The sequence below is a fragment of the Crassostrea angulata genome, chromosome 3, assembly GCF_025612915.1.
Source record: "Crassostrea angulata isolate pt1a10 chromosome 3, ASM2561291v2, whole genome shotgun sequence".
NCBI classification, from domain to species: domain Eukaryota; kingdom Metazoa; phylum Mollusca; class Bivalvia; order Ostreida; family Ostreidae; genus Magallana; species Magallana angulata.
The window spans coordinates 29,812,343-30,054,924 of NC_069113.1; the positions used below are offsets into that span (position 1 = coordinate 29,812,343).

The window sequence follows — 242,582 nt, forward strand, 5'->3', positions numbered from 1 at the left end:
CAAAAGTTGTTTTAAAAACACAAAATAGCAATGTTATACACAAATATCGATATCAAAATCCATGTTTTGTTTATTTGAGGAAGATATGCTACGACAAAGGTAGATTAATATTGAAACAGAGGAAATTCAGACAATTTTTTTCATTTCTTATTTTCTCTTAAAAACACTCTAAAGCAATGTAATCGAAAAAATTAAGTTTTAACGTATTTTTTCATATAATTTTACATATTTTTGGTTGTATCATCTCGTGTATAATTTTATATCACTGGCTGGCACCCGATGGGAAAATTCTTTAAAATACTAAAATTAATTCCAGATAGAATATCTCGAGAATTTGATCATTGACCTTATATAATTTTAATGTCAACAGAATATAGACAATAAAAAGTTTTAGGCAGTCAATTGTTTGGAGGTCACTAGTATAAAAAGTATGTGATTGACCTAGTTATTTGAAAATGGAAAAAGCACCACAATAGTAGACCTACAATGTAAAATAAGTAGATTTTTGTTCCTTTTAGTGAATTTTTTTTTCGCCCCTGAGTAAACGTAACCCTTAAGGTAAATATATTCTAAAACATTTATAGAAGGTTATTCCGTACTATCCGAGGAAACGTGTTTAGCTAAATGTACTATAGAGAACATGCAGCTTTCATTATTGTTAGTTATTGTTGCTTAAATATAACCAAATCTAAACCACTTTGATGTAACGATTGTTAACGGCAAAGAAATAATCATATATAAATCAATGGGTATGCCAGTTATGAACATATTAGACAAAACAAAACTAATTTTTTATTACACAATATAGTCAATTGTAAACCATTTGTCTTCTTGGTCTACTTAAGGCTCAACTCAAACTTAAGAATCACCAAGTCCAACTGTTGGTTACCAAGCAGTTTATTAACAAGCGTGATCGTACAGTCAAAATTATAACATCAATTCAAAATCTAAATCAAAATCCATAAGTTCAAATAAAATTCCTAAATAAAATAAAAGATCTGTCAAAATCCAAAATCAAATAAAAATTCTGTCTAACATCATTTTTCATGGGTATATTACATTTTACTTATGATTGGCAGTTCCGACTAGTGCGGCCCATCTACGATGACCATGAGTTAACATTGACATGTAGTGTTCAAATTCCAGAGTTAAATGTTATTTTTAAATAAAGCAACAAAACTGTCAGAACTGTCTATCAAAGAGTATGGATGCAGGTTTTGAGTCTCCGAGTCCGAGTCTCTGAGTCCTTCAACTGGGTATGATGCATCGCTTACACATAACACATTCATTCATACATGGCTTTAAGGTTACATCATTACATGGCTACCTTGCAGTATCAGGGCCTTTATTGCAGACAGAGGATCGCAAATTTGATGATAACTTGTGTATGTATTTTCAATTTGGATTTTACTGTGTACGGATTCCGTACCTGATTAATTAACGTCATTTAAGACCATGATTATTAGGGATACAGGCTTTGAGTCTCCCGCCTGAGTATGACGCATCGCTTATGTACAATATTAAAAGGTCATATATAAAAGTATACATGCATTCATGGTTTCAAAGGTTACAAAGAATATATAAAACATGCGATACATGACTCAGTATAGAGTACCAGAGCTATCGATGCAGACACAGAATCGCCAAATATCACAACTTATTTATAAACTCCCAATTTGGATATTTGTGTCTGCACTCTATACCTGGTTGCATAACATCATTTAGGAATACTGCGCTGTGCTACAAAAGTCATTACTTTAGTTATCACTGCCACAATTCATTGCACAGTATCTAGGTATACGTAAGTACAAAATGTATCATAGTGACCAATTTGTAATAAAAACAATTCAAGGTCGTAGCATAGCTATCTGTTTACTATGGAATCCGAATAGGGCCACGTAGTTCACTATCGCATCATCGCACCATCGACGTTTTAGTCGATAGTTCGATGTTGCGATAGTGCGATGACGATGATGCAATGACGATGATTCGATGGCGCGACAATGCGATGACGATGGTGCGATGGCACGATAAAACGATAGCGCGATGACACGATGATACGATAGCGATAACGCGATGATGCGATAGCGATGACACGATTGTGTGATAGCAATGATGCGATGCTCTATCGCGTCATCGTTAGTTCTTTATCGCGTCATCGTTATCATGTCAACGCATCATCACTCTGTCGACTTTCTTAATAAAGGATAATATTCCCAGCAGCCATTGCACAACATGGCGTTTGATGACGAAAAGATGCTAGAAAATATTGTTAATGGATAGAATTTAACATGAATTAAACTTATTACGGACACAGTAACGTGCAAATGTTTCTGTTTGTTGATGTATAGATATAAAACCTGCAAATGTGTCATAAAAAATAACTATAATGTAATTAAATTGTCCATAATTTCCATCTAAATCATTACTATTGCAATATTATAATTCATATTATGTACACAAGTCATTTAAATAATTAAAGGGAGGTAACTCTGACAATTACAATGAATATAGAGTACGTACTTCTTCCTTAAGGTATACGTTTACTCAGAATGAAAAAAAATTCCACTGATGATAATGAAAAAACTCTATTGTGTGTTAAAGACCTATCATTGTAGTGCTATTTTCCACTTTCAAAAAAGTAGGTCAATGACCTACTTTTTGAGATAATGGCCACTGAATATATTTTGAAAATATATGAAAAGTCCCAAAATTTTTATACCATGATTGAAATTTTCTTAATTGTGAAAATAATGCAAATTGCTTAACTCTTTTAAAAATGAAATACAGTTTATGAATGGCAGTGACACTGAACAGACACAAAGCATTAAGTTTTCATCCACAATTTTTTTGAATATTCCAGTCCGAATTTCCTCTATTAGTTTTCAAATTCCTACCCTTTTTTGATTCAATTTTACAAAAAATTGAATGATGATAATACTAAAACCTTTATAGCTTTAAACTATGCATATTGACCTTACTCTGCTGGTATAAAAGTTATATGAGGTCAATGATCAAAATTTTGAGATATGGTGTCTTTTATCGTTTTAAAACATTTTTCAATATTTTTGTAGTGTGTGCCATTCAAATATCTAAATGAAAAAGTGAGATAAAACCAACAGAAAATATGCAAAATTATGTTCACTAACAAATAAAATCTGAACTTTGAATATTACAGTACTACCAAAAATATTAAAGTGAAAAACAAAATCTTAAAATTTTAGTCCGAATTTCCTCTGTTTTGCTAAAAGTCCAACTTTGTTTGAGCCTAATTCCATGATTAAGTTAAAATATCGAATGGTTTGTCAATAATAATTCATTTCATAAATACTTTTAATGTTTAGAACAAATTTTACTCATGACATTGAACTTTTTAACAATCCGGATTTTGAGAACTCAAACCCTGAGTAAACGACGTCCTTAATAGTCATAACAATAAGAACTGGTTAAAATATTAAAGACACACTCTTTTCCAAATCTAATAGTTCAATAGTATACTGGAATTGAATCTTATTTCGCTCAATATATGGAGCGTATGTGTTTGTTTTTAATTAATTTGAATGTGAATTATCACCCTCCCCGTTTAGATCCATGTCTCAGTCATGCGGTCTTCTTTAATTGCATTGTTTTCTTTGTTTATTTACCTATAATTTGACTCTTTAAAATATTTATATGTTTAACAAGAAAGAAAAGGCTAATTTGTAATACCTAATTATTATTAGAGAGTCAAGTTTATCAACCAAGTAAGGTCAGTTTCTCATATGAAATCCGTTCATATATTCACTGTCTGGCGCGTTTTCTCTTTTCAATGTTGCATGCGTAAAACAGTTGATAGCGCGATGACACGATGACGATGATGCGATAGAGCATCGCATCACCGCTATCGCACCATCGTGTTATCGCTATCGCACCATCGCGTTATCGCTATCGTATCATCATGCTATCGCTTTATCGTGCCATCGCACCATCGTCATCGCATTGTCGCGCTATCGCACCACCGCATCATCGTCATCGTACTATCGACTTAAACGTCAGTGATGCGATAATGAACTACATGGCCCTATCCGGATTCCATAGTTTACACAAGGTAGTAAAATAAACACATTTTCAAGAAGTTTAATGTTTCCTTATTTATTTCATTTCGGTATTAAATATTAGAAATGTTCCTTTGAATGCAAATGTCTATGTTTTACTTATATTTCTTTCACATTGGTTTGCCAAAAAAAAAAAAGAATAATAAAATGAAAATAAATAAAAAAAAAGACACGAAGACAATAAAAATCTTTGATAATATAAAGATGAGTGACTGTTAAACATTTTCATATAGTGTAATATACAGTATAGAAATACAATAGGATGATCGTTAAAAGTTACGAGTACATAATTCTACCATATGCTCAATTTTCGTCAATCCTTGCAAGAGAATTATGAATTTTACATGATTCCTTTGGATGAAAACAATATTTATCTGTCAATTAGCAATCCAATGAAGTCCCTTGAAGAGAAAATTAGAATGTTCGCACCAGATGTTTGTAGAAACGCTTCTCTTGAGACTTGCCTGGTGCATTTGTTATCCCAATTTACAGAATAACGAGATTACAGCGATTACACGTACCAGTTTAATGAAATAACCTAGGAATCGCAGCAATAAAATCTATATCGATTACCTATCACTGATTTCGTCTGTTTTGAAAGAAAAGATTACGGCACCATTGGACTAGAGATATGTATTATCCAATAAGTTGTCTCACGCCCCTTTCAATCGATTTTTGAGGAAGTGGCAATGCCACATGGATGAGCTCTCGTTATCTGCCTGCGAAGTGTTAAAAACAGAGGCATATTTGTCAGGCACGTGCTATATATGAAATCAAGTTGTACATTCTAGCATCCGATCACATTCAATTTTTTGGAGTTTAGTATTCATAGGAATCAGACCAAATTCGTGAGTATTTTTCTTTTCTTTTTTACATCTATTAGTTGATGGTCTTAAAAAACCCCAATTATTTGAATGTGTCGGCAAAGCCAATGGATGATAATTATATGTACATAAAATACTGTAGTTTTATCAGCTCATTTTAAATTTGTTCAACTTGTGACATCGATATACACTGAACATAGTACATATACATGTATAAATAGTTACAATTGTAGATACACTGTAATAGATAGTGTAAATTATTGAAAAAACAGAAAAATGTACAACTGTTCAAGAAGGACACACAGATTTATAAATTTTTATAAACTGTGGAATCATTTTTATTCGTGGGGGTCAATGTTCGTGGGTTGATAAATTTTTCTTGGTTCGTGGGGACGTAATTTCGTTTTAAAATAGGAAGCTTGGGATAATATTAATGAATATCAAACGAATGCTTGTATATATGTTCGTGTGGATATCAATTCGTGGGCAAGGGTTACCCACGAAAGCCACGAACATTGGCCCCTCACAAATACTGATGATTCCACAGTAAAAATGAGGTTTTTAAGTTTTAAAGTAGATATTAATTCACAAAATGTAAGAGTATTTTGGTCTTCACAAAGCATAGATTCTAAATATTTTTGTAATGCATGAAATGGCATTACATTATTAAGTTTGACATATAACAAATACTTTGCGAAATTCTGATGGCAAAAAACTTAAGAACTTTTTATATCCCATAGTTGATTTATAAACGTGATTCAGTTATTCGTCCTAAATCTCTATAGCTAGTTGGCGTTCGTGATTTACACCATGCATTGTATATTAAAAAAGAGTTTTCATATATTTAGATACGTACGAAGTACATAAAAAAAATCAAGGAAACACAAAATTAGGGATGGCAATCTCTAACCGGTTAACCGATTAATCTGTCGGAACGGTGGTAACCGGTTACAAAATCAGTAATCGGTTAGTCTTATAAGATTTTTAAAAATGTGAATATTTACGCAATTTCAAATAAATTTCAATTCTTGTTTTGTCTCTCGAGACTATCATTTAATCAAGTTTATTTAATTTGGAAACCGCCAAGACCCGCGGGCTGAGGTCTTGGAGGAAATTTGGCCAGAAGGTGTTAATAATAATAATCACTGTTAAAACAAGTTACCACCTTGTCTCTTCAGCTTTTCATAAATCACTAATAAATGATACTAATACAAGTATCATTGTTGACTACGTTACAATCATAATTATTGTACATACGTTAAAAGTTGTTATTCGGAGGCATAAATAACATGTTATTCATGTCTCTGGTTTATCTTACTTTTTTCCTGTAACACGATATCAATTTATAATTATTATCCAATAATAATACAATTTCTAAAGCGGGCACATACATGTTACTACTATCCAAAAGGATAACCATTTCAAACGGAGACCTATAACTTGTCACGGACATACTTTGTTCTGAGAATTGGATCGGCCTGCGAAATTTTGACATGTGGTCAGTGAAACTACTTCATGGCTGTTTACTCGTTGTTTAAGATTTCTTGTTGAATAATTATTATGAGATTTAAGTTTTAGATTATATTTTGATTTACACAAAAAAAGAATATTCCTTTCGTGTTTTCTGTGTTATTTATAACAATTATCAATACTGATAATAATTAAACAAGTAAAGAATCTGCGGTTTTTTTATACGATTAACCGGTTAATTCGTCGCAACGAATTGAGATTAACCGATTAGCAATTCTGCAATCGATTGCCATCCCAATACAAAATATGTCATTTTGTTAAAAAAAAAAAAGGCCCGCTTCTAAATAAATACTTATTTTTGTAATCAAACAGGAGAGAGAGAGAGAGAGAGAGAGAGAGAGAGAGAGAGAGAGAGAGAGAGAGAGAGAGAGAGAGAGAGATTTATCATGCAGACGCTGGGCTAAACTCAGTAAAAAATGTTTCGGTTTTTTTTTTGCTTTATATATATATATATATATATATATATATATATATATATATATATATATATATATATATATATATATATATATATATATTATATATATATATATATATATATATATATATATATATATATATATATATTTATATATAAAGCACTAAAAACAACCAACGACACGAACAGAAAGGGAAAATATTGTCAAATTTTCGGGACAATTTCATTAATTTGCTGTTTATTTCATTCCCGTTATCTTTCAGCACTCCTACACAGACTGTTCGCTGCGTCGGACGTGAGTTTTCTTTCTCGGGCTTATGATCTTAAATACAAAGAGATGCCACGGTCAAATCCGGTGTTTTATATATTATTTAGATTTATTTAGAAAGCGGCTTATTATAAAATGAAACTCTCTTTTGTAGATATGTATTAATTAATAGTTTTTCTTTAATTTATACAGCTTTTTTTCACGTATCTTCTGTGGTACTAACAGGCTTTCATACTATATCGATGAATCTAGTTTACATAGTGAAGCGTAGTTTTCGGCTTCATTTTGAAATCATTAGGAATTAACATAATTGAGCAGAATTTTAATATACACTCCAATTCATTCTATTGGTACTAGTGCGCAGCTTCAATCGCCCTGACTTTTTGTCAGTATCATTGACTAGCTGCTTAAAAATGGACCAACTCAAAAAGAGAGAGAGAGAGAGAGAGAGAGAGAGAGAGAGAGAGAGAATTTTTGCATAATCGCATTGTGGTAAATGTGTTAGAGATACATTCACTTATAGGATGCAGGTATCATATCAATGTTAATGTCATGTAAACTATTTTAATTAAGGGCCTAATAGTACTGGAAAGCGGCGTGCAAGCTTGTTTTTAATTTATGTATTTCCAATAAAATTTAATATACTGAAGAAAATCAACATTTCCCGGTATAAATTTTCCTTCCTGTAATACCGTGTATGTGTTTTCTAAAAACTAGGCTAAAAATCAATAAATGTTTGCATCATTAAAAGATCAGCTACTATATTAGGATCACAAATGAAAATATTACGTGTACTTTGTCATTTTTGGTTCCCAAAAGTATACATTTACATTAAATGGACTTAAACAAGATTTATATCAAATTTTATTTTTCTATTTTTAATGTTTAGAATGGTTAGTATGGGTAAAAATGATTCGTCACAGTTTGAAAGTCAAATATCAAGATACAGGGTTTGACATTTTTTGGTTTGTAAACAAAACTAGAGTCATGTTATTGTTTGAATATGTATTGCATTGTTATAAGTTTCAATTAAATGTTTCTCTTTCTTTTTGAATAATATTTATTAAGTTATGAACACAGTGAGTTGATTTATTTTGTTTGTCACGAGTCGTTTTGTCAAAAAAGGTGATTTCCATACCTAGTACTCGAGCTTTGATTACATAACTATGAATTCTTTCCTCTGTATCTCGTTTGCAACTTGACTTTATTCAATTTTTTGTCAATCATTCAAAATGCACAAATTATTAAATGTAAAAAATGAAAATTAAAATGTTAGGTCTTAAGTCTAAGTCCCTTTAAATGAAGATCAACTTTCAGTTTTCTCAATACTTTGATTCATCATAGGTAGCGTTTTGACGAAGCAGTTTGTTAATAGTTATACTTTCATGACATAATATACAAACATAAACAACTTTAAAATGCAAAAATTCGGCTACTAGAATCGTCTCGGAGAAATCAATAAATTTACCTTTCTTTATTAATGTAATAGTGTTGTGTTGTGCTGTGCATGTACTATGTCTAGTGGTCAGGGTTTGATACATGGTGCACGATCCGCATGCACAACACAACATTATTGTTATTATTATGCCGACTGTTGTATATACTGCCTTTCTATAAGTACTTGTAGCTGTGACGTTTGAGAGTTTTTTTAGTCCCTAAAATTATCACCAGAAAAGCAAACGTTTGTTCTTTCAAAATATTTACACTTGCAAATGTTTTCCCCTATATAACACTGTTTGTGCAATCTGCTGTTATTCTTGCATTACATCATTATGGGTCAAAAGGTCAAAGTAGCGCATGAATAATCTACTACTGTAGGTCACTACTCTTTCTATGTATGTGCTGAAACTAACCGACTTACAGTACTGAAACACACCTACATGTATTAGATATCGTAATGAAAACATAATTTAGGTCTAAAAGAAAAAAGTATCCGTATTTTGTTAAACTAAGTTTTAATTAATCATTTTTTCTAAAAAAAAAAAAAATATAACATTAATTGCGGGGGATAAATGATTCATGAAAGATAGGCATGTAAACAGAATAATGTTTATGGATCGACGTCGTACCAAGGCGTTCTTGAAAATTACAATTTGTCAAAGGAGTTGAATCAGTTAAAATTCATTTCTGGCATTATTACAAGCCTCGATCAAAATCGCAAACGCAATATCACAGACCTTTCGTGTTAAGGGGGTGACAGGGGCCTCTATGAAAAATTTGATAGATCTTGCAACCCCCCCCCCCCCCCCCCCCCCCCACGTTTTAGGAAAAGTTTCTCATCGATCTTCATGTTTTATAAGCTAAATGGATAGCGAATCTGATTTTCCTCATTTGCCTAAAAATTAAAAGGTGAAAAGAAGTAAAACTAATATCTATTACTTGTATCAAGATATGAACTTACCAAAGCTTCCTCATTGACTGCTTCACGAATCAGGGTCAAATTTAACTCCTTGTCGGAATCTGTCCGTTTTGTTCCGTAAAAAGAACTTAGAGAAGTTAAAATTGCTTTCCTCTATAATGTCGGAGGAAAATCATTATGCTCTTGAATCTGATTCTGCGATAGAGTTTCCCCTGAAAATGCCTAAGTAGACAATAACTCAACTTTCGATCGCTTTGTTTTCAAATTTTCAACCGCTCTGCGACTTCGACAAAAGTGGTACTATTCCGCCAAGCTTCAACCGTTTTTTTTTTTCAATTGTACAAGTGAATTTTCTTTTCTGTTTCACTTTATCATAATAAAATAGTGTTGTTTCGTCAAAAGTAGTGTCATATTTATTTATCATAATAATCAAATACTTGCAACATTGTTGTACTATTTTTTGTTACGTCATCTTAATCAAAGCGACTTTCTAGGTCATCACAAAAAAGAAAGCATGGAGCATTGTTATTGTCATAATTTGCAACAACTGTAAATAGAAGAAATAAGGTATCATTTTTGGATGTATATCAGGATATAAATACGGGTTGGTACGTGATCAAATCTACCATAAAGCCCTTCCGATATACTTTCAAAAATGATACCTTATTTCTTAATGAATTAGTTGATTTGTTTGATTATTAATTATTAAATCAATAAGTTCTTGTACAATAACAAAAATCAACATACGTTTTTGTTCTTTTCAAAAAATAACACACGATTGACCTTATCGAGAAACCTTGAACTGTTTAGCAGCCAAAATCTCATTGAAATTTTAGGTCTTTCTACCTTTCAGGTGAAATACCTTTTGTATATCGTATTAGGTCTTTCTACCTTTGAGGGACAGCTTTTTTATTTCTAAAGATATTGAATTTTTTCTTTATGTAATTTACCATTAAAAGTTATGGTACCAAATGACCCTTTGTTTAATAACTCCCAGAATTAACAGAGTTATTGCCCTTGTGTATGAAAAGTTTGTTATCGCTTCTTCTCTTAAATCCTTAGAGGTAGAAACTTGAAACTTTTACCAATGTATTAAGTTCACTTAGAGAGTTCTGCAATCTATTCATATCGAAAGGGACCCTGAAAGTTTTGAGAAACCAATCGAAACACTTACAACTTTTTAACCATACGTCGTAGAGACATCGAACCGATTGGAATTGAAGTGTCTACCTTTTCCGATTAAAATGACCGAAAAGTAAAAGGTCATTTGAAAATCTCTGTATTAATGCATTTTAATATTTCTTTTGTTTATGAAGGTATTGAGAAACTTTTTGATGATTTCAAAATTTAACTCTTCAGTCCCTTCCTTGAAACAGTTAAAGAGTTATTGCCCCTATTGTATAAAATGCTTGTTATCGCTACTCCTTATAAACTGTTAGAGGTCGAGGGTTGATATTTTAACCAATATCTTCAGTACACTTCAGGCTCCTTCAATCTTTTAATATCGAAAGGGTCCGAGATCTCTCTCTCTCTCTCTCTCTCTCTCTCTCTCTCTCTCTCTCTCTCTCTCTCTCTCTCTCTAAAACGTTGGCGTTGGACAGTTGAATGTAATGATTTTAGGGTCGTGAGTTCGGAATCTGCAGTCGGCGCTTGTTCGATTAGCGTTGAAAACATTTACCGCGCTATATTTCGGCCCACATAGTATGCTTACGCTTTATAAACCCTTTGTGTACTATGCGAAAATAAATGAGTAGCGAATATATAGAGACACACTGACAGGAGAAATATTGATGTGTCGTAGTGCTTAATCGTAGTACCTTTGCTAATGATACAATGTATACTCAATCAAATTGTGCAGTAAGAAGAAACTTTGCAATAAAGGATTAATTGTACACTTGTGGTCTTATAAAGACATGTGACAAATTATCAAAATTATTATAAATTAAATGATGTTAACAGACTTCTGTTAACGACTTAGATTTGTTATCCTTTTTTCACCGTTGGATACTTTTTTCGCAACTTTCCAAAGCTGTAACTTAGAAATGCATAGGTGTCACATATTGAGATTGCAGATTGCATTTTTTGCATTTCATATCTTTTATCAATACAAGTAGTTCGAATTATATCATATTCGAACATATACGAAACACACAAAATATACCTCCCCAAATGACCATAAACACCACAAATGTTGTATTTCTTATGGCATGAATACTAGTATTCATGAAATGTGAATCAAAACTATGTGCGATCTCGTTGCGAGCAACGAGCAGAACTTCCTTCCGATATTCGTCTCATTGTTGGCAACGTCTGAAAGAAACGGACGAAACTTCAATAGCATATATCCAACAAAATGTCCATCATCCAAGAAAGTATCAAGTCTTCTTTTTTGTTGTCTATCTAACTGCGGAAAAGAAAATAAGGAAGTTTGACATAAATGACGAATGTTAATACAAATTGAGATACAGAAAAATACTTGAGCAATTTTCATTTTCTAATATTCCTGAAATGTCCTTGTAATTGTATTGAACTATCTCCAATTAAGGAACTTAAATGTACATATACGGGGGGGGGGGTTATTAATATTAATATTAATAATATTATTACGATATTAATAAACTAAAAACAGAAACTTAAATTAAACTTAAATTAAACTTAAAATCATTCACCATTTGTAAACTAAACTGTAAATCTAAGCGCAGACAGAAATAGGAGCTTGAACATGGGTGGCCAGGCGCAAGTCCAACACTCTAACCACTACGCAACGAGAACCATCGCTTCAATGACCAAAATCTACATAATGCGTTGATCGGTTTTAAAATAAATACATTCTGTATAATTGTATGAAGGCGTTTCTTTCAACCCTAAAAATATAAAACAAGAATATTGAAAAAACAAAAAGGTTATAAATTGTAAATTTCCTTCCGATGACAACTGGAAATAACGACAGATGTTCATGTATGCTATGTGCATGTTACTTAAAGACTTCCTTTAATCGCTGAAAAGTTCTTTTTTTTTAAAACCAAATATATCTCGAGACCGAAAGTGACGAAAAAATCTTATTAAGATGGTCCTATACTCAGCATTAAATGGGCTTAATCACAGAAAGCCTAGTTTTAAATTATAAATGTGCATTCTAATAATACAATAAGAAATAGTATATGTTTACATGCTATTTTTTTTTGTTATCACCTCTCAGGCAAGTGTACCCCCTTGCAAATATTATTGACAATAATGAAATTTGCAAAATGTCCGTTTTATCTAAAAATGATAATCAAATTTTAGTTAACTAGAACTGAATATATATAAAAAAAAAAAGGTATAAACATTTGTTTGAATCATATTACTTCAGTATTTTTGCGCAAATTGTACGCTTTGTGGATCTGACGCATCAGAATTCAATACGAAAAAAATTAGATGCATTTGTCGATTTTGGTCATTTTAAACTATTTTTATGGACTCAAATCTAATTTAATGGTATTTATTCTATAGAATGGCATCTTTAAAAATAGTTGGTAAAATAAATGATATGTTGACGGATTACTTTTCACGCTATAAGCTCTAAACCAAGTAGACCTGAACTATCCTCAAGTGTTTGCTAATTTCGTTTTGCTAAAGAATTCCTTTTACATATATATATATTGAAACATCAAGTTTTAAAATGGGTTATTTATTAAATTTTCACAGCTATTTAATAAAGCATATATTGAAAAATAAAAAGTGTACCTTTTTCGTAAAAAAAAATTAAAAAAAATTAAAAATGATGTGATCATAAATATTTAAATTTGTTAAAAACTGTGAATGCCTGCAATCATTAATGATTTTTAAAAACAGTCCTTAGGGAATTTACAAATTGATGAAAAAACGTGTACATTGTACTTGTACATTTCTTCATCTTGATCTCGCACAAGTAAAGAAGTCAGGAACTTAAGATTGCTTGCAACAATTTGTAGCTACATCAGATAATATCAAGTTTTGATATACATGTAAAATTTAAAAGAAAATACTAGGCGCCTATGATGTTGATTCGGCAGGAATCTGGGCGCACAGGGAGAGTAAAAATGTCATCGATTAATTTTGAACATATTTCAAATTATAACCATTATTTTGTTTCTGTTGGACGTAAAATGGGTAGAATAATGTTTGAAATGCAAATGGGTTTTTTTGTTGTTCAAAACGATACAGAGCAAATTGAAGTTATAGACTGACATTTAAATCCTAGTTGATTCGTGTCGATGATTCCTGCAAACTTACATTCGTTTGCTTCCAAATTCTTTTACAAGTTTCATGATCTAATGCCATTATCTTTAAAGCTGGTACAAAGATTAGTTTGCCTAATTCAATGTTATCACACTGTGTTCCTGTGTAGAACTCTTATCTTCTTCAGTCTCACTACCACTTCCGCTCAAAGGGTCATTGCTGACTTGACGTAATAGATCTGCAACAGGTATATCCCATTTCTCGACATATGTACATGTATCACAGGTTATAACCGATTCATCAATTTTAATAAGATCATCAAAGCTACACCTAAACAAATCAAGCGAAAGCGCTAAATAGACAGAGGCATAGTGAAGGAACTTATTGCTTATGTATCTTGCTTTTATTCATATTCTGCTATCCTTTTTCCTTTTTATTACATTTTTTTATGAATGCCACTTTATTGTTTTCATATCCATGCTTATCAAATTTCACCTTGACTTTTTTTATTCTTTATGTTGTCCTTAACTCTATTCTTATTTGTGTAAATTTTTATTCTTTCTTTTATATTCATACCGATTCTTTACTATATCATTATACTTATCTTTATTACAAACGTGAATTCGATTATGCAAAGAATGACCAAAACGCTTTTAATGAAGACGAATACAAGCTGTGTGCATTTAATGTTGCATTATGAGCCACGTGGCGGTTTATTCCCTTTATATATTGACTTATGAATACAACACAAACCATCTTTATTAAAAGATTCAGTAAAGGATGTAGTCAACTTTTTAACATGGTAGAATATAGGAAGGTTAAAAAAAGATACTCTGAGCATCTTTTTACTCTCTTTCTATATCCATATATCATGTACAATGCATGCGAGGTTCCAAAAAAAAATAAATTTCGGGGGGGGGGGGGGGGGGGGTCAAGTCCGAGTGATAATAATACCCATCACAAACAAAATTAGGGAGGTATATAGGAATCAACTTGTCTGTCCGTCCGCCGTCTGTCTGTCTTTTTGTAGAACAAATATTTTCGTCAAAGATTTCTCAGCAACTATCTATCGCAGATGCTTGGAATTTTAACACACTATTGTTTAGGTATGCTATATGCTGGGTTATATTTATGTATCAATCCGACGTCAACTTTCTGATAAATGCCGACTTTCAAATTGTTTATTTTTAGCCATAATTTTCATCAAAGATTTCTCAGCTATTATAAATTGCAGAAGCTTGACTATTTGTTTAGGTATGCCCTATTGTGGGATATATTTTTGTACCAATCAGACGTCAACTTCCTGTTAATTGACGACTTTCCTTATTTTGCATATTGATATCAGAGTGGGAGTGACACTAGTGAGCATTGGCTCACAGATATCTTGTTATTAGATATTATGTGCAGATCCAAATGTTTGGGATCCAGACACCCCTCTTAATCTGGAAAATTCAAATTATTCACTTACTACTTGTAGAGTTATTGAAAATAAGCCTTGGACAAAATTAAAGCAAAATTATTAAGTATCCCTTTGACTCCCTCCTCTTCCGTCCCCAGGTAATATATTTTCTTTATCTGCGCATTTACATGTACATACATATGTATTCTAACATTACAAAGCTTTATGTAGCTGCGTTTTTTAAATAAAGGAGTACAGCAATTGTATCGAACACACCGTTGCCTGTCACTATAATGCGGCATTAAAATTTACACGACTTGTATTTTTCTGAATTGAATGCACTTTTTGGTTTGCGTAATCAAATTAACGTATATCTGTAATGCAAAGGTTGTTCGATTTGTAAAAAAATGTGTACTGTACAATTTCTCAAAATCATTTGACTCAAAAAGTGAATTGAACATTACATCCCAAGCTTTAAAAGGTTTGAAATCAAAGCGATTAAAAATCAAACTTTTAGTCTCTAAATCTATCAATGAAATGCGTCACGGTACTGATTTATGTAAACATCTGAGGCACTGACTGATGACTGAGCCAAGGGCTTGTCGAGACCAGATAAGAACTTTTTATGGTTTGGAAAAAGGACAAAGTCGTATGGAGCTATAAATCTGTACAGTTTGGTTTGGCAAGACGGTAACCTCCGACGACTTTTACAAGCACGTGATGTCTGTGATGGAGCATCATCACAAAGAAGACGAACATGCCTAAATCCTGACACAGTGCGTCATTCATGATATTTCTGGAGATTTCCTGTGTATCTCAGACCTGTAACACTTTTGTCCTTCGGCACTGGAATTTATACGGCTATTTCATCACATGAAAAGAATACTAGTAATTGTGCAATACGGCTTATGTTTCTTATGGCAACTACAGGCCTTCAACATCTTCCTGCGCAATCATTCATTGATACAATGCTTAATATGTAGAATGAAATTATGTTAATCATTTTTGTATATACTGTGTCCAAATATTTTCTTAATTGCTTTCTTAACATTCTTTTAACTTGAAAAAAAAAAACCCAGCATGGCTGGGATATTTAGAGGACTTGGCAGGGATAAATAACAAACTGAAATGGATGATTTACATGTATACATTCACGTGGTATTCATTCTTTTCGTTGCAGCTGACTGGAAAAAAAATAGCAAACTTTTTTTTAATTTCAAATCAGTGAGTCGGTATTTAGTGGGTCGTACTCTTAATTTTGTTCTTTATGTCAAATTTTTACTATAATTTTTATTGTTCCAAATAAAAATTTCAGATAAAAGACTGTTTTAAAGGAAAAACATTGTCTCCTCTCATTCAACTTCCCCGTTTTATGCATACAGCATTTATTAATATAGACCGACGTACCTGTAGAACACAATATTTTAATTCTTTAAAAAGTACTACAAATCTGTCGTGTTGCAAATTCATTTGCACATTTTAAACCAACTTTGTTAGATACATGTATAAAGTATCTGTCCAATAGTAACAAGAGACCTATGGGACACATCGCTCACCTGAACAACAGTTCCTTGTAACATTCTATTTCGTAGCATATGCTATTTCTATTTTAAACTTTGAACCTCTTCAAAAATGGGAAAAGGGTACAGACGGACGAACGGATGCCGGACAACAGGTGATCAGAAAGCTAACTTGAACCTTCGGTTTAGGCGTAGGTCTTCTTTACGCCCACACAAGTGGGAAAAGAACTGAATGCATGATTATGATGTCCACGAACTCCTGCACCTAAATTGTGAAATCCATGGCCCCTGAGTCAGAGGGTTCAGGCTGTGTGTGTGTGTGTGGGGGGGGGGGGGGGGGGTATGGCCATATAGTGTTAATGGAATATAATGTAATTAAGAAGATGTATGATCAGAGTACTATGCAAATATTTTTATTTATTGAAACAAAAACAGTTTTTGAAGTCTTTAAATAAACAAATAGACTCGTTAATAGTAAAGTAATAATTGGCTAACCAAATCACTGATAAACAGTACAAGTAAAATGATTTTGGTATATATACCAGAAGGTGTTTTCAAATTTAAACATGTAGAAATCTCAGTTGTTGGACCAGAAGTGAAAAACGTCTACTATGGAGCAACTATTTAAGCTGTTCTCTTTTATGTTTTTGTTTAAATGCCCACGGGGGTGGGGGGGGGGGGTTCTGTTTGCCCCTGGGGATAGGGGATGGAAGGTTGTTTTAAATAAAACATGTCTATTAGCCACCTTGTTTTAGTGAAAACATATTTTCTTGTACCTTTTTAATATCAAGTCATGCATTCTTTTATGATCTTTATAAGTTTTTCGCTAAATTATAGGTTTTTAATAGTCCTTTTTGAAAGATTTCAAGCAAAATGTGGTCATCATTACAATATTATAATTTATTTTTACTCCAGAATGAAACTTAACTACATGCATATATGAGACTCCTCGACAAGTTTGTGTATGGGCTATGGTACTCATGTGATCGTTAAGGCCTATTGGCATCTTGTTACTCTAAAAAATTGATATCCCGTATGAAAATAATAATTCCCATAAGAGATATAATTTCCTATAGGAAATATCGAAAATTTTATAGGACTTACTAAAAATCCTATGGAAATTATAATTCATATTGGAGAAAACTAATTTTATTGTTAATACTAACATTTTGGGAACAAATTTTGTAATTATTCATAAGATATATTTGTCAATTTTATATCTCTTTGTAAAATCAAGTCGACATTATAAATGTATAATAAGCAGATGTGCCCATACAGGGGTATAACCATTAACACCCCATGGTCAAGATACCCAGGATGTTTGATAGTTGCGGACAACAGGGTCTTCGGGTGCTAGGTGCCAAGAATGTTTTTTCATCATAGATCAATTAACACGTTCAGCATCGAATCTCAGTGTATAACTATTGTTGTAATATAACATGTCAGATGACATTGTGAATATTATCTCATTATTAATTTATCGGTTCTGGCTGCTGAACGTAAATTATTGCATAAACTTTGTTCCTGCAGGAATTTGATTCAAACAGGTAGATTCCCTATAGGAATTTAAAATTTTCGATCTGATTTTACAATCCTCTAGGAGTTTTGTTCAAATCATATCGCATTTAAATTCCTATAGGATCTTTTTTCATTCCGGTAGGTAATTCGAAATATCCTATAGAAAATTTGTTTTTCCTATGGGAAAATTTATTTCCAGCATACTACTGACTATTTACGACTTCCAGATTAAAACATTCTTAAAACATCATTAAAGCCCTCATAATAAATATAAAAGAAATCACCCAATATATTGCCAGTTTAGGTGGCAAAACAATCTGGTTCAACGTACTTTGTGTGTGACTTGTACATGCATTTTGTTGTAGAAGTTTTGAAAGAATATATTTATTGGGAAACATGCATTTTACAGTTAGTAATATTTTGAAATGTACAAAAAGATAACCAGAAACAGCACGTTTTATCAGTGGGCAAAAATGTATTTATTTAATTGAAGGCACTGTAGCTCTCTGATCTGTTTCAGATATCTGCAGCTAGGGCTCTGGTATAGTACATGCATAAAAAATCAAACCTAGTTTTTTTTTTTCAATAGATATGTAGATACATAATTTTTAAATACTTTTATATGATTTTAACCATATACGAGATAGAAAACGCACATGTTATATTGTCGATATGATAAAAAATCATACACCATCTCAAATAATAGGGACTCTTTAAGAAGTGCAGAGTTATTGAACTCAAAAGCCATGTATTTAAAATATATATATACTGATATTATTGTTTGAACCCCTAAAAATGTACCTACTTATTCATTAAATTACAAATACAGTATAGAGAAACAATCCTTTTCAGCATAATTGTTTTCTCGTATTGACAGCTATGGGAGTTATTAGTCATCAACCACACAGATGTTAACGTCGGGCTCTTGTATAATTGGAAAAATGTCACACTAAAAACACATCGCGCAACTCGTTTAGCGTAAAAACAAAACTGGAGAGAGAAGGAAGGTCGCCTTGAAAGCTGACACAAACACACTCTCTATCTCTATTTCTAAGTTAATAAGCATTGGATCGATGTCCATAAATGGGATTCAAGATGGTAAAGCAATGGTAATGTAATATTTGTTGTTGACAAGATAATGGCCCCTCTTAGTTCAATCTAAATCTTTTATGAAATGGAAATGAACTCTTCTACTGATAGGAATGAACATTTTGTACAGATTTCAGGATTAGAGTTTGCTTTAGATGTAAGTAAAGATACACGATCCTTGTAGAACTAGGAACTGTAAATATAGAAAAGGTTCTACATTTCAAATACGTCAACAAAATTCAAATTTGAAGAGACTATACATTAGACTGATAAAGTCCTGCACAGTATACACAAAGAATAATAATGAAAAGTTTTAAAGTTGCAGAAAATCATTTTTGCTCATAATCAGTGTGATGAAAACTCAGCCTTAATGAAAAACATATTTAAATATTATATATATAAAAGAAAATGGGTGGATAAGGCGTGTAAAATGCCTTCATTAGGATTAATAAGATACTGTAAAATGAAGATTTCAAAAAGTTTGATTTCATTTTTAGCTCACCTGAACTTAAAGCTCGTGAGCTTTTCTTTTCACATTTTGTCCGTCGTCCGTCTGTAAACTTTCATATTTTGAACTTCTTCTCTGAAACCCCTTTGCCAATTTAAAAATTTCAACCAAATTTAGCAAAAAGCGTCCATGTGGAAAGATAAACATAAATGTTAGGCCCATTTTAATTCAAAGCGGAGAAAAGTGTCCAGTTTCGAGATATAAGCAAGATACATATCTTTGATCACAATTCTGTGTGTACACAGAGTTGAGGCCATGCTTTAGTTCGTTTACAATTTACATGTAGTTGAATGTCATAAACACATGTGAATAAACACATGACTTAAACCTAGTTCTGTATCTTGCTTACGATTCTACAATTGACGCTAAAATATTGGTTGATCTTAAAAAAGTTAAGAAATGTCTTGCTTAACTTATATACTTGTACAGAAAAAATAAAAGAATGTTATGGTATAATAACTTTCTGAAACCCGATCCTGTATGATGAATAAATTAAATCTACACCAATTTTGATAGTTTTTCAAAAAGGAGTAAATAAAAACGACATCTTTTTAACAGTTCCTATAGTCACTATGAGGATAATTGCATTATAGTTGTTCAAAAGAAAATATTGCAGCGGAAAATAATCTTTGTAGCCATTTGTTGTTTATGAATAAAAATGAAAATAACAAGTGGACCTTAGCTCAATAGAGTGATATGCCTATCAATAAATGATTATAGAATAGCTTTTTAACATATCATGTGACAACATTTTTCAGTCTTCATCAATCATCAATCAAGTAAGGTTTTAAAACGTCACAAGAGATAATGCCAGGTAAATTACCATTGTTTATAAAGAAGAAGACGAATTAAAAATTGAAAGGTTTTAATTTGAGGAATTGAGCACATTGAGGTACAATTTTCTTCTTCACATGTAGGATTTTTAAAAATAAAATACTATCACAAGTCAGAAGTTGAGGGAGAAAATGTATCTATATGCTCTCATATTTTTTTATCGCTTTATTACCTGGGGAGGGGCTACAACTCTGTAAACCTCTCCTCCATGCGGAGTATAACCTTTTAAAAAGTAAGTGTAGTATCCCTGCGGCGCAAAATATCTAAATTTTCAAGTCACTCCCTCCGGTGTCAAACTAAGTGCAAACAAGTGATCTGCATTACACCAACGAAAATATTCTGCTATGGTTGAAAACTTTGAGTAGATTGGACCCCACCCTACATTCCCATCATATTTGACATCCTTTAACTCAGTAGATATACTGATATACTCCGACTTTTTCCACTTCTACTACTTGGAGGTATAAGACTGGGTTACAGAGACCTGTGGGTGCTAGACAATATATGACTAAAGGTACTCTTTGGCTGCCGTACGCTTGACATGACTGGCTGCCTACTTTCATGCATACCTATAACTAAATTTTCGGACGGAGAATCCTGATAATTCAACCGTAGTGTATTCTTGTAACTTTGTGTAGGGCAGGTCTGGATTATTAGCATTTGCATCCCCCCATGCAACAATGAACTTGATCCGCAACCTCAGGGCTTTGACTGGTACTGACATTAGTTAAACTACCTTGGGCTACAACTCATTATGCCTTCATTCCCCTAGACTGGTCGGGTACTGTACCCGTGAGTCCAGAGGTTCTCGAATGAAAATTCATGAGACTTGTCAGAGATTTGTTTAGTTCCTGTGGAATTTTGAGCGGAAGTATGAGTGTTCGTATAATATTTTTAAAAAAATAAGTAAGTACTGATTGTTTTTTACATTGTATCTTACTTTGATATATGTTAAAACATAAAAATCTATCGAGATATTAGTCTTATTTTATCATCTAGCGGTTTATTAAACGATGATATCAAGGACAGAGTTATCGTTCGTGTTCAACTACTGCTGCGTGGAAGGGCCAGATGAAAAAAATAAATAAATCTTGTTTGTTCATACAAATAAGTTATTTGCTCGAACGAGTTAGAATTTGTTCGGACGAATTAGGAACTGTTCGGACAAATAAGTTATTTGTTCGGACGAATTTCCTTTAGCTTTTTGTTCAGACGAATTAGCTATTTGTTCGTACGAATAAGATGTTTGCCCTGAATAAGTTAACTATTACAACAGAGAGAGAGAGAGAGAGAGAGAGAGAGAGAGAGAGAGAGAGAGAGAGAATTTAATAATATTGATACGCAGATGTGAAAAGTCTAGATCTATAATTTACGAGATCATGCAATCATTTATTTCAGTAGTGGTTTTATTTCAATATTGGTTGCAACAGCATCAATAGTGAAACAGACTTTACCATTCTATGCAGAATGTTTCTTGAAAACTGCACGATAACCTATAGAAGTTTTTACACAAAACAAACAACTATACTTTTATTAAACAGCCTGACATTCCATTACAAAAGCATAAAAAATGGCAACGTTTTATCAAGCAACATAATTTCTATATTTTCAACCACGTGTAAAGTGTACCAATAAACGTTAAGATTATATATTTGACTTCAAGTACCCAGATTCTAGGAAATAGACTATAACTATGAGGCTTGATTTTTACTGCGAAACTGAATAGGTCAAATAAAACCACGTGGTCAAAATTTAAATGGTAATAACATTCGCAGATAGGAAAAACAATAATGCCACTAACTTATTTTAAACAAACATTTGTCAAAAAGAGAAAAGAAAATCGCATATTAAAATGGTCCGAGAAATTTATCGGTCAGAGATAGAGGTTAGTGGGATTTTCCGGATATCATTGAGTCGTGGGGTTACGATCAGTCTCGCCATATTTTCTCAGAAAGGGACAAAAGCATCATTCTATTTCAGAAGCTAATAGTCTAGGCTAGTTACAAAAATTAGATGGGAGTTGAATCCGCAAATGGTACATGTAGGTTAAAAGATGAAAATTTCTTGCAAATACAAAAACTATAGTCAATGTAGATTATGTTCGAATTGTTGGATCATTTATTATAATGCATTCAGACCATCACTTGCTTCAGATTCTATGGGCGACTTTCAGTTTTCACCAAAAAAAAAATAAAATAAAAAATCCGAAATTAAAGTAAATCATTTAAAGTAAACGTTCATTAATTATTCAGTTGAACGCTAAAAATCAATAAAATTAACAAAAATAGACGCAACTGACGCTGTTTCAGACTTCTCTTCCCTCACATTTGGAACATACCAAATAAAACAAACATTCTCATAATATAGGGAAAAATACAGTCAAGGCATGTACATGTATCATCCAAATTGTACTATCTTTGGGTACAATTTGATACCGAAGACAACAAAGACCCTATAAAATCCTAGTACTGTCAGTGTAAATCGGGGGCTCTTCTTTGAGGAAGTTATACTCATGTCGCTTCTCTTTCATTTGGGCGTACAGCGGCACAACAACATATCGTTAAACTCTCAGATCATGCCAGAAAATGACCTTGATTGTAATAAATCTACATGTAGCACTGAAAAAAGTCATTCAGAGAACTTTCGGATTCTTTGTCCCAGTCTTCATAAGATTAAACAATTTAGTTTTTATATTTTCATATCATATCATTTACTAATTCATAATACCTGGTGAGTCCTTATTTTAAAAAGAACTCAACGAAACTATAAGACTGTGCTTTATTATTGATTTTTATGTAAATGCTCAAAGGTTGATATGGCGTATTTGTTCATAAGAGTTTTGAAAATACATGTTTCAGAACTTCATTGATTTATAAAGATCAAACATTCCCCTTCAAATATCATACTTGAAATCAATCATGGTGTTTCTTCTATTCAAATGTTAAAATCATTTTTTTTCAACGGTAAAATACCAACTACTTCAATAATTTCACCGAAAATTAGTCCCATGATGATTTCATTTTTTATAGATTTCCAATAACGACAGATTAAAAGATTCGAGAGGACAGGACACAAAGAAATGTATTTAATCACAAACAAATACTGTAAGATTATGTAACTTAAGACGTTCAAACTCTGAGAAAAGATTAATTTCTGATATACAGGATACGCAATACTACCATAACGTGTATTAACTACGTTAAATTTCGGTCCAAGATAACCCACTTTGAAATTTTTTTTTCAAAGTGCGTTATGAAGGTACATCAACATTTTATAGCATCGAGACACTTAACGCACTTTGAAAAAATATGTATAAATCACAAATTCTTGAACTGAATTCCTAATAGTATGATGATTTGTTGACACTAGACTAAAGTGAATCTCATTTATCGTCTTTATATAAGACGAGGTTGGGGTGGGAATAGGGGTTAACTAAAGATACGTCAATTACGGGTACACCATTTAACTATGGGAAAAAGTCTCCTGCCCTTCATTTTCCCTTCCTAAACATATGATATTCAGCTACTTGGAGTAAACATTTAAGATCGGAAAAAGAAATATGCTTTGTTGTGAATTGAGTACAGTAGTATTGAAAAAACGAGCTGACTAAACAATAATTTCTCCATTGGTATGTTAAAGACCTCTTTTCAAATTCTAATCAAATAAATCACTTCATTATTTAAAAAAAGTTACAATGACAAACGTAATATTATCATAAACTTAAAAAATAAGCATTAAGGTGTGGGGTTTTTTCTAGCAATGATCTTCTAAAAGATCATATTGTTTTTGATAAACATAACCAATGTATCATTTATTCTCATCATGTTTGTTTATTAGCACATGCAATTGAAGCCAGTAGAAATACGTTATAAAATGATCTCCATTATCAATACATATAAATCAGTTTTGTTTCTGGCATAGCCCAATAGTCTAAATAGTAAGTAATTTTGCTGCATTCACAAGAAAAGGCAAAATGCAGTTGCTAAGCAAAGCAATTTTTGTCAGATTTGAATAATTCAAATCTCTCGAGTTGTTCCTTATGTGTAAATTGTCAAATTACGTAAGCTTATGAGAAAAGAAAAATAACTCTAATCGAGAAACTGTTTATCAATTTAGCTGAGCATGCATTGAGTTCTTTTGAATAAGTCCCAAATTTAAAGCAATTTTTTTTTCAAAGTGCCTTATTTTTCAAAGTGCGTTGCAACATACCTTATATATACACATATCATAGTAATCTTTTTATCTTCTTTTTTATCAAACCTGTCCACATCTGCCAAATAATCTGCCATATTTCCCTACGAAAGCTTGAAGCTGTATTTATAATACCACCCCTATACCAAGTTCATTTTTACTGTTAATGGATGCTGATACTTTGTCTTTATATGCTGTTACTTTAACATTACATGCTGATACTTCAATATTATATGCTGATACCTTAGCAATATGTGACGATACATCAACATTAAATGGTGGTACATTAACATTACATGATAATACTTGTTTTTAGAACAAATTTTACTTATGACATGGAACTTTATAAGAATCTGAATTTGAGAACTCAAACCCTGAGTAAATAACATCCTTAAGTACCTTATAAGTGTTCAGTTTTAAAGCAAGTTATTTTTTGCCATGAAACATCATTCGTAGCCAATTAATATATGACCCCCCCCCCCCCCCGTATGTATTACCAATTATTATAGTTCTACTCGTTTTCATTCTATTGTAGAAAACTGGATGAACAAGATGCAAATGACCGTATTGACTTTTCATCTGATTGGTAAGTACATGTTTAAGAAGTACTCGTTTGAGCTTGTGTAATCAACGTGTCAGTATTTGGTAATTTTTACTGCTTTGTATAAGACAATACCACATCACTATTTACTTTTAAAGTATCTTTGTCTGTTATTTTCAGATTTTCAGATCTATTATCAGATTTCGATTTCATGGTTTTAAAAAATTGACAATTAAGACATGCTCTTAAATGGTCAGAATAATAGCATCATATGACTTTATTCCGCGTCATTTTACGGTGGTCTTTATTTACTAACTGATAAATCGATATGTGTTATTAGACGTACACTATTCGATTGCAAGCAGAGTTTACTTGATTAAAAAAAAAGGTTTAAATGTCCGTATTACTAATTGCATTCATAATATTTAAGAAAATAATAACAAAGAATAATTTTTACCTGTAATATGGTATTTAATTACTAGCCGGTGTATGATCGTGATTATCTTCATGGAAATTGATTACGTGATGGTAGTCCGTACATATTTTTACCCCTTTTAAAACCAAAAAATCATTCGTGTTAAAGATATGAAAATTATCTACATGTAACGTGTTAATAAGTACCGTATTTTGCAGTTGGATAATGTTTACATACTGCTTCATGTTAATATGAGAAAAAAAATTGATTGAGCAGATCAATTATGATCTTCAAATGAGTTTATAAAACAAACTTTGTTAAAAATATTAATTACCGTCTTCCTTGAAATAATTTAAAGTCTCCATGCAGTGCATCAATTTTCTTCTCTCGTGTGATTGGGAGAAAATTCATGATGTGAAAATGCACATTTATTTGATTGGTTGAATTGCCGTTCGGTGCAAAGGAGACAACTTTTTCGGATGATCTATCCTACATACAACTTTACAATTTTCATATCTTTCCAATCTTAAGTAACCTCGCTTTTACTTTTTAAGTCTATTCGTCACAAGATAGCAATAGGAATGTTCTGTAAACTTGTTTATATCAACCAGTTTAGTTGTTTATCATTATCTTTATAGCTCTGTAGCAACCTTTAATGATACGATATCCACTAATGATATAAAGTTGACAGAATGACACACATGTAGCAACCTCTAATGATACACCGTCCACTAATGATATAATGTTGCATTAGTGGTCAGGATGTTGACCACTAATGATATAATTTTATCATTAACGAACAACCTAACCGTCCGCTAATAATATAATTTCAGATTTATATCAATAGCGGTCAAAAATCCTAACCTCTAATGATATGGAAAAACAATTTGAAATAACTACTACCTTGACCACTAATGATACACATTCACACATTTTCAATTGCATTAGCGGATGGATTTGGAACCTTTAACGATATAATATGATATAATATAATATATAATCGAATTTTAAAATCGTACTTGAGTATACCTGCGCTCTATACTTACAAAGGAAAATTATCAAGGAAAAAATGACGATATTAACATTTGCAAACAAAATCTACTAAAGTGACTTCATAGATGGACAGGTCATGGACAATGGTGACTATTGTTGAGTCTAATATGTTAGACAACCTCTGTATAATGTTGGATACAGATTTGATTTTGATACGATACATAAGAATTGGTTAAAATGGGGGGGGGGGGCTATTTGATCACATGTATAGTCCTTTATTGTAATATACACCATTCTGACATTGCCCCTGACATTTTGCCGTTTTACTTGAAATGAAATAGTCGCATACAGACATAATACATACAATTTATGACTTCGTCTGTTTACTTCAAAATCCAAATTGATCATCATTTAACAAAAAGGAGTTGTGCTAGATATTTCTAGTTGAAAGAAATTTTTAAAAAAGCAAGCAATTTTATGATATTAAAAAATTATAATTGTAAAACTTTTAGCGGGATTTCATTAACATAAAAAAGGTCCAAATGATAAGACTATTTGCTATTGTGGTCTGTAGTATAACTGAATCGCTAATCTGTTGTTAAGTTGAATATGTGGATTTGTTAATTATAGATTAGAATAACAAAGAATATCAATTAAAGTTGGTTGAATTAAAACTAAATAAACAATAGTGATCAAGTCGGTGTAACAAAGAATATTGACCCGGTTTAAAAATTGACCCGGGTTTGATAAAATTATATCATTAGTGGGCAACATTCTGACCACTAATGCAACATTATATCATAAGTTGACGGTGTATCATTAGAGACTGCTACATACCACGTTTTCAGTCTAATGAAAAATTAAATGATTGAAGTCGGAAAAATCAACCTTTGAAATGCCAAATCACCCAAGTCGGCAAATATAGCGGACAGTATGAAAGAGTTAAAGTTTTAGAACTGAAACTTTTAAGTACATACATGTACAGTTAAACCGTGAAGAGCAAGTTACACTTCTGTTCAATGACAGTTCAAAACTCTGAAATCGGAGTCAATTTTCAACAGGGTCAATTTTCAACGCGTCGATGTCATAAGAGGTTTGAAAAATATTTCAAGCTGTTGAAAAATGACCCTGGGTATAAATTTCACGACTTTTGGTCTCAATTTTCAACGTTGAAAAATGCCCCCCCCCCCTTCCCCAGTCAAATTTCAATCCGGGTCAATATTCTTCGTTACACCGGCGAATGCGTCATAAATGTTCATAGCAATACTCCCTAAACACACCTACGAAAAAAGTGTCTGTTTAGTGTTTGTATCTGTATTGTACACATTATTTTTCTCTGTCAAGTCATCAGTAGCAGAGATCAGTAGCTAATTATTCAACATTTAATTACAATGTATATAGGTATTCTGGCAAGTTTAAGAAAAGATATCGTTAAGTTGAATTAATCAAATATTCACTGATCGCGACTTGTCTAATACAAATATGACAACTGTTCATTATTGTACTATCAGTTAATTATCATGACTTCTCAAAATAAAGTTGTAGCGATTTGCCGGAATTATTACATAAACGGCCGGTATTGGCTTGACCACCTTCGCAAACCGCGGCCAACATGAACATGAACGATCATATTGGAGAGAGTTATATATACGGACTGCGGACCGTGGCTTGAGACGATGCTGTTTGACGTATATTCTTTTTAGCTGTATCTACACAGTTGAATAAAAGGATACAGAATTCTTAGTCTTAATAACAAACTGTTGTAATCAGAAAATTTAAAAAAACAACAAAAATTTTAAAAAAAAATCCATATCAGCATGAATATCGTACAATATCAGGAATTAAAATATGGAACTGAAAATTTTAATCAGACAGTCCAAAACCTGTAGTTGGTCAATTTTCAACGTGTGAGGTCATCAGAGATTAGAAAAAAACTTTAATAAGCTGTTGAAAAATGACCCAAGGTATAAATTTCACGACTTTTGGTCTCTGTTTTCAACGTTAGAAAAGCCCAACCCTCACCCCGAATCAATAATCAAAGTAGAAAAATGAAACCCGGGTCAATATTCTTAGACATGATCACTATTGTTTAAGTAGTTATATTATATTATATTATATTACATTATATTATATTATATTATATTATATTATATTATATATCACATCATTAAAGGTTGCAAATCCATCCACTAATGCAATTGAAATTGTGTGCAAATGTATATCATTAGTGGTCAAGGTAGTACTTATTTCACATTGTTTTTCCATATCATTAGAGGTTAGGATTTTTGACCGCTAATGATATAAATCTGAAATTATATCATTAGCGGAGGGTTAGGTTGTTCGTTAATGATAAAATTATATCATTAGTGGTCAACATCCTGACCACTAATGCAACGTTATATCATTAGTGGACGGTGTATCATTAGAGGTTGCTACACACGCATCATCCAGTAGATCAACTGATGCAATAACAATTTTATCATAAACGTCAACAATGCACTTCTTGCTTTGTGTTTTTATTTCATATTATTAGTTGATGTTAATTTTGGTAAGTTATATAACTTTAAAATTGCATCAATAATGGTTTGCTAAAAGGTACGTTAATGATTAAATAATATCGTTAATGGTTAAGATTCTGTCCACTAATGAAACTTTATGTCACTAGGAGATGTTGTATCACTAAAGGTTTCAACATAGGTTTGTACATAGGTACATCTACATACTCATAAAAATCACAGAATCGCGACTTTTTTATATCAATAATAGGAAAGGCGACAAAACAAGGCAATTCTACTTTTAAAAAGTTGTGAAACTTGAGCAATGTATCTGAAAATAATCTTTAAAGAGGTTTGACCCTTGCCCAGTCCGAATATTCTACACTTTAAGACACATTTATTTATATTTTACAATGCCAAATTAACACTTTTCAATTAACCTTGTACTAGCAGCTGAATATTAAGATTTGTTATAAGTCATGGTTCTTTTTAGCTTACATCTTTATAACCAATTATTTTAAATTAAAAGAAATGGAAAAGCAAAATAGAATCTGAATAATCTATCAGACACTTCCTTTTGCCAACATAAAAATAGACACAAGAACATGTACATGCACAATTTAGAATAGTACTATTTCATACGTAATTGTATCATTAATGTTGAAGTTCATCCTCTAGTGCAATAAATCATATCATAAAAAGGTAAACGATGTAGCTGTTTAACTTTTTTTTCTTTTATCATTAGTGGACATGAAATCTGACCCTTAATGGTATAAGTTTGAAATTGTATCATAAGTGGACGGCTAGGTAGCTCGTTAATGATAAAATTACAAATGTATATCATCAATGGTCGGAAGTCTGATCACTAATGCAACTTTATATCATTAGTGGATATTTCATTATTTAGAATTTTAACCATATGTAACATACTAAGTCTTGTGAAAGTAATTCGCGGATCATGCTAATAAAAACACGTCTTTTTGCCTGAATACTTTGCTCTTATTTTAAGTATCGAGGACCTATTCTAGATAGTTTTTATCTCTAATGTCAAAAGAAAGAAGCGAATTTGAAAATGATTTTAGTTTACAAAATTTTCTTTACTGTTAATGGTCAGCTGTTTCTGGATATCCCATTCATGGATACCTCAGGTAAAAATTCGAGCTGAATTTTCCAACCACTTACAGGTGTGCGTTCATTGTAAGTATGTTATAAATGCGTGTTGCTATTTCATGAAAGAAGAAGAAACAAGAAAGAATCAACGAATGGAATGAACACAGCACAGTGTTTTGTTATTTTATTCAATTTCCGGAACTAAGAATAAGAGTGTTGTTATAGACTAGCCAGATGAACATATGTTTAATTGCTATAACAAATGTACAGTGACGGCTGTTATTTTCTTTACAAGAAAGTTAATCAAGATTTTTGTTGTTGCTTTTGTATTGTTAAGCCCACATTAGACAAACTTGACCAGCATTGTTGAACTTATCTTTGGCCAACGTTGACCCAACATTGAACCAACGTTGGTAATATGTACAATACGTTGACCTTTTAATGTGTTAATGTGGCATTAAAGGGATATTGGAATCAATATGCTTTACTGTACAATTCATGCGTCCAGCATGTACAGACCAAACACTGTTTACATTATTCTTATTAGAAGTAGTTGTATTTTTCAGCCAAATCCCTTCATATTTTATATTTTAAAAGCACAAAGATTTATGATGGATTTTAAATGATTTTAGTTTCCATTTCTCTTGCTGCTGATTATGCTACATCCAAAGACGACATCCGCACTTTTGATGGGTCAGCCGAAAACATCAGTGCTATAGCCGGAACTACAGCAATATTGCCATGCTCTGTCGACCTGTCTAACTCAGATCCGTCAAAGGAGGTATGTTTTAAGATAACTGTCTTTACTGAATTGGTCTTAGAAGAAGAGATTGCATTTATGAGTGATTTCAAAATACTTAATTTAATCAGGTTCCAAGGGAAGTCATGTGATTGACATATTACCAACATACACTTCGAATGAGAATTCTCATTTGAGTTGATAAACATTAACGTCATTAAGTGGTTTATTCATTAAAAAATGGTTTTTTTTATTGTATTACTATATAAATATTCTGTTTAAGCAATATTTCATATAATCTTGAACTGTTATAGCCCATGTTGCAATTTATAGGGGGTTATTTTATTTTCGACCCGTCCTGTAGTCATTCTGTCCGTTTCTTTTTTCATCTATCCTTAGCTAAGAGCTTGTTAACTTTTTTGTATTTCCATGTGTCTTATTCGTCTGTAAATATTTACATTTCCAAATTCTTTTCAAGAACAACTCTGCTAATTTTAATCAAGTATGACAAAAAGTGACCTTGTTTAAAGGGAATTTAATTCTAAGACTGTTAAAATGATGGCCATATATTCTAAAAAAGGACGATGATTGAAATTTATTGAAGAAAGAACTTGGAAAAATACTGGCAAGTGCTGATAAGTACTGGATGATCCTATCATTTTTGCTGTGAAACTAACCCGAAAGGCTACCGGACCAGACAAAATGGCCGGTTTACAGTGGGTGCTAGATTACCAAGGTTTAATTATAACTAGGCAGTTTACAAGGAAATGATATATCTGTGTAACATATTTATGTAGTAAGTAATTTTTAAAATAGCGAAAAATAAATGTTACTCTTTTTTTTAAGTCAGTACAAGTAATAAGATTTAAATAAGATCAAATATTCTTTTTTCAAAATATCTAAGCATAATATATCATGCAAAACCTCTAACTGGTTGATTTAATTGTATTAGGAATGACGTGTATTTGTTTTTATTTTTCTATTTCGAGACAAAAATAAAGGTGATTTTTTTTACGAGAAATACTGACAAAACAAACGCACAAATGTGATAGTTGCAATGATAATTATATTAAAGTGAACAAGCGCCCCTTTAATTAGATTTAAGCTCGCCTTAACCGAAGGTTTGAGTGAGAATTTTACATTTATTCTTCTTATCTAGAGCCACTAGGCTAAATTGAACCAAACTTTATACAAAATTTCATTATTGTAAAGGGATTCCAAATTGTTAAATGGGCAAAACCCTTTTTATAAGGGAGATAACTATGAAACAGTAAAAACAGGGTTTGCGTCTTAAAAATATTTTTCTCAAGAATCAACTGCACCAGAAATGCCAATATTTACACCAAAGCTGGTCTCTTTAGTAAAGGTTTACCTAGAACATTATACGGGGAAATTGTTATTAAAAAAACTATAACAAAAACTACTATGCTACAATTAAGATTACTATGCAAGCATCTTTATATATTGTAGATTTTAAATTTTTAAATCTGTGACCTCCGGACCAATACTGGGACCTAGGGAGTGGTAAAAAGTTTAACCAAAAAGAATTAGGGAAATGTTTTTATTCATTCTTCTTCAGATCTACAATGCTACAATCTGTGAGATTATTATGCAAGCATCTAGTGTATATTCTAAATTGTATAACCCCCCCCCCCCTTCTGGGGCTCCAAGAGTGGTTCAAAGTTTAATATAGATATACATGCATATAGGTAAGTGTTTTAACATCTTCTTCTCATGAAACTAAAATACAGCAATTTTAAGATTACTTTGCAAGCACCATCAGATAGAGTTGATTCTAAAGTGTTGAAATTTCTTTGTATGACGGCTGTAGATAAGTAATCGTTGAAACATGCACTGTTACATAGGAATTCTTTATTTCAACATATAGCACTTGTATCATCGACGTTCGATTTATGGAAATCGAATCAACTTGAGTGGTTGTGTAGTTAAAATATGATATTTTAATGTAAAAAAAAATCAACCAAGTTTTTAAAACATACACGCACTCATGATCATTCATTCCAACAACATCATGACAGGCTAATTACACCATCACCAATAAAGCAAAGGCTTTATACATGTATCCAGTTTTCATACCTTTCGTAAATCAGAAAGGTGTCCCTGCCTTCCTGTTTTTATGCCGGTTTTGTATGGGTGAATAAATTAAATTTAAATTCCATATGTTTTAGCTTAACTGAGTCGAATACTTAAAATTTGTCTGTCCGTCGCCGTCGTTGTCGTTGGCGTTGTTGTCGTAAACATTTAGCATTCTCAAATTCTTCTTTAGAACCAGACGGTTTATTTCAATCAAACTTAGCACAATCCATACTTGGGGAAAGGGTTTTCAAATTTGTTCATATGAAGTGTGAAGTCCCTTTAAAGGTGAGATAATATAGAATTATTGAAAAATTGTCGGTATTTTTCCAAATTTCAGCCATTTTTTCCAGAACGTTTGTGACTTGCGAAGTAGCATTCTCAAGTATTTAAGACTTACGTTTGCTCAAATCATGATCACAGGGGGTAGGGTGGGGACACATGGAAAGATATAGAGAAAAATCTTATAAAATCTTGTTTTCGAAGGCCAGAAAATCTATATTTGTGTGGAAACATCTTAGGTTTCTTTAGAACAATTTGGCCAAGCTGCTGTATACATGTAGAAGCATTCTGACGTATGTAGGGTAGATTCAACTTTGTTCACATCATTATCTCTGTGATTGGCCTGAGCTTACCGCTTCAATGGGGATTGAATTTTTACATAGATAGGCGTTTAATAGGAGTTATTTGACAAAAAAATCTTCTCGAAAACAATTTGGCCAGAAAGTTTGTTCTTATCTATGGTGGCATATCTTTGCCCCTTGTGTGCAAGTTATTTTTCTATCAAATATGTCGACATGCAAGATAAATATGTTGACATGCAACATAACTATGTTGACATGCAAGAAATTGCAATCAAATATGAATTATACAAAATCTAAAACAAATCTCAAATATCGCCCACCTGTGACATCTAAGATGCTAGATACTACCTTTTTATGTCGACATGCAACTTATTTATGTTAACATGCAAGATAAATATGCTGACATGCAACTTATCTATGTCGACATGCAACTTCTTTATGTCAACATGCAACTTACTTATGTCGACATGCAACTTCTTTATGTCAACATGCAACTTACTTATGTCGACATGCGAGATGAATAAGTCGACATACAACTTAGTTATGTTTACATGGAGATAAATATGTTGACATGCAACTTATAAGTTGCATGTCAACATAACTGAGTTGCATGTTGTCATAAATATGTTGCATGTCAACATATTTATCTTGCATGATAACATAACTAAGTTGCATGTCGACATAAAGAAGTTGCATGTTAGCATAAATAAGTTGCATGTTGACATCAATAGGTAGCGTATCTAGCATCTTGGATGTCACATGTTGGCGATATTTGAGATTTTTTATAACTCTTATTTGATTGCAGTTTTCTTGCATGTCAACACAGTTATGTTGCATGTTGACATAACTATCTTGCATGTCAACATATTTATCTTGCATGTCGACATAATTAATAGAAAAATAACTTGCACAAAAGGGGCAGAAATATGCCACCATACTTATCAAAATAAGAGAATGTTCTACACTATGACCTCACTGTGGTAATAACCTATTCCACACTTACTTTCAATATGACTTTAACTCTCGTTAACCTTATTTTTAAAGCTTAATATAGAACTTTAATTTTGGGTCGAGAAATGTGTAATACCGCACATAGTCCTTTGAACATCAAAAAGAGCTCATAATAGACTTATAATTAAGAAAATGTGAAAATCTTTATATCAAGATACTCTACTAAGTTGTCTAGATATTTTGTATTTGATACGGTTTAAGCTTTTCTGATCTGTAATAACTATTGGTGTTAAGGTGAGTTACATGACCCATGGGGTTCTTGTTTTAAGAAATAAAGGGCCAGTGTCTGATTTTCAGACGGTGGTGGTTTTCTACATGTTAGAGCTTATAATGAAGAAATTAAGAAAGAGCTGGCAAGGATTTTTTAATGTTAATTTTAAGGGGTACTGGTATTGAGAGTTTCACTGTACTGGGTTGGGAAATTGTATCTGAGCATATTTTTTTTTTATTTTATGCGATTAATATCTCCAACATATAGCTACATAACGATAATTGGCTTTTGAAATATTTTAAATAGTTTCATTAAAGATACTGTTTTTTAATATACTAATTTTATTAGGTTATTTTTTATAATTGGATTTATATTTTCTGTGGTTTGTTGATTAAATGGTCGTCAAATTTTTTTCACATATTTTCTGTTGAAGGTATCATAGCGTGAGTGTGAAATTGATATACGCATTTTGGGGTCATTTTATTTCCCATAATGCTTGCAGTTGAAAGAGAGTATGTTATTTGTTATAACTAAACTACTTACCTCTATGATATGATCTCTTTGCTGAAACGGCTGTTGACGTTTCGTGGCTTATCTATTTAATATTCAAAGGCATTTGGACCGAGATCGGTGTTTTCGTTTTTACATAAATTAGTAATATTCTTTGTTACCGGCTTTGCATCATTGGTTACCTCTCATCTCGAATATATATTTTAACTTCTGACATGATGACCAAACTTAATTGCAATTTTTTTTCCAGATAACATGGATGAGTCCGAAACACATACTTATATCTATTGGTGAAAAACGTATCATAGACGATACTCGAATGTCCATCATACGGCCTAGAATTCCTGACTGGAACCTTCAGATCCGAGAATTAGAATTCTACGACAGGGGAATGTACATCTGTTCCTTAAATACGAAACCAATGAGTAAAAAGAATGTTTATTTGGAAGTTTATGGTTAGTATATGAATTAACTCCCATTAAAGGACGACAGACCCGAATCACTGATTTTCATGAAAATCTTAAATGAGTTACTGTTATAAAAGTTATATCAAAATCAATTTAAAAAAATAACATAAAGGTATGAATTCGATTTTTGGTAGGGACCATTTTAAAATGTCTTTATAACTTCTCTATTTCCATTGAACATAATGAGGAAAAGCGTTCTTGTAGGAGATAAAAATCATTTAAAAACGATTCTGCAATAGATTTTCTACCCAAATTGAAATATGATACTCATAAGATGATTTTGAGTTAACATCATTAAAATAAAGACATTATAAAGAAGACTATGCCGCTGACGTCGTTTTTACGCGGTCGTGTGACAAAGTATGGTTTGGCGTTATTATTCAATTTTTATAAGAAGTACTATGGAAACTCTAAGAAAAGGGTTATGTACATCATTTCGGGGTTGGTATAGGAAACAAAAAAAAAAAAACTAGCAGAATGTACTAGAGATATTTTGCTATAAGAGAAATATGTGCTATAAAAAATTTCTGGTCTCACAGGAAATGATTAAAAAAAACAAAATTTTAAACATTTTTTTTTTTAAATCAAAACTTGCATCACATTATTGTATTTAATTTGTAGATTTAAAATATGTAGGTTGCACGAAGAAAAAAAACCGTCAACCTCCGGTTATAAGAGAAAAAAAATATATAATTTACTTGTTGATTTTTCCATAAATATTACCTTTGTAAAGTAGTTTAAATGATTTTTTAATGTGTTTAACGGACTGTAAACATCTTCCAATTCGTCAAATATCACTTCCGGTTGCGTGATATTCTGTTCTCAGTAGAAGAATTTTTAGGAGCAAGGTCTCAGAAACTGTATATAATAAGACACCAAGCTTATTTAAGTTAATCACTTTGAGTTGTATGAATGCCCGTTTTGGTTAAAAGGGCATTGTCACGATTTTGGTCAAAAATTATTTTTCCGACTTCAATGTTTACATTGCTTGAGTAAGGCTTTTAAAAGGCAACCAAAAGGTTAGTGTCATTTGTTAAGATAATAGCGAGTTAAAAAGCTTACAATTCTAAGCAATGTAAACAAAGCTTTAATTTGTTAACATATTGGATGTTGAAGTGAAATTCCAGACCTAACATAAACGTGTTCAACCTTAGAAACTGTTTCTTGATGCTTAAAATTAATCCATCTTAAAAAAGATGGACAAATCAGCTTGAAAAAAGATTGTTAACTGACATGTTGAATCTATGTAAACAGCTTTATTTACATGACAATGAGTTGTGAGTTCTGTATCTTGCTTTTAAACTCCGCAACTGACCCTTAATTAAAAATGCATTCATAAAGCATTGTAAACAATAAAAACTTGACTAAAATCCTGACCATGTCTCTTTAAAGAGATCCAACAAGAAGTGATAAGAAACTGAATTTTTTACTTTCTTTTGTTTTTAATTTAAAACTTTTACCACATTATTGCTTTTTTTATGGGGTTTTGACATATGTGGGTCATAACGGAAGAAAAAAACGTCAAATTCCGAGAAAAAAAAGGGTAATGGTTGTTGTACTTTCCCATAAATATTGCTTATAGAGAAAGTATTTGACATTATATTTATCCGGTAAATTTCACGAAGATCTCATGTTTGCCTTTTTGCGATTTCTATTAAATACGCAAAAATATAGACTGTTTCATTTTCTATACGATATACTTGTAACAATAATCTCTATCCATGTTGTGTACATTTTGAATAAATCTCTAAATATCATAAAATATTGACCTTACAGAACAGCATGTCTCCCTGAAAGCTCTTGTTACAGGCTATGGTACTCATGTATCCGTAAAACCTGTGAAACTTTTGTTGCACTTGCCCAGCTAATCTGAGTGTTGATAATTTTTTAAACAAAATTGATAAAAACCATGCATCGTCAATGACTGTCACCTAAACAATCACAAAGAACCTGTTTATGTACGTAGAAAAAGCTTTCAAATCAGTTAGTTTGGCTAAAAAGTATATTTAATTGCAGTAAAACCCACTATTTCCCACGAAACAAACAACGTTAAGAGGAATTTGAAAGAGGGAGAAACAGCTAATCTTACCTGCAATGCCACTGGCTACCCCGAGCCTACAATAACTTGGTATAGAGAAAAAGAAGGTAAGAGATATGGAAAGGAAAATCAAAATTATTTATGCATTTAACATTGATTAAAGGTGCTATTTTCAAACAAATGTAATTTTAGAATACCTGAGCCAAATGCTCAAGTGAGTTTTTTTGATCACCTATTGTCCGTTGTCTGCCGTCCGCAAGTTTGAAAACTAATTTACATTTTCGACTTTTCTCCCATGCTAATATCAAACAATCTTGGATTAAAGCATCCTTAAAAGAAGGGGAGTTAAGCTTAATTAAATTAAAGACAGGGGATATATGTTTTTGAAATTTGACCAAAAAAGCTGAAGAATAAATAAAAAGAAAATCTATAAAAAATCTTCCATAAACCATGTGGATAAAAACAGCCAAAACATTTGTAAAGCATCCTCAGGTAGTGAAGACTCAAGATTGTATAAATCATGCCCCCAGAAAAAATATGGGACAACAATGGGGATTGAATTTTTGTTCATGCAGGAAAAAAGAGGTTAAAAATCTCTGCCCAAACTTGCACAAAAAGAAGGATGCTAACAATTTGCGTAAAGTTGTTACACAAGTGTTTCTTAATACGACTTGAGAAAGTCGATATTACGTGTAATACATCGTACAATATGCATATAAATGTATAATGTATAAGCTCATCTAAATTCGTCAAAAAGCCTCATTACTTAATTCCAAAGTACAGCTGCAGATATATAAATTATGATGTTTTGATTCAAAACTCCTTTATTTTCTTCTTGTGTCCAGTTACATACTGTTACATGTATTGTTTAAAAGGCCGACCGTGTACGATCCGATGAAGACCATTTTTTGTATTTTACATCTTGGAATGCAATTTTTTTTTTTTATCAACATGTGCACCATAGAAGTATAATCTTAATTTTGATGTCTTTCTCGATGGTTCGCCTTATTAAATTAAATCAACAATCATCTAAAGTGTGTGTACATCAATAACTTTTGCCTACAAAATTCTTGATTGAAAGTTTTTTTGATTAAATATTTGCGTACTAAATCTGAGTGTTGGAACACGTAGTGTATATTCATGTTTGTTCAAATCATTAATGTTATCTCCAGTGGTAGGGTGGGGCCACAATGGGTGTCAAATTTCTATGTAAGAATTTGTTAGGAAAAATCTATAAAAACCTTCTTCTCTCAAAAATCATTTACCAGAAAAAGTTACAACTAGCCCCCTCCCCGGATGTCAACGGTTACTCGAGTACTCGACTATCGCTCGGTCACACCGCTCATTGACTAAAATTTTAAAATATTATTTATCATTTTTCCTTACGCTCCAGATTTTGGGCTACGAATGTTAATATTAGTGACATTTATCTTTCTCGACATTTTACTCCGTAGGTTACATTTTTTCCATCGGTGTCCCTGTCGAATTTTTGAAGCGGCTCATAATTGATTTCTTTGATTTACATAGACAGACGTGCTTGAGACCAATTTGTGCTTTTTCTAGCCAATTATTTATTGAATTAAAATGTTTGTATAATAAAAAATATAAGCAAATCAATAATTATCTCAAGGGATTTGCTTTTATAATCATTAATCTTTGATTATTGATTCAGCATGGAAAATTACTTACCGTGCAACAGATCACATTTGATTTGCCTGAGATGATATAAAGCTCATTTATGTGTAAGCGTCACAGAAAATAAGGGAAAGACAGGATATCTACCCGATATTTAGATAAAAAATACTTTTCAATTTATTTTAAATAGAATACATTTAGTATATCTTATCAGAAGTTTATAAATGCTGTTTAATTTAAGATAAGATGAATGTTGCAGTAGCATTTTTTGATTTGAAAAGGGCCACAGTTTCAATTAATTCATCCAGTACTAATGACCACTGCTTGACGAAAGCTTTCAATTAACGACTGACCAACCGAGTAAAATAGACACCCCACTTTGAAACCTATGTGGAATCATCCCCAACTAGTTTGGAATCAAGTTTGTTTAAATGATGATCCCTGAGAGAAGGGTCACAATAGGGGTCGGGGCAATTTTTTTAGCAGGAATATACAGGGTGAAATACCGGTAATTTTGGCTGATAAGTTGAAACCTATGTGGAAGCGCTCTCAGGTACCGTATTAACATGTTTGTTCAAATCATTATCCCTTTGGGTAAGGTAGGGGTCACAGTGGTAAATTTTTTACTTAGGAATATATTGAAGAAAACCACAAATAAACTTCACTTTTTATAATGGACTTAATGTAAAAAAAGATGTGCTAAACATATTTTTTTTAAAATCTGTAAGATTGTACAGATATTTAGTATTTGATTTATTAAAGCTGGATCAGAGTAATGTCAGTTTGGTATTGTTGTAGGTGAGCGATGTGGCCCGTTGGCCTTTGGTTATGCTCTAATCACCTATACTATGGTAATTAATCAATGCGCATTTGACAAAAAATCGTTTTCTCTTAGCAATAGGACGGCAAGGACCATACTTATTGGTACACAACATCACCCGTTATTGCAGTGGAACTTACACGTGTCATGCATTCAATGGAGTAGGCCCAGCTGTTTCCAGAGTGTTTTCAATCAACGTACATTGTATGTATTAATGAACTATTTTATAATATCACCTTATTTTGTTTGTTCGATAAATTGTTTACAATGTTTACAAAAAACGGACATTATATTTAAGTACTAAATGCTACCGGTATATATACCCTTCTTAGTTAATCTTTTAAAAAATGAAAACGTTGTGTTCATATTTTTATATATCATTTAATATGTTATATTATTTATTTAATACAATATTATTTCAAGGCTATTGATATTTACCTCTTTTAGACAAAAGCCTCTGTATGAATATATGGAAAAATATTGATTTCTTCTTTACTAAACAATAGTTCATGACCAATACTATCATACTTACAGATTTATCAAGGATATGGTTGGCTTTTTATTGACCACTCAGCCTCTTTAACTATTATTAACTTTCATATGACATGTCGGACTTTTCTGTTCGTGAAATAGTGACGACATTTTAAACAATTTTACGCCAACTGTGAACGATTATCGTGGTTGGTTGATAAATTTATTTTTCATGCAAATAAGAAGAATCATTCTGACGTCATTCTGATTATCATTTCGTTTCCACGAGTGCTCGCAACATGGATTTGATATACTTTTTAAACCCGCTCTATTAATGATTTGGTATAATTGAAAAGAAACCTTGTAAAGAAAGCTTGACACATATGTAGTTTTTAGAGCTAGGGGAAATTTTGAATTGTGATATATTGCGATATTTTGAAATGTATTGGGTTATATATTGCAACATTTTATCTTAATCAAAATTTGTTTTTTTTTACATGTTGACAGACTGTCATTGAAATATTTATAAACATTATTCATTCGAACTATAGGTCTGTATAAAATAAAAGAATACACATTTATGTTGTAATTTATAAACTGTTTGAATTTTTAAAAAAAAAATTGAAAAATAAGATGAATTATCATCTAGCAAAACTAAACACATGTAGTCAGTTTATTAGGTATATTAGGTAAAATGCATTTAAGGCAGTCCACTGATCTTGTGGTTAAAAAAAATAAATAATGTGCAACAATTAATTTAATAATTGTTACAGTTTCTATGTTAAATGAATGGTTTGACAATGTGTTTACCTGCAGGGACACATAATTGCAACTGCAATAAGGCCTAATTGAAATTTTTTATTGAGATAATCAGCATGCAAAATTGTTTTGGCTTTAGGGAAGCTCTTTGAACAGTCACAATATTAAAACCCCCGACTTTCCTAATAATTAAAAATGCATCAGCCAATTTTAATTCAAATCATACATGTAATTAAGGAATCTCGAGCCCGTAACGATATACCGAGCCCGATCAATGAAACCGATATACCGGTATTAAAAAAATGTATCACGATACGATATTTTGTCCGAAAATACCAGAATACCGATATTATTAATTGTGGAGCCCTAATATTTATAGCCTAAGTATTTTAAGCTAAGCATCAAATTCAAGATAGCCATCTTAGTTACCACTTTGTTATAGATATGAAACCTATTTATTTAGTGATATCTTATTCATCCTTTAAGTTATTATAATGAATTTTAATATTTAGAAATAGGCGTTTACTGACCAACCCAGTCAGAAAAAAATTAATTCGAATTTATATTCATTACTTTTAAATGTGTTTGATTTAAACTGTATAATTTGCAGAAGTTTATAATTTGTAGCTTAATGAAAAAACACGAACACTTTTTTCTTTTAAAATTCTAAAACGGCGAATACACCTTTTAAGTTGGAGGTAGTTCGTTCTGATTACCGATTACTTGGGAGGCTAGGGTATGCCCCGAGAAGAATACTCTCCGCCTAAATAAGGCATTAATTAATGTATATTTCGGGATATAGTTTGTGTGGCAATTTACACCGATTATCAATACAGATTTTTCTTCTGTTGGAAAAATGCCGTATTTGTATATAGTTTCAGGTCAATATTTGGATATTATTATTTAAGAAAGAAATACTATAAATGAATATTTAAAGGTAAAAAGGTAGGGGTTTAAAGTCTTCTTCGCAAAGTAAATTGCCTCGCACGACTTCTACATATAACCTATCTATTTATATTTAACCCCTAAACCCAACAACACCTATCAATTAAATTTAAAGATATAGTTTCATCTTCTTATAGATCTCATTTAAATATAAAATGATTGTGTTGACAATGTGCTTGGATATATAAATTCTTTATAGACAGAATAAGTGGTAATTATCTGATTAGCTTCTAAAAGGACCAATACGGCTTTGTTATTAATGTCTCAATTTTTTATTTGTTTAAAAACATCAAACAAATCATTAAAAAAAACAAACGAAACAGTGAAGAACAACTTACGACATTAAATATAACAACTAAACTTATCACGTCTTTTTAGTGAAAGAAAATCATAAAATGTAATTTTTTTAAAGAACAAGTCATAAAAAGAAAAATAGTTTATCTATAAAAAGTTAACAGTAAATGAAATAAATGCCAACTTAAATTGAGGTGGTTTATTTACAAAAAGGATCAAACTAGGTTTAGGGCGAACAATAACTGGGCGAACGACGCTTGGAGCAATCGGACCTAATGGGACACAGACCACAATTATTTTTCCTTTTTATTCCCTAAAACTCCCATCGACTCAAATCAATTCAAATACAGCATACCTATATATAAAATAATACTAGTCCAACAACATATCCAAACTACAGGAAAATTAATCAGATATTGCCCCTATAATAACCCCTTTCATGAAAAATCATCTTTGTGTAAACATTAGCCTCTTTACACCCCCTTCTATTGTGCCTTAAAAGGTATTTTTCTGATTTGTTTCCTGTCTGTAATTTTTTTTTCAAACCTTTGATCCATGTCCTAAAAGGAACTAAATTTGCCCATTTAGCATCCCTGGGAATAGTTTAAATAATACATACATTTTGAGAATGAAACTACTTGCTTGGTCGATGAGCATGGGGTAAAAATAGTGGTTTGTGACTCTATCAATGAGCATGTGGTAAAAATAGTGGTATTTGACCCTAAGGGGAACGGACCCAGGCGAACGAACTTTGATACCGCTCAAAATATATATCACGACACAGTAACTACCACACTATTTATTTTTTAAATTATGACTTATATAAACAGACGAGCAGTTTTCCTAATGTGCATGTTGCAGGGTTGTACAGTAACTGACCTTTAACTCGACGAAAGATCAAACAACATATAGATCACCCCCCCCCCTTGCCCTAATCTTGATTTTTTTTCAACTCTTGTGCTTCAACTCTTTGTTCTGTTACTCTAAAATGATTTAACGTATGATAAAGTGGAAGTAATGACAAGTATGTACTCGAATATCAACTCTTGTGTTGGAAAACGGTAATTTAAAACGTCCATACTGAGCTGGGCTCATTTGCATAACAGCGATTACAGCGCGGGCATCACTAAAGTTTTATATACAAGCATATACGTCAGATTTAATCATAGAGATAATTTTAGAACCATATTTTAACAAGACCTTGGACTTTTGGTTGGTTGTAACTATCTATTTTTTGCGTCAAAACAAGTAAAAATAGACGCGGTTTTAAGCGAAATATGCATCGATTGCGTAGTCTTAACTCAAAAGCCAGACAAATCTTGTTGATTACAAAGAGCCATGGCTGGGTGGCCAGCAATAAAATAGACAGGCCTACGTCACATTGCTGTTTGATACATCTACCCAAAGTCCAAGCTCTTGTTAAAATGGTTCTATTAGTCATTAAAAATGATCTTGGTTATGGAGAAACATGCTTGATATGTTTTATACAATTTAATGATTGCAAAAATATTGTATCCTTAGTATATGAAATGTGTCAAAAGATTTTTCTTGAATCTATATATTCTTGTGTGGATTATGGACCGATTTTAATTAACAAAAATAAAACTATGATTTTCTCTTAATTAAAATACGTTGGAAACAAATTTTATTATAAATTACCTCTAATTTACGAAGTCAAACTGTCATGATTCATATCATTACATTTTGAATCTAGAAAGTTTTCTTTGAAATAGAAACTTTGGAATTCTTTTGTGATTAATTATACAGTGTGATATCAACTTTCACTTTTTTGAATTATATTTACATTGTAGTTCAACCTGAAGTGCAAGTGCTCAATAGGGAACAAAAGCAAGACTTAAGAAAAGAAACCATTATTCAGTGCGAAATTTCAGCATCACCACAGGCTATTGTGAACTGGAGAAAAGGAGATCATATATTCACAGCGAACAGCTACCAAAGAATTACTCCAGAGATTTACGAAAAGAACATTTACGTAACTGTCCTTCGTCTTAGAATTCAAAACCTTACTTGGAGTGATTTTGGAGAGTACATATGCGAAGCAAGTAATCGTTTAGGCAAAGACCAGGAAATGATGCAACTCATTCGTAAGTTAACAGTTAATATTTAGAGATTAATTACTTTATGCTTCACATAAATACAATTATACTATTTTCGATGTTTCTTTCAGATGACCTATAATTTTATTAATTTTTAAACCGCACTATATATCTCTCTTCAATTCATTTATCACATTTTCGTTTTATTATTCTCTAATCTTCATGTTTTTCAACCATTTATGCAATAAACATTTTATTATACGAAACAACATATAATACATGAAATAAAAAATACCTCGAGTTTTAACACTCTTCGACTTTTCTAAAACTATAATGTCGTGAATGCTTAATTTTCTACTGTATTTTCTCTCAAATCATTAATAGATAAATTGTTTGTCTGATATAAAGATAATTAAAGTATTAAATATTTTAGATTTATAATATTTGTCTTCGTCGCATGCCCATATCAAAGTATTTATATAGCGAAAGCATACTATGCCGAAATAGAGCACGGCAATTGTTTTCAACGAAAATCTTTCAAGCGCCGACAGCGGGATTCGAACTCACGACGCTAAAACCTTTCAAGCTTGAAGCCCAGCGCATTACCGCTACGCTAAATTAGCCGTTATAAAAACTAACAGTATTTATATATATAAAACGTAGATATACACGACTGACATCAAGCAATTAAAATTAATCATTTTTCCAAAAACACTTCATTATTGACGGTAATTTTAAAGTTCAAGTTTCTTATAAACTTTTGAACAAATTGATAGAACATTTTTCAAAGAAATTCTACATGAGAATCACAAAAACGCTTTTTTAAATGACGCTGGATAAAGAATGTACAAGAAAAAAATTCAATGAGATTTCGTCTGCTAGACATTCTCGGTAAGGCCAAACGTCTCTCATTTCTTGAAAAGAACATAAACATTTGTTGAATTTTTATTGTACAACAACTTGTTGATTAACTAAATAATCAAATCAATTGATTTATTTGAAAAAAAAAACCAAAAGCTTGCTTTTCCAGTGATAATTTATAGGGACTTGTCAACACTCGAACGTCACGGCTACTTAAATATAGCAAAGCACGTCAGTATATTCAACAGTCGGCATAATAATAACAATAGTGTTGTGTTGTGCATGTACTATGCCTAAATAGTAGGCAGGGTTTGATACATAGTGCACTCGCCTCCGGCTCGTGCACTGAGTATCAAACCCTGACTACTATTTAGGCATAGTACATTCACAACACAACACTATTATATAAATGTATTTGTTCTGTTAAATGACTCGTTGGAGAATATTTTCTAGTTAAAAAACACAACCAAGCAATGCATTTACATTGTATATCAAGTTCATAAATGTTATTTAAAAATATTTATGCGAGTTATGCTCAGTGAAATATTAAAAGATTTACGAGTCACCTTTTCATGTTTTAAGAAAAACTATTTACTGAGTATGCTAATACGAATAGAAGTACCTGTTTATACAAAGCATTTCTGTTGTGTCTGCCTCGTCCTCTATGCTACACTTTGACTCTCGCTCAAAGGTGGACAGAACCTATTCTACTAGGTGCATACGATTCTGACACAATCTCTGATGAAAAGAATCTGGTTTGAAGTAAAACTACAGTCAAAACATCGCCACATTTTGATTCTGGCATCGGATACCTCAATTACCCAAATAATCTGTTTAAGGATTAAATCAGAGATATACTTTTTGCCAGTATCTGTATATATATGATATGGTGCATCAATAACATTTATTTTAGAATTTTCACATTTGTGACAAGTTTGCTATTATTGGCATCACCAGTGCTCATTTGTTTCCCCCCTTCTCCAAATAGCGAAGCATTTCTGCATGGATGACTCAATCTTCAAGCAGTGCAAACATCTCTAATGACTCTAAAGCCTCTGTCAACAATGAAAATGTCATCTTCACCCAGCCAACCCTGATGTCCTCTGCATTCGTTTTAATAATATGTTTAAGAATTCAGACATCGAACGAACACAAAATCGAGTAATTTTTATTTTCATCAATCTATCTGTGTGTTTAATTTTATTTAGATTTAAGGAAATAAATACACATACTTAAGCATTTCTGAAAAAAAAAATGGTTGATTTAGCCTTATCGCGTCCAATTTTAGCTCATATAAAAGCGTCCTTGATGTTTTTCGGAATATTTTCGGGGCAGAAATGTACATACAAATGTGTATTGAATTACTGAGAAAAAATTGGCTTTAAACTGTTTTTAAAAAAATCACTGACGAAAATATGTCGAGAACATATTGAAATAGAAGAAAAAAACAATATATTTTTTTAGACCGAAAGTCAAAAAAGCCCTAATTAGGGTCTGTAGAAAAACAAGAGCATGTTACACTGGCTCTTGTTGCGAGCATCGAGTGCGTTTTCAGTCCGATTGTAAGCTAAGAATATCGGCTATTAAGATAGATATAGTTATACACTATTGTTCATGAAAGAGTATGCATTAAATTGAACATGTACAATATGTCTCAAATCTGTAACATTTATGAAATACTGTAATTAGAAATGTTGGAGGAAAACTTCTATAAAGAGTATACTATTAGCGCATTGTCATATTGTAAATTTGTTATTTACTATGTGGGATATATAATCACAGTTTTAACATACCGAGGACATGGAGTTGCACGACCAAGAATCATAATATGTCATACTGTAAATTTTGTATTAACACCTATCGAGAAAACTTGCAATGAACAATATCACAATTTCAGTTTACAAGAGGAGAATGTAAAACCAAATTTGAACAGTATGTAAATTTTTATTTATTATTTATATTTGTACACCTATCCAGCAAATACTACTATAAAACTGTTGAATTTTGAACCGGTTTCATGATCGAAATTGAACGATGCGGGTCAATTTTCAACGGACTGGGTCTTTATTTAATACTTGTAGTCTCAATATTCAACGTTGGAAAGTGATCACCGGGTCACTTTTTAACCCGGGTCAATATTCTTCGTCACACCCCTTTATAGATTTAAATCTTTCAGAAGCATTTCTTGTTTTATCCATAATAGACTTTACAATATCTTCAAAGGTCTAATTTTGCAAATAAGTTTTATTGCAACACTATATAATCCATTTAGTGACATTGACTTTACTTAAACAATAAAATGCTTTCTTTGGTGAATCATTCGGGATATGAAGGTAGTGACCTTGCAGAAAAAATACATAACCCGCGTTAGCGGGTTATGTAAATTTTTTCTGCAATGATCACTACCTTCATCACCCAAATGAATCATCAAAGAAAGCATTTTATTGTTTATATTAACATATTTCTTTAAGCTAATTGTTAAATTGATTAGGAAATGTAAGTAAAATTCATTAAATTACTGTTAATGTACGTAAGTAAGTTAGCTAAAAGAAACAGCCAAATCGTCTCTTGTGAGACTTTGAGTCTGACATCGTCATGATTATTTCGTGCAGTCCGTGATTTTTCCTAGGTCGCTATAGGTTTGGACCAATCAATAAACAGGGCGTGTCGATATCTGTCCTGTCATTTTCTTGTAAGCTTCAGTCGCTGTAGATTTTGACCAATCGATAATTGGAGCGTGTAGATTTCAGTCTGGCTGTTTCTATAGAGCTATGAATTAACTACGAGTTTTCGTAAGAAATAGAGGGAATCATACTTGGTAGATGTAAATATATATGTATAAATGTTTACTAAATTATTTGGATACATTTTACCAATGTCTTATTATTTGTTTTGCAGCTATAGATGGTGTTTATGGTACACCAGAACCTCCACCAAAAAACATCAGTCACCCGAAGACTGTGGTTTTCAATTTTTCAACTGCCTTTAATGATGGAGCGAAAAAAAGTTACCATCGCCAAAAAGCTAGAGTACTTCAAACTCCTACCAGAATAATGCATGGTAAGTGCATTTTTTCCTAGATTAATTCATCCTTTTAAAAGTCACGAAATAAATTACTAATTTTCTAGTCTATCATATATTGTTAGAAGTAAGTTAACTCTCATTACCTTGTTAAAAAATTAACTGGTTTTTTTTTTTATATTATGAGTTTGAATGTATCGAGCATTCCAAAGTTTTGATGCATATAATAAAGTTACTTAGTATAGTATAAAACATGATCATGGACATTTATGTTATGATCACGTGCCAATTAAGCAGTCACACCCAATACTTATGCGTTAGACTGTGGAAATTAATATATACGACTAACAGCTATGACCGATCTGACGGATCAATTAGATTTGTATTGACCCAATAAATGAAACTTGTCTAAAAAGGAGTCAAAATTAAAGTTCTAAATACTAATGGATTATTTTTCAATTGTCAGCGCCTTGTTAGCATGTTGATCAGTCTAACTCTTCGTTCGACCGTCTTTCTGTCCTCTTTTCTTTGTTAAGAGCATATTTCCCCCCTTGTTCCAGTTTGACATAAACGTGTGTGTGTGTGTGTCTTGGGGCCCCAGTTTGGTCCAAAGGACATAATGTGAACAATTTAGATCAACAATATATCATGATGTATGCATTGTAAATTATCACTTATTGCAGCATCGACATTCTGGAAAAGATGTTAAACATTATCCTATATATATTCTTATCTCTTGAAACTATTATGGGGTCCTGGATATTCTAAGAATCGCATTTCCAAAAAATAAGAATCAGCACTGAACCAGACATATTATTTACCGTGCTGTGTATGAGGAGTTCACCTCATTTAATATTGAAGACTTTATTAACCTTATGTTATTTTCCAGTCTTCTTTATAGAGATTACTCCTCATTTAATATTTTCTAAATATTGTGTAGTTAAAAATAAGTAACTGTTTTAAATTCATAGCCTTGTTGTAATATAACCAACCATTAATATTTACATTTGCAAATATGTTTCCTTGTATGAACCTATAGAAGGCGAAAACGTTCAATTCTGTATGAACTTTTTCATGACGTCACAATGATCATAGCACACGCATATCGCTTGGATTATTGTAAACTTAAAATCTCAGTGATTTTAACAGTACTAGACGATTTGTCTTTTTCAAACGTAAATATAAGTAATAAACAGCAATGTTAAAAAGTTCACCGTGATATGAAGTTGGTTGGTGCGTGATCAAATCTACAAAAAGTAGAATTATGAAATTTAAACAAGATGGAAAGTCCAAAGTTTTTTAAATTCAACCCACATATTACAAGTCAGGAAAATAAGAAAAAAGTAAATATTTACATGTAAGCTGAAACTGGTAAAAATGGAAATCATTTTCTTACGATTGATGAAAATTAATAATTAATTGACAATATTTCAATATTAACTTAAGTTATTTCCAGTTTCTATTTGAATATGAGGCACTTTTTATACCAGAAATTTAAAGAATGTAGTAAAACTCGGAGGTGTTATTCGTACTTTTTACTCTTAAACCTGTAGTGGCACTAGTATTATTTTACTGAAGGTTACTTTCAAAATATTGCATTTTGTGTGTTGAATCAGTTCTTTTACTTAAATAAAATTCATTCTAAACAACGTATATGAGATTAAATTGTACATAATTGTACATAATACAATTGTACCATGAGTGTACCGTTAACTGTTTGTAACTGCATTAAATTCAATTGAAATTCTGAGCACAATATGCAACTGCATTATTGATATTTATCATACAATTATCAAAATTGCATATTATGGACTTTTATGGCATTTTTTGCATTGAAATTATGTATGATTCTACTTGGAAGGGGGGGGGGTTGTCTTAATAGATCTTACAGTGATTTTATTGTTTCTTATTGAGGTCTTCCGTTTCCAACTTTTATCTTTTATCTATATCGCTTTAACGAGGAAAACTTGGTGATAGGTTATAAAAGCAAAAATGTTACCTTACATTTATATCCCTAAACACTACAATGATTTTCTCATGTGTTACGTAATTAGGGTTTTAGGGAGGAGTCCAAAATTCAAAACGTTGATCACCTATATAGCAAAAAGGATAAATATATTGAAAGCAGTATAGAAGAAAATATGCAAATATTGATGCAAACATCAAAACTACTACGTTAAACGGCCCCCATAAGGGAACCGTTAAAGGTTCTTCCTAAGATATCTCAAAAACGCTTACAAATCTATTTTAAAAGGAGATAAGGGATCGGCCCCTAAACGTTCTTTCTTATATATCTAAAGAACGGTAATAAATGTCTAAACACTTGTTGAACAAAATGTCCTCAAGACTATGTGACCTTTTATTTGATTTCAGGAAAAGGGGACTGGCAATTCATATAAGGGTTCCATAGAAGTCATAACCCGTGTTTTGTAATAGGTTATTATAATAAGTTAAAGTTTAAAGAAGGAATAATGATTTTCTCATGTATTAAGTAATAAGACTTTTTTAAAGGATATAAATAAAAATCTTTTATCTTTCTACCTGAAATAGGAAAAAAACAAGTATTTTAAAAAATCAATGTAGAAAAGTAGATGCTCATATTGATGTACTTTAGAGTATGCAACCACCAATATTTCGTTAAATGGTTGCAATAGGGGGAATTTTTTTATGTGTTTAATTGAATGTAATAAATAATATATAAATTGTCTTTTCCACAACTAGTGCAGTGTGTAACTTTTTTTTTCAGATACACGACGTAATGCAGCATCAGTAGAGTGGCAAAATAGTAAATACAACCATCAACAGCCGTACTTGTTTCTATTTCTTTGGTGTTTAGTAAATGTATGATGTATCTAACTATTCAATTCAGAATTAAAGGGACCTGGACACGATTTGAGATGGAAAATTTGATATTTTAGTTTTTCGATATCAAATGATTTATTTGTGTATTTTGAAAGATTTACCAACATTTCAAGGCTAGAAATTAACTTACAAGCGAGATACAGAGGAAAGAGGTCGGTATTATGTAAACAAAGCTCGAGTCTTATAATTGTTTACAATATTGTAAAATAAAAAAAAGATATCACTTCTTTGACAAAACTTTAAGATAAATCTAGATAATTTTATCATCAACGAAAAGCAACATTAGAGTGAAACTTATACCAATACAATGCATACGTAAACAACAACAAGACTCAAGCTTTGTTTACAAACCAAAGAACCTCTGTAACTCCTTGTAACTCTATATTTGACTTTCAAGTTTTGACAAAGCATTAGAAACATCCATATTAACCATTATAGACAATAAAATCTAAAGAAATAAATTTTGAAAAAATTTGAGCTCAAATCGTGTCCAAGCTTAAGTCCTTTCAAAGGTTTTTGAATTTTATATGTGACGTGTCCACGACGTGTATTGCAAATAAAATGAAGACTTGAATACATGTGTGTCAATAATTATTTAATTCATTCTTATGTATCTATCATGTATCGCCTGTTGATTTATTTTGCAATGTCTATTTCACTATAAGAGTTTGCATGTTGCGTACTGGCATGTTAGTTAATTTTCTTTTACAACAATACATTCCTTTTCCCTATACATGATGATGATGATGATGATGATGATGATGATGAAGATTTGACAGTTAGCGATATAGTCATTTCATGCATATCTTTCACAATTTATGCTATGATATGCGATTTTAATGATTTGCTATGAGATTTGTATGCTATGCTATGAGATTTGTATGCTATGCTATGGGGAATTGAAATGAAGAGCTTAATGATATGGTATGCATTGCTATGATATGGTATGCTACGAGATTTTAACAAAAACGCCTCCATACACAGAAGAGTTCCACACATTTTGAAGTAAAATACTAAGAAACCAAAGTTTACCACAAATCTATCATGTGAACATTTATTTTTTAAAAATAAAACATTTAAAACCGAGTTAAATAATGTTGTATGCTATGCAATGGTATGCTATGGTATGATATGACGAATGAGATTCAATGAGATTGTATGCTATGGTATGAGATTCCAATGCTATGCTATGAAATTTCAATGCTATGCTATGAGATTTCAATGCTTATGCTATGGTGTATGTTGTAAAAGATATGCTTGAACCGACTGTACATCCACTATATATTTTGCACCTTGAAATCTTACGCCTTTTTTTAAAAACGTTCGTTGCAGTTTATAGAGTTTAAAATTATGCATTACAAGTTGTTGTATATCTTTAAATTTCAATGCAACAGTAAACTGATATTTCTCTTAAAATGATGAAGACTGTGAAGCTATTTTTACCATAGTGTTACCTAGAGTTGCCAAAAATATTTTACTTTGAATTATCTAGTTATGTTTTTTTTTTGGTGTGTTATATCCTTCTGTTAAACAGTATCAATTACTATGATCTTAGCCTTTTGTGTATCTTCTTTTCTCAAAACATTTTAATGTTTTAATGTTGCCTTGTCGCATAAACGCGAAACTTTTGTGATAGAACGCGTGCGTTTTGTGATGCGAAACTTTCGCAAACAAACGCGTAACTTTCACAAAGCGTCGTCGCGTACAGACGCGTAAATTTCGCTACAAAACAATTGCGAATCTTTCACGAATAAACGCTAAATTTCAATATAAATATTTTTGTTTCAAACAAAAACGATGAAAAAGAATCATGAGTAAACATTAATACAGCAATAATATATTTCTTTTACTTCTTTTAAATTTTTCAGCATTTCATAAAAATAATCCGATATGCAATGTCATGCTTTTTTTTATTTATAATTTATATATTATCTCGCTATTCCACATACTTATATTAGAGTTTAAGGTAAGTTTATTGCAATTAATCATATTTACACTTATCTAAAAACATGGATACATGAATCAAAATATATTTTTAGGTCTATTAATCATATTATATAAGTATTAAAATCATATTCCAAATAAATAAGAGGATGCATTTTTTTTTTAAGGGTCTTCCGTTACCAACGGAAGCAATAAAAAGCCTTATACGTGAATGAATAACATGTGGTAACAAGAGTCCGTTTTGGACTGAAATAAAAAAAATCAATTAGCTGTGTTAAACTAATAATAGCTGTGCTTTCATTAACATATATTTACATTCTACTGTGTTTTTCCATTAAAATTCAGTGATGTTTAAATGCCTCTAAATGCAACACCTATTCACTGCGTATGAATTTACGAGTAATTTACATAAGTAGTTCTCAAACAGTGATTTCTATGCTATCAGTTAAAAATGTATTTCATGAATGTTGTCAAAACACCATGTTTTATAATTATACAACAAATAACTTGACTTTATTGTTAAAAGCAACATTTTAAGAGTTATTTATCATGGATTATATTTTAATGCTCGTCGATCTTATCTCAACAGGCTATGTGAAAATCAGTTTAAACCGGTTTTACAAAACAGCTGTTCTTGCTGTTACTTATTCACTCCCTCCGTGATCTGCACTTTATATCGATTTATTTAAGTAAACCATTGATTTCCTCCGTAAGGGAATGTAAATATAAGCATTAAATGATTTATTTTTGACGTCGTCGTGTCAATAACTGCCGTCAGGTGAGCAGACAAATTATCATAACGCGCTAACGCGCGTTATTCAATTTGTCTGCTCACCTGACGGCAGTTATTGACACGACGACGTCAAAAATAAGTCATTCAATGCTATAATGCATAGTATTTCTGAAAAAAAATACACTGACCCTGCTGTGTAATACATATGACATATCCTAGTACATGACATTTACATTTAGGCAGTACAAAAGCAAAAATTTGCAAGTTAAGTTAATTAACATTAAAAATTTTCCTGGGTATAAACACATATCAAATTGAGAGAGAGAGAGCGCGCGCGAGAGAGAGAGAGAGAGAGAGAGAGAACTACACTATATGCATAAAGACACACCAAAGAGCCTATCTTTCAGTGATTTGGTTACCACCACGTGCACCCACCCAACCCCCCACCCTCCAAATTTTATGGTAAAAAACCCCCCACTTTTAACCAAAAAAAAAATGCTATACAATTACTGTATCTGACTTTTGTATGGTAAGTTTTCTATAAATTAAAAGCATAAATGCAAAAGTAAACAAAGAATAACACATCTTTATAGTACAAGCTTTCGCTATATCAAATAATTATAAAGTAAGCCATGTTTAGTCGAATGTATTGTATGTTTTTATTTGTGATTAAAATTAGCGAGGATTTTTTCCCCTTATTAATAAAGTGTTTTAAAAACAAGACAATGCATTTTAAGCACATACAATGTGCATGAAATTCCATTAACTTGTTTACAAAGCATTAGGATTCGGCTATACATCGAAAAAAAAAAAGGATTGATCTTATACACTTGTTTTAAAATTCAACTACTTTTTTCTACTGGACACACATGTTTCTGTTTATAGCTACTTACAAAATTTTGTCACTCTCTGACAATTTGCCGACAATAAAAGTATTAGAGGGAGCATATTATGACACATGAAAAGAGCACGGATATCAGTACTTCGATTTCTATGCCTATGGGAAGTAGATAATGAATTATCGTAAATGATTTTACCATTGACGTAACATCAATTTTCATCAAACTAAGTCATTTTGCCCTGCAAAAGAGCAATACCACAGTTATTATGAAGGGGTCCACAACAAACTAGGGCAGTATTCAAACCCAAGCCCCTTTAAGACTGAGTCTCATAAACACCATATATATGCAATATTAACATATTATCAAAATATATTCAATATGTGATCATATTATTTTAATTCACAGGTCTGTCTTAATTTCTAAATTTAGAAATAAATTGGAAGGTAAAAGGTACACGTTTGTTTAAAGTTTAATCATCATGCAAACATGCACTAGGATTACAGCATACTACTTTTATATACAGTGGGAGTCTACCCCTTTCACATGCACCGGTTGCAGTGTATGTGTTTAATTCAATTCAAAATAACACATACATGTATAGGAAAGTTACAAATAAGAATTCAAACCATTGATGTGCAAAACATTTGTATAGAAAAACGGAGGTTCCATTAAGAGGAATCGGATTAGACTGAAAATCGAAATATTTTGAAAAGAAAAAGTCAACACGACTTATCCTATATTGTAAAATACCTTTATAATTCTTCAAAGGGTAGTTGAGCTGCTTTTTCCACTAATCACGTTTTGTAAGTCGTGCATCATATGAAAATGTCGACATATCGCTCGCAAAATTCCCTGTACTAGCAACACAAATTTTGGCAAGCGCTCGCTCTGTTGAACAGGCCTCAGATCACGATAAAGATGCAGAAGGATAAAACGTACGCTCAACTAGGACCTTGGGTCCCCGAAAATAGTTCTCCAAAATGAGTGTATTAATGAGCACTTATGGAACTCTTTTACAAGTGAAGATAAGAATGTAAATCTACTTTCTTTTTTTCTATATCCATAGGGAGACCACAGGTCACCTTACGTCCTAAAACAATGTCGTAATCATTCTGTTAATCAATACGGTTACAAAAGTTACCTAACATCTGCCTAGTGTCAGTTTTACAATATTGAGATTCATCAGAAGTGATCCACTGTAGGGAGACCAGTGGTCAACTAATGTGTAATATCAATGGGGAGATATCATCCGGTTATCTTATGACAATTTATTTTATCCTCCTGCGACAAAGAATGTCGCCGTTCCGAATGCCCTCTTCTTTTAATTTTTATTCGGGCTCGGTGTGCTAGAGAGAGAGAGAGAGAGAGAGAGAGAGAGAGCTCTGTGAAATATTTAAATACATTTGTAATCATTTTAGGTACCTCAAACGTTTTATGATATAAAAGAAAAGATTTCATAGATATGAGCATATGATGAAGACAAGTATGATTAAATCAAAAATATTAAATCATTATGATTCTCTTTCACAAAACCAACTTAACTACCTATGATTCGAAATTATGAAAGAAAAGTGAGAGTAAGAGAGGAAATTAAACAATCAAACAATTTTTAGAAATCAGCGTATTTTGTATACTCATATATTGTTCGTTTTTATTGCATTAATGTTCAGGGAATATGAAGATATATTTCCCCAGAAAAACAAATTTCCCGCGGGCAATGCCCTGGGGAAATATGATTTTTCTTGGCGAAATAAATCTTCATATTTCCCTCACTATCATGCAATAAATTATATTGTTGATACATGTATGTGGTCTGAAACAGAGATGCTTATACAGGGTATATAAACTTGTGGCAAAGCATGGCATATTACAGATAGGTCGTGCAATGATAGTGAAACGTTGCAAGATAACACGAGACATGTTGAGCAACAGTCTCAAGGTCGCACAATATGCGCATAAACAACTGCGATTCATCTTACGACCTTTAAAAATCGTGTATCACTCTTGCGAGTTCACAAAACTTTGTAAAACGTTCGTACTAATGTTCGTGCGTTGCACTGCGATGATTTGGATCGCATTCGGTCGCGTCTGAATAGTGTGCATGTCCACTATTTTGAGGAGACTTGACGAGAGCACTAAAACGCATGCAACGAATGCGAGAGCTCGTACAACGTATGCGAGAGCTCGTTCAACGTATGAGAGAGCTCGTGCGAATCTAAAAAATTCCGGTCGCAAAGTGTTGTAAAGTGCTCCTGCGCCAATTGTGAAAGGGGCTTTAAGACAAATTATTTGAATGCATGTATTACCTGAAAATTTTAAGGGTAGTACATGTATTACTATAAAATTAACTGTACTCTCAATAAAAAAAAATCTGATTAATTAGTCACCATTACTGAATCATTAATGTCCCATAAAATTGAACTGCTTTTCTTATACCAAAATCATCATGTCTACATGTACATGCATATATTTGCATATCCATCGTTCTTTCCCACTGTAAGTCCATACGAAGGAACTGCAATTATTTTTCTATAATCTAATTCTGATTGTAACGCCTCATTTGATTGGCTAAACAAATTCATATATATCGTAAAACATAACTTGCCTACGTCACAATACGACGTTCGTGCGAAAGGTATTAATCCGTTTGACGTTACGTTTAAATTATGTACAAATTAACATATTTTAACTAATAAATGGGCCTTATTATCTGATTTAAATAGTAGAAAATTAAATCATAAGGAATAAATTTAATTTCTACCTATGTTATACGAGTATAACATAACTTAGAACAGTTTACGCTTTTTGATAAACCGCTTCGCGGTTTATAAAGCGTAAACTGCCCAAAGTTATGTTATATCTTATAACATAGGTAGAAATTAAATTCATTCCTTAAGCCCCTTTCACAATTGGCGCACGAGCAGAAGCGACTGAATATTCGTGCGACCGATAAAATTAGATGTGAATCGTAAACTGTTGCCGAAATAATCGCATTTGAATAAAGTATTCGTAGGAAATTTGCACGATTTAGGCGAGCGTTGTGCGATGTACACGCACTAAATCTTGCGATATATCTTGCGTCTATATACGACTGTTGTACAATGAAAGCGACTGTTGGAAGATAATGCGATAGGATCGCGCGAGAGACCAGGTGATCGGACGATTGCACGTGCGCCAATGCGATTGGACTTGCGATCATGCGTTCCATGGTACGAATGAACGTGCGAGTCAGAGGGGGTATATATTCCGCCCACGCTTTAGTAAACACAGTTGAAAGCGAGAGAACATGCCACCCAAGAAGATACAGAGATGCAGCAGCATATATTATTATACCTCAATATGATTATTGTATTATATTTAATTGGTCTAGAAAGTCAGGTGACAGGGCGACTTCTTAGGAATGAAACAGCCGATATGAGCATATGATGTAGACAAGTATGATTATATAAAAAATATTTAATGGTTATGATTCTCTATATATCACAAAACCAACTTAACGAGGCCTGGTCTAATTTTTTATGCCCTAGATTTTTGAATGAATTTTTTTACATGAATTTCTACTGATTTAATTATTATTTTGAGATAAAAAAGTAAAACATTTACCACATCGTTTGTTTATGGGGTCATCTCAAAGTTTGTTAATTTTTAACATAGGACCCTATGGGATTTTGCTTGGAATGTATCAATTTTGCACATTTTTTACATTTTTTTTAACTTCTGCCCTAGGGATTTCTTTATCTGTTCTACACATTAAAGTTATTGCTAAAAGGCATCAAATGGTAAAATAAAAAAAACCTTTTACCTCCTGGTTTGTTCCAGGGGTCTTATCAAAAATTTGTATGCCCAATTTCCCAGATTTGTCAGATAATGGCTATTTTTTATTTGATAAAGGCGGAAATGGTGATCTTTAAAGTATTATTAGAACATTCAGATATATTTAAGTAATAAATAAATATATAACATCACATAATAAGGGTCATTAATATAAAATACATGGTTATTCTCTTGAAATATATGAATTAAGCTATATTTAGGTGGGTTAAGAAAACGTGACAAAGGGCTAGGCTTGCAGAACCCTCTTCACGTTTCGACCCAAGCCCATATATAGCTTATACTTCGAGACATTTATGTTTATTCCACAATATAACATTAATTTTACGCATCAAACGAGCTATTTTCAACAAATTTCGCTGAATATCTGCAGTTGAAACTATCACGCCATGGCGTTAACCAAGTAAAAAGATGACGTCACAATACAAATGAAACGCTGCGCGAAAGCGTGCGTACTCGTTCTGTACTCGGCCTCGTTAACTATTATGAAAGAAAAGAAAGACAGTAACAGAGGAATTCAAACAATCACGACGTTATTGCCTTTGAAAAGTCAAACAATTTTTAGAAATCAATGTATCTTGTATAATCATATTTTGTTCGGTATAATAAAACATTAATTGCATTAATGTTCAGGGGGAATATGAGGATTTATTACCCCAGAAAACAAATTTCCCTCGGGCGATGCCCTCGGGAAATATGATTTTTCTTGGAGAAATAAATCTTCATATTTACACGTACCTCACCATCATACAATAACTGTATACTGTTGAACTTTGGTCTGAAACAGAGATGCTTATACATGGTTTACATACTAGTGGCAAAGCATTGCATATTACTGATAGGTCGTGCAATGATAGCAAAACGTTGCAAGATAATATGAGACATGTTGAGCAACAGTCTCAGGGTCGCACAATACGCGCATAAACAACTGCGATTCATCTTGCGATCTTTAAAAATCGTGCATCACTCTTGCGAGTACACAAAACGTTGTAAAACATTCGTACTACTGTTCGTGCGTTGCACTGCGATAATTTGGATCGCGTTCAGTCGCGTCTGAATAGTGTGCATGTCCACTATTCAGAAGAGACTTGATGCGACCAGTAAAACGTATGCAACGAATGCGAGAGCTGGTACAATGTAAGCGAGAGCTCGTGCAACGTATGCGAGAGCTCTTGCGAAGCTCAAAAATGTCGATCGCAAAGTGTTGTAAAGTGCCTGTGCGCCAATTGTGAAAGGGGTTTTAAGGACGTTGGATCCTGCGATCAAAAGTCTTATAGCTTTTTCCTAAAGTATTTTTTAAAAATCTACACACAAAGCTTAACCAAAATTCAAAACAAAATTTAGGGGTCTATATGCTTCACTTGGCGCGACGGTGTATTTAATATGACCTTTCTGCACTGAAAGTGCAGATTGCACATAGATCGCTTTTCCCTCTATATTTTATTTTTGGAATGAACCATGGCACCAAATACAAATTCATACTATTTGAAATAAATAAAATTAAAATTATCGTAAAGAAAAATGTTACATACAATTCCTTCACCTTATTGATATTTTGACCTTTTTGCACTGATAAAACGCTATTTTTATCCATTACCAATTCAACATGTAATGAAATTATTTTAAAGTCTCAAACTTTTTCTCAAATTACGATAAACTTGTCAGAAAAATCTTTAAATTTCAGAAAATAAAACAAAAAGGATGGGTCTATTATGTAAAATTTGAGATATGGCATGAAATAAGCTGATTTTAGGCAAAAATAGGGATTCATTTTTCCTTGACTTTTATGAAATAAAAGTTAAATTTGCCAATATGTGTCGATAGAAATATTGAAAAATTGTAAAATTATGTTTTTCGTAACAAAATGAAGATATCCTAGTTCACAAACTATCTGGAAATTTTGTTTGGACTGAAAATAAGAAAGCTAAAGTGACGGTACTCTTAAACAACTGAGTTATGAAAAATGTTCATTTTCTTCTTAAAAACCTTCCGCCACAAAATATAGTCCCATACTAAACTCTGAAATATGTAATTTTTCCATTACTATCTTATTTAAAATAGTTTAATTGGCATTATAAAATTTGAGTTTATGGGTAGAATCAATACATGATGCATAATTTTTAGAATAGAGGTGACCCAAAATGGCTACCATGACGTTATAGATTAAAAACATGGGTTTTTTTCCAACTCCATAAAATTGATGTATTTAATTAAAACATGTCTTATAATAACATTTTAAAGGAATTACTTGATTATGTTAACAAATCTATGTGAATTAATAAGAAACATTACAGTCTGAATGTTTATTTTTGATGCAATAGCTATATGTCAAAGTCTAGGTTAATACAAGGTATTTGCAAGTGGTAAAATGCAAATATAAGTAATAAACAACGATTATTTAGTGAACATGGCGTTATGAATAGCAACTGCTCTGCTGGCATATTTTCCATGATGCGCTAGCGCATATGGAATATGCCAACAGAGCAATTGCTATTTATAACGCCATGTCTACTAAATAACATTGTTTTTTCTTAGGTAACTCATATTAGACTTATATAACGACTCATATAAGACTTATATGCATACAACTGGGTACGTATACATAAATCAGTACGTGACATTTTATCTAATTATGTCCATTTGAAACAACAATTGTAGTCAGATCCGTTAAATGTTTGAAGTAAATATGAATTTCGGTCCCAAAATATGACTATTTATATTTTTTATACAGACTTTATTTCAAATGTGTTGTCTTTTTGTATACGTTTCATCCTTTTTAATTTACTGATTTAAATGATACAGGAATTAAATGCCTGCATTGTTCATTTTTAAAGGACTTAAAGATGAGTACTTGATGACAACCAAACTCTATATCGCTATATAACTTCTATAATATTGGGTAATAGATTTCAAACTACTGCTTTTTATGAAAATTAAAATACTGTAGAGTACTTTTGTCCGCGTGGTATTAATTTACGCTATGAACGCGGGCACAAATTTTCCGCGGAATTTTTTCCCAGTGTACTTAAAGTGCATTTTGGAATTGCATTACATGAATAAGGATAATCGGAAGTTACTACATTATAGAACACTTGCATATACGTGTACCAAATGTATATCGTTTTTATCTATGCAAACTGTCAAACAAATTTTTATTGAGAATTCACATAATAAATAGTTTAAATAATATCCTAAAGATTTGAATTTTCTGTACATTTACTTGCATGAAATTTAAACTTCTCCAAGCTTGAGATAACGGTACGTGTCAGACGACAAATAGCCCCAAGCGGGTCTGTCTTTCAATGACCCAGTTAACTACACGCTAAGACCCATGTTTTTACTGCAATTTTTAGATCCCTTTGTACTCTGATTTTTAATTGATAAAACTGATCAACTCATAATTCAAACGAGATGTGAACCCATAAATTGACAGTTAATAAAGATTAAATGGTGTTTTAGACGATTTTAGCCAGCGTCGTAACATCTTGACGGCTAACTAATGACTACCGACCAGTGCACAACCGATAATTACTGTTCAATGTAAACATTTCTTACAATTTAAGTCAAAGTTGAACAAATTCTAGGTAATGAAAATCGCTCAGAACTATATTTAATAATGATTATTCAAATGATTTTTTTTTTCGTTCAAAGAATCCGCGTAAATTTTTACTCGCGGATTAAATTGATATTGTGATTCCGCGGAATTATGACCCCGTGGAAAAAAATACGTCTACAGTATATGGAAGGGTACAACAAAATACATTAAACACATGAATTGTAATAAAAATTAAAAATCATTCAATTTGTTTAAATTTATTAATAACAAAGGAAGTATATTCCATAATTGTATTTTACAAAACATTAAATAACATATCTATATTAATTTAAACAGGCGGTGTCCCGTCAATAAATCGTAACATTGGCACAAACGACTCATTGAAATTATTTACAAAATCACAACTATAAACGTCTTCACAAATAGGACCAATGCTGGCAAGAGTCAAAAATAATACCAGAATCGGCAGAAGAATCCAAAGTAGACTTCTCCACAGGTACCGTGAATGACTGTTACATTTGGTCGAGGATCTGAAAAATACAACGGCAGACCTTTCATTTTTCTTTTCATCTCTTGTCAAGTTCAAGTTACAATTTATGACCTAATAATTTAAAATGCTGAAAAAATATGCTTTCACACAAGAACTAATTCTTTTAAGATCAGTTTTGTCAAATATCCCACATATTACAACAAAAACAAGAGGTTAACCACAATCTACAACTGAAAAAAGGAAATGTAGAAATCTTCAGAGCTAAAAAAAAAACAACAACGGATACAAGAACAGTTAACATATATGCAATAGGCATTATTAAATGTATGCTTAAACAATACACCCAATACCGATATAAACCTTTTAAATGAATAAACACATGCAAGTAATCTAAAAAATTTCAATAATTCTTAATTATCTTCCCTTGAAATATAGCATGGTCCTTAATTTTAACAACTTTCAATCCCATTTGCCTATGGGTGCTTTGTTCCAAGTTTGATTGCAATTGGCCCAGTAGTTCTGGAGAAGATGTTGAAAATGTGAAAAATTTACAGACGGACAGACAGACGGACCGACGGCAGACAAAATGTGATCAGAAAACCTACCTCGCGTTTTCAGCTCAGGTGAGCTAATAGGTTCCTTTATCACGCTCAATATTTGATGTCATTATACTTGCAGTCAATTTTTATTGGAAAACACTTTATACATGTATAAGAATCAACATCTTTCAAAGGGCAAATTTTTTTTTAAAGCAAATGCTTAAAAGTAGCTTGAAGGTGGCTTTAAGGAGCTTAGAGGATAATGATTTTAAGCCGCCTTTAAGTCACCTTTAAGCTATAGCTTATAGGTCCTTAATGTCCAAACTTCTTTAAGCAACCTTTAATCATATTTAGCTGGGATATACGCTCCCTTTAAGTTATCTTTACACCATCTTTAAGTTCCTTTTTAGTCACCTGACTAGCTCCATATAAATAAAATACATCAAATTAAATGCAAGAGCTATTTTGTAGGGGTGGGAGGCGGTGATCCGAGTGTTGATATAGTTTCCAAGGAGAAAGGGGGTGTTCCAGGCAGAAGTTGCTGTCTCTAGATCTGCGCATGGAATTATATTAAAATACTTAGTATGTTGTTTCATAACATAAACTAATCTCTCCAGACAATACCCTACCTCGAAAACTCTCTCTCTCTCTCTCTCTCTCTCTCTCTCTCTCTCTCTCTCTCTCTCTCTCTCTCTCTCTCTCTCGTAATTGACATTTGACTAAATAATGCATAGTCGAAAACATGCTACGGGTTCAAAATTAATTAGTACATATCCACATTAATTCGTTTTTATTCTGACTTTGTTTTCATAAAAGATATGGAAGATGCTTTTTTTTTAAACTTTTTTAAAACTTTTTACGGCATATACACGTAACATGTAAATACAACATTATTGTTTTTATGTTAATTGTTGTATACTAATAGTAAACTGACAGAACTGCTTTAAGGACAAATGTTAATTGTTGTATACTAATTGGAAAATGACAGAACTGCTTTAAGGACAAGACTGCATACACAAGATTTAAACATACCAAACTTACAAATAATAAAAGAATATGGACCTGTTATCCCTAATCATATCCTAATGTTTAATAATAATCGTAAAGGCTGCAAACTTATGTACAACTTATTATTAGATAAAAAGAAAGAAACATGTACATCTATACCAAAATGGAGAGAAAAGGGTCATAACTATGCACAAGAAACCTGGCACAACATTTTTGAACTCCCCTTTAAATCTACACAAGAATCAAAACTACATTGGTTACAGTTCCAAATTCTTCATAGGATTGTTCCGACAAATAAATATCTTTTCAAAATTAAAAAAGCAGAGTCTCCTGTATGTACTTTCTGTAAAAGAGATGAAGAGAGTATTGGGCATTTATTCTATGAATGTACTATTGTAAAAGAATTATGGTCTGCTGTTGAAGACTGGATTTTGCGACAGTTTGATCTGTTAATAACATTTGATAAACAATCAGTTCTCTTTGGAAAATATAAAAATAGAGATATTTATAGATTATTTAACTTGTTGGTTCTTATTGTGAAGCAATATATTTTCTCTTGTAAATACAAATGCTATACAAATCCAAATATACATGGATTAAAAAATGTTGTAATAGAAAGGCTCTTGACTGAAAAATATATGCTAATGAAAAATTGTAGATATAAGGAGTATGAAAACCATTGGCAAAAAATATGTGATAAGCTATAGCACTGTATTATATATAGTTAAATTGTCTCTTTATTGTGTCTCATCTCAATCTTGTTTTGAACCGTTATGTCCTTTTTTGTATTTTATCCTTTTCCCCTCCCTTAAGTATCCCTGTAGAACAGGGATCTATCACATGATTATGGTTTAAGTTTTATATCCATATGTGAACAATGCCCCAAACCTTTCCCTTGCTCTCTCCCCTTTATTTACTCTCTCTCTCTCTCTCACAAAATTTACTTTCACTGCATAAGAACTGTATAATATAGAATAATCATATACTTAGAAGCTTTTCAAGATGATTATATAAATATATGTACAAGATAAGTTATGTATGTATGTACATATGTTATGAAAGTGAAAAACTCAATAAAAAAAATAAAAATATTAAAAAAAATATAAAAAAAAATAGTAAACTAACGTTTGACTAAAGTACTGTTTTCTAGAATAAAAATGTGACAAAGTCAATAAATTTAAAAAATTCAAGAAAAGGAGAACAAGTGTAGTAAATTTTGGGCAAGTTATACTCTGGATATGAGACCTGCTCCAAAAATATTAACTTGGTGCCAAAGGTATAACAATAAACTCCCCTTAACTTCATTTCGGTGAACTATTAAGAATCGAAGTGACTTGAATCTTTTGGCATGCAAAGATAGAGATATCATGCATTAGTAATTATTAAACCAAATAATACAATCAGCTAAACATTTAACATACTTTGTTTTCATTTAGAATATTGCTTATATTTTTACAAAATTGATCTCAAAAATGTTCAAAATTACAAATATATGCAAATGTCATTTCTGCATCTTGTTATTCAGTAAAAAACATAACCAAAAACATTTGGGAGTTGACAATGAGAATGGGTGTTTCTACCTTTTCCTTGAAATCAGTGATCTTTTGTATGGAATACTGGTGTTAGAAAGATGCTTTCTTTTTATCATGTAGAAAAGGCATGCTGATACCAGAGTTGTGAATTTTTTCCAATGTCAAGGGTACAGGGTTTGGTGGTGCAATATATAAGAAAACATATTCAAAATTTTCAATTTTCTTATTCTACATTACGACATTGACATTAATAATTATCATAGAATGTCGAAAGGAAAAGCACATTATCACCTGTTAGAAAGTTTCTTTCACTTCTTGATCACAAATACCCAGTTGAAGATATTGTGTTTATCGCATTCCTAGACCTTGAATATTTAACATGCATGTAGTACTAAATATTTACATGCATTCGATTCTTTTAGTTGGAAAAAGTAATGTTATTCTGAGGGATTCTGGGGCATTTAAGTGCTTTAATTTTATAAAACAACATTAAGTCTTCTCATTACAGACACAAACCCATTTACCAAGTCATGCAAATAAAATAGTATTTTATATGCTGATACTGTAAAAAATAACAATACTTTTTCCTGTCCTCTTGGGGCTGTTGCGGATTGTTCCCAGGTTGAAATTGTTGCTAGGAAAAAATAACATAAATTTCAAATCTCTCTCAAAATTCATCTTAAATGTATCGATGTGCACTGTTTTCTGAAACGTTCTTGTCGAGTGTTCAATTTAAACTTGATGTACTTTGTATAGTGAAGTACACAAAGGGTTTCTTTTGTAGTTTGATTAATTTTGAAGATGGTATCTTCAAATAAGGATGATAATGAGACATACAAGACTTCAATAAAACAATCAATATATATAAGGTTTGCGAAGTGATCTAATAGATAATGTAAAAATTCACAAGATCAGCCTTTCTTTTAACCTATCTAAATGTTTTACATTTTAGATATGTTATAACAGTTGGTGAGTTGGAACACCAACCATGCATTTTGCAAACGTTATATCAAATATATACAAGATTTATACACACATAAGATAGATTTAGTGTCATTTTTATCCAATATGTGAGAATTGTTCAGACATTACTGAGACATCTACTTTTACTCCCTTGGGGAAAAATTAATCATGGAAAGAACCATGTGCGTGATAAAGTGTTTTATGCCCCAATATTTAAAGTTATGAAAATAGCCTTAGAAATGTGCTAAAAGATAGGTTAATATATATCTAGTTTAGGTTTATAAAGATAAATTGTTTAATCGAAGTCATAATAGAAAATTAATATGTTATGTTAATAATGAGCTAATTTCAAAAAGGGCTTATTTTGTCCAATTTCGCTTATTATTAATTAGTAAAAACAAATTGGTAATCTTTAAGTACCAATGATGTTTAAAATAAATCAATAATTATCATTATTGTACCTACGTTCAATGTGTCTTATTACCTTATTTTCCTTTAACACGACATCAAAATTATGACGTAGAAAATGCTATTGTCTAAAGCGGGCACACATATATAACTACTATCCAAAATAATAGGGCTGGGTATTGGATGAAATTTTGTATTGTGATATATTGCGATATTTAAAAATGTATTGCAATATTTTTTTTTTATCAACATTTGATATTTTTTAATGTTTAGAGAGAATATATGATAGATTTATATACATAAGTCATTTGCACTATACGTCCATAGAAAATAAAAGAATAAAACATTATTTCTGTTAATTTATAAACTGTTTGAAAAAACCTTCGAACATTGGATGATTTATCATATAGCAAAACTAGACCAAAATAGTTAGTTTATAAGGTACATTTGGTACAATGCATTTAAGCCAGTCCATTGACCTGGTGGAAGAAGAAAATAAAACATGTAATGTGCAACATTTAATAAATTTACAGTTACTATAAGAAATGAATGTTTTGACTGATTGTGTCAACCTGCAGGGAGACATAATTTGATAATTATCATGTCAAACAACAGACCAAGTTCACATTTTGTAGCGTCTGGTCAACATATTTTCGAGATAAAAAATTTTGTATTCCAATTTTTTAATGTTCGGGTTCGTATACGGGTTCAGCGTGTATTAAATAAACGAGGCCAGTATGTGATCAGTAACAATATCATGCGTTACTTGTATCATTACTTTTATCGTTTCTAACTAACAAATAAGTTCTGTAAAAAAGGTCAAGTATTGTGCTGTAAATTCATTTGGTCTTTTTTGTAATATTACAATCGGTTTGGGCTGGGCTGTTTTTGGTTTGATTCCGGGTACAGAAGAAATAATATTGTGCATAACAGTGCATTGTTTCCACAATTTTTTTTCCAGCAAATACTTAATGGACTTGGCGAAATTACCGAAGGTAAAATAAAGAGTATTTTTACCCACTTTTCATTTAATTAATTTTGTATTAATTTTAAATTATTACCTGTATAGTTGGAATTTTCTCTGTTTTTTGTTATCTCCTTATCTTATTAAAACATATACCATCTCGATTAGCATAGCTATCAAATATTTGAGCGATTCGAAGCTTTCATAAAACAATACAAATGATAGATAAGTATATTGCTTATGCAATACTCTCAAAATGCTTGTTTAATTTGTTTAAATCTGCCAGCAAAAAATAAAGCGAGATTTTAAAATCTCTTAGCTGGGATTCTCGAAGTTTAACGATTTCAATTTGTAACCATAGAAACTAGAGTTAATTATATATGCTGTAATGGCATTAATAGAGAGGTAAAGATTTTCAAATTAGCAAAGCACCCCTCCCCTAATGTGGCCCACCCTACCCTCAGGGATCAATTTGAATCTACACTTCTTGAGAATGCTTTCATACAAGTAAAAAAAAATTTCTGGCTGAAGTGTTGTACAGAATTTCTCTTTATAATCATAGATGAAAATTTATCCCCCAAATTTTGGCCCCACTCTAACATTGGGGATCATCGCTTGAATCTACGCTACCTGAGGATGCTGCTGTACAAGTTACAGCTTTTATAGCTAATTGGGTTTGGAGAGGAATATTTTGAGATATTTTTCTCCGAACATTTTTTATGTAAAACCTATTGCAAAATTTCAAAATTCTAAAACAGTGGTGGAAGTATTTTGATTATAATGTACTTTTGGTTCCACAGGCACGTAGCACCCCCCACTTTTTCTCGCAGCAGCAAATTTTTTAAAATTTACATATAAAAAAAATGAATTATAATGGAGTTGGCCCCCCCACTTTTTTGGAAGTTAGTAAAAAATTGGTATGAAAATTAGGAAATGAGTAGTCAAATTGAAGTTCCCGCCCCCCCCCCCCCCTCCCACGGATTAGGAATTTCATGATTTGGAGAGAAAAAAAATTTGGTATGGAAGAATTTTTTTTTTGAGCTGAGTCTACCCCCCCCCCCCCCCCCACGCATTAGGATTTTGAAGATTTTTGGAAAATTTTAAATTTCCCTTTTTTTGCTTGTCAAGATTTTTTGGATGGGTCTGGCCCCCCCCCCCCCCCCCCCACTTTCAAAAACGATGCTACGTGCCTGTTCCATTAATATCGAGAGGTATCCAATACAACCGTAACTGTTTTACCTTTCTTATTGTTGTGTGTATTTGCTAAATAAAACAATTATGATGCACATAATTGGAATGGAGCGTACATTAAATCAGCAGTCTTAACTATTGAAAAATGATCAATATTCCGTTAGATCTAGTAAAAGAAAGAAAAACACAGCTGAAAAATATAATATTTATTTAATCAGCATGAATGCTTGTACCATACTAACCAAAGCTAAAAGTACTTTTTTTGGTTTTGGAAAAGACAGTGCATTAAGGATACTGGGAATTATTGTCAAACTATTGATCACGCATTTAGTACCTGCTTTGTCAAAATGGGGTTCTTTAACATACATGTAAGAAGAAAACACAGGGCAGTTTACTAGACATTTTAAATAAAAGGTTTTTTTAAAATTCTTTTTAAGAAGAGGATTTGCAAATATTCCTTTCATTGCAATGTACTTGATTTGGCTTAAAATAGTGTATAAATTTGTCACTTAGGAAAAACTCTCCTTTCGAATACATTCCAGAGGGAATATAAGTACAATATGCGAGACTTTCAGGTATTCTAAACATTGTGAAGGTATCAATTACTCAGTTTAATTTTCAAATATGGAATTTTAAATACTTACCCTTTTAATTGATGTTACAGGTACTTGAAGTAAATCTTCAACTCTAGCCATGTATGAGGAACATAATTTCATCAGAGCATGATGTCTGTTAGTAATTACATGCATCTTGTCTTGAGCAATCATCATATCCTCAGATTCAGTCTCAGTTAAAAGCCTATCTGTAGTATCTTTCAGTCCAAGAATTCTCTCTTTGTTGCTCTCTAACTCAACTTTCAAACTCTTGAAAAGAAAATACAAAAGAAATTAATGTTAAAAACCAAAATATTGTTAATGAGAGTTAAATTTCAATTCAAAACTTTACTTTAATTGCCCCTATTTACTAAAATTGAATTCCTTTTAAAGGTTTCTTTTATGAAATTGAAAAAAAATATCCTCCGAAGAAGGATTATTTAAAATATTCAATAATAAATTGATGTGGCATTTTTAAATCAGCAGTACACAAATTGTGAGATTTTAAAGTTATACATTTAAAACTGGCAGATAGAATTTTTCTGAAGTTTCAAAAATATTCTACATCAGTAAATATAAATTCTACACTCGAATAAAATCAGATTTTAAAGAGTCTAGTAAATCAAACAAATTTGTTGTTACTTGCTGTGATGCATTTTTGATAGCAAATTAGTAAATAAAAATGTATGATACCACATCATTGTTACAAGCTTACCAAACAGCAAACAATAGACGCGCAATGAGGCGGTTTGCTAGCAAAACATATACACGGACTTGCGAATCATTATAGAGTAATAATTGGCAGAACATTACGTAGCATAATTCGTAAAGGGGTGGACATCACCAAAGACCTTCTGATGCAAATATTTAGAAAATGGCGCATTTAAATTGAACTCATGAATTCTAACGGTACGTATGTTAAAGGGTCGTGGTGATGGTTTTCTTTTTCATTTTCCTTTTTAAATGAGTAATGCATTTTTTAGTCAGCCCCATTTGAGTATCATTCGTCGAGTTATAAGCGAGATACAGAATTCTTATTCTTTTGTTTTGTAAACAAAGCTCAGGTCATGGTTCTGTTTAAATTTTGAAAATAACATTCCCGGTTAAGACCTAAAGCGGATGTGACAAAGGCTAGGAACTGTTATAATATGTTCAAAACGAATAAGCAGATAGAAAAATCAGCTTGAAAATAAACATTCACAGGTATATTGAGCTAATGAAACCAAAATATGGCATAGACCTTGTTACAAAACAAAGAATTGCGTGTTGCTCAAAATAACTCTACGACTAACATTTAAATTTTGATGATCATTAGAAATGCATTTCTAAAACATTGTAAAAAAAGAAGCACAGAAAAATTACATTTGATCAAAATTATGACCATGCCCAATTAAGTTACGAAAATTACAGTAATATGTTAAAATTTCCTCTTGTATCACTAATTTATGGTTCTGATTTAGCCCATATCACTGTTTATATTTTAAGTATAACCAGACGCTCCATCTATGCAAGTTTGGTGAAGTTAGGACCAGACAATGGACCTGCTAATAAAATAATTTTGAGGCATCGAGGGTGCAGCATAACTCACCCCCTCACCCCGGCTTCGTCTATGTGAGCTAAAAAAATTATGCTTAATTTTTTAAGTCAGTGTTACTTTTACCTCCAGTTTAAACCATAGATTTTAAGTTTATTTGTTTTGATTATTGATTAAGTCATAACATATCGTTTTTGGTAGAATTTAAAAGAGTTTAAGACACTTATTTAATTTAACCTGCAAGGAAACACAACGAAATTGAAAAAAAGCATTCCTTAGAAATGATATACTTGATATGACTGGTAAATCTATAATATAAAAACGATAAAACCACCTAAAACAGCAAACCATGGATTTTTAAACATGTAGAATTAAGACTTTTACGATGGACAATGTTTGCTTTCAACTATGAGCTCTTAAATCAATAAAGATATTCAGAAATTCATCTGGGGAGATTAGAAACTTGTATATACAGTTAACTTACAGAAAGTGTTCGAAGCTTTGACCACATTGCTGTTTCATCCATGACAAGGTTTATTGGTTCACATTGTTGCAACTTATTCTCCACACCTTCTAACCAAAGAAGTAAATCATGAATGGTAGAGTGGAATTCCTGACATTGCATCAGTGCCATTTGAAGTTCTCTTTGTTGTATAGCAGCTTTCAAGCATAGTTTGTCCCAAAGACAATTTATTTCTTTGAGTTTATGGTAAAGTTTTCTTCCCTCTTCCGTCCTCAAATCAATGAAATCTTTTCCAAGAAAATTTACTGACTGAATTTTTGTTTTCTTTGATTCAAGGTGCACTAAAAAGTCCTGCAAAACATTTCAATGTATTTCAATTGATTTATTTTTTAATCTAAAGCTTAAAGGCATAATCATGTTACTATTATTACAAATTGATAACAAAACAAAAGTCAAAATGAGGCCCTTGGGCCACATCGCTAACCTAAACAACAGTTCCTTGTAAGATTTTATTTCGTAGCATATACTATTTCTATTTTAAACAATGAACCTTTTCACTTTATTGGGCCCACGCATTGGTCCTATGTTTATAGTTGGCTTTAACAATTAGAATCTACGCTTTTTGAGGATGCTTGCATAGAAATCTTTCAAACTGTAGCTCGTAGTTCTCGAGAAGAAGGAAAATGTTTAAACATTTTCCTATATAATTCTATGTTAAACGTTGAACCCCCCTTGGGGCCCTAGTTTAAGTTTTAATTATAGATAACAGATAACCCATGACAATGGAGGAAGACCAATGGCAATAGGTCACCTTTGTGATGCAGGTGATCTAAAATATACAAATGTTCAACTAGCTCATAAATAATTCATATAATGATAAATGGATAAATACCCTATGATGTTTGATAATCATATCCAAGGTGTAACTTTTTTCAGAAGCAGTTTTCACATAGTTTTGATCAGTTACTACATCATGCAACCAACTTAATGTATTTTCAACGTCGATAACAAGTTTGGTCCATCCATGTTCCTGCTGTGACAATTTTGAATTCCTTTCATAAACACGACCCTGCATAATTTCCGGTTGGTGCAGCACATCTACAATGTAAAATCAACTAGTATAATGATCATTCAGTTTAAATATGGGTTTTTTCACACTGTTGGTCGTAGTAGGAAAGAATTGTTTTGAAATATTTACTGATGAAGGTCTTCCGTTTCCAGCGGAAGACATTATTGCTTTCGTACTGTTATTAATTTTTTTCCAAATTTTGTGCACACGATTTCTAAAAAACTATTCGACCGATCTCAACAATTTTTTCGCAGATGATGGGACACTATCAGCGATATGACTTTGAAATTTTCAGGATAGGTAGACCATAGTTTGAAGTTGTGCACAATTTGTTTGTTTAACGCCAGTGGCGTCATTTTTTGGAGCTCAGCTAGGCACGAGAATCGGGTACGAATTATAAATAAAAAATGTGGACGTTTTGGTCGGTATCTTTTTATCAGTTGATATTTTCTTAAGACATATAACAAAAGTGGTAGAGTTTGAAACTTTCTTTCTAACAAAATCAAGAAAAAGGGCTGGTCCCTTTAATTAGGGGCCAATAGTCTCGTAAAGACTATTACAAATAACTTAAAAACGATTAAGATTTTGTTATGCATTATAGAAGCAAAGTTGTTGATCGTAACAATATCTATCTGGAAAACTCATTGCAACACCCATTTATAAAGTAATAAAGGCTTTTTGTACATTATCTGAAAGTGGTGGTGGAGGGAGGGGGGGGGGGTTAATTCTGAAATTGTATCGATTAATCATGGTATCATTTAAAACAGAAATCGACCGGAAGACCTACTCGTTAGTCGTAACGAGATCATTTCTAGTTATAATAGTCATACAAAAACATATAAGAACCTGTTGACAACATTTGCGCAAAATTTAAATAATAGAAGGCAGAAGACCCTGATAAACAGTACATTTACTAGAAGGTATTCCGTTTAAAATGAACACCTTAATAAGAATAAAAAAATCTACAAAAACAACCAAAGGATTTTAAATATTGCGGCCATCTTATTTTGAACCCTTTCTCTGATAGGAATTGATAAATATTAATAAGACGGAATCAAATATATATAGTGGTTTAGGGTCAAGAATCATGAAAGATTTTAGACTTGGGTCAAAATTTCTTATATTCATCAAATACTTATTAATTTAAAATTGACACTCGGAATGTGTAAAATTTATAAAGACAGGGAAATAATTATTCATTGCATTTTAAATTTTGTAGGTAAGGCATAATAAACATGGGGTGTGATGAACAAATTTTGTCTTAAACTGCTTAAGGATCCTGGGGCCTAAAGAATTAAAATGTAAAGTTTACAGACAGAGAGACAGACAGGCAGACCGACAACCCAGGGACTCTGGACAAAAAGTGGGAAAAAATAGTTCACTTGAGCTTTCAGCTCAGGTGAGCTAAAAACCTCTGCTGAACCTTTGGTCCACTGTAAGGTAAACAGGAGGTCCATCGGCCATATCGCTCACCTGAGCTACAATAGGCACGATAAAATCAGCTTAATGGTTCCCCTAAATTTTCATATGTTTATAATCAAGTTTCTTTTCAGGTCACATGTTGAGCTTTATAGTTCCAAAAAGACCCTAAACAATTGATGATATATGGGATACAAACCCTTATCAAACTATGAACCTCTTCTTAGAACAGACAGACAGACGGACGGACAGACGGACAACAGGCAAAATTCGATCAGAAAAGCTCACTTGAGCTTTTAGCTCATGTGCGCTAAAAGGTGAAATATTGATAATGCCAAAACCAATACCGAATCATAACAAAACGTTGTTATTAAAAAGGTTCACTAAATTTATTTTTCAGGTTAGCATAACCTTTTAGAGATACTGATAAAAAAAATACCTTTTGCTTTCAGATTACTACCTGCATTATTTCCAACAATGTGCTCCTCCTGGGGACTTCCTTGGCCTGAACAATCAGTGTACATTTCAAAGTCAAAAGGAGTATCAGATGCGAGATCAGGTGACATAATGGATTTTAGCTGCAAAACAGTATCAAAAGTTTAGATTAATTAGTTTGAGATTTACGTTTTAAATGAGCTATGAGAATTTAAACTACACGCTAGAAAAATGATAACAAAAAATGCCCCGCAAAATTTGTTTTACTTTCTATGTTATGGGAGTTTTGAAAAAAAAAAGATGGAGTTAGTGGTTTTATCTACGCAGTCAAACATTAAATTGAGATCAAATTTTTATTCTTAATCAAGTTTAAATCTTTTTTAATTGTTTGTTCAAGAAATCTAATTGTACAAAAAAGAAAACAGATTTCTTAAATTTAATTACAATGGTCAGAACTATAGCATTATTTTTGTAATTGATAAAATCACAATATCATATGTAAATGTACAATTCTTCATGATACTTTGGGACTTTAAACCAAGAAATATTTGTGTTTTATTAAGCTAAAATGAACTATCGAAATATCACATTTTATTCAAGACTAGCTTATTATCCCTAAGTAATAATCATATCAAATACTGTAAAATTAATTATTTGATCTCCCGTTTGTGTTTTAGCAAAATTCTCTTGTTTATATTTTTAGCATTTCTAAAACATATACAACCAATATTTACTCTAATCTTATCCGAATTTAAAAAAAATTTTACTTTTGAAAAATTTAGAAACTGTGACAATTCATCCTGCACTGTATGTAAAAACTTAAATATCTTATGATAAAAATAATTCTTGCTGAACATATTTGTTACAAACTTATACAACAAAGTGTTATTTTGACCGATGAAGCACCGCTTTAATGTGTTTTCTAATGCTACGAATATGTGTTGCTATATTATGCTGAGACTAATAGTTACAACTTTAAGCGTTATTTTATGATATATCATAACGTTATGACTGATTAAAATTAAGATTTTGTTTGAAACTGCTTTATGATCCTGAGGCCAGCTCCAGTAAACCAAAACTGTTTTACAAAACCTCTAAACCTTAATGGCTCAGATATAGTATCCAAGCTTGTCCAGGATATATAAGGTATCATAAGATGCATCATCAATCCAAGTTTGGTAAAGATAGAATCAATCTTGACTAGGTAAATCGATAAGAGAGCACATGTTACAAAAACATTCCTCTACTTCCACCTGCATCCGATACCTACGGTTAAGATTTAGCATTTAAGCCTGTCAAGTACATGAGCATCATAAGTTGCCAGTTATAACTAAGATAGGACCACCAAAAGGCACATGCTCCAAAAATGCTAACCTACACCAAACACCTAAACCTCCTCCGGCATCTGAAATTCATAGCTCATATTAAGCATTCAAATCTGTCAAATGCATCAGGATCATAAGGTGCATCAAACAAAGGACCAGATATAACTAGAATTGGGCCATCAAACAGGCCTCCCTCAAACTCAAACCTGCTCCAAAAACCCTAACCTCATCCAGCCTCTTAAATTCATGGCTCGTATTCAACACCCGTCTGTTAAGACATGCAGTACCTAAAGATGCACAAACTAAGTTTCGTGAAATTAGGATGAGAAATAACGTCATGGTATTGTAAAAGTTACCAAACATTTTTAAGTTAGTGAGCTTAAATGTACTACATGTATAAAGTTAAATACATCTTCAAGATCAGGTTTTTATTAAAGTTCCGACACTTTTTACATACCTTTAAATCTTTACTGAACTGATATGCTCTTTCTGAAACAGCTCTCATGTAGTTTTTTAACTCATCTACCTCTCTTTGGATTTTACTGGCGTTTTCTATATCTTCCTTTTCCATAAGAAGCAGAGCATACGAGTCAAGGCTGCTCACATTTCTTTCTTTGGAATCTATTTCTTTTTCTATTTTCTAAAATTGAGACATACCATTTGATTAACTATCAATAAAATCCATCCATCCCATTGTGGTTCTACCCTATCCCTAGTGACCATGACAAACTTGAAATTACACAACATGAGGATGTTTCCACAAAAGTTGAAGCCTTTTCGGCTGAATGATTTTTAAGATGATTTTTAAAAACTTTCTCTATATATTCCTATGTAAAATTTCATCCTCCCATTTTGGCCCCATTCTACCCCAGGGGCCATGATTAAAACAAACTTTAATCTACACTACCTGATGATGCTTCCATACAAGTTAGAGCTTTTATGGGAAACTTTTGAGAAGAAGATTTTTAAAAATACCAACAAATTTTTAATAATCTTAAATAATCTCCCTTTTAAAGAGTGTGTGGCACTTCATTTAAACAATTTTGATCAATCTCTTTCATCCAGTGATGCTTGAAATAGGCCCAGTGGTTCCAAGAAGAAAACGAAAATGTAAAAAGTTTACATCACCGACAACACCAATGACAACAACGCCAACAACGGACAAATTTTAATCAGAAAAGCTCACTTAAGCTTTCAGCTCAGGTGAGATAAAAAGCAATAAATATGAGGTTCTATGTTGTTTTGTGTGAAAACAACGCATAAAAGAGCAGAACAATGCCTATTTTAATCGCTTATAACTGCACAGCTACAATTTAACGATTTAAAACTCTGAAAAAATACGAAAAGAGCTCATTAGTGTCCACTCTATAACCATTTCTTAAAACAAAATATCTAAACTTATTTTGGTTGTAACTTGGTCACAAAAGAGTGTACCTTATTCTTGAAATAAAGTGTGTTACCAATTTTTATATTTATGTTTTGACTCTTGACATGTTATTCAGCTATTAATATCATTTTTGCAAAATATCACAATTTCACAAAATTCAAACAATCCGTTGATGAAGTACATGTTGACACAAGATCTAAGTTGACCGAAATGTAAAACCTTTTAATTTCGAAAAAGATATCAATTTTGTGATTGTAATTCATAATGCTATTCAAATGCCGACTAAGGCCATGCTGTTTACTTCCCTGACATAAACAACCATGACTCATACATACCTTAACTTCTGCCATTTTAGCCTCAGTGCTCATAGAGGAAAAGTGCTCTAAATCAGTTACTCTAACATCAATATCTGTAAGCCATTTGTAAAGCACATTCTTCATAGTTTTAAAGTCATCATCTAATGCTGCAGATTGCCTGCGATTTATTAATATGGCTGAGACTCTGTGTTGTAATATATCCCATTCTTTGTTACAATAAAAAACTGTTGACTTTAACGTCCCCATATGATCGGTTCTCCCCTCTCTTGCCAGCTTTCTGTAGACCCTGTTCATCTTCTCCAATTTACTGTACATTCCATGAATATTCTTCATAATTTGCTGAAAAAGAACAAAATAAAAGGTAGTGGTATTGAAAATGATATCTTGTCAATAATACGAGGCTCATTGGCGTTACATCTAACAGTTATTGTTTTGGAATTCCTTGTCTGAAATGCTTGGCCGGTATCTCAATTACCGTCTGCAGACAAATGCCATTTTAAGGCACTCTTAATTACTTTGCCCAAAACTACATCAAAGTATTTGAGAGTACTATTTGAGAGTACTTTTTTTAGAGTTTAGATTTAAACTAAGAAAACCAGTATGATATAAAAAAAATATTGATTTTCTTGTTAAAAAAAATATAAAGATGTTAAAGAAAATTATTAAAATTTTGAAGCTTAAGTACAATTATATTAGCTAGGCCTATAACAATCATAGTAGATCTTATATATGTTCATCATCGGGGTAGCTTTCTTAAGATAAAAGTACCTCATAACGTTGTATTTCCTCCTTGGAGAAATTTGCATCCATTTGGTCAGACGCTGAAGAATCAATCTCTAATTTGATACTTATTACCCAATTTTCAAAAGATTTACAATCTTCTTTTAGACTTTCCAAAGTTATCCATGTTTCTTTAATCCTGAAAAATAAAAAAATACATCTGTAAGCCTATGCTAACTTTCCTAGATTATGAGTCGAAGATTTACTCTGTATATTCGTATGTAAAAATTTGACATCCCCTACCCCCAGGGGTCATGATTTGAACAAACTTGAATCTACCCTACATGAGGACACCCCCACACAAGTTCTTTTTTTGTTTAAACAGAGACAGTACGTACAGTGTGATTTTTGTTCATGAGAATAAAACTAATTTGAAACGAACTCAGTTGAATCCGACTGCCTCAAATCATAAGCCAAATTTAAACTACACGATGCATGTTCAATTAACATTACGAGGTCATGTTTCAAGTTTTGATTTCAGAAATAGTCGGGAAAAAATGTGTGATTCTTTAATTTCTTTCAATGCTTATCAATTTCATATGTTGATAAATTGAAAAGTTTCCTACGTTCTTTGTATCTAAAAGATCGGCCCATTAATGTTAATGAGATCCTAATCTTTTTCGAAGATCATAATTTTAAAAAAAATATTCACTACCTGATGATGTTTCGAAACTAGTTGGAACTTGTCTGGTGTAATTGATTTTTAAAATTTTTCCAATTATCATTTTCCCTATTGAATAATAATATAACTTTACTTTCATTTAAATAAGCTTGAACCTCCATTACCCAAAGATGCTTTGTTTGGCTGAAAATGGTTTAGTGGCTGTTATAAAGAAATATTGAAAATGACGCAGATAGATAGACAGATGGACAATAGACAAAAGCTTCCTCGAACTTTCAGCTCTGGTTAGCAAAACATAACCGGTTTACATGTAAAGTTTATAGATATACCATGCATACTAGGGAAACATGTATTATGTGACACCCATTTCATGTCAGAAAACTAACAGTGAAATATATCATATGTGTACAAACCATAAACTTCTATCAGGACAAATTTGGCAAATACGTTTCCAACGACGATCTAAATTTTTCATCGCCGTCTGTAAATCAGTAAATTCTACTTCTGACGGACAGGCATCAGAATCATGAAGCAAAACCTCACAGAGATTCAACACACTTCCAACTCCTGTGCTATGATGCTCTATGTCTCTTTGAAGATTCTGTCAATGTAAAATAACAAAGTTATCGAAGCTACCTCCAGGACACCTTTTCCTAACGTTCCCTTCATTAAAACAGCCGAGGGATTGCAGTCTACACTGAAACAGCCGGTACAAATCTTATTCATAACATGCAGTTTTCATGTTACTAATTGCCAATTAACTAAAGGTCTAGAGGGCGCTTATAGGTCAAGGGAATTGCCAAATAGGATTTTACAGTATTTAGCATTGGTAATTCAATTTAAAATTATACAGTTCAATCATTTACTAATTTGATATTCATTGTATGCTCTTGCACTATAATAAGGGGGGGGGGGGAGATTACCTTTTGGTGCTCAAGTTTTGATTTGAACTCCATTTCTTCTGAGTTCATAAAATATAAAGGTGTAGATAGTTGATGTTCTATATGTGAAAGCCATTTACGTAGATTTCCCATACTAATATCCAACTGTCTAATTGCAAACATCGTCTCCTCTAACTTTCTCTTTCTGAAAATCAAAATATTAAAGAGATATAGCACTTCTCCCCTTTACTTCGCCTTCCTCTGTGTTTGAAAGGAAAATACCTATTACAAAAATAGATACAGGTACATGTCTTTATAGGAACTTATTTCATAGTGGTTCTTTAACCACTGATATTTTTCATAAATTCAGAAACCCTGCTTTGAAAAATGAATATAAATAATATGAATGCATATTAAGTAAAAAAAAATGCAAAGAACGTAAGTGTAAATAGAGTATAGTGTTACTGACGAAATATGCATTGAGTGTGCTCACACTCGAATTAAGAAAGAGAATTAAAGAATACCAAGCAGATACGATACATGTAATATGATTCCTCGATTCGCATCATGATTTAAGTGAAAAGTAAAAAATATCTACCACTGATTGGAATCGATCTAGCAACTTGCAAAATCATAAAAACCTACATGTTACTACCAGTCCACACATAAAACACTGTCATATGTCTTTTGATGTCTTTTGATATATGTGGATATATACAAGATTGTATGAGAAAAGTCACTAATTCAAATAATTGTCAAATTTCCAGTTCAAAGACCACTTTGCTACTATACCTGTACAACATAATATTAATCGAATTTCTTTCGTTTAAAGTGGTTCAAATAGTCACATATCCAACTTTTTATTCCATACTATCTATTTCCCTATATATCCCAAACAAAACCTTAAGATTTTAATTATGTCGTGTAAATAATAGGACCCTTTAACCATGATAATTTTGTAAATTGCGTTTCTCTGAATATATAATTTTTAACTATATATTGTATTATATTACAAATACTTATGTTTGCAAAGGCGTTTTATTGTAGGCGTAATCGTATACTAAGTGCGTTTAAAAATCATAAGTAACACAAATTTAAAAAAAACAACCTAGGTAATCAAAGATTAATTAGCTCACTGAAATGTGACATCACTATTATGAGCCCTCCATTATCATACTACATGAAAATCATACTTAATGATATTTCATATTCAATTGTAAGGTGTCAAGCAATATTTTATCAAATCATATGACATGATTTGTCAATATCATATTGTGTCCTATGATTAGATATCAATTATATTTTTTCAATGTAATAATTGTATAATACAATATGGTATAATACAATATTAGATTGTATTAGATATGATTTTATAATGCAATACAATGACAATATAACATCATATTTTATTATATACCCACCTTCATTTCAAAAATATTAAATTCATGGTTGGTTTTCTATAAATATATATATATATATATATATATATATATATATATATATATATATATATATATATATATATATATATATATATATATATATATATATATATATATTGTGTGTGAAAAGGGCACTAGTCTGACATATGTTTAAGTTAATGATCTTTATAAAAAAAACAAAAAACAATTTTTAACAATTAAAAAAACTGAATTTTGGTTCTAGACACATATCTACAAGTGATATCAAATCATGTAGATCATACCATATTTCAGCATGTATATTATCACATTATATGTCTAGGGTCAATGAAATGAACTGATGGGTCTGTCTGTATTCTACAGAATTGGATTTCTACCAATGACTCTTCTGTGAACTGTGTGCGAGACACAGAACTGAAATTTAAACCTTATTCAATTTTTTCTGTAGATGCATTAATAATAGAGTACTGAAATACATTATAATAATTGTTGACCGAGTCTGTAAAGTGTCGACTGTCACGTCGCGTGCACAAGGTTGTGTTCAATAAAGTGATTATTATTTACATTTGACAGGTGTAATTAGATTATTAGAAGGACTTTTAATAGATATTTTTGGTGACCTTACGCACAGGGGTATTTTATGCAGATTTCAGCTTATTGTGTAACTAAAGTAAATGTTCCCCTTGCGTAAAAACCACTTATACAGTACATGTGAAGTTTTTTTTCATCATATTTTTCAATTTGATTTAAGTGCCCACAATTTAGAAATATGACATCAGAAAGTTAACTTTTTCCCGTCATTAAGTTTTTGTATTTTCAGCAAAAAACGACTTGTTTATCTTTCGGAAAACATTGAGCGCATTCTTAAACAAACAAAATATTTTTATCGGAGATGTATCTATCCAAGACAAGTAAGTAAATAAAAATTATTCTTCATAAAAAAGAGAGAAAAAAATTTCTTTTTTTAACTGATTTTAATTGAATTTTGAATAAAGCATCATTTCTGACGTCATATACTACCAAAGAATGCAAATTAACAAAAAAATAGGTGGAAAATATATCTAATAACAACTCTTTTAAAAATAACTTGACAAAATAATATACCAGAACACTTTTAAAAAATGGCAAATTATGGGGGTCATATGTTTGAGTCATACTATGCGCATGTATCATAAATAGTTTTTTTTTATTGTAACATAAGAAAACTTATCCTTAATTTGTATAAACTCATGTGATAAAATTTAACATCCTTATTTTCTCTGGAATCAAAAATAAAGTATAAAAGAGGCATGATCATGATTTTAATCAATTTCTATTTTTCTGTTTATATTATTTACAATGCTTTAGGAATGCATTTCTAATAATCAAATGAAAATTTGAGAGTCAGTCGCAGAGTTATAGGCAAGGTACAGGGCCCACGATTCTTGGCTGTGTAAACCTTTAGTTTATGTTCACCAGTAAAAAATCGTTATCAAGCTGACTTGTCTACCGTCTTATTCATTTTAAGCATAAATAAACATTTAACACATTCATTTTAGGTATAAAACTGTAATTTTCACTTCAACAATCAAAATGTAAACAAAAGCTTTGTTTACATAGCAAAGAATTGTAAGCTTTGTAACTCGCTTATAACTCAATGAATGACACTCAAATTCTGGTTGCATATTTAAAACGCCTTGTTGATGTATTGTAAAATTTAAAATCGGAAAAATAATGTTTGACCAAAATTGTGACCATGCCCCTTGAAGGTTAGACAGAGTAGTCTTTTTAGTAGTCTTTAGATTTTTATGTCAAGAATCGTTTCTGTCAAAGAGAACAAGAGGCCCATGGGCCACATCGCTCACCTGAGGAACAATAGGTATGATAAAATCAGCTCAATGGAGTCATAATACAAACTATCTGGACAATATACAATAATTCATGTAAATCCTGTATAAATAAAATCCATTTTCCCCTGGATATTCTTATGTTTATAATCATTAGTCCCTTTTCTAACAGGATGATTTTATGGTCATATCATGTGTTGAGTATTGCAGTTCTCAAAAAGATCCCTAACAATAGTTTATATATGGGATGTAAACGTACAGTAAACTCTCAACCTTCTCGTGAGGCCAAAGAATTGTCCTGGGGCCAAAGTCTTAACAATTATAAAGAATCATCTGGCTGATTAGTTTCTGAGAAGATTTTTAAAGATTTACCCTATAAATTCCTTTGTTAAACTTTGACCCCCCCCCATTGTGGCCCCACCCTACCCCTGGGGATCATTATTTTCACAACTTTGAATCTACACTACCTTAGGATGCTTTCACACAAGTTCCAGCTTTCCTGGCTGATTAGTTTCTGAGAAAAAGATTTTTAAAGATGACTCTGTTTATTCCTATGTAAAACATCGACCTCCCATTGTGGCCCAAACCTACCGCCAGGGGTCATGCTTTTCACAAATTTGAATCTACACTAACTGAGGATGCTTCCACACATGTTTTAGCTTTCCTGGCTAATTAGTTTCTGAGAAGAAGATTTTTAAAGATTTACTGTATATAATCATATGTTTAACTTCAATCCCCCATTGTGGCCCCAACTTACCCCCAGGGGTCATGATTTTCACAACTTTGAATCTTCACTACCTGAGGATGCTTCCACATAAGTTCCAGCTTTGCCTTCGAATTAGTTACTGAGAAGAAGATTTTTAAAGATTTACTGTATATATTCCTATGTTAAACTTCGATCCCCCATTGTGGCCCAACCCTACCCCCGGGGGTCATGAATTTTACAACTTTGAATTAACACTACCTGAGGATGCATCCACACAAGTGTCAGCTTTCCTGGCTGATTAGTTTCTGAGAAGAAGATTTTTAAAGATTAACTGTGTATATTCCTATGTAAAACGTCGATCTCCCATTGTGGCCCAAACCTACCCCCGGGGGTCATGATTTTCACAAATTTGAATCTTCACTACATAAGGATGCATCCACACAAGTGTCAGCTTTCCTGGCCAATTAGTTTCTGAGAAGAAGATTTTTAAAGATTTACTTTTTATATTCATATGTTAAACTTCGACCCTTCATTAAGGCCCCACCCTATCCCCAGGGGTCATGATTTTCACATCTTTGAATCTACACTACCTGAGGATGCTTCCACACAAGTTTCAGCTTTCCTGGCCAATTAGTTTCTGAGAAAAGGATTTCTAAAGATTTACTCTATTCATTTGTTAAACTTCGACCCCCCATTGTGGCCCCATTCTCGGGTGAGCTAAAAAGGTTAAGTTTACAGTTCAATAAGTTGGTTTCTGGAAGAACAGATTTTGAAAATTTTCGTAATAAATATTGACAATTTTTTTACTTTTTAAAGCGCTAAGCATAGCTCAGCCCTTTATTGTCAACTTCCGGTGCATCGAATAACCGCCCCCTCTAAGCAAAAGTATACATCATTTAAACTGGTTAGGGAACCAGTTTCAGGGGTTTATGCACATAACTGCACGGGCTATTGTGAATCTAATTTACGGGTTATTGTGAAATTAATGTACGGGGCTTACATACATCATTGCGTTCTGTCATGCAGTGATGAGGAAATATAGTGCGTATACAGAAGCTGAAATGCTATATACATATATCTGTTATATACATACAGAAGCTGGGTTAGCGCTTTTCAGTACTATCAGTACTTTGATTTAATCTTTAGCTTTTAAGATCTGTGACAAACATTGAATTGTTAGCAATCTTGCTTATAATTCGAAGCAAACACTCAGAAATGGTTAGTAAATAGAAATTGTTAACAATTAAACACAAGAAACATGCACTACATGTATAACAAATAAAGAACACAATTTATTTTTTCGAAATGAATCATATATATACATGTATATACCTACATATTTCCGTAAGCGATATCAAACTCTATTTAAACTGAATAAACTAGAGAAAATGCCGAGCATCTCAACAAAAACCTATTGCATTAATCTACCATTACGCAAAAAATAATGCCGAATTACCGATAGAATGAATTGTATTTCAGTACTCCTACATCAGATTTTGCTTAATTTGCGCAGGTAAACAGTTAACGTAACTGTTTGATTTACCGAAGTCTCTGTTTGATTTGATACGTAAAAATCACGAAATACAGACGACAGTTTCCAGGTTACAAAGCATAAATAATGAAAACGAAACGAAAATCAGAACAAGCTAACATCAACGTCATGTGTGAAAACTGTCAACGCATTGAAATATTTAGCCTCAATTTACTTCACAAAATCGGCACCAATATATTTTTCATGTTTCAAAAATTTCCCTTCATACGCGAACTGTTGCACAACAAGCAAATTCATCATAGTCAGATCGACCCTTTTTCGTATAATGTCATGGCTGCTTTAAACAAAGAACCTCGTCTTAGAAGTATGGAATACGAGTCTTGGTAAAATGGGTAAGCAAAACCGGGCCGTGGCAAAATAAAAGCCGGGGCAGATCGGCAATCGTCAATTCCAAATACGCATTAATTTGCAGCAATATTTACAGCAAATACAAATATACTGGTCCATCAAATATCCTGAAATTTTAATGAGATTGGCAGATTAATAACTGCTTATCTTTTGTTTTGCCCAGGCCAAGTCTTGTCTACCCATTTTACCGGATGCCGAATCCGAGGCTATTAAACTGATTGAAACACGCATTTCCTTTATTATTATTTTCGTAATAACTCAGATTTGAAACAGAATTAGACCTTAATTTTTGCAATTTATATTTTCCTTCCCATAAGGATAATTTATGCTAAACTACGTTGAATTGGAATCAGTAGTTCTTGAGAAGAAGATTTTTAAAAATGCACCCCCTTTTTTCTACAGGTGAGCTAAAAAACCAAAGTCTTACCTAAATCTCAGGGTGTTTAACAAATGATTCCATTTGTCCCGTGTTTTTTTAATTTTACATTGTATATTTGATATTTGATTCCCTTTGCTGATTTTTAGTAGCTCCTGTCCATCTTCCAGTAATGTATTTTTGTACTTTTCCTTGACAAGAATCTCTTCATGATATTCCTGCATAAGAAATTAATTTAAATAAACATATATCTCAAGAACATTGTACAACTATATGTTTTGATCTATTTTAAAAAGATACATATAGCTGTAAATCAACTTTTAATCATTTATGAGGTCTACAAACATGATAGTAAGCACTTTTTATTGCGTTCAGTCAAAAAGTGAAACTATTGACAATAACATTATCTTTTACATAAAACCTGAGGATATTTTCAGAGAAGCTTAAGATTTTCTGGCAAAATTTTCTAAACAAATTTCAATAATTCTAAATTATCTGCTTCAGAGAAGGCTCAGTATTTCATTTTACCAAACCAGATTCCCTTTAACTGCTTTGTGCCATGTTTAGTTAAAAATGGCCCTATGTTTAGAAGACATCAAATATGTGAAAAGTTTACAAATGGACAAAAAAGCTCAGTTTGGCTTTCAAATCAGGTGAGCTGAAAATCAAATGATCATGATTCTGCTGAGTTGTTCTAATCAAAATAAAGCAACTAAAATACTACTAAAGAATACCTTGTGATGACAACTAGGAATTGAACGTAATAGTCATCCAACTGAGGAAAATGGTTTGAGACGTATGTCTACCCAAACTCAAAACTGTCCTACTTATTGGGAAACTTTATACTCCTCTAAGGCTAATTTCAAATGGGACAAATATAAATCTGATTAAAATGACTAAAATAATTAAATCATAAAGGTTTGTGACACATAAATTTTAAGGTTGCATATAGTTAAGTACACGATTTTTAGCATCTTTTCTTCTATACTGTATTTCAAAATATTTTTCCTTTTTAAGATATAGGTGATTAAAATTGTGGACTTTTGACCCCCTTGAAAATATCTGAATGTGCTCATGAAATATATCTTCGTTTGTTTACCAATTATTATTTTAAAAATAGGTAAGGATCACCTCAATTACTTTTCAAAATCAGTGTACATATAAAGGATAAGAAAAATTTAAACTGTCATAAATTCATTTAATCTTTTCTTATCTTCATAAAAATGACAGGTGCGCATTTTCAGATGGTGTTCAACATATGTACAAATTTCAGACTATTCTATGTACCGTAGTAAAAAGTCTATAGGAGGGACATAACTGTGTCAACAGATGTACAAATCGACAGCCAGATGGACAGACGGCGGACGGACAGACAGACAAACAGACAGGGTGATTCAAATATACCCCCTTCACTTCGTTTGCTGGGACCTAATGAATCGTACATCTTACATTCTCTTAACTAACCTTTGCAAATTTTGATAATAAGTCTTCAATATGGTATTCTTGATCTGTTAAGATTCTATACTCCATTTTGTCTATCCAATCATGCAGACCAGTTACATTATTTTGAAATTCTGCCCACTGCATCATAATTTTCTGTATCTGAATTTTGCGTTGAGACACTTGAGCGTTGATTTCATGCCATTGTTTGTTCAACAAGAGAATTTGTTCGTCCAATACATTGAAATCATCTAATTTAATAACACTGCACAATTTCTTTTCCATATCCTGAAGTAACCTTTGCTGAATATCAGATATTTGAAAATCTTCTATGTCCTATGAAAAAAAAGATAACAAATCATATGAGTCACAATAAGTGATATGTTCAAAATTTCAAAGAAGCACATGCATATAGATAGTTTATGTTAAAAATTAGCATATGCATGATGCTAATACAAAGAAAAACCAGGATTATTTATTCAAACATTACATACATGTATCTTATAAAATGTATTAGGCTAATCATTTGCCTTAAATTACAGCAAATTAATCTAAATAAGATATGAAGAATTGAAATTGAAATCAAAATGACATTGAAACTAAAACTGAATTTGATCGATCGAGTTTCTCGCATGCTAATGTCATGACTGATACTATTATTAATATGTATTGCTCTTTTTATCTTTTGACAACAGTTTTTGCCTGTTTTTGGCAGAAGCAAGCCAGTTTAAGAAAATATTACATTTTTATTCTCAACTAAACAAGATGGCCTCACACCCCCTTAAGCAGGAAACTGTCCATTCTGTAGAGTCTGAGGCGCGTCATATTGGGTATAGTTTCTCAGATCTCATTGGGACAAAGACCGGAAATGAAAGACCGAGGAAAAACTTCAGAGGATCAAGAGTTCGATTTTTCAAGAGTTCGGAATTCTCTGGATTGACCAACGGATTTTAAATATAGTCTTACGGGATGTTTAAGTTAAGCAATTTATTTCATTGCTAACGTTACGCATGCGCCTTAATACATTTTTTCGTCTTAAATACAGATCTAAATATTCAACAAGGGTTCATGTGCCACAGTGCTCACCTGAGCACCAAAAGGCATGATACAATTAGTTACAAGGTATATGTGGGCATTTGGAATAACATTTTTGACATGAGTTTGAGAAAAAATATACATCATGCTTCATAAATATACGTTTCACTAACTTTAGGCCAATAAAATATGTTCTGTCTTTTTGAATTTGCCTCTAAATTTTGCTACACGTCTGATGAATATTAATGTGATCCGCCATTTATAACGACACTGCACATGAGTGCGGGAAAACCCAGCAAAACACGATGAAAGAACATTTACAAATTAGATTCACATTTTTCATGTCTTAAATTAGATTCTTATATCAGATGATACTCGAAGCATTATAATTCTGATATTCATTAATGTAGAACGATATAAATTGTTAATTATGTGTAATAAAGATGAAACACAATTTTAGCATCATCGACATGGTAAACGGAGTAAATACCCCTCTCCCTGAGGGACGCATGTTCCTCTAAACGAAAATTCACTTGTGGTTTATAAGTATAAAGTAAAGACATGGAACATATGGAACATGAACCTGACAAGCAAAACCCTACAACTTCATGATGGAAAGTTTAATTCAGCTTTTAAATTCTTATTTCATCAATCTACATAGTCTCCGATGGCGAACTTCCTTTTGGTCCTATCCTTGTCAGTCTGTCCCTTTTTTCTGTCAGACTAAATGGTCTACCCTGCCTCTCGTCGTTGCCATTGTTGTTGATAAAGAAGCATATCACGTGACAACATTAAGGCGGGGTCATTAAAATTTATTGTATTTTTTAGTGACATGTAAAAAAACAAAATACGTTTTTTATTTCTTTTATCTTGGTTATGCGATTGACTCATATAGCGTAATTTATGTGAAATTCCTATCTTTAAATAAAGTAATGAAGCAAATAATGAGACCTTCTTATTGTTATTCCCTTAAACAAATTCCACATATACCTTTAATGAAGTCATAATTTCAAAATATCTGGACAATGTTTTAATATAATACATGCAGATCCTGTTTAAATAAAAATCCATTTTCCCTCTATATAGTCTTATGTCTTAAGTCCCTTTACTTGCAGGATGATATTATATTCATATCACATTTTGAGCATTGCAGTTCTAAACAAGAGATTTTGTGAAACACTTACGTCCCCCTCCTTTAGAAACATCAACTAAGAAAATGAACGTAACCTGCAGATAATTTGAGTTTTCCTAAGTCCAAAGGACATAACCCTGTCGAGAAGTACACGATCGTACCAAAATCAAACTTGACCTAGATATTATTACGGTAAATCTGCATACTGAATTTCATTTCAATATGTGCAACTTCTGCCAAGAAAATGAACGGAAACTGCAAATAAATAGAATTGCACGATCATACATAAAATCGAACTTGACCTAGATATTATTATAATAAATCTGTATTCGAAATTTCATTTCTAAACGTGCAACTTCTGCCAAGAAAATGAACGGATGCTGTAAGTAATAAGTAATTGGAATTCTTTTAAGTCCAAGGGGCATAATTCTGTTTAAAAATGCTCGATTTCACCCTAAATTAAACTTGATCCAGATATCATTATGATTAATCTGTGAACCAAATTTGTCAAGTGGTTCTGAAGAAGAAGTGGAAAATGTAAAAAGTCTACAAACATTTTGAAAGACAGGCGGACGGACTGATGGACGACAGACAACAGGTGATCAGAAAAGCTCACTAGAACATTTGATTCAGGTGAGCTGTAAACCGAATTCACGTTTACAGATAAATTACTCAAACAAAAATCCGTAATTAATTCAGGTACGACTTAACATGTTTTATGTTTACGTTGCAAATGGCAAAATTGTCTTTTAATGTGATCTCATTATTTATAATCTTACCAAGCATTTTTGATAGTCCATTTGTAGTTCTTCATAATCACTTGGTATTGAAGCAGATAGAAAAGTTCTCATCTTTTCAAGCCACATAATATTCTTTTCCAACTCAGTTTTACAGTCATGCCATAACTGAAAAACCTCTTCATGGTGAGGATTTTCTTTTTCTATAGCTTTTGTCAAACTTGTGAATAAGGCATGAATTACACTTGGTTTCTTAATTATTGTTTCTCCAGCTTCTTCATTGCAATGATCAATATGCTTCCCTTGTGCTTTGATTTCTTCAAATGCTGCTACATGAACTTCATTTTCTTTTTGAGGAGTCTTTAAAAAATGTAAACGGTTTATTGAAAATTAAATAAAAAAGGGGTCTTGTATGGATCACAAGAAATCCTGTATGAATATTGAGCCATAAGCGGTTTTATCTACTTATTTTGAAGCTATAACAAGAGGCCCAGGGCCTAGTAAAACTTCTTAAATATTCATTTATTTTTGTTACAAGTGATCTTGACTTTGAACTTGAAACTGTTTCCTCAACCAAGAAAGCGAACTAAAATTTCCTGAAAATAAATTTTTAAGAATCTGATATCAATCATTAATTGTAACTTGAACAAAAACGAAAAAACCCGAACGATTTCTTGGTACATATGTATGAATTAACAAAAATCTTAATATATGCAAGAAGAACTAAACAAAAAAAACTGAACATGTTTAACGGTAAGTACGACACAACGCAGTTCGTTTTTTTTTATGTGACTTAATTTAACTCTGAACTTTATTCTATTTTCTTTTCAAAGATTGTGGATTCAAAATTTCTGAAAAAAAAATCAATGTTTAAACTTGTATATCTCTGCGCTGCATTTTCCGATTTCAAAAATAATTTCAGTTTCGTATTCAGTTTTTAAAACTCAACATAATACATATAAATTTTACATTGGTTAAAAATATGAAACTTTCGAAAACTTGGAATCACTTCCGGTGTCGAGCGAACGTGACGAATCTTATTTTCAAGCCAAACGATAAATATATACACATAGAAAATGTTATATCTCTTTCTTTAAACGTTTTTGAAAAATGCCTTAGACAAAATCATTTTTTTTTTCATTTCAAAATGTCGAAACGGAAACGGAACTGACGTTTTCATTCAAACTATATAGGAGTTTTTATAGATCAATTTTTGAGTGGATACTTTATAATTTATTGTGGATCTAACAAATTGTTAACAATATATTGCGTTTTTTACATACAGGCACGTTGTTTCAAAGTCAGAAGTAAAATGTCATTATGCTAATTCTCAAACAATGTCATTATGATAATGCTAGCTGTGAATGTGCGTATGCATCAAAATGTTTGATTTACATCAAATCTATATCTGTTAGATACTGTTAATTATAAAATTCTGTTAATTTTTTATTTGCCAATTGAAACATTTTTAAAACATTTATAAAAGCTCATTATTCAATTGGAAAGCCAAAGTAAATACTGTCAATAAAGCAGGGGCGAATCTAAATAAGGAATGGAATTAGGCGTTACCCTTTTGTTTTATTTTGAATTTGTATATTATTCAAACATTGAAATATCGCTTTAATGACTTGGAAAACTATTTAAAAGCAATTTATTATATAACAACTAAAAAAACCACTGTTTTACAGCGTTTTAACTTTTAACACCAACGCCAAGGTTTTGAATAATTTTCCCGAAAATTGTGTATGCATAAAGCTGAAGATGGAAGTAAAATTTCAAACTGTTGTTATGAATTGTGACAGTGCACCTTTTAACAACCATTACCTTTATCTGGGTGCTTCGGATCTCGGCAAAAACTTCTAAGTTTTCAACTCTGTCACTTAGCATTGTGAAGGTTGACTGCATTGTCTTGAAACTATCTGGTTGTGAAGGATCTACTAGCTTCATACCTTCTTCTCTCAGTTTTACTATTTCACTCTTCAGATCATAAAAATCACTCAAACTTTTCTACAAAAAAATTAAGAGGATGCAATGTGAAAGGTAAAGAAATTTTCTTGCCACTGCCCCGCGATTATTGACACTGCCCAGCTAAGCATAGAATAAACAAAATATTGATTATAATTATACAAGAGTCCCATGGACAACATCGCTCACCTGAGAACAATAACCATAATAAAACCAGCTGTAACCATCATAAAACTTCATAATTAAATTCTTACCCGATGAGATCAACTGATAAAAAAGGGTATCAATTTAATCTCCTATGGCTAAAATTTTAACATTTGTAAAGTATATAAAAAATCTACTTGATAAAGAAGCAATAACTTTATATTATTGACACTAATTGTTGGTGGGTTTTTTTTAGTATGCTTCATCCTCCATAAAAGCTACAAAATCAAGAAACTATGACACTTGTACACAATTTAAAAACTGTAATTTGTACTATGATGAATTGGTTTTTGCTGACATATTTTAAGAGTAGCAGCAGCTAGGGTAGTTAAAAATTAAAAGATTTGAGGAAGAATAGAGTTTATTATGCAGGCTTATAAAGTGGAAGAAGAACTAAGGACAACTATGGACAACAAGGAAAATCGTGAAGATTCTATATCATCCAGGTCTCTGGAAAAAGCTGATTAATATGTTTGCAAGCAGTGCATGTATACAATGACATTTAAAATAACATAATTGTAAATTATAGTAGAACAGGGCATGGTAAATTGTGTCTTAACACATCATAAATAGTTCTGTGGTTCGAAAAAAATACTGGAGAAAGTTCTTGTCAGTTTAAAATTCGCCCATTACCGCGATATTAATGGAAGACGATTAAAATAATGTCCCGGCTCTGGCAGAATAACATTACATCAATCATAAATAATATCAGCTGGTTATAAAACTTCAGAGATGATACTAAAAATCAGCAGTAATTTTTATTTAAAAAGTTCTATACAGTGGTGATAATTTAAAAGATAGTGCACTTATAATAGTAATTTTTCTTCAACTGAATTGTATGTCAAATTAAAGAAAATATTCTTCCAAAATGAATTTAATTACTTGTACAATCACGGAAAAATTAACAAACCTGAAAGTCTTCAATACAACTCTCACTGCTATTAAATTCTTCTTTAATACTGAGCTGTATCTTGTCTAGCTGGGTATTCACCCTCTGGACTGCTAACAGAAATTGGCCTTGATTCTGGACAGCATCTTGAAGTTGTTGTTCTTTAGCTACAACCTGAAATAGAAATTCAGTTATCAAGTTGAGTCACATTTTTATCATTTTGTATCATGTTACATGGATGATAGTCTTTTAAAAAAAAAATAAAGTGTGTGTGTATTTATAAATTTATTCAATAAATAGAACAATTCTCTCTCTCTCTCTCTCTCTCTCTCTCTCTCTCTCTCTCTCTCTCTCTCTCTCTCTCTCTAAATATTTATCAAATTAATGTGCAATTTATTATGATTTATGAGACTAATAAATAGTCCATGTGGTTTTAAAGAATCAAGTCTTGAAAATACACGCATGTTACAAATACTGCTCTTATCTGGAGTAACGTAAAAAACAGGTCTACAGGTTACATTAGCGGGTACTAGTTTTACCCAGCTCTTCGGTTAGATGGGTTTCACGTGATGTAAATACCGGTATGTGTTTTCGTATGCTGATTAAGACAAATTAACATGCATTAACGTTTCTTTTGTGATGACAAGCTTTATAATATCGTAAACATATTTTTTTTCATCTTGTAATCTGACATATCAGCTCCACAAAGCATATTCATTACCATTATTTTGTGCAAAAATATTGACAAGGTAAAAGGTAAATCAAACGTGATTATTCTGTTTAGTGTGTCCAGTTTTGATATTCCTTTAAATAATGATTACTTTATAAAAATATATATAAAGTCTTTAATTTATTTGATATGATAGGGTAGGGGCTAAAGCTGAGAGGTGATAATAAAAATAAGGCATATACATATTTCATATATTATTATGTCTATGTACTAATATAACTAAACCCCTTTTTATTTAAAACTAAGTTGATAAAAATCAAATGTTTTCCCATTATTTTCTGGAAGTGCGTATTATACAACAGTGAGTATTATATTACACAAAATAGAGTTTATTTTGAGTTCTTGCTGTTTTGTTTTAAACTTATTTCTGACTTGCAATCGCAATCCACAGAAAAATAAGTAGAAATTTCAATCCTTACATATTTTTGCTCTTTGTTTGAAGTGGTAAGAATAAATGGGATAATAACATATTTTTAAGGAAAAAACGTTTTTATGATGAACCCGGTTAAAAACAAGCAAGAGAATTGATCAGTAAGCTAATAAAAAGAATGCCTGAAAATATTTACCTGCATCAACAAAGTATTCCATGATGTTTGTAGTTGTTTTAACCTTGTATCTCTGACAGCAGAAGATATCCTTTTTAAATCAAAAGAAGCACAGCGTTCACGGGGTAATTCTTCACACACAGCATGCAAATCTGGTACACTGGCAGAAACCCCCTAAATAGTAATTAAACTCATTTTATTAGCACATATTAAGTTTGATTAAACAATCACAAAAATTATATAATGTTTGAAGTTATGACTATGATATCAAGGTGCGGCCAAGGTCAAGGATAATAAATTCAGAAAGTCAGTAAAATAGAGAATTACTTACTCTTTAAAGATTAATGCACTAGAAACATTTCTTAGGAAAATATACTGTGATGAATTTAAAAAATCTTACTAAATATAAATAACAAAATGCTTGCAGTCATATTACATATCTTATAATTATATATGAGAAAAAGATTTATCCACGATATATTCTTATATTGAACTTTTAATGCAACTACTACTCTTGTGGTACACTGATTGAAAGTGATGCTTTTTTGCTTTGGTGCTTCAAGATCTACCTACCAGCTCTACTGCAACTTGCAAGTCAAACCAACAAAATAATATGTGAACAAATAACAAGAGGCCCATGGGCCACATCGCTAACCTAAACAGTTCATTGCATCATTATGTTTTAGTTTTTTTAAATACATTTTCCCCAATATATTTCAAAGGTCAACACTAAACCCCTCTTGGGGCCCATTATAAGTCTAAGGTTACAATTTTAATAGAATGTCTTACTGAACACATTTTTCGTTTGTTGCTTTGGTATTCTAGGACACAATGATATCATCTGAGGAGCTATATATTTGATTACTTCTTCATTCAAAGAGTTGTAGAAGACGAAGGTCTGCTTTTTGATTGATACACAGCAGGTGATGAACTATTCAATTCAGGATCATTTTTGTTTTAATTCAATAAAAATTTGGATTGTCATATATTTCTTAAGAGCCGATTCCAAGCATTATTTGGTATGACCAGTTGGTCATATACGCGGGGTGTTAAGGAAGCATATTGAATCTGAGTTACATGTATTTTAATGAAATAAAAAATCTTAGTTATCATGTACACAAGGAAACGTAAAATAATAAAAAAAATATACAAAATACATGAGACAATTGTTTTTCACAATTTAGATTGTATTGCATATATTTAAACAATGATGATCGACGTATCCAGACTGGAAGTGGAATGTCGTGTTGGAAAGCATTGTAAACATACTATAAAATTTATGTCATTTCAGAACTCTTATAAAGTATTTTGGTGTGATGCTGTGATTTATTGAGAATTGAACAAGAAATATTGGAAGAGATGTTAATTCTATCAATCATTTGGCAAAAGTTATGTAATTTTGTTTTTATTTTACGGCCAATCCTTCCTCTGTTGTTGTTTACGATATAAAAATCGGTCTTGAACGTCACTACTCCATAGATATTGAACTTCAAATTTAACTCTCATCAATAGTTTGATCAATGCACATGCTTAACTTGAAACGTCTGTTAAAATCGTGTGTTTAGTGTTGCTTTGATGCAACATACCGGGTTTTTTTGTGCAAACTGTATAAAAGTTAGGAAGGGTTTTTTTGAGAAACGGATGAATAACTATTTAATCGAGGAGAATTTAGGATTCTAGCAGCGGTTTTGATAAAACTGAGATGTTTTGCCTTCACGTCATATGTTTATTGTTTAGTGGAAACCGCAGGGTAGTGTTGTTCTATCGCATTTCATGTTGATGAATAAACGTAAGCTATTTATAGTTATATGTAACCCGTGATAATGTGGCAGTAATGTACTACCCAATTTTATTACTTTGACATCTATACTAAAGAATAATACTAAATGTTTGGTCCGATTCAAAACAATTATTTAATATTACGATTTTATACATATCAGTCAAAATAAGACTCTACATTGCCTTGTTTTATCCTTCCTAATCTATCCGCGTAGCTGAACTTCATAAAATTTGAGAACATTTCCATACTTTGTTTCTGTCTCCATAAGCCTCTTCATGGTGTATGCTAGCATTTCTCATCGGTAAATTTGGGGGTGATAGACACACTCCAGGGTAATGGTAGTCGGCCTGTGAAGAAATCCTCTCTGATGAAATTGAGTCAGTGTAGTCTTGGTTAGATAAAAGGCTCCTTTCACCAAGAGGTTTCCTTCTTTGTTGGCTTATTTCGTCAATTTTCTCCTGGAATGATGGTGTTTCAGTTGCCAAACCCTGTGACTGTAAATAAGTAAAGTGTAAAGTATCTTTAGAATTAATTTTCAATACACTTGAATTTGTGATATTTATGTGTAAGACATTCAATTCCTGATTAAGATTTTGTTAAGTCAAAAAGTGTCACATTTCACATATCATTATATAATTTGTACTTGCATGATTCTTAAAAAAACCCATAGGTAATCACAAATTACAAAGCTCACAGAGACGAGGCATATGAGACCACCTATTTCATATTATATGAAAATCATTTTAAATGATCTTAAATATTCATGGATACTGTGGAGTGGTTTGACACAATATAGTTAATCAATTTTTTTTTAAATCGTATGTTAATTTCATACGGTATTGTGAGATGCAATGTTTATCAATACACTTCTATAAAAAAAGATATTGCATCCTATGATAATAAACAAATGTCAATATTGTGTCAAATGATATATCATATGATACAATATAATACTGTAATATTCAGTGATATACATGTTAATGAAAATGTAACATAAGAAATGACATAATATCAAGATATGTGTTTGTATCATAAAATATGATACGGGATTGTATTGTGTTATACAGTATTGTATTTATCACATAATACAATATCATAACATGATATATATTACAATACAGTATCATATGATAAAATATCCCTTTCACATCATATATCACATATTATAATATCATAATATACAAAAAATTGATGTTACATCACACATCAGCTTAAAACGTATTTAAAATTAAGTTCGGAAATTATTGCTATTTGCAGTTTAAATGTATTTCAGTGAAGTAGAATAAACCGGAACTACAGAAATCCCGGTTTTGTAGAAAATTATAACATTGACGCCATATTGTTTTAGGATCCTTGCATAGTAATGCCACGAACTGTAACATTGTAGTCATCGAGAAGAAATTATTAAATCATTTTTCATATATATTTCTGTTAAACTTTGAATCCCCTCTGGGGCCCAAGTATTATTCTGGTGGTCACCGCTTTATTACATGTAATTTAGAATCTACCTTATTTAAGGATGCTTGCATAGTGATCTGAAAGTCAAATAACTGTTAAACGTCTGTTACAGTCATTGCGTACATTTTACTACCGTTGACATCAGTTGATGTGTTATAAGTACTTGTTATTAAGTTAATGTATTTTTATTCTAGTTAAACTATCAGTCAAAAAGCCTAATAATCGGAAGCTATTGACCATAGTTTTTGTTTCAGCAGTTTCTTAAACTGAAATTGTCTTCGTCTGATATTCTAATCAATTTAATACATAATCGCTGCGCTGCCTTGACGCCAAAATTCGATGCTGGCGTAGTCAGATTTTAATGGCTTGGCAAATATACTTATATTATTTCCGTATTTTAACTTGCACAAAGGTTACACACAATAAAAAGCAACATAAGCATATATAAGTTGATACATTTTATAATCAATTTAAGGTTAACATACACTTTGTAAGTACAGGTTAAAAGTTTTTAATTGCCGAGTTTAGGTCTGCGCCGGGTACCCGATCATCGACTAGTTTGTATACCGTAAAAAAAAAAATTACCTAATATTTTTAAATTTGACTTTGTAAAATTATTTGTTGCGGTTTGTTCAATGTTTATGCCAATTTTCACTGATATCTGTTACTTAGAAAGGAAAAGGAAAATATCTGGGTTGTCTCAATAGTTTCCGAACAACCCTCGTACAAGCTTTTGAATAAATATTTGCATTTCTGATGCAGTGGTTCTTGAGAAAATTTTCCCCCTATATATTTAAATATCAAAATATGAACCCCCCTGGGCCCCAGCTTTGTTCTGGGGGTCACGTTTTTTACAATTTAGGATATTCACTATATAAACAAGATTTTACGTAAATATTGGCTGTTCTGGTGCAGTGGTTTATGAAAAAAGAAGATTTTTAAACTTTCCGACATATCTCTAAATGTTAAACTTTGAAACCCACCTGGGGCACCAGTTTCTGTCTGGAGTGACCATTTTTAAAGATTTAGAATTTACACTAGATAAACAAGATTGTGTGTAAATATTTTGGTGCAGTGGTTCTTGAAAAGATTTTGAAAAATGTTCCTATGTATTTCTACATTAAACTTTGAACCCCGCTTGGGGCCCCTGTGTTGGTCCGGGGGTTGTCATTTTCGTATGATATCTTGAAAGCAATCGACTCAAATTTCGTTAGACTTCTAAGGCACTAACTGTCATAGATGAGCCATGTGTTCGTAAGGACATTTTAAGCTTTGGAAAAAGGAAAAAACCAAACACCACATTTTGTTATAACAACTTATTCACTTATTCAAATGAAGTTACATACATCTAATAAAATGATTACCCAATTTAAATTATAAAGAACTAGATCATTTAGTATGATTTTAATCACACAATTCTTAACCATGGAACCCCTATAAATATTGGGCATGTGAATGGCCAAAATGACTGCATTAACATACTATCTGCTACACCTGTTTCATATTTAATAAATGTAACCTTTTTTAAACAAATGACGGCTAAATAGCTTTAGGTAAAGATATATTTTGAAAATTTGTCTTCCCTTCTTTATAGGTTACATTTTCAATTTAAGTATTAATAAAAACCCTGGTTCAGAATACTCAGTGAAAATTTTCACAAATATTAGCCAAGGGGTTCTCTAGTGTTGGCCAAATTTCCAGAAAGGTGTAAACACACACTGACAATAGCAAAAAGTCATTAGCAATGCCAATTTCAGTTTGAGAGTACATTGCTCTATGCATTCTTTTTCATGCAATTTTAAGAACAAAGTTTCTTAAGTATTGTTTTTTTTAATTTAAAATTAGCAGCAATGGTTATGAGTTGAGACACTGTAACTGTGATATGCTAAATTGAGAGAGATAGGGTATGTACAAAAGGCTCCTGGGCCACATCACTCACCTTACCAACGATGGCCATAATTACATCAGCTTTACGGAGCTAGATAAAAAAAATATCTGGATGATGAATTGCAATATTTAGTATCCAAACTATTTACCATTTGCTTTTTAATAGTGTTTGCATCATCCAATAGAGTTTTCCCGGCATCCAGGGCCAAAACCTCTAATTTGCTTTGATTCAGCGGGTAATTTTCTTCTAATTCTTCCTTAATGAAATGTTCCATGTCCTCAATCTTTTCTTCCAGTGTTCCCTGTGTTTCTTTTATCTTGTTTTGAAATCTACAAACAAATGGAGTTATGCATTAATATACTCATGCATGTATTAGGCTTAGCATTATAAACCTAACTGTAACATTTAGAGGCCTTTTCAAAGCACTAAAAGACTAATAATCCTTGGAAAAAGTTCTCTTCACTAAACACATTGCTCAATAGTCTGCACCAGTGTCAGTATGAACTTAATTGGCATTCATGATTTCATATTCTTTGGATTTGATCAAACTGAAAACAAAATGCTAATGACATGTATTGATAACGAACAGTGTTCAAAATCAAAAGTCCAAAGGAAAAATACAAAACAGGAGCAGAGCAAACACTGACCTCTACAAATAAAATAGAGGTATGATCAGGTGCAATGGAGGAGTGGCATCCTCTGCTGACCAGACACACCTGCCGTGTGCTCTTTGTCATAATCGGGAATTACGGAAAAGTCCGTAAACAATTAGGTGATTAATCATGGTGTAATGTTTAGTATGAAAAACGGCAGTAAAATGTAAAATAAGAAATAATCATATACAGCATTTGGAAGTTTTGTAACAATGCATGCTTATCAGGAAATGAAAGTTTAAACATTTTTTATGTAATTGCCAGCATATGTACATTTATAATGCATTCTATTCAATAAATTCTCCAATTTACCTTTCAACTTTTTCTAAAACATTGAGAAATGTTTTCTGACATTCCGCTCTAGCCTCAGCAGTGGGAAGGATGTTATCTAAAGTCTGGGCACATTCTCTCAAAAATTCTACTTTGGAGTGAGTAGATTTAAGCTTAAAAGACAGGTCCTGATAAAAATAAACAAACAAAAAATCAGTGGGTTCATATATTATTATCATTATCATTATAGAAGAACTCGGTTACAGAAATGTTTGGGGCCCATTGGATTTACTTAGCTACATCCGTAATTAGTTAACCATATAACAAATTCGTAATAAAAGGCATGTCAAATTCTTTATATACATTGTTTCCTTCCACATAGCCTCCATTTGTGTTTATTTGGGCATTAAATAAAAATGTGTTTTAAGGAAACCTCAAACAATTCTATTAATTAGTACTGTTAGATCTATTTTTTCGTTAAACATATTGAACACATTAAAGAGAGAAAAGTAATGCAAGTAACCTTCACGTTCTTGAGTTGGTTATTGAGCCATGATAAAGAATGATCTTCTCCTTCAACTGTGGGTAAAGATTCCTTTATTTCCTTAAGTAATTTATCCAGAGATTCTTCAAGTGACTTGAATTCCTCCCACTGTTCCAGTATATGAGATAATGACTTCTCTGTAACTTCTACTAAAGTAACCAGCTTTTTCCATTTAAGGTTTATATCACAAGACATCTTCGAGATGATCATACAGCTTGAATGACATACAACTTTTTCTAATTCATGAGCTTTTTCAAGTACATCATTAACTTCAAGTTGCAATTTTTCCATGGTTTGAGAAGTATTCTGAAAGGAAAAAAATATCTTTGTTGAAATAACCAGAGCCTTTCTTTTTCTGTTTGCTTGCTAGTTGGGTTAAATTTAGATTTTCATATAAACAAAATTAAAAGAATCATCTTTCATAATCTAAAAAAAAAAATTGCCATCTTGTAGAAAAAAGAAGTTGACGTTCATAGTACTTATTATACTATCTTACAAGTGTTGTTTCTGTGGAATTCTACTTTTTTAGTTAAGTACACAGCATTAATAATTAAGAAAATTGCAAAAATTAAGATAATGTTCTTCATTGCAGATTGATCTATGATATGCATTGTGACTGGCTGTTGGCTTTGTTTTGATAAAAGATAATAAGCTTCTTCAAAATGTGTATTATTACTCCCCTTTTGTGTCCCAAAAACAAAAAAAATCTTGTTTGGTTATATCATAGTTTACGCAAAAAATCTTTAGACCAAGCTGCTGGGTAATCATGACTTTGAACATTATGCTAATTTGCAGGGGATTTTTTAAAGTATTAATGCACAGTACATTAACGTTGAATTTTCTAAAGAGAATTTTTTTTTTATCTTCAATTGTTTACATTGCTGAAACCTTTGAACTTCTCAAAAGTATTGCTAATTGCTAACAACAGGAGTTTTAAACATGTTATGTATGTTCGAGATATGCGATACGCGCATTAGGTTTACAACAAAGGTTTTCATAGAGATGCCCTGAGACAATGACACAGGTATATGTCAAGAAAAGCCACCTGTTAGAGGAGATATACTTATATCTGCTAAACAATTGACAATTTTACTTCTCAGAATTAAAATGGATTTCCAATAATTGCTGATTTTTCGACACATGCATAACTGAATTTCAACTATACAACATTTGACAAACTCGATCAGCTTACAAACGAGTGTTGCCATTTTGAACTTACTTAGTAACAATCTATAAACTTAAGTCTGCCTAATAGCAGTCTTAAGATTTAAGAAAATATTTCAGACTTAACCCGAAGTCATTTTTTTGTGATCCACTTTAAGAACAATCTTAAAATTTAAGTGCAGATTTAAGACAGTTTCATGATCCCGGAGCCAGGGGTCTTTTTGCATTTATTGCAGTATAAAAAGTTAATCTACTGGCCTGTTTGTCATAAAGAATGTAAAGAACTGGCATTTAAAAATAAAAAATTTTGAAAAATAAAGACATAATTATTCTGTGCATGAATTTACATACATGAGGATACTCTGCAAATAAGTTTTTCAAAAACAAATGGATGGAAAGAGTCCACATCCTTAATTACTGTATGTATGCAGATAAATATTTTTCATGACCTCTTACTCAAAGCCATTTGAGTGTTACCTTGATGTGCTTAAGCTGATCTTTAACCGAAGTTTGATTAACGAGCATGACGTTTTCAGTTTTTTCCAAATCTTTTGTAATCATCTGCAATTGCTCATCAACTGCTGCAACCGCAGTCTGCAGAATGTAATAAAAAGTGAGCAAGCTCTGTAGCAAAATGAAATGTAATAACAATATGAAATGTTATAACAACATGAAATGTAATAAAATCAAATTTTTACATTTCCGTTGAAATCAACGCAAAATGTAATAAACAAAATTATTACAATTTTTCATGATTACTCACAATCTATCAAAAATATATCATAATTGAATAAACTATTATATTGTTTCACTGAAACAACAATATTATAATATCGATACGATTTTAAATTAATAGCTTGACATAAAGGCATTCAGTGCCGATTGTCAAAATGACAATTTCTAACGAATATACATTGCCTACATAATTTTAATTGATAATCCCAATAGTTCTTTTAAAAATTTATTACATTTTGCGTTATTAAATTTTGCACTGAGATCAACACAAATTTGAATAACATATATAGGTACATGGACAATTTGTAAAAATGTTATAATGAACCACAGTTGTTAAAGCTAAAATGAATTCATAAAAGCATTTGGCCGCCAATATTAGTTTCAACTGCTTCTAAATTGCAAGGGGGTGGGAGTGTGGGTGAATATTTAATTAAGTAATTAAAGCAGTAAGTAGGTTGAACACTTTAGATCTTACTGAATTTTTTCTTTAACGATTGATCGGGACCAGTTTTGACTCATGTAATATACTGTACAATGTTTATTTACGCTGGTGGTTAAGTACGCGTTTTCTATGGCCAATCAATACGCGGATACGTGATTTATCACTCTAAATTGTTTCATATTTTACCATACCTGCGGGGGTATTTTACGCGGTTTTCAGATTACCGCAGAACTATTGTAAATTTCATCCACACGTAAAAACCACTTTAACAGTATAGTTCGTAATACCTGGATAAATAATTTGTCAATGCGTTAAAATTTAATCGAGTGGTTCATTGTCCTCCTTTCCAAAATTTCATTTTAAAATCAATCTAAACTTATATTCTTTTTGCCTGCCTATTAAGTGATCAAAACCTGTCTCTAATAATAATAAATCATATTTTTGAATAGATATTGTTATGGTCAATAAGATAGTAGCATTTCAGTTCAGTTAACACTTGAGGATGGGGGAGGGGGGTTGGGGAATTAAGATCATGGAAACAGCTTTAAACCAATTTGTGAAATTATTTTTGACACATCATTGCTATTCATTACCACTATAATGAATTTACCTGAAAAGAATTCCATTCATTGATTTTCATTTTTAACAATTCCTCTTTCCTAGCTGATTTTGCCATCACGGCATTGAGCCTTTGTGTGTATTGTTTGAGAGTTTGTCTTAAGGTTTCTGTATCATTGTTATCTAAAGAAGGAAGAAGCCGTTCTGAAAGTTCCACTACTTGCTCCATTTCATCCTGACACATGCTGGCCTCATTAAAGTAATCCTGTGAAATAAATAAAGTTTGTAAAATAAAATGTACTGCTTGACTAAATCTCATAAGGTATATTTGGGTAAATACGGACTTTTAACTTTTAACTTTTTCCAGGCCCCAGAATTGGTCTGGGATCATGATTTGAATAATTGAATTAGGAACCCACAATATCTAAGGATGCTTTCAAAGTAAATATAACAAATTGTAGTATTATAGTTCTTGATGAGATTTATAAACATTTCTCCCTAATAATTTCTTTGCTGCACTTTGAATCCATCCTGGGGGTTCCAATTTTGGCCTAGGGGTCATGGTTTTAACAATTTAGAATCCACGCTTTCTGAAGATGCTTCCACAGAAAAATATAACAAAATTCAGCATTGTATTCTTGAGAAGAGTTTTAATCCTTACATATTTCTGTTTACCTCCTTTTGCCCAGCATTGACCTTGTGGTCATGACTTAAACAATCTAAATCCTACACTTGCTGAGGATGCTTTCACAGTCATTTTCAACACTATATATTTCTCTGCTGAATTTTCATCCCACCTTGAATCCCAGCATTGTCATTCTTAGAAAGTAAAATTTTTGATTTTTTTTTTTCCTAAACATATCTATGTTTAATTTTGAATGCACTCCTAGGATCTTAGTATTGGGGTCAAGGTTTTAGCCTAGGGTCATGGTTTTAACAATTTGTAATATTCACTTTACATATAAAAAGCGTTGATGTAAATATTATTATGTTGAAGTGCTTTTTTAGAACCTTTTTTAAAGACACACACCCTTTTTACCACGTTTTCATTATCATCCCTCCTTTGGAAAAGTTTCGTCGTTTATTTCAAGAAGTTAGAATCCTCTTTCCATTAAGAATACTCTTTACATATTTGGTTAAATTTGCCTCAGTGGTTCTATAGAAGAAGTAAAAAAGGTAAACACTTTACAGACAGGAAATTGATGGACAACAGGTGATAAGAAAAGCTCACTTTAGTTCATAAATTATAGCTTTGTTCTATTATGATGCACAAGCATTAAAAGAGTTGCACAGACTGGGTATCATAGTAACTCTGGAATTTTCAAATCAAATTATCTTCATCCCTCTGGCAAAGTAATTAACCTCAGTATCTATAAATGAACTAAATCTTTCAAGAATCAAATCATTTGACCCCGATCAAGACCATGACCAATATGTGAGAATTCTTTGTACTGAATTGAACTGTTTATATCTTTTTATTACCGGTATACAAATTTGATTGAAAAATAAAAATTGACAGAATCTTAGAAGTCCCTAGTGTTCAACCACCTGATGTTCTTTAAGTGTACAGGAAATTGTTTCCAGATCCAATGTATCATATCCTGAGTCTGTGAGTATTTCAGCTCCATGCAGCCAGTCATTGATTTGTTTCATTGAATTCTCATACTGAACACGATTGTTTTCAGCTGTTGCAAGATATTGCTTCTTCTTCTCTATTGCATTCTGAAAATAAAGAAAAAAATGTATTCTAAAAACTATACTTAACATGTGAATAGACAAAAGATTTTTAACGTCTCATCATTATTGGGATAAGTACTGCTGAAAATCATTGTTACCACTATCATTTTTATAACATCCATATAATTGTAGGAAATAGTAAATGAATAAACAACTTGTACAGCTAAATAAGACCAATGCTGTTAATCCTCATCTGACATCATGTATTGTGGACAAAAATAACTCAAATTATATCATTTATTTTTGTCAGGAGAATTGTGTTCTATAGTTTCAATATAATCTAATGCCTGTTTAAAACACACAATTTCATTAGCTGAATAAAAATGTTTACTCTTGTATAAACACTTTAAGTAACATCATGATGGCTTAAGCAAAAAGTAAAATCAACTGCATGAGGTTTTATTTAAATGTACTTATTATTCAACTTATTCTTCAAAACGGGTTACTTTTCATTATGAATTCCAAATTTTATTTATTTTTGTTAATGAGTAAGGTGTAAGCAAAAATATGAGACACATGTACTAACATTGAATACTTGTCTACAAGATAAGATTAAAATAAAATGTTACAATGGATAAGTGATAAGAATTTTTGAGAAAGAGAGGATTTCAAACACAGAAATTAGTTAAACAATTCGGTAGCATGTTTTTCAATATGTATAGTTGCTCAAAAAGGAAAGTCTGCGTTGAAATTTAAGACAATATTAGATATATATTACTCAATTCATGATTTTTTTTTCTAAGCACATAAATACACAACATTTTACTATAGAACAAGCATTACCGTTACTGTTTTTTCTAAGCTATCTATCTGGTCCTGTTTTTCCTCCAAACATTCTGGAATTTCTGCTGTTAAGCGTTTGGTTTTGAAATGTGCTTTTTCTTTCAGTCTGTCAACATTTTGAAGTGCTTCCTTGGAGACCATCTGAGAAACAACAAGATTTTATTCTATAAAACCCAGTGATTGATTAGTTTCTTATGTTCTTGGATTTGCAAAAAGGCAAATGAAATGGATTGATTCTTGTACATAGTGGGTCTATACATGCCCGGACCGGATCTAGAGAGAGGGTCAGCCCCGCCCCATTTTTAAAGATTTGCTCTATATCTTCTACTGCAAAATTTGTCCCCAACCCCATTAGAATTTATTAAAAAGGATAATGTCACTTGCCGTCACGGAGCTTTGATAAGCGATAAAAGTATAGATTGCATGGGAAAACAAAGAGGCAAACGGTTAAAATGCTCGAAAATGCAAATAGTTTGTCAAAAAGTATTTGCACATTTGTGATTCGTTGAATGTAAGACGGTAATAACAACAGCAAACAGACAATTTTGATCGGATGCAAAAATGAATATTATTATTTTAAATTCACAAAATCTTTGTCGATAAAACTAATGGAATTTGCACATACATTGAACTTATGGATAGTTCTGGTCATCATAGTCGTATCCAAATCCAACGTGCCACATGTCCTTAATGTATCATCATTTTGTTGTAACCAATTCTTTGACTCATTAATTTCAGACTCCAACTCTTCATTAAGATTTTGTGTATATTTGCAAAGATTTAGCTTTTCTTCTGCAGTCTTTTTCAGGTAACAAGCTGTATCCTTTAAGTCTTGACATTTTGTTCTTAAGGGATTGGCATCTTCATTTGGATAATCAACTGCTAATTGTTGTACTTTATCATCAAGCTGAATAAACAGTGTATCTGCCTCCATGAATTTGTCTGTAATCATCTAGTAAACAAAAGCAATAAAAATGATTTGCAAAATTTGTTATAAAAATTAAATTTGAATAAATTTGCAGTATGGCTTTTATCCACACATCGCACATGTTTGTATTAGGGCTGTTTGAAAATTAATGATTGAAACATTTACTCTACAGGAAAAACAGATTATTTCATTAAAAATTAACTAAAATGTTTTTTAAAATAAATTTAACAAAGACGAAAATATCCGTCAATGACATCATTTATTCAGTTCTGAAAAGGAAACCTTTGAGTGCGAGGGCTGCTCGGAAATTTTTGAAACATTTACTTTTATTCCCTTAAAAAAACAGAGACTTAAATAACAGGTTATGGTTTATTGTTTAAACATATAACTGTGTTAAACTATCTTCACAATTAACTTGATAATAGCAGAAATTGAGAAAGAACACATACGAATCAAGATAAAGGGGGAATTTCGTGTTATTAACAAATGTCGCATTGTTATTCATCGCTGCATCCTTTATATAATGTATAAAAAAAAAATTAACTGGTCATTTTTATACATTATATAAATGATGCAGCGATAAATAACAACTCGAAATTTGTTAATAACACGAAATTCCACCTTTATCTTGATTCGTATGTGTTCGTTCTCAAATTTTGCCATTATATAGTTAATTGCGAAGATAGTTTAACATAGTTAAATGTTTATCATGAACATTGTTATACCCGCACTTTCTAAAGAAAGTTCGGGTATATTGTTGTTACCCTGTTCCGTCCGTCCGTCCGTCCGTCCGTCCGTCTGTCCGTCCGTCCGTCCGTCCGTCTGTCACGTTTTACTTTCTCAAACTGCTCTTACATCTTATAAACCAGCAAACTGAACTCTTGGAGTTTGATTTGGGGTATCATGTTGTTTTATAAAAAGGTTTCAAAAATTCTCTGTTAGTCCAGGGGGTCAAATAATTGGTAAAAAATGACGTTTTTTCACAAAAAACCTTCTTCCTCGAACTCCTCCTACATTTTCAACAGTAGACAAATCATCTTTTGGAATATATTTTAGGGTATCCTATAGATGCGCAATAAGGTTTCGGAATTTTCAATTTTGTCCTGGGGGTCATTTAATGGCTGAAAAATGACGTTTTTTTTACAAAAAAACTGGTTTCAAAAACGTCACTTTTTTTTGGCAGTAGCCAAATGATCTTCTAGAATATGATTGGGGGTGTCATATTGAGGCGTGATCAGGTTCCAGAATTTTTTTTTTTATTAAGGGGATCAGTGGGCAACAAAAAATGACGTTTTTTGGCCAAAAAAATATGGTTCCCAGAACTCCTCTTACAACTTTTGGAGTAGCTACGTCATCTCTTGGGATATAATTGGGGCTGTCCTATAGATGTGCAATAAGGTTTTAAAAATTTAAATTTCATCCAGGGAGTCAAATAGTAGCAGAAAATTGACGTTTATTACTAAAAAACAAAACATTGATCCAAGAGCTCCTCTTATGATTTAATGGATAGACAATCATATCTTGGGATATGATAGGGACTGTTATATAGATGTGCAGTAAGGTTTTAAAAATTTAAATTTCATCCAGGGAGTCAAAAAGTAGCAGAAAATTGACGTTTATCACTTAAAAAAAACATAGATCCTAGAAATCCTTTTATGATTTAATGGATAGACACATCATATCTTGGGATATGATAGGAACTGTTCCATAGATGTGCATTACGGTTTTGAAAAATTAAATTTAACCCTGAGGCCCATTACCTACCGGTACATACCTTTTGATGCCCTTTATGGATCAAGAATATATATGGTTTAGGGGTGGGGATCTCAACCGTTTTCGAGATATTCGTGCACTTCCTGTTCAAGGGGGGTCATGACCACCCCCAGGGCCCATGACCTACATACCGTTTGATGCCCCTTGACACAAGGAACAAGAATATATATGGTTTAAGGGTGGGGATCTCAACTGTTTTGAAGATATTAAGGGACTTGCTGTTTGAGGGGGTCAGGACCACCCACAGGGCCCATGACCTACATAACATTTGATGCCCCTTGACATCAGAAACATGAATATATATGGTTTAGGGGTCATGATTATAACAGTTTCTGAGATATATAGTAATTTCAAATTCCTGGGGGGTGGGGATGACCCCAGGGGTCAGATCTAATAAACCCTATATATTGCCAGTAACAGCCAATATATGATTATGAAAACCCTATATTATTATCTTTGTCCGTTTTCAAGTTACCATTTACAATAGAGTCTACGATTCTTCCTACGGTTCAATGTTAGACCCCACACCCTTTTGACACCCCCCTCCCGCGAAAAGTGGTTGTCTAACCCAAAATGAGAAAAATCAAACCAGGGTGCACAACTAGATATGCAGGCCTATCAAATCCTAGAGTTTTGTACAATTCTGTTCAGCCATCTCTTAGAAACAAGTTCAGAGCAGGAAAGAGAAAAAGAAGATGAAGAATAATAATACATGTATTAAGAACCGTACAAAAACAATAAGTCTTCAAATTTCATTCGGGAGACTTAATAATAAAGATTAAATAGAGATAGGATCATCAAACATCAATAATTTAAAGATAATTGACAATTTCTGATTCTAAGGGGGTCAGGATGACCCCTTAGGGTCATGACTTACATGCCATAATGATCTGATGCGCCTGCAAGGAATAATATCTTTGGATTAAGGTGGGGATGGTTTTTATGATATTTAATAATTTCAGGAAGAGCATTTGGGATCATGACCTACATACCATCTTAAATGCCTTGAACAAAGAAACAATAATATGATATGTACATGATATATGATCGATCAATTTAAGAACACAGATATAGATCAATCATCTGTTTTGTAATACTTCCTATGTATATATACATGTATATGTATTAGTTTTTGTTTTGTTCTATACTATTCATGTTCATGACTGTAGTATGGCTTAGTCTTATTTTAAATTACATTAAAAAATTGTCAAATATATGACTTGGAACCCCCCCTCCCAAACAAACTCAAATATAAACTCTTCTTCCCCCCCCCCCCCCCCTTGTTGAATGATCTATCAAAATCAAAATATAATTTGGGTGTCTAAAAACTTACATAAACTGGTAAAAAATGTTATTCTTAAAAAAATTATATTACACCTTGCATAATTGACAAATGATCTATTGAGATATGATCAGAGGTCATATTTCTACCTTGGGATCAATAAGTAGTATTCATTGACAAGTTAAAATTAATAACAATAAATAATTCAAATTATAAATGTTTATATCCACAGTCAACCCCGCCCCCCCCCCCCCAATCTAATCTGGTTAAAAAGATTCAGTCTTCTTAATACATTCTTACATGTGTACAGAAGCACATTTTAAATCATTTCTTGATTGCTTTTTCTCTTGTGATTAACATTTTGGATTAACAAAATGTTATATGCATCACTTCCATGTGTATTAATCGCCTATTTGGGGCAATTGTAAAGTTTCCTAAACAAAGCAGTGACATATCATTAGGCTAGGAATTACCCGGCACATGGATCAAACACTACTGTATAACATATGAATAAGATAAAATACATTATTATGGGGGTTGGGGGGTTAAAGACAACACCTGGGGGTCATTAATGTACTTTACACCATTTGATGCATCATGCATGCATAATGACATTAGAAGATATTTTGTATTTTCCTGTTTCGTGGGGTCAGAACAGTCCCATAAGGTCATGACCTACATTGTATTTGATGCATTATAATACATTAGGAAAGAAATACTCCTTCCTTCCTATTATAACTCATATAAAAATGATAAGTGTCTACACCTACGTACATGTAATACACAAATTTAATAAGAAATTGTTTATACAGGGTCAATATGGGGTCAACTCAATAGTGCATGATCATGCAGTCTGACAAATGAAAAAAAATAACTTTTGCAACTAAAATGACAGAAAGTTTACAAATGCGATAGGATAGGTAACGATGATAAGCTTATTTAAATATTAAAAGATGATGATACAGTATGCTGTCAAAGGGAGATCACATTTAGAAAGTGAAAGTAGAACTTATATATGCATGCTGGCATCTCATTATATTGCGCTACTGCTACTACATGTATTATGCTTACCTAAATTGGTCAACATCATAATGATAATCCAATTAAAACACAATAATGAATTCCTTTAGCTGATCTTAACTAGGGGCCTAATCCTTTTCTGCATACGGAAAACACAGACATGTATGTATGGGTGTTGCTAAAATGCGGAACGAAAAGCGGAACGGAATGGAAAATAGCATCACGTTTATCGCTTAAAAAGGGTATAGACTGGCCAGAAACGATTTACTTTGTATCTTTTATTTATATCTAATGAATGATTATCAACATGTTGTTATCTTATTAATATTCATATGAATGTCTATCAATTATAGCATTGTATTCATTCGGCTTTAGTTGAGTATGAAACGGAAAAATCAAATGTATACATTTTTATATTTCAAATATGATGATGTACATGTATATACTTACATCAAAATTGAATTGTCGGTGTTCTAGACGATCTTTTATCATACAGACGATACAGTATCATTGAGATGGAAGAAAAAAAAAACGTAGGACTGACGACATTAAAAATTAAAATACAGAAAACATTAAAATATACCCGGTAATTTGTGAAACTAGTAATTTGTGAAACTAGTATTTTTAGCAATGCAATTTTGTTTACGTTTGCATTACTAAGCAGTTGTTTATTCCAGCAGCTATAAACATATGATCCGAATAGAGAGCTCTAGATGTTGCCTAATTTGATTTTAAGATTACATATTGGGACTATAGTATGTCGATCCCAAAACATTCATGCAGCACATTTGGACGATTTATAATGGAAAATGTTGACATCTTTTCTCCATTTGGAAGTCACTCAGAAGACCTTGCACAATTTTTCAACACTATAATCCGGGTCTGTTGAAATGCAAAACCCCGTAGACTTCTTTGTTTTTAGCCGTGTATTTATAGCAGCTGATAAGCTAGAGAGGACGTTTTAAAGAAAGAATAATGAGAATGTGTAATGCTTCTAAAAGAGAATTGCTTAAACCCTGAGGTATATATAAATATACAGCAAAAAGTGAATCGAGGATATTTTGGGACAGAATATAGTGGTCAATGCATGTACTGTTAATTTTGAGGTAATAAATATTCTTGAATAAATAATCTAATATTGCTAATCTTTCAAAAAAAAATATAAAAAGGTACATAAAGTATATCGTTTTAGCATGATTAACAAATCTATGAGGTAAATAACATTAGATAAGATTTTCCGTTTTCCCTTCCGTTCCGCTTTCCGTTCCGTTTTCCGTTCCGCGTTTTAGCAACACCCATGTATGTATACACGTGAACCCATCTAATCGAAGAGCTGGGTAAAACTAGTACCCGCTAATGAGACATGCAGACCTGTGTTGTGTACGTAACTTCAGACAAAGATCATTCATTTGTAACATGCATGTATTTTTATGACCTATTCTTCAAATCCACTTGCACTATTTTATTAGTTAAATAACAGCTTTAAGGTGGTGCAGGACACCTGCATATTGTGATGTACATGTATACTTTCTACTGAGATAAACAATAAAGTATATCAAATATTGATTAAATATTTACCCCCCAAATAATGTTACCTAACATTGAAGCGCAATGGGTTTGAGCGTTTACATATCTGTAAGAGCATTGGGGTCCAAGGTGTATTTTTGGTACTTTTACAATTGATATAAATGAATTTTCATGGGGAGGGGGAGGGGGGGGGGTCTGGACCCCTCACTCCCACCCCTTCTCTAATTCTGTGCACACGATGATGTTCATGTAGGCACACAGAAGCAAATCTAAAACCGGCAACCGCCACGGGGAGGGGGCATAATTTAATTTTCAATTTTGTTTGTAATAATTATATAGACCATTATACTTTCTATGACATAAAATGTTAAGATTATTGATTAACTGAAAATTCAGTGCAAACAGTTCTACCCCATATTGCACATAAAGTGCTGCTCATGTCATGATGTGTATTATCACATGAAAATTATAAATTTTAATTGTATTACCGGAGCTTGCATATAGCCTTCATTTTTAATTAAACTGGTACAAAACGGTGTTATTTAGGGGCAAACACATGGTGCGGGTATTACTGTCTAATGACAGCATCTAGTTTATCCTTTACTATCGTGTATATATCCTATCATATCGTGCGTGTATACTGTTCTATCGTGCGTTAAATCCTATCCTATCTTGCGTAAATCCTATCGTTTATCCTGTAAAAAAATAACCTTGCGTGTACTGTTCCATGATCTATACCCGCTTCTATCTATGATAAAATGGTTACTAAGTGGTTCCATAATCCGTTAAATACTCTTTCTAACCAAAACACGTTTTTGAGTATTGTTTAAGATTTTGGCAATCCTTTATTTATCTGAATGTAGGGGGGTTCTAAAATTTTATCGATATCTTATCATATCGTTTCAAAAAATCGAACGGAAAATCTAGACCTACTCGTTTCTCGTAACGAGAGCGTATCTAGTTTATATAACTTCTTGTACACATACTTTCTAGAATTTGTTAGATATATATTTAGTATAAATAACATGTAAACACTTCCTCATAAAAAAGGAGATATCGATAGTGAAATTGTGGTGTAGTCTTTTTAAAATGATAGATGAATTTGAAACTCCATAATATTAAAAAATATAATTTAAAAGCTTTTTTACCTTCAGTGTTTTCATCTTTTCGCCAGTTTCTTGTTGATCCACATTTTCTAAATTGCCTTTACACTCCGATAAAAGGGACTCGATGTGCTCAGATTGAGATTGATATTGCTGTTGAAGCACAAGCTCCTTATGAATCTTTTTTCTTTGATGGGTGACTTGGTCTTGCAGAATCTCATATTTAGTAGTTATGTCCACAATACGTCTAGCATCAATACTCTGACCACTGTTGTGAAGCCTCTCAGATTCTTGATTCAACTGTGTAACTGTTGGCTGGTATATAGATAAGCTCTCTCCAATGGCCTTTAAAAAATCAAGATATTATTGAAAGTTAATGCATTTATATTTCAAATCAAGGCCAATGAAAGAGGTGATAAGTGCAAAAAGGTAATGTTTATCTTTAATAAATATGCACACAAAAAGACAAATCATTTTCTGTTACTAAAACAGTGCAAAATGATATTGTTTAAGACCATCTGGTTTATCTCTGTATTCTCTCGTAGGTAACATTAATAGTTTTTTTTAGAGACTAATAGAATCATTCATTATTATGGATGTGGGATAGTAAAAAATATTAGATTAAAATAAAGTTGTGTAAATGTCCAAACATTGTGAATATAATGACCCAAAAGATAAAATTTCACAATCCAATTCTTATTTTTCTTGCACTCTGATCTGCCGTCACAAGTGAAAATGTCAATGCATTGAGATATTCAAACTCAAATTACTTCACAAAATTATGACCGATATATTTTGTATCTTTCACGTAAAGTGTTGCACGACAAACGAATTCATCGTTGTCAGATTGACCCGTTTATCATGCGTCCCTTCTTTATCATTATTTTCGTAATTAACTCAAATTTGGCACAGAATTACCCCTTAATTTTTGCAATTTACATTTGCCTTTCCATAAGGATTATTTATGATAAAATAGGTTGAAGTTCTTGAGATAGTTTTTAAAAATGCACCCCTTTTTTATTCGAGGATTTCTCCGTTTTGAATAAAAATTGGCCGTCCATTTCTGCAATTTATATTCACCTTTCCATAGGGATGCATTGTGTCAAATTTGGTTGAAATTGATCATGTGGTTTTAAAGAAGAAATGTGACAGTTTACAGACGGATGGACGGACCGACAAACAGATGGACGACGCACAAAAAGTGATCAGAAAAGCTCACTTGAGCTTTCAGCTCAGGTGAGCTTAAAACTGACCTCAAACTTCTCTAAAACTCTTTCTCCATCTGTAACATCAATTCCAGGTTGTTTTGACAGCTTTTTCAGTTCTGTTTCAATATTCTCTATCCAATTTGATGCGTCTCTGATCTTTTCTTCTGTTTCAGATCTTGCAGACACAACTGCTTCTATACACTGTAATCTCTCCTGAATAAGATTTGCACACCTATTTGAAGGAAAGAAAATATCATTAAATGTACAGTGACTTTTGTGTCACACTGTTAAAATGAGCACAAAGTCTTTAACTATATCATAGAAGGTGATAAATAAACAGTATAACAGTCATTATCAGAATTGCTACTCCATTACAATACCAAATATGTTTAAACAGTAAGTCTACCAGATTTTTTTTATAATTTGGTTTTCTATATGAACATCATTTATGAAGCTTTTCCTGAAAACAAATTGGATCTACAAATTTAGGTCAGATTCTTTGCATGTGAGTTCTCATACAGTCACAAGTAAAGCTAACAATGAAAACTTGCCAAACCAAGAGTGAACATTCAAAACTTACTCAAATACGACAACTATCACTAAACATCACTGAAGTTGGAGAACAACTAATTTAACTGTACACAAGGTTAGCTTTTTCAAGTCAGCCAGAGGAAAATTAATTTTGGGACAAAAGTGCATACACGTCTATTAAAATGTATTCATGTATACAGTTTCCATCTTATACCTCCACCCAGATTGGCAGTGGTATATTAGAGGGGCAAGGTCACGATTTTGGTCGAAATTATTTTTTTGATTTTAATGTTTACAATGTTTCAGTAAGGCATTTTTAATAGGCAACCAAAATTTGAGTGTCATTTGTTGAGTTATAAGCGAGTTACAGAGCTTACAATTCGTTGCTATGTAAACAAAACTTTTGTTTACATGTTGAATGTTGAAGTGAAAATTCCAGTTGTAGACCTAAAGTGAATGTGTTAAACGTTAAGGTCAAGATCTAGTAAATGATTCCAGACTGTCTTTTTGGTGCTAGAACCACTATGACGTCATAATTAATTTCATGAATCTTTTCCCGTATTTTACGGTTTGAAATGAATTATATAGAAAATAAAATAATATTTTGAAGTTCTATAGTTAATCATGGGAAAAGTAATCCCGGTACCTATATTCAATTTGACATCATTTTAAAGAGGAGGTCAAGAGCTTTTTTAATGTCGTTTTTTAAGAAACTGTAGGCATTCTAGATATATTTCATTAGTCAAAAATTGACAAAACTCCGAGATTTGTTACTTTTATCCTCCATATTTTTTAGAAAATGGTTGTTTAAAATTTTAGAATTTATATCCTGAATTTCATAAACCTGTAGGTACCTTTCATTTACTAGATCTTGACCTTAAAAACTATTTATTTATGCTGAAAATGAATAAGAAGATATACAAATTAGCTTGAAAAGGAATTTTACTGGTATATTGAACCTATGTAAACAAAAACAGGGCACAAGCCTTGTTTACTTGACAGAAAATTGTGAGCCCTGTATCTTACTAATATCTCTTCGACAGACTCTCAAATTTCATTTGATCATTAAAAATGCATTCCTAAAGCATTGTAAATAATAAAAACAGAAAAACTAGAATTTGACCAAAATCGCGACCATGTCCCTTTAAATTAAAATCCTCTTCATTATAGCTACTAAAATAAATTAAGTTAATTAAGTCAAATTATTGTAGAATAAATAACCTTATAAAAGTATAGACTCCAATATAATCGACTGGACGGAGACAGTGTCTTACCTATCGTACTGCTCACGGGCACTCTTCAATTGCTGTGCCATATTCAACTTGTCTTCTTCAACAAGTTTTGGTTTAAAAGATGTACCAGTTTCTTCAATCACTTTTCCAAGAGATTCAAACATTTTTGAAGTTTTTTGAAGACTCTGCATATAAAAAACAGTCACAGGTTTGAATTGAACTTTAACATGCCATGTTTTAATAATTACAACTGTAATTAGTTGGATTTTACATCTCTCTGAAATGTCATAATCTATGTTGATTTTTAGGGGTTATTGGCTTGAATAATTATAACCCATCTAACATCCATCTGCAAGCCCCTCTTTGCATGATGATTTATAGGTACATGTAGATGTAGAATGCATTTGTAGACATTTTTGTTATTTGCATTCCACAAACTTTTTTCATTAACACATTTTCATTTTTTTTTATATTGTAAGATAGCTTAGTAATGAGAGTCACTATAGAGAGTTCATTACATGTACCTCACTGTTTCAGTATAACTCAACCCATTAATATGCTAACTGATATTTATCTGATAACGGTTTATGTTTCTAAATTCTTTTGTAGCGTACATATTTATATGCTGGTCATGGCTGATTTGTAATTATCTTACATTAATATGATTTTTGCTAATATATATTTGGTATAATTTAAGAATGTTGACCTTAAGTTACTCAAGGTTTGAGTTGTCAAATTCAGACTTTTATAAAGTTCAAAGTCATAAGTGAAATTTGTTCTAAACATCACATTTTATTGTTAACATAACAGTCGATAGATGGTTTTTTTTTTATAAATAACATTCAGTGGAATTTGAATTTTTTCAATCTAAGTTAACGCCATCCTTAAGTCCCTGAAAAGATTTCTAAACCTTTTTTCTACATTTTTCTAGATCATATTATTATACCATATGATGAATCAATATCAAAACAAGAGGCCAAAGGGCCAGATCGCTAACCTGATCAACAATAGCCATTATAAAATCAACTTTATAAAGTTATATTAAAAAAAATCTTGACAATATAAAAAGAACATATTCTGTACCAAAAAAAATCATATTGTTTCCCCTGGATATTTTATTGTTTATCTAAAACCCCTTTTGTAACAGGGTGATTTTATAGTCATATCACATACTGAGCAAAGCTGTTTTAAAGAAGATCTTAAACAACTGTTTATATATATGATATAAACCTATAAATCAAACTTTGAACCCCTTGTGAGGCCAAGGAATTGTCCATGGATCAAAGTCTTAACAATTACAAGTAAAACTATATGCTAAAACATTTCAGTTTTTTGTTTTTAATTTATAATTTCAATTTTTTATTCTTTAATTTCCTCTTTGTGCCAATCGCAGAATATTGCCAATTAACCATATCGGTTATATTACCTTGTAGTGAACAAGTTGCTCTTCCAAAAGTTCCACCGCAGAGTCTAGAACTGGCTCTGAAGCACATCTCATCTCAGTTTCTCTACACCATTTATCATTTTTAAGCAGGTCACTTTCAAAGTTTCTTCTTGAGACTACACTGTCTCGGAGATAGCTATGACAAGTTGAGATATCGTTAAGTAGTACTGCGTATCTATTGTCAACTTCTGTAATAAATAGAAAAAGAAAATCAGAAATGGTGAGATTTGAGGTTCAATAAATGATGAGAAGTTTTAAAAGGCAAAAAAGTTGCCCCTTGAATACTGTATTGTTACTTTGGTTTAGGCAGAGCTAAATCATTGCCTGGAGTGACTTAGAATTATACATGGAAAATGTTACAACCTATAAAAATTGTTTTTTAAACAAATGCCTGTAAACTTGAGTTTTGATGACAAGTTAACATTTCATTAAAGTGCAATTAGATTGTATCTACAGCATCAGAAACCTATTGCTCATATCCAGCATTCAAGCCAGTCAATTGTATCAGTATCGATACCATATGTGTAAGATGCAAAATTCATGAAAGTTTGGTGAAGATAGGAATACTAGTAAATAAAGGCACCTGCTCGACATTATCCTCCTCCAGCATCTGAAACCTTTGACTAAGATTCAGCATTCAAGCCTGGCAAGTGCTTACGTATAATAAGACGCATCATCCATACAATTATGGTGAAGTTTGGACTAGCAGTAACTTAGATATAGTCATAAAAGAGCACCTGCTCCAATAAGTTAAACTTTTCCAAATACCTTAACCTCCTCTTGCGTTCAAAACCTATAGCTCAGATTCAGCAATCAAGCCAGTCAAGCGCATAAGTATTTTAAGACACACCATCCATACAAGTTTGGTGAAGTTCGGACTAGCAGTAAATCAGATATGGCTATCAAAGGACACCTGCTCGAAAACCTTAAACCTACTCCAGCCTCTGAAATCTATGGTCCAGATTCAGCATCCAAATCTTTCAAGTTCACAAGTAGGTCCCGATGCACCATCCATGCAAGTATGGTAAAGATAGGACAAGTAACAATAATAGCTTTCCAAAAAGCTTGCTGACTTAACAAAAATATTCAATAGATGCATGCATATATCAATTAGGCTATTATTGTATCATTGTATTTTAGTAAGGGTGTTATAAAATTGTTTCTTCAGACAGACAGACAGACAGACCAAACAGACAGACCAAACAGACAGACAAGACAGACAGAAAAGGTGATTCCAATGTACCCCCTAAACTTTGTTTGCAGGGGTATAATTATCCAAACATTTATAAACGCCTGTATACCTGCAAATTTTTACTCCAATAAACAATTTAAAGATTTACACAATGTATAAAATCAAGATTGAAAAACAAGTTGAGTCTAAAAAGTTATCATGCATGTAAAACTTTCAGTAAGTTAACAAATTTTTACATTAAAGATTTTTTCTGGAAATCACCATTATGTTCAAAGTCAAGAAAACAAAAAATTACAACAATCTCATACCTGAAAGTTTGCTGTTGATTTCAGTCATTTCTTCAGCAGTACAATCTATATGTAACATTTTGCCTCTTTTTTGCAGTTCATCAATCTGTTGTTTATAGCCAGTGACATCATTTTGTAGTGCCTGTTGATGAAATACAATTTTTCAAATCAACTGTTCATTCACATATCATCATGAGTTTTAAAATTGCTAGCGGTATAAACAATATATGATTTTCAATTATGATGATTATAATAAATATTATTCATACATGTATAATCAACATGGTTGAACAGAGTTAAAAGTTGTCTTAACTAATAAGTAAAAGGAATCAACAGAACACAAGTAATAAAAAATGACAAAACTTGCCAAAACAAGACATCTTTACATTGCCTGCCTGTTATTTTTATATTCTATTATATTTCCTATTCTTTACTATGGTGTCATGCGTGTTTACACTATTCTACCATGTGTAAAACCTATTCGATATCATGCAGGTTTCATATCAGGTACATGTTCAAGTATTAAACAGTTTTTCCGGCCACCAGAAGTCTCAAATCTAAGCGGAGGAAAGGTAGAAAATGTCTTAACTTTAATAGAAACAAAACATTGTGAATGAACTAGCGTAGATCATTGCTTCTTGTGAAATAAATGTCACACTTGGTAGTCCTCAGAAAAACAAATTCGCAGAGCTATAAGGTCACTGTGATCTTGATATGAAGGTATGTGTACATATTAATATATAACTAAACATAGCATTATGTTTCTTAAGAAGATTTTGAACCTGTTTGCGGTATGAGAAATCTTATAAAGTGTAGTATTGTTTTGTAAATTCCTAAGCAAACTATTTTAAAATATTTTCCCTATATATTTGAATGTTGAACTTTGAACTCATTTAATTTTTAAAATTTGTACCCTTTTGGGTCACAGTTTTAACAATTCAGAATCAACACTATATGAGGATCTCACAATTGCAGCATTGCAGTTCTTTAGAAGAAGATTTTTAAACATAATTACCCTACTATTTTTTTGTTAAACTTTGCACTCCTCTCTTTGTATTAAAAACCAAAAAAAAATTGACATCACACGATCTATTCCGGTTTGGTTTACATATACAATGTAAAGCCAGCTCTGAATAAAACGCTGATTTTTTGCCTTTCTGTTACTCGAGTAATCGACTGAACAAAATGATAATGTTTAGGTTCGCGCGTCAATCTAAAGAAAAAAATATATGTATGAATAAATATATTCATTTTTATTTAATAAATCACAGCTGCTATATCATTCAAAGTTGAAAATGACCTGGAGAAATTATTTTATTCTTAGTCAAGTTCTTCGTTAACTAAAAAGGCATGTTATAATTGTTATGGGGATGTTTAAAATGCATTTTCTTAAGTCGAAATTACCGTGTCGAAATAACGACTGCACATATTTTCTACGATACTTGGTATCTGTTGAAAATTTCCACAACTACGCAGAGATTCCTCCGTTTTAGATTTGAATGAACATGTTCAGTTTGACGTTCGTTTGTACAACAACTTGTAAAAATAACACAAACAGTATGGGGGTATACATGTTTGCAAGAGTAGCTGTTTAATAAATTGATATACTATGGGGGGGTTGTTAGCAAAATATATAACTCTTAATAAATGTAATATAAAACTAGTAGACTAATTGTTCTCGAACAATTAGAGGTCTTTCCACCTCATTATTTTTTATGTTTAAAATAAGATTGCTTCAATAGAATAAAGTATTTTTTCTGCGTTACTTTATAAAAAAAAAGTGTCAAACGATTAAGTTTGCAATTTTTTATTGCTTGACCTAGACCTTTGACCTTGATGTCATTTTGATCTGACAAGGTAGACCCTTCAATACCAAGTGGTCCAATGTATCTATAATTATTGATTCAAAAGTTATATGTGTATTTATTGAATCATCGAAACTTTCAGGGGCAATAACTGGTAGAAAGGGACTTTAGACCCTTTCGGTATGATAGATTGAAGGAGCGTCTAAGTGTACTGAATACAGTAGTAAACGTTTCAAGTCTCTATCTTTGACGTTTAATGAGGAGTAGCTATAACAAGCATTTTGTACAATAGGGGCAATGACTCTGTAATTGTTACATGGTAAGGGTCAGAGGGCTATATTTTAAAATGTCTTAGAATGTCCTACTACGTCCATGGAAAAGTTTTTCTCTACAACCCTAAACAAAAGAGATCTAAAAACTCATTAATTAAGAGATTTCCAGATGACCTTGACCTTTGACCTTTATGTCATTTTGTTCGGCCAAGGTAGACGCTTTAATCCCAAGTGGTCCGAAGTCTCTATGATAAATAATAAAAAAGTTGTAAGTGATTTTATAGAAATGTAAATACTTTTAGGGGCAATAACTACTAGAAGGGGGGGGCTCAAATCCTTTCGGTATGAATAAATTGGAGAATCCTCTAAGTGTACTGAAGACATTGGTAAAAGTTCCAAGTTTCTATCTCTTATGGTTTTAGAGGAGTAGCGATAACAAGCTTTATGTAAATAGGGGTAATAACTCTGTAACTATTTAAAGGAAGGAGCCAAGGGGCTATGTTTTAAAATGTCTCAAGATGTCCTACTACTTCCATGAAAAAGTTTTTCTCTACCACCCTAAACAAAAGAGATCTAAAGACTCAATAATTAAGAGATTTCCAGATGACCTTGACCTTTGACCTTTATGTCATTTTGTTCGGCCAAGGTAGACGCTTCAATCCCAAGTGGTCCGAAGTCTCTATGACAAATAATAAAAAAGTTGTAAGTGATTTTATAGAAATGTAAATACTTTCAGGGGCAATAACTACTAGAAGGGGGGCTCAAATCCTTTCGGTATGAATAGATTGGAGATACCTCTAAGTGTACTGAAGACATTGGTAAAAGTTCCAAGTTTCTATCTCTTATGGTTTCAGAGGAGTAGCCATAACAAGCTTTTCGTACACAAGGGCAATAACTTTGTAAGTTCTGGGAGTTATCAAGCAAAGGGTCGTTTGGTACCATAACTTTTAATGGCCAATAACATAAAGAAAAAATTGTTTCAATATCTCTTGAAATAAAAAAGCTGTCCCTGGAAAAAAAGAGAAGAAAAAAAATAATAACTAGTAGACTAATTGTTCTCGAACAATTAGAGGTCTTTCCACCTCATTGTTTTTTTATGTTTGAAATAAGATTGCTTCAATAGAATAAAATATTTCTTCTGCGTTACTTCATTTTAAAAAGTGTCAAACGATTAAGTTTGCAATTTTTTATTGCTTGACGACCTTGACCTTTGACCTTGATGTCATTTTCATCTGACAAGGTAGACGCTTCAATACCAAGTGGTCCGATGTTTCTATGATTATTGATTCAAAAGTTATTTGTGTTTTAATTGAATATTCGAAACTTTCAGGGGCAATATCTGCTAGAAAGGGACTTTGGACCCTGTTGGTATGAATAGATTGAAGAAGCGCCTAAGTATACTGAATACATTAGTAAAAGTTTCAAGTCTCTATCTCTAACGGTTAATGAGGAGTAGCGATAACAAGCATTTTGTACAATAGGGGCAATAACTCTATAATTGTTACATGGTAAGGGTTAATGGTTTATATTTTGAAATGTCTTAAGATGTTCTACTACATCCATGAAAAACTTTTTTTCTACCATCCTAAACAAAAGAGATACAAAAACTCATTAATTAAGAGATTTCCAAATGACCTTGACCTTTGACCTTTATGTCATTTTGTTCGGCCAAGGTAGACGCTTCCATCCCAAGTGGTCCGAAGTCCCTATGATAAGTAATAAAAAATTTGGAAGTGATTTTATATTAATGTAAATACTTTCAGGGGCAATAACTTCTAGAAGGGGGGCTCAGATCCTTTCGGTATGAATAGATTGAAGAACCCTCTAAGTGTACTGAAGACATTGATAAAAATTACAAGTTTCTATCTCTTATGGTTTCAGAGGAGTAGCGATAACAAGCTTTTCGTACAAAAGGGGCAATAACTCTGTAACTATTTATAAGAAGGAGCCAAGGGGATATATTTTGAAATGTCTTAAGATGTCCTATTACATCCATAAAAAAGTTTTTCTTTACTACACTAAACAAAAGAGATCTAAAAACTCATTAATTAAGAGATTTCCAAATGACCTTGACCTTTGACCTTTATGTCATTTTTTTCGGCCAAGGTAGTCGCTTCCATCCCAAGTGGTCCGATGTCTCTATGATAAATAATAAAAAAGTTGGAAGTGATTTTATGGAAATTCAAATACTTTCAGGGGCAATAACTGATAGAAAGGGGGCTCGGATCCTTTCGGTATTAGTAGATTGAAGAACCCTCTATGTGTACTGAAGACATTGGTAAAAGTTCCAAATCTCTATCTCTTATGGTTTCAGAGGAGTAGCGATAACAAGCTTTTCGTACACAAGGGCAATAACTTTGTAAGTTCTGGGAGTTATCAAGCAAAGGGTCATTTGGTACCATAACTTTTAATGGCCAATAACATAAAGAATAAATTGTTTCAATACCTCTTGAAATAAAAAAGTTGTCCCAAGGAAAATAGAAAAGAAAAATTATAAGAATAACTAGACACGATCTCGTTGCAAGCAACGAGGAGGTCTTCCGTCCGATTTTTAGAAGAGGAAATGACCTTGCCTTTTATCTTCATCAACGAAACATATCAGGAAATGCAGATGTGAAAAGAGCGATGGATGAAGGATTATACACCCCGTTGGATCCCTTATTTAAAGGACCAGCCCCATTTTATTTCATATTAAATAAGAGGTCTTTTGACCTAAAAACAGGTCTAAAGACCTGTAATAAAAAGAAAAAAAAAGAGCGTCTGCCTTTGTAAACGGAAGACCCTAATAACAATAAGAATAGAAGGGTCTTAATTAGTTGAAATTAAAGGCCCAAGATCAAACATCATATCTCAAAACATGGCTGACGCGAAATAATTCTCGAATTTGTCTTTGAATTTGAGGCGTTTCCGCCCGGGAGAGGAGCTGAGTTTTTATATGAGATGAAAAACAACGTGTAAGATTTCTGACTATTCAGGTTTGGTAACAGTGCGATGTCTTTTGAAATATTGATGCGTGTTTGTGTCTGGAGGGGGGGGGGGTGGGGGATGAAAAGACTCGAGCTTGATTTTCGTCTTAAATAAATCGAAAATAGAATTTTGAGGTGTGGATCTCGGATTCGGTTAACAACAATTAGGGGAAGTCATAAAACAATGACTGATGCATTTTACCCATGTATTTCAGTGTTGATAATTTTTTTTGTGTCGTTTACTATTATGTTTGACTGGGTTTTTTTTCAGCAGGATTGATAAGATCTTTATAAAATTAATGTAGAAATAACGAAATCAGTAACACGTAAATTTATTCGGTAAAAATTTGATGACAGTAGTTTCACAGTTTTGATATTCGTAAGTAGTTCACACGCTATCGTAGATACAGACTAAACGGAAAAAAAGAAATATACATGCAACAGAAATATTATGCGGCTGCTTACATCCTTTGTACTGTGTAAATTTTAAGTCCCCGTACAGGCTATACTCGCCGTTTGATCTCAGGAATTTCTTCTTAATTTCTCAATCCGCTGCATATTTGGCAGTCAACAAGAATGGGGTCCGAGGTACATTTACATAAAATTTCATTAGGATTGAGTGAGGGGCTCGGGAGTTAGAATTTTTTTTCTACAGTACATGTCAAGCACGCCAATCGAAACTCAAATGCCCAAAAATTCATAACTCTGTTAATAAGGAACGAATAGGTCTGGTCATTAGTACAGTAAACTAGTATTAAACTAGGTTGAAAATAAAGGTTCAAAATCAAAGATCCAGTAAAATCAGGCCAGAAAAACTAAATAATTTTGTGAATAGGAAGGTGGGGGGGGGGGGGGGTGCGTGTACTGTGTAAATTTCATTCCCACGTTTAGGCAATAAGCACCGTTTAATCTCAGGAATTTCGTCTTGATTGTTCAATCCGCTGAATATTTGACAGACAATAAGAATGGGGTCCGAGGTTTATTTTCACGAATTTTCAGTAGGATTGAGTGAAGCGCTTGGGAGTTAGAATTTTTTTTTAGAGTGCATCATGGTGCATGTCAAACACGACAATTGAAACTCAAATGCCAAAAACTTCATAACTCTGTTAATAAGGAACGAATTGGTCTGGTAATTAGTAAAGTAATCTAAAATGGTACTTAGTTGAAATTAAAGGCCTAAGATCAAAGATCAAGTAAAATCGGGCCAGAAAAACTAAATGATTTTATGAATTGGGAGAAGGGAGGAGGGGGGTTGGTCGGGGACATCTTTATTAAACGTAGAATATTAAATTCTAAATATCACATATTACACAATTTCTAAACAAAATACATATGTTAGAACATTGTATAAGCGCTGTATAAGCCACTGTACCATTGATTTGAAATTTAAAATCTCAAAATCTTAATTATGATTTTTTCTTTGATATTTACTTTTATTCCAATATATGTATAGCGTTAACATTAGGTACATGGAGAAGAATGCAACAGGTCAAAACGTCAAAAAATGGGCGGGAACAAATTGACGCGGACGTCTGAGAAAACACTGGATTGAAACTGTTGTTATAAGAAGCGTATTTTCAATCCACCTCAGCAATTTTAATTTGCTATATAAGTTAATAGAAAAACATTTTATTTCATCAATAATAGTGATTTTATTTCATCAATAGTAATCGGATCCCCATCCGAGAGAGATCATACGCAGGGCAAAGCATATTGTCCGATGACTCGTCAAAAGTCTGAAACCAAGTGGGGGCGATTTTGAAACGGGGTTTATTCCCAGGGGAGAATAACAAATTCCGATTTAATAAATTAATACATATATAATACCCAGATAAAAATTTTCGCCAGGCTAATTTATACGGATATACACATTCATTGTTTATCTAGCTATTATAAGAGAGAGAGAGAGAGAGAGAGAGAGAGAGAGAGAGAGAGAGAGAGAGAGAGAGAGAGAGAGAGAGAGAGATGGACAGAGAGAGAGAGAAAGAGAGATGAGTTAATCAAAAATCGATCCGGTAAAGAAATTGTTAATTTTTTTATCTGCTTCTTTAATTTGATACATCGATTATTATTATTTTGTCTCAAGTTTATCTTTGCCGACTAACACTGTGTGATAAAAAAAATTCTGCAAAGTCGGAAAATAAAATAACATACATCTAACAAATGCAGCATGGTTAATTATCCCCTCTTTTCCCGAATCCACTCGATACCCCAGTGTTATGTCTAAACGATCAGTGTTAAACAATCAGTTAATAACAGGAAATTTATGAATTTTCGACCCCGCTGCTTAATCACTAATCCCGCTTTTGGGCGAACATGTACATGTTTGTAGACTTTTGTAAATAAATATAAACTTTATAAGACTGAGTGTAAGTGATTATAATCCCAATCCACCCTGCCGTAATGATTTTTATAAATCAAAAGTGAATAATCAGACTCTTTGTTTTAACAGTGTATTTCAACGATCAGTGTTTACATCTGTTAATACATAGGCCCAAACACAAATACAAGGGTGGTCAGAGAGAGAGAGAGAGATAAAGAGAGAGAGAGAGAGAGAGAGAGAGAGAGAGAGAGAGAGAGAGATTTCATACTGTTTTATAGTGTTCAGGAAATCAATATATAAGCAACATATGTCAATAAACGCATGTATACATGCATGCGTGTATCTTTATAATTATGTGAATAAATACTAATCAGTCCTCCTTTTAAAGCCATGTAGAATATCGTTGGTGCATTGCTAAATGTTGTGTGCATACAATCATGGAGATGGCGGCATTTCTTTGATGCCGGCAAAGCGACCCAGTGAACTCTAATGCGGTCGTACTGCAGGGGCGCTTCGGCGGCATGTCTTTGATGCCGGCGATGCGACGAGCGTCTGAATTAAGCAACTTGCTGACAGAAACGAGCTGTATATTTGTACTAAAAAAGCTGTTATTATTTTTATTTATGATAAAAATAAAACGGAAAACAATAAAAACCACCATTTTAAAGATAAAATCGTTAAAGAAAACAAATTTAGGGAAGAAAAAATAATCGGCACTCGGGGACGGAACCCGGGTCGCCTGGGCACAAGTCCAACACTCTAACGACTGAGCTACGCGGACTCTCGCTTCAGAACTTTTGAGCTCAAAATCTCAGGAATGCTTTGATCGATTTTAAAACGAATTTCGTATTCTGAAGTGTTTTAGGCGTCTCTATCGAATAAAAACATAAATAAAATTCAAGTTTAAAAAATTGAAGAATTAAGGTTTTTCATTTCCTTCCGGTGACGACCGGAAGTGACGGCGGACGTTCGGATATGCAAAGGGCACTGCGGCCGTTCACTCTCTACCATCTCTGAAAATTTGAAGGTTATACCCTAAATACTTTTTGAGAAAAATCGTGAACAAGCAAAAACGTAAAATCTTTAATATCTCGGTACCGGAAGTGACGACCAAAAAAAGCTCGTGTAATTTTCTTACAAATTTTGTCATGAATAAGATTTGAAAGTTTCACGAAAATCGGCTGAAGCATTTTTGAGAAAACGTGACAGAAAAAAAAAAACAATAAAAATAATAGTGAAAAAGAAACAAAGCAATAACAATAAGGTCTTCCGTTGGAAACGGAAGACCTTAATAAAAAACATAAGAAAAACAAAAGGTCTTTCACCTGAAAGGTGGAAAGACCTAATAAAAAACATAAGAAATACAAAAGGTCTTTCACCTGAAAGGTGGAAAGACCTAAATAGCATGTAAACTGAATATTTTTGGAGCTGGAGAATAGATGTATTATTAAGGTCTTCCGTTTCCAACGGAAGACCTTATTGTTATTGCTTTGTTTCTTTTTCACTATTATTTTTATTGTTTTTTTTTTTTGTCACGTTTTCTCAAAAATGCTTCAGCCAATTTTCATGAAATTTTCAGATCTTAGTCATGACAAAATTTGTAAGAAAAGTACACGGGCTTTTTTTGATCGTCACTTCCGGTACCGAGATATTAAAGATTTTACGTTTTTGCTTGTTCACGATTTTTCTCAAAAAGCATTTACGAAAGAACCTTCAAATTTTCAGAGAAGGTAGAGAGTGAACGGCCGCAGTGCCCTTTGCATATCCAAACGTCCGCCGTCACTTCCGGTCGTCACCGGAAGGAAATGAAAAACCTTAATTTTTCAAATTTTTAGATTTGATTTTTTGTTATGTTTTTGTTCGATAGAGACGCTTAAAACACTTCAGAATATGAAATTCGTTTTAAAATCGATCCAGGCATTCCCGAGATTTTGAGTTCAAAAGTTCTGAAGCGAGAGTCCGCGTAGCTCAGTCGTTAGAGTGTTGGACTTGTGCCCAGGCGACCCGGGTTCCATCCCCGAGTGCCGATTATTTGTTCTTCCCTAATTTTGTTTTGTTTAACGATTTTACCTTTAAAATGATGGTTTTTATTGTTTTCCGTTTTATTTTTATCATAAATAAAAATAATAACAGCTTTTTTAGTACAAATATAGAGCTCGTTTTTGTCAGCAGTTCGCATCGCCGCCATCAAAGACATGCCGCCGAAGCGCCCCTGCAGTACGACCGCATTAGAGTTCACTGGGTCGCTTTGCCGGGATCAAAGAAATGCCGCCATCTCAATGACTGTATGCACACAACATTTAGCAATGCACCAACGTTATTCTACATGGCTTTAAAAGAAGGACTGATTAGTATTTGTTCACATATATAGATACACGCTTGCATGTATGCATGCGTTTATTGACATACGTTGCTGATATACTAATTCCCTAAACACTATAAAAAACTAGAAAATAAATCTCTCTCTCTCTCTCTCTTTTCTCTCTCTCTCTCTCTCTCTCTCTCTCTTTCTCTTTCTCTCTCTCTCTCTCTCTCTCTCTCTCTCTCTCTCTCTCTCTCTCAAGTACATAAGAACTAAGTACAGGTAACATGCAGTAAATTGGATAGAGGCTAAATGTACATTGGCGTCAAAAAATTATACATGTATTTATTTCAAGTTACGGGATAATGTCTATGGATTCAAATAATTTGAAATGCATTGTTAAATGATTGTCTTCTTACTGATTGGAAATCAACGCAAAAAAGTCATTTTTATTAATGATGGTGTACTTTTTCCTTTTTTGTGCATGTCTATATACTGATACAAATCTGTTGCCTGTCTGGGATTAAGAAAAACCTCCGAAGTTTATACTCGTAACTATACAAACGCACGGGTGACTGCGACAAGATTTGAAAACTGACCACCCGTTTATGAGTGTTTGAGCCTAAAAATAAACAGATGTAAAAAAAAAAATTACATCTTTCAAACAACGCTTATACATTGTTTTTAACATATGTATTTTATTTAATACCACATATTGCAATATGTGATATTTAGAATTTAATTTTCTACGTTTAATATAGAAGTCACCGACCGACCCCCTCCCCCCTCCAAATTCATAAAATCATTTAGTTTTTAGGGCCCGATTTTACTTGATCTTTGATCTTCGACCTTTAATTTCAACTATATAATTACCATTATAGATTACTGTACTAATTACCAGACCAATTCGTTCATTATTAACAGAGTTATGAAGCTTTTGGCATTTGAGTTTTAGTTGTTGTGTTTGACATGTACTGTAAAAAAAAATTCTGACTCCCAAGCCCTTCACTCAATCCTAATGAAAATTCGTGAAAATGAACCTCTGACCCCATTCTTATTGTCTGTCAAATATGCAGCGGATTGAACAATTAAGACGAAATTCCTGAGATTAAACGGCGCTTGTTGCCTATACGTGGAAATTAAATTTACACACTGTACACGCACCTACCCCCCCCCTTCCTATTCACAAAATCATTTAGTTTTTCTGGCCTTATTTTACTGGATCTTTCATCTTGAGCCTTTATTTTCAATCTAATTCAATTCTAGATTACTGTACTAATGACCAGACATATTCGTTCATTTTTAAGAGAGTTATAAATTTTTGGGCATTTGAGTTTCGATTGGCGTGCTTGACATGACTGTAGAAAAAAACCTTGGACCCCATTCTTATTGTCTGCCAAATATGCAGCGGATTGAACAATTAAGAAGAAATTCCTGAGATCAAACGGCGGGTATAGCCTGTACGGAGACTTAAAATTTACACAGTACAAGGGATGTAAGCAGCCGCGTTATATTTCTGTTGCATGTATATTTCTTGTTTTCTATTTTGTCTGTATTTACGATAGCGTGTGAACTACTTATGAATGTTAGAACTGTGGAAATTACTGTCATCAAATTTTTACCGAATAAATTTACGTGTTACTGATTTCGTTATTTCTACATTTATAAAGATTTTATCAATCAAATCAAACAGTCAAACATAATAGAAAACGACACGAAAAAAAATCTCAACACTGAAATACATGGGTAAAATGCATCAGTCATTGTTTTAGGACTTCCCCTAATTGTTGTTAACCGCATCCGAGATCCACACCTCAAAATTCTATTTTCGATTTATTTAAGACGAAAATCAAGCTCGGGTCTTTTCAACCCCCTTCAGACACAAACACGCATCAATATTTCAAATGACCTTGCACTGTTACCAAACCTGAATAGTCAGACATCTTACACGTTGTTTTTCATTTTATACAAAAACTCAGCTCCTCTTCCGGGCGAAAACGCCCCAAATTCAAAGACAAATTCGGGAATTATTTCGCGTCAGCCATGTTTTGAGATACCTGCAAAGGTTGTGTGTTCGAATCTCGCCGGAGCCAAGCTTTGCTCTTTCTCTCTATTACTTTCTCTCCTTTTTGTTTGTTTTTCTAACTAAAATATTCAACATAAAAGGGTTGTTGGACTGTAGTACAAGTCGAAAAACACTCTTCAATTAAGATTTAGACAAAAACAGTTTTTTATTATTAGGGTCTTCCGTCTTCAGCGGAACACCCTTCTATTCTTATTGTTATTAGGGTCTTCCGTTTACAAAGGAAGACGCTCTTTTTTTCTTTGGTTTCTTTTTATTACAGGTCATTAGACCTGTTATTAGGTCAAAAGATCTCTTATTTAATATGATATAAAATGGGGCTGGTCCTTCAAATTAGGAATCCAACGGGGTCTATAATCCTTCATCCATCGCTCTTTTAGATCACATCTGCATTTCTTGATATGTTTCGTTGATGAAGATAAAAGGCAAGGTCATTTCCTCTTCTAAAAATCAGACGGAAGACCTCCTCGTTGCTCGCAACGAGATCGTGTCTAGTTTTTTGTATATTTTTGTAGAAAATCAGTAAGACTTTTTCATTCAACGACTACCATCAGATGGTTTTTTTTTTTAATTATTACCTAAAATATTGTATATTAGAGTATAATTTGATAAATCATGATATATTGCTTCATTGTTTTAAAATTTGGCTGTTGAATTTTTTGGACCTTGTGAGCTGATGAAGGAAAACAAATATGCAAAAGTATAAATATCTTTGCCTCTTTACTAAGTTCATAAGTCAAAGTTTAAACTTTTTAAATTTAAAAAAAAGTTTGGTTTGGCACTAACTTTTTAAACACTTGGTCTACCTTAACACATGGCAGATGACTCACAATAAATTCTATTCAGTAGTTGAAGGTAGATGCATTGACAAACTGTTTCAGTACTACATGTTTTATGGTCAAACTTCCAAGTTCAAAGGGGGAAAAATTCCTTATAAAATGATTAATTCAGAAATATTTCCTGGTAACATGAACATGTGTCTATATAATGTGTCCATATTATCTACAGAATTGCATAATAAGTTTTGTCGCGATTATGTACCTCACTACACCTACCCATACACTTTTTAAGACACTACGTCACAAGATGGCGATTTAAATATTTTGTTAAACTGTTTATATCGTTCCATTGGGCTGTATATCGTCATAGCTAAGTGGTTAAAGTATTGGGCTACTGAACCACAGATCATAAGTTTGAATCCACCTGGAGCTTTTGTTCATGTTAAGTGAATTAAATTTTTGAAAATGTAATTTTTCATCCAAAATTGCACATTTTTTGCCTAAAAGACTAAGTCTTAAATACTTCTTATCCACTATGGTATCTATCATAATCAAGTAATTTTCTGCTGATTTGAGAAAATATTTCACGATGTAGTGAGCCACCTTAAAGAGAAGTTCTAAAAAAGACACATGGAATTAAAGACAGTGTATGTCACATTAAAAGTCTCTTACCCTGCATCTTTCCAGTTGTTTCTCTACTTCCTGACTTGACAGTCTAAGAAGTTGAAATTCACAAATCTCTCTTTCTTTCTTCTGAAGCCACTGGCAAACCTGTTGCAGTTTGTGTTGAACTTTCTGTCTCTGCTCCACACTACTAGCCAATAGTTTCTGCTGGTCTGCTGCTAGGCTGTGCACCTTCTGGTGCTGATCACACACTTGTGTAATCCAGTCATCCACAAAAGCCCTTTCTGAGTGAGGAAGATCTCGTATCAATTCCTCTACTTTCCCCTTTACTGTTTCGATTGTTGCTTCCTTTGATTGCAATTCCTTACAAAGACTCTACAAAAGTGTGCATATGCAATACTCAAATTCATTAACATTAGACAAAAGGATATCTTAGTAATCTTTAAGACATTTTGTCACAACATGGTAATTTCAACGGACTATGAAATTGTTTGCATTGCCAAAATTGGTTGTTTATCTCTGAAGCACTTGGGTACAGCTTTGGTTAATACAGCAGCTAGGGCTTTTTTGGAGGATTTTGATTAGCAATCAAAACGCATGCTACAATTCCATATCTCAAAGAAATACAGGAGTTTGGGCTATAAATGAGAAACAGAAACTTTTCCCAAATGTGTGGCGTACCATTAAGTACAAAACAGAATATATACACACACACATTGTATTAATATTATTTTTATGGGATATTCGGGGGTTTTTTTCAATGCGATTACGGGAGGCAACTATAATTGGGTAAAATTCACCTGTAAGGTTACTTGGCCAAGGCAACGTTACCTAATTTCTTTTTTTAAGAAATTCTTAAGTGAATATGATCTTGACTTTAATATTGGTCAAACGGAACATGATATCAAAATGGGAGCTTAATCATAATTCCTTTTTACATATTTATAATGCTTTTCAAAAAATATCTCATTCATGAGAAGAAAAAAGCCAAACTTTTTGGATTCTAGTCCAAAGTTTCGGTGAGCTTAAAAAGGGTAGTAAAATGAAGTAGCTGGATAAATCCCTTCCTTTATTTTGACATATTCAAATACCTTTGAATTCTCTAATCTGATTTCTGCACTTTGTAAATGTTTTCCTGCAATCACTTTTTCTGACATCATCTGCTCTTGTTTTGTTAGCCATAACAAATATTTGTCCACCTCTGCTTTGATGTCTGACAAATTTGCAGAAACTCCCTCATACTGTTGTCTTGCTCGTTCGATTCTCACTTGAAGATGTGTATGTTTGTTGCCTACTGATCTAAAATGATAAAAGCAACAGAAAAAGTCAAATAACTAACATTAGTTCTCTTCACAAAAAGATTAATTTTGTTTTGTTTGACTAATTTTCTAAACAAGAGCTCCTTTTAAAGCACGCTTTTTTTTATTAACTTGTGCTTTGAAGAGAGTGAGATTAAAAACAAGACTTTTAGTACGTGACACAAAGGCCACATCGTTCACATGAGCAACAATTACCATAACTCTGATCAAAGAAGCTTTATGCAGCTTTATGCAGTCAAATAAAAATCTATATGGATATTTATTGTTAGAGTTTATCTTAACAAAATATTTAATTTCCTCATAGTGTTTTGTTAAACATTGAGCCTTTGTTTGTCCCCGTGTTGTTTTAGAGGTTGTTGTTTGAGCAATACAGAATAGAAATTGTATCATATTACACACTGTATTAATGCACTTCTTTGAAAATATTTCTTCCCCATAGATTCCTGTACTAATTCTTATAACCTCTCTTTTAGAGAATCATGATTTTAACAATTTAAAATCTTTAAAGGGCATGGTCACGATTTTGGTCAAACTTTATTTCTCAATTTTTATTATTTTTACAATGCATTAGTAATTAAATGCATTTCTTATAATCAACTAAATTTGAGTGTCAGTCGTAGAGTTATAAGCAAGATACATAGCTCACAACTCTTTGTTGTGTAAACAAGGCTCATTCATTGTTTTTGTTTAGGTATAATTGGTTCAAATACCAGTAAAAGTTCTTTTTTCAGCTTGCTTATTCATTTTAGACATAAATAAACAGTTCCTTGCTTTTGTCAGATTCATTTTACATCTAAACCTCTTTTGAATTGCATGTTGTCAGAAATCGATTGATTACCGTGGGTGAATAAATGAACGGAAAGTCCAAACTACATCAAAACCAGTCAATTCGTAAAAGAAAATTATAAAATATATAAGGAATCATTCTTTGAGTATTATGAGGTGATAATTTTGGTCGGGGCGTGATCAAATCCAATAAAGCCCGATACGAAGTGTTATCACAGACAAAGACACTGGATAATGTAAATATATTCAAATAAAATCATTAACATACCGGGTATTTAACATTTTCTGTTAAATGTTAAATACCCGGTATGGTAATGGTTAAGCTGGACAAAAAACCCCGATGGATTTAAAAAATATATTCAAATTTACATCAGTATGCCTAATTTGGCCAGCTTTACCATTACCATACCGGGTATTTAACATTTAACAGAAAATGTTAATTATCTGGTATGTTAATAGTAAATATGGTAAAACTAGAACTGTCCTAATGGGACTAATACCCCCGCTAGGCTAATTTCAAATGGGACAAATAATTGAATTGAATAATAATTAAGGTTTGGAACACATACAAAAAAAAATTCTAGAATTGTAAAAAAAAAAAAAATAGTTAACAAAGAAAAATTAAAATCAAAATTGTCAGAATTTCACTGTAAATACATATCTATAACAGTAATACATTTACAAATGTATGTATTTGATGATATATTTTTTTAATTTAATTGATTTAAAGAAAAACCAACAAAATGACAATAACCCCTCCCTTTGCAGTGAATAGAAATACCGGTAGCCAAGCAATGCTCTTCTGTTGATAAAACTTTCAATATCTTTCTAATAAGAGTCTTGACAGATGCAATTAGTTGTTTCAAATTTTCCTCACTTTCTCCTATGGCACAATTGAACTCCATATCAGAAAATTGATCCCATAGGACTATGATTTTCTTTGATGAGCTTGTTAAATTTAATAAACTCCCAAAACATTACCATAATTACCATACTATGTAAAAATATGTAAAAAAGAAAATTTAATATTACAAACAATTTTAAAATTGCCAAAACACTACAATCATATCAGTAATTTTGAATTTCATTTAAATTAATGCCCAATAGGGTCACTTCATCAAATTACTTGACAAATAAATTTAAACAACCTCTAAAAATAGTTTAACTTCTTTATTAATAATTATATTATTTATTTCCTTATAATGATAGACCTTTTGGTTTACATGAAACAGTTTTAAAATAGCCCCAAAACCATCACCCATTTTACAGATTATCAATTTCCCCTAAACACATGCTCCATCTGAGCCATGGCTCAGATAATGGCTCCCTTGGGACAAATGAATTCAGCCAAACTTGTCTTTGATGTTCTCATTAGCTCCTAAGAATTTATCATTGACAAACAAAAACTTTGCATTGTCAGTTGATAGAATACTTATAAAAAATAATTATTTTTTTATTAATTAAGACATAAAGACAAAAAAATCCATCTGGATGTATTTATATAAATATATTTTAGAGTGTTTTCTATTAATTAATTAATAAAATCTGTAAGGATTACCTCCCTTACTTTTCACCATTAGTTGTACAATATATAGAATAAGGAAAATGAATACTGTCATAAAATCATTAAATCTTGTCTGATCTTAAAAAAAACTGCAGGTGCACATCTTCAGATGGTGTTCAACATATGTACAAATTTTCAAACTGTTCCATGCAGTAATAAAAAATTCTATAGGGGGGACAAAGTTGCGTCTACAGACAGACGGACAGACGGACAGACAGACAGACGGACAGACGGACAGGGTGAAACCAATATACCCCCCTAAACTTCGTTTGCGGGGGTATAAAAAAAAACCCGATTAATTTAAAATTCAAAAATATATACAAATTTACATCAGTATACCTGATTTTCTCCTCCACAAGGCTTTGATCATTTGAACTGATTTTCGGTAAGACTTTGGCTGCTGTGTTATGTAAACTTTCCAATGAATCTTTCTGTCTATCAGTGGCTTTAGATAATTTCTAGAAGAAAAAAAAACCCAGATGAAAGCATATTTTAGCAATAGTTTATAGTCAATGATATATCCCTTCCATAGAAACATTAAACCTGGAAAGAATTTTTATTTAATGATTAATATATAAGATTATAATGACAGATCGAATAGGAATTATGCCTTTGTTATCAAGAAACATTTTTCAGTAGTCATCCACCTGTTCTTGCCTACAACTAAGGTACACATGTAATCTGCCTTTATTTTCTAGGTGTACCCAACGGAAGGCTCCTCTTTCCTTCATACATTTTACAGTTCTAACACTGTTTCAACCCCTCAAAAAATAACTTTACTCATTTAACTAAATGACCACATCGTATTAAGAATAACCACTTCATATAATGACTCAACAACAGTATGCAATTGAATGCCACAACATATAAAGGATTTACTTTTGCACGTAACATTTTCACCACTATATATTTTTTGAAATTGTTTACAATATTTATTTTTTTAACACGTCATAAAATGATATCCATGTACTAGGAAGTACTGTATGTAATGACTTTATCCCAGAATGTCGCATTGCATGAAAGGATTTTGTTGTCACACGTGAAGAGTGTATAACAATGTACATAACAGAACGATTGAACAACAATACATGATGAGTTTATCTCTGTATACTATTTAATGAGATGACCATGTTATGTAAAGATTTATTCATTGAATATGATGAATTCACAGGCACGTAGCATCGTTTTTGAAAGTGTGTGTGTGGGGCGGGGGGGGGGGGGAGGGGGGGGCAGGGTTAATTTCCTTATTTTCACTATATATAACTTCTTTACTTTAGGGGCCAACTTTCTTCAATTTTGTTTCAAACCATATAACTATTCTTGATGTTTTTATGATATATTTTTAATGCTTTGATCTACTATTTTTTACAATTAAGTTATTTTGGAAATCATTGAATACACTTTTTGCTAACATATTCAGCTTTTTTTAAAAATGATAAGTCAGAAAACCTGGACAAAACAAAGACCATGATTTTTCTTGTTGTCCATAGTTGTCCCTGGTTCTTTCACTATATAAGCCTGTATGGTCAGGCACGGAACTTTATTTGTCTTCGATCTTTAATTCTTCACTATCCTACTACTCTAAAAAGTGTTTTACATGTCTGCGAAAACCAGTTCCTCATAGAACGTATTGCAGTTTAAGGTAAACGAGTCTCAAAGGACAGTAGCTCGATTCTGTACAATAAGCTATTTGGTAAAGATGGAGAACCATGAAAGACCCTTTTGATGTCTTTTCTTCTTTCTAAAGTAGATTTTTTCCGTACATTACAAATGATTCAGCAAAAAATTCAGCCCCTGGATATTAGAATGATACCTTATTTAACAGTTTATCTCTTCGGGTAAGAGTTTTATGAAGTTTTAATAAAAAATGGTATCAGAACTTATGGATCACATGAATATTGCAAATTATGTTGCTTAAAGACAATTATAAGATTTGAGAAATTTTAAGATAATCAGAAATTTTTCAAAGTCTGAATTGAAATTGTACTTAAATATAATTAGTTCAGAGTTTATTTTGGCGTTTTTTGGTAATTAAAACTACAGGGTATGCAGGATGTGGATCGATCTTCTTTATTGCTATAGTAAGTGAATTTTGATCTGTGGGATGAACTCGATATTCATGTTCACAACATCATAGATTCCACAAACTTCATCGAATACAAGCGATGATCGATCTCCGACGTTTTAGTGCCAGTTGAAATTCATAGCAATCTAATTTTATTTTTCAACTGTTTTCAACTTTTTAAAAAAATTACATTAAAAACATGTAGCGAACCAGTCAGTTTTTAAACTGTCTAGATTACGTGACACTTATTAATTATGTGGTTACATTAAAAATAAGATCGAAATAGCTATAAATTATTTACTTATCATAAAATATCAAAAGTATTTACTGCCAACGAAAATAACGAAATTAAATCCTCAACGAATATTTCTGCTTCTACAGTATTTCTACTTTATTGTTTATCTCAATAGGGAGTGCACCACAATATGCAGGTGTCCTGTACCACCTTTTAAAAACTGAAGTGTATGCTTTACGTATACATAGTTATTTACTTAATAAAAGAGTGCAAGGAGTTTTAAGAATAAAGTCATGAAAATACATTCATGTTACAAATTACTGATCTTTTTCTGAAGTTACGGGTACTAATTTTACCCAGCTCTTCGGTTAGATTGTATTCACGTGGTGTACATACCGGTATGTGTTTTCCATATGCAGAATGGGATTAATAAACATGCATAAAAACGTTTCTTTTGTGATCATCATCTAAAAGGATTTATATTGTGCTCTAATTGGATTATCATTATGATGTTGACCAATATAGGTAAGCATAATACATGTATAGTAGCACAATATTATGCATGAGACACCGGTATATAAGTATTGCTTTTACTTTCTAAATACTAGTAAGTGATCTCCCTTTGCCAGCATACTGTATCATCATCTATTAATTAATATTTAGATCTGACCCCATGAAACAGAAAAATACCAAATATCTTGAAACTGTGGAGATTCCCATTACTAAACCTTGTTTCTTGTTTCTATAATGTCATTATGATGCATCAAATGATGTAAAGTGCATGGCCCCCAGGTGGTGTCTTTAACCCCCTCTCTCTCTCTCTCTCTCTCTCTCTCTCTCTCTCTCTCTCTCTCTCTCTCTCTCTCTTCCTCTCTCTCTCTCTGAGAAATAGGAAATGATATATATTTTGATAACTTTTGAGATCCCCATCACTAAACCATATTTAATTTATTCTGGCTCCTTGTGTCATTGCGCATTGAATGGTATATATAAGTTATGCCCCCTTGGAGACACCCTGACTTTCTAGAACTGGAAATAATGAAGTATTTTATCTAATTCATAAGTAGTCTTTGACCCATGTGGGTAATTCTTAGCTTAATGATGACCCTGCTTTGTTTTGGATATGGAGGATAAACATTTAATTTTAATCATTTTTTATATAATCATTTATTGTTATTAATTTTAACTTGAATATTAGTTATTGATCCCCAGGTAGAAGATATCAGACTTCTAATTATATCTCAATAGATCATTAATTTTGTCAATTATGCAAGGTGTAATGTGATTTTTTTTTCAGAAAAACATTTTCTACCAGTTTAAAGAACTTTTTAGACCCCAAATTATGTTTGGATTTATATAGATCATTCAAAAGTCAAAAAGAGTTTAAATGTAAATTTTTTTTATTGAGCAAAAATGAATGCAAGGTTTTTTTTTATTTTAAGAAAAAAAAAGTTTCATTTTATTTAAAGTTTAAGGGGAAACAGGACACTGATATAGCTAACGCACGTTACTCAATTTGTATGCATACACCGCTGCAGTTATGAGACTGTAACCTTAAAAAAATCATGATTTATTGCTTATATTTACATTTTTTAACTCCATGCCTTGTTTGCAACTGTGATTTATACCTTAATATTCCTATCTATCCTATGGGTAAGTTCATATTAATGGAAGAGCCACAATAACAGCCACAAGTGTGAACTTTTATTTTCGTTTGTGAGGTTGCAGTTTACAGAGTTCAACGTTTGTGACATCATAATAAAATTCGTCATTTTAACCTTTGAGTACCCTGTGTGCATTACAGTGTTATAACTGCCGTAGCTTTCAACACACTTTAGCTTTCCAAGCAAAAAATATGTGGAATGTAAAAACTATCATTGCAATGATGCTTTGATGTGCTAACTCTATTATGGCGTCATGATTAATTTGATTGTATGATGCTATAATGATGTCATTTATCCATTATGAGGTCAAAAATTTAATAGATTTTTTCCCATTTAACATTTTCAATGTTTGAAGTGTAAATGTACTGTATTAGGAAAGGAGGAATGAGTCTATAAATACAATGAAAACATATGGCTGTACTGGGAATTGAACCCAGGACCCCTGCAATTCTAGTCAGGAGCTCTACCACTGAGCTACCGAGAGGCCAATATCCACGGTCCATATAGCCCCAATAGTGAACTACTATGTACAGTACAAAATCATAATTGGTTTATAAAATCAAAATATATATTCTTATTATTATTAGTTTTTGGGTTAATTAATAAATCTAAAGAAAGTATAACTTTTTTGATGGTTCAAAACAGATATTGTCACAAAAAGTGATAATTCCAAAATAAGGATTATAAGGATGATTCCAATTGTAGTGTCTCCCTTGAATGCCAAGAAAGTGGCTATGAAAAATTTATAAGTTATAAAGCAGATGCTAAGGTTGAGACATGTATATGAATTTTTTTAAACAATTTCATTGAGAATTTTTATGTGCCATCATGTTTTGTTCAAATTTAGAATCATGGAACATGACCCACATTCCAAAAACATTATTCACACTGGGCAGTGTATAGTCACCATTAGCTCTTTTAGTTTTCAGTTAAAAGAACTAACATAGTTAGAATGAAGACTTTTTGACATTAACAGTAAATAGCTAGCACAAACATTTGTTGACATCTTGAATCCTGGCTCCTCTGATAATACATGTACCTCTCACACTCACACTGGAGCAGATGTCATTAATTAAATGAATCTATATCTAATTCTCAACTATCATAATGATCATAATCATAATCTACCTCTGACCAAAACAGAATTATGATTAATCCAGCTTCTTTATTAGTAAATCAATTTCATGAACCAAGGTATGAATTAGGCATTTCTTTAATATTTAAAACTGCCTTCAAATGCATTATTTAGCATAGATAGAATGTTCTATCGTTTAAATGATAGATGTCCTACGGACCAGTTTAAAGATAGTGACCTGAGCGTAGCCTGGTCATAGTTAGACTATTTTTTCTATATATTTAGCAGTGCTCAGTTCATTAGGATATTTTGAATCTGAATGTGTTGATCAAATTTTCAGTATTTTTTAGGTTGAAACTTATCTACATCAGTTTGCACATGTGTACAAACAGGAAGAACTGGCTGGTTTTTTTTAATGTAATTTACTGATTATATAACAATAACAATGATTAAATTTGCATATATACATTTACTCTCTCTCTCTCTTTCTTTCTCTCTCTCTCTCTCTTTCTCTCTCTCTCTCTGCATGAACATTCAAAAAGGGGAAGTAAATATGCAATAAAATGCTTTCTTTTGTGATTCTTTCACAAACTGTGAAAAAATCAAGCAATCATGCATTGCAGAAAAAATTTACATAACCACCTGACAAACTAATAATTTTGTATTTTTTTTCTAAAATGTATACTCATGGTTAATTAAGCCCTAATGATCCACAAAAGAAAGATTTTTTGTGTTTAATCAATCTTTCCTCATCTTTAAAGCATTTATACAAACAGGTACATGTAATATAGAAAAAATAGTGCATGACAGAATCCGGTATAGAGATCGAGTGTTATTAGTCAGAGCCACTTATATTCTTGCATAAATAAAATAAAAATACTAAACAAAAAGTTAGTCGGGCCCTTTAACTGCATGTTTAAAAACTAATGAATCCAGACCTTTTGTCTGAATAATTATTTTTTTATGTACCTGCTAACAACCTTTTACAATGAAATCATTCAACCCTCAGTAGGGAATAATACAATATTGACTAGGTTTGTTTTGATTCTTCTATCATCACAATTCCACTTCAGTACACTTGGATTTTAACTGTTATTTATATACCCATGCAAAAAATCTAACTCATTGCCTTATTTTAAACGTGGGTTTTAAAAACATTGTGTATTCAACAAATGCATTTGTATGCTTTCAGATCAATTAAGTTAACGTATAAAAAACTTAAAATTCACAAGATACATGTAATTAAAGTTTAATTGAAGGGTTGTACCATGCAGCTAGCTTGTAAACTTTTCAAAAGTACAGGGTATATGTAGAAACATTTCAAAATCTTTTGTTTGCAAACACTGCACTATAGCTTAAATCAAAACAAATATAAACATATAACTCCAAGCTATCAAGAAAATATGTGCTCTAATTTTTATAGCTTGAATTGTTATCAGAGGATGCATGGATTATAATGTATAAATCTTTTCAGAATAACAGAAAGATTATAAATGCAGGAGATAATATATTTTTGTTTGATACGCTTTAAAATTAAACCTCACGTGCATGGGAACAGCAAACATACGCTGAAGTGTACAGTTCTATTGTCACGTAGACAATAGATTACGTAAATCATAGTTATCATACCTTTTTTCCATTTTTCCTTTTTTTATTTTTACTGCAGTTCAGACTGGAAAAGTTAGTTCCCATTTCAAATGTGTTGTTTATTCACAATATAACTCCAATGAAAATTTGAGCAAACATGTCAAAAGAACTGTGCCTGTAGAGTGAAGTTGATATATAATGTACATTTACACTTCTTTAAACCCAGCCAAGTTTGCATATCCAACCAAATATATATGTAAGAAATCAATCCCTTTAATTTCTTGTTCCTAGAAATGACTGGTTCCTGATCAATAAATATTTCGAACAAGCTTCAATCTTTTAACCTGTGAGAATGCAATGGTTCAACTCCCACTGTACTTTACTTTAATTACACCCTGAACATATTCTGGCTGTTTATGGGGTAATTGCCTATAACGTCTAGCATGGAAACTATTTCCGAACGGCAATAATCTAATCTGGCTCAAGTTGTAAGTGGATACCTGTTGTACTGATTATAAAGCAGGTCATTATATATTAAAGCTAGCCTTAAATCCAAATCAATCCACAAATATTTTACTGTGTATTAAATGGAAGAAGTGTGTGTTGTTTTTACACTTATCAGTACTTAAGGTAATCCTGTTTATACCAAAACACAAGTCATGCACTCACAGTACTTTGCATTGATTTTTTTTTTTTTTTGCATATATATCATAATTAATCAGGATCAGTACTCCTAGTTCTGTTTAGAAAATAGTCAAAAAGAGGTTCACATGCAATTTCAAGTACTTTTTAATAATTATAATTTTCATAATTAAAGGATTAGATCCCATCCCATATACACCTGAGCAGCCCTTTATGTACAATATGGGGTTGAACTATTTGGTTGTGAACTTTAAATTACATGTAATAAACATCTTAATATTTCCTGTCATAGAAAGCATGGTCTATATAATTTAATTACAAAGTTAAATTATGCCCCCCCCCCTCCCCAGCAGTTGATGGGCTTTAGATTTGCTTTTCGGTGCTAATGTCGTCATGTGCCCGGATTAAGAGAAGGGATGGGGTGACGTGTCCTGAAAAATTCATTTATATAGTAAAATTGTCTAAAATAAACCTTAGACTTAACCAACCCCCCCCCCCGTTTGCAAACGCAATTATTACTCCACTCCCTATGAGATTCATGCTATTCAAATTTCAAATTTTACAGCAATTGTTTGCCAGAGAACATATTCTGGTAAATGAAAACCTTGGTCAGATCTTTTACAAGTCCAAAGATTTTCCAACTTAATAGGTTACAATGAACAAATACAAAACCCAACCATTGAAAACTAGTCTTAAACACCTTTATTCATTAATAAATGCAATACAATCCTAATAAAACAAAGAAAAGAAAAATAGTTTGTTGCAATAACACTTTTAATATATATATATATATATATATATATCTATCTTAAGTAACTGAATACATACAAATACTATAATGATCTATATAGCTATATATATCAACATGCGACATATTCCTCAGTTTTAGAAAATTTTCCTTAATATATTATTTTTTCTTTATATGCATTAATATAAACACACATGTTAAACCTGTTAATGCCCAAGAATTTCAGGTTGCATTACCAGTTTATTTTTTGAGTTATAGTATTTTAAATTTTTCTTTTAAGAGCATGCAAAATGCAATTGAATGCTTATAAATAAAGTCATAGTACAATGTGTATATATTTTCAATTGAAACTATATACAAACATGTATCCAAATAGAAAAATAACATACGACATTTAAATATAATTGTGGAATTGCATGGTGAAAATGTCATATAGGCAATTAATTTAGCCTTGCTATAAATAGCTTAACTTGATTTTTTTATCAATTCAGGTACACCAATTTGTGTAGAATGTTTTGTAGTTTGCTGGGATTTGATTTCATAAATATATGCCCAAAAGGCCCAATTTTAAAAGACAAGCTTATAAACTAACAGTTTAAAATGGATAAAAAATAAAAATAAGAAAATATAATATCTAACAGGAACTTGATCCAAATTTAAATGTTGGATCACAATGAGTTGCCATGCAGGGATATCATATCAAATGAGACACTTTACATCTCATTTGATCTAAAATGATCCACGCCTGGCAACTCATTGTAATCTGACCTTTGGGTCACTTTTATGATGATAGATTTATTACATATTGACCCTTTAAAATGTAAAGCTAACAAATTATCTATGTTTATTCAAATCTAAATTGTGTACCTTTTGAAATAAACCATCTATAAAGCAAACTCTTTTAAAATGTGTTAAAATATAGACATTTCTGTTGTGTGTACATTAATTAGCCGAGTTTCAGAGAGTGTTTGGTGATATGAATTCAGTAAACCATGGTGTGGAGACCCAGATAGTTAGATCACACTCTGTCAAATTAACAGTGAAGAAAGGAAATGTGTTCAATAAACAAGAGGCCCATTGGCCATATATCGCTCACCTAAAGAACAGTTTTTGTATCATTTTATATTGAAATTTTTATGTATGAAATTCTAATAATATTGTGAAATATTTTAAAATTTAAATTTACAATACATTAAACAGTACATAAAAATTCTACTTTTTGGGCATTATCCTAAGATCTAAGATGCATGATGCATCAACTGACCAATCTTATTATCTTATGCCTCAATTATAACTTTTGCACTCACTATGCACACATAACTTGAGACAAAACCTCAGACAAGAATTTAGATGAGGAAAGATGGCGAATGTTGGCCAAAATGACATAAAGATCAGTGAAATTGTTAAGTGACTACATACATAACTTATCAGCATCAAACATAGTACATCAAGATTAGTATGACAGCCTAGACTAAAACTTTCTTAGTTTGCTACTAGCTATATAAGTTAATAAATTTGAAACCTATGCAATTTATTTTTGAATGGATAAGTTTGCAAATGAACAACACTCTCTTTCTCTTCACTTTTGATCTGTTATACAGTTCCAGGCATCATGCCTTTGATATATTTTAAGATCTATTTAAAGATACCATCTGATTTTGTTTTATCTTTGAAAAAAATATTTATCATGTGCATACATGTACGTGCAGAGACAGGTAGATCTGCACCCAATTTTATGTTTCTTTTGATGTTGGTATCATATCATTGATAAGATATGTTATGATTCTAGTTATCTAAGTGTTTGCTTTTTTAAGAAGTAAATTTCAGCTATTTCTTGGTCATGCAAGGATCAATTAATTAAATTAATTCAAACAAGATGCAATAGAGTGACCCAAGGTGATATAAATATATAGCTTAATAATAACTTGTATCGATGTATATGCATCACAGGAAGAAATAAAAAGCAGCACCTTTAACAGATACTTGTAATAAAATAGTTTATAAATATGATATTGAAATATTAAGTATGGATAATTATCATTGTATGGATAGTTATCATTTTTTTCAAATTAATATTATATTAGGATGAATGGTGTATGTGACAGTGGCATTTATTTGTTTGAAAATCGGTAGAGTTTAACATGTATGCTAATTTACATGTAAAATTGACATTCCTAATCTGTCACACTTATCTATACTACTATCTTAAAATAATAGACTTGCATTTTTGGGCTTAAATACCGAGAAATCCGAAGAGTACAGTACACTACATTCACGCTAAATCACGGGATGCGCTTTAGTTTATGTATCCACAATATCACATTTGCATGGATAAACTAAAAAACGATGATTGAATTATGTGTTCATTAAAAATTTGCTATATATTCTGTTCATGAAAGAAAATACGGGAGATAACTCTAACTCAGTGCGTTTCATAATTATGAAAAATTTCAAGAGTTCTGAATGTCAACATGGTGTGCAAATGTGATATATCTATTTCGTAAATGTCTGACATAATATGCTATGTCAACCCATGCATGCACGGGTCAAAGTCTAGTTGTATAATATTCATTTAACTTATTCACATATGGTTAGAAAAAAACGGTTTCACTGCCAACTCTTCAGTCGATTTTTAAGCAATATAAGTTACATAATGTCATAAAAGTTGGTGAGCGCTATAGAGAAACATTTTTGCATTGGGTTCTCTTTCTCTCTCTCTTTTTTTTTTAAGGGGGAGAGGGAAAGAAAGAGGAGATAAAAACTCCCAGACAAAAAATGTATTCAAGAAAATGTTTTTGATTGGGATTGTTGACTCATTGAGAGAGAGAGAGAGAGAGAGAGAGCATCCCTTGTATAACAATTAAATTGGTAATCATCTATAATGTAATATTTCACTTAAAAGAGTCTGATAACTTGAAAACACTTTATTATAACTTGAAAAAACACTTTATTAAAATTAGCACATGTACTGGTACATGAAGAAAACTTGCAAGGCATATCAATAGTGAAGTGCACACACTGCAAATTTAAACTGTGATAAATATTAATTAAGTGTAAAATAATTCTAAACAAAAAGTTACTAGTTGTGAAGTATTTTCTATCTTCATATTCTACTAGTATTTGCTTATATGGCCTATTTTTTCTGCTAATTTCAAAGAAGTATAAAAATTACATGCAATTTATACAAGAACTAGAGTAAATTTAATACTATAAGTAAACTTCTTGTAAATGTATACAAGAACACAGTACATAGAGTATACCTAGTATATGTATACATGTACTATTTTACAAATCTTTGTGAGGGGAATATTTATAACTATATTATTCCCAAATAAACCCTTTCAACAAACATCAAATAAAATATTTTTAATAACAGAAATAAGTGTACACCATTCAAAAAGAAAAAAAAACCCAACCAAATATCATACATACTGAATTGGCCGGAATATATTAGTGTATATTCTAACAATGTAAAGTTATCACAATTAATCCTGGAATTTACATTTGCGTATAACTCTTTAGCATCACAAAAATATCACAGTCATATAAAATCTTTTATATAAATAAAATATAAAACCTTTTCCAGGGTACATCACAATGAACTATATCACAGAAAAAATAATTCAACACAAGCATTCATGGCAATATCTTGGAATATTTCTTTTTCTTTGTAAGTGATTCTTGGTTTAATGATATACATTCTACAGTAGATTCCTTTGTTTATGAACATTTTTTTTCGTTATGCTTGTTTTTAAAATTCATTAACTTTGAATCTACGTCGACAGCAACAATTTAAAATCACAAACACCGTCCTGACACAGCGTAAGTATATAATAAAGTAATACATGTACTACTGGTGGAAGTGATATTCTTAATCTAAAAGAATATAATCATATTCTTCTATCTATAAGTACCATATTACAAAACTAGTACCTAACAAAAAAAAGAAAGAGCTATATCATATTAAAATTTTAAAAAACAACAACAATATAATCACACAGTTCAATAATCAGTATGAGAATTGTCTTTCCCATAAAATCACCTAAGTAACAATTGAAATAAATGACAATGCATCATACACCTGATAAAACCATTTCAATCCAGGTCAAGATGTGTGTGTGTCAAATTGACAGTCACATTTCAAAAAAAAAATTATTTCATTTCATCTTTCAGAATATAATAAAATAAAAGGGAAAAGAAGAATAATTAATATATGGAATATACATCAACTTTCATATCAATTTAAAAACTGTTTTTCAAAAACTGTATCCAGATACATAATTATGTAGAGTGAGCAAAGAAAAAACATCTACAAATCACTATAAATTAATTCACCTATGAAGGAATTCATCCCTCAACGAGTCTTTCATTTTCTGAGACATTTTCCTCAACTGTTTAGCTGCACTGCAAGCTTCTGTTAAGGCATCTTCAATTCCATACCTTTCGAGTGTTGGGGTATGCCTCCGCCTTCTACGCCTCGGTGCAATACCTCCGTCATATTCACTCTCGTCCGATAGAAAACCATCATTCTCATCTTCAAAGGAACGGGGGAATTCCCTGAAGGTGACCCTTCTTGGTGGTGGCGAAGCATATACTGGCACAATGAACTGAGGTGGAGGAGGTGGCGGGGGTGGGGGTTGAGGCAATGTACGACGAGGAGGTAACTGATAATTATTCAGCCTTTGGATACGATCATTGATGTTATGGATATCATTCATTGTTATTCTTTGACCTGGATATTGAACATCTCCATAATTTGGTGTTATGGAAGAGTTGGGTAGTTGGAAGTCTTGAGTAGCATGAGGTTGAGTTGCACCAAATCGAATGGGGGAACTTCGATTAGGTGTAACTGTATTTGACAGAGGGCTATGTTCCAGTGGGTCTCCCAAAGCTGACGTCTGCTGAGATCTATAATCTGCAACAGGAGATGCTGCAACACTATTAGCATTACCACTTTTCAATTCTTTGACATCATCCATTAGTTCTCTCAATCTTCCATGCCTTGCGTTTCTCACTGGATCAGCCTCAGGAAATAGTCGCGGTCCTGTTTGAGTACTTTGCTCGGTTTCAGTCTGGGTGCCTGTTTCTCCGTGAGCTCCATTTTCTTTCAATGTTCGTACATCTGTAAGAATATCCACAAGCATGCCTTTCTTCAGGGAGGTGTCTGAACCATACGGAGATTGAGAATTATCACTAGGACTGGTAAGCCCTCTCTGACTTTTCATAGTTTTAACTTCCATTAATATACTTTTTAGCAAATCTGTCCTTGAGCCATTTGATCTCCTAGTTTGAGCCCCAATAGACTGCAAAGACTGAGTGGATCGATTAATATATCTAGAAAAACCATCTGTTTGTGTTTCCATAGCTCTGGGCATTTGAGTACTAATGTCTCTTTGACTTCCATTCCACAATCCTGAATGAGTTTGAGTGCGAGCATTGCCATGAGTCTGAGATGTTGCATCTCTCAAATCATCTGGATTTGCAGATGGAAATTCACCAGTAATGTAGCTAACCGTAGAGTCATTATCAGAGTAATGGTTCTGTTCAGGTGTTCCTGGCATTGTAGTTTCAATCACTGAATCAAACGCATCATTGTCAAAACTGGAAGCATGCATTGTATAGTAAGTTTCACCATATCCAGATTCTTCACTCTCAGAGTCTAATGCTGCAGCTGACCCCTTCTTTAAACTATCATGTGATCGGTCAAATGGGCGTTTCCCTCTGTGAGGCCTCAACGTTGGTAGCTGTCTTTTCAAAGAGGATTTACTTTGGGATCTTGATAAACTTTGTTTACTAGGCCATCGAAACACATCATCATTATCATCGTTATCATCGTCATCATCATCATCATCAGATCCAAAAAATGTTCCACGACGTGTTGAACCTCTGGGTGTTTGAGTAGATCTACACTTTCGTTTCTACAGTACAAATAGGAGAATGACAGTTAGATATGCAACAAGTAGTTAGGCCTCTTCCAAAAATTAAACTATAAACTATTCAATGCAACACACAATTCAAATGAGCATTCTAGGAGGCATACAGCGAAGAAATTGAGGTTATTTTTCAAGAGATTAACACAAAAAAACCCATAAATATACTATAAACTTTAATACTTATTTCAACATCATATTAGTTCCTGGTATAGTTTAAAACTAATGTGATATCAAACATAATCACAAGAAAACGGTTAAAGGAGCATACCAAATAACAAAACATTCCAGTGATCATACTACGAGATATTCAAAGTATGCTAAACTTGCTTTGCATATATATATATAAATATATATTTTTATATATATATATATTTATGAGTTGGGGTTTTTTCTTGGCCTCATGGTACATATATTTATTGCTTTGATATTAAAACTAAGACAGATAACTATATTACTGTTCCAAAAATCTCTCAAAAGAAAGACATTTTTAATTAACTGTATGGATTAGGATCAAGAGTATATATAATACAAATGGCAGCGATTAGATAGGTTAGTTGTACACAGCTCTGTGGAGACTGAGCAAATAGCTAGACCAATAGAATGAAATAAACATGGTACACTATTGACATTCAATGAGTACAAAGGCTATAAAGGGTATTGATAAATCAATCACTGGCTCACAATACACACCCAGCCATGCAAAGATAAGAATAGAAAGGGAAACATATTGATTCTCCAGTTAAAGCTGATTCAACATGCTACAACATGCAATGGTTACTTGCCCCGCCACTAAAATTTAAAGTACACTGAGAGACTGTCAAAAGTTAAACTGACAGTAAGCTACATTATTAGCAATGTTTACACATAATCACATGTAAGGAATCTATTTTGAACAGTTTGCTACAAAGAGTATATACATGCTAACAAATGATGAGATGGAAAGTGCATCGGGGCTATAATACAGACAAACCACCAATAGATAGTTATAGTTTAGATAAGTGTATATTTGTAAATGTGAAAGGAACAAGCTACACAGGGGTGTATTTATCATACAGCATTCCAACCATACAATAGATGCATCAATCGAAGTGCTAAATGGATATACTTACAAGAAATATTACTGTTGCATTAATTTCTAACTGCCACTTCTCCAGGTAGAGCCTACACTAACACAGCGAGATTGTCCCAAGAAATTCCAGTATTAACTTGAACGTACAGTCAGAGATTACTGATTTGTGTACAACAGGGTGCCATTAAAACAATCGGGTGAACACACTGATCCTTCCTTTGATTGCATATTAACTTTCCTATAGGTAGTACGAGGGATTATTCTGGCCCTCCATTTAAACTTGCAAGTCTTAACTTGTCCATTAAATGGCATAAGACCAAAATGTCTTGTGCCAAAGAGGTTTGCACAATGAGCATTATTTTACTCTGTAAACAGTTGTGATAATTTCAAATTGAGGTACTTTGAAATCCATTCAGTTTTTCATAGTTGACTTGAATTGATCATTTATATTTTTATGATAATTTTTTAAAACGGTGTGGATACCATCCAAAGTAATTTGCAATTAATAATTATTCTCCATATCTAACTACATAATTTACTTAAATATCAATTTAACCCACATGCATATTAAATCATAATTTGATATTAATTTATATTTTAAGACAAGGCAGCTTGATTGGCATTTGAGTTAAAGAATTCTTGATTAATTAAGATATGTCAATCCAAAATTTTTATTTGGTGCATTTACGGTACATCCAAGGGTTGCAACAAGTTCTTCATTGGTGACAGTGGGATCACATTAAGAGGCAGAATTCATGTGCATATATAAACTACAGATCACAGAACCAGAGTTCCCCAAAGTAAAACTCAGTGAACAAATTGATAAATTTTCATTACACTGTTTCCTTTTTATAACCTTTTCTCAGACAGTACTGCAGAAAGAAAAGGAAAGGAAAAATATCATTTACGAACATCAAAACCTTAATCCTCTAGAGTTTGCTATAATTTTATGGGAGATAATCGTGCCTGTAAACTTGTAAATCTAAATATGCAATCAGGTTAATATGTGAGTCTGAGTATGAATGTGTGTAATTCTGATCTTGGAACCTATAAAACTTGGGCATAAACACTTTCAGAAAATGATGCACATTTTGCAGCTTTATTGTTTTTGTTATTCAATTCTATCTCTAACTTTGTACATTTTCAATCTGTTGTTTCTGCATTTTTATTATCATGCTGGGAAAAAGCACATATGGCATGTTACTCCATAACATATGTAAATTGTCTAAATAATCTACTGTAAATGGCAAATGCTTGCTGCAGGAAAAGGCATGATGTAATTGCCGGAATGAACCAAAATAAATAATATGCGTAATATTCAATTTGACTGTTATAGCAATTAAGCTTTTAATGGACGATATTATTTTATTTGGAATGATAATATTATTCTTAGAAAAAGATATTGAAGTATGAAACTGGACCAAACAAGAAGAGGTGCATATACAAAGTGGTGCCAGTGTGATGAATGTGCTAGTTTTCTGTTATTTCCATGGTTTATTACAAAGCGGATTAACCTTTAAATTAGATTCTTAAAACTTTTAAAATCCTTAGATAGTTTGTTTTTCTTATTGAATGATGCATCTCAGCAGGCTGACCGCATGTAACTTTTTTGGGGGGGGGAGGGGGGGGAGGGGGGGGGGCTTCTGACATAGGCCTCAGACCCCCCCCCCCCCCCCCCCCCCCCCCCCCGGATAAGGATTCTTTTTTATGAATGATGAGAACAAGTTTTTCCTTTTTTCCTTCCTTTCTATTTTTTAAATTGAAACTGTTTCCATATATGGTCATGTCAAAATTCGACAAATTTGTAGACTTTACATTTGATGGTTTGTAACATGTCAGCTGTGCTATATTTCAGAAAAGAGAGAGAAAAATAAAGAGACTACAGATGGAAAATTCATAAATATTGATCATTTACATGTAAATAACAAAATATATTTTAAAGCTGCAAAAATACATCTGTAGGAAGAATTAGATTGAAGGCTTGCAGAGTCAACTAGAGAGTGTTTATGCCTGAGTTTAAGAGGCCAACATGATCAGAATTACTTGCATCTAAACTCAGACTCACACACCAACATGATAGCATATTCAAATTTACCAGTTAACATGTCTGGATTATTGAACATGACTGCAAAGCAAGTGTGCAAACTTTAAGTATCTCATAATAAAACTAAGCATTACTTAGCACTATTTGTCCCTCTCTTCACAAACACTTGATAGATTTGCTAGAAAAAGTTCAGGCTGATGCTTAAGCAATCTATCAATATGCATTTAATATGCATTGTTCTTATAGCAATTCATCAGACAAGTGTGCAATTTACAGTTGCCATTCTTATCAAAGTTGCTTAATACCAAGGAGATGATGACCATCTTTAAAGGCCCCACTTAATAGAGGACATAAAGATGAAAAGAATTTAGAGAAATTTTCTTGACCTTTGACTTACAAAATTTCTAGATCTTAACACATCCTATATCATACAGGCATTATATGGGTGTAAACTTTAAGGCAGATGAACACCAAGAAGAAGAAAACACATACTCCATACTTGATAAGTATTTTTTCACAGAGGCCTGCTATGACCTTGACTTTTCCACATAGAAACCTTATTCAAGGTTACTACTTATCCTTATACAACAGGCAGTGCAGTACCAACCAGACCCAACCTAACAGAAAGGAGACCCCAATTAAACCCTGGGTTTGCTTTCAGGGTCTGCTTTGGGTTTGCTCCAGGTCAGCTAGAGCAGACCAAGAGCTAACCCCGAGTAAACCCAAAGTTATTGCAGAGCAGACCCAGAGCGGACATAGAGAGCAAACCCTGATTTCAGGAGCAGACTCCAAAAGCAGACAAGAGACCTGTTAATCAGAATATTGCGTTGAGCAATCAGTGTGTTGCCTAGTCTAATTAACTGGTTAAATGTGTTGAACAATGAGACCACTGTCCAGTCAGACCTCAACCAGGCCACAAAAGCAGACCGGGGGTAATTAGTTGGGGTCGGCTCTGCTGTTAGGTTGGGTCTGGTCAGTACTGTACATGTATGGAGAAATTTGAGTAATTCGATTTACATCCTCCATTTCATTAATAAAATAAATGCATGACCGAGCTTACTAAATGATCATTAGTAAAAAATGATAAAATGTCTAAACATCCGTATTTAGAATATACAATGGGTGGGGCTTTTAGGCAGTAAGATAAAAAGGCAGATCTGCTTCACACTTCAGTGCGTAAAGTGGACCCCAAAAGCAGACCCCGAGTAAACCAAAAACATCTGCTGAGTAAATCCATTTAGTAAACCCCAAGCAGACCCAGACCAGACCCAGGGTTTAGTTGGGGGCGGTCGGTACTGTTTATATAGTCTGAGCATGATTGGGTTAAAAAAAAAAGACACATTAAGGTCAAAACTGGACTTCAAAGATATCTGGTATAACATTTTTATAAACTAATACTTGGTAACTGTTTACATTAGATAGAAACAAGAAAGGATCAAGGGTAAACAATATATATGGTCTAGACAAGGATTTTTCAAAGAGTTCTAGTAGACATTGACCTAAGAAGATAATTCAAGGTCAAAGGCTCTATTTGGTGAATAATGAAACAGACTGGGCCAACAAGAGAAAATATATAGTTTCGACAAGTATTTTATACATATATTCAAAAAATTAATTCAAAGGTCACTGCAGATCTTTTACCATTAAGTACTCTGTATGTGAAGTATAAGCCAGATTGGACATAGAGGAGAGAAAATATGCATTGATCAGGTGATGTGGGATGGACAAGACAGACAGGAAGACAGATGGACAGACTGCACAGATCACTGTAATGTGCCTGCAGAGCATGGCCCTGACAATAAGCAAATCAGAAACTCCTGATTTGAGATTATAATTCTAAACAGAATTCTATCAACACACTACAACTAATTTAACCTATACTTAGTTTTTGACAGCTTGATTTATTCCCCTTTTTATACGTTTGTTTAATACACCATCTAACATTCAAACAATCAACACTATGTACCCCTTATAAATAAATAAATGCAACAAAACTTTACATACAATAATACCTTACTAATTCAGGATGTTTTCGGTAGAAAAAAAAAATTCAATGACTTTATTATTATTCTTTTATACTTTACAGTTAAAAATGTTCAAACAGTTTTAAGTGCCTGCTAAACTGTGTAACATAGTGTTACAGATAGAAGTCCCTAGGTTACAGATATAATCCCTAATGGTATGTTTTTCATTATTTATAAAGCTGATTTCATTGGGCCTTTTTTAGTTGAAAAGAAACTTACTTTTAGTTGGTTGACTTTATCTGTCAAACTTGCTTCAGCAGCTTCAATTTTTTCGAGTTCTTTGACAAAGTCCTCCAAATCATCATCCATTGTGTTCTGGGCATCCTGTAGTTCTCTGCTCTCCAGTAAGGCTTGTTCTCGCTCTTCAAGCAAATTTTCAATCTGTCCCAACAGCTCGTCCCAATCGTCTCTGACAGCTCGTACCACTGGGTCCACTAGGGAGGGCTTGTGTTGGGTTAAGTCTCGGTAATTATTGACAAAGGTGTCTATCTCTGGCCCTTTGGCTGTCACTGCTTCTCTTAGAACCTGCATAATTATATAAAAGATTTCAAAGCTATCTCATCAGCTCAGGGCTTGCAGATTTTCACAAGTTTAAAATACACATGTACCACTAGTTAGTAAGAAAAACTAAATTATATTTATCACAAATCCAACATGGATGTACAAGTTACGGTCAATATTGCATTGCATTGAGTGATGACACTTTTAATAAATTGCATATGCATCACAGATCCGGTTTTTTCCTTGTGTCACAAAATTTGCAAAAATTGTGAAAATGTGCAACTTTTTTATTTGCATCAGTCATTTTTTGCGATCTAGAGAGTTTCTTATAGCAAACAAGATTGTAAATAGTTTCTGCATGTTTTATTTTGCAACATTAAAGTGATTGTGAAAAATAGGGGAAATTAGATCATCGCGAAAATTACTCGATATATGGTATTTCAACAAAGAACAAATTGAGTGAGGTATAAAAATTGATGAGTATTTTATCAACAACTTAATTGCTACTAAGAGAATACTTATATGGAGACTTTTTTACCTGAAGGTTTGCAATCTCTAGCTCAGCAGCCTCAGGATGAAGTTTACTGGGCCTACTCTCTATTTCATGTAGGTCCTCTTGCTTGCTATGTAGCCAATTCCTCAAGTCATTCCTTGTGCGATCAATTGTCTCCCATTGATGAATGATGTCCCTGATATCATTCATTCGTCTTTCAGTCTGAAAACATAATCAAAAATAGAAAAATGTCTCCATGTAAAATATCTATTGTATTTTAATGCCTTTGCCAAGGGCAATACCTCTCCAATGGCATCCTGTACCATCTCTTGAACAGCTTCAGCTAGCTGGCTGACCGAGTCCTCTACACCAATACTGCCGTCATCCTGCTTGTCATTGCTTTCACCGATATATTCACACTGACTGGCAGCCATAGCATGCTCTTGTTTCATGGATGCCAACCTTTCCCACATTTCCTAAAACACATACAAATGCACACATTTATAGTTGGAAAAGATCAAAAGAGTTAAAGAGCATTGAGGTTTAAAGGTAAAAACATTATTATTTTATTCTCTATTTCAAAGATTTTTATCAATCCAGATTATTTCATACAGTGGTTGCTTCATGGGAGTAATGGAGAGGCGTTTTTAAAAAAGTGAGGTTTGTGACAAACCGGGGGGTTCAAATATCATGGCCGCAATATTTTGAACCCCACTCCTATTTCAAATCGTATTATAGAAGGCCTAGGGTTCAAAATATTATGGCTGGCATATATTGAACCTACCTCCTATTCAAATCCCATAATTATAGAAGGGGTTCAAAATATTATGGCCCCAATAAATTGAACCCCCTTTCTTTTTTCAATTTCCATTGGAAAGAGGGTTCAATATTTTCATTATTTTGCAGCCATTATATTTTGAACCCCCTATCCACTAGCAATGAAAATTAGAGGAGGGTTCAATATATTTCAGCCATAATATTTTGAACTCCCTATCCAATAGCAATGAAATTAGAAGAGGAGCCTCAATATATCATGACAATAATATTTTGAACACCCTCTCCAATGAGATTTGAAATAGGAGAGGGGATCTAATATATAGCGGTCATAATATTTTGAAGGTTGTAGGTTAGATATAAATTTAGTTTGGGGTGAAACTTCAGCAGATGGAACAATTGTTTTTCTAAATAGGAGAAAAACAAATTAAATATAGTGATTTTTGTGCAAGAACCTACCCTGACAGTTTTTAATTTACACTGGGCATCGTGAAGGTTATCTGGGATACTTTTGTCAATGTCTTTAACCCAAACTGGGAACTCTTCATTGAAAAACTGTTTGTCTCTCTCCAGCAAGCCTTTGTAGTGGCACCATTTCTGTAGAATCTCATCTAGTCTCACCTACAACAAAATTGTAATACATGTTCATTGATACATGTTAGTAATTAATTGAAGATTCCAAACGTGTTTAATACAACTTTCTTCAACAACAGAGGTCCATAAGGTTTAAGGAGCACCAAAGTGAACTAGTAGACTAATTGTTCATGGAACAATTAGAGGCCTTACTACCATTCAAAATGGTTAAAAAAAAATCCTTAATAGGAGTGAGTTTTAAATTCTATAGGCTGTCAATTGAATGAATGTGATGCAATGCAACACAATACACACCAATATGGTTTAGATCCGCCGTGTTTACATTCCGAAAAGTGTTAATACATGTACAACATTGAGAAGCGTAATAAATAAATAGGCGCTTATCGATTGATTCAGATGCTTATCAATTTGTTAATAAAAATCAGTTTTGCTACATGTAATAAACAATGTGGCCAAATAGCGTTGACTAAGAAATAAACAGGCCAGGTCAAACTCTCGTCGCGAACAGCTATTTGAAGATGTTGGCAGGCCACGTCGGATTAACTGATACACATTCTCCTGTTGGTTTGAAATGCACGTGCTCAGAAATCTATTAAGTGTCATGAATTTATGGATTACAAGTACGGAAAATCTGAAATGAATTAAGGCCAGTCATGTACTTCAGCCAAGTCGTGGGAGAAAAAAAACACACTGAAAGAAAATGTAAACTAAATTCATATAAAATCAGGGTCTGGGAAGGAAGAGTTTCCGTAGAACTTCAAAAAATACCGTCACAGGTTGCTGATGTAAATGTAAACACAGATTTTCAGTGAATTTAAATTTGAGCATGAATTTATTTGATACAAATATATAAACAATTTTTTTATAGGCAAGTAGACCTTTATTTATCTGTCAAATTTTCACTCATGTCCAATACATATTTCTATTTTGATATCATCAACATAGCGATATATCCAATATTGATTCGATATCGATTTTCATTGTCAACATTGTCGATATTTGCCATTTCCAACGTTGACATTGTCGATCGACAGCGCAACGTTGATGATGTTAAGCCGATATCAAGTTAACATCATCGATAGCCAATATTTCTTTAACGTTAACATTGTCAACATCGTAACGTCGATGATATGGAATCGATATTGAGTTTACATCATTGACATTGCCATTTTATATTAAACGTTAACATCATCGACATCATAAGGTTGAACAATATTGAGTTTACATTGTCCACATTGACAACACTTCTTCGACGCTGACATCCTCGACGTCGTGAACATCGCAATGTTTATGTAATTGACATTGAAAAGATATTTACAAGTAAGAAAAGAGTTTACATTGTGGATATTTCTTTAAGTTGTCCCTTGCAACTCTTTAGAATCTCTTTATTCTTGATTAATATATGGATTGATCACATGATAGAAATCTTGGTACATGTACCAGTATTTTTTTTAAGTAAAAAATTTGGAGGTATGTTCAATGCACAATGTTTTATCAATATAGTTGACATCGCAATGTTGGCCAACATCGAGTCACCATTGTGTTAATATCATATTACTAGCATAATTATCAAATAAGCATTTGCATTAAACATTATCATGTGAATCCATATATTGTTCCAGAATTAAGAGATTCTAAAGAGTTAGAACCCATAATGTAAAATCTTTAAAGGAAAATTGGCACCCAGTTACATGTACGTTAACAGCGGTAGATATTCTTGATCTGCCAGGTAATTCCATATTTTTCCCAGATAAATTTTCTACGTCGTTAGACTGCTTGCTTTCATTTCAAACACTTTGATAATCAAGATTTTTTATAAGTTGGACCAAAACAATGTCGAACAATAACATAGTAGAGAGACCGAGTTATCACGCATTTGTATATTACATTTTAAAGATATTAACACATTGTTTTGAGTAATAGTATGGTATTTAAAATTTCAGTAGCCCCGCAGGACAACCTTTATGACTTTTTTAGTAGCCCGACCTCAAGTTACAATTGTCCCGGGCTAGTAAATCCTGAGAAGGTACATGTAGATAAATAATTTATTGTGTTAAAATCATGTGTATTATAAAACTGACTTTCTGGTATCAGATTTGGCAAAAGTATGATGTTCATTGGGTCAATCAAAATATGTTTATTGTTTTTTATAACACTGATGAGTTGAAAATATGCATATGAATGATCATTTTTATGAGGAATCCACCACATGTTTAAAAGCTGATCAACACAGGAAAGGGAATTCCATAACATTATGTACAGTACCAGTATATATAAAATGCGATGGTCACACTAAAGTCTGATGATCTGCACCAAAGTCTGATGGTTTTGTTCCCATAATGATGTGAAAGTCCGATGGTAACAGAATTGCCGTCATGTCATGACGATGTAATGGAAAATGTCAAACTAGCAATAGAAGGTCAACAAGATGGGAGCGTCAGTTTGTACGGATGATCAATTCATGATACATTTTGACAAAGTGAATGAAAAGAGAGATAAACAATCCCTCTCCGGATCATTTTTTTTTCGTTTGAAGCGGAATGCAAAAAATGTAAATAAAAGGCGTAGAATAAGTCATATTATTGTGAAATAGAATTGATGGTAGAGAATTGCAAAAATAATAACTAATGCATATCGTATACTATAAACTTACAATTTTAAATTAGTCGATGACGATCAAATCTTTTAAAAAACGTGTAGAGAACTTGGGATAGGAGCTGTTTGTTTGAAGTAATTGTCACCACAATGTGTTTCTCTTTATTTTCATTTCAATTTGAATGCATTTTATTCTAATAATCGTGAAGCACACAGACGAATTTATAATTCAATATTTTGGTCAATCATTCAAAATGCAGCAGTAAACCATTTAATACATAAAAAATAAAAATAAAATGTTTGATCTCAAATCGTGTCCTAGTCCCTTTAAAATATCAATAGATGATGTGATATAAAAAAATATGCTTTATTTGAATCTTTATTTTTTAATTTTACCAGGGTCTATAAGTGCACGTTCTTTAAAGATCGAGCTTCTAAATTAATAATTTCTTTGTAAATAATGATATAATTTAGTTTCTTATAATGATAAACTTTTTGTTTATGTGAAACAGTATTAAAATAACCCATAAACCACTGCCCATTTTACAGATTATCAATCTTCTCTATAAACACATTCTCCATCTAATCCATGGCTCAGATAATGGCCCCCTTGTGATAATTGAAATCAGCCACACTTAATTTGTGTTTGATGTTCTCCTAAGAAATTTATCATTGATAAACAAAAAGTTTGCATTATAAATTGATAGAAAACTTAATTTAAAACATATTAAGAAATGAAATAAGGACCAAAAAAACCTACATCTGGATGTATCTACATAATTTAGAGTCTTTGGTGAAATTTGGAATTACCTCCCTTACTTTTCAATACAGTGTACCCAGTACAATATATATAGGATGAGGAAAATGAAAACATTATAAAATCATTAAATCTTGTCTGATCATTATAATAAACCTTGCTCACCAGAGCAACAAAACATTATCAAATCAGCATTAAAAAGTATCAAATTCAAAATATGTTCACAAATAATTACAGTTGAGCTTGCACAAAAAGTTAAAAAATCTGCCAATTTTTATCTACGTATTTTTATGGTAAACACCAAGCCCCTTTTGTTCTCTATTCCTATTTACCCCCCCCCCCCCCTTTGTGGTCCAACCTTTTTCCAGGGAATCATGGTTTGATCAAACTTTGATCTGCACAACCTATGCTCTCACATAATTTTCTGCTTTTTTGTCGGAATGCTTTTACAGAGGATTTTTTAACAATTTTTCTATATCTTCCTGTGTATAAAATCTGACATCCTCCCCTTTGTGGCCCCACCCTACCCCTGGGATTATGATCTAAACAAACTTTAATCTACATAACATGAGGATGCTTCCACAGAAGTGTGAGATTTTCTGGCCAAATGGTTTATAAGAAGAAAATTTTGAAAGATACCAATTAATTTTCAATAATTCTAAATTATCTCTCCTTTAAAAAAGTGTGTGGCCCTTAATTTGAAAAAACTTGAATCCTCTTCATCCACTGATGCTTTGTGCCAAGTTTGGTTGAAATCAGTCTAAGAAATGAAAATGTGAAAAGTTTACGCCAACAACAACAGTAACAGACAACGGACAAATCTTGATCAGGTGCACATCTTCAGATGATGTTCAACATTCGAGGGATGTTCGGAAATTATTAAAACATTAACTCTAATTCCTTTGAAAAAAAATATAAACCATTGAAATTTCACCAAAAGGAAGACCAGGAGAGAGTTTATCAATGTACAACATTTCTAGTCCATGGCATGATTAGATCTTTCTTGTAAGCTGGACAACTTGCATTCCTACAGTGACCCGGAGCAACCGCAAATGTATATTGCAACGTCACTTTAACGCTTCTTATTGCTCCTATGTTTTAAACACCTTACAAATGAACGAAAATTAGAATTATTATTTATTTCCCATCTTTTGTTTTCATTTCAAGATGTCAACATTTACCTATTCTCTCCATTCTTATTTTTGTGTGTGAAAAAATCAAGTCATTTCTACCCAAAAGTCAGATTACTGTGAAATGTTTCCTACAGTCATTCTGTACATATTTTAGAACTGTTGACATAAGTTAGTGGGTAAAAAGTACTTGATATTTTGTCCATTTGTCTTAATTATAGTTAACAATCAGTGAAAAAAGACAATAAACTGAAACTCTTCATCCCTCTCCATTATATAGTTTGACTGTATAATACCAGTGCAATAACCCTCAAATCATGTAGGCATAGATCACAATTCAAAGTCAGATTTCTAATTAATAAAAGAAGGCTAGGTTATAACTACCTATGGTTAGTGAAGCTTACTGGGAAATGATGACATTTAAATCACCTTTGATCTCAAACACCCACAAAACCAACCTTAATTAGGCCACATAAAATTAATATTTAGATTCTCATCCCGATTTGCAAAAAATATGGGGCGGGTGGGCGGATTTCATTTGTTATTTTTTATCTTTTAAAAAAAAACCTTTTCACCGTTCATGTTCTAGAAATAACAACAGCTGTATTCTTTTAAATTGTTAATGTTGGTATGAGTACACAAACGCACTTGTATTATTTTAATTCCATTTTATTTGGACTTAACTGTTAATGCATGAAGACATTTGTATCCTTACGATAACAACATGACTGGAATCAAACGGTAATGTACATGTTTCCGCAGTCATTTTTTTCCCACACAATTCTTTTCTTCAAAATAAAATAAAATGCATTGGGGTGCACCATTTCAGAGGGGCGGGTATTGATGAGAATCGAAAAATTAATTTTATGAGGCCTTTTCATAAAAAATAGCAGAATACATGCTTTCTAAATTTCCTTTATTTGGTTAAAATGATGCAACATTGCAGTTCAATGTGTTATAATAATGTCTAAATATTTATTGTAGAATCAAAAGTATTTCATATCCCACAAAACCGGAATATCAGACACTAGCTAAATTACAAAAACAACAAAAATAAATAATAATAAAAAACAGTTTTATCACAGCATTCATTTCAATAAAAATTCAAAATGCAAGTATACATCAAATATTGATCAAGTTTATGCGATCTATATCCATGTTTCTGACAGTCATGTCATGGGAATGTATTAAATAACACAGCAGTAAAGAATAATACCTAAATCTTTGGCTTGCTTTAAACTTTAAGTGGGGCAGTTTTGATTGTCTTTCTAAAAAAATATTAACATACCTCAATTATCTTTTATAATATGTAAAAGTAATAAAAAAAAAATAACTCAAAAAATGATAATGATCATTTTTATCACAATGAAATTATCTTTTATTGATGTATGGAATCATTACAGTGACTTTAAGTGGGGCTAAAAGTTTCACTTACAAGACAATCAAAGGAACTAGGGAATTCGCTGTGTATTTCTGTATAAAGACTTATCATATCTTATACATGTATATAAAAATATACATGTCTTTTTTTCTATTAAGCTGCATGGAAATATTGTTGGACGGATAATATCAGCTAAATGCAAAATTGTGTTGATCACAGCATCAAATCAATGAGCACCAATAAATAATGTATAAAATATGAAATTAATATGGATGAAAATTAGCTAACAGTGAAAAAAAAAATTCTTAAAAAATAGAAACCAGAACATCACACAGTTTAATACATGCTTTCATAAATATATATATGGCATATACTATATGTCATGCAAGCCAAACTTCAATGTCTGCATTAAGTCTTATTGATGGTTAAATTATCTAGCAAATAAGTTACACTGAGAGAACTCAGTTGAAAGTCAGAATATGTTGTAAAGTCACTACTTGGTATATATTTACACAACTGAACAGCTAGTCTATGAGCACACGATATTATATATAGCACTCTCTTGCTCGATGGACTCCTGGTGTAAGGCATCAGAACTTAGTACCAATAGAGATCTATGTGGTCTAGCACGACCTGTCAAGAGCCAAAAATCAATACTTAATAGTAAGAAGAATCAAGTCATTTATTCTGAAGTTTAAAAATAATGTTGATATTTATACTCTCAAGTTGTGTGAGTTTTCTACAAGTAATAAAACCAAGCAACCAACAGTTTCAAGAGTCAAGCTATGAGAATAGAAAAACAGTGCAGAGAATTCAGTTTTCTATTTATAGAATCACTACAGTAGGATGGTCAAAAAGTCAGTTACACTTGACATCTTGTCTAATTTCACATTTTGCAACGAATTAAATTACCAAACTTAACAGAAAGACTCGTAAAATGTTTAAGTTGATAAAATAAAAAGTTTTGTAGTTTTTGATTTTTCAAGATTTATATAAAATGTCAAGCATATACAGACAGTGTTTACAGAAGGATATATAGGACAAACATACATACAATATAAATATATATATATATATTTATACATAATCCATGCAGCTGTGTTCAGTCTCATGTAAATAAAGAAGCAATGCTTTACAGTTTGCCATATACTTTAGAATGTCTCAGTATTAGTTCACAGTTTTTAAAAAAATCAACCATATTTTCATTATGCCGACTTAATGCAGACATGTTCAGGCAGATTAAATATGAGCTGACTAAACTGATTGTTGTTGTCTCGAGCTGGTTGACTATAAAAAAAAGAATGACTCTCTTACACAGGAGATTTTATTTGGGCAACTTTTTGACCATCTTGCTGCATAATATGTTGTAATCTTCCATTTAATGACTCCGAGAATTGTTGTGTGTTCACCAAAGAAATCACTACACAGATTGCTACACTCTATATCCACCACGTGCTAATGAAACAACCTGTGTTATAGGTCATTTAACAAATTTTCTTGGAAGATTGTGTACTTCTACCAAAACAGGCAATATACAGGGATACTTACCATATACCACCATATATTACGATCAATCAGAGCTAAATAGAGTAATAACTAGAAACTTAATTTACAAACTGTTATATTTACCCTTATCTGCTCTGCAGTTGACTGTAAATTAAGGTAGCTCTCCTCAAGGTTCTGAAGCTGAGACTGTATTTGTTGAGCAAGTTTTGGGACTCTTACATTATCATCCATCAAATGGCGACCTCTTTTATTCACATTATCGAGAGTTCTTCGATAATCTTCTATTTCTTTGATCAAAGCCTTCAAAATAAAGTTTTCAATTTGATGATTCGTCATAAAGGTCTACATACAAGATGAGGTGCTTTAAAGCCCTCTAAAACAAATTTATGGATAGAGCTCCGAAATTTGCTCAAGTATATAAAGTGTCTGATTAATATCATAATACCTATATGATATACTGATGATGATTTAAATTTACTAAACTACATTTTAACCTCAACACAATCTTTTACTAAGATATGCAAATTTAATCATGTGTCTATAAATGGTGCTGGAGAGACCTAGCAGTTCTGCTATATATGAAGAAAAAATTAAGGTTTTTCAGGTTTGGTGGGTTTTTTTAAGGCAGGACATGGTCCATTTTATTGACATCATAGAGGAAGAGGTAATGAAGAATGTTGTGAAATATCTACTTTTAACTAAATAAATTTCAAAGTTTTGATCCTTGTCATAACTGCAGCTATTTTTCAATAATTCACTTTCTGAAAAAATCAAAGAGAGCAGAATTACCCTGTGCTTGTCAATCTGTCTTTGAGTCAGTTCCATAGAGCTGACATTTAGTGAGTTGTGTGACATCAGTTTAAAGGAAATTTGAAGAAGCCACTTTTCACTTTCCTGCTGAGATTCATGGAAATCTAAATGGTCATGATAAGACCGCTCAAGGTTGGCCACAACTTCCTGCAATGTAAAGGAATACTGTAGGTATTTGAATACTAGACCCTTTTCTTCTTTTGAAATTTAAGTGCTACAGGGACATGAAAAATCATAACACAATGTATTTATATAATATTGACATTTTATAGCATGAACTTACTCTGGCCCTGTTCAGAACCTTGTCATAACGGTTTTGGACATCTGCAAGAGAATTGGACACCTCTGGGTTTTCACTAAGGGCCTCAAGATTAGCCACCCTCTCGGCCAGTTCATTGACCAAGCGGTGATGATTTTCGACATCGCTGAGGACAAGTTTGTACTTGTCGAGCTGTGTTTTCTTTTCTACTAACTGTGCCTTTGGTTCTGGCTCCGCATATAATGTATTCTCCATATCCGCCAGCCATTTGACCAAACTACCATAGTATTCTTCATAGTCATTCCACCTGTCCTGAACTCCCTCTAGCATGGAGCTACATTCAGATATAGCCATGTTTAGTTTTTCCCATTCATTGGTAAGTTCTGTCACCTGCTGCTCTATTAACCGTTTACCGTCAGAGGAAGTATTTGGTAATATCCTTTCTGCTAGGTCACACACAAGATTGACTTTCTGTAAACCTTCATCCATGCTTGCTGTTATATCCTAAAATGATACAATTTTAAAATAAATTAATGACAAAATCATGTCATACTTGCAACTTATAAAAAAAACAAGGCCCAGTGGTCTTAACAATAACCTGAGTATAATACAGCCTTGTAAAGAATTCACAGAGAGGATTATGTAGAAAGTTTACAAAGAGATCATTGAAGCCAAACAAATTATGATCAGAGCTTTCAGCTTACTGAGATGTGGCATCATCTACACGAGACACCCATCATCATATTAAATGAAATCAAAGTTCATGATCTATTTCATTATATGTTACAAGAAAAAGATATGTCCAGTTAACTTATACAACACCACATATTTAATGTGACTTTCTCATTCAAATTATGTAAATATCAATAGAAAATATTACTTACTTTGATGTCTTCTATACGTTCCTGGATGCTATGCCAGTCTCCACAGGTGTCATTACATGCAGTAACTCGTTCATCCATATCAGCTAACCAATGGGCAGCAGAGTCAAAGGCTTCATTGTACATCTTATGATCTCTGGCATTCTCAGACAACTTCTGAATCATATTCTATAAAGAATTTTGAAAATTAAAAAAAAAATACATATTTTGTGGTTTTGAAAGCCAATAATATATTTCATGGACAATTGATTTATGGGGGTGTACCTAGATATGTATATACAACAACACAAACAATAAAGGGAAAATTTGTAAAATTTTCAAGACCCCATCTTCAGGACAAAATTAAAAAATACGTAAGAAAGGAGAAAACCTCTACAAAACTAGCACTTTACTAAAAGGATCACTTGTATATAACAAAAGAATTGACCTATAGGGCTGATATTGGTTTCTGTCTTTACAAAGAGCAAAAGGTTTTTATACACCCCCCCCCCCCCCCACCCACAAACACGATACAATTTGTCTAAAAACTATGATACTTGAAGAAATCCTACCTTTGCCTGAGATACCAAGCCCTGGTATTTGACAGATAGCTGCATCATGTTGTTGCTAACTTTTGGATCGGTACTCCGCTGGCACACAGCATCTCCACACTCTTTTACATTTTCAAGATTCATTTTCTTTTTCAAAATCTCTTCAAAGATATCCTTAAATTAAGAAATAAATAATTGAGGTGAATTTTCTTTAAGAACAAGTTTGATTACTCCATTATTATGGAGTTTGTTTTCATTTTCCTATCACCTGAGAAACTTACAGTTAATGTGATAGCAACTAATTTGATTTACCAATAATACTGTAATGATAATAATGAATGATATTACCTCTCCTTCCATAAGCTGTTGTTGTTTGCGTTGCTCATCAGGCTTGTTTTCCATCAGTCCTTTTATTCGTGAATCCATCCTATCGATCCACTGTAAAAATCTTTGGTATTCTTCATCCAAGTCATCCCAATTTCCAATACAGGATTCTAGATTAGACTCCATTTCATTAACAGAGGAGGCAAATGTGTTCCAATCATCTTTTAGGTTTTGGATCTCCTTTACAATGGCTTCCTGACCCCTTGGTGCTGTGGTGGCCATTACTCGTTCACCCTGTTGAGTAGCATTGTTTACCATATCCTGCCCTTGTCTCATTTCTCCTTTGAAATCCTGTATTGAGGAAATAATTTGGATATTGAGTCCATCTTTATTTTTAAATGGGACAGACCATAAGTTCTTTATTTTACAATTTGACAAATAAAAGAAGAAAAAAAACCCACACAATCAATTGTTGTAAACAAGTAAATTGGATATAAAAAATGCTTTGAGTATCAGAAGATTTCCAAAAAATTAGCATATAGGTATTTTCTAAAGATTTTCTACCATACTGTACACATAAAGCATTTCCCTGAATGACATCAGTGAACACCAAAAAAAAAATTTCATTAACTCACAACAGTATTCCATACCTTGAGTTGCTGTAACCTATCCTGCAAGATTTTCTTGTCTCCAGAATAATCGCTTAGTCTCTGTAATCTGTGACGATTATTGGCCAGCCAGTCCAGGCAAGCAATGTATGCTCTCCTATACTCCTCGTGTCCTTGAACTTGTTCATCAAAGCAGACAACCTTTTCCCTGGCGAGGCCTGTTAGTCTTGTAAATCGCAACTTTAAGTCTGCAACCATACTGCGAGGCCTCATGTCTTTCAATTGATCTGCCTTGTCTTCAAGCCTGTCTAGACTATCTTGATGGGCAGCTAAATCGTTTTGGATTGCCTAAATGATAACAAAATGGTAGTCTTAAGCCCTATTTACATGATGTGATTTTTCAGATCTGACCCACCACATCTTACAAATCGGACCGTGCAAATAAGAAAATCATAAGTCAGATGGAGTCAGATGAATGTCAATTTAAATTCAACTATATAAACTTACTTTGTATCTTTCAAGGCTAGATCTTTTTTCTGGCAGGTCCACTCGTAGCTCAACGTCTGTCTTAAGTTTGTTTTCAACTTCAGTTAGCCATGATGAAAGTTGTTCATAGCAGCGATCAAAGTCTCCCCATTGAGATAGAGCGGATTCTAAATTTCTCTTGCCCTGGGAAACATCCGTAAGAAGATTTTCATACTCTGACTTAGCCTTATCCGTTTCTTGGCGGATCATGTGACATCCTCTCTGACTAGTGTTGGGTAGTGTTCTTTCAGAATTTTCCAGCAAACTTCGAAGATAACAATGGCCTTGGTCCAATGCTGCCTGCAGATCCTGTAGGTTAACAAAAGGCCAATAGGCTGTAACAGTCACCTGACTACCATAGCCCATACACAAATATGGGAGTAGAGAAGAAGATTTTCAAAGATCTAATTAATTTTGACTGTATGGTATTATTGGCACCACCCTAGAGCCAGAACCCCTGACCCAGGACCATGAATTCCACAATTTTGGAAGAGGGATTCATGGACATCATAACCATGCATTAAGTTTTTTCTTCACATGAAAAAGATTTTTGAAAACTTGCCCCTTTTTTTGCCTATCTAGCTCCATCTGTGGCGCCCCAAAGGTGGTAGAGCCTTGATTTTCAAAATTAAAATTCCTCTAACTATAGAGACGCTTAACACCAAAACTGGTAACAAAGACCCTTGTAATTTTCAAGGAATTTTTTAAATAACAATATCTTATTCTTAGGGGGAAAAAACTTACCAAAATCTGTCCCAATTTGCCATCAACATCTTCTTTGGTCCCTGACAAATCATGCACATTTCTGAGTGCCTGTTTAGTCTCTGTAAGCCACGTCTGAAAGTCTGTGCAACTCTGATTGTAGTTCATATGGTTCTCATAGAAAAGCTCAAGATTTTTCACAATATCCTGAAATTCCATCACAATAAAATGAATAAACACATTAGCTTGTTTTGTTTTACCTAATGAATAAAAAACAAGAGGCCCATGGGCCACATTGCTCACCTGAACAACAATTAGCATGATCAAATCAGCTTAATGGAGTTATAATACAAATTATCTGGACAATGTAGCATGATATATGTAGATCCTGTATAAATAAAAATCCAGCTTTTTTGCTTCAGCTTTTCTGGTCATTCAGTTTTTTGGGAGGAAGATTTTGAATGATTTACTCTATATGTTCCTTTGTAAAAATTTGAGCCCTTATTGTGGCCCACCCCTACCCTTAGGGATCATGATTTTCACAACTTTGAATCTACACTACCTGAGAATGCTTCCAAATTAGTTTCAGCTTTCCTGGCAAAATGGTTCTTGAGAAAAAGATTTTGGAAAAATTCTTGAAAATGTTCAATAACTCCTATATATCTCCCCTTAAAAAAAGGGCATGGTCCTAACTTTTCACAACTTTGAATCCTATTTGCCTAAGGACGCTTCCTGGCAAGTTTGGTTGAAATTAACCCAGTGGTTCTGGAGATGTTGAAAAGTTTAAGGCCAGACAGACGGATGGACTAATAGACAGTTGACGTAAAATATGATCAGAAAAGCTCACTTAAGCTTTAAGCTCATGTGAGCTTATAATATATATTCAAAATATAATTTCAAAATGTTTCTATTGTAAAAAAACAATTGCAAGCACTTAAAGCTTTTTTTTTAACAAGACCAAGTACAGTTCAAGTGTGCATGACTTTGCGAATCTTAATCCAATTCACATATCCATATTAAAACTGTGTGCTTAACACAAGAAGCCTTCAAAAACAATTTTGAATTTACTACAGTAATTGCTAATTTTTCTGTCAGCTGTTTTCTTCAATTTTATATAAATGTAACAGCAATTTAATAGTGCTGGAACTTGATGTCATCAATAGTCCTCTGCATAACAAAAATCAAAACTTGATACTAAAATAACTTAAAAGTAAAACAAACCTTGGACATGCTGATCACACTGTGGTATCTGGTTGTTAGCTGTGTTATAGCATGAGAGGTCTTGGCATCAGCATTGGTTTGTAAAAGAGCTTGAGCCCTTTCATTGACTCTATCTAGTGAACTTTGATGAGTTAGAACTTCTTCCATGTAATTCTGTATAAAACAGTATGATAACTCAATTCCACAAATCAAAATAGTAGCATTTACCTCTTTCATATAATGTGTGTTCATGAATGTGTAAAGCTAACCTGGTATTGTTCCCAATGCTTTTTCTTTTCATCTAAGTTACTCTTTAAGTCAAGATCAGATCGAAGGTAGGTTTCAGTTTCCTTCAGCCAGCTATTGAACTGATTATAACTGTCTTCAAACTCGTTCCAACGACTCAGACATCTTTCCAAATCGTCTTGAGCTTCTTTGAGCATGACATGATACTCTTCAAAATCCCTCTTCATTACACTCAATTCCTTGCGTATTTTGGTCTGGCCAGAAGGAGAAGTAGAGGATAGAGTATTCTCTCCTGTTTTTGTGGCATCATTTAGTCTCTGTGTACCCTCTCCCAAGTCTGCTGCAAGACCCTGTGTTATAGAACAGCAAAATATTACTGAAATCATTGGACATGATTTTGGCATGAAACTGTGTGTATGCACAAGTATGTGTGTGTGTGCAAATGTGTGTTACTCAATCTTTATCTTCTATATTAGGCACCACAATCACAGATTGTGAGCACGTTTATGGTCTATTAGTATATTACAAGTGCTGTATATAAAGTTCAATAGCTGAAGTTAAAGTGGACATTCATTAATAAAGAAGTCAATTTGGTAAATTGGATAATTGGTGACAGGGATTTCAAGTCCAAAGTTTCTTTATCACAAGCCTTTTCTGGATGTAAATATCCATCTTCAGGTGAACATACACATGAACATAAATATCTTCTGTTTGTTCACATGAAGACCCATGTTTAAATCCAGAAAGCACTTGTGAGAAAGAAACTTTGGAACTATGCATTTTCTTTCCCTTTTTTGGGGGGGGGGGGGATTCTGAGCCTAAAGATGCATGTGATAAGTACTGTCTTAAAGTGTCAAACAAAATCAAAACAAACCCGATCTCACCTTTGAAAGTCTGGACATCTATAAATTACAGTGCTTAACAGATACACAAAAATTTCATAACTATCAACATAGGAATTGCTATTAAGATTGTTAAATTGACTTGATAATGCGAAGCAAAGATGGGAAAAAAATTTCAAACAACAAAGGAATAATGTATACCTTAGCTCGTTCAATTTTTCCCATAATGGTTGACTTTTCCCCAAATGTATCTGAACAGGTTGCAAGCTTTTCCCGAGCAGCTCTCAACCAATGAACAAAACTGTTACAAGAGTCGTGATAAGTCTGATGTTGAGCAACACAGCGTTCTGATTTTGACAACATGTCCTGAAATATAATAAGACAAAAACTTTCACATTGCAATCAAATACAGTACGAAAAAACATGAGCTTTTGATATGAGTTTTTCCCTATGATCCAAATTCCACTCCAAACATATAAAGCAAGAGTTAAATATGTACGGTATTTGTTAAATCTTACCATAGCCTGGTCTTTGATAATCTGGTATTTGTTCAAAATTTGCGATGTATCTGTTGTAGATTTGCTGATAGGACTATTTGTGGCAAGGTCATCAGCCTTTGCACGCACCGACTCTATCATTGGCTCATAAGACACCACATCTTGGTAGATGCTCTACAAAACAGAGCAAAAATACAATAAAATTATATCTCAAAAATCCAATTTAAACATGATCTCATAATGGTTCACATAATTTGAGTAATTAAATGCAAGGTTTTTTGGGAATACAAAATTAAGTACCAGTACTATTCATTAGATTTTTTAAAAGTTTTAAAAAATTCAAGTTAAAAAAAAAAAACAACCAATATGTATATCTATGACATCTTGGCCTAATTTTAAGAGAAGGAGGCCTAAATAGAAATAATGAAGTTTGTCTCTAAACAAAGAGCCTGCATGGTTTGTGACTCAACATACTTATAGCTCAGTGTAATCAAGTTAAAACTTTTCAAAAACTTAAGTTTTCCCTATCACAAGAATCTATTCTTACAATATATCATATATGTAACTAAAGAAAAAATAATGGCCTGAAATCAAAGACAAGGATAAATTTTGTCCAGTCTCTATAAAAAAACTGGTGCAAATCCTGAGATATTAATGAACAAAGAAAAAAGTGTAAGCAAAGTATCTTAGAAATATTTTTACCCATATACTCTCATACATATGGAATTAAAAGATACCCCCAAAACTTTATTTGCAAGTGGTAAAAATTTCCCAACAAGATAAACACTTTGCTATGTTACATGTTCAAAAGATCAGAAAAGCACCATAAATCTTGATTTAGACCTTAACCCAAGACAGTGGAAAACTTTACATAGAAAAAATAATCTAATGTCATTTAACCTTCAGTCTTTGCAGTTCAGTCTTTTTCTCTCCCAGATCAGCTTTAGGTTCAGTTTCCCTCAAGCGTTTTTCCATGTCTCTAAGCCATTTCTGAATTTTCTCATAACTGTCACTGTAGTCTGACCACTGTAGCAAACAAGACTCTAACATGACTTTTGTGTCCATTACTTCAGAAATCATGTTATCCCACTCCTGCTGCAGTTGTTGCAACTCCTTCCGGATCATTTCACGGCCCTCCATAGAGGTGTTGTTCATCGTCTTCTCTCCCCACGTACTGGCAGTGTTGATTTGAAGCTGTCCTTCTTCTTTTACAACTACAAATTCCTATGAAAGAAAATGCGACCGTGATTAATAAAATATTATCAAGCTACAAAGTCCAAAATTTTTAAAGATTTTAATTTTAAAAAACATGGTTTATAACACGTCAATGCAGGGAACCATGTTTGTAGCTAAGTGCCCACGACAATTGATTATCATACTTTACAACAAATGAGGAAGAATAGAACTAAGTTTGCTATAAACATGGATTTGGTATGGATGTGTGAGCAAGAAACTGTGTATTAATTTACGCATACCGGTGGCACAATCAACACATTTAATTTTCTAGCAAGTGCATCCTCTGCTGCATAAAAATACCTGAAGTTTTTCTAGTTGAGTCTGGATCTTCTGTCTGTCTCCTGTAGTATCTGCACAGACAGACAACCGCTCTCTGTTAGTCTGAAGCCATCGAGCAGCATCACTGTATGCTTCTGCGTAATGTTGGTGATCCATTGTATGTTGTTCATAGCGCTTCATCAGCTCCTAAAACAGAGAATAATGACAAAGATATATCCGACATCATCATACTGACTGGTGCAACTACAGAACATTAAATCCTTTTACCTTTTTTATGTTTACTATTGACATGATGTAAAAAAAAAAAAAAAATGTATTTTCAGTTAATCTAAAAGGAGTTTTTGGTAAAATTAATTCCATGCATTAATAATAATATACACATAATGCTTGCAACATTGCTCATGACATACACTTTTGATTCACTCATGTCAAGGTTTTGTGTATCTTTGAAGATTATGTACAAGATACTGCCCATACAAAAAAAAGTTACACTTAGTCATAACTTTTCTGTAACTAAAGTGTAACTTTTATGTACCTAAGATTTAGGCACATAAAAGTTATAACTATTTTGTACCTAGATTGGACTTAAACTTTTTGCCCTATAACTAAAATGTACCTACATGGAACTTAGAAATTTCTTAGTATAACTAAAATGTACCTACATTGAACTTAGAAACTTTTCAGTATAACTAAAATGTACCTACATTGAACTTAGAAACTTTTCAGTATAACTGAAAAGTACCTACTTTGAACTTAGAAAATGTTCAGTATAACTGAAATGTACCTACATTGAACTTAGATACTTTTCAGTATAACTAAAATGTACCTACATTGAACTTAGTCAATTTGTGAATGTGTTTGGACTTTGTCATTTTTACACTAAAAATTTAAGAGTATCTTATCCAAGAGGTTCAAGTCTAAAGTAGACTTTTATCACAATAAATCTAAAAACTAATATAAAATATCGTTATATCTTTGTTTTTTATAAAAATCACGATAAGTGGGGGGGGGGGGGGGGGGGGGGGGTAGATGGAGGTTGCTCACACACTGGGTAGTAAAATCACTAAGATTTGTTTGAAAACAATGACATAACCATTATAACGGGAATCCAGTCCATCAATTGCAACACAAACACCTGTCCAAAATTTTATTGTTTTTATTGTTTTTATAAGGCAGAAACAGGAAATCACTTTCCGCCTGAACGCACACACATCCCAGGTTAACAGTAAAGGGTGTCTAAAGAGGTCATGCTTAGTCCGTGCTGTGATGACACTGATGTTTGTTTAAGTGTGTGTTTTGACCAGCAGACATTTTTTATTTTGCTCCTGCAAGCATTATTTTGTTATCGGTCTCTTGAACATCATTAGACATATTACGATTTCGTTTAAACACTGTTAAATACTAAGGGGTAGCATCAACTTTATATTATCACTGAAAATTGTTCCAACTTTTCATGGCCTACCCCATGAAGAAAGGAATAGAGTAGATTTCTAGAATTTGATTCAGAATTTTCCCGCGACATCGAATGCATGCGAAGAAAGGGGGGGGGGCTGGGGAGGGGTGGTAGCATTGTTTGTTATTATGAGATGGGTTCATCATATTTATTCACATATTTCATTAATAGACATGCTGTTAATAAAGAACAGTACTGCTATTTCCATCTGTATGTTTTCCCAGTACAAGCCTATCTCTCATCGTAATTTATAACAGCACATAGCTATAAGGACTGTGTTATAAACTTTGGGAAACATGTTTTATTTAAATAAGGTGTTATAATTTTTGGTTTTACATATTCATCAATTGTAAAAATGCATTGGTATTTAAATTGATTTAGTTTTTAAAATTCCCTCAAATTATTCAAAATGGTGGCTCTTGAGACCGGAAATGCCCAGTTTTGATGATCGGTTAATAAACTAACAGGTTGTAAGGAAAGAAAATATTACTAAAATTTGTTTCAATTAAATGCAGAATTCTTAAGATAATATTAAGTAAATAATATTGTTTTTTAACCAAAATAAATTTTAAAGATTTATCCCGGTATTAATCGTGGCTGTATCGTGATTGGCCAAAATTTCAAACTTTGACTTTCGTGAATTCTGATTGGACAATTGCCATTCCGCCATCAAATTTTGAAATGGGCAAAGAAAACAGGAGTTGTTGTGAAGATTTTCCTGATTTTTTCAAGAAATATGCAGAATCACAGCGTGTTGTATGTAGTAATGAAACTGCAAGCAGTGGTTTCATAAAGATAGACATGCTTAAGACCTGGATGATATGGCTTTAGTTGTGGATGACCATTTCCATTCAGGGTAAGTCTGATGTACAAACAAGTCATTTTAAATAATGCATTTGTGTTTGCTTATCTCAATTTCTATATTATTGCTTTGCACTTAGAAATGAATTACATTTGGAATAATTCTAGAATTCTAATAAGAAGTGCGTGATTTTATCATCTATATCAAAGTCTATGCAGCCATGTATATCTAGTGATGTACATTCTAAATTATGGCCGACTCTTTTAAAAAGAGTATCATTGTATTGCAGAAAAAATCCCAACCAAGTCCAGCTAGCAGACTGTACACCAGATTGAAGATACATCATTAATACAAGATGAAAAAAGTAAGTGTGTGTGTTTATCAAGTAAAGATATACAGATTTTAAATTTTTAACCATATATTATGTATATCTTTTAGTAAATGAATTATTGTAAATCTGAGAATATAATGGCCACTGCATGCTGTATCAATGTTGACTTTTTTTTAGAGGGGGGGGGGGGGGGGGGGGTACTAGGTCAACAGAGAATTGAAAAGTTTTACTGATATTTAATAAAAATTTATGCTACATATATTGAAAATTGTCAAACAGTATCATGTTTTAAATATTATTGCCTTCTTTTAGATTAATGGAGGACGAGGATAATACTATGAAAGAGATCATATGCAAGAGCAACCGTTCCCATAGAAATACATGCAGCCATGTAAACAGAAACCAGTTTTCACCTGCCAGGTGCTGGTCACATATATATTCAACTTGGTATGCTATATAATTTTCTGTTTTAAGTATAAGGTAGTTGTCAAGGATTTTAACAGTTACAATGAAAGTACATGTAGTAAGAAATTGCCATAATGAAACATTCTTTTTTATACATTTTAGGAAGTTCAACAGATTCAAGAAACAGATCCAGTTGTTTGCTGATAAATTACTGCAGGTCATTGGTATCATCTAGAACCAGGACTGTTTTAAAAATCATACTAGTATGTTTGGAACAAAATCATGCTAGTATATGTTAGGAATTTAACCTAAAACATGCTTTAATTATGAAGGTTTTGGTCAAATTTTGGTTTACAAAATAATGTTTTTCAAACTTTCTATTCAAATTTAGCAAGAACATTAGACACACATGTAATCCCAAATGGTTTTATGTTAGATTATTGCTTTATTTAAAAAACTTGCATATAGGGTCTGTAATGATTTGAGATAATTATGTAAACAATAAAATGCTTTTTTGGTGACATATGCGGGATATGAATGTAGCGACATTGCAGAAAAAATACATTACCCGCATTAGCGAGTTATGTAAATTTTTTCTGCAATCATTGCTCCCTTCATTACCTGCATGAATCGTCAAAGAAAGTTATATTGTTTATATTTACATCTTTCTTTTAACAAATTAATAAATTGTTTGTAAAGAGTAAGTTAAATTTACTATATTATTTTTAATGTGCATCAGTACGTTAGCTAAAAGAAACAGCCAAATTGTCTTCAATGGAAATGTGAGTCTGCATTGATATCCTGATTATTTCAATGATTTTTCTAAGGTCATTATAGGTTTCGACCAATCGTTAAACAAGGCGTTAACTATAAGTTTCCATAAGAAATGGAGGAAAGCATACTCATTAGATGTAAATATGATTCAGTAAACATATTGATTAACATAAACATTGACTTGTGTTCTTCTGCTCACATGAACAGATATGATTTTAAATTCCTATTCAAGAGCAAAAACAATTTGATGAAAAGTTCATGTCAACATAAGGGACTTTTTTTTTCATCAGTATAACACCTGTACATGTACCTGGGTTTTTTTTTTTATCTGAAGTTTATGATACAGATAGATATTTTTTGCCTACATCTGTAATTTTTCTGTGTAACTTTTCTGTACCTAAATGATAACTTTTTGTACCTACATCTATAACTTTTCTGTACCTAAACAATAACTTTTCTGTAACTTTATGTATAACTTTTCTGTACCTACATCTATAACTTTTCTGTACCTAAATGATAACTTTTCTGTAACTTTATGTATAACTTTTCTGTACCTACATCTATAACTTTTCTGTACCTAAATGATAACTTTTTTTGTAACTATATGTATAACTTTTCTGTACCTACGTCTATAACTTTTCTGTACCTAAATGATAACTTTTCTGTAACTATATGTATAACTTTTCTGTAACTATATGTATAACTTTTCTGTAACTATATGTATAACTTTTCTGTACCTACCTCTATAACTTTTCTGTACCTAAATGATAACTTTTCTGTAACTATACGTATAACTTTTCTGTACCTAAATGATAACTTTTCTGTAACTATATGTATAACTTTTCTGTACCTACATCTATAACTTTTCTGTACCTAAATGATAACTTTTCTATACCTATATGTATAACTTTTTTGTACCTAAATGATAACTTTTCTGTAACTTTAATTTGATACTTTTTTGTACCTAAATGATAACTTTATTATAACTTTTTGATAACTTTTTTATACCTATTTATTTTTATGAAAAAAATAAATTGTCAATAGTTACACTCTAGTTATGACTTTTTTGTACTTAAGCAAAAAGTTACAATATAGGTATAACTTTTTGATGCTAATTTGGAACCATAATTGATCAGATGGTTCCAAATTGTGCTAACTTAGTTATGACTTTTTTGTAACTTTTTTAAGGGCTCATAGGTATAACTTTTTAGTGCTTTTTTTTTGTATGGGTGACCTTTGAAGAAGCAATGAGGCTCGTATAGCGGGAGCTGAGTTGAGTGAGCTGTGAGGTCACTCGGTTGTCTGTAGTTGACTGAAGCAGGGTCTGAGCACGCTCAGCCAAAGAATCAAACGCTTCCTGTTTACTTGTAATCTTTTCTTGTATAGCCTGAAATATCAAAGACATGATTTATTTTTTTTTGCTAATTCTGGCATATGTATACAAACATTGAAATTTGGAGCAATGTGTACTCCAAATTTCAATGGTTATATAAATATGCCGCAGTTTGAAACAATTTTGAAGTTGATCAGTTCTTTCTCTCAGATTCACACATTTGACAGTTTTAGCTTATATCCTTTACATAATACATGTGTACTGGTATTCATAAACAATATTTAATCTGGCCATAAAAAAAAATATTTTGAAGATTCAGAAAGAAACTTACGTTCTGTTTCTCATACTGAATAGTTTTTTCTTCCAGAGATGCCTTCAGCTCTGACTCGGCCTTCATACTGTTCTCTGTGGTCTTCATCCACTGAATCAGCTCCCCATACTCATCCTCATAACGCAACCATTCAGCAAGCAATTTCTCTGTGAATAAGTTAGATTCATTTTCATACGTCTTACTACCGAAGCACTGAATATTGACTTTTAAAATTTAAAACAATCGTGCGATTGGTTTTACCTAGTGTGTCCTGCAGGTCCTCACAATCTTGTGAAAAGCCATCATACTCTGTTGTGAGCATATTGAGCTCTTCTTGAATAAGATCCTGACCCTGATGAGAAGTTTCTGGTAAAACCAGGTCACTCTTTGCCAATGTATTTTCTAGCCTTTCTTTGCCCGAGTCCATGTTTGCAAATATATCCTGAATGGGAACAATATTCAATACTGGTGTAATTTACTTGCTAATTGAAATCATTTTGCTATAACCAGGATACTCCAGCATCCCTTTTATGGTGCATTAGTGCCATATAGTAAACTATCTTGTGCCACAGAAAATCTCTCTACCACAATAAAAATCTTTTACTTCCATTTAATTTTGCCAAAACTGAAAATTGCATGTTTATCACCATTTGTTTCCGTCTCTAATTATGACAATATATGGTCTTTGAAATTGCTTTTCCCACATTTTGCACCATAGCAAAATTTCAAATTATGAAAAGCCCAAGTATTAGAGTAATTAAAAACAAATCCACATCCTGAATAATAAATTACTCAATCTTACTTCTGAAGGAAGATAATAACTGATATTTCAAGAGAATCTTTTTACCTGTAGTTTATGAAGTTGTGCTTCTACCACAGTTCTGTCCCCTCTGACATCACTACATAAGTTGAGACGATCTACCATGCAACTCAACCAATCACTTGCCTCCATAAATGTGTCTCGATAAACTTGGTGATCTTTGACATTTTTCTCACATCTATTCATCAATTTCTGTAATATAAAACTACTGTATGCACAAATATCAAGCTCTAAAACAAAAATGTCGTGTATTTTGTCTCAGTGATATCAACGTTGTTCAAAGGGTTTAAGTAAAATGCTGTGATGTCATTTATAAAATATAATCTAATTTAAATTCATTCTGATGCCAAAATAACAAGAAAAAAGTTCAAAACTTTTTAAATTAAAACTTTCAAATCCTTGCTTGCATTAATTGAATGAAAACTTGATAAAAGCAATTTAGAAATTTTAAAGTTTTAACCCCTGATACCTTACCTTAACATTTTCCAAAAGTTTTTCGTATCTATACACAAGTTGCTTTATTTGATTTCCTAAGTTGAGATCTTTGCTGGTTGCCTTCAGGTTTTCAGCTTTATCATTCAGATTATCAATTGTACTCTGTTGACTGGCAATATTTAACTGCTGAACCTATCATAAAAAGACATACTCCATTACATTTACATCTCACTTAAATAAATATATAACAATAATAAAGCAATCCTCAAATTGATGGTTGTTTGACTTGGAAATTAACATACCTTCACCCTCTCTTGCTGTAACTTTTTCTCTTGTAATGTGTTCTGTAACTGGCTCTCTGCCTCCAACTGATCTTCTAGATCTCTCAGCCAACGGCCAAGTTGTTCAATGCTGTCATCGTATACGGTCCACTGGGTTAGAGTACTGTCTAGCTTAGTTTTTAAGTCATTGATGTCTGCTGACAGTCCATCGTACTCCGACTGTAGCACTTGCATCTCACGCCGCATGCTGTCTCTTCCTGCTACCGATGTATTTGGCAACACAATTTGGAGATTGTCTAAAGATATCTGAAGCATGTGTAATCCTTCTTCTTTATCTGATACAAGTTCCTGAAAGATGATAACAAATAGTTTTGAAACATTTAAATATATTAAGCAATTTTTATTTATGGTTGTTCAACTGCATGTGGATATCTATTTACTGTTTTACTACAATCCTTGCCTGTAAAAGAAAAGGCATTGTAGCAGAATTGTGTAAGCAACTTGCTTCTTTCTTTAACATCCAAATTAGGAGCTGATTAGATGTTGTAGTATTTGATAAATTTTTTTTTTTTTGATCAGATAGATGTATTTGTTTGTACAAGACACCCACAGGGCTTGACAGTCCCCCCAAGTACTATAGCCATGTCATGACATTCAGAGAGTCTCATGTTTGCATTTAAGCTTCATTTTGAAGTTTAAACCTTAATCTGAGACTATTCTGACTGTTACCCTGCTTATTTGATGGATCAAAAACATTCATTCATGAAAATGGAGGGAGGGGGGAGAGGGAGAGATCATATGGGGGATGGCCATATTTATCCCCACCATCTTTTATAAAAACCCTCAAATTCTGCCTCACAGTGAATTTCACAAATTAATATTTAAACATCAAACCATTATGATCATCACACCAAAAATGGCAAGAATTGGCCTTTTTAGTTTTTAAAAAGTTAAAAAAGAAATACTGTTTAGGCATGACGGACGACGCACTACGGACGACAATGAAAGAAGACCAATTGCAATAGGTTACCTGAGTGACTCAGGCGACATTAAAATATCAGCGAATTTATTGTACATTAGAATTATTCTAAAAGATCACGAAGATATATCCTTTACTTAGATTGAAGTCTGTTACTATTCCATAAAGATCTTAGGCTTTTTAGAAGGAAAAAGGGTGGCTAATTCTTTACAGGTTTGTTGGGATTTTATTTCATAGACTCATTCTTATGATTTATAAATTATTTCAAGTTTCATAATGCATTAAAGATGTTAATTCAGGAGTCAGGGGCACCACAGAAGTGACTGAGTGACAGTTTACTTTACCTGTACAAGTGATAGTCTGTCCTGAATTACTCTTCTGTCTCCACTTGTATCTGACAAATGTTGCAGCTTTCTCCTCATTTCTCCCAGCCAATTTTTGCACTGATCAAAGGAGGAATTGTAAGCTTGATGGTCCAAGACATACTGATCCCATCGTCTACATAGCTCCTGAAAAATTTTGTTTTGTTACATGAGCACTGATCAATATAAAAATCAAGCAAGGTTTGAGGAGTAAAATTTTCAGGACTCACCTTAACATTAGTGTAGATGACCTGATACTTGGTACCAGTCTGTGATGCCTGACTTATGACACGCGTGTCAGAACTGACACGAACAAGATCTTGGGCTGTGTCACTTAAACTGTCTATATCACCTTGATGTTCTATTAAGTCTCTGTGGATGTGTTTCAGCCTATCTAGCTGAGTTTGCTTTTCCTTCAGTGTTGCTTTCAATTCTGTGTCTCTGACACGAGCTTCTAGATCTTTCAGCCATGATGACACTTTGTCCTGCCATGTTTCAAACTCTTTCCACTGATCCATGCAATTCTCCAAGTCAGCTTTGGTCTGATGAAAAAAAAAAACCATGTGTGATTATAAATTATCGAAATGCTTTCATGACCCTTAAAAACACTGTTATTTGGGTAAATACAGTAAAAAAATTTACAAAAACTGTTCAAAACTAGAGATATTGTGAGCACTCAATCTCACAAATGATACCCCCTGCTAAGAAAATGTATCTCTATTGGAAAGTAATTGATGAATAATTTTTCTTATAGTGACCTTGAACAAAAAAAGCTCAAAATAAGGACATATTTACAGGTCACTGGTAATCTTTTTGTCAAATTTTAGCTTTTAATCATTTTCCATTACAAGATATGGCCAAGATGGGAATTATGCATTTTTTTTAAACAATGACCTTGAACTTGTACAACTGACCCTGGGTCAAGTTCACTACACACCCTATGGTCATAAAGCAATCTTGATGTAAAGAAGGTACATCTAATGTTTCTCCGTAAGAAAGGTATAGACCAGACACAAATGAATTTTTTCTTCCAATTACCTTGAATTTGCTCAAATGACCTTGAGCCAAATCAAGACACACCATAAGCATAATACAGACCAGACACAAATATTTCACTTTTTTCCAGTGACCTTAAACTTGCCCAAATGACCTTAAGTCAAAATCATGAAACTCCCTCAGATCATAAGCAAATCATGTTGTAGCTTCCTAAACCCATCTGCATAAAGTAAGTCAGTATGCATTATTCTATTCAGAATAGGTTATCAATGACTACCTTTTTTCAGGCATGAGTTAAGGTTCATGGTATTTAAAGTTAAACCTTTTACCTTTTGAAGAGCATTGACAAAGGCTTCCCAGTCCCGATGCAGAGCATCTGTCTCTCGCATTACGATTTCTTTGCCCTGGGGAGCTGTATTGGGTATTACTTTTTCTGCTAGTTCCAGAACATTCCGAACTTTTGGCTCACCCTCCATTTTGGTTGCAACTATATCCTAAAAGAAAAATGAATTTGTTCAAATACACGCAAGATGCAACTACTAGATGTATTCCAAATGTAAGGCTCACTTCTTCAATAGATGAAAGCAACCGACATTGATAGTAGTTCCGGATGACCGCGCACACAGGACTGACCTCACCTGTGTACACATTTATTTGCTAGTTAATTTACCAGTTGCATATGATAAATTCATTCAGGGCTTGCATCATTGAGAATCAGTTAAACATGTAATTTTTAAGTTTAAAGTGATTGGCTTGGATTGATTTAGATGATTTTGAAAAATGGTCAAATTTTGGCAAATTCTGGCTCTGACCTTAGTACCTCTGTAGAGCAAAAGTAATGATATTTACAATATATGTTCCTCTAACTCCAAAGATGAATTATACCACATAAGAAGAGAATCGACCATTTAGTTTTCAAGAAAAGTAAAAATTGTTCATTTGTGATGCACACAACGTCAGATGGATGAATACGAACTGCCAAGCCATATATAATATTCATAAAACAATAAAGGGGGAAAAGGGTTTGTTTTTTTCAAATTATGTAACTACATGTATCATAACCTCTAGCTTATTCTACCTGCACACCTAAAACATACCTAAATATATTATGATGAATGAAACACACATTCAGCTCTAATTTACTTACTTCTGATATCTTAGATAGTGCAGAGTTCTAATAAAAAGAAATTAAAGATTACATCAACCAATTCCTACAAATCAGCATGTGCAACCTACTATCTACATTAATAAATCTAGCTTTTTCAAAAAATATATTAGACCATCTCTACTTAAAAGGGCAAATTTTAAAAATCCCAAATCTTATAAAAAGTAAACATAGTTTGCAAAAAATCATTAGCCAAAAACTTCCAGCAAATAAGCACAACTAAAAAGATTCTAAGTTCAAAAGAGCCAAAGGGCCAAAATTCCAAGAAAAATAATGGAATCATAATTTCCTTGTATTATGCATATCTGCATATTGCATCCTAGATGCTACAAAGTTTTACTAAATTCCATGCACCGGTTTATGAGGAGTGTTCATTACTATATACAATTATACATGTATTAAACATAGGGCCAAAATTCAAAGTTCAAAAGGGCCGAAATTCCCAGAAAAAAATGAAATTGTAATTTCTTGGTAATATACACTTCTTCACATTGTGTCCTAAATGCTTAAAAATTTCACCAGATTCCATGCAGCTGTTTAATTGCGCTTTTGAACTATTCATATACTATATTCAATAATCAGCCCAAATTCTAAGTTTAAAAGGGCCTAAATTCCCAGAAAAATTAAGGAATTTGGATATCCTGGTATTATGCACCTCTACAGTTTCTAGAAATTCCGTACAGCAGTTTAAGAGGAGTTGCACTTACAAAAAACAGGACTCACTGACTGACTGATGGACAGACCAGTCAAAAACATTTTATACCCCTAGCAACTTCATTGGTTGGGGTGTAGAATGTATTAAGTATGGGGAAAGAAATGGAAAACCTGACATTATAGATTTTATAAACAATAAAATGTGATATATATCTAACAGAGTGTAATGAAAGTGGGTTTTTTTAAATCAAAGTGGTTTTGTTGGAAGTGTTGTTACCATGCACATGCAGGTCTAAACAGAATAATTCGGCATTTTCAAATATGCTATATACACATATTTATTTCGAAAGGATTAATTGCATGCTTCGATCTTCGATGTTCTGCTATCAAATGCAAAGTACGTTGACAAGCAGGAAAACAAAAGACATAATCTGAACTTACACAACGTTGCTGATCACAAAGCAAAGAAAAAAAAAAATAAGTGTTTCGTTAGTGACAATTAATTCAGGTTAGCATCCTCAACATAAATACATGTATTAATATCACATGCATACATCTGAAAGACCATTAATTATGTGATGCTCCACAAACAAAGAGGTAGGTTCATAAAAAGAACATGTTTAACATATGAACATAATTTAAATTGTATGCATCATATAATGTATTATGGGCCGAGGTCATTAAAACTTAATACATGTACATGTAAAAGTACTTTGTTGTTTCATGCTTATGAATATAAATACTTATGCAATGATTATTATATATCTAATTTCTTCTAGTACTTTTGAAATTCAGTCTTAATCTACTATATATCTCCATCAAAATGTTTGTCAAGAGCAAATGCCCAAAGCTGACACATAATTATGCAAACAGACAATTCAATATTTTTATACAAGCTCTGTTACTTAACCTAGATAAAAACCTTAAGAAAAAGCATGTTGGTATACAATTTTGTTTATCAAATAAAGAGTAAAAAGGTTCTTTTTTTTTTTTGCAAAGGCAAGTTAATTTATCATAGACTTAATTAAAAGCTTGGTAAATCTAGTCTGAAAAAATTAAAATTTAAAAACGATACTATAAACCAATTGAATACTATTCAGCTCCTAGAAGTTCTTTTGAAAGATGTTTCAATATGTCCATATTAACAATCATGTATTCTACGAACAGTATGTGATATTTTTGAGCATGAACCTACCTATTTTACCTGTTAAACTTAATATGTGAATATATTATACAAAACACATCACAATCAGGTCTTACACTTTTTAACAATCCAGTATAATATGTCTGAAATTGCAGAAACACTAATGTTATTTGAGGGTTTTTTTTTTAAATCAGAATTTAACATTGATTTGAATTTTGCCTATAAATGCTGAACAAAAGCAATTAACCATTACAATTTTTTTCAAGTGTCTGTGTGAATCTGACATAGTCAAAAAGTAACTCTACGCCTTACAAAAGAGTAAATATTCAGCTATATATATAAACAAACTTCGTAACTCATAATTCCTTTGAGAAATTACTTTACATTAGTGTTCAATAATTAGTTTTAAAATGACAAAAACCAAATCAACTTTTGTGCCTAAGGAAAGGAAACTGTCTTTTTAAACAACATTAAGCAGTATTGTCAATAAAATATGAACAATGCTTAAAACTTTGATATTAACCTATATGTTCCCAACTGTACACAATTCATATTCACAACTGTACATATTTCTTCTAAAAGAGTTTATATAAAGCTGCAGATAACATTGTAAGTGTTTAAGCTTCATACATTTACTTATCAGTTGTATGTATATTTCGAATGCAATAAATAAAATAAAGCTCTCTCTTATCTGATATCGCCTATAGGAAGATGCAGAAAATTCAAAGTAAGTAAAAGAAGATGCAGAAAATTCAAAATAAGTAACTATTCTACCTGTATTTTATCAAGTCGACTTTGAATTGTGTGTCTGTCTCCTGCTACATCTGCACAAACCAACAACTTCTCCTGGATATTGTTGAGCCATTCTACACAGCTGTTGTAAGCATCATTGTATTGCTGGTGGTCTGCTACATACTGCTCAAAGTCATGTACATGCTCCTACAAGAAAAACGCAGCACATTGAATGGCAATTTATGCATTTGATGAATCTGTGCAAACATCTTGTACCATAATATAATGGATTCATAGAATTGCATATTATTTAACAATCATTGAAATTATGACTACGTGCAAGAAAGTTTTGCAAGCTTCACGAGAGCCTTATTTATCATTACAAATATTTCTCACTGTGAATAGTCATAACCTGAATAGGTGTGGATATGGCTTGATCAAGAAAATCAGTTGTCTCAAAACAAGATTTTCTCCTGTTAATTGCAGAATAAAATCGTCGCAAATAATAGTTGGTTTGCAATGACCTATTTTATTCATTTTAGCAAAGGACATGAAAATGTACAGCAGTTCTAAACAACTTATTTTGAAAAGGACGTTTGAGGCCACTTGAGTGATTTAGCCTTCGACCAATTGCATACTATGACCAGATTGGGGCAAGGGGGTTAAGAATATATATTCTAGACATGTACAGGGCAGACAGACAAACAGATCACTATTGGGCTTCTATAGTACAGGATCATAATAAAGAGATTCACTACTAGCTATCTTAAAGAACATCTTATGGTTTAAACATTCAAGTAAAGTCTCCACAATGTGATTGATTGCATCATGAGGTAAACAAGATTCATACCTTTGCAGCGGTGCAGAGTTTATGGTATCTGGCACGCGCTTGAGTGACAAATTTGGATAGCTGTGGATCACTGCTACTGTGAACTAGTGACTGTGCCTTATCGCTGACACTGTCAATCACACGCTGGTAGGACAGCACATCCTGATGCAATACCTATGAAGAAAGAACCAGGGTGTGTCTTATAATCTACCAAATCTAACAATTTCAAATCATGATGCAATTGAACAATAATACCTGTACTTATACACTTACTTTATAGCTCTGTAACAGAGATTTTTTCTCCTCCAGAGTTGATCTGAGAGGTGTCTGTCCTTCCAGTTGAGATTCCATGTCACATAGCCAGTGTTCCACCTGTCCATAAGAGTCATCAAACGATGTCCACTGCACCAAAGCTACTTCCAACTTCCTCTGGGCTGCTGAGAGGTCATCAAATAAGCTCTCCCATTCAAGTTTGAGAGCTCGTAGTTCCTGTCTGATCACCTCGCGTCCGTCTGCTGCTGTGTTTGGATACAGTTTCTCTCCAGATTCTACAGCTGAACTTAGCTTTCCAAACCCAGCATCTCTTTCTGCTACCAATTCCTATAAACGACAGAGACAATTATTCAAATGACAATGGAATTTAAATATAACCCGTATATGATACTGAATCATAAATATTATTCCTTAAGTAAATATATCCATAAAGGCAGGAAATAAAATCATTTAAAATTTATTAGTTTGATGAGATATTAGCTTCTATTACATGTATATACTTTTCTCCACAATTCTGATTCAAGCATTTATTTATATAAACACGAATATATTTAATCGTTTTTTGTTTTGATTGACGTATCATAAGAAAATTTGACAAAAAATCTTAATCTATTGCATCTAGTTTTCCAATCAATTTTTCATTTGATACATCAATCCAAACAAAGTTATTAAATTCACTTCTTAAATCTATAAAAATATTAACGAGGTGTCATGCCATGTTTACCTGAATTTGTTCCAACTTTTCCTCAAGTTCTGATCTGCTTCCAATGGTGTCTGCATTAGCATCAAACTTCTCCTTGGCTTTGATCAACCACTGAGCACAATCCGACTGCTTCTCTAAGTAGTTTCGATGGTCTGAAACATTTTGCTCACATTTTTTCAAGATGTCCTGCAATGAAACAAAATGCATAATTATAAACGAATACCTAGTACATGTAAGACTTTTTTGTTCCTATATTTATAGACACATTTGAGATACTCTTTAGGCACATAAAGGTATGTCTAAATGTACTTTTTTAATAGGAATCTTGCAAGCAAAAAGAATATGAAAATGGGAACATCTAGCAAAAAATCTCATGAAAGTGTTCTGCAATGATCCCCTGAAAGTTGAAAAAACGGTATATTTCGTATACCATCACTCCTTATCACATGAATGTGCATTGCTATATCAGTTGATGTGTATACTTTCAACCTTGATTAGTGATAAGCTTATAAAAATGCAGTTACTAATACCTTAACATTCTGCTGAATTGTCTGGTATCTGGAGGTCAGCTGTGAAACAGATGTAGCGACTCTAGATTCCCCTGTCATCTGCTGAAGTGTCTGAGCTTCATCACCAAATTTATCAAGGTCATGTTGATGACTTTTCATGTCAGTCATTATTTCCTAGAATCAAATTAATATTTAAATAGGCAGTCATGAACATATGAGCTAAAATGTTTATTACGCCTAATATAAACAGAAAGTCTGCCTCAATTAACCTGGTACACAACCAATTTTGTTTATGAGGCTAAAACTGCAAAAAAGAAAAGAATAACTCTCAAATACCTTACCTGCCAATAAATTTTAAGTACCGGGTATGTATTACATGTATTTTTCACCGAGCAGAAAGCCGGAGTTAAATATCTATAATAATTTTGCTCTGCAGTTGAAGGATAATCTGAACAACTTCTGTTAATTGATGTACTTGCCCATAAAGTGATTTAGATTTTATGTATTTCAATTTTTTTTAAAAAGAAGCAGTGACATGATACATAACAAGTGAAGAAGCATAAGATGACAATGGAACAAAAAAAAACTGCTTACTATGAAAATTAACTTAAAACAAGCACAGCTGTATGTGTGCATTAAACCAAATATACTTATTTCATGAAATTGAATGTACAAGCAGAGATTCCAAATTCAAAAGAAAGAAAATACAGGATATAAACATATTGTACATTTGCAACATGACACCTTACAAAATCTATGACAATATTTCTGCAAACAGAACGTTCCAGCAGACATAAAATGAAGTCCTGACCTATACATGCTATAGGCTGAGCTTAATGTAACACCTCAATAGGAAAATGAACCCAGATTTAAAAAAAAGAGCATAAATGACTTATCAGCAATACATTATATTGATGAATGATCCAAACATGTAGACGAGAAAGGTTTTTTTAATCATGAATTTGCAGTAAAGGAACCTTAAGCTTAGTTCAACATAACCTACACTTCCTTAGCTAGGTTCCAACAGGCAGAGAAAAAGATTAGAGTATAGCATCAAATATTTCTTACTTTGTACCAGTATTCATTTAAGTCCTAAACTTTGGGGTGTGAATCTTTCGATATTTATGTTCCTTATTCCAACCACTAGCATACTGAATGATTAAAGTGGCCTATCAGATGAATAAAGCCTTATGACTTAAAAGTAAACTTTTCTAACATTCACAACAAGAAAATGAAATCCAAGATTATGGAATAAAACTTATGTTACATGCAGTAGTATACAGTAGAAGCCAATCACATTCAAAGGCGGTGCATTTCATCAGAATCTACATGAAGTTATGTGACAAACCAAACCCCTCTAGAGAGATATCTAGATATTCTTACAGCTTTCATTTGTTCAAATGCATCCAAATTGTGATGAAATCCATGGATTTCGACTCCAATATCCTGTTTTATCAGATAAACCATAAGTCAAATTAATTAATTGGTAGTTCACATGAATTAGAGGCATATGTCACCTCATTCATATGGGATGCATTATGAAGATCGAGGGCTTTGATTTTGGATAATTTCTATAGTCATGTTTCAAGAAGTCTAATCTTATATTCATAGTACTTTCCAAATGGTAAAGAACTGCAAACGGTACTTAGCATTGCCTTGCAACGCCTAACTAAAGGTCATTTTTTGATAATTGTTTAATTAAATTAACTTTTTTTAAATAACGTAAACATTATTTTTATTTATATTTTCATTAAACAAAATGATTTGGTCAAACAAAGAGAGATAACTTTGTATTTTGGGTTAAAATAGCTAGATAACTCTGTCTTTAAATATCTATCACAACTTAAAATATAAATACAGGATAAAACATTTAGCATCATGAGCTATATACCTGATATCGGCCATACTGTTGCTGTTTTTCTTCGAGGGTAGATTTTAGTGGAAAATCTTTGACCCTTTTCTCCATATCTTTGATCCAAGCCAATATTTTGTGATGCTGATTATCATATCTACCCCACTGCTGAATGGCCCTCTCCAAGTTTTCTTTCAGAGAACGGACACTACTAGCATAGGTTTCCCAGTCTGATTTTAACATGTCCATTTCTTGCTGCATATTTTGACGTCCCTGAAGAGCAGTTGTGTCTTTGGACCTAGTTCCTGAATTCTCACACATTTTCATTTTAGACAAACCCTCTGGTAGCAAGACAAGAAGTTCCTTCAACGAAAATGAAAAAACTTGAAATTTAATCATGTTGATATTGAACTAGAACTATCCTAATAAGATTAATACCCCTGCAAGGCTATTTCAAATGGAACAAATATGAATTTAATCAAAGTAACTAAAACATATAATTGAATCATAAAGGTTTGTGACACGTACATATTAAATTTTAAAATATCCTAGAATTGTAAAAAAAAAAAAAAAAAAAATCAAGTTAACAAAGAAAAAAATCAAAACTGTTAGAACTTCATTGTAAATACATAATTTTATTATGTAATACATTTACAAAGAACTATATATGATAAGAGTTAAATTTGGCCCCCATAATTCGCCATTTTTTAAGTGTTTCGGGTACAATAAAATGTTAACTAATATTTTAGAAGAGTTGATATAAAATATATTTTTAATATATTTATTTGATTTATTTGCACTTACTGGCAGTATATGACGTCAGAAGTGACGCCATTTCTACAATTCAATGAAAATCAGCCAAAAATTGACATTTTTCTTATCTATTTACGAATGGGAAATATAGAGCGCAAGCTTGAACACGGAAAATATTTTTGTCACTTATTAGTCTTGGCTAGATACATCTCTGATTAAAATATTTTATTTGTTCAAGAATGCGCTCTATGTTTTCGGAAGGATAAACTGCTTAAAAAAAATTGTTTTACGCTAAAAATGCAAAAATGGCGGGAAAAGGTTGTCTTTACAATGTCATATTTCTAAATTGTGGGCACTTGAATCAAAATGAATATAATGTAAACACATCACATACATATCTGTTCTAAGAAAACAGAGAATGATAGTAAAATGATGATGTTCATTTTAGGGGGCCATTTTATGCCCTTATCATATATAGTCCTTTCTGTATCTAATGTTATTTTACAATTTGTTATACCCCCCCCCCCCCCCCCCCCTCTGCACTAACTGAAATGCAAAACTTTTCTGTGCAAAAAAAACTCTTGAATAAGTTCCTAATCTGAGTCTTTACAGATGCAATAAGATATTTCAAAATTTCCTTACTTTTTTCCTATGGTACAGAAAGGAAATGAGGTAAGGATAAGGAAAATGAAACTGTATTAAAATCATTAAATCTTGTCTGATCTTAAAAAAAAAATGCAGGTGCACAACATATGTACAATTTTTCAGACTATTTCCATGCAGTAGTTAAATATTCTAAAGGGGAAGGGGGCAAATTTGCATCTACAGACAGACAGATGGGCGGACAGGATGATTCAAATACATCCCCCATAACTTCGTTTATGGTGGTATAAAAAGCTGTTACCTGGACACGGTCTAACTTGCTTTGTAGTGTGTGACTGTCTCCTGATGTATCAGAGCACAGACTAAATCTGTCCTTCATCAGGGTCAGCCAGTCCACCAGAGCCTGGGAGGCGTCATGGTACTGCTGGTGGTCCTGTACGTTCTGCTCGTACTGTCTGATGTGCTCCTGTTCAACAGTAAACAAAAATCTCCAAAACTTCTTATAATATCATACATATCATTACATGTAGAATACATATTTGACATAATCTCTCTCTTGTGATATCAAATATGGTAAACATTTGCAAATGCTAAATTTATGACGTAAGGGTAATAAAGACCTTTTTTTTCGTTTTGGTTACCTTTGCAGTTCTAGCTATATGTTCATATCTGGAACTGATTTCTGTGATGAAAGCAGCAACCTCTGGATTGTTTGTTGCCTGCAATACACCTTGTGCCTTTTCAACGACAGAATCCACCATTCTTTGATGAGAAGATATATCTTGTAACAGCGACTGTAAAGCATGAAAGTCAATTAATGCATGCATGTACTTAATTTCTAAGGCTGCTTAAAATTACTGTGGAATCATTAAATTTCATGGGGGCCAATTTTCGTGGTTTGCTTAAATTTTACAGGTTCGTGGGGACGTAATTTCGTGTATTCTCTAAAACTTACAAAGAAAATATGCCTTTATTACCTTAATTTATTAATTCTTGGAGGATGTTAATTCGTGGATGAGAGGTACCCACGAATTCCACGAAAATTGAGCCACCACGAAATCTAATGATTCCACAGTATCATATAACTGATTGAAAACTTGATTGCTTGCCCCATTCATACTCATTGATTTATTATGGTTGGTAGATAAGAATATAAATCTTTGCTGCAATAATTAAATGGTAAAAAGCTTCTGAACAAGAAAGTAATTGATTTGTACAGTCAAACTTCCTTATCTCGAACTAGATTGGACGGTTCAAAATTTTGAGATATCCAAGTATTCGAGATATCAAGGGTAGAATACTAAAAAATCATCAACCAAGCAAAAAGATGACGTCACAATAATGCAAATGAAACACTAAGCGAAAGCATACTTATTCAACTTGTACTAAGCCTCCTTAATTCAGACAGTATTTTTAATCCTGCAAACAGCAGGAATTCAAATCCTACAGCAAAGTTAACAAGGATTTGCACTCACTCTAACATTCTGTAACTGCATGCGTTTCTCCTGAAGTGTGTTTTTTAGGTCAACATCAGATTGAAGTTGGTTTTCAGTATCAGCCATCCACTTCATCAGTTGATCCTGACCATCTGAATATGATGACCACTGCATTAAGAAAGAGTCCACTCTGCGCTGAGCGTCGTGAAGGTTGCTGTTCAATCGGTCCCAGTCTTCCTTGGCCTGCCTGAGGTTTTGTCTAACCTTCTCTCGACCACTTGCAGCAGTATCTGTATACAACTTTTCCCCAGCTTCAATTGCTGTGTTCAGTCTCTGTAGACCATGTTCTTTGTCGGACATCATTAACTGAAAGTCATTCAGAATAGTATTTGACCTTGAAGCCTACGCATTCATACTACAGTAAAACAAGGTTAAAGCAAACACGCTAATAATGAACTGACGCTTACAGCGAAGTGATTTTCATTCCCCATGACTTTATTTCATGTTGTAAACTTGATGGATATAACGAATTATGTTTATAACGAACCAAAATCGCTACTCCCTGGCACTTCGTTATAAGTGTGTTTTACTGTACATTCATTTAGAGAACAAGCCTGTTTATCACTACCTGTATCACGGTTCGCTGTTCCTCCATTGTTTCTTGGTCGGTGGCTGGTATCTGACAGGAGTCTAACTTGACCTCTGCATTGGAGAGCCAGCTGTTGAACTCTTCCAATCGTTTGTCAAATGTGTAGTGATCCTGTGTGTACTTCTCCCATTTTCCAATAAGATCCTGTTGTGAAGAATTAATTGAAACAAAAGACCACAGATTTACTGTAAAATTCAACAATTTTTTTTTTTTTTTAAATTTAGTTGAGTTACAATTCCGGAATTTAATATTTAATAAACCTTTTTCCAAATAAAATTTTAGCTAGCCTTTTAACTTATATTAGCTCTCAGGCCTTTGACACTAAATAAGACACACATACATACACTATATATGGTAGTGTGACAATATAGAGCTTGTGATAGTGCTGTCCTGTTTTCTAGCTCTTGTTACTATACATACCTTTATCAGAGACAGTAATCCTCTGTAGCGGTTTGTCAGATTAGAGACTTGGGTGCTGAGGCGAGCATCTGAGCTGGTATGCATCAAGTTCTGGGCATCGTCAGTAAATCTGTCAATTTCTGGCTGATGCGATAAAACTTCTTCTCTTTGTTTCTACAATTCACAATGTTTCAGATACATGTACTTTAATTTTTAATTACCAGATCTATGCAAATATGCAAGCATAGGTGCACTTAAAAGAGGTCTCAGGCCTATGAAATATACAAACATGAGAATGTTTACAAACAGGATGAATGCATGGGAGACCAACATGTAACAGCATACATTTTACAAAGTAAAAAAATTATCGAGGTGTACCTTGAACTTTTCGATTTGGTTTTGCTTTTCCTGTAGTGTGTTTTTGAGTTCATAGTTTTTAACTTGCTCTTCCATCTGTTTAAGCCAGGCTGAACATGAGGTAAACTTTGTCTCAAAATCTCCCCATGTTACAAGAGCTGTTTTAATATCTTCTTCAGCCTGAGATATTCGAGCTAAGTAGTCCTGCCAGTCACTCTCCAGGTGATCACATTCTCGTTTCAACGCTTCCTGTCCATTCTGAGAGGAGTTAGAGGCTGTTTTGCTCGCCAATTCTTTGGTTTTCTTTAGCTTTTTCTCTCCATCTGGTATTTTCTCTTGACATTCCTTCAATCAAAAACAAATAATTCTGTTCACTCTGGCTCTGAATTCTTATACAATATCCTATTTTCTATACTGCTATTGAGCTGTACATGAAACAGCTTTTGCCACCTACCTTGAGTCTTTCTAGCTTATTCTGAAGAGAGAGCTTGTCTCCGGAGGTATCGGAGCAGGTGTCCACTTTCTCCCTGGCTGAGTTCAGCCAATCCTGGCAATCCTGGTACACATCTTGGTATTGTTGGTGGTCCTTCACGGATTCCTCAAACTTCCCTAGCATCTGCTGTGACATACTGCACAGCTTGCTATACTTACTTTGAAGCTCATCTACAAATCTGTTGACCTTGGCACTTGGAGTGGAGCGAGTCAGATTCACAGCCTTGTCTGCTAAGTTATCCATGACATGTTTCCTGGACATAATGTCTTGATGCAGAATCTGATAGGAAAAATATTCAAATATTCTACATCACTTTGACACATTGGACAAAATGATCCTCACTTTTACCCTCAAAACATCTTTATGATTTGTTTAGTATGCTTCTCAACATCACTTAATCAGAAAATATAAATTTTGTTGAATTGAATCATATAAATGGACAAAAAAATGGAGGAACCCCTTGCAATTTTTTATGAATTAAAACACAAGAACATGGAAAGTTAAAAGGGCTTTTTCTTTACTTAATAATAGTTTATGGCTAAACAAATCATATCTTTAAAGTTTTAGATCAATGTTGACCATCTCGCCTCCTAAAAACATTGTTTGCAAGCCCTTATACTTATTCCTATAATAAGTGACAAGATGATTGATAAATACTGCAGGATTTTGCTGAAAACCACAAGTTTTAATGTTATATTACCCTATGGTTTTGGAGTTGAGCCTTTTTATCGGGAAGAGTAGATTTTAAGTCTGTGTCCTCCTTGAGTTGTATCTCAGTATCCAGTAACCATTTCTGGAACTGTTCAAAGTTTTCGTCGTAGGATGACCACTGCAGCAGACAGGAGTCCAGCTTGTGTTGGGTGTCAGACAGCAGGTCACACACTTGTTCCCATTGGTCTCTGAGAGTCCTCAGTTCCTGTCTAATGATGTCCCGACCTTCAGAAGCTGTGTTAGGATACAACTTTTCACCACTATCCACTGTGTAGTGTATTTTTGAGGAGCCTTGTTCTTTTTCTGCCAGAAGTTCCTACAAAGTAATAATTATCATATTACTGTATCATCCATTGTAAATCATTTTTGTCTCATATTCCCTCTATACATATACAAAATACGACGAGGTTGCTGACTTTGTTTGCCAGCCGAGAGGTACTGTAATTGTGAGGTGATAACAACTTTACACACTGTTGTACAATATAAACATACAGGGCAAACAAATAAATGATTGAGTATTTTAAATATATTTAAATGTTTTAATATTAAAGCATGGAAAGGTAAACATTCACAATTTTTTTTTCATTTGCAGATTTGATAAACTATCGTCAGACTGGTGTGTTATTTGAATCAAAAGTAATGTGATTTTGGTATAATAAACAATTGCACAGATGTGTGGTGTTTTGCTGTTGCAATACCTGTAGTTTGGCTAGTCTATCTTCCACATCATGTTTATCACCCGCCATATCTGCACACACTTGCAGACGCCTTGCCAATGTGTTCACCCACTCTGCGCACTCAGAGAAGTTTTCGTTGTAAGCTTCATGCTCATGAACATTGTCCTGCAGCTTGTGGATCAAATCCTACAAATTCATAGTCAGAATGTAACAAAGGATTTGCATTACTATTGGTTCCATTTTCAATAAAGCCGACTTTAAAAAGTACTCACTCTTAGAGAGGTTTTAGCTGTCTGGTACCGGGTGTTTAGTTGAGTACATAAACTGACCAATCGGCTATCAGCTCCTTGTACTTGTGCTGCCATTTTCTGAAGTTCCTCAAATGCAACCTGCTGGTTATGGACTTCTTCTTGCAAATGCTGTAAAACATGATTATAAACATTTATTGTATAAATACTCATAACTTTATCAAATGTTGCTTCTTGAAACATACAGAAAAAATGAACAACCATAAAACTGCAAAATTTATTTGAAGGATTTAAGCTTACTGACCAATATTTATAAGTACCTCCATAAAAAAATTATAATACGTACCTTAAATTTGTTCACTTGAGACTGCTTTTCTTGGCAGGTAGACTTTAAATCCTGATCCTTGATCTGAAGCTCCACATTTCTTAGCCATTTGCTGAGAGCGTCACAAGATTTATCATAAGCCTGTAATCCTTGCAAAGCATGTGTCAGAGAAGTCTCCGCATCTCCCAACTTTGTAACAAGACTCTCAAAGTCAAGAGTTAAGCTTTCTAGCTCTGATTTGATTTGCTCTTGACCAAATGAAGCTGTTTCTTGTAGAGTTTTTTCTGCCTGACTAATAGCTGCTTGAATTTTCTTTTCACCATTTCTCAAAGACGAAGTTAAATCCTACAATCAAAATGGAATAATAATTTTTTTGTTCAGTAATTTATAAACTTAACAAGAGAAAAGCTGTCAATGTGACAGCAAATTAGGTTTTCTTTTGTTTGAACATCAGTATCCATAATCAATTTGTCAACCCTGAATTAATAAACACTACCTATCCAGAGAAATGGATTACCCTATATGCAATATTTTGTCAAAAAGTAAATAAGTTCAACAGGTGGTATTTTTTTTTCATAATCAATAAAAAAATCAAAATCCATGTAATATGCATGTTTCTGATAAATGTACAAATGATCTGCAAAACAACCTCTTATCTTGAAAAGTATGGGTGGAGTAATCCTTAACAAAATGGCCGCCGGGCACATTACAATAGGAGTACCCTTTTGGCACCGCCAGCCCCCCCATTTTCACCACTTTGAAAACGAAAATTTCCCTTTGGAAAACCAGGTTAAAAAGATTTCAAACTTTGTTAAAGAGCAAAGAGATGGTGGAAGGTTGTCACCTTGACTCTGTCCAATCGATTTTGCAAGGTCTGCTTATCCCCGCTGACTTCATTACAAACAGCTAACTTGTCTTTGGTCATGGTTATCCAGTCCTTACACTGCTGGTAGCTGTCTGCAAAGGTCTGGTGTTGATCGACTTGCTGTTCCGCAGTCTTTACTTGAGCTTGGGCGGTGTGACACAGCGCCTTGTAGCTGTTAGCCAGCTCTTTCAGTTTGCCCTTCACTTGAGCTGACGATAGGGCCGTTCCCTTGTCAGTGACACTGTCTATCATAGTTTGGTGAGACATAATATCTTGACACCTCGTCTGTTGAAAACACAAATTCGGCATTACATTTTTTTGTAAAGTAAAACCCCTAAAATTGCAACATATATAGATATACTGTAGAAGCAGAAATATCTATTGAGGATTTAATTTCGTTATTTTCGTTGGCAGTAAAAATCAACCAAATTAAATCCATGACCAATTTTTAAGAGAAAATTAAATGCCAACAAAATTTTATTTGGTTTAAAAATAACGAAATTTTGACCCAACAAAAATGTGTGCTTCTAGAGTATATTTTTTAATGAAAACAAAAGAAAAGAGTCATCACATAACTAAACTGAAAATTGAAATTCCATGTTAGCATGCATGGCAGTTTATTTCTATGATGACTCTCCATCTTAAGCCATCTAAGCATTACATGGTACAGTAATACTTATTTCCTTTCCACATGATACATATTGTGTTTGAATCGACCCAGAAATAAACTTTTTTAACAAGTGTGGAAAAGTCAGGAATATTATTGGTAGCTTAAATCTGCACGATAATCAGGGGAATATGAAAGCTGGGTATTTTTTCATTGACTGACAAAAACCAGTTCAAAATCTAAATGCATGTGTAAAACAGAGATATGTAAAACATGAAGTCAAATTTCAGACTCTACATTAGTACATCTAGCGACCTCTGGGCTTCGGGAGCATTGTGAAGATATTAGGAAATATCACTTTGAAACAAAAAGGTTTTTTTTCCCCTAATCTGTCTAAAAAAAAAAAAGCTTAATTAAACTTTATATTCTATTTGTGAGTACTTTTTATATTTATTTGCAAGTTTTAAACAATAAAGAAATTCAAAAGTTTATCCTGTTTGTTACTTGTTATTTTTCAATTGTTAGATTATGGTTATTTTTGTTATAGAAAAAAAGTCACAAACTTTGTTGAAACATATAGTAAACTCTTTTTCTTGTTTACGACTTCACATGAAGCATTTAATTTGGGTTAAGCATTAAAAAATACCTATGCTATGTTAAGCGGCTCAAACACAGCAACTTATGCTAAAATCATGGCCTTTTTATTTGACCATTTGGCATTTTTATTTTATCATTGCATAGCTTTTATGTGAGCAGATGTCTTTAAGTATTATGAATATTGGTTATGTTAGTTATCAAATAAAATGTTTCATGAATCTAAATATATCCATTGCCACTGTATCCTGAGTAACATTATAACATTAGATTTAAAAACAAAGTTATTTTTGTTATGAAAAACGTCAAATCCAAACACAATACCACCACATGAGTCAGAAAACTTTAAGTATCACTTCAAAATACCCGGTAATGCTGCAGCATGGCTTTCTTCTCCTGAAGTGTATTGCGTAGCTCATTGTCATGCTCAATCTGACATCCCATATCTGTAACCCATTTTAGTAGCTGATCATAATTCTCATCAAATGTTGACCACTGCATGCGGCTGCTCTCAAGGCTTCTCTGTGTGTCATTAAGGCTGTCATTGAACAGTTCCCAATTCTCTCTGAGGGATCGGAGCTCATGTCGTATTGTTTCTCTGCCATCATTTGAGGTGTTAGGAAAGAGTTTTTCTCCAGACTCAAGAGCTGCATTAAATAATCCAAGTCCTTCCTCTTTAGCCTCCATAAGATCCTTTAGAATATATGTAAAAAAAAAATTCAATTTTGTAAAGCAAGATTTTTAGTAATTTTAAGGTTTAATTGTAATATATACAGTAAAACTTGTTTAGTATGAACACAATTATAGCAAATTCTCAGATATAGCAAAGTACTGTGGAGTCACCTTGCAAAATTTTTAATCCTTGCTAACTTTTGCAATATTAACAAATTTGGTTATAGCAAATATACAAATACAGGGAATTGATTTTGATTCCTGTAGAGGTGTCCCTAGGACATTGCTATAACAAAGTTTTACTGTATATCAAACAGTTATAATATTAATCTGCTTGATCACACATTTAAATTAATCAAAAATTTGATTATTATTCAAAATGTCTTATTTTCTGAACATGGTAGAAAAAATTTAAATTACAGGAAATAAGTTCAATTTTTACCCATATCATACTTGTATAACACAACCTGGGACAGATTACAAATTAATTCATTCCTTATAAATTACAGTGTATATAAGTTTCAAGCCTAAGCAGAATGAAAAGTGCTTTGCTATAATAGAAATTCATTTTCAGTGTGTCAGTGTGCGAAATTAACCCCTGTCTGATAGTCCAAGTCTATCTCATTTCGCCATGTGGAAATATATTTAACCACAGAAAGCATTGTTGATACTTGTGGACAATCTCATTTTTCCCAGGTCTATCTCAAATCTAGTTGGGATAGTCCTGTGGGCTATTTCATGCATTTTGTTAATTTTGCACTCTGGTGTTTTACTCCATTTGTTACTGAACAACAAAAAAGATGAGATTGTCTGACCTCTACAGCCTGAAGCTTGGCCTGAAGAGTCTCCTGATCGGCCGGCTTATCCTTCATCTCATTCAGCTGGAGGTGAGCATTTTTAAGCCAATCGTCACACGCCCTCATCCTGTGTTGATAGTCCTCATGTTCGTCCACATTCTGATCACAGCGATCTACTTGTTCCTGTAACAGCAATACAGTGCCAACAATAACTTTGATAGACCCAGGTGCAACGTCGCTCACCTGAGCAACAAAAGCCAACAATTGCTTTATACCATTTTTAGAGTATGAGATACAAAATACATGATCTTGACAACATAGAAGAGTTGATTTTGATTTTCAAAGATTTTCAAATTTATCTCCAAACACATTCTTTATTAAACATTGAGCTCCTTTTCGTTGTTTCAGTTTTTAAAAATAAGAGTTTTCTTTATTTATTCCAATTTGAATGTACAAATTTATCCCTTCATCTTAGCAAAATCTTCCATTGCCAAACATATTGGTCTCCATCTCAAAAATTGGTTTTATTACTTTTTAGATATTCATTCGATATTTTTAATTATCTTTTAAGTTACTGACAATGTCTCTTCAGCTCAATTTTACAATACAGCGCTCTAAGGCTTAATATTTTGCCCTCCTATGATAAACATCTTCATAACATTCATATTGTGGGCATACAATGTACACATGAAGAAAACTAAAGTACATGTAGGTCTATTCTAGTTTTATGTGTAAAATGAAAATCTGAACCAACAAAAGGTTTTTCAGAATCAATGCAAATCAAATGCTAAAAACTGTGATGCAGGGGAATCTTTCCTTCTGAAATGATATAAATTCTGAGGTGACAGATAACATGGAAAAGGTCTTACCTTCACTGTAGCTGCAAGATTTTGATAGCGATTGCAAAGCTGGGTAGCGTATGTGGCAGCTCTACCATCACCACTGGATTTGGATATGTTCTGGGAGTCATTTTGTAATTCATGGAATTCTGGTTTGTGGTTTTCTATATCCATGTGAATTTCCTATCAAAAGAAAAAACATTAATCAGCAAGTTACATGAGCAAACTTAACTGTCAATTTTCTTATTTGAGTCGACAAATCCATTCTTTTAATTTAAGTATGACTTACTGTGAACAACTCAGATTGGTCCACTTTACTTGTGAGGTCCGCCTTCAGTGTAGACTCATTTCTAACTTTTGCCTCCGTGTCCTTTAACCATTTAGCTAGTTTTTCATATTTACTATCATAGGCTGAAAGCTGGTCGACAGATCCCTCCAATTTCACTCTGTGCAAAAAAATGAACGTTTTAATAACCAATCTAAATATTTTGGGGGATTGACTTTATACACCTGAGCAGAACTCAAAGTACACTTTTTGACAAGGTGGTCAAATGGTGACCTTTTTTAAATTTAGTTGGCCTTTTTCAAATTCAGGTCACCAGCTAATACTTAATAAGACTTAATACTACATGTATATATAAAAACTTACTGAGTCTTTTCAATCAAGTCAATTAATTCATTCCAGTCTTTTTCTGCTTTCTTTTTCTGCTTCTCGAGTTCTGCTTGCTTGTCATGAGGAAGAACTGATTTTGCCATATTTACTCTAGCTGCTGCCAAGTCTTTCTTCTTTTCCCCTTCATTCACACTTTGAAGTAAATCCTTAAACAAGCAAAGAATTGTCTTTAAAAAATCTTTCCATGAACATTTATAAAGTCATCCATACATGTTGACTGCAATTTAGCACATGCATCTACTCATTGCTATTTCAACAGCCAGTGCCATGAAGTCCAACATGTTCTAATTTGGTTAAAACTCAACACGCTCAAGAGACAGTAATTTTCATGATATCAAATATTTGCTTTATTGCTCCAAACTATCACGCACCATTTTCTAAGTCAATTTTAGTTAGATATTAGAAAAACATAATTGTCTATGAATTCATTTATATCCCAAAATTAAACTATGAAATTATTTTAAAAAGACGCAAAATTACAACTGTGAAACTTGATGCATCATCTGTTACTGACACATCAAAACTAAATATCAAGTTATCAGAAAGGTACTGATGAAGGCTTTGAAATAATCATGTCCATTTTTGAAATTGTCTCTATTGACCAATTTCAGTTAATATCAAATGCAATTCATAGCAAAGACAATAACTCATGTATATAGTTTTTTTGCTGTAAACTTCAATTCCTGTAGAATAAACTCCGTTTTCCGTTTATGATTATAACTCACTTTAACTGTGGCTAGTTTGGCCTCCATGCTGTACCTATCCCCAGCGATATCACCACACCAAGCCACTTTCTCTTTGGTTGCATTGATCCAGCGCTGCTCTTGGACTTGAGCATCTTGGCAATGTTGCTCTAAGGAAGCTGCCAACAGATCTGCAATCTTATCACCTCGGTTCTTCACAGCTTCATATTTCTTCATCAAAACTACAGCATCTTTGGCCAGATTTTGAGTTTCAGCAGACTGGTACTTGTCTTGTAACATTGTGGTTTTCTCTATGAGTGCATCAAAGTTTCTCTCTCTGACGGCCAATTCTTTCTGAAGTTCCTGTTTCAACCCAATACAATATTTACATGTAATTTTGTGAACATTCAACAGAGATATTACAGCTAGTTTTCCTCATCCGTGTTCTTTCCTTTTTTTTAACAAAGTTCAATAAAAGAATATAAGTTATAACATGTGTTGAAGGTTTGAGTCCTTTTACAGCAATAATAAGCTTTAGTTTTTTCAGGAATTCAAAATTTATATCATACCAACTAAACATCATGTGATTTTGAATGATATTGTTTACAAGAGCAATGCAATGTAGATATTCAAAAAAACCTGATATCTAAAACGTTATGTACAAATTAGGTAAACTAACATTGTTGTAAACTCCAGATTGTGCTATAGTGCAATACTCAGACTACTTTAAGTTATGGAAAAATTGTCATTTCATGGTTTTTGTGCAAAATTGGCATTAGTGTCTTTAAACATGTATTTTAATTGCTAACCAAATTATTATCCCAAATCACATAAGGCATACATTGTTATTTAAAACAGAATGTCCTACATACTTTACAGTGGGCTAGTCTTTTGACAATGTCGGCATCTGATCCAGAAACATCATCACAATGTCCGAGCTTGTCTTTCATCTGGTTAAGCCATTCAGTCTCCTGTTCTATTGCTTTCTGTAGACCCTCTCTCTCATCAGAAAAGTTAGCAATGACATTTTCTAGTTGGTCAGCCATGGCTGTAGCATTATCAAACTGGTCTTGCAGAGTTTTGCTCGCTTCAGTCAGAGAAGGTATGGCTTTGCTGTTATTAAGCTCCTGCAAATCTTGCATTTTCTGCTGAACTTCATGCAAAACATCAGTGTAGTATGGAGATTCATCCTTTAAAGAGAACAAATTCATTGCATTATCAATGGAATTATGACGTTTACAATTATGCATTTTATTTCTGCTGGAAATAATTAATATATTTCCATGGGAGATAAAATTAATACAGTATCTATTTTTTTTCTTCAACTTTAATTTGCAAGAATTAAGAATTTGAAATGATTTTAAATGATTGAATTTTTTTCCTGTTCGAACCTTGAATTTCATTAGACAAGACTCCACAGTAATTGCATCATCAAAGTTTTGGAGACTATCCTCCAGCCTGGTTGACATGGTGTTGAGCCAGGATTCCACCTCCTCCTTCCCAGACATGATCTGATCCCAGCAGATTAACTGGGCCTCCAGATTCTCCTTGTGTTGCTCAATTACCTTTTTTTAAAGTTACAATCCATTAGTAATTGATCATTTCACAATGAATCAATGATATAACAGAACTATAAAAATAGTTTAGGACCTGCTATAGCACTTCCAAATATATGTACTTTCAATCTTAAATTTATAGTTACAGAAATGAAGGGTTTATCTGTCCTCTAATCTCAACAAGGATTCAACAAAATAAATGTTATGAATTCCCAAAATTGGATTAAGAAAAAACAATCAAGTTAATTTTATTAAGATAATTATATATGACAAAATTGGTTTGATAAACAGGGATTTTGGCAAAAAAAATCAATCAACATTTTAAGTGCATGTGGAGGTTTACCTCACTAGAAGACTCCCATTTGTGATTGACAGAATCAAGATCCTGTTCTAAAACAGTCACATCAAAGTTCGGCACATTCTTCAGATCCTCCAACAGCTGCAGACCTCGATTGTTCATCTGATCAAGCTGTGTCTGGTTAGCATGTAACTCAAACTCTGCATTCTGTTACAACACATGAAAAGAATGATAATACTTTCATTATTTTCAACTGATTTTTATTGTTGTCATATTTCTTCAATAACATGAAAACTGGATTTTTATTCTACAACTTATACACTTCAAATTCTTTATAGTTATTCCTTTCTAATTAGACTAATATGATTGTAAATAGTAACAACTTGCCTTGTGTTGATCGAGAGCCTTTTTAACCTCTGGTTGAGATTTACAGGTGATGTCTTGCTTGACTAGAGGTGTCACACTTTCCATGACTCGACCAACGTTCTGTTTAGCATCCACATACTGTTGCCAAAGGTTGGCAGTGCCACTGTACTGCTGGTGTTTTTGTCCAAGTAAGTTTGTGAGATGCTCCCATGCCTTGCTTATCTCTGACAAATGGCCTTGTACAGAGGATCCCCGTTGATGATCAGAATTCATGATCTGGCGACCAAGTTCTCGAAGCTGTTCATATTCTTGACTGTGACTATACAGATCATCTCTGGCATCCTGAAAATAACGTATGAAAATCACACATCTAAACTTGTATGCTTTCAAAGTTTCATTGAAATAATTAGCATGTTTTATCCATATGTCAGTGATGTATATTTGATCTGGAGTTAAACTTAAGATTGTTGTAAAGCAACAACCTTATGTCATCAATCATAGCTGCGTTTTAAACATGACATAACAAAAGATTGCCTATCTGGGTATGATAAAATATAGCATGTAGGGTTCTTAATTGTGTAATGACATGTATTAAGCAGTTAATGTACAAAGCATGAATAAAAATCTTCACTGACCTCAGTCTCTCTGACTAACTCCTTCAAACCGGACAGGCTGGAGGCATTGACGGCTGCTCCACCCACCCTCTCGGCCAGTTCCTGTAACTCTGCCCGCAGACTATCCTTTCTATTGCCAAACTCCTCCCACAGCTGAGACAACTCTGATAAGTGTCCCTGCTTGGTCTGAACATTGGCACAAACGTTGTCACACATGGCCTCCAGATTATGTAACTCCGAGTTGAAGTGCAGTGTTCTCTGTGTAGCTCTGTCTTTTAAGACTAAGTGGGCTGATCCCATCTGATCGTCCAGTTTGTTGGCCTGCTTGTTCCAGGGTGACATGGATTTTCGAATGGCTGCAACTTCTTTGTTTATCTTGTCTACTTCATCCTGCTGAATTTCAGGAGAAGCCAATTTGGCTTGCAGCATTTTAAGTTTGGCCTGAGTGTCTTTGTGATCTGCTGCATATTTTGACCAATTTTCACATATCTCTTCTCTGTTTTTGATTAAGTCATCTAATTTGGCGTAGTTTTCCATCATGTGATCATAGCGTTCACGTAAAATAGCAGCTTCATCTTCTGGACAATTTTGAATCAGATCTTTAAATTCTTGTGTCAACTGACTAAACTTTGGTTCCTGTGCCTCACAGTCCTCTTTTAAAGCCTGTATGTCATTCAAGAACAAAATAATGAAGTAATATTATGAGACAATCAATTTAGCATTTACTAAAGATGTTTCAATAAGGTTGCTGTTTTTTATATATAGCCATCCATATACTGCAACTCGTTATATCTATATCATATAATTATTATAATTACTGAATTTTGAAAAATTCCAGTGAATTTTATAAAAAAAAAAATATAAAAAGAGACAAATTTTCTTCTCCTTCTTGCCTTCAATTTTAACTGCATTTCCGGAACTTCGTCTGCATATATTTCATTGCCACTGTCTAGCTTACGTTGAGATTTCTTCAACCATTTTTCAAAGTCCTGAATTTGCCCATAAAACTGTTGCCTGTGTTTAACAGCATTAAGAAGAACTGCTTGTCTCTCTGCTGCACTCTCTGCTACATCAGCATATGCTGTTTTGACAGCATCCAGCTTTGACATCAAAGCTTGAGTTCCTTCAGGTGATGCATGCTGTTTGACCTGTTCAAATTGTCTCTGAAGTGCATTCAGATGAGGCTGCTGACTTTTGATTTCCTCTTGCAAATTCTGAAATTAAAAGGAAGTCCAATTATTAAAAAGAATGAGTGGGGATAAGAATGATGTTATTTGCAAAAATACCCCATATCACAATATATTCTGTACATATAATCATGTCAACTTATAGATTCCTCAACTTCCAACCCTCGGCTATAAGAATGCTTTTACATGATCTGGGGTAATAAAGACATTTAAGGTAGACAAATCAGGAAACATGAATTTCAAATCTTTAATGATTATACCTTGGAAAGTGCTAACTCATGTTCTAAAACTTGAACATCAGTTGATGAAACATTTGGCTCCTCAGAGAGCTTGTTCTGAAATTTTTTGAGAATTTCATCAAAATTGCTGATTTCTTGATCAAAAGCTGACCATGCACCATACATTTTGTCTGCCTTGTGACTTCTGTCTTCTGAACTACTTATGATATTATTCCAGCGTTTCTGTAGAGCTTCGATATCTTGTTGCATGTTTGGTTGTTCCATCAAGTAACCAGCCTCTGTGTTTAACTTTTCAAATACTGGAAATTGTTCTTCACACTCATGAACAAAAGCCTGAAACAGAAGACAGTAGATTATATATAAATTAAGATATGGATGTTTTTGATACAGGCATCTAATATTAAATCATGTCATAGTCGATTACTTGCCTGATGCAACTCATGTATGTCTTGTGCCTCTTCAACAGAGGAACATTTTGGGAGTTCAGTTGCACAGTATTTTTCGGCCTTTTCTATCCAAGGCATCAGCTGCTGGTTAAGGTTCTGGTACATCTGCCAGTGAGCTACACTCCCCGTTAAAGCAGAGCTGCGATCCTTGGCCCGGGAGCACAAACTCTCCCACTGTCTTCTGACACTTGATAACTTAGTTTTAAGGGCAGAAGTTTCACGAGACCTGAAGTTTTGAGACATTCCCCTGGCATCTTTTTCCAAATTCTCCAGGGTTATATGGTTTTCTGCTACTTCACCAGCAATTGCCTGTAATTGTAGCAATAAAAACAAATGTGAAGAAATGTGTTGAAAAATTGCTATAAAAAGAAAGCTGGAGTATTTAAAAATGATTTCAGAACAATAAAAAGTTGTAGTGTGAATAATGCATTATCAAAACAATACCTTTGCTTTTTGTAGTTGCTGTTCTGGAGAATCAGATTTGTTTTCATAAACCTCATTCAGTTTTGCTTCTTTTTCATTTAACCAATCACAGAAATGATTTAGACGCTTGTAGTATTCTGTCCACTTGGCAATGGTAGATTCTAAATCGCCAAGTTTTGCACTGAGTCTGGCAGAAACACTATCAAGTCTTTTGTCAATATCTGTCATCTCGCCTTTTAGCGGTCCTCTCCTCTCACGGCTAGCACCACTGCAGAGAGCTTCATTTAGCTTTTGCATATCTGATAAGCTGCTTTTCAACTTTGTTAATGTCTTCTGCATTTCCTATTTGAGAATATTGAATTGAGAGTTAAACATGTATACATCTATCTAAATACCTACCGGTATATGAATTCTTAAAATATTTAAGGCTACATGTATAGATAATTAATGAATGAAATATTAATTGTTACATTAAAGTTTAAAATCATAGAATTCTAAATGTAATTAAAAAAAGAACAACCAAAGGCATGTTCAATAAACCATTATTTCATTACATCATATACACAACTGCTATACCCTTAAAAACATTCTTCTTCATAGTTCTTAACAACAACAATTCAACTGGTCTAACCAATTCAATGAATTGTACCAGCTAATGAACTGTCATTTGATGTGTTTTCTAGCACATTATCTTGCACTAACCTTTTTGGAATTTAAGTCTTTTTCAGCCAGGTCCTGTCCTGTGGTAGCAGTTGGTTTCTCTAACTCTTTCTCTGCCTCTTTTAAATACTGTAGCAATTTCTGCTTTTCAGTTTCATATTGCTCCCATTCTTGGACTTTTTGCTGCAATAAAATAGCGTATTTTCTATATAATCAAGGCCTTCCATTCCAAAGAAAAACCTTATTGTTTCCATGCTGTATCTTATTATTAGGGTCTTCCGTTTGCAACAGGATGGTAGACAAAATATTGTAAATTTGCTCAAAGCCATTTATATTTGTCTAGCACAAAAACCGCCAAAGCTCAGTGGGGCTTAAAAATTATTATAATATTAAAAATTGGACAGAAGATTTGCTCGTAGTGCAATGAGATTGCATCTACTTTAACATTATTATCATTAAGATTAAGAGATATAAAAATAATTGCTTATTTTGATATTATACCTGATAAATGTGCAGAAAAATAAATATCAAAACTATTGACCACAATTACAGTTACCAAACAAAAGGATCTCTGAATCTAGGATGTTTCGCTCTACCTTTAGTGCTTGGTGCTTAGCCTTGGCTTTTTCATTGGTCTCTTTCCATTTTTTATCTAGCTCAGAGACTTGCTGGGCAACAAAAGTTGGTGCATTCTTTTCACGCTGCAGCTGTTTGCCCGCTTCTAAATCTGCTTGGACATTGTGTTTCTCGGACTCTAGCTTCATCATGATATTCTGCAATTATAGAAACAAGCAAGGTTTTTTAAAACCTATAAAAACTTGCAAATCCTGTTCTTATCAATACAAGGTGACAATACAAAATCAAAAATATGAAACTTGTCTTTATCAACAGCATGATTTAGGAAAAAATATAATGCATTTGAAAAGCAGAATTTAAAAATGTTTGTTTGTCCTGATCATTTATCAATCAAAATATGAAAAGTTTGAAATTAAACTTAAAACTTCTTTTAAGGTGGTATATGGGACACCTCCATGTTTTATCAAAATAAACAAAAAAACTAAGTGTGATTTTATAAATAGTTTCTTTTCCAAAATTTGCATCTAAAAGCATGGCGCAGTGGGTTAGAGGGATCACTACGAATCTGTTAGTCATGTGTTTGAATCCCGCTGGGGATTTAAAAGAAAAAAAAATTCAAAAAATTTCAAAACATATTTTTTAGCTCAATATTGTAAAATTTGGAAATACTAAACCTGTGAAAGTATTTTATTTACATTAATATTGATAGATGTCCCATACTACCTTAAGGATGTGGAAAGATAAAAAAAGCTCAAGACATTTTATAATTTTGATTTACACACTTTCATACAAGTCTACAAGGATAACAGAAACACCACTCTCAATTGTAATAATATCATTATCATATAGCCCAATTTCCATATATATTCTACAGGAAGAGGAAAAAACCTCAGGCAACCGATATGCTATAAAAAGTTATATGCTTTGTGGCAAAAGAGAAAGTGTGTCATAATACATAGAGAAACCACACAGTATAATTAATCCAACAAGTGTTCACACCATACACCGATTAACAAGACAATATCCGTTTTTTACATATTAAGCACCTGATTTTTCAGCTCAAGGGGAAATACAAGGGTAAGCAAAAGAATTGTGGGGGAATAAGTACTTTCATGTGAAGCACAAAAAACAAATGATGACAACTTCTAGAATGTTGAAATCAACTTGTTTGTCTTATATTTTAAAGAAATATGTGTACGATACGAGGAATTAAGAAATTTGTACAAAAAATTTAATTGGACATTATCAAATAAAGACATTTCTGAATCATCATAATGCATGCTCTCAACATGTAAGTGAAGGAGGAGCACTATTACTTGATAATCATCTTGCTAAATCTAAGATATATGTTGATTTGAATACACAAACAGAAAGATCATCCCTAAGTAAATCATTAGGCCTTTAATATTACAACTTAACCACCTTTTGTTATTAACTTGTGTTTAAAGTTTTATAACTGTCAAGCATATGTCTGAACAGAAACTAGACAATGTACATTATTTCAGTCCTTATAAAGATACTAGAGACTAAAAAAGACATAAAAAAATAATGCATGCAATTCTACAATTTGCCAAAAACTGTAGCATGTCATGTAACAGGACTTTAAACATTCAAATTTTGATCTATTGTGTTGTATACAAATAAAAGAAAAAGAAGCAAAAAAGCATCACACACAACAAAGAATAAGGAGGGGTCTAATGTTAAAATGTAATATTATTAATTCCTCAGGCTATTTGGAGCTATTTTCAAGTCTAAAATCCTTATTTTAAGACTTCCACATTCTTTAAATGCAGTAATAACTTTAAGGCACATTAAAAACAGATGCTCAATAATTAACAGGGTAGGATTTTGATTCCATTTTTTTAAAGCTGAACACTGCTCGCGTATAGGCACTGTTTTTTGACTTGAGGAGAATCATTTGTAAGAAAATTTAACAAAATTGCCATTTGATGTTTACACGTCTTGCTTTCCACTTGGATTACAACATGTCATGCAACAGGAGGCTTTTTCCCATTTTCTGAATAACCATTTATAAAGACAGATTAAAGGTGGTTTGAAAATTAAAGACACACTCCTGAATAAAGGGAAGGTATAAACACAGAATAGAGAAACAATAGCTAGATTGCAATTTGTCACCAAAGAATCCTGTGAAATACTAACATAGCCCTGTGTAAGAAAAACATTACAAAGCATCAGCAACACACTAGTCAATGTAAATGCAGGTCAAACTAACCCTTTTAAATTAATTTTGCAGTGACTTAAGTGTTCATTAAATCTTTAAAAAAAAAAAAAAAGTTTAAAATTATTTTAGTATTCAACAATTGAAATAAAATCTAAACCAAAAAAAATTACAGTTATATGTTATTATACCATCTTTTACAGCATATTAATAACAAGGGGCCCACGGGCCACATCGCCCACCTGAGTAACTAATCAGCAAGCAGCAGCATTTGGAATTAAAAACAGGCTATCCAGTCTAATACAATGGAATCTTAGTGCACAGTGTGAATCTACTTGTTTCAGCTGATTACAAGTTATCAGTAACAATTCCAGCTTATTCATTCTTGTTTAATTCAATTTAATTATTCTATTTGTGCATAAACCTATTCAACTTGAGAAAATATAACTTGCATCATTATAATGTATAAGATTACCTAAATATAGAGAAATAATAGAATGGTTCTCTTTCATTAATTACAGGGCGCTTGCACTCGTAATCAAAGAAAGCGAACCGTGCAGCTAGTTTATTGTTTCAATATGCATCTGAAGATTTTGATCCTGACTTCCCGACTTCATTTCACTTCACAAATAATAGTATTTTGATTCTTCAGAAGAGTTAAGTGTTGTTTTCTACCTATTATACTGAGTTAGGATGAGGCCAGTTTGGGACAGGAAGGGGGGATGAATTTTAACATGGGAAATAAGTTTGATTATTCTCAAAAACTCAAATGTTATAATATATGGCATTAATTATATGCATGCATCTTGCCATTTGTTGATTATCAATTGTCTTGACTGTTTAAAGTAGGTTTATATCTACATGAACAGTTGTTGAGTCCTGCAATGCTCAATATGTAATATGACTAATAAATCTTCCAGTTTCAAAAGTATCTCAATGTTTAACAAAAGAATATCTGGAGAAAATTTTGAAATTTTTTTATTACCGAATCAATTTTTCTTCATTGTCCAGATATATTGTACATGACTCTATAAATCGAATTCTATTCTGGCTATTGTTGCTCAGGTGAGCAATGTGGACCATGGGCCTAATTATCTCTCCTTTAAAAGAGAACTGGCCGTTCATCTGAAGAAACTTGAAAGCCTTTTCCCAAAATATGCTTTGTGTGAAGTTTGGTTGACATTGGCCCAGTGGTTCTGGTGAAGAAGATTTTTAAAACAACCAACCTTATTTTCACATTTTCTTTGAAGAGGGACTAGCCCAACTGGAAAACCCTTCCCCAAAAGATACCTTGTACCAAGTTTGTTTGAAATTGGCTCTGTGGTTAGTTTTTAAAACACCCAACCCTATTTTCACTCTCACCTAATTATCTCCCTTTGAACAGAATGGGCCCTTTATTTAAACAAACTTGAAAGCCTTTCTGCCGAAAAAGCTTTGTGCCAAGTTTGGTTCAAAGTGGCCCAGTGTTTCTGGAGAAGATGAAAATGAGAAAGTTTACAACAAAAACGACAGACAATTTTTGGTCAAAAAAACTCACTTGAGCCATTGGCTCAGGTGAGCTAAAAAAGTATTACTTTGTAATACACTTATAACATGAACCTCTTCCCCAAGCATTTCTCCGCTTCACCACAATGCCATTACTACTGTTATCCACATCAGATGGGGCTTTATAATATGATGGATGCTTACCTCATGTTCCTGTAGGTATGCTCGAGCATCCTCCAGACCATCAATACTGGGCTCATCATTCACTAGTCTCTGTGTCTCATCCAGCCAGTTATTGCGCTTTTCCAAGGTATCTCTGAAATCGTAAGCCTTAGAAAACACAGTTGATTTGTCTGCCACTTTGTTCAGATTTGGCTGCAGCTCAGAGAACTTCGACAACAGGTCAGTTAAGCGCTTCTGTTCCTTCTTTGTGTCTGATTCAGGACTGTCTTCGATAAGTTCATTTAGATTTTCTTGCAACCACTTTCCATCATCTGTCAGTTTTGCCATGTTACGTAGAGCTTTCTGTATAAACAGTAGACATTTTACGCTAAACAACGTATCAACTCATGATAATAAGAAAACCTGTTCCCTTAAAATTTTTAGTCTGACTAGTAACATTTGCTAAAGCATTTTTTATAATTTTTAAAACTATTTGAGACATGGTTTGTTTGTACAATCAATCTAACAATGACTCAGATATTGGTTGATGTTTGCTGCTTAGAAACTGTATGCTTACTTGATATTTAGATTGTAGATCTTTGTACTCTTCACTGGTTAAATCTTCCTTTTGAAGCTCTGTCATTAAATCTTGGATAGTGGCAACATTTGCAGCAAATTCATCAAGTCTGAAAAGATATGTTTTGAGATTAAAATTCATAATGTAACAATTGGTGTTTGAATTGAGTTAGGATATTATTTGTTGAGAGCTAATATCTACTTTTGATTGTAGTCTTTCCATCGTTCTGGAAGCTGCTTCAGATCCAAACAAATGTTGTCCATACTGGACAATAGTTTCTCCCAACGAGCCCGGTGATCCTCATAACGGTCTTCCAGACTGTGATCCTTTGGCTCTAGTTGGTTAACGTTTTCTGCCAACTTTTGCATTGTCTCAAGACACTTGATGCAGGTTGGTCGAAATGGACCTTCATTGAATAATTGCTGTTAAAAAACAAAAGCATGAAATGAAATGAACTAATTGAATTATCATATGTTTACTGAAAAGAGGGAAATAATAGCCCACATTTTATTTTTGCCACTTTTGCCCTCATTGTCTGCAAGCGAATTTAAGACTGGGCAAATTCCAATCATGTATTAAATTATCTCTTTTAAAACACAACAGTACTGTGTCTGAGCAAATTCAAGCTGGGGCTTGTTTGTAAGTGTAGAAGGGCAAAAGTTACACAGCGTGAAAATAACCCTGTATGTACACCATTAGTATCTACAACTAAAAAAAAAAACCTTATCCTAAATAATAAGTTTTCAGACATACTTTGTGCTTTTTTAAAGTTTCTTTCACATTTTGTTTTCGCTGAAGCTGTTGTTTTTCTTGTTGTAATGTCTTCTCTGCTTCCTCTACACTTGAGACAAACTTTTCTTCTGGCAAAAGGAACTCCAGCTTGAGAAGACACAGTGGAGCTTCCACATGTATTGCCTGGTGAAAAAAAAGAAAGAAATATGCTATTACTGGTCTTCCAAAAAGTGAAGTATCATCTAATACTGGCTTGTAATAATGTCATAGTACACTTTTGTTGATAAATTATTGATTTGTTTTAAATCATTGACCTTGCAAATTATGTAAATTTCAAAATATTGTACATCCTTTTCTTTCCTTTTGTTGGTCTTTCAGTAATGAACAAGATATCTGAGAGCCAGTCCTGATGTTAATACAAAATATGCAAAGTCAATATTTAACAGGAAGTTGACATCAAATTTGTTTAAAAATAAATCTAACCATATGGCACGCCTTAACAAAAGAGTGTGTTGCAATTTTAAGCATCTGTGATTGATGGATGCTGAGAAATCTTATTTCATTTGTTAAAAAATTTAGGCTAAAAATAAACAAAGTTGTCATTTAACAGGAGGTTGACATAGGATTTGTTGAAAAATGAATCCCACCATATGGCACACACAAAAAGTGTATTAAAATTTCAAGTATCTGCGATAAATAGTTGCTGAAAAATCTGTGACAAAAATTTGTTTGAAAATTAAAGCTAATAAACAATTGTCATTTTACAGGAAGTTGAAATCTAATTGGTAAAAAATATGAATCCCACCATATGGTATACCGGTACCTCAACAAAGAGTGTGTTAAAATTGGAAGCATCTGCGCTTAATAGTTGATGAGAAATCTTGACGCAAATTTGTTACAGACTGACACACACAATGATATAACAGCCACTCCTTCGGAGCGGTGTATAGTGTACCTTCCATCTGGTTTTAATGTCATCCATGCTTTTCTGAAGTTCAGCCTGATCTGGTTTTTCTAGTACATCTAAAATGTCTTGACCAGCCCTCAAAAAGTCTTCCAAAATCTTATTGTTTTGTTTTCCAAAAAAGGCCTTATGTCGTTTGATTGATGCTTCAGGATCATCTGTCTTCTCCTGTAGTATGGCTCTAGCCTGCTGTAACCAGTTCTCTACACCATTCTCTTTCTGTTGATGAATCTTCCATAACCTACAGAGATTCTCCAGCCTTTTCTCCCAGTCCTTGGCACAAACAATACTCTCCTACAATAAAAAGCAATTTGTTGACATACACAAAATGAAAAAATGGCTGCTGCAAAGCACATCATCATATCATTTCTGTGATCAACATACTTTAAGAAATGGGTTTCAGTCTGAATATTCTACAATGGAGGTGCCCAGCACTTTAATTTTAGATGAATAAATATATTGTTAACTAGAGACACTGTGAGCAAGCTAACAATTGATTCCCCCTCTAAGAAAATATAAGATATCTGTGAGCCATTTTACTCTAAAACATCAATTTATCACATCAAGACAATCCTCATGATGTCATTGAAAAATTATGATGTCACTGGGGGTGAAAACCTTTCACATACTTATTTTCAATTTGATTTCAACTATCTTAAACCTTATTTTTAAAGCTATCCCTAAAACTTTGATTAGATCGAGGGGCAAAAAATGAATAATACTGCATCTAGTCCTTCAGATAATCTGATCCATTACTCCCTATACATAAAAGACCTGATTCATCAGTTTTATATCTTTAGAACTTGAGATACAATGGTACTTCCACAAAACGTTCTCTTTAAAGATTCAGTATACTTCAACAGAAAGTCAAAAATGGTTGTTGAGATGTGAAAAATTATCTTTAGCTAGCATGAATTTGATTTTAAACTTGTTTAACCCTCAAGCTTGTATACATATTCAATCATATTTCCAAGTAACACACACTGAACATACCTGAAATCTTTGATTGACTGCTGACATGGGATCATCCACAGGACTAAAATCTACATTTTTCAGTTTTGGTTTGGTACTGGTAACTTTTTGATGAACTTTGTTTTTACTTTCAACAATTGACTTTTGGTATGTTGTTTCTTGAAAAAATGCCTAAAACAAAGTGTTTGAAAATTAGCTTCATGCAAACTCTCTTCAAATCAATGGATTAATATCTTAATTATAAACTGCTTTTATTTTGTTAACATAATCTTTAACATAGTACAAAGTTACCCAGTATATCAATAAGTATACATACTTTATGTTTTTCTAGTCTCTCTTCGGCCCGAGTCTGAGAACCTTCCATTTTGTTGGCACTGAGAACAGTATCTCCTTTGTCTAACCAAATACTGAGATCAGAGATGCCTGTTTCTAGAGATTCTACATTAGGAAGCATAGCTTTGAGGTATTTGATTCGTTCTGGAATTTCTTTTCGTAAACGCACGATGACCTCTTTTTGAACATTCAGAGTCTGCAACATTTCACTGACAACATCTGGACTGCTGTCCTTAACTAAGGACTGTGCGGTTTTAGTGGTTGATTTGAAGTCGTTTTCCATCTCTGGAATTTGACTACTGCACATCTGTTAGAAATATAGAGGATAGCAATAATACAAAAATTTGGAAGAATGAAAGTCATGTAAACCAATGAAGTCAAGATCAGTCTGTTAATAATTAGTCTTCTGTGACCTAAGAACTCACAAACATCAGTTATAATAAATCATTGATTGAAATGATTATCAATATTGATATAATTTTTGATGTTAATTTCTATAAACATATTGTATTGATATGGTCATTGGCCATGAATTTACGTATCCTTGAAACTGTGATTTTCACTATATCCACTAAATTGATACCCTTGAATATTAATGAAACCACAGTATTTATCGTTGATGATTATATTGATTATCTGTTATTTTTCTTTTGTTTTCACGCAATGCTTCACTTGTACAAGATGTCACTAGACTTCTTCTTTGGATTCATAAGTCACAGACAAGGCTTTAATAGTAAATTATAAGGAAAACGTGAGCTGCTTACTAGTATACTCATCGACTCCTCCGTAAAACTTCTATGTGACACATATATTGTTTCAAATACTGTAAACATACTACATTTAGCTGTGTATTCTATTTAGCGCTTTTGGCGGAATGAGGCTTCCGCTAAATCAAGTATATCGCTAAATGGCATGCATAAGAATAGTCATATTTTGGAATACGCTATTTCAAATCAACCCCAACTTGTTCAAAAACTAATTTCAGCCAAATATCTTACACGCCAAATATAATACGTTTACAGTAGGTAAGTCTGAACAACTGGTTACACTTACAGTTAGATCCTGTAGATGGTCCTTCAGGTTGGCATGAATACATGGCACCGGTTGCATCATTAATTCTTCTGCATTTTTTAACCACTCTGATATTCGATTAACTCCTTCAGCGTATTCTTGTTTACCTTTCCCAATTATTTCCACTCTTTTAAATTCCTCAAAACTTTCTGTAACAGTTTTGAACTCTGCGTTGAGTGAAGCCAATGTCTGGCGGATTTCGTCAGCTATCGGTTCACTACAGACCTCCATAAGAAAGTTTCCTGAATCATTGACCTGTCTTAATTTTTCTTCATTTTCTGGAGTTTCACTGAAATGTTGCTGTTTTTCCTCTGCTGATCTTGACATGACAGATTCTCCTTCATTGATAAAACTTGTCAATGTTTCAATTCCATTGTTGTATAATTTCCAATTTTCCAATCCTTTCTCCAAGTTTGGAAGCACATTTTTGATGTCTTCTGAAACTTTTTTCCATTGGGTATTTTCTTCTTCAATAAATTTCTTCACTTCCTGTTCTCGTTCTTTTCCTATAAAAAAAATTTTATAAGAGGCAATAAGAAAAAAGTTTGAAATATTTTGTTCTATTCATGCATATACATGTTTTTGAATATTAAAAGAAAGTTTTTTCCACTATTAGACCACGCATGTATGAAAAAATTCCTTTTTCTAAGGAAAGGCAATTAACTTTTGCATCAGCACTAAAAAGGGTTGAAAATATATAGGGAGGTAGAGAAGGATACCAAGGACATATGATATCCAATTCAAAAGATTAAGGCAAATCTTAATTTTAAATGACATTTTCAGTCAATAACACCTACATGTAGTAAAGGCATGTCTTGTTTTTCAAGAAAGCTTCTGAGTACATATTTTTAATAAATATTTACTGACCAGCTGATTTCTTCCACACATCTGCTTTCTTAGACAAGTCTGTGGAGAGAGAGTTGTACTTGTGGAACAGTTGCTGAGTATTAACAAAGTCATTGTAGTCTTCCAACATTAGCTCCACTTCTTCTTGCTGTCCAAGTTTTTCTGTCCAAACCTGCAATTTAGCCTCAGCCGACTCTCGCAATGCTAGCACCTTCTGTTGATATTCTTCAAATGCTAAACGTTTTTCGCGCCGAGGATATTCTTTCAATAAAGCTGTCAAACGATTTGCAAGACTGTCCATTTGAGGTTGAATCAGGAATTCTCCTTCATATTTACCAGCTCTCTTGACTTCATAAAAGAATGTTTTCCATGACTCTGCATCTTTGAAATATTCCTGAAAAAAGACAAATTCAAAATTATTCCTTGATAATAAAATAGCCTTATCTCATAAAATGTCCTTATATGGATCCGATACCTTAATTTAAGTTTTATTTTAAAAATTAATTAATTATTCCAATGGTCACATACGGCAGATTCCTGCAGCAGCTTGGCAAGCTTCTGTGCAAGATCATTTCTGTCCTGAACATCTTCCGGCTGTTGTTCCAAAACTTCCTCTCCTTGATTTAACCAATCTCCAAACTTTCCAAGTTTTCCAGGAAGACTAGCATCCAGCTTCCACAACCACATTCTCGTACGCCGAGCTGCGCTGCGCCATTTTGTGTTAAGTTCTGTCCACATGGGTTCAGTGATTTTTAATGCCTTCTTAGCCAAACATTTCTCTTCTAATTTTTTATACACAGCTTCTCTTCTGTCAAGTTCAGCTTTAAAGGCCAGATAGTCCTGTAAATTAAATATCAATCAAAATGAATCAAAATATAATAAAAATGTTAATACCGGTTAATGCATGTGATTTTATAGATATGAAAATTTATTATTCAAAACAATGTTAGCATCATCAGAGATACTTGGGAAATATTCATGTAAAATAAAAGATAAGTGTTTAAATTATCTCACTTTGATATCTTTGATATCTAATAGACTTAATTTGGCATAGACTAGTTGTGCAAGCTGATTTATGCTCTTTGAATGTTTTGCACTAAATGAGTTAAGTTCTTGATTTATGAGTGGGATTCTAAACATCAACATCAGCATAATCATTTGCATTTGGATTGAAATTATGAAGAAAAAACATTTTTATTGTTTTAGGTTTATTTCTGTTGCATTGTAATGCATATATCTACAAAAAATTTCACAATATTTATAATGGTAATTTTTACAATTCTATCTTAGTATGTAAATATAATTTTGTAGGGTACTGTATATACATGTGATTAGTTGGACTGAATTTATACAAAACCAAAGAAGTATGCTATGTTTGATGATATTCAGTATTCAGTTTGTACTGTACCATGTACTCTTGCTGGCGGTCAGTGACGGGCTGGTCCACTATCTGCAGCACCTCCTCTGCCTCGGCACTCAGCCAGGTCATCAGATCCGTGTAGTCGTTCATCTCCTGGGTGGCTGGGTCCTTACTCCGTCGTCCAAGCTAAACACCATCAAAAGTCAAAACAATCCACTTATTCCAGTGTATCATTAAATTCATTAACACAGAATATATAGTTAATTCTAAAGTAAAGTCACAGTCTATATGTTTTATAATTTTTCACAGAAAATCAAAAGCATTCTTATGGTGTTCTTATGTGAACTAATAAAAGTAGAAAACACATGACTTAATTATCCTTTTTGTGATTGGAAGACATAAGGTTTAATCTACTTACAGCGGGGTCCTCTCCAGCCTCTGGATAGGCCTTCAGGAACTGAGCTACATAGGTCATGATGGACTTCTCATCAGGTTTTTCCACATCAACATCTGAGGAGAAGCAACCAAGAGAACACTTATAAGTCACGTCTATATAATGACTTCATGCAGATTTTCTACATTCAACTTTCTGATGATTTTAGTTGTATGTGCAGAGGATTTTAAATGTTATTAATTTTTCCATTATGTTGGTAGCATTTTACAAATCAACATGGTCTAATCATCAGAGAGAAATGAATAAATACTTTCTTGGTGGTTCATGTAGGCTATGTACATATTGTGATCTTCGCAGAGAAAAAATAACATAATATATTGCATTATCAGATCACCGTTTTTCCTTCAGTGCTTGATTCTTAAATGAACCACATACAAAGGATTTTATTGTTGAAATGATTTTGTATGAATTAGACAAGCTGTTAGTAAATTATTGAGACATTTACTCTTATTCCCTTTCAGATAACGATAAACCCTTGAATTTTCACCAAAAAGTAAACCAGGATAGAGTTTATCAATGTAAAAGATTTCTAGTCCATGACATTATTAGATCATTCATGCTGACAAACTTGCCTTCGTCAACCCGGAGCAACCGAAAACTTATCACATCATTTTAACTCTTCTAATTGCTTCTATTTCAAACACCTTATGTTTGGAAAAGAGGAAAGACAATCAAAATCAGACTAAGTCTGAAGAAGAGATCAGATTTAAGTTAAGTTGTAGAAAATATGATGCCTACCTTCAGGGTCTAGAAGTCGAGCAATGCCTAAGTGATCTTCAGCAGTGGAAAAGGCTTGTTCCAGATTGGCTCTTGCTGACTGGTTTCTAACATTCTCAAAGTCAATCAAATCAGGCCGGATAGTGTGAACAATGGCATTAAAAGCTAAGCCATCACGCCAACTTTTACCAAAGTCTGATATCTTTATTCCATATTTCCTGATAATCAAAAGTAAAAACCAAATGCATTAATGACCAAATGATCATCAAAAGGTTCATCCAATAAAATAGTTTTGCTAATCACTAAACGATCATTTTAAGCATTTCAATTATCAATGATGGAGTTTTTGTATACTTTGTAATAGCATTTCCTGTCCATGCTAGCAAGGCTTTCTTGGCATTCATGCGGAATTTTTCTAAAGCAGACAAAGGTTTGTCTGGATCATGTTCTTGTTGTGCAAAAGTGTCCTCAATCTACAAAACAAAGTCAATGTTCAGTAGTAATAACCTCGCTCTGATGTGAATATACAAAATTAGCAAAGCTGAAATTTAACAGGAAGTTGATATCTGATTGCTACAAAAAATAGATTCCAATATATGGCATATTTATATTTTCAAAAACTGAACAAAATTTTAAAAAGCCATCCAAAAAATTCTATATTATCCAATTCACTCGTTTTTACGTCACTGTGTCTCCTTAAGGTTGTGACAGAAAAGATGAAAACCATGAACGTTAAACCTATGGTAATGATGTTCACCAATTTAACATTGAATCATAACTATTGATAACCTAGTAGATTACATTATTTTTATAAAATATATGATGTTGGAGAGAGAAAACACAAATAATCTTTAATACTTACTTGGAAGTATAAGATAATGGTCCAAATCAAGCCAAGGACAATAGATGGCTTTCCATCAGCAATGTCCGAAACATTGATGTTCACTAGTTTTATCTACAAAATATAAATAATGAAACCATTTGCTTGCAAAAGAAGAATCTTAAATAATCCTGTCCATAATCTAAGATTGTTTACATATATATAATTACCTTTTTCATTTCCAGAAATTTTAAAGCAGTTGATATATTGCTCACGTGGTGGACACGTTTCAATTTTCCTCGTTCCATTTGCTGAAAAAATAAATTTCAAAAATTGAATATTTTTGCAAGAGTAAGTGAGACAACAACAGCTTTGCCCTTTCTGTCTAATTCCTACTATAGTCTAGTGTTCACTTTCTGTTCCTCAGAGCAGAGAGAGTGTTGGTCCTTTGGCTATATAGCCAGAATACCATCATGCTTTCTTCATACTGGGCAATATTTAAACAAGGCAGAGCCCATGTGAGCCCCTTAAATTTGTTCTTTAAATCAAATTACATTATAATTTTTATCACTGTCCCAAATAAGAATTTCAGATAAAAGATATTCATTAAAACATGTGGAAGGGAGTTGACCCCCTTATTCAACTTCCTCGTTTTATGCTTAAAACAATCTGTTCATTGATTACAAATGAATAATGTCTAAGGTTTACTACCAATATGCATTGTTATAAAAATGTATCCATAAAAAACAAAAAACAAAATCGCTAGTGTACGAATCTATTTGCATATTTTAAACCAAACTTGTCAGATCCAAAGTATCTACCTGATGGTTAACTCGCCCTACACTTAGCTTTTCACCGTTCTGTTAATTAGTCAACCTGCATTCTGGATTACCCTGTTCTGGAAAGGTTTTTCCATCAAAACTAAAACCTCTTTAAATTATTCCATTTCATTTATCCTTTAAATTATTCCATTTTATTTAGTATTAACCATCAACCCTTATTCTTAGTTACCCGTTCTGGAAAGTTCTATCCCATTTCCCCACTAGAGGTCGTTCTATCCTTCAATACCATTCAAGAAACAAATTGGCTCATTTTAATTATTCAAAGTTTGTCAAATCTTAACTTTTAACTTCAGTTAAAATTCAATTATAGCTCACACAGGCAGTTTCTCTGGGGCAGGCATTTTGTAGATTAAGTAAAAAGATGTAGATGAGACTGGCAGACTGGACAAATTCATATTGATGAACCTCAATTTATTAGTTCAATATACAAACTGTATATTAATATATGTATATTCATATATTTACACTTTCCAGTGTCTTTGCCTGTGATAACACTACGTATCGATTTTGTACTATATAACCCATAATACAAATGACGCCAAATTGAGGCGCCAGCCGGGTTTGCTTATTTATATTTAAATATTTAATCGTACGATGGCTTAAAATTATATAAATGTAAGTAATAAGGAATCATTCTTTGAATATTATGAGGTGATAATTTCGGTCGGGGCGTGATCAAATCTATCATAAAGCCCTTCGGGCTTTATTGCCCCTACCAAAATTATCACCTCATAATACTCAAAATATGATTCCTTATTCCTTATATAAAGACAACAAGACCATACCAATGTCTTTGATCTGAAACAGTTCAAAAGGCATTAGAGACTGAATAGACTAGTTAAACTTTTGAGATGTTTAAGCAGTTTTTCAACTATAGTTCAAATATCAAATGTCACACTTTCAAATGTTAAACAGATTGACAAAAGGACAGACAGATGAAAAATAGTATGCTCCTTATCCTCGATTTTCAGAATCATAATAAAATGTGAATGCTCTTTTAAGTCTAAAAGAGGCAGTGAGAAATTATTTCATACATGTAAAGTATGATCTCTAGACATTTAATCTTTGTAAAACTAAATGTGCTTTCAGTTTCAAGTATTCTCTCTCTAGGTTTTCCAAGAGAAGAAATATCTTTAACAGTTGTTCGTAATTGTTGATCGTATAGTTTCCTACCATTTTAAGTGTTAGATTTTTGGCAGCAATTTAAATACAAGACATGTCTGGACAGAATGAACATTTGAGGGTAGGTTTAATATGTACACTGGGATTTAAAGTAGACTTGAAGAAAATGGGACAATCAATAAATCACAGAATTTCTCAATAATCAAGGTATTACATAGACAGAATGCTCATTTGTTTAAATAAAAGATCACTCCTACATGTACTTCAAACTACCTCTCCTTTGCCTATTGGCAAAATATTCTTACAAACATAAAATACCCGATAAGGTAGCAAATAGACAAGATGGAAGATTTGATTTAACATGGAACCAAACAATATATCATTGTTCAACACAACTTAAAATTGGCACATTCAGCTCATGCAAGCTAAGTGGTATATTCCCTTTTGTGTATATGCATGATGGCATAAGTAATTTGTTGTTGGACATGCAATTTTATTTCATTGTCTAAGGGTCTATTGGGCGCAAAGATACATACCAACTTTTCTCCGGACAATGCCTCTAGAAGGGACAGAAGGTATACTCCATCTTTAATGTCTTCAAACAAATTCTCCACTTTCATGTTTTTCTATTAGAAAAAATCAAATACAATGAGCTTTTAAACTTTTCTCCATAGTTCCTTTTGAATACAGAAAATTTGTCAATGAAATCTATATGGTACATGTATAGCAGTTTTGAATTATCAGAAAAATTAACAAGTTTTCAGAAAAATTAAAGGGATTCTCGCGTACTCTTGAAATGGAAAATATGAAATTATATATGAACTCGTGAATATTCTCATACTTAAGATGTATGATATTATGCTCTCTCTCCTCCCCCTGTCTGTCTGTCTCTCCTCTCTCTCTCTCTCTCTCATCTCATATACAGTCATATTAACAAGATAACAAGACTCTGACACACAATATGACAGGTAAGGTGTTTGTTATGATTAACCTGAGCAGTAAAGATGACAGTTTATATGTTGGTCTGTCACCTTACAACTATAGCTAATACAACCACTACAACAGCCTTCACAGTTACCTGCTTCAGGTAGGTATTCATCCAATTGGTGAATGTTTTCTTCTGAACTCTTTCTTGCTCATCTGTGAAATAATTTATTAATGAATCAATTTTATGGTTGAAAAGAAAAACAGAATAAGAGCTGGCTGAAATCAATGTGTGATAATTAGGGTACACCATTATGCCTACAGAACTGGCAAGCCAATGGTGGGAGATAATGAAAGACGGACACCCCCCCCCCCCCCCCCAAAAAAAAAAAAAAACTACAACAGTGTACTTTATAATAACAGAATCTTAATCAGTTTCAGGAAACACATTATCTCTGATTCCAATAGGAGTTGAGTACATACAAGAAAGACTTTTTCAAAAATGAATTGAATTATTGAATGTTTTTTGTTTGGCTTCCATTTAAACGAATTAACTTTGCAGGCAAGATGGAACATGATAAGAATCAATCTTTAAATTGCCCTAAACTATAAGCAAACACATTGGAATGTTAATATGGACAGAGACCTTCATTCACTTTAAAGTTCTCCACTATTTTCAGCTATCTGGAGAGGTTCCAATAAAGACACTATCCACACACGATATATGCAGGCCTGACCCAAACCCAATACAGAATTATGTACGTCCACAATGTAAACACCATTACATACCTGGATACTCCAGAAATGTACCAGTATTGCATTTTGTTTATTGTATTGAAGTTGCATGGCCCTCAAATGTTGCTTGAAATGTATGATTATGGCATTAAATAGTTTTGAGAAAATTGCAAGAATCTACTACTGTTTGAGAAACTTCAGCTCTGCATTCTTACATATATTGTTAACAAAAACGTCTTATGCAATAATTGGTATGAAAATTATAGAAAAACCATTTACCGGTGCAAAGTATCAGCCTCTTTTATGTAAACCTTAAGCTAACCTGAGAATGACATTACCTTTGAGTGAGAGCACTCGCTGTGCAAACACTTGAGTTTGATACGTCAAATTCATGCTTTGTTTCTCCATTGTTATTATTCCTTTTTTCACAGTCACTGTGCCAGTATATGCTTCTTCATCAATATTCAACACCTCTGATCAATTTTTCCATAAATATCCAAACCAGAGAACATAAGTCCCAAATAAATGCTATCCCAAGCCCCTCAGTATACAGATAGGAGTTCCCCCGACCTCCTATAAGTTCCCGTGGGGCTGGGTTTGAGGAGAGTTGCTGCTCAGTACTTGTGCTGTCTTTATCCTCGAGCGGACCAGAACAACATGATCTACACACAGCTTGTTGTAGGCTGTTAAAGGTCTCCAAAATCAATACATCTACCTGTGGCATGTATTATCATTCCCGCCATTCATAGTTGGCTGCCCTTACACGGGTTTAATATACCTTCGTTCATATATTCCAATATCAACAAAGACAAATGCTATTTTCCTTTCAGCTTGAGTTAGATTGCTATTCATGCAATACCCGATGGTCAAATCCAGGATTCCATCCGAACATATTAACCTAGCTGTGTTTTACAACCCCATAGCAAAAACTGGTATCTAAACTAAGTGTGCTTTGCTCAGTGTCAAAAAATTCAGCACCTTGTTATTTTATTTTCCACTTGTTTCTCTGAACAACAATTTATAGGCATGTATGTCCACCCACCTCAGGTCAAGTCACCTTCATCAGGTTAATACACATCACTTCTAATGATTCAAAATTTGCTGTATGTACATTATTTTCAAGTAACTATTCATAAAATGTTATAGAGATTGATCCACAACAACACCAAACTATATGTTTGATAAACCATAGAAAAAAAACTAGTCCTGTTGTCCATATAAATTTACAATAACTCTGATCAACACAACCTCCAATCAAATCATTGAAGACAAAGACAATCCTAAAATTGTGGTCATCAGATCTGGGCATCTTGCATGTAGATGCTGGCTATGTAAAATAGCACCTCAAGATCATTTTGTGTACATTGACAATTTGACAACGAAATGACCAGTAAATCTTTAGAAAGTACATCATTCAATTAATTCTCAGGTATTTAATACAGTAGAAACAATTTAAGAGGCCCAAAGGACTTGAAAGTCACCTGAGTACCACAGCCCTTAAACTGACATGTCAGTGTCTCATGTTTGCATTTTAAAGTAAAGTCTAGTGTAGAGCATGCACCTGTGTATAATACGCACCCCCAAAGTTGGCTGTGAATTGCTGAAAAACCACTGTTCCTAGGTATAATACACACTCAAAAAAGGAAGAAATTTTTCAATCGAGATTTTTTAAGACTCATCGATGTGCATTCGTTAATTATTTATTCAAAGCGCTTAAAAGTAATAACATTCGTGGATCTAAACCAAATTCTACTACAGTTATTGCCGAGATCAAAGAGATGCCGCGGACATTATTCTCCAATATACCACGAACATCATCAGTAAATTATCAGATCAGAAATACCATTTGTCTCGCACTGATCATGGAAGTACAACTTCAAACCGTAAAAAGTTTTAAAACCATGTCAATTTCACGTGTTAGTTCCAGTCAAAACAATGTGTTTTGCCTAAATTTTTTATTTTTAAGAGATCAATTTGGCTGTTCCTAGGACCTCCCCAGCACATTTTCACTGTGTGTTTTTACATAAAATACATGTATATAAACTGTAGTAGTAAAAAACGTGTTAAATATTAGGAATATAACTCAAAGATATTTTATAAATAAGTGAAGAGTATTAAAAATCCAAAGAAAAATTCTGTCGTCTGCATGTGATTCCTTTGATCGATACACGTACATGTAAACATTACTAACAAAACTGTTGGATGTCCTAAAATATCCTTGCAATATATTTTGCTTAGTTATTCGATATCTATAAAAACCTAAAGATTCAAGCAATTTTTTTCACCAGAAGGAAAATATCTCAAGATTTTCCCTTTAAGCATGTCTGGTTTCATTACAATGAAATGAAAAGTCTCTGTGGATTTTGTATTGAAAGCAATATAAAAGGACCTGGATGATAACTTGTGCAGGGTGTTCTTAGTGACTTCAGAAATAAGAAAGATGCAAGATTTTTGCATTATAAATTGCTATAAGATATCTATATTTGTTCCAGTCAATTTTTCCTGCTGAAAAAGAGATGATGTTTGAATGAAAAAATCTTAGATTTCTTGCCTTAGATAGAACACAGAAGCTTACGCAGACTACGGTATGTGCAGTACCAAAATACTTGTTGAGATCAAAGGCATATGTTAGTGGACCCTGAGATTTACATCACATGTATACCGATTATAAAACAATTGATCATGAACTGTTACAATTTCATTAAAAAAAATAGCTTTAAGTTGTTTTTAGCATTTTATTTACTTCCAATTTTTTGAATAGCTAGGGTATATCTATCAGTATTTTTTAGGAATTCTTTAGAATGAACGTATCATATATAATTTAATTTCAAAAAATGATACATCAAAGCCTTTTATATGCAATTTAAAATTACCTATTTCAGATTTAAAACAGACTTTGTAATCACAAATCATACCATGATAGTTTTCATATTCATCTAAATCCGATAATTTGAAATAGCGTCCCTTTTTGCAAATGATTTCCACCATTGCCTGTCTACATCTAAATAAAGCTACATGGATATGTTCCTGTGGTCTTCAACTTATTCCTCTCATTGCAATGAATTTTCTTAAGATCCAATTTTGTCTATTTACTTGGTGTCCTCATTTTATGGCGTACGTCTTCTCAATCACCCAAGTCATTATTGCATTCTGGCCATATACTGGCCAACTAATTATCTGATGTCATTACTGGTCAGGAAATGAGGACCTGCAAAGTAATTGTCACTATCTCCAATTCACCCAGAATCGAATACCTGACATTCAGAAAAATACATCGCATTTTATAGTTGTGGGTTCTCCATTTTAACTCGATTCTATGCAGAGGGTTCCTGATCACCACAGTTTATTCCTTCTGATGTAACCAACCCAGCCAACACTCCATGGTGGATTTCAGAAGTCACAAAACTTTACTATTCTTTACCCTGATGTCAGATTAAACATTACATTAAACGTCAACGAAAATCCTCTCACTCCACAGGTAGGTAACGTTAATTGGATTAACCTAGCACGGAGTTTTATCAAATATTATGTACAAGTTTCTATACCATATAATTGTGCGGGGACTGGAAAAAATCAAAACACTACTTGTACAGCATGTAAATACAAATGCCCTTATTTTTCATGTTGTCAAACAAACATAAAATTGAACCAACTTAGAGCCACCTTGATTAATATTTGTCATGCCATGGAATAAATAAGTCGATCTCTAGGTACGAAGAGCGTAAATATTTTATTGATTACATTTACTTGAAGTACCCAGCATTAACAACTGATAATTCGGGGCTATACTTAAAATGACCTTACAGTAACCGTGATCAGACATACTGTATATTGTTTTGGTGGGGGGTTTTTTCTGCTCATCGTTTTGATTGCCGGGCATCGAGATTTTTAACTAACGTGAGATAAAATTCACCTTGGTGACAGGATATATGACCAGAATGAACTGATTTAGATGTTCTGAAATCAATAAGGAAACCCAATTCAGGTGAACAAGTTGGATGCTTGCCAACTTATCAATAAATAAACGAAAGTGAAAAATCTCCTCAAGCTGGAATTTTCTTTCATTATGTTGTAGAGGAAACATGAAGAAACATGTAGAAGATACAAATTAGTGTATCTATACTGTGTGATTTTACATTAATTCATTTGCTTCAACTACAAGTTGAAATAATGATTATATCATTTATATGCCAGGGCTTGCTTAACATATACTTGGTCTTATACTCTTTTTTTATCATAATCAATTCAGCCAACAGGTTGTTTATACCAGCTATGCAAATATATGAAGACAACCACTAACTTTTGTTGCATTGATCTTACAGATAAATAACAATTAGTATTCCCCGTCAGTATCTTTCAAATTCATGAACATTACAAACCCAAGAATGGTGAACATTAAATTGTATCTTGAATGTTTGTAACTTGACTGCTGGAATGAAAATTTTGTTTACCTAATCCTTAGGCCATGCAAAGTTATTTCTTGTTTAACATCCTGATGCAGATTGGTTTTGAAGCATGAAAATTTAAAAATGAAACACATACATGCCAAAACAAAATGTACATACTGGTATATCGTACTTGGATTGTTTTACAATCGGTGCCACAGATTCCGATTTTAAATTTATTTTGTTATCTTAAGAAGAAAATATTCAAATAATATTGATAGTAAATTTCATTTATGTACCTAATAATAATTCTATCAAGAAGATCTTAAACACATAAACCTACAACAAACTTTGAACCCCTTGTGTGGCCCAAAAATTTTCCAGGGGCCACAGACTACGGTAACCAATTAAGAATCAACGATATGTCAAGATGCTGGCACATAAGTAATAACATAAATCATAACATTGGAGTTTTTGAAAATAATTCAAAACTTTTTCCAATGTAAAATTGGACCCCCAAAGGTAAGATTTTAAAAATATTTTTCTGTATAAATACCTACCGGTATGTAAAACTTTGACACCCCCAAACCCCCTTGTGGCTCCACCCTACCCACAAAGATCGTGATTTTGACACCTTTAACTCTACACTATCTGAGGTTGCTTTCACTAGTTACAGCTTTTCTAGTTGATTGGTTTTGAGAAGAAGAATTTTTACAGATTTTTCTCTACATATTCTAATGTAAAATTTTGCCTCTTCCCTCCAATGTGGACCCAACCTAGGCCTATAAAAAAAAATTGTGTGTTTAGGGTAACACTGATGAAAAAATTAGGTTAGGTAGGTAGGGATTTTTTTTTATTTTATCATATTTTTTTCTGCATGAATCCTAAGAATGTTTGTTTGTGTCATATTTAAAAGCGCATTTTTTTAATAGAAATAATATAACATTCACAATGACATCTAAAAATGGTAGGGTCGGGGCATTTTTGTAGGTTAATTAGGTCGGGTTACCCTAAACACACAACTTTTTTTTTTAGGCCCTACCTCCGACGATCATGATATTGACAAACTTGAAAGTACACTATATAAGGTTACTTTTCAAAAGATACAACTTTATTGGCTGATTATTTTGGAGAAGAATATTTTTACAGATTTTCTATATAATTCATGTGTAAAAAATTTGACCCCAATTGTGGCCCCATCCTTAGCCCCAGCGGATTATGATTTGAACAAATTTGACAAACCTAGCTACCTGAGGATGCTTCCACACAATAACCTGAGTTTTTTGGGCCAAATGGTTTTTAAGAAGAAGATATTCAAAGATTTTGCTCTATATATTCCTATGTAAATATTCTAACATTCTTTATTTCTTATTCCCAAGATGTAAGGGGATTATAGTTTGCTCATAAGCATTTGCTTATATATACCGGTACTACCATATATACTATTTGTGTTTTGCATATCTATGATGTCTATAGTTTGTCAGTTGTTGATCCTAAGAGCCAACATTTATTTGTTAATTGTAGCAATAAACTATATTCAGATTTACACATTATGTTTTTAATTGGTATAAACCAACAAAATATCAACTTCATGTTCCTATTATTTTAACAGTGCATCAATCCCACTTTAACTATTTTTAGACAGCAATCGCAATCGCATGACACTCAAATCAATGTACAAAACAACTCGTTTTTTTTTATTTTTTACATGTGTAATTCTGGGTGAGTTTTAATGACTTGTAAACTAATACATGATGACTTATAAGGTGTGAAACCTTCCATATCATAAAATATTGTATATTTGTTCTTAAATTCATTGTTGTCATACTCAAAGAGTAAAACATCTTTTATGAGTCACTATGTCACTTCATTTTATTGTTTGTTAGGTAAAAATATATCACTGTTGTTGTTTAAATTATGATATTTATTCAGTTTTGTTTCATGTTTTGTTCAAGTATGGTTCTGTACAACTTGATTTTTCTTCAAATTGCTACTTTTTAGCTATATATTTTGAAAAATTCCAATGTAAAAATGTATTTGGTATTTATTCTTATAGTCATATCAAAATTGTACAAAATTACACTAAGATTCATCATTTAATTACTTATGCAAGTGAATTAATTCTGTCATATTTAACTTTCCCGACAACTTTACACTTGCCCTGGGCAATGCCTGCCTGTGGCCCCATTATTTGTCCTGAATCATACACTACACCATGATGCTGGCTTAGATATTCTTCAGATTGCTGCAATGATTTTCATGTCCTTCTTAAATTGAGAAGATTTTTCACATTACTTCTCATTCTAGCATCTATTCTGTAGTCCACCTATTGGCCCGAATTCACAGTTTGAGCAAAAAGCTTTCTAATACAAATATTATAGCATTGAATAATTATTTTTTGAAAGATACAGTCTCATAACTGCAGCGGTGTGTGCACACAAATTGAGTAACGCACGTAAGCTTGATTTCGCTTGTGCCGTTGCAGTTTTCAGCGTTCAACGTTTGTGACTTCATAATAAAACTCTTATTTTAACCTTTGAGTACCCTGTGTGCATTACAGTGTTATAACTGGGGTAGCTTACAACACACTTTAAAAGCCAAAAAGATGTGGAATGTAAATATTGGCTTTTGGGGATATGGTTTTGGGAATATTGTTTTGATTAGAAAAATCTGAAACTTTCCCTCTTTTTTATTATTATAAATATTACTTTCCCTATCATTATGACATGGATCTTCATTGGAACAATTTTGAATACTTTTGTTTCAAGAAGTCAAATATGGTTGAAACTGGTCCAGGGTTAAAAAGAATATACCGCGACTCTGTGACAAGTTAACTTTGTGGACATCAACCACAACAGATCAGAAAAACTCTCTTCACATTAGGTGAGCTAAATCAACTTTAATATAGAAACTGATTAATTAAATATTTTAATTGCTTGAAAAAACTCATCAGATTTTTTTTTCTTTTAAACAATAATATCTCCATACTAAATATGCTAAAAAATAATCATCTAGCATTCCTAAGGATTCCAAGTACCAGGTATTCTTTTCAATGCTGTCTGCTCAATGTACATACACATTCAAAATGTAAATGTGCAAGATATTCTTATCAAATTTGGCATTCATCCAGAGTTGGGTTGGCTGGTTGTTGCAATTCAAAAAAAAAAGATTGGAGTTTAAATCCTTACTAGGTATGGTAAGCATTCAGAATCTAGTGCAGATATATGGATGAGAATTTCAATAGCCAAACTGAGCCTCATGAACAGATGAAAGTGACATAGACCGTTATACCATTTCATTCTTATTAAAACTTCAACATCAACTTAAATCTTCTTCCAACACTCAAAAATTTGAGGTCAGTTGTGTATTGAAACATGTAACTAAAAATTCCTAAATATGAAAAATTTTAGACTTGACTATTGATAATCACACTATTTGCTACTATATCCTACTACAGTGCATGTGATCTTTCTTTTAACCCTGTTAAGTAATCAGTAGTAATTATTATTATATAATAATATTAATATATATAACATGTGGTAATCATTCTTACTTGCAAGCTGCTGTATCTGCATTTGGATGCCCTTTCCTGAGCCTTGTCTCTTCTCACCCACTGCAGCGGCAGCCCGAGGGCTCTCCACACGGGGAGACATGGGCGGGGTGAACGTTCCGGACCCAGTCAGGGAAGACAGGGAACCAGTTGATCTCCGCGTCTCCATGGCTGCCTTTCTCCACACGTACACTGGATGGAATTGTCACTTTATTTCACACCATTATATACACCTACAATGCAAACCATTTGTAAAAACTTCAGCACAGAATTTTTTTGCCTAAGCCCTTTATGCAGATTGTATCTATGTTAATAAAATAATGGACTGCTTGTTTGAATGCTTCGATCATTCTATGTGCATGCATGCAATATTTTGATATCTTATATCTCCGGCACACTCCAACACAAAAAAATGGAAGTGTGTAAAAATTAAATCCTGGACATTCCTATCCATTCAAAACATTCAGTCATTATTGTAAAATTCTTGTGTAATTTGACAGAAGAGAGTGCTTAAATAAGATAATCAGCTTACAGGTCCTAAGTCTGCATGTATACAACCACAGTGCATGATTGTATTCATATAATCACCATGAACATACATTGATTTAAACTATGTGTATAGGATAGTACATGTATAAAGATACTTCCTTATTTCACTAAAACAATCAAATTTACGGTACTCGCATTGCATTTGCCAAAATGACTTGTCAAAGTTGACTGTAAAAATCAAGTACCAGGCACAATTTAATGTGTCATTTAATTGTGCTTGGAACTTGATTTTTTTAAAATGTTTGTTTATTATCAAACTAAGTTTTAGGAAAAATTCAAAACATTTAAGCAGTATCTGCCTTACCATTAAATTGAACTCTCATATGGTAAACATCTTCTAAATCCCCGACTAGCACAGGTTACCGTTTTCTATATTGGTTCAATTAAACTACTCGTAACACTTCATTTGTATACAACACAAGGAGTAGCTGTGCATGTCCAGGCTTGCTCACTGTTCACTGCCAACAAGCATTCCTATAATATATATGCCCACGGGTTTAAATGAAATGCCAAAAGTATTTATCAATTTGAAAGGGAGAGTGGTGTGATAAAACGCACCGAAATATTCGCTTTTCGTCAGTACCAATTGCTTTTTCCTTTTTTTACAGAAACAAATGTATGATGTATTGGAATAGTTCATCTGAACAAATTAAATCAACCATGAAAAACAACTCTCATGAAAGGTTATTAAGAAAGAAAGAAAGAAGACAGAATTGAAAGCTATCCGTCAATTGACACTGGGAATGAGCTCCATTTACTGAGATTTTGTATATCCTACTTTGGAATTTTTCCAGAAGGTTGAATTTGAAAAGTCAAGCTTCTAGCAGAATGAAAAGCTAAAATATACATAAGCATGCATAAACAAGTTTTCATCATTTAAACTACTGAGTTGTCCTATCAATAATGCATCTGTTCGTGTTTTGCAAAGAACAATATTTATTGTGTATTAGCTGTACTCCTGCCGATTTTAAACACAGTAAATTATAGGAAGGTAGTAGTATCAAATTACAGTTAGCTTAACACAAAAATAATCAATCAAATCAAATTAAAGGTATGCACTTATTATAATTAATCTTTATCTAAAAACATCAACTCACTGGTAAATTGATAAATTACATACCAATAATATGATACAAGTATATTTAGTGCAATATATAACAAGGTAACGTTAATGCAGTTCCATCCATTTTATCATACTTATTATAACCAAGCAACTGTTACAGCTACATGAATTAAATTAATAAATATTGTTACTGAGAAAAGGAAATGATTACTAATATTTTTTTCATTATCTAAATTGAATAAGTAACTAGATAGTAACGTTAGCGTATGCCTGAGTATTCAGAATTTCCTCGGATTCAAGAATGAACACGTTTGACATATTACCGCTGCATAATCACGATTTATGCACGTAACAAAATACACAAACTATTCAAATTACATGGTAAATTTTGAAAAAGAACAATGATAACTGCCTCCGTTGTTGTATATGATACATATCACAATCATCCCATTCGTTTTACAATAACCAGCAACGATGATGCTTTCAAGTCTTTGTAAGAAATGGTCATTGTTAATGTCACATTGGCCTGTCTACATAACCTATGCATTAACAACTTACACTTTAAATAAACACATTCTTACGATCCATCCATCCATCTTTGTTATCATAAACCTACCGTGTTCTATATATTGGCAACTCCCAAATCAACTTTCTTCTCCCGCTTAAGCATCTAATTAGCGCTCAAAACTCAGTCTAATATCCAAGACCGATAACTCTGTTTGTTGTGATGAAGGGCGGATCTACTTGTACTTGGTGTACTTATCAAATATTAGGGGGGGGGGTGAAAGAAGTATAATTCCAGGGCAAGTTACCAACTATTCTAATTGAAGTCTCTTCATGCTCTTTAAAAAATCCAAACTTATAAGCAGTATGGAATAAGATATGAATTGGTCAGATCTAAACCTACAAAGTCTCAAAAGGTTTACACATACTCAATAATTTTTAAGCAGCACCAATCAGCAAAGGGTCTGAAATTTTCAATTATGCCAACAAAATACACAGGTATGCAGCATCGGGGATGGGGGGGGGGGGGGGGGGAGATGGCTGAGTGCCCCCCCCCCCCTACTTTTTCTCGCAGCAAGCTTTTTTTTTTATTTGCATATAGAAAGGTAAATTAAGCAGCTGAGATGGAGCCCCCACTCCAACACTTTTTTGGAGCATGTAATAAAAAAATGAGGTTTTTTTTTTTAAATTTTTATTTTGTTTGTCAAGATTAGTTTGAATGAGCCCCCCCCCCCCCCCCTTCAAAAACGATGCTACTTGTCTGATACATAATACCTGTAATGATAGGTAAATTAAAATTCTACAAAGAAAGGTTAAAGTGCAAAAGAGATACAGATATCACATTTCGGGGCGTGCTAAAAAGCACAAAAACAAGATGTTTTGAGTTCTTAATAATGATATAATATAACAGATGGAAAAACAAGGAAATTACCATTTTAAGTATGTCAAGATTTAACCAAAAATATCAAGAAACAGGGAAATACGAAAAGAAAACGTTAAAATTTAGCCGATAACTGGTACAGCCAGTAGAGCAAAACTGATAGGTACTGGTACTAATGTAATATGATCTAGATGTAGCCGTAGTTATAATGGAAATTCTACAGAAAATGGTTAAAGTGCACAATAGATGCAGATAGCAAATACATGTCTAATGGTGTAAACAAGTTTCATGATGAGCCTGTTTGCTTCGGGTCACTATAAACTAGAGCAAAGCTCGTTGCAAAGCAACGAGTAGATCTTCCGTCGCAGCTGTGAGGCGAAAACGAACGATTTACGATTTTATAAAGTGACATAGTGACTCAAAAACATGTTGTAGGTTTTTATTTTGAAAAAGGAAAAAAGAAGAAATTTACAAAATGTGATCATACGGGAGGTTTCACGAATTTTAAATCAAAGGATCTATCACAGTATTATAAACTTATAGAATTTGGACAGAGTACGTAAAAAAGGAATATTTTTTTGGTCTTTTAATATTAAGAACTTAACAATATCTTAATTCTTACGTATAATTTAATTATCGTGTAATTTGTCAAATAAAAGCGGGAAACTTTCTTCATGTTTAGTTTTTTACTCTCACACCGGTATCGTGATACCCGAACAAAATAAAACTTTCATTATCAAGTTCACAAAGAACAACTTTCCTGTCCCGTTCATATCGAAATGTTTACCGTTTTCTCCATAAAGCAAGGGATCTAAATTATATACTTAGGGACCAGTCTCTTTTGTATGGTATTTAACGAAAGCCCTTGATATTTTGCACAGCTCCTTCACTTTATGTGATTACAGAAGTTTTCAAATACTAAGTAAAAAGCTATGGAGCAAAACATGAGCAAAATTAACAGTTTTCAACACTTTAAAGAGGTTCGCTCCTCTCTTTTTGGGGTAATATTTTATGTCGCCTCTTTTCTAAATATTTTGCATCATATATTAATTCTATTTGCATATATCTATATTTAATAACGCCAAATAAACCATATTTAATAAAACTGAAGAAAAACTCAAGAAGAAAATGAACAATTTTCATAACTCAATAGTTTTTAGAGTACTGTTACTTTAGCCTCCTAATTTTCAGCTCAGAGTTAACTTACAGATAGTTTGCATGTATCACGATATATCCACGTTGTTCTGAAAAACATTTTTGAACAATATTTTGATATTTCTATTGATATATTTTGGCATATCTAACCTATATTTCATAGAAGTCAAGAAAAAATTAACTCAAATTTTTGCCAAAAATTAGCTTATTTAATGTCACATCTCAATTTTTTTTAGATGTGACCCCTACATTTTTTTTTACTTTTATATGAGACATTAAATGTATGTCTATTTGTATAAAAAGTTTTGGAAAAGACAAAAATTTTATTTTATTTTTTATTTGCGTTATAATTTGATTACTTCAAAATTTTGTAATAATCTTTACATTTGCTGTTGTATACATTATGTACTGGCATTGAAAGCCATCAGTAAAGCAAGTTTTTTTTACTCTGACTTGGATATTACTTTTATAGTATTGCATGTGTTCAACTTCATACTGTATTAAAATCATACCTATATGATAGTTCAAACTATAAATATTTGTTTGACTTCTTCAATAAATCAATTTCCATGCCAAATTGAAGCAATAATTTCAGGGCCCCATATTTCCAAAAAATGGCATGGGACTAAGTCACAAATAAAACAAGCATTCTGAGAGTATTGCATAAGCAATACACCTCCCCTACCGGTTTGTAGAAATTTGTGAAAACAATGCACTGTTATGCAGAATATCATTTCTTACCGTCTCAACAGACCAACCCGATAACGAACCCGATTGTAATAATACATAAAACCCTGTCGATTAAATTTACAACACAATGCTTGACACTATTTTACAGAACTTACTTGTTTGTTAGAAACAATAAAAGAAACGGTCCAAGAAATGCACGATATTATTACTGACAAGATACTTTCCTCGTTTATATGATACACACCGAGCCCGAACATTAAAAAATTGGAATTTAAAAAAACTAATTTTCTCGAAAATATGTCAACCAGACGCTACAAAAGTGTAGACTTGATCTGTAGTTTGGCATTTTGAAGCTGTTCAGCAAATTTCATATTATTCCTCAAACGCATAAAGAAAAAAAGTGTAAAAAAAAAAAAAACTGAAGTGGGACAGACAGACGGACGGACGGACGGACGCAAAGGAAAGCTATAGTCCCCTCCGGTGAAAACCGGTAGGGGACTAATAAATGAACATGTTAAGTCCTCATCTTTATATTCAAGTTGATTTTGGATGATTGACGTTACTAGTATTTCAGGTGCGAACATCCTTAATTTCGATTTCGATTTTTGAGTTGTTTGATAAGAAAATTCGAAAAAAAAATACAACTGGGAGGACAATGTTCAAGGTATCTTTATTAAAGATTTATAACCTAGAATCCTTTGTCTGGAATGGGGTACCCATCAAATATTCAAAATGGGGGAAAACTCGCAACCGGAGCTAGCAATTTCATATTTTTTGTGTCTTGAAAAACGTATTATCATTTACGATATACCCTTAAAAATTTGAATGCAATTGGATGAAATTTAGCGAGATACTACAATTTTTTTTTAAAAGTCTACGAGTGGTTCTTTCCTTAATGTTGAAAATAAAAGTTTATTGCTCCCGTCGAAATAAACGGAATTTTGAGATCAACAAAATTCTAACAGGCAATCCAAAAGGAAAAAAGTGCGAAAGATTCTTGGTACAACTTAAGGTTGTATAGGACACCTGTTGATATTAATGTGGACAAAAGTACATTACGATCAATTTACTTTCACCGGTTAAAAATGTTCAAATTGTACAATATTTGACCAGAAAATGTGTTTTAATTTTTTTTCTAAAAGGTAAGAAATTTTTTTAGCATAAAAGCCCCAGCGGGATTTGAACTCATTACTTGCAGATTCGTAGGAAACGCTCTAAAACATTACGCTACGCTGATAGAAAACTTTGAGAAAGAAAAATGTTATAAAACTATGCTTGATACGTCACAACCTGGTGTTCCATACCACCTTAGGAAATCTAATTAATTTATTCAATATACAAATGCTCGCCTTTCTAACTAGTTTAGTGTTTTTTTTTAAAGCTTACCGTTTCTAGAGCAAAATAAAAATCACTTTATTCCTTTTAAATTCATTTTGAGGAATTTTGACAGCTAATGTGGCTTTAACAGCAATAAATGATCAAAGAAAATTTAATTTTTTGTCGCCTTCCTCTACATGCCATGGCGTTTGGAACTTTTTTATGTGTGCCTTCACTTTTAAACGTGCGTGCACTGCCTAAAATTAAGACATGTGTACACCGTACTTGTTAGTTGAGTTCGACTATTATAGCTAGATGGAGAAAGAGATCTTAGGAAGGGTATAGTATTATTTCAATAAAATCAAAGTTTATACCACTGCATTCAACAGTTGTTTAACTGATATTAGCTTTACTGTACATCTAATATGCAAACTTGTTTACAGATATTAGCCATACCGTATCAAATTTTCACATTTTTTTGTATTTGCATAAACAAAACAAAATGAAAAGAACCAATTGTTTCAATATATATTATAAAGTATTGCTTTCAGCTAGTTGTACTGAAAAATCCAAGCCTGAATTTCATCCATGGGAATTATTAATGCTTTTTCGTTTTCTAACTTTTTTTTAAAATTGAAAGCCAGCACGTGTAGCATCGTTTTTGAAAGAGGGGAGGGGGGCAGACTCATCCAAAAAATCTTGACAAGCAAAAAAAAAAAAGAAAAGGAATTTTGATTTTTTTTTAAATTTTCCAAAATCTTCAAATTCCTA

At 32.6% G+C, this 242,582-nt stretch overlaps 2 protein-coding genes and 2 long non-coding RNA genes across 5 annotated transcripts; 3 read left to right on the forward strand and 1 right to left on the reverse strand.

Moving 5' to 3' along the window:
• The first annotated feature begins 4,642 nt into the window (after nt 1-4,642).
• On the forward strand, nt 4,643-53,574 carry LOC128176787 (limbic system-associated membrane protein-like). Of its 2 annotated transcripts, XM_052843324.1 has the most exons (10): nt 4,643-4,942; nt 23,591-23,665; nt 25,288-25,338; nt 30,939-31,087; nt 35,706-35,910; nt 37,939-38,067; nt 40,491-40,619; nt 44,696-44,989; nt 48,701-48,862; nt 51,570-53,574. In XM_052843324.1, the coding sequence occupies exons 3-10, from the start codon at nt 25,296-25,298 to the stop codon at nt 51,668-51,670; spliced, it is 1,212 nt and encodes a 403-aa protein (XP_052699284.1). In that variant the 5' UTR covers nt 4,643-4,942; nt 23,591-23,665; nt 25,288-25,295; the 3' UTR covers nt 51,671-53,574. The 2 variants fall into 2 exon arrangements, with proteins under 2 accessions (XP_052699284.1, XP_052699283.1); XM_052843323.1 differs by lacking the exon at nt 23,591-23,665 and having other exon boundaries at nt 4,649-4,942.
• A 9,258-nt stretch (nt 53,575-62,832) lies between these two features.
• On the reverse strand, nt 62,833-236,725 carry LOC128175626 (muscle-specific protein 300 kDa-like). The gene is made up of 119 exons (XM_052841400.1): nt 236,507-236,725; nt 235,657-235,886; nt 227,138-227,199; nt 226,596-226,685; nt 224,326-224,406; nt 224,138-224,230; nt 223,630-223,748; nt 223,297-223,493; nt 222,523-222,614; nt 222,153-222,290; nt 221,273-221,584; nt 220,766-221,138; nt 219,881-220,404; nt 218,811-219,134; nt 218,516-218,665; nt 217,514-217,816; nt 216,580-216,741; nt 216,028-216,248; nt 215,827-215,935; nt 215,292-215,612; nt 211,444-211,620; nt 210,890-211,030; nt 210,209-210,529; nt 209,747-210,073; nt 209,340-209,651; nt 208,786-209,106; nt 207,914-208,555; nt 207,300-207,620; nt 206,958-207,119; nt 206,450-206,623; nt 205,931-206,248; nt 205,101-205,421; nt 204,352-204,521; nt 203,992-204,148; nt 203,733-203,885; nt 202,882-203,046; nt 201,761-202,087; nt 200,173-200,478; nt 199,350-199,673; nt 199,028-199,174; nt 198,777-198,941; nt 198,068-198,394; nt 197,329-197,646; nt 196,896-197,219; nt 196,539-196,691; nt 196,098-196,262; nt 195,509-195,835; nt 194,675-194,827; nt 194,335-194,499; nt 192,717-193,040; nt 192,209-192,271; nt 190,847-190,999; nt 190,338-190,502; nt 189,614-189,940; nt 189,362-189,514; nt 188,554-188,718; nt 187,896-187,922; nt 185,146-185,310; nt 184,051-184,362; nt 183,803-183,967; nt 182,501-182,827; nt 182,238-182,390; nt 181,791-181,955; nt 181,205-181,385; nt 180,965-181,110; nt 180,535-180,687; nt 175,557-175,721; nt 174,921-175,244; nt 174,042-174,194; nt 173,725-173,889; nt 172,705-173,031; nt 172,457-172,609; nt 171,278-171,442; nt 170,516-170,842; nt 170,051-170,356; nt 169,425-169,751; nt 169,098-169,250; nt 168,550-168,714; nt 167,690-168,169; nt 167,386-167,553; nt 166,720-166,896; nt 159,093-159,254; nt 158,162-158,335; nt 157,905-158,081; nt 157,085-157,390; nt 138,119-138,237; nt 135,202-135,409; nt 134,159-134,485; nt 120,978-121,098; nt 119,460-119,665; nt 118,076-118,218; nt 116,316-116,502; nt 115,108-115,407; nt 108,055-108,381; nt 107,430-107,570; nt 106,458-106,631; nt 104,962-105,174; nt 103,652-103,768; nt 101,990-102,316; nt 101,509-101,654; nt 100,692-100,872; nt 97,446-97,691; nt 95,439-95,591; nt 94,164-94,316; nt 92,909-93,091; nt 91,127-91,444; nt 88,205-88,516; nt 86,792-86,958; nt 80,554-80,716; nt 80,044-80,231; nt 78,997-79,147; nt 78,247-78,567; nt 76,982-77,164; nt 75,225-75,342; nt 73,169-73,374; nt 72,298-72,627; nt 70,331-70,549; nt 66,742-66,794; nt 62,833-63,121 (listed from the first exon to the last, which is right to left on the reverse strand). Exons 2-119 carry the CDS (start codon nt 235,820-235,822, stop codon nt 62,920-62,922), a joined length of 25,641 nt encoding a protein of 8,546 aa, XP_052697360.1. The 5' UTR covers nt 235,823-235,886; nt 236,507-236,725; the 3' UTR covers nt 62,833-62,919.
• Nucleotides 148,066-149,211, forward strand: LOC128175627 (uncharacterized). Its single transcript, XR_008242701.1, has 2 exons — nt 148,066-148,990; nt 149,035-149,211. It is a non-coding gene; the product is annotated as an uncharacterized LOC128175627 (long non-coding RNA).
• On the forward strand, nt 177,680-179,296 carry LOC128175628 (uncharacterized). Its single transcript, XR_008242702.1, has 4 exons — nt 177,680-177,844; nt 178,080-178,154; nt 178,434-178,568; nt 178,689-179,296. It is a non-coding gene; the product is annotated as an uncharacterized LOC128175628 (long non-coding RNA).
• Nucleotides 236,726-242,582: the final 5,857 nt, after the last annotated feature.

Bases quoted from the DNA above. Each gene is read 5' to 3' on its own strand.
- LOC128176787 (XM_052843324.1), top strand. From the start codon at position 25,296: ATGAACAAGATGCAAATGACCGTATTGACTTTTCATCTGATTG. The intron at 31,088-35,705 runs GTATGTTTTAAG...TTTTTTTTCCAG, and splicing joins ACTCAGATCCGTCAAAGGAG to ATAACATGGATGAGTCCGAA. The intron at 35,911-37,938 runs GTTAGTATATGA...ATTTAATTGCAG, and splicing joins TGTTTATTTGGAAGTTTATG to TAAAACCCACTATTTCCCAC.
- LOC128175626 (XM_052841400.1), bottom strand. From the start codon at position 235,822: ATGGAGACGCGGAGATCAACTGGTTCCCTGTCTTCCCTGACTGGGTCC. The intron at 206,624-206,957 runs GTAAACCTCCAC...CTTTAAAAAAAG, and splicing joins AATGGGAGTCTTCTAGTGAG to GTAATTGAGCAACACAAGGA. The intron at 103,769-104,961 runs GTAAATTCATTA...TACATTCTGCAG, and splicing joins ATGAATGGAATTCTTTTCAG to ACTGCGGTTGCAGCAGTTGA.